Source organism: Perissodus microlepis, chromosome 11 (genome assembly GCF_051167445.1).
Source record: "Perissodus microlepis isolate ML-2025 ecotype Zambia chromosome 11, ASM5116744v1, whole genome shotgun sequence".
NCBI lineage: Eukaryota > Metazoa > Chordata > Actinopteri > Cichliformes > Cichlidae > Perissodus > Perissodus microlepis.
This window is the reverse complement of record NC_140471.1, coordinates 20,418,925-20,639,297: the sequence shown is the minus strand read 5'-3', so window position 1 is coordinate 20,639,297 and position 220,373 is coordinate 20,418,925. Positions and strand designations below refer to the sequence as shown.

At 42.3% G+C, this 220,373-nt stretch overlaps 11 protein-coding genes and 3 non-coding genes across 23 annotated transcripts; 8 read left to right on the top strand and 6 right to left on the bottom strand.

The window, feature by feature from the left end:
* Positions 1-4,679: 4,679 nt before the first annotated feature.
* gem (GTP binding protein overexpressed in skeletal muscle) lies at positions 4,680-7,250 on the top strand. Its single transcript, XM_084944938.1, has 4 exons — positions 4,680-5,522; positions 5,896-5,972; positions 6,057-6,261; positions 6,349-7,250. The coding sequence occupies exons 1-4, from the start codon at positions 5,165-5,167 to the stop codon at positions 6,630-6,632; spliced, it is 924 nt and encodes a 307-aa protein (XP_084801064.1). The 5' UTR covers positions 4,680-5,164; the 3' UTR covers positions 6,633-7,250.
* A 2,618-nt stretch (positions 7,251-9,868) lies between these two features.
* Positions 9,869-22,964, top strand: cdh17 (cadherin 17, LI cadherin (liver-intestine)). Its single transcript, XM_084943699.1, has 19 exons — positions 9,869-9,931; positions 10,074-10,130; positions 10,598-10,693; positions 12,995-13,132; positions 13,234-13,369; positions 14,380-14,538; positions 15,917-16,069; positions 16,579-16,784; positions 16,888-17,019; positions 17,109-17,256; positions 17,417-17,626; positions 17,716-17,792; positions 17,884-18,072; positions 18,481-18,725; positions 20,294-20,424; positions 20,676-20,903; positions 21,016-21,126; positions 21,917-22,033; positions 22,174-22,964. The coding sequence occupies exons 1-19, from the start codon at positions 9,869-9,871 to the stop codon at positions 22,263-22,265; spliced, it is 2,688 nt and encodes an 895-aa protein (XP_084799825.1). The 3' UTR covers positions 22,266-22,964.
* Positions 22,965-25,698: 2,734 nt separating this feature from the next.
* pdp1 (pyruvate dehydrogenase phosphatase catalytic subunit 1) lies at positions 25,699-35,209 on the bottom strand. Its single transcript, XM_084944127.1, has 9 exons — positions 35,083-35,209; positions 31,707-32,021; positions 31,459-31,626; positions 30,704-30,915; positions 29,746-29,827; positions 29,088-29,182; positions 28,827-28,995; positions 28,524-28,742; positions 25,699-27,531 (listed from the first exon to the last, which is right to left on the bottom strand). Exons 2-9 carry the CDS (start codon positions 31,956-31,958, stop codon positions 27,151-27,153), a joined length of 1,578 nt encoding a protein of 525 aa, XP_084800253.1. The 5' UTR covers positions 31,959-32,021; positions 35,083-35,209; the 3' UTR covers positions 25,699-27,150.
* A 1,628-nt stretch (positions 35,210-36,837) lies between these two features.
* On the bottom strand, positions 36,838-50,894 carry tmem67 (transmembrane protein 67). The gene is made up of 28 exons (XM_084943182.1): positions 50,671-50,894; positions 46,248-46,336; positions 46,047-46,137; positions 45,623-45,722; positions 45,234-45,297; positions 45,045-45,116; positions 44,846-44,908; positions 44,437-44,591; positions 44,240-44,348; positions 43,980-44,066; positions 43,289-43,354; positions 43,045-43,198; positions 42,563-42,683; positions 40,977-41,082; positions 40,732-40,788; positions 40,517-40,615; positions 40,329-40,427; positions 39,962-40,048; positions 39,749-39,848; positions 39,526-39,665; positions 39,291-39,431; positions 39,082-39,162; positions 38,883-38,999; positions 38,682-38,798; positions 37,668-37,775; positions 37,445-37,547; positions 37,215-37,357; positions 36,838-37,132 (listed from the first exon to the last, which is right to left on the bottom strand). The coding sequence occupies exons 1-28, from the start codon at positions 50,873-50,875 to the stop codon at positions 37,052-37,054; spliced, it is 2,955 nt and encodes a 984-aa protein (XP_084799308.1). The 5' UTR covers positions 50,876-50,894; the 3' UTR covers positions 36,838-37,051.
* On the top strand, positions 48,224-54,569 carry rbm12ba (RNA binding motif protein 12Ba). Of its 3 annotated transcripts, none has more exons than XM_084943184.1 (2): positions 48,224-48,313; positions 52,620-54,569. In XM_084943184.1, exon 2 carries the CDS (start codon positions 52,654-52,656, stop codon positions 54,367-54,369), a length of 1,716 nt encoding a protein of 571 aa, XP_084799310.1. In that variant the 5' UTR covers positions 48,224-48,313; positions 52,620-52,653; the 3' UTR covers positions 54,370-54,569. The 3 variants fall into 3 exon arrangements, with proteins under 3 accessions (XP_084799310.1, XP_084799311.1, XP_084799309.1); XM_084943185.1 differs by lacking the exon at positions 48,224-48,313 and adding an exon at positions 51,100-51,823; XM_084943183.1 differs by lacking the exon at positions 48,224-48,313 and adding an exon at positions 51,831-52,425.
* Positions 54,570-54,795: 226 nt separating this feature from the next.
* On the bottom strand, positions 54,796-63,927 carry LOC146377674 (uncharacterized). The gene is made up of 12 exons (XM_084943186.1): positions 63,827-63,927; positions 59,821-59,908; positions 58,296-58,326; positions 57,282-57,359; positions 57,047-57,186; positions 56,844-56,969; positions 56,520-56,565; positions 56,259-56,324; positions 55,806-56,152; positions 55,612-55,716; positions 55,255-55,345; positions 54,796-55,114 (listed from the first exon to the last, which is right to left on the bottom strand). Exons 2-12 carry the CDS (start codon positions 59,890-59,892, stop codon positions 55,071-55,073), a joined length of 1,146 nt encoding a protein of 381 aa, XP_084799312.1. The 5' UTR covers positions 59,893-59,908; positions 63,827-63,927; the 3' UTR covers positions 54,796-55,070.
* Positions 63,928-64,348: 421 nt separating this feature from the next.
* Positions 64,349-78,578, top strand: tex10 (testis expressed 10). Of its 2 annotated transcripts, none has more exons than XM_084943058.1 (16): positions 64,349-64,533; positions 64,782-64,978; positions 65,479-65,666; positions 65,759-66,085; positions 66,176-66,388; positions 66,497-66,749; positions 66,846-66,958; positions 69,503-69,750; positions 69,913-70,048; positions 71,751-71,920; positions 74,638-74,815; positions 75,604-75,826; positions 77,325-77,405; positions 77,558-77,742; positions 77,822-78,032; positions 78,131-78,578. In XM_084943058.1, exons 2-16 carry the CDS (start codon positions 64,796-64,798, stop codon positions 78,251-78,253), a joined length of 2,832 nt encoding a protein of 943 aa, XP_084799184.1. In that variant the 5' UTR covers positions 64,349-64,533; positions 64,782-64,795; the 3' UTR covers positions 78,254-78,578. The 2 variants fall into 2 exon arrangements, with proteins under 2 accessions (XP_084799184.1, XP_084799183.1); XM_084943057.1 differs by having other exon boundaries at positions 64,779-64,978.
* A 55-nt stretch (positions 78,579-78,633) lies between these two features.
* On the bottom strand, positions 78,634-118,107 carry invs (inversin). Its single transcript, XM_084943056.1, has 19 exons — positions 117,855-118,107; positions 117,211-117,316; positions 110,613-110,712; positions 110,140-110,306; positions 108,731-108,904; positions 107,995-108,162; positions 107,699-107,879; positions 105,714-105,823; positions 105,080-105,251; positions 104,167-104,322; positions 103,931-104,052; positions 101,800-101,907; positions 101,587-101,693; positions 101,287-101,496; positions 92,662-92,873; positions 90,650-91,217; positions 89,675-89,826; positions 79,350-79,436; positions 78,634-79,267 (listed from the first exon to the last, which is right to left on the bottom strand). The coding sequence occupies exons 2-19, from the start codon at positions 117,211-117,213 to the stop codon at positions 79,152-79,154; spliced, it is 2,913 nt and encodes a 970-aa protein (XP_084799182.1). The 5' UTR covers positions 117,214-117,316; positions 117,855-118,107; the 3' UTR covers positions 78,634-79,151.
* On the top strand, positions 79,643-79,715 carry trnat-ugu (transfer RNA threonine (anticodon UGU)). The gene has a single exon. It is a non-coding gene; the product is annotated as a tRNA-Thr (tRNA).
* On the top strand, positions 83,850-83,922 carry trnat-ugu (transfer RNA threonine (anticodon UGU)). The gene has a single exon. It is a non-coding gene; the product is annotated as a tRNA-Thr (tRNA).
* On the top strand, positions 85,207-85,279 carry trnat-ugu (transfer RNA threonine (anticodon UGU)). Its single transcript has one exon. It is a non-coding gene; the product is annotated as a tRNA-Thr (tRNA).
* erp44 (endoplasmic reticulum protein 44) lies at positions 118,099-130,042 on the top strand. The gene is made up of 11 exons (XM_084943059.1): positions 118,099-118,260; positions 123,271-123,343; positions 123,934-123,973; positions 124,158-124,273; positions 124,949-125,133; positions 125,228-125,343; positions 125,437-125,611; positions 125,767-125,878; positions 126,125-126,266; positions 127,664-127,766; positions 127,863-130,042. The coding sequence occupies exons 1-11, from the start codon at positions 118,189-118,191 to the stop codon at positions 127,971-127,973; spliced, it is 1,245 nt and encodes a 414-aa protein (XP_084799185.1). The 5' UTR covers positions 118,099-118,188; the 3' UTR covers positions 127,974-130,042.
* Positions 130,043-130,102: 60 nt separating this feature from the next.
* stx17 (syntaxin 17) lies at positions 130,103-143,653 on the bottom strand. 5 transcript variants are annotated; one of them, XM_084943061.1, is made up of 8 exons: positions 143,488-143,653; positions 142,956-143,251; positions 140,510-140,718; positions 140,348-140,413; positions 135,657-135,983; positions 134,837-134,887; positions 133,030-133,116; positions 130,103-130,972 (listed from the first exon to the last, which is right to left on the bottom strand). In XM_084943061.1, exons 3-8 carry the CDS (start codon positions 140,630-140,632, stop codon positions 130,703-130,705), a joined length of 924 nt encoding a protein of 307 aa, XP_084799187.1. In that variant the 5' UTR covers positions 140,633-140,718; positions 142,956-143,251; positions 143,488-143,653; the 3' UTR covers positions 130,103-130,702. The 5 variants fall into 5 exon arrangements, with proteins under 5 accessions (XP_084799187.1, XP_084799188.1, XP_084799189.1 ...); XM_084943062.1 differs by having other exon boundaries at positions 143,131-143,251; XM_084943063.1 differs by lacking the exon at positions 143,488-143,653 and adding an exon at positions 143,345-143,481.
* A 3,363-nt stretch (positions 143,654-147,016) lies between these two features.
* Positions 147,017-167,914, bottom strand: nr4a3 (nuclear receptor subfamily 4, group A, member 3). 3 transcript variants are annotated; one of them, XM_084943550.1, is made up of 9 exons: positions 167,481-167,910; positions 164,277-164,447; positions 163,360-163,441; positions 160,051-160,886; positions 155,567-155,696; positions 154,545-154,708; positions 154,232-154,431; positions 150,743-150,921; positions 147,017-148,968 (listed from the first exon to the last, which is right to left on the bottom strand). In XM_084943550.1, exons 3-9 carry the CDS (start codon positions 163,421-163,423, stop codon positions 148,706-148,708), a joined length of 1,836 nt encoding a protein of 611 aa, XP_084799676.1. In that variant the 5' UTR covers positions 163,424-163,441; positions 164,277-164,447; positions 167,481-167,910; the 3' UTR covers positions 147,017-148,705. The 3 variants fall into 3 exon arrangements, with proteins under 3 accessions (XP_084799676.1, XP_084799675.1, XP_084799677.1); XM_084943549.1 differs by lacking the exon at positions 163,360-163,441 and having other exon boundaries at positions 165,202-167,914; XM_084943551.1 differs by lacking the exon at positions 163,360-163,441 and having other exon boundaries at positions 167,481-167,605.
* Positions 167,915-220,373: the final 52,459 nt, after the last annotated feature.

Here is a 220,373-nt window from a genome sequence, read left to right as displayed (position 1 = left end):
CCAGCATTTACATTTCATTTCAACTTTGACTGAATCTCCCAGTTTTCCAGGCTGCTCCTTATTTTAAGGTGCACGTCCATCTTCTAATTTCAGGTACATGACCAACTATCATTACTATACTTCCTCCAAGAGACATTCTCCCCAAGTGTAGCGTTTGTCTTTAAATTGTCTGCTGCGTCACGTTTTACACCAAAATGAACCATCAGATCAGACTGGGATTAAGCCGGGGTTGAACTGGGCAGCGTCCGTGTATGAGCAGCACCTTCATCAAAATCTGTTTTGTATTAGGCGATAGGAAAAAAAAAAAAAAAATAGGTCACTTCTCACTCTCTCGCCATCAACATCACCCTGCCAATCTGCAGCCAGCCAAAGTGTAACCCTTCCCTCAATCCCCTCCTCCTGACCCTGGGCCTGCTCCAGCACTTAACAAGGATTTAATGTCTCCCAGTCATCTGTCAAGCAGATCAGAGCTATAATGCAGAGCAGCAGGTCCCGCAGATGAGAGCGCAGCCCGTCAGTCCCGAAAGTCTGGAAAAACAACAGTCGGGGGTGGGCTGCATAATCCGACAATTACTGTAATAACCCTCAGTCGCTCAATCCCTCACTCAAAAAGTGCTTTTCCGAATGAGAATCTCATGTTTGCGAGTTGAATGCAGTTTACAAGTTGAATGCAGTCTCTCTGGACATTTGCATATGTTGTTAGAGAGGTCATTCATAAAATACTGCTTTTTACAATCCGTTGGCAGTATGCTGCTGCCAGCTGATCTCAGGGCAGCTTTTATTTAGACATTTCTGGCAGAAAGAGGATTCTCTGACAGAAAACAGAAAATATCACCGTACGATGATAATGAGGGTGTTTGACATGATAGTTATCAGTTTCTTAACCCAGCGACTGCTGAATTGCAGCTAATAAATCTATGTAGCCAGGGTGTGTTGATTCTGTGATATAAAACTCTGTTATCAGGTGCAGCCACTCCTTTTCCTTCAAAGCTTGTTGGGCGTCTGGCGCAGCCTCATTCACTGTAGTATTAGTGCTAATTAGATGGAACAAATCTTTGTTTTTGTTTTGCATGTGCTGATAAAAGTAGTGAATTAATAATTAGTTAAATATTTTTTGAAATATTGCACAGCTTTTGATATGTGATTAACCTAACCAGGAAGTTTAGTAAATTAAAATAAACCCATTAAATGCTACTTCTTAATGTTTGATATTTATTAGCTGCCATGTTAAAGGTCTGTATTGGGGAAAAACTAGGATTTGGGAATAAATCGCGCTCCCTTTGTTTGTTTCATGATGATATGTCTGTTAATCATCTGCCAGGTTGGCCAGGCAGCAGCAGAGGTGTGGCTCATTTATGCTCAAAGAACTTTCTCAACGCTGATACATGAATAATGGTAATTACTGACTCATCCATATAAAAAATAAGCCAGCATCTGTTATAGTTAAGAGCAGAGTTGAGCAGACACAATGCAGATTCACCTTCATTTTGTACTCACAGTTAAAGACTGTTGTTTTTGTTATCAGTTAACCTGTTACTGTATTCTATAAAAGGGGATCTCTATTTACAGTCATGTTGGACAAAAGAAAGTGGCAAAAGTTAACACTAAAGATAATTTTTTTATCATTATTTTTACTTTTCATTCAATTAATTACTAATAGCTGCAGCTCTGGTTCAGTTTAATTCAGTTCAAGAAAATCCCACCTGTCAGAAGATCCCCTATGAGCAACAACTCGGCAACAGTGGAAAGGAAAAACTCCCTTTTAACAGGAAGAAACCTATAACTGAACCAGGCTCAGGGAGGGGCGGCCATGTGCCGCCACCGGTTGAGAGTGAGGGGAGGAATACGGGACAAAGGCACACGGGAAAAAGCCAGAGATGAATAATAACATGATAATCACTATAAACACAGTGAGTGAAAAAAGGAAAGTGAAGAAGAAACAGCGCATCAAGGGAAGCCCCCAGCAGTCTAGGCATAACTAATGGAGGATTCAGGGTCACCTGATCCAATCATAACTACATGCTTTATCAAAAGGGAATCTTAAAAGTAGAGAGGGTGTCTGTCTCCCAAATCCAAACTGGGCCCAGGCCTCTGCCTCCCATTCTACTTTTAAATACTCTAGGAATCACAAGTAAGCTAGCAGTCTGAGAGCGACGTGCTCTGTTGGCATAATAGTACCATAGTACTGAAGGCTTTTTGTGTTCTTGACACACGCCTGTTGCCTTCAGATGGTAAAAGTGTAGGTGGAAAGAACAATACTAGCGGTTGTTCCCACTTGCTTCTGAACATTGCGGCAAATATTGTGTACAGAGAAAAACCTTTTATGTGAACTGGTTGCTGTTAACATGTCGGCTTTACAGTATGCTGTCTGCAGGGTAAGAAAAAAACCCAGAATGTCTGAACGAGTCGCACTGAACAGCATATTTACAGTATGAAGGACCGAGCTCTTCATCGCGCTGTCTCCCTCCATCTGTTATCCTCAAGGACGTTCGATCAGACCAAAGCAGTTTGGATGCTTACAACCGTGACCTGCATGCATGGGCTTACACAGTGCTCCCATATTTATATAAACTACACCTGAATGCACTGCATGCATTTATTTATTTATTTATTTGAACAGAAAAATGGGCAATATTCTGAAATGTATTGGTAAAAGCTTGTTGTCATCTGCAGCCCTTGACCAGTTTCTCTTAATGAAGTGCAGATAAATTTACATTGTTTAGATTCCAAACATTAAAGATCATAAAACTATTGATTAAAACTTATGTAATCTTTTTTTTCTGACCTTCATCTCACAAATTACATATTTCACAAAAAGAAAAAGCTGGAGGTTCACAAGAGAGAATGATCACAAGTGATTTTCCCCACCAGGCGTTTGTATAAAAGATGTTTTTCACAGCAGACACTTTTTTTGGTCATATGATGGACACAACATTATAAAACTTGAGCATCCAAATAGTCATTTTGATTGTTTTATGTTTATGTTACCACTGAAGTCTAGATATTGTTGTTTTTATTGTAGCTGGTTTTAATTCTGCTTGTGGTGGTATTAAATTTAAAAGAAAAGCCATTTTAGTTGGGAACATACATACGTTACTGATTGTTTTACATTTTTCAATAATTCAGTTACTGTATTGATCTAAACCTATGAATCCTTCAGAACTGAAGAAGCTTCTCAGATGAGGTGAAACGTCTTCAAGCAACTTAAAGCAGTCCAGACGCTTTTCTTTCCAAGCTCCTTACACTATGATGACCTGGATGACTGAGAACCTTCACAGACATATGGATCCTAATATACTAACAAGTTTATTCAGAAACTCTAGGAACAAAAGGTTTTATTTTTTTATAAACTCTGAATTTCCAAATTTTCAAAGAAAAAGGTGCAAAGTGAAAGCGGTTGTTCTTTTCCTCTCTTTGTTACAAGGCTCGATGGATCCATGCTTTCATGATATATACCGAGTTCTAACTCTACCTTCTGAATGTTGCTGAAGAAATTGAGACTCATCAGACCAGCCAAAGTTTTCTAATCTTCTCTTGTCCAGTTTTGGCAATCCCAAGCCTTAGTTTCTTACTGTTACCTCAGCGTAGTGGAATCCAGAGTGGTCTTCTGCTCCCGTAGTCCATCTGCTTAAAGGTTTGATGTGTTCAGGGATGCTCTTCTGCATATCTTGGCGGTAGCGAGTGGTTATTTGAGTTACCGTTGCTTTCCTATCAGCTCAAAGCAGCCTGGCCATTCTCCTCTAACATCAACAAGGCATTTTCCCCTGGAGAAGTGTGGCTCATTAGATATTTCCTCTTTTTCAGATCTTTCTCTGTAAACCTTAGAGATACCTTACAGATAGCAGATCAGCAGTTTCTGAAATACTCAGACCAGCCTGTGTGGCACTAACAGCCATGCCACATTTGAAGTCACTTAAACACCTTTCTTCTGCATTCTGATGCTCAGTATTGCGCTTAAATGTCATTATGTCTGTGGGGTTTTTTTGGGGTTTTTTTTTGGGGTTTTTTTTTTTTGTTTTTTCTTGGTTTGTGTGTTTTGTTTTTTCCGTGTCTGTGTGGGGGTGTGGGCTCTGAAACTCTCCACATCTCTCTTGTACACTCAGGAACTGTTATCTTGTACTCCAGGGTTTACTATTCGTATTATTAGATTGGACCCTTTCTTTTTTCTTTTTGTACACCCACTGGTACTCCTATAATTATGAGGTGGGAGTGTATGTTTCATATTGTTTTATGTTCTTCAAAAAGAAAACGGCATATTGTTCAATTTGTCTTTTGTAAAAATGGATGCAGAAACTTTAATAAAAAAAAAAGGGGGGGGGAGTATTGCGCCTAAATGTATTGAGTTTCTGTCATGTGACTGGCTGATATTTGCATTAAGTGCAGTTGAATAGGTGTCCCTAACAAAGTGGCCAGTGAGTGTAACTGTGACAGTAATCAGAAGCAGATTGATCCTGGATTTATAAACTTTCTAATACGAATTGGAAACGTGTCACAAACCTTTGGTTGAATTGTATAAAATAAATTTCAGCAGTGAGGCTTCTCCATAGGAGCATATCAGTGTTACAGGCTCTGCACACGTGTAATGCGGTGGTGCTGAACCGTATGTCACTGCCGCACAGTCATTTTAATATCATCTGAGCTGCCGCACACGGCTTTGCATCCACTCTCCCATTCTCTACTTGTGTGACCTCCCCCCGCCCCCATCCGTCTATATAAACTGCAGGGAAACCCCATCAGGGCATTAAGAGACTTCACTCAGCTGGAGATTACCGAGGGATGAGGCTGCAGACACATCAAGAAGGCAGAAGCTGTAAATTTCGCACCGGGATTTATCCAGAAAGTGTGTTTTATTTGTATTTTTGGAAATGCACGAATTAAACTTTGAAATCGGTGTTCCGCAGAAACAGGTTTAAGCAGCATATTGAGGTCGTGGGCGCCGAGTTAATGCAGTAGACACCAACAGGGGGGGACTTCTGATTATCTGAGACTAAGTTTAGTCACCTTTAATCCCAGAGAAACGAGACGCTTCTGGTTCACCTGAAAAGGATAAAAAGCTTCTGAAGTGTCTTTTAAGAAGTAAGAAGGCTGTTTGTTTCTGTGCTGGAAGAGGTTTAATCCCACCGCTGTGTATAATCCAGTCCATCCCGATTTTGCCGCCGGCACCATGCTGTCCAGTGTGCGCCGTCACAGCCTCCGCCTGCAGAACGAGCTCCACCGGTGGAGCATCTGCGACGCGGGCAGCCACCCGCTCTCGGACAGCCTCCTGGCGAGGGTCCCCGCCTGCATCTCTCGCTCCAAATCCTGCGCCAGCTCCGCCGGGGAGTCGGACGGGAGCAGAGGGAGCTGGTCCTCCTCGGACTCAGTCATCTCCACCGACTCCGCCGGGGAGCACTCCGCGGAGCCCGGGAGACCGTATCGGGTGGTGCTGCTGGGAGCCAGCGGGGTCGGTAAGACGGCTTTCGCCAGCATCTTCGCCGGTGCAGCGGACAGCATGGACAGCGACGACTGCGAGCTCTGTGGAGGTGAGAGAAAGACCTTATTAAAGTGCCCGAGAAAGTTACACTTCTATTCTTCCTGTAATACTCGTGTATATATTGTTATATGAATATATATAAAATAACATAGTAGTAGAAATCATAAAGTAGAAGAAATAAATTGTATTTATTCTACTTTGTATAGTGCATATTTGTCTTCTATTTTTGCATTGTAGGTTAGGTTAGCTGCCCTGCTATAACAATGTAAATTTACAATAACAATGTAAATTTCCCTGCTATGGGTTTAATAAATCTTATTCTATAATAAAACCTTAGCACTGCAGTTATTCTAATAATAATGCTGTTTGACGTTTTGCTGATTTCACTAAGATCTAAGTGTTTGATTCCTGTTTAAATTCAGATGAAGTGACTGAAAAGGAAATTGAAGTGGATGGAGAGCCTGCCTCTATAACTCTGATTGACACCTGGGATTCAGAGGTGAGTTTTTTTTACAAAATGAATCAAAGAAGAGACTTCACCTGCCTGCGTGTGAGCACACTAAGCCCTGTGTGTGCTTTGCAGACTGACAGTGAATGTGTGTACGAGCGGTACATGCAGACTGGGGATGCCTACCTGTTGCTGTACTCTATAACTGACCGGGCCTCATACCTGAGAGCATCTGAGCTCCGGATAACCCTGCGTCGCTTCCGCCCTGCCCAGAACACACCGATTATCCTTGTGGGAAACAAGTGTGACCTGGTGCGACGCAGAGAGGTGTCAGTGAGCGGTAAGGAGGCCTAATCTGAGTCTGTTTATGCTTCTCTTCTTTTGATAAGCTGATCAAGTGCCTGAAACTGTCTCCTCCCTGTTTCAGAGGGTCGCGCTTGTGCCGCTGTGTTCGACTGCAAGTTCATCGAGACTTCGGCCGCCATGCAGCACAACGTCTGGGAGGCTTTCCGCGGCATAGTGCGACAGCTACGTCTACGACGGGACTCCAAAGAAGCCAACAAACGCCGCAGGCACAGGAGCTGCACTACCCGCCGAGAGAGCATCCCTATGAAAGCCAAACGTTTCCTTGACAAAGTGGTGGCAAAGAACAACCCCAGCGTGGCGTTCTGGCTGAAATCCAAGTCCTGCCATGATCTCTCTGTGCTGTAGGAGCCTGATGGATGAAGCCAGATCTACATCACACCTTTGAGCAGGAGAACAAGTTACTAGGTGGAGGATAAGCCTACATCTGAGGTGGCTACAAAGTTGGATGGTTCACACGCAGCCTTCACGGTGTTCACATCCACCCTCCAAACAGCCGGGACGGTGTTAGGAACGCGTTGCAATCCAGCACAGACTGAGAGGACTCGGCTTAGATTGTCTGCCTTTGAAATGAACTTTGTTAGAGGCCTCGTGTCTGTGTGACAGAAATGTCTAAGATTAGAGACCAGCTGATGGAAACTGAGAAAAGGAAGTTATTTATTTATTTATTTTGTTGTTTGTGTTTCGAACAAACTCATTTCAACAGCCTTTTCTCTCCTTTCTTCTCTTTTTTCCTGATCAGTTTGCTCCGATTCTCGCCAAATTTTGACTGTTGATCCCAAAGTGCTATGATTTGTAAGCTACTTTGTGCAGTTAATGTCTTTGATTATGTGTACGATGATCTTTTGACAGTTACTTTATTTATACGTGTCGTATTTTGCACTTGTTGTACATAAAAACCACATTGATAATGTATCTTTTTTTTGTTTTAAGTGTTGCTTGATGAAATAAAGTGACATAACAGCATTTGGAAGGGAAAAAAAATAGCACTCTTTTGTCTGCCATCTCCACATCACTGATGAGAAATGATAATAGGTGACTCAGCTTTGACACAAAGGAGACACACTTGCACAAATAGGGTCTCGCAGCAACACTGCGCTGATGCAGGATGAGTCAGGTGGTGACATTAAACCTGAACTTACTTCAGCAACATTAGTCCCCTGCGCGTCTGATTGGGTACGGTGATTTGGCTCCCAGTGTGGCACCTGACAAGCTCTCGAGCTCGGTGTTGTTGGGAAAACGGTCAAATGCAGAAAAATGTGTTGCCAAGGTAACATTCAGAGGAAGTGTGTGTGTTTGGTTCAGAGAGCGTCGGGCAGATGGTGTTGGCCGCAATACCGGGCTGTGTGCACATACAGAGCCACGCTTTACATAACAGAGTCACTTCCAGCTTCATCCGCTGAACCATCGACTCTCCAGTCATAGGTTCTGGTTAAATAGCGAGGCCTGTGAAACAGTGACTCACTCGCAGCCTGTTTTCCTACAGAGTCACACAGTTTTGTGGTTTGTGTGTCCAAGCAGCTCTCCACAGCTTGTAAACCTCTCAGCTCAGGATGACTTTATGCATCAGGTCATATAACAGATAATTCCAGCTGATACGTGTGAGGTTGGGTCATAAAGATGAAGCCTTTAAGACGCCTTCTTTTTCCTGTTTTTACAGTTTCATGTGCGTCTTGACCTCTTGAATTGACCTCAAAGCTTTGCATTCCCATGAGGCAGTGGATTGTCAGTGCAATCAGCGAGTCGGTCCTATTGTCTACGCATAGCTCCTTATCAGGCGCTGCTGCTGATGGAAAATCTGCCAGGAAGCACAGCAATGGTGCATAGGTCAAAGTCTAAGAGGTAATCAGAAACTTAAACAATGAGCAGCGAAGAAATGAGAACGATTACACAAATTTACCCCCCTCGTTTTCCCCGCTTCTTGTTCTATTTTTGTCCAGAATTCACGTACATGCCGGCTAAAATTCACAAATGCTTTGCTGAGACGTTCCCTTTAAAGAGTTTGTTGTTTTACAAACTCTAATCAGCACTCTACAAATCCACAAGCAGTTGAGTGTTTCAATAAAACCCCCATCTTACTTTAATAGATAGGTGTTTTATTGAATTCTTTATTTATAATTGTTCTTTTCTTCCTGTCTTTGTTGCTTTTGTCTGCTGCTTTCCCATTGGTCAGCTTGGCAGAAGGGCAGGGTGATTAGACAATCATTAGATCCAATAAAACATTGCTGGTTAGTGGCTGGTTAACGTTTGACCAGGACAGGATGGAGCTGCTCAGATCAGTCTGACGAGTGTCTCAGTTGCTCTCTCCTCTAAGGTAAGCCACCTCGCTCTCTTGTCTCCCAAGTTTCAGGTTTGTTTCAGGAGAATTGGGAGAATTATTTTTCGGGTGTGTCGCCAGAAACAAACAGGACTGCTTGTGTTGGTTTTTATAGATTGTGCGATGACGGGTTTAAAATGTTCTCAGATTATCGCTGAAGGGCCATGATCTTGACTTGACTTTGGCAGGGCCTTAGATAAGGTGTTGGCATATTTTACTGCCTTACTGCTCTCCTTCTTCCTGGGTTGTTCTCAGCATTTTAGAATAGGAGGAAGGTAAGTGAACGGGACTTTAAATTTGGTATTATAGCAGCTGAATATAGCCAGACAAAGGTCATCCAGTCATTGATCTAAGAGGATAAAGCGAGAGGGGCCTGTAGCTTTGGATCCATGTTTGTGTATTTATCCCAGCTTCAATTTAATCAAGTGTCAAACGTCTGTTAGTTTCTCCTCTGGATACCAGTTAAGTCGCTGTAGGTGGACGTTTAGAAACTAGTGACACTGCTGAGGGACTTGCCAGTTAAAGGTCTGCTTCGCAGCAGATGTTAGTTAACAACATGGAGACAGATATTCTTATAAAAACCTGCAGAAAAATAAGGTGTTCAGACAATGGGGTGACTTCAAAAGTGTCCTTTGGCACAAAAAAGGTCATTTGGCTCGACTCAATGTCACCTTCACTCAACCCTATGACTTTACCCTTCTGTTTCGCTTGCACTTTACAGCTCCAGAATCTCTACATATCTTATTTACCAACTTAAAAGAATTAAAAGTGTGATTTTTCTTTAATTGTCAGTAGCAACTGTCACATTATTTCTTTAGTAAACAAGCATTACTCTGGCCTTATAACTTGGATGCTTCTGCATTCAGTGCATTCTGTGTAGTACATTTTTTTCGGGGGAAACGGTTACTTTAAATGCAAAATGCAGGAAAATCTACAGATTCATTGAAGTTATGTTTATTCAAGCGTCTGAGGAGACAGCCGTAAAGTCATTGCACTGGTTTGGTGTTATATACATATATACATATGTGTACACCCACTTTACAGATAGAGAAAGACTCGGACACGAACCCCTAACACTGCTTTAAAAGGCATCGACTTTCATTTTCTTCTGTGCACTCGGGTGGGTGGTTCACCTGGAAGGTGTAGGTGGAGTCCCATGTGTAAGCACTTCAGCACAAAGTATGCACAAAGAGAGATACAGTGCACATGTGCAGATTCAAGGACAGAGGACACGCTTTCTTTGTGACACTGTGGACGTTGCACATCAATGACACACTGCACTGAACGGAGAAAAGGGTTGAGAGGGTTTAAAGATTCCTCTGTGGAATTGGTAATAATCCACTACATGGGTTTTTTAGTGTTTCCGCAACAGCAGAGCACAGTGAATATTTTCCACAAAAATGGCACAACCTCTGAAACCTCCTTAAACATTTTTTTCTAACCCTCCTCCTCGTCTTCCTCTTCCTTCTCAGGCTGTGATAATGACACCCATGGTGCATCTGTTGTTGCTCCCGCTGCTGCTCAGCATTGTGAGTACACGAGCGCCGGCCAACTGCTGCTGCTGTTCTTCAATACATATTCAAATGCATGAACCTGTTAAAAGATCTGTGAAATAGTCAGCGTTGATTAATGCTACACAGGGAGCGCATGAAAGAAAACACTTACAACTATCAGCAAGGTTAACAAAGAGTCTGTGAAACAGCCCTCAGTGACTCATTTTAAAACACTCACAGAAAGGGTTGCTAAACGGAGCATGGGCCCTTTGTCTGTAGACTTTGCTCTCCCATCATGTAGTCGAATATAAAAGTTCCTCCACTGTTAAGTCATTTTGGTTCAATAAATAACTGGGCCATAAATACTGCCCTCAATGCTTGACTGATTTCACCGGAGCTAAAGCTAAAATGGCAAATTTAGGTATGAGTGTGAGAGGTTTTCATTTTTTCTTGCCCCTTTCTGTACTCGATGACCTTTAACCTTTATTTCTGCGCTGTAATAGGCTGGTGGGAAGGATTTGGAGGAGAAGAAGGGCCCCTTTGAGAACACAGTGCTGGATGTGCCAGAGGCGACCCCAGTGCCCTATCCTTTGTTTCAGGTAATATAAGCATGGCAGCAGCGCTGCGCTCTGCTGGTGTAATATTGTCCATTTTTGAGGTGGATGAGCTGCACATGTGCCACGCGCTCCATTTATCAAACACCTCAGTCAGATAAGTGCCACTAAACCAGAACCTGCACCTGAGAAGTTATCTTATCTTAATCAAGATAGGAAAATAATAAATAGTAAAAAAAAACAAAAAACTCTGAATATAAAGTATTGTTGCAGATCTTTGTTGTTTTGTTATTGCTCCTCTGTCGGCCATCTCACAAGCCTTCACGTTACTGTAAAAGTTTGGTAACATCGTCATCATATTGTTATTTCACTAGCTGGGAGCGTGTTTTAGTAGATAAAGGTGAATGGCTTGGATGTGAATTGAGGCCTCGAAGGGGACTTGTGGCAGCTCCTAGGCCTAGCAGATCCCAGTGTACTAAATACAAGTGAAGAAATTAAAGACTTAAAAAGGGGAGGGAGGGAGGGGCACGTAAATGAGAATGAACAGCTTGTAGAACTGGGGGAGCATATATAGATAAGAACCAGAAGGAGCGTGTTTGGATTGTCGTCCCACAGTTTGGAGCTGTATTTGGGGCCATTGTCCGGTTGTTGGAGATAACTGGCTCCACTGGGTAGCCAGTTTCAGACCTAACTCTTTATTTTTAGCTGGCCCTAAAAGATCAGCATCCTGGCATCACCTTTTTCCTTTCTGTTGACTCTGTGGGTTTTGTAGGTACCATTTTAGTCTCTAGAGAGTCCGAACCAGTTTGACCTGTTCTGTGAAAATAGGTGCTACATCCATCTCCTTTTTTGTAAATGTCCACATGGAATTCATTTTTACTTCCTAGAACAGGAATACTCTGACTGGCTCCAGGGGGAAGTTTTTTCTTTAACCGCTCTGAGTGCATAATCACACCCACAAAGCCTGCAGTTCCAGACGCTCAGCACTCAATCAAATTTATTAATAAAACAAGAAGCAGCAGAAAGCGCTATCCTCCACCAAGGCAGCTCACTCTCTGGACAGTGTTTACTTTTATGGGAACTTTATTGGATTTTGTATATATTCATTATGTTTTCTCTTCTTCTTTTTAAAGTACTTTAAGAAATTTATAGTTCAATATAAATCAGAGAAAAGTGGTATCACAGATGCTTACTTTGAATACACAAACATTATGTAGCAGTAGGTTATGGATAATAGGTATTGATTTAAATAACTAGACATGAATAACCTGAGCTTGTTATACAATATTACACTACAATTTATTTCTAGATAACTAGGCAGCTTCTTCTCTTTCTCATCAAACACTTTCTTTAGCGATGTAGCGCATTATGGAGTGAACCTGAAAGAAGGGCAGATGTGAAATGAGAGGTCAAAGGTCCACATTAATCTGATATTTAGAATGCCCATATTTCATTCTCTATATGCCCTGTATACCTTGTCATCAAGACAAACAATGGCAGTAAGAAACATAGTTATAAACAGCTCTGCATTATTATCACTTTGACCTTCAGATCAGTCCATTTATCTTTAAGGAGAGGTCAGAGGTCAAATGTGACATTATATTTGAAATCTTTATACAGTGCTTTCTATATGTTGACACAACATGGGCCAGAATCAGACCCAGAACTCGGCAACCTTTTGGCATAAGAGTCATCTGTTCAGCCAGGTGAGCTGTAGCAGTGCCCAAATGCAATGAATTCTCATTGAGTAACATGCTGATGGTAAAGACTGCTGAAAGTGGGCTCTGTACTCCTTTACAGATACCCCAGTAATGCTTCACGATTAATGTTTCCATGAATCATTTGATCATTTTAGGCATTTTGTGTGAGTTTTTGGTTAATTTTAATGTTAGGGATATTTCTAAACACCCCATTCTTTTAGTGTAGCCTCTGATCTGGAAACCACTGGACCAATGGCAACAGCAGCTGGATGTTACTTAGTGGTGATACATTAATATTAACATTTAACATTTATCACTTTTACTTTTGTGCACTTTTACTTCAGTGGGGTTTTTACTGCGCATCCTTGTGTTTGTATTTGAATATGTTGTATTTATATACTGGTTTAAAATGGAGAAGAGTACTTCTTCCATTAATGCGTGCCAATCAGAAACTTGCAGTCATACTCAGATTAACTGTCAAGTATGTGATCTTTTAAGGAAGTTATGGTGTTTTCCCCTTTTTGTTCACTAAAAAAGTTACCACTTTTTTGTCTGAGATCAAATGAAACTGAAGATGCGATGAACAGACCTGGTTTTTGTGGTCAAAGTGTCCTGATTTTTCTCGTCTGCTTCTTTCACTCCTTAGTTTCAGGTGACAGATCCACATGTTAATAACTTCAGGCTGAGTGGAGAAGGTGGGCAAGACATTAGTATTTCAAAGGATGGGTGGCTTTATCTGGAACAACCTCTGGACTGGTCGCGAGAGGAGCACTACATTATCATGGTAACACGATATCTTTATTCAAACACATGGAAAACCGTGCTCACATTGCATTAGGCACATGGGACACACACTTATGCATAAAAACTCTTGTTTGTGCACAGGTGGAGGCACTGGCAGATGAAGAAGTGGTGGAGGGCCCGATTTATGTGACCATAAATGTTTTGGATGTCAACAACAAAGCACCGTACTTCAACCAGAGTGTCTACACAGCTGTGGTTCGGGAGAATACCCCAGCAGGTTGTGCACACTTCTACCTGTTGTGACATTTTTGCTTTGCATATTTAAATTTTTTATCCTTGCTCGCTCAATCTTTTTTAAAGTACTTATGAAAGAACAGGTGGCCTTACATCTAGTTCATCACGGGCAGTAATAACAGCTGCCCCCTGTTGATTTCAACACTTTCATCTTTTTTAAGTAAACCTTTATGCTGAAGAGTACACGTGATTTAAGGAGTTTGCATGTTTTAGTCCATAACCTGCAAATTACATGTGCTATTCATTTTAATGAGAGCGATTTTTCAAAGCAGATAAAAGAATTAGAGCTTCATTTCTCCCCTTCGAGGCTTTAATTTCACTTGACTATGAAAATCAGCTTGCAGAGGTCTTCAGTGCAGTCGGGCATTCATCACAGTGGATGTTTGATCTTTTTCATTTTGCCACTGAATGCTTTCTGCTCAAACCTGGGACTTTAAACTCAAGCTGTGAAACCAAGTTTGTTTAGATCTACACAGTTGAGTTTTAAACGTAAGTCAAAAATGAAAGAGTTTTGGGACAGTAGTGTGGCGTGGTGGTAGCACCTCACAGCAAGTAGGTCCTGGGTTTGAATCCTGCATCTGACCTTTCTGTATAGAGTTTGCTTGATCTCACCAAGTACTCCGGCTTCCTTCCACAGTTCAAAGAAATGCAGTTAGTTTGGTTAAGTTAATTGGCCCATAGGTGCAACTGTTTCTCTGTATTGGTCATGTGACATATTGGCAATAGTGTACCCCGCCTCTCTGCTAATGGCAGCTGGCTCCAGCCACCCTACAACCATTAATTTGAGTACATAGTAATATGTTTGGTGTTAAATTAAAGTGCAGCTAATGTGTAGCTCAAAGGATAAAGCGTGCACCACTGTATTTTTTTTCAGAGAACCCTTTAAAGGATTCCTTCTATGCATGTGGGTTAAGCAGTATTTCTTTAAGTAGACAGTGTGAGTCACCATACCTGTCTCTATGACTTTAACGTAAGTTTTCTGTGTGGCTCTAGCTGTCCCATTTACCCGAGTGTTTGCGACGGATCAGGATGACCCGGAGACTCCAAACGCTCGTCTGAGATACAGCCTGGTCAGCGAGATCCCCAGCATACGAGACACAAAGCTGTTTCAGATCAACTCCGACACTGGAGAGATCTCCACCACAGAGCAAGGTAGCACCAAAGTTCTCACAGTTCTCCCCCTGGAGAGGGAAGGAGTATGTAATCAGTCTGTGTGTTAGCAGTGCAGCATCCACAGTTTTACGATTATCATTCAGTATGATGGTAAATACCAATAACAGCTCAAGCTGATCTGATTTTAGTGAAAATCAGGTGAAGGTCATACAAAATGTGAAAATCAGGAAAATCCTTACATTACCCATTGTTTTTTTTTTTCAAGTTTAACAACAGTTTACTAGGCCAGTATCTGGGTTGGTTAAGCATTTGACCTTGACCTTCATTGTTAGCACCCAAGGTTAAAGTTAAGCTTGAAAGAAAATTCAAGAAACAATATTGAGTAATATATCACATGAAAGAGCACGAAGAAAGCTGCACAACACGCCTTCAGTAAGAAGCACTACGACATCACAGTGAAGCCACAACCAGGCGATGTCTTCATATTGTAATGAAAACATCAAAGTTTTAGAACAGCTTCAGGGGGATTTGCGCTTCTAGTAAGTATTTATTTTGATTTCATTTTGACTTTTTGGTTTCCAGATTGGGTTTTATGATTTTACCTTATTTTTTATTGTTTTTTAAAATGTTTCATTTTTGTTAAATTTTTATTAGTTTCAGTGTTAATTTCGTCTTCATTACTTTATTATTTATGGCAAATACCAGAGGCAAGATTTTGGAAAATCAACTTAGATATTACAATATAAAGAACATTTTTAAAAGCAGTCAACTCACAGGGTTGTAAACATCCAAACCTCAATAAAAACATCCATCGAATCCTCATCAGGCAGTTTGTGATACAAATTTTACCAAATTAACAAGTGAGGACATTTCCTCTGCACACCTGACATGTGTATATATGACCGGTTTATACAGGGAGAAATAAATATATATTTATTATAACCTCTGCACACTTCTTCACTTACCACTATTTTAATGGTTTTAGGTCATAATATATATATTTTATATATTTTATAGTTTACAAAATCGTTTCAGTGGTTTTTAATTTTTTTCACAGTTAAATAAAATGTTTGGGTTTTTTCACATCTAATTTTAGTTTAGTTTTAGATTACAATAATAACGTTGGGTAGCACAGAGACCTGAAGCCAGCCATAGAAGCACAGAACTCTGTGTGGCATCCGTGGAAAAGTCTTTAATCTGTGGCCACCGTCTCTGCCTGTAATCTGGCAGATCATCTTGTGTACTCAAGATTAATGCTGATTGAAGGCAGGTTGCCTAAATGTGTCGCGTGACGCTCATCACTGATTACTTTGAGTTCAATTAGGAGTTTCTTTCCCCTCTTAGATCACCTGAAGCGCGCCTGCGATGTGTGTGAGCATGCTCGCTGGTGTTTGAAGCGTGTGTGTTGTTTTAACAGGGCAGCAGCTGCTAAAGGCAAGGGAGGGCATCCAGTATGCCAGGGGAGAAGATCGGAGCATTGAAACTCTGAAGAGAAAGTTCGATGACTACTGTTCGGTGCAGGAGGTCCCCTACGAACACAACCCCTTCTTCACCTGTGTGCAGAGAGCAGGTTTGTTTCCAAAGGAGTCGTCAGTAAAGCTGAACAGTTAACGCTGTCAGTTAACAAGATCTGGGCATAATCTCACACAATTTTCAGACGTTTTATAGTCAAGATGAACAGTTTAATGGAGCAAATACTCATCTAAACGATTAATATTGAAAATAAGCTTGAGTTGCAGCTGCAACAGTGGAGAAATTTCACGATGAAGGACGAAGAATAATAAGAACATAGACAACAACATCTGGGCTTTGATGGTGCTCTTTAAAGTAGGAGCATATGATGGTGCAGATTGAAGGATTGTGTTAATGTAGATAAACAGACTGTAATGAAGAAGTTGCTGTCAGCAATTAGCGCTGGGTGCTGAGTTGATGAGTTCAGTTGGGGAGAGAGGTTTAGTCGCGTCCATCGGACTCAGCTTTTCAGAATGAGAGATTTGCTGGAATGTTTTAGTGAGTTTTACCCCAAAGAAAAACTCCTTGGTTCGAATTAAAATATTTATTCTCCACTTGTGGTGTCAGAGATGAGACGGCAAAACTTGGACCCCCTGGAAGACCCAGACTACACCCTGTTTGTGCGCGTGCAGGACCTGGAAGGAGCTTCGCAGAATGCGCTAAGTGGAAACAGCAGAGTCCAGATTGCTGTGCAGCAAAACCTGTGGAAGAATCCCGGACCCATACGCATTAGAGAAAACTTAGAGGAAACATACCCACTAACCATTGCTAAGGTGTGCTGAGATTCATATATTCATACTCCTAACTGCATCTCATCTTTATCCATCAACTGACCATCCTAGTCTGGGCCCTGCCTGTCTCTCTCTCTCCATCCAGGTCCAGTCTAATGACCCTGATGCCAGATACGTACTGGTCCAGAAGGAGCGAGAGCTGAAATTCCCCTTTGAGATCACACAAAATGGAGAAATAATGGTGACAGAGAAGCTGGACAGAGAAAGCAAAGAGAGGGTAGATAACACATTTGTTCAATAAGTTAGATAAAAATAAAGACTCACTTCTAGGAGTTTTTCTTGAGCTTCAGTTGGTTCTGTTTCCAGTTCATCCTGGTGGTGCTCGCAAAGGATGAAAATGACAACGAAGTGGATCCACCCATGGAGATTTACGTGTTGGTGGACGATGTGAATGACAACGCACCTGTGTGCGATGAGGAGACTGTGTTTGAGTTCCAGGAGAATGAGCCTGTAGGTAAGGATGACTCCGTCGAGGTGCGCAGCATCCATATAGGTGGCGGTTTCTTCAGCCACAGGCAGCCTGTTGAATTCAAGAATATTTCTAATTTGTAAAAAAGTTTTTTCGAAGTTTCATGATAGACGTGAGGGATTCTCACTGCATCTCCTTATTCCAGGTGGCCTCGTAGGAGAGCTGCTGGCTCATGATAGCGATAAAGAAGGGACACTGAATTCTGTTTTGACTTACACCATCTTGTCCCAAAATCCACCCACCGCCTCCAAAACCTTCTCCATCGACGAATCTTCTGGAACAATTCGTACACTGCACTTGCTGCGGCGAAGGGAACATGCGGTCTACAACCTCAATGTCCGAGTCAGTGACGCAGGTAACATACTGTATGAAAGCACACCTGTAGGCTGAGTTTAGTTAACGTTTTTAACTTTGGATGAAGTTTTTATGGCTTTTCTCTCACAGAATTCAGCACAAATTGTAAGGTTGTCGTCAAGGTCATTGACGTCAATGATGAGCTGCCCAAGTTTGAGAAGAATGATGTAAGTATGTGAACCTTTCGAACGCTGGCTCTTGTTCCTCATTCTGACTGGCTGGTATTGTTACTGTGTCTGTTTCTGTGTCCGTATGCAGTACGGCAACGAGACTCTGGCAGAGGACACTCCTCTGGGACACACACTTCTGACCATCAAAGCGACAGATAATGACGACCCAGACACCGGCAGCTCGGAGATCCAGTTCATCATCTCTGAAGGAAACACCGACGACGTCTTTGCCGTGGAAACCGACGGCAAAGGTGTTGGTTATCTGGTTCTGGCTAAGGTGGTGATCTCCATTCTCTCTGTTTCATTTCTTGCAAACTTTGATCTTTAAGTAGCTGCTCCAACATTTCTGGTCCCTTTTAAATAGTTCAGATTATTAAATTCTCGTGATGGAGTTTTTTGTTGTCTTTGTATCTTTTTTATATTTTTGCTTATAATTGTTGAAAATGAAAGAGCTGAAGCTAGTAGTCATCATGCATGTAACAGCAACATTAGAGTTTGGTCATATATGATTTTATTACCATAGTAAATGGTCCTTGTTTACCCCTAAATCTGCATGTCCATATAACTCTACGTCATTTGGATTTTAGTGCTTTTCAACACTCTGTTGTAAACTTTCATCATCATCTCTGCCTCTCTTTTCTTTTGTGGTTCCTCTAAAACCTTTTTTTCTCCTCCTTCCTAACAGCCTCTGGACTTTGAGACCTCTCCCAGTTACAGGCTCCAGATCGATGCTCGTAACCCAGAGCCGCTGATGGAAAGTCTCAAGTATGGCAGCGAGTCCACCGCCTTTTTCTCTGTGTCGGTCATCGATGTAGATGAGGCTCCAAAGTTCAGCATGGACATCCTGGATGTGACCATATATGAAAACATCACCAAAGGATCCGTGCTGCTCACTGTGCATGCAAAGGACCCAGAGGGCAAAGAGATCGGGTAAACACACCAGTGACTGCTCAGTGTCTGGGTCCTAAGTACTTAAAAAGTTGTAGCTGTTTAAAGATTTAGTGAAAGCTGCTACATAATACAGGAAATATACACAGTGTACAGGAAGATACAGCTAAGGGTAATGCCCCTCTACCTAATGCCAGGGGTTAAGGTATGTGTAACATTTTAAGTCAAAACTTGTGTTGCAATTTTTTGGCCTTTAAGGTGGATAAATCTATCCCAATTACACTGTATTCCCAAAAGTATTCACTCATCAGCCGTCATACTCAAATGAACTTGAGTGACATCCCATTCTTAATTGATAGGGTTTAATATGATGTCAGCCCACCCTTTGCAGCTGTAACAGCTTTAGCTTGTCTGGGAAACAAGGGAACAGGGAATTTGTGAGGTCAGACACTGATTTTGGATAAGAAGGCCTGCCTCACAGTTTCCACTGTAATTCACCCCAAAGGTGTTCTTGGGATCAGGTTGAAGTCAGGACTGTGCAGGCCAGTCAAGTTCTTCCACACCAGCCTCACTCATCCACATCTTTATGGACCTTGCTTTGTGTACTGGTGTGCAACCATTTTGGAACAGGACAGGGCCATCCCCAAACTGTTCCCACAAAGTTGGGAGCATGAAATTGTTCAAAATGTGTTGGTATGCTGAAGCATTAAAAGTTCCTTCATTAGAACTAAAAGCGCAACTCCTGCAAAACAGTTCACACATTGGCCCAATGCAGTCAGACAAGTATTGTTCTCTTGGGCACTGCCAAATCCATTACATGAAGCTCTCTTTGCACTGTTCTTGAGATAATCTGAAGGCCACATGAAGTTTGGGGGTCTGCAACTAACTCTGCAGAAAGTTGGTGAACAATGTGCACTATGCACCTCAACATCGTCTGTCCTGGCTCTGTAATTGCATTGCTCTTATTCCCAACTTTTATTTAATACCACTAACAGCTGACTGTGGAATATTTGGTAGTGGGATCTTAGCACGGTACCACGCTGGAATTCACTGAACTCCTGAGAGCGACCCACTCTTTCAAAAAATGTTTGTAGAAACAGTTTGCATGCAGTCAGTGCTTGATTTTATACACCCGTGGCCACGGAAGTGATCGGAACACCTGAATTCAATTATTTGGATGGATGAGTGAATACCTTTGGCAATATAGTGTATATTTCAGTTTTGTGAAACTTTGTAGAACAGAAGCAGCTGAGAGAATTCCTGACTTTACTTTAATAAACTTCCTCCACAAAGCGTGGTCTAAAAAACAAAGTTTCACTTCTTTCACACAGTGCATTGCTTTTCAAAACTGTTTTTCCTTAACTGATCCTAATCTTCCTCTTAGCTGATGCATGAAGTGGCTGGATACACCACATGCAGCGCATTGATGGCTTTGGCCTTGTTGAGCACTGACTGCTAGTTTGAATTTTCCTCTTCTCTGACTACCACATGTACAGAAAACAGACCATTGATTCGTTTTGACTACCGATGTTTCCCCTGGCCACCAGCTCAGTGTGCGCTTCATCATTGACTGTACCAGACCGATGATTGATGATTGTGTTTGCGTGCAGATATAAGCTGGATGGTGACACTCAAGGCTGGCTGGAGTTGGATGCTGCCACAGGAGAGATCAGGACCAAAGAAAAACTGGACAGAGAGAAGGTGGACTCGTTCAAAGTCACTGTCACTGCCTTCGAGAAGGGTGAGAGAAGACACTGCTCTACAGCTTTTCCTTTATAGGCCACACAGTGTGAGACATATCGGCTAAAATAGTTTGAAACAGAATAAGAAACATCTGCATACAAACACTTTCATTACCTTTCAGAAGCTCCTGTAGATCTTCATGTGTTTAAGGCTTTTGACCATTAAATACTGACCGCTGCTCGCCTTTATAAAACAAACTAGTTGTGGGTGAGACCACATTTTTCATACTCTCTGATATTCCCTCTGAAGCCAACCCGGAGAAGGCCACTGAGCGTGACCTGCATGTAAGGCTGTTGGACGTGAACGACAACGTCCCCAAACTGATGGAGACCCAGGCCTTCATCTGCATGAAGAATCCCAAACCTGTTCTCATAAAGGCCGAAGACTCAGACAGCGACCCTTTCTCCCAGCCGTTCACTTTCAGCTTTGGCACCAAAACTGGGAAATCTCCCAACTGGGAGCTGAACCAAGTTGACGGTATGCTTACATCTGTAATGTAACACGAAAAACATCAAACTAAGATGTAAAGACGCACGTTTCTGTGTTCAGCTTAGAACATTTTATGTGTTTTTCTTTGTGTGTCACACAGATACAACAGCTGAACTGAAACTGAAGAAACCACCAACTCAAGATAAAACCTTCTCACTTCCCATTACCGTTAAAGACAAAGCAGGTGTGGGAGTCCCACGGGCATTTGAGGGTGAGTCACATTTGTAAGCCTTACTTCTGGCAATATTCTACAGTCACGGCAAGAAAGGCATCCCTTCTAATGTTTTACACACCAGGACATAATAAAAAAAATTTAGTTCTTATAAGGTTTTAAAAAAAATCAGGAAAATCCAAAATCACACAACATGTTCATTAATTATTCAACATAATCTACACCAAAATGCAGAAACAGTGTGTGAAAAACTAAGTTCACCCTTTGATTTAACACGCTGTAAAAGAGTTTTTAGCACCAATAACTTCATGTCGTTGTGGAGGGATTTCATCCACTCTTCTTTACAAAGTTGCTTCAGTTTATTAAGGTTTGCAGAAATATGTTCAAGCACAGCTCTCTTAACCCTGTAAACGCTGAAACGTGAAATAAATTAGTTGTGGTTTGTTCAGATGCAACTTTGCAAGCCTGATCTGTGCTGCCATGCTCTTTGTAGAAAGAAGAGGCTTTCTCCTGAAAGCCCTTCCAAACAAGCCAGACTTCTTTTACTTTTACATTTAACATGCTAAATGAGACATGTATAGTCTTTTTTTATTATTTCCTGATTTCTAAAATCTTAATTTAGAGTTTAATCTGGGTGTTTTTTCTTTTTACCATAACTGATTATCTGCATCAGTGCCCAGTTTAGTGCTGTATCCAGTAAATCACCCAGTTCATCATAGGCTGCTGATAGAAAGCTAAAAGTTAGGAACATAATAAGGAAAAGTTGATGATATTTTAGTGTAATCAGCTGGCCCGTCATACTTTACTTTCCATTTTGTCTCCTTCACAGTGAAAGTATGTAACTGCACAGAGCTGGGCTACTGCTACGTTGCACCAGAAGGAGCGGCACTCAGTTATGGAATGGGACCCACCATTGGGATCCTGGCTGGCATTCTGGGATTCTGCGGTAATTCTAACAAACCCCAAAATAAATCTGTTATCTGATGAAACCAAGTTTCACACAAACCATTAGACTGTCCAACAGTGTCAGTGCGAAGTTTTGTGTTCCAGTGACTGACTTCTGTTTTATGTCTCCTCCTTTCGCAGTTATCGTGTTCGTTGTAGTGATCAAACGCATCAACAAAAAGAGCCAAAGAAAAGCCCAGGCCGAAGAGGACGAGAGGAATGCCATGATGTAGACATGACGCAGATGGTTTCCGAGTCTCTTATTTATATGTGCCAGTAACACAAATCAGAAATTAGCCTCCAAGGGATCAACAGTGTGTACAATGTTTAAGATAGGAGGAAAATTCTCCAACCAGAGCCTTAAACCAGTCTTCCTGCTCGGTCCTTATCTTAATTATAACTTAGATTCTCAAAACCAGACTAGACTACACACACAACTTGGGATTATTTAGATTTAAATTCTCACCTGCCTATTAAATAAGATAGGACAGGTACACTGACCCATAAAATATCTGTGGTAAAATACTCCAGGCCTGAAACTCAAATGAGTCCTCGCACATCTACTTTAGCTTATTTTATTATATTTACAACATGAACATTATTAACAAATGCTGTGCATCCCTTAATTAATCTGTTAGGTGGTCCCATGCTAATCACTCATTTGTTGAATAAATATATTATGATTTCACTGCCAGACTCTGGCCGGTTCATTAGCTATTTCATCATCTCCCACCATTTAATTATATATATTTTTTGGGCCCAGACACTTTGTGTGTTACTCTCTTCTCTACCTTGACTGTAACAGCTAACCATTAAACGTTGTTTAACATCAAACTCAAACCGATCACTTGTGTCACGAACAACTTTGTTTTTTTTTTGTTTTTTTTGTAAAGTTCGTTTACTGCTCTGTTTCTCAATAAACGACAAAAACTGGGGACCACTTTGGTTTTCACGCCATCGTTTTTTTCCCCTACACATCAGGGCAGACATGTGGTGCAGCAGGTGATGGGTGACGTAAGGTACAGTATGTGTGCTATACAGTATCTCTGTCCCGTGGAAGCCCGGGGTTGGGATTTCTCTGCTTGTACTGTTGCGTCCCCCATCCTCCTTCCTGCTCATCTGCCGCTGAGCAGTCAAGGCCACGATGCTGCCTCAGAGAGCGATGCTCTGACTCATCTCTTTGTCAGTGGGAGACGCAGATTGTTGACGGTGCTGAAAGGGGCATGGCATGATTTCTTTTTTAGCTTTTATGCAACACAAAGAGGTCCAAACAAGCACAATACTTACATGTGAGAGCTGAAGGTGGGGATCACATGTGCTGCCATGAATATTGTATCCCTCCGATCCATGTGCCATGTTTTTGTGTGTGTGAGTCATCGAACAGCCTGTTGCAGATACCAAAATCCAAACGGGGGAGTGGGCTGAGCTTCATCTTTCATGCTGATGAGGATGAACTTGGCGTGGACCCTTTTCAGTGTTTATGTCTGCACTCTCTCCTTGTCGGTATCCCAGCAACACTTTCCACAACATACACACACATGGCTCACACACAAACACACACACTCATGCAGAGCTGGGGGAGAAGTTCAAATGTTGAGGTACAGAGGAGACGAGGTGGAGGGGCAGACAGTTGGACCTAACGGTGTGAATGATGATGACCACCTCTGGATATCAAGCCTCACCATCAGCACACACCCACCCACACACACATGTTAAAGTCCCTACTCTACAAGAGGAGCCTTTTTCCCTAATATAGAAGAATTATATTGATGTGTTCCCACTTAAATCAGCTTATGTGTACTGCACATTTATTCCATAAGCCTAAATCAAACATAAAATCAACTTTAGTATGATGCCAGCTGTCTAATAAATCAACTATATGTGTATGAAAACATTCAAAGTACCGCAAAGTATGAATATTTGCTGCCAAAGAAGTTAATAAAAATGTATGTGTGGGTATTCCATACATACATATGTAAGTGCAAGTTTCTCCTTTATTTCTTTACAAGCCCCGAACAGAAGTTCACCTGCTTCCTGCTTCAAAATTTCATTAATTTCTAATCTAGCTCCATGACAACAAATGCATAAAGATTATAAGTGAAGCTGTTGCCGCTCTTAGCGCTGGATAGGATTGATTTAATTGCTTGCCTCTGTTGTAATACTGCACTCTGGTGAGTCAGTTTTATTATGAAGGGTGATTTGCATTATAATTTCCGTAAAACAAAGGCACTCACTCATCATTTACACACTAATCTGGAAATAACGTCCTTGGAGCAGCGGAAGCAACGTGTGTGACTGACCAAAATGCGCAGAGGTGTTTATTTCCAGTAAAGTGGCTAATGTCACCTATGCACACGAGTTCTTCCAGACACCCACTGAGTGTGAGCGCAACAATGAAATAAAATGCTTATACAGTAAGGCATTCATCTCTCATTGACTCTTTGTGACATAGCAATTCAGTTGAAACACCAGTTCACAACAACAGTCTCCTCAAAGTCCTTTATATGGTAAAGACAGAAAGCCCCACAATCAGATGACTCCCTGTGAGTAAGCACTTGGTGACAGTGGGAAGGAAAAACTCCCTTTTAACAGGAAGAAACCTCTCCGGCAGAACCTGGGGGTGAGAGCAACAGCTTCTCCTGGACAATTTTACATCAGGGTTTGATGACACAAGACATGCTGCAATGTCCACAACCCAGTCACACAGTGTGTTGTACCCTGGAGGCGGGGTCATTATCATTCAGTCTTAAAAATGCTGAAATCTTTTTATGGTGCATCCAGTGTAGTAACAACTTTACAAGGCTGCTGTGTTAGCTTGTGCTTGTGTGTTTAAAGAATTAACTAAAAGCAAGTAAAATGCAGATTTATACAAATAAAGATTTTATAAAAAAATCATTACTGCAATCCTCTTTTAATATGTTGATCTTCTCCATGTGAAAGGAGTGGGGAAAAAATCAGAAGAAAGATTACAATTTTGATTTATTTTAATCACAAGCTAAAAAAAATAAATATTTTTGACTTTTGCAGCTGAATGCTGCATTGCTCACCGGTCACTTCATTAGGTGCAGCTTGGTAATACCAGATTGAAGCTTCTTTTGCTTCAGAGCAGCTTTAATTATTCATGGCACTCAGAAATACTGAACTAAAATACTCAAACCAGCCCGTCAGGAACCAACCACTTTGCTGGGTTCATAAAGAGTTAAAATCATTCAGTTGCTCCGTTTCAACTACAGCAGAGCACCCTGATCGTGTCTACATGCAATGAAGTTGCTGATTCATGATCAGCTGATTAAATATTTGCATTAACGAGCAGTTGAACTGGTGTATCTACTGAAGCTGGCCCGAGTGTATCTGTTAACTTATAGGACACAGCTGTAGCACAAATCTCCGACGACAGCGTAGCGACAGGTTTGTGTTGTAGTTTAACCTCCTCTGGCCTCTTTTTGACACTTGGCCTGTTTGGTGCTGCAGCATCACCTAGTGGCAGCAAACAAAGTAAAGCTCCCACTGTGCCACATGTAACATTTAACCTACCTGTGTGTATAGTGACGACACACCTGAGGCACACTGACCTTCCAGGTGTTTGAAGGTCAGAACCTTCCTGGCTGAAGCACTATTCTGGTGGCCTTCTTTGTATAACCCAAAACAAACCGAACAGTACCAGGATTTCTGTATTTGGCGTTTTATTAAAGCATTCCATATACAAAACTCAACCCACATAAGTTAAAATTTATACATACAACAGAAATGATGTGTCACATACTCTAAAAGCTGAATAAATAATATTTACTATTCAAACAGCTTCTTTCAAATGTACATTCTGCTTATTCAACAACCACAACCCTGATTTCTAAGTAACAGGATGGGTTTGTTTGCTGCTTTGATTCTTATTAATCACATGAATGATAAACTTCCAATCTGTAACAACCTGTTACACTATAAATGACCTGTCATATATATATGGTTTTTAACCCTTCAATATTTGGAAAAGAAACTCAAGGTCAAAAAAGAAAAACGAACAAGGTCAGTGTGTGCATTAAAGTGCTCATATACAGGAAGTCTGACTTTGATCCTCTATTATCAGGGATACAAAGCAGCGTTACATATGGAAAATACCTCAATTTGTTAGCAGACAGGTAAATATCAGTGTACTCATACAGCTCAGATCTTCAGTGAGGTGCTTTTGTCATTGCTCTGTGTGAAAGTACACTGGACTCGAAGTGAAAACGATCACTTATGTCACCAGTTCCTGACCTCTCCAGTTTGTGACCTTAAGGATGAAAAAACGTCTCTTCTTCCCAAGTTAAGCCTTTAATGCGAGCAGCGAGCACTCAAACCACAACTCCTCCCTCCCTAGTTTCTCTGTGTAACAGAATGATTTCTCTCTAACTTAAACTGTGAGCCCTCAACTTTATTTTGAGCCATATGAGGTTTAAGAGTTGGCTTGTAGCCTACATTCTAGAGTATTTACCTCCACATTGGACGTGGACATCAATGTGAACGCCTTAACACTCTGAAATCAGTGGAGTAGATCTCACTGTAAACGCAGAACAAAGAATCTGTGTTTAGATTCACTAAGAACATCTCATACAATGTCACAGGGTAAAAACAAATAGATGAATCAGCCCAGGTCGTAACAACAGTCCCTCAGAAACAAACTACAAAGAGAATATGACTGCATCCTGCTTGTAGCCGAAAACGAGAGCACGCTGCAGTCAGGGCACAGCCTAATTAAAATCCATAATAGAACAACAGGTGGAGTCAGCCCTGTTGCTAAAACCCTCTTTGCTTTTTAAGCCACTCCCACGTCCTTTACCCTTTCTGGAAGTTTCTAGATTTTCAGTTTGTAACAGTGTCTTATTACAAAGAGAAGTGTACATGAAAATGGCAACGAGCGGCAGCATAAATAACACGTTATAAGAAACGTCATCCAGTTTTTAGCTGACATCTTCATAAGAAACCGCAGCACTGCATACAAACAAATACACTCTTTATATAGTGTTAAAACAATGATATTTAACGGTGGACAGATACTGAATATGGCCGGTTTGTCCTCGGTGTGCTTAGATACAGATCTGCTGTGTGTGTGTGATCAGAGTTACTTGGCTAATGAGCAGCTCATGACTGGCCTTCCTGTCTCTGTGCTCCAATCACATGAGGGTTAAACTGCGTGATGATGATGGTGATGTCATCGCGGTACATGCGAGCCAGCTCTTCGGGAAGTGACAGCATCTTTGACAGCCTCTCGTGGTCCACTGTGCCAAACTCGTTGTTTCCCACCGCGTGGCGCATCAGGTGGGTGGCGGCGTTCTGATCTTCGAATGCTGAGGATGCACGAGCCTTTCGCTCCTCGAGCAGCCCCTGCATTTGTCCCAAGGTCACCCTGTATCCTCCGACTTTGAGCGGCTGATGCTGGTGGACCCCAGTCAAATACTCCCCGACGATACGAATCACTTCCTGCCTGTGGAGGGTCTCCCAAAGGCCATCAGAGCCAATCACCTGCCGAGAGAAGAGTCATATAATTGTATATATAATCTACCGAAAGAAATCATTAAAAGACCAAAATCACAATGAGATTCTTGCCCATGATGAATGTATTTACACTTAAAACCACAACTGTAAGTCAGAAAACATTCAAGTGTAGTAACTGAAGCCGGCATGGGAGCTGTAGCTAACATTATTTATTCGTTTGGGAAAATACTGGCACTGGGAATAAGTCATCTAAACCTAATTATTTCTTCATAAATACAGCCTTTGTTTGAAAAGGTCACACAGCATGCATTAGCTAGATAATTCCTCAAAAGAAGAGCTTTCTTAGAAACCCTGATATTTTCTTTTTAATTAAATAAATAGCACAGCCCACTCTCCTTTTACATGCAATGAAAAAAAGGTACATCTGGAGGATGGATGCCTACTTTGAGGAGAACAATGGTACAAACATCAGGATTCAGAGCGCATTATTCAGTTCTCAGAGTTAATTAGATGTGACTCATAAAATCTGACATTATTCAGCCTATTGACATAAAAAAAATAGACCCCAGATCCATAATGTGTTTAATTTTATAAATAGAATAAATGTCCAGGTTTCAGCTCTTTGGATCAGTTCCTACGTCTTGGATTTATGCGGGGCTTTAAATCAACTAATGCTGGGACCTTTAACCAGTGAAGAATGAGAGCTTTATTAAGAATGGGGATGATGTTGCATAGATCATCGTGACTGTAGACATACAAGTTTTCAAAATGTCGAAGGGCAGTATATTTTTGGGACAGATGTGAAAAACGATAAGACTGCCAGGAAATAAATGTCCTGATGTAAAACACATTGTATGTATTTTGTATGACGCAGCAGCGGGTGTTAGGTTAACTGACAGGCCGGGAACCTGTCCAGGGCTTACCCTGCATCTGTGACAGCCGGCATAGGCTCCAGCTCCTGAACTGGATAAGCAAAAGAGAATGGATGAATGGGTGACAACACCACCGCTGCATCTTACCAGGAAGCGATCCTGTGGCCTCAGCTTGTGAAACGTGATCTCGGGCTCAGCGGTCAAGTAAGGAGGGGTGTGATAGTTCGGGGGGATAAACTTGGTGTGCTCATTTTCGTGAAGCTGATCAGGTCCAGACTCCAAGACGCGCTTCTGCAGCTCAATGCTCCACTTGAACTTCACATCCCCGAACGCACGGAAAGGCATGAGCAGGCCGAGCAGCCGCTCCTGACAAAGAAGAAAAATATGGTGGCGAGGTTTTAATAAAGGTTGTAAAAACAATCCCAGTGAGCAGATTAACGAGTGCAGTACCTGACGGATGACCGTTTTTCTCTCTGATGGAGGGTGTTCGCTCCGTATCCGAGCCACCTCGCTCTCATTCTGGGCGTTGTGGTCATTGGAGAATGTGTGAGCGCTGAATGAACCATCCTCCTCTTGGACACCCAAAACTGCCCGAGCGTCTCCTGCATTGGCTATAAAGCTTCAGAAACAAAGAGACAACGTTACAAAAAAATCTATTTCATCCCTTTAATGTTGCTATAATGCATTAAACCATGTATTTATTGTTCATACAGGTCTGGTCCATCAATGTGAGCCACACAGGCTGTTGCTCCAGAAAAGGCCACTCTCAGAACCCAGTAGTGCAAAAAAGCATTTGGGTCTCCAACCTGCAGAGCAAAATAAAGCAGGAAAGGACGGTGCTTACTAGACAGGCAGGCACTGACACACGAGCTCCCCTTTGAGCCATAAAAGTTTAAATTTGGATGCTCACATTTTTTGGCATTGCTGCTGTGGAGAAATGTTATTCAATATGTGGCTTAATGTGTCAAACTGAACTCAAGTCTTGGCACAATTTAAATCAGGCTAACATGTCTGTGATATTCTGAATTTGTGCTCAGCCAATATCAGCTTACACTGCATGCGGGCACACTATGAGGAGGACTGCCCTGGGCTACAACTGCAGCCAAGATCAAACTGGCAGAATAACCACTGCAAGTTTCATAATGAAGCTGCAATAATGTCAGACATGGAAAGTAAATCAGGGAGATGATAAAAGGCCAGAAATTACTCTAATGATAAAATGAGTCGATGACACTCAGACTCTCACTTGGGAGTTAATTCAGAGCTCCTAAGTTTGCCTCCTTAAAGTAAAACTTGGAACATAAACTAGTCACACCAAACTGGATTAGCATGTTCACAAGGCACACCTTGGATTTTTTACAGTTCATACCTGAGCTTCCAGTGAAATATCATTGTCGAGCCTCTTGAAGGCATTCAGCAACGCCTCGCGGGTGTCTGGAACGTCACCTGGGCTGAAAACAGGGAGAACAATTGAGTGAATCGGATAAAGCAGGAGGCACCGGTCGAGAACAGAGACCAAAAACAGCACTACTGGAAAACAACACACAGGCCTATGTTGGTGTGGGTGTGCTGCTACCAGGTAAAGATGAAAATAAAATGAGAAAGAAGGAAATGTTTGCTAAGGCCAAACACTGGGGAGAAAAATTACACTTCTGTGAATCAGAACAGGTGACGGTCTACTAATGCTTTTGACATACTGGAAAGGCCAAAAGACAAAGAATGCATTTATAAACATCATACATTAACTGGACATTTTATTAGGTACACCTTGAAGACAACAGAAGATGCAGGCCACTACGACTCCTCGGGGGGCCAAACTGTGCCAAGAACATTTCCCCTATACTATTACACCACCAGCAGCCTGAACTGCTGATACACAGCAGGATGGATCTGTGCTTTCATGTTGTTTACACCAAATTCAGACCCTGTCATCCAAAATGTCACATCAGAATTTGAGACTCATCAGACAAGGAAAGCTTCTTTTGTCCAGTTTTGGTGAACCCATGCAAACTGGATCCTCAGTTTTCTGTTACTAGCTGACACCACTGGGCGGTCGTCTTGACCATGTCTACATGCCTAAATGCACTTAGCTGCTGCTGTGAGATGATCTGATTACCCAGTGAAAACCCATGCAATGAACACACATTTGTGAGGCAAACGCTGAGCTGAGTCCAGCAGAGGCTGCTTGAGAAAGTTTGAGAAACGAATTGCTCTCATTTTAATACAAAACGCCCGGGGTGGGGGGTTCTTTGTTTGTTTCTTTGTTTTTTAACACAGTGGCCTTTAGAGGTAGAAGTGTGTACTCTGCTGACTTTCACATTCCTCACCTGGTTAGATCAATTAATTCCTGCCAGTAGGTTCGAAGGCTGTTGAAGTAGAGCCTCTGAGCCTCCCTACTGAAGTAGTCGTTGGGGTGTTTGTGCCACTGCAAGATGGGACTGAGAGCCCTGCCGGCCTCCACCGCTGCCTCAAGCTCACACAGAGTGTTGTGGGGCAGCAGTGACACTGCTATGTAGTAAAACAACCTCTCACTCAGCGCCTGCAGAGAAGAGTTTGTTGCACAGGAAACTGTACAATTGCATAAAGACACACAGTGGCAAACATAACACAGAAAGGTGCATCGTGCCCCAACACTTGTGCAACCTTTCAAATATTTGCACATAATTAAATATTTACACATTGTTAGTTTGCAGATTGCACCAAAAAAATTCAATCACAATCGTTTGGATTTGCAAGCTACGCCTTTAGAGCAAAGAAAGCTAATCAGTTAAAATGCTATGCAGGATAACTGTGTCAGAGCTAGTGACAATAAATGTCACTGAGGAAAAATAGACCACAAATTATCAACAATTATGAGGTTTTTTACTCAATCTGACATGTCTGAGCGTTTTCTTTCAATATTAAATTCAAAACGAGCTAAATAATCAACTTTCCGGATAAAGTTTGATGAAGAAAATGAGGGTCTGCCAAGAAAAACAAGAAAGAAAAAGTAGTAAGGTTTGAGTTTGAGTCCAAACTACGCTGCTGGAGAAAAGTAAGATAACCAGTTAAAATGACACGCAGGCTAAGTGTCTCCGTTTACCTGTGCACAGGCGCAGCCAGCGTGGCCGTCGAACACGCCGAGCAGCATCCCTCGCGTCTGCAGGCACGTGGCTGCGCTGCGGCGATCTTCGATGGGAGCGTTGGCTGGCAGCTGATTACTTTCGAAACCCATCACCGAAGACACATTTTTCCCATCAAACTCTGGCACCTGGGATTACACCATGAACAGTAAACTACAGCAATGCTACTACGGATGGCAAAATGCATTTTATCTACAACCCAACAAACCTTAAAGCTGTACTCGTTGGCTTTGAGAATGGAGTTGACCTGCGGAGGGGTGAGGATGTAGCTGTGGAGAACTGAGGATGTCTGGTAACTTCTTGATGGCTGGCGTCGTTGCCACATGTGAGCCGACTTTCTTGAGGCAGGTAGGTGAGCTACAGGCCCAAACTGGGACTGGTGTTGTTGGCATGGTAACAGACTGGAGGCCAAGACCTTGGAGCGAGGCAAAGCCCTGAGCAGCTGAGATGTCACAGGCATGGCTGACGGTACCCTGCAGGCAGGCGCGCACACACACACTCTGCAGTGCTGATGTAACCACACCTATCGAAGAGGTACAGCGGTCAGAGAGCAGCAGATGGAGGTCCTTTTTTTTTAAGCTGCATTCATCAGCAGAGGGGCAGAGTGTTCCTGGCATAGACCATTAAGCAAACAATGTGCAAACAAACTGGGATGATGTGACGAGGTTTTGCAGCTGGTCGTAAGCTTTATGACAGAATAACGTAAAAACAGTTTTTCCACAGTAACTGCCGACATGATACTTGAAAGTTAATGTTCAGACAAATCCTTTAAACCTGACTCCTGCAGTGACCAGTCACATATTTTGCCTGTGGGCAATTCAGATTAAATCAGTTCGCTGGTTAAAAGTTGGGCTGTTGATTGACTGCTTGCTGTACTGGAAACTTTATTGAGCCCAACATTACTGTGAAACAGAATAGATCAAAGTAAGGGATCCATGTAAAGATGAGTGGCAGCGATGGAATAGCAATATATGGTTAATATTTAGTAAAAAATACATGAATTTCAATACTTCTGTGCGCAGGAATACTTGTGTTGAGGAGGGGATCTTTAAATAGTTGTGATCTCTGTATCGCCATTTCTTTAGCGCTCAAACACACAGCATGCTGACCAACTACATACTGGATGAACAAGTCCTTCATTGTTTGAAATAGGGCTGCCACGATTAGTCGACTAGTCACGATTACGTCGACTATCAAAATCGTCGATGACTGATTTAATAGTCGACGTGTCGTTTGAAGCTTTGTAAGATCACAAAAGACGCAGGAATAAGTAGTAGAATTTAAGAGTGTAATAACGGACTGAAACAGAAGATGGCAGCACTGCATGTACAAGGATGCCAGCTGCCGTTAAACCCCGAAGAAGTCATATAAACATGCTTATATGACCTTCTGAAGTTTGAACCAAGCATCAGAATGGGGAAAAAAGGTGATTTTAGTGACTTTATATGTGGCATGGTTGATGGTGCCAAAGGGATGGTTTTGAGTATTTCAGAAACTACAGATCTACTGGGATTCTACCAAACAGGCATATCTAGGGCTTACAGCCAAAGGTCTGAAAAAAGTAGGTGAAAAAGTAAGTGGGTGAAAAAGCATCAATGCCAGAGGTCAGTAGAGAATCACCAGACTGCTTTAAGCTGATCGGAAGGCAACAGTAACTCAAATAATAACTAAGGTATGCAGAAGAGCATCTCTGCATGCACGAAATATATCAAACCTTGAAGCAGATGGGCTACAGCAACAGAAGACCACACCAAGTGTCCCTCCTGTCAGCTAGTAACAGGAAACTGAAAAATTCACACAGACTCATGGTGCCTTGTATTAATCCTTGTGGTGTGGGGGATGTTTTATTTGCACACTTTGGACCCTTCAGTACCACATGAACATTGATAAAACGCCACAACCTACTCGAGTATTGTTGCTGATCATATGCATCCCTTTATGACCACAGTGTACAATCTTCTGATGGCTGCCTCCAGCAGGATAACACACCACGTTCATTGCACTCAAATAGCCTTCACAGTCAACAGATCTCAATCAAATTGAGCAATTTTTGATGTGGTGAAACCAGAGATTCAGATCATAGATGTGCAGCTGACCAATCTGCAGTAATAGTCTAATGCCATTGCGTCAATATGGACCAAAATCTCTGACAAATGTTTCAGGCACCTTGTTGAATCTGTGCCACAAAGAGTTAAGACAGTTCTGAAGGCAAAAAGGAGGTCCAAACCAGCACTAGCAATGTGTACCTAATAAAGTAGCTCCGGTGAGCGTGTACTCTCAACAAAATTGCTCTTATTCATAAATTAAATTTGCATGAACACTGTGTTGAATATTCAGAGAAGAAATGTCAACCCTCAAAGATATTGTTACAGTGATTATGTCCCATAATCTCAGATAGGGGCAGTGTAGAGCCTCGTTTCGTTTATATAGTTTGACGAGGTTTAACCATTTCTGTCCCGAAGTATTAACAAAAACCTGGATTAGAGATAGCGCCACTGGAGACGACATCTGGCGTGAGTTGTACTCTGCACTCTTCTCTATAGGTCAGCAACTCTGCACACTGACTGTTAAAAATAGCTCTGGCAGTAACTCGCCCCTGACATTTAGTTCTTGAATAATGATCTGACTGGTCAGGACGACCCAGTAAACCGGATCCTCACTGCAACTGTTCATAAAATCTGCCCTCATTTCATAATTTAAGACGAGTCACGAGAACAGGGTGAAAAGAGAAACCAACAGATATGAAACTTCCTCAGCTGATTCTGAAAACAGTCAGATACCTTTATGTATTTAAAATGGTAAGAAGCTACATATCCAGACATGCAAATAAGGCAGTGTGCATACACTTCCAGCAGTCAAACCTTAATAGAATAAACAAGCAAATGTGTACTTTGAGCGTTTTCTTTCCACTAGTCTAAAAAAAGAAAAGAAAGGGGAAAAAGACCTGTATTACGGAAGTAAAATAGCGTCAGAACTGTAAAAATAAAATTACCAGCTCCTAAAAAGACGTTTCCGCTCCATGTTTCGCCTGTTATATCTACAGACCCTCAAAATGTGGAAAAACTCTTAAAGTGTGCGGACAGTGATGGAGCAACAAAGGTGATGGATGCTCGGGTAAAAACGTACTCCTTACAGTGACAGCGTCTTGCAGGCTGACCCCATATGGAGAAAGCCCAAACTATGTGTGACCACAGACCACTGAGGGCCCGTCCCAGCTCGGATCTCTGCAACAAAGTTGCCATGTTTGTTGTCATCACTAGCCTTTCCTTGCTAGTTGCAAAGCAGGTCTGTAAACCAACCAGCCAGTATCGGAGGAGCCCGACTAAAAACATGGAAGCGCAGTCTCAGAGCCACAACATGACAATAAAATAGGAACAGGAAAGCTGTCAAACAAGGTTAGTTAAATGGGTACAGTAGCCAAATTCATGCTAACGGCTGCTAGTGGTGTCCAGGTTACACCCACCAAACTGGATACTGTTTGCTTACATAAGACGCGACTACACCCGGGAAAAATCCTCCGGACTTCAACGCATCTTAACCTGCGAGAGTGAAAAGTTCAAACGAGGTTCAAAGTTGTGGCTTACCTCAACCAGCGGATGTAAAGAAGTTATTTGAGCTCATGGCTTAACGCCGACCCCTCTGTGTATCATTCGGGAGCGCCGCCCGGTGGAGTGAACTCTGATTGGCTAAGGGCTGGCAGACGTGATGACGTCGAAGCATAACCACATGCACAAAGTCAGAATGTGCTTTTTAAAGCACCGCTTCTAGATGGGTCACACAGCAGTTCTGATCCTAAGAAAAGCGATCCGCTTTTTATTTTTTAGTATATGTATATTTTATAATTTAATAAACAATTTTATAATCTGTACATTTATAATTTTTTATTTTGTTTCTGAATTTACAATTTGTCATTTGAAGAATAAAATAGTCTTAAAATAAACCAGAAAAAAAAAGATTTGTTAAGTACATCTGTTCCTCTTATCCTTCTAAATATCCACTCAGGCAATCAAGTGGCAGCAACTCAATGCATTTAGGCATGTAGACATGATCAAAACGAACTGCTGAAGTTCAAATGGAGCATCAGAGTGGGGATGAACAGTGATTTAAGTGACTTTGAAAGTAGAATGGCTGTTGGTGCCACACTTCTCCGGGTTTCACAGCGAGTGGTCCGAAAAACAGAAAACATCCAGTTCACTAGGTGAAAATGCCTTGTTGATGTCACAGGAGACTGGGCAGTCCGGTTTGAGCTGATAGGAAGACAACAGTAACTCAAATAACCACACGTTATGCAGGTATGCAGATGATAATCTATGGTATGTTGAAACTTGAAGCAGATGGGCTACCTTGGTTGGGCTATGGATGGATTTAAATTTGATGTCAGCAAGACGTTTTAAAAAAATAGGATTCGGTCTATTTAGCACCGCACTGCAATGCTTCTTCTTTTAAGAACACTTTGTGTATTAATGAGCCCAGTTTCTGTACTATTGAAAGAAAATTATTAATATTTTTTCTTGAGTTCAGCAGCTTGGAGGTGTTCTAATGTCTTCACAAGTCTGGAATCCAGGCAGGCCAGGTTAGTCAGTTAACCTATGGAACCACCATACTGTAAATCGTGCAGTGCAGTTAAGCTTGCTGAAATATTTCCCAATTTTTTTTTCAATGCACCAAACCTCTTTGTAGGAGTTACACCGTTCATCATTGATGGTGTCTTCACAGATGTAACACCATGTGTACTAATGCAATACCATACCATGGTAGCATGAACAGTGCACTGGTAGCGTGCCGGATTTGGAATATGCAACAGCAAAAAGCAATGAGAACATTCCCCACTATGCCTGAGGTAACAGAGCCAGAGGTATTTCAGTAAAGCATCTGCATTAAAAGGCACACAGTCAAGAAAGAAAACCAAGACAGAGAGAAATAAAAAATAAAAGATTATAACTTTTTCATGCTGGCCAGTGTTTTTCTAGCTTCAGTCAGGAACCTTCCTCTATACAATTAAAATTCTGTTTGGATTTACGTATATATAAACAAAATAAAACACCCCCCCCAAACACATATTTCTTATGGAATAAAATAAGGAGACTGATTTTTTTAAATCTATGAGCATGTTTGATTCATCTAAAATCCAGTGGTGACATGTAATAGTGTTGCTTACTGTCAACAAGAATCCACCAACATACCCAGAGATGTTAAATATATTGTGTTATAAATAATATTGGGTTCATAAGAATATGAGCATGTACATCATCCTTTGTTTATATAGCTACTGGATACGCTACTATTCTTTACCTAAAAAATAAAATAAAATTTAATAAAAAAATGTCAGAACAAGATGATTTTCATGTCATAAAAAACATTTAATCAATACAAAAACATCAAAAATATGTAAAAAAATTTGAATATTTACATCAAAATCAGCAGTAAAAACCACTTATTACAGAACCACTTATTAAAATAAGTGCAAAAAGGACAGAATCTGTAAACAGTAAACATCTGTGAAAGAAATGCAGCTAATTAACAAAGATGATATCAACTATCTAGCAACGAATTTTAAATTAGGAACCTCTCATCCACCAGAGTCTTGTTGGCGAGGTTCTTCCTTCCCAAACTGTTACGCAAAAAGCGAAATATCTGTAAAGAACGAGAAGGTTGATTACTGCGAGTACTTTTTAGGCGGTGCTGAGAACATGCAGTACGGACAACAAATACTGACCACTTGCTGCACGTATGTAAGCACAGCTGCAAGCACAAAGCTCTGGGATCCAAGGTCGACGACACAGAAAAACAAGGTGTCAAAGATCAGCAGTGTGGCCTCGTTTCCATAATACAGCACGTCACTAAAAGTGTGCGCCTCATCTGCCACGAGAAATGCAAACAGACATCATGTACACACACGTAGGTGGAGACAAACAAACTGAAATGTACTCTGGCCCAGACCATCACCATTGTAAAAGATGCTCTTCTCAGTGGGTTCAAGAAACTCCATCCCTATGACACTCTCAAACATCAGCTTGTCCTTCACTATGTAGTCCATGTCAGAGTGGGCCTTTTCAAATGATACGACATAAGACAGAAATAAGCAAACTGTTCTACTAGAATCAGGTCAGATCAAATTCTGCTGCTTTTAGTTTGCTGAGTGAGTTTATTCTTGAGTGTTTGTACTAACATGGTCAATAACACATCCCAGGAAGTGGTTCATGGCCTGGTAAGCTTTGAAGTGCGGCTCGAGCGAGCTGAGCGTGGATGCGTCTGTTAGTCGTGATGGCTGGTTCCTCTGGAGGACAGGACACAATCAACTCCTTTAAAGGCACTTATGAATAAAAGTTACCAAACTGATAAAAGCTCTGAGAAAAAAAACCCCAAGAAAAACACTGCTTTGACTTCATATCCAAAATGTTTATGAGTTGTACTGCAAAGACAAGACCTGAAGCTAAAATTTGTCCGTGTGATAGTTTAGTGCAACACCACAGACAGTATAAAACATGCGTGTAGCTACCGTGATGTCGCCCACTTGTTTGGGGAGTCCTGTTGCCATCTTGGTGTTTTGAAACCAGATGTGGCGAGTGGGGATGGGTCTGACTATTAAATCTGATGCTCATTGGTTAACGACTTGTCATTTCAAGCTCACTGTCAATGCTAAAACACCCTTCCTGAAACTTAGAATGACTCAGAGATACAAAACAGACTGAATGTTTTAGTCAGTATGACCTGAAGTCAGTGACTGAGACCTTAACAGTGAACAGGAAAGTGTTTAGGGAGATTTGGACAGAGGGTCTATTTTACATAAACTTTTTACAACCACATCTGTCACCCCCTGGTGGCCTTACAAAAGAATGCAAGCTTAAAGTACTTCTGTGTTGGCTTCACTTTTAAACCCCGGGAACCACATTTTATATGATTTGTGTAATACCAATTTCTACTACAAGACTGTGCAGTGATATTTGTGATGCAAAGAAAAGAAGCCAAATAAATGTAAACATCAGAGCAGCTTTTCCATGGCTGTCTGTCATTACTGGTAGAGTACATATGTTTAACAAGTTCCGTTCAGACAACTGCTTTAAACACTTTTACTCTCTTATTAGAGGGATGGGCAGCTGTACTGATCAGTCTGCAGACAAACAGTACCATTAAACAGAACATTCATAGCTGAGGTGCAGACATGACTGTGGTCAGGACTTACCCTGCTGATTGATTCCTGTATTCTTTTATACTGCACCCCCAGACGGCTGGTAAGAGACACCTGAAAGGTCTGGACTTCTGTGTTGGGGAGTAAACCCCTCTGAGCACACAGTGACTCCTTAAAAAAATAAATTAAAAAAATCATGTAAGTCAGCTGAAAACACTAGTGAGAGGTAGACTAAAAGCTTGTTGGGGTACATACGGCTTCTCTTCTCAAATTGTTGTTCATTTCCTCCATGTTTGTATCTGCATGTCCATGAACCGAACGGCCATGAATGTAGTATCCAAAGCAGCGATATGATAAGATAAACACAGAAATCTGCACGGAAACAAACACAAAAAAATGTTTATCCAGGCCATAAAGACAGAAAAAATGGCTTCATGCAATGCACGCTACTTACATTACTGACTGAGCAGAGATCTACAAACTGACGGATTTTGTCCTCCACAAAGTGTGCATAAAACACAGTGAAGAAAATCACCTGTAGGGTTTAAAGGACATCTTTTAAGGGGTTCAAAGTGGTACATTTCACTGATACCTTAGGAAAGAATGAGGTGAGAATGGATGTGAAGGAAAGAAAAGTTAAGTGAGCAAATGGAGGCTGTGCACCTGCAGAAGCCCAATGCAGAGCCACAGCGTGGCTGCCACACCATAGCGCAGTGTCAGGCTGTATGAGGGGGTGTATTCTTCGGGAGATCGCTGTAAATTTGACCAGGGGTCCCTCAAGGCCAGGTTTGAGAAGCCCAGCACCTAGATAAGACAGGATGGCATGTCAGCAACAAGAATTTGAGATGTAGCAAAAGCTGCAAAATGAACGAAGTGTCCATAATTGTGGGAGATGTACCTCAAGGAAGAAAAGCACAGTCATGATCTGAAAAGTCGGATTGATCTTGCGGATTGTCTGAATCTCATTCCATTCATTGGCCACAAAGTAAGTCCTCCAGATGCTGACTGGCGAGGTGTCATGTTTTGATTCGCCACTCACTGAAACAGTAGTCAATGTGGATAATTATTTTAAGCAACTAGTCATTTACCACTTATGAAGCTAAAAGTAAGCATGTTGATACCTGGCACAGATCTATTAGTTTTAGTTCGTGGCCTCTCCCAGTCGATGAGAAATATATCAACCGTAACCTGCAGGGCCAGCTTATGGAGAAACTGGACAGCCTTGGATACAATCACACCAAATAACACATTTTCAGTATTCCAGGTTGAAGCCTACCATCTAGCTTTCAGCAAGGATACTACTCATTGTTATATCTGCTCAGCTGGTGTCTAACCTTTAGAGCAAAGGCGCAGCCGATGTATGTCACAAACTGCTCCTCCTGAGCCGGCAGTGGTAACAGGACCGACACAAACTGTTGGGCCTAAGCAGACACAGACACAAATAAGTACCATAAAGCAGCCAGCAATCACTACATCTAAATATTAACAGTGCTGATAAGGAAAGGTAGAGGAGGAAAAAGACTCGCCTTTAATGTCTAAAGAGTGGAGAGAAGAAAACAAAAGCTGTTAAAAGCCATGCAAAAAGACTGAAGTGGAAAAAAAACTAGAGAAAGGAGACATTGACATTCATATTAAAGAGCTCACAAGAATATAAATAATCCTATAAAAGAAAGACCTGCTGTTTAAGGGAATGAGACATACTTTGTAAAAGATAAGCCAGTAGAGTCCAGTTCCCACAGTGACAGCAAAGAAAACATTGGCCAGGTCACCAGCATAAAACAACAGAAACTTCACCATCGTCTGAAGAAAGACAGGAGAAACCAACATTACTTCATGTGGTTACAGCGACAGATAGTTCTGAAGTACATTAAAGGATAAAGGCACAGTACCTCCAGATCAATGAGGGAAGATGCAATCCTCCTCTTCCAGCTGATGGTCTTCAGCAGGGAGTAGAGCACGGCCACCCCACCCAACACACCCAGAGCAATCTAAGCAAGAAAAAAAAATCAGAGTTGATCCTGCATCGCTTTGTGCTGTAACAGCAGCTGCATACAAGAACTCCTCCCCTGTGTTTCATCAACATTTCTTTCAAACTTTTACTCACATCTGTCTTTAAGCGAGCCTCACTCTGATCCATCTCATACTCTACAGCAAAGGTTGTCTAGAAGAACACAAATTAATTCAGTGCAAACACTCAAAAACTTGCTTCGAGATAAACAAATCAACTAATTTAGTCAAACTTAACAACTGAGATCAAGGAATTAGGTGTAATCGTCAAAATTAAGCTTTAAACTGAAGCATAATGATGTCGGAGGTCCTCAACAATGTGCGAGTGTGCGACCCACTCACAGCCACAGTTTGAGTGTTGAGATCCGTGATGAGAACATCTGTGTAGGTCACAGTCATTAGAGGGGGGAACACCTTCCCTTCCTGGGTTCGTGGAACCAACTGAAACCTACCAAACACGTCTCATCAATACCAGCAAAACCAATCAATCAATCAATGCTTTATTCGCCACATGCAGGTTGCCCTGCAGTGAAATGGGACCCCCCCCCGACCTTACACACACAACACAGACATTACATGGAGATACAAGTCGGAGATCGGTAGCGTTACAGAAAAAACACTGAAATATACACAACAATGGGAAAGTACAAGAGGAAAAAAAGAGACCTCTACTCGTGCTGTGCTTCCATGGTAGGACAGCATGAGAACAGGAAACAAAAAAACTCCTCTGCACAAAAAGCACATAAATGCCCACAGCACAACTTGTGAAAGACATTACAAGCCACAGGATTGGGTGGGGGGTGAGGAGTAATCCGAAGCGAACACAGCAGCCGCCCTGCACAGCGCTACCATTCCAGCGCGGCACACAGACCCGCCGTGTTCCCCCGCAGGAAACAAGCATCGAAGGCGTTTGGAAAGGGAGGGGGATGAGTGCGTGCTTATCAGTGTAAGTGTATGTGTGTGCGTGTCCAGAGTTCAGCTGAGACAGTGTCCTTCGCCCTATCAGGCTAAGTAAACAGTCTGCCAGCCAACCCAGGTGGCCTTGCATGGAATGGGAAGAATAGTCAACACACAGTCATTATCTGGGAGTTTTTGTTCGGCTCTAGCCTTGGACACTCCGACACTGGTCTCTCAATCTCCCGTTGGAGAACCGCGAGCCTCCCCATGATGGTATCAAACTTCTGTTCCGTGGTGTTGTCATCCTTTTGATTCTGAGACACCACAACTGCAGTGAGCCGTTCTGCGATGTGATCCAACTTTCGCTCAAAGATGTCATTTTGAGCAGGCCTCTCCTTGATGTATCCCAATATACGCTCAATGGTGTTATTTTGAGTCTTCACGGCAGCTGTAAGCGTCTCCAAGGTCTTAACCATGCTGCTTTCGTTGTGAGAAGTCGCGCCTCGTCCCATCGTTTCAATCCCAGCGGGCAGCCTTGGGGGGGTTTGAACAGCCGGTTCCGCTCTCTTAATTCTCCGATAAGCCAGGGCCAAGCCAGCTCTGATCAGCAAGAACCCTGTTATCATGGTTCCGAATAGGTAGATATCTTCAGCGTCCTCGATCGACAGTTCCGCCAGGCACATGATCCTCCATTTCTGCCACCCGTCCATCGTGTATCCGGCAGGGAAAGTCCCTCCAGGGCACTCGGGCTCTCCCGAGCCCAGACTTCTCGTTGAGAAAAGGGTGTCAATAGCATTCAGAGACCAGTTGATCAAATCCATAATTCTCTTTTAGGTCTTAGAAAACGACAGTGAGAGACTGTTCCAGGGAAAGTAATACACACAAGACAGGACAAGGACACAAGAGGCTAAGCAGGGAAGATAAGGGGAAGGAGGAGGAAGTGCGACCGCCTTCGCCGAGAGCCAAACAAGAAACCATCAGTAAGAACTCATAAAAACATGAGTTTCCTTATTTCCACAGCGGGAGCCTACCTTATTTTAACACTGCTGGCTACACGGATGACTTTAGGCTGAGAACTTGTGCTCTTTTCTCTTCCGCTCAGGGTGTCGACGAGAAACATTCGTCGAGACAAGTACCAGTTGTTCATGCTCTCTGTATAAAAACAAAATCATTTGTCAAAGAAATGCAAGAAAAATCACACTTATAGCTGTGAAAAAGTATTTACCCCCCTCCTTCTTATTTTTTGGCTGCATATTTGTCACACTTACGTGTTTGAGGTCATCAAACAAATTTTAATCAGAAGAAGAGAACCTGAGTAAACAAAAAAAAAATCTGACACAGTGCCAGGTAAGGTTGGATAGCTTTTTTCCCCTTTAATAAACCATCATTTAAAAACTTCATTTTGTACTTACTCTGTCTTCCTTTGTTTGATTATTTTTTGTTTGATTATTGGAAACATGTAAGTGTTTGTGGGGGGCAAATGCTTTTTCACAACAGTCTATATAAATCCAACCTTGGTTGATGAATCGTCCATTGTATTGCTGGTTCTGGATCAGTGTGGGCAGGGGTAGAAGTTTTGTGTTTTCTCCTCCACCGAGGTCCAGGAAGACGTCATAGAACAATGGTTCGGGGTGGGTGGCAAACAGCTGTGCTACTGAGAGAACACACTGCGCGCACACAGACAGCGTATATTACCACTCAGCATTTTAGAGAGTTTGTATTCTTTCTCTGAGTCAAGTGAAATAAAAGAAACTCACACTTTCTTTGTAAGCTGTCCCAAAGCTGAAGGCTGCTGCCCGTTTGGTTTTTGGCTGTGGACAAAGCTAAAAGAGCAAGGAGAAGAAGAAGACAACATGCTTAACACGGAAAAACTCCAACTCTTTTAGTTAGGCAAGAATCACAGAATAAGTTAACAAAACTATCGGAATACTTCATGTAAAGGATAACATCATGACACAGTGATTCTGTTACACTCGATACATCGCAAGACAATAATCTGCAATACAATTAGACATCTTTACAGATAAACAAAAACTAACATTAAAAGGGAAAAAGGGGAATATTCACTGTTTCGTTTTCTTATTAGTAATAAACTCACAAAATGTCCCAATTTACAATTACAATTTACATTCACCGGACACTTTAAACACTCTTAATTCTTCATGGCACAGATTTGACAAGGTGCTGGAATCATCCCGCAGAGATTTTGGTCCATATTGACATGACAGCATCGCACAGTTGCTGCAAATTTATTGGCTGATAATACATGATGTGAATCTCTGGTTCCACCACATCCCAAAAGCGCTCTACTGGATTGATATCTGGTGATTGTGGAGGCCATTTGAGTACAGTGAGTTCACTGTACTCATTTGGCTCTTAAACAGCTTCTGCAAATAAGTCTACTTTTCTAAGGGGCTGTGCTGTAGAGTAGTATTCAAAGGGTTTTACCTGCAGATTTTGTCCTCCTACTTGCTCCCATCTGAGGAACTCTCCTCTGACATTGTAGACAGCAGCAAGCAGTCTAAAGTCTGTGTTCTGACAAAAATCACACACAACAAAAATGTAATTTAAAAGAACATTTAGCTTTTTAATTTTACATCTCAATTTAAGGTGCCAAGAAATGTTTATGTTCTGCTATCATTTTCTCTCACAGTTATTTTTATTACTATTCTGTTTTAATGTAAAGAGGCTTAAAGTCAGGTACTTACCTTGTTTTTACCTCTGAAGCTAAACCCAATTGGAACAGGATCAGTCTGAAGCATGCGACTGGCAAGTCCTGGTCCATCCCCGTAATAAAGCCACGGCAGATTAGCTCTCCTGAAGAGTTGTGAGCATTCACTCAGGGTAAACTACAACAGGATTCATTCACGTTTAGAGAAAGGTCGCATAATTTATACATGATTACCAGTAAGAAATGCCTTGGGTTGAGCTCAAAGCAGCCATGTATCTGAAGATGTTGTTGAAGAGTGCACAGGCATCTGTAGATGCACTGCTGAAAGAGTGCATGTTCATCACACACATGTTTCCAAGAGCCTGACACGCCGTCAGGTTGGAGAAGCCCTGTAGGAACACGACTTGTTTACACAGCACTGCTAAATACATCAGAATAATACCGGCACACAGCACTCGTAACAAAGCACATTACACATATTTTAAAAGCCACCTCAAGGGTTGGCTTTAAAAAAATCTAATGACTTGTGACAAGTGACATAGTAGGGACATTGTTTATGACAATATTGGAATGTGACTTAAACTTGCTTCCCATGATTTTAGATAAAGAATTACTTATAAAATACATAAGGGCTTAGATTTACAAGGCAAGCTGAGGAAGAGGAGTAGAGGTTTTCCAGGAACCAGGCTGACTGGACACTGAACTTCTGCAAGGGGGAAAAACAGATGAGTTAAAAAAAAAAAAAAAAAAAAAAAAAAGACAAAGAAAGAAAGAACAAAAAAAAAAAAAAAAAAAAAAAACATCAAAAAATTTACCAAGAAATCAGAGAGAAGGAGACTCACCAACTGAGAATAAGTGACAGTGGGATTGACATTGGTGGAGATGATAACAAGAGGGAAACATAAACCTCCTCCCTGGGGAGAGAGAAAAAAATAAATCACAAAACAATCACAGATGAAATCCCAGAGCCTCTTAATTTAATGATGTGGGATATTTAAGATGTCAAAAGGGTCAAGATTGTCTGGACTCACCGGGATGTTAGGAGATTTACATGCACAAGAGGTATTAACGTAGGCAGCCAGACATCTCTCACACCTAAAAGGCAATTTTAAGTATCACTCCATTTCTCACATACCATACAAACAAGATCTGCAGTCAAGGCAGACTTTACTACAACTCAGACAGAACTAGCAGGAGTAAAAAAAAAAAAGTCTGTGCATACAAAAAGAACGCTATGTCCAGATAAACAGAATCATCTTTTTGGGATCAACATTGGACATTTTAAAATCTCTAATGCTGCCTTTCTGTGCCACAGTGGAACAGTGAAATCATCTGTTTCGTTCAAAGTACAGTCTCTGAACGAAATGAGACAGTACTTATTAATCTCTTCAAATATGCAGATTGTATTCAGACAAAATACCTGTCTCCATTCCTGTTTGGTACCGACAAAGCAGGACTGTCTTCATCGCATGTTTCACACCTGGCCTCTTCCAAGAGGGTTCCATTGAGATCTCTTTCCACTGAAAAACAAAAACAACCTTTCATGCAGCAAATGCACAATTATTATGGTTTTTCATTCAATTTATTAGCTTATTAGTTTGAGAGGGAGATTCCCTCTGCACAGGTTGCCAACACAGGGTCACAGACAACCATGCACATTCACATTTCATGTCTTCAGGCTGTGCGATGAAGCTAGAGAGAGCTTGCATAAGCAAAGTAAGAACACACAAACTCCACACAGAAAGGTCCCCAGCTGGATGGCAGATTCAAACCCAGTACCTTCTTCTATGACAGTACCAACCACTGTACCACTGTGTACTGCATTCCTATTACCAGTGACTCACCCAGGACATCACCAGGGGGGCACTGGCACTTTCCGTCATTACTGAGGCCGCCTGGACAGCGAATACAACCAAACCCATCTTTTGTGACGCCCTGTAAATAAAAACAGAGAACACTGTAAGAGCTCACATAACGTAAGATACAAACTATCTTACATGAAATTAAAAAAAAAAAAGGAAATAAAAGTGAAAGACTATACGTACCGGTTTGTTTGGGAGACATTTCTCACAAGAAATGGACGCTTTATCAGTGGTAACAGTTTTGTATCCACTCTGGCAGACACAGCTCAGTCCTGAAAACAGTAAGAAACCCAATTTAAACTTTGAGGGAACGCTGGATATGTCGCGTAGCTTTCAGCTCAGAGATATTAATGCAATGACAACCCCTCCAAAATGTTTTAAACAATGTTTTAGCAGTGTTTTTATGTGGTGTTTATGCTGTATTTTGTTTTGTTTTTTTGCCGTTTTACTCGTATACACTGAGAGCCACATTTAAGGCAAACTTCTACTGCTTTGAAATGGACAGTAAAGTTTTCTGATTCTGAAACCTCAGGCTCTCATTCTTTGCTAGTAGTAATAAAAATACTAGATGTAAAGAGAGTGTGCAACAAAAGAATAACCAGCGAAATGCTACATACAAAAAGTCATCATCACATTTCTCTTTAGTGGTGTTAGAGAGGCAAACTAAATGGTGGATGGAGGACATACTCGTGTCTCCTCTTGAAGGTGAACTGTGTTCATGCAAAATGATCTGAATTTTATACGTTTTTTTTACAAGTAAAGACCAAGCGAGGAAGTGGCCCTGCCACAATGTGTCACAAAACAATGACAGGCACACATCCTTCTTGATTGGCAGGTTTAGTTGCATGTATCTCATGTTCTTCAGTCTTTCTTTGTTCTTTCTAAAGGAATTGTTTCTGCAGTTTCTGCAAACAGAATAAAGAGCAAATACACAGGATACAGGATGTGATTTCACAAGCTTTGATCTACACATCCTCTACTGAGTTTTCTTTTTTTTTTTATGAAAAAAAGGGGATGACATTTATCTTCCCCTCTAAGCTTAATGCTATCTGTAGGCCAAACTACAACGAAATGAGAATCCAACTTTCACTGCCAGCATTCCTAAGTAGACTGATCCTGTATCCTTCTAAACCCACACTGATCCATGCGAAGCTCTTCAATCAGCAGCAAACAAGTGCCAGCAGACATTTGGAGCATAAAAACTACCCCTGGCTAAGTAAATGAAAGCAATTCAGAGCAGCAGATAGGCTTAGGGTTATGACAAAATATGACAAACTACAAGTACTTACTCCTGAGTGTCAAACTGATAATCTACATCAGAAATTATTATTGAGGAGAAATGTGCAAATTCTTATTTCAATTTGTTGCACTGTTTGTTGGCTTTGAAAGTGATGGCATAACTGCACTGATGTTAAGTAGGGGCAAACACACTCGAGTGTGAAAAGATTAACCCTAACCACCCCGTCACTCACTGTATGAATCAGAAGTTAGAACCAAGTCCTTGATGCTGGATTCCTTTAAAAGCAGACAGTTTTCATAGTCTAGATAATCTGCTGTGGTCTAGTTCTCTGTTAATTTAAGTACTGTGCAAAAGTCTTGAAGCACCCCTCATTTCTTTATATTTTGCTTCCAAGGAACCAGATCTTCTTGTAATGTTTTTTTAAAAGCTGCCTTGAACAATAGTTCTTCAGTTTTTCTCAGTGTAATCCTTATACCCAACAATTTTAAGATGATTCACATATGACTCATTCAATCATAAACCCCCCCCACCAAATGGTATTTCAGTCAGTGGTGTCAGAGATCTTGTGAAAATTGAAGGAATTCGGAACACAGAGAAATCAGGTACAGCAATGTCATTAATTTATTTTCTGTGGTGCCTATAACGGGAGACGAACCCAGACATGCCTGAAAGCGAGAGCCACGTGTGAGCTACCGATGACGATTTTTAGTTAACAAAAACCTCCATGTTTTGCAAAAACGGGCAAGAAAACTGTCCCCACTAAAGCTGGAAACGACAAACTTGTTTCATCAAGTGAAGCAAAAAAAAAACCCCACTGCATGAGTACATAGAGGGTGTGACGGCACAGGAGGAGGAGATACGAGCAGCTGGAGATGTGCGACACAGAGTAAACAAATTACTCAACCAAGTGCTCGGTAGCTTCACTTCATATGACAGGAAGAGCGAACGGCGGGTGGAAATCACTGATTCGCAGCTGGTTACAAACTTGACACAGGATACAACATCCCAGGTAGAAAATATTTCTTCAGTTTTTAAATTTTAGTATATGATAACATTGTACAGCTCCCGGAGTTACACGGTTAAGTTACTTTTGCTATTGTTAAACTAAAGTGTTGGGCAATCGTGTAATAAAGTGAAAGCACTACCCGTTATGCTCTTTTTCCTTCTTACATTTGATTTATGTGGTGACTCTATAATGCTGCTGCTGCTGCTGCTGCTGCTGCTGGCACTTTGTGGGAAAAGATTCACACTTTCGGTTCAATGGTTTCAGTGTCTGATTTGGAAAAGGAGGGAATAAAACATTCAACATTTCTCATTGCTTCATCTTGACAAAGATGAAGCAGCAAACATCCAAAGAAGAGCTTTAAATGTCCTCAAAGAAGCCTGGAGAACGTTTCCTGAAGAGTACTTAAAACATTACAAGAACGTTGGTCTAAGAAAGTTCACGGTGTGATAAAGAATAACGGTGATCATAATAAATATTGGCCTTCAAGCTGGTTAGAATTGAACAAACTCTGTTTTTGCCCTATCTGCAGTACTTTTATTTTGTGAAAGATTGAGAAACACCGTCAAAAGTGGAATAAAAGGACTTAACATCCAGTCTTTCTGTGGTTAAAGTGATACAGAGTGCTAAAACAGAGTTTATCCATATGTAATTTTGCTAATAGGGAATCCTACTTAATTCTTTCTAGAATATAATCAAGAGTAAACCTGATCAATATGATGAATGAGAAAATGTGGTTTGAGTAATAAAATGGTTTTAATGCCTGACTTTTGCCTAGATTCTGGGCACATTGTTACAACTACGGTGTGTCCTTGTCTCTCTCTATGCGAGTCTCTGATCCATCATGCATGATTTTGAATAAAAGTATTATATTGAGTACATTGCTATTGATAAACACAGAGTCATGAAGACAAAAGGTATATTCACATGTGACAGAGCTGAAAAGAAGTAAAGCAGTTGAAGTGTCATGATATCATATGTAATTGAGCTAATGAGAAATCATGTTCGTGTACAACATAGAAAAAAAGAAAATGTAACTATCGTGATAAAGTGAGCTTGAATTTGCCTTAAATTATGTGGGTGAGAGGTCAGAGAGAACGGGAGAAACAACAGGATGGGCCTCAACAAGCAAGCCATGCTTGGTAAGAGGAGAGAAAGAAGGGGAAAAATGGGAGGAGAGAGAGCAGGTGAAGTGCCTGACAAATGAGTATAAAAGAGGGCTCTTAGGAAGGTTGTTCTTCCTCTAGTTTCCTGCAATGGCTAGAGAAAATTAATCACTACATCTTTTCCCATTTGACAATAGAAAAAAAACAACAACAAAAAACAAACAACAACAAAAAAACAAAACAACGATGGTCACCTTTTCCACATATACATATATCATACACCCATAAAGTCTGGGGAAAGTATTAGATGAGCACAGGCACTTTCTGAAGCGTGCCCATCTGGGATCTAGGATCAAGTGTGCAACAGGATCTTTTATTTAAGACAGTTTAATTACAACCTAAAATGTTGGAGACAAAGTTAGTGAGGCAAGGCTGAGATGGTTTGGACAGAGGGTGGATAGTGGGTACAATTGACAAAGAATGCCAAATGTGGAGCCGCAGGGTAAGAGAAAAAGAAGAAGACCACAGAGGTTATTGATGGGAGAGGACATGCAGAGGATTGGTGTGACAGAGGAGGATGCAGGGACACAGTGAGGATGGCGGTAGATGATCTGCTTTGGTGACCCCCTAAGGGGAGCAGCTAAAAGAAAGAAGGAAAAAGAAGTACAACTAAAATGAAGACCTATATGTTACAAAATAAGGTTGAATTGGCAATAAGATGTCTTTATGATCAAAGTAATCCACAGTATAGAATACACAGCAAACGGTAACTGTGGGAAAACGGAGTGCTCATGTTAGAAGCCTTCATTAGTTTGAGAATTATAAATGATAAAAGAGCCATCTATTTAGCTTCCTCTCAGATTATCACAAGTCAGAAGGCTTACAGCAAGCAGGACTCCTCTGAAAGCAGTGTTTGTGTCCTCCTGTGCTCTCCAAGCGCACCTGGCTGCTTTGTGCTCTTGTTTGAAATAATATTATTTGCATGTGATCAGCTTTGTTCAGCATTACTTACATTTCAGCTCAAACCTGCTGTCTAACTTTACTTAACGTCAAACAGACTCCGTGCATACCTCTTTATCTCAGCAGCGTGCTAGCTCCTGAGCTCATTATTTTTGCACCGAGCACCCTAGCTTACTTTGGCTTCTTTGTGGTTAGACTTAAACTTTATTTGATTAACGGTAAGACACTTTTATTTTCAAAGTGGCGTCGTTTGCTCGATTCCGGTGATGCGGTGTGATGATGGTGAAGTTAACCGACCTGTTGTGCTCCGCCGCTGATTTGGACCGCACCTCACACACGACAAACTCGAAATATCGAAAAACTCCTCCGCGCCGCAGTCTGATGGAGTCCTGAAGGGGATGGTGAACGGCTGGCACCGCAGGACGTCGATGTACATTAAAATAAACAACGTTACAGGCACTTTGTGTCTGTTAACGACAAACTGTAGCGTCTCCGTCGCCATGGTAAACAACGTTCTTCCCATTTTTTACCCACAGTGCTTTATGCGACGTGATGACGTGATGACGCAAATGAGTAAAAAAAAAAAAAAAAAAAAACCATACCTGAAATAAAACAGTTAAATTAATTTAAAATATTTCTATATAAAATACTTTTTTTTATTTTAGGGGAAATCACTTAGTATTAATCTGACCATTAGTTTAGCTCCATTAGAAATTCATAAAGTGGATTTTCTTCATATATGAGATGTAACTTTATTTTAATTTGATTGTAACTTTATTTAAATGTGTACTTAAATGTAAATGTTTCGAATTCTGTCCAGTCCGATCCCTCCCAGTGAAAACGTTAATACCTTTAGCTCTGGGCTCCTGTCTTTTGTAAGTACAATAAATCATAGCAGGTCTGACGGCAGTCTTCTAAACCTTGCCACCTCCCCTTTCACACTTGCTGCTCCACTTCACCCTGTCTGGACGCCCTTCTTTACCTCTCTTGTGCACGGTCTGTTGCTTTGGATGGTTAACCCAAAGTATTTAAACTCAGCTTTAATTTTTACAGCTGCCTCCTACATTGTTCTAAATAATATAAAGTTACTTTGATCTGCTCCTTTATTCACAAAGGGCCACCACAGCGGGTAATAAAATAAATAAGGGTGTTTTCACCGATTTCACTGCAAATAGGCACATTGAAAACCTTCACTGCTTAAGGTACTGATAAACACAAGCTGAAGATCTAACCAGCTTTTCAGAAGAGCAAGATTTTAGAAAATACACCTATTGCAAAGTAGTAATTACTTGTTTTTGTTTGGGTTTTAACGTGTGAGTCATACGGGACTTTTGACAGGAAACATAATCTGCAGCTGCATCTTGCATTTCCACTTCCTTACACAAAGTACGTATGTTAATATATCGGCATAGACCTCAGGGGAGGAGAGACCGCACCACTTAGTGATCAAGTAAGATTTTAAAAATCTAAAGATTTAAGTGAAACGCTTTAAAACAGGAGAGCAGATAGGAGATGCACAAGCCTTACAAAGAGAGTTCAGGTAAATAACTGAAACTTACTCGTATTCAAATTCATGACGGATCAATTCTTAGTTTAGGAAACCAACACTCAAGGTATGTTTTTTTCTAGCTTTTTATGGATAAATTACTAATTTTATTTAATAATTTGCACTTTAGTAATTTGCTGAAACCATTTTGCTCTTATTTTATTTGAAAACAACAACAACACACACATAGAAACGGGGATATGTTTAGGCTCACATGACATGATTGTGTTGAATCAACGAGGACACTGGAAAAAAGAGAGCTGAGGGCAAAGTCATGCTGATTATTTTTGATGTACAGTGATGTACCAGTTCTCCCAGGAGTTACGCTCCCCTCCAGCAGGTGGCGGTAAGTCTATAAAAAATCAACGGGGTAAGGGGTTAAGTGGGAGAGGCGGGACAAAAGAGATTTTAAGCATGGTTCCACCACTAAAAGTTTAGTCGGGTCTACAGCAGTGACAACGCCCGCCATGCCAGCTTTTAACGAGTATCTGTTGTGAGTAGCTGTGGTGAGTATTTGTTCGGATTTCAAGGAAAGAAGAAAACGTGTTTTTCCTCATTTTTCCTGCGCCTTCTCTTTTGCTTTCCACCAGCAGGACACGTGTTCTCACTGAATGTGCGTTTCGTGGTCGTATGCTAACACACAGCCCATATTTTGTCTCATTTCAGCCGTTTTCCTTCTCTCTCACTTTTTTTTTTAAAGGTATCTCATAACTTGGTGACCTGGTAGCAACAAAATGACCATAATCCTGCGACTGAAAGGTCTGGATGCCAAGGCGGGTATTGGAGATATTCGGGCTTTCTTTGGCTCTGTGCGAATTCCTGATGGTGGAGTGTGCATTGTGGGAGGAAGGCTCCAAGAGGCCTTTATTGCATTCAACACAGAAAGAGAGGCCCAGCTGGCCATGCGGCTGACTGGAAATGTACTCAAAGGCTCTAAGGTGACTCTTCACATAAGCAAGATGGAAGAGCTGGAGCATAGATTAGAGACAGTTTTAAAGGAGAAGAAGAAAGCCTCCCACCATGCTGTTAGACTGCGACCACGTGCAGCTGTAAATCGCATGAGTTCAAATACGAGGCCTCGCGATAATACTGCAAGTCTTTCACCTTCTTCTACATACCCAGTTAGTCCTGCTAGTTCAAATCTATCTGTGAAGGCACAGAATGTTCATCCCAGTACTGCAGATATACAGACTTCAGATGCACAATCTCTTGATCCCAGTGCAGCCTTTCTTCTTGGGATTTGTACTGTTCTCCAAGGTCTTCAGCCAACCCACCAAAGAGATGTCATCATCGCAGACAGTCCTGCTGCTGTAGGGAAAGAGGAGAGGACACCAGAGCAAACTCTAAACTCACAGCCAGGCTACGTCAGGCTCTTTGGTCTGCCACCCTCAACCACAAAAGATGATATCTGCCATTTTTTCAGAGGGCTGACTGTACAGGAAGCCATAGTAAATGTGAGGTTGGGATTAAACCATGGCTGCCTTGTGAAGTTTGCTACAATGCAGGATGCAAGTGCTGCTCTTAACTTTAACCAGCAATCACTGGGCCCCTTCTGCGTGGATGTTCGTGGAGCGTGTGAGAAGATATGGAATAGCGCGCTGCAGGAATGTGAAGATGCTGTTGATGTTGAGGAGATACAAGAACGCCACCAGTACCCTCTTAAAGAAAGTGTAAACCACAGGCAAAAATCTGCTTCTGTACTGCGCCCCAAGAGGAAGTCCATAAACCAGCTGCTAACTAATGGACCAAAAAAGCTAAAAGTTGACAGTGAGTCAGGAACTCCAGCTGTGGAGTACATTGTTATGGTAAGCAATCTGCCCAAAACAATGACCAAGACTGAAATAAAAGAGTTGTTTGGATGTGCAACCATTCCACACAAAAATGTACTGCATCTGCTCGACAAAGAAGGCAACAGAACAGACACTGCTTTTCTCCTTTTTAATCGAACTGAAGATTTTGACTATGCAATGAATCTCACTGGCTGCCACGTAGGCTCCAATACTATTACGGTCTCATCAATCACAAAGGAGGCAATGAGAGAAAAGATGAGCAAAATGCATCTTAAAAGTCTCAAGCATCATCTAAAGCCCAAAGACCCAAGAACGAAACCAAATCTTAAGAGGAAATCTGGCCTAGTTGATGCCTCTGAGGGGTCACTGGGTGCAGACATGGGCCTGGAAGCTAAGACTTGCCTGTTTATAAGAAACATGCCGGCAGATGTGCAGAAAGATCAAATCAAAAGCCTTTTCAGCAAGTACAAAATAAAGAAGGACAACATTGCGTTACTGCGCAACAGTGAGGGAAGTGGCATCGGTGAGGCCGTGATTCAGTTTAAGTCAAAGAAGCTTGCTGCGCTGGCTCAGAGGCTCCATGGGAAAGACTTTCTGGGGACGAAGGTGCTTCTGACGTGCATTACCATGAGGCAGATGGAGGACATCTTGGCAAAATAAGTTTGACAATTTTTAGACAGCGCTCTAATGTGGACACAGCTGTGCGAGACTGTTCAAAGCTTTATTCATTCATTCATTCAAGTGTTTGACCAGTTCTGTTTGTGGCAACATTTCTTGCATGAAACATAATTCCGCATTTCTAATACCTGCTTCCTGTTGATAAATCATTTGTACTGTTTAAAATAAATCCTGAAATACTTTGTTGGTTTATTTATTCACCAAATACAACTGCCAATGGAAAAATCCCTGTTGGATGGAAGATGGAACTTTCAGAACCTGCACCCAAGATGAAAAGAAACCAATCGAGCTAGTTATTTGTGTCCGATACTGCGCAAGGAGGGTCTCAAATACAACTTCCTAACCTAGAGGATCCGTCAGCACCTGGAAATACTTTGATGGGGACATGAAATCAACCACAAACATATCTTTATGTCCATTAATAGCTTTTAATTGCTGTGAAACTTAAACTAAAATGATCAGGTAAAGTTGCTGGATACAACAGCAGACATGTAAATCCTTCCAAGTTATAAATCTTGCCATATTATGAAGAAATAAACATAATTAAAAGAAGGACAGCAAAAGACTGAAAACCCAGTGCGTGAAAATATATATTTTTTTCAAAAGTACATGAAATCAACATCTGGACAATGACCGCTGTGCATGTAGGACAGAAAGATGAGAAGACAGACTTGTTGCATCTCTTATTTGTAATATCTGGGCGGACCGTCATTGTACCGGGATGGACCTGCAAAAAAAGCAAACTATTAATAAGTGGACAGCAAAGAATGATGCCTCACACACTCCTTTGGAGTCCTTCATTTAACAGTCCTTGATATTTGAGCCATGGATCTGTCATAAAAAGTCTGGGAGAAGGTGCATGTATACCTGAGAGGCCACCTGAGAATCGGTTGCTACTGCTTTGCATTCTAGGGGGTGAAGAGAAGTTTGTGGAACTCAATGATAAGCTGTTGGGCCCCTGAGGAGGAAACAGATGCCACAAAATGAATGTTTTAATCTGAGGGACAAGTGAAACATCTGAAAAAGTAAATCTGGTTTTGCTCATCCTTTCAGAGCAAAGGAAACCTAGTGCACACAGCTGAAACAGTTAAAATTAAATTAGAACTTTAGTACTCAGCTCGCCAAATAAGGTTTGAACGCTGATCTTTAGTGTTTGGTTTCAAAATTATTTCTAGGATAGATACTGTTAAAAAAAAGAAGAAGCAACAACTCAAAACACCTTACCCCTGAAACACTCCTGAGTCGATACTCCATCAGCACATCTGTTAGTTTCTGCGTCACCTTCAGCACCAGCTGGGCATCGCTCTCATTCTCTATCCTGAAAGTATCCTAAAAACACATTTTGTAAAATTACTTTCTGAATATAAATATTTTTTTTTAAAAAGATGCTGACTTTAAACCTATTGTAAGAAACCTACCAGGTATGTGAGCAAAGTATGGGGAAGGCTGCTAGATTCTGGAGCTGCCCCCATTAATCCCGGCCTGTCCATCGGTCTGTCCATCAAGCCACTACCCATCCGGTTGCCCTGGTACTCGTCTGAATACATTTTGTTTGGACGTTCATCCAGCAGTCCACTCCTTCTGTAGCTGTCTCTTCCACCACCTGAACCGCGACCCATATTATCCATGAAATTTCCCCGATCCATACCAGAGTCAGAAAAGTCTTCCCTGGAGGAGTAGCCTCCAAAGCCGGACTCCCCAAATTCATCTACGGGATAATCAGGATGAAACTCCCCTGGGAATCTTGATTCAGAGAACCTGGGACCTGTGAGATACAGGTTTATTACATTTCAGTTCACATATTTTTATTTTAATAGAACAGAGATATTCATGCACATTGAGAAAATTAATGTCAATCACAAAGAACTCGCCAAAGGGTGGCCCCATTTGTCCCATTCCTGGAGCTGGTGAAGGCCCGGCTTTAGGAATAGCAGAGCCTGTGATGGAAGGATGTGTGAAATTAACAACTAATGCGAAAGAATGGAAATCTTTTAGTGTTGTTGAATGCTAAGCTAAGCTTTGACCCCAGCTAAGTAGGAAAAATTGTTGTTATTTATTTTTTAAACTGAGAAGCTGATCTTAGTTTTTGAGAACTTAAAAACATTGGATGCAAACAGAGCAGAGTAACTTACGTAGTCCTTTAAAAGCAGGAATGTCAAAGGGCTCCCTGAGGATCACCTAAACGTGACAACGGGAACAGAAAATGATCAAATCCAACATAGTGTTAAGTGCACCCACCCCTCGAATGTAAACATGGGAGACTTTTAGCCCCATCTGCAATGTAAAAGTTTTATGGGGACCAAACAAAGATGAAGTTATCTGGCAGTACCTTGGAGACTGAATTTGAACTTTTGTCTAGTAAGAGAAAAGTAAAAATCCCAGAGCAAACACACCAATTCAGCAGACCAACATTACATATAACATAAAAACTGAACTATCACAGGTGTAGCGCTCACCTTGATTTGTCCCCTCCCCTCCGTCTTTTCAACTTCAGCCGCAGCTTCTTTAATGGATTTTCTGATAGCAGGGTCTTTCACGGCATCTTCCTCCTCATGCGTAATCTTGTCAGGGTGGGTCTTTTTCTGTGTGAAAAGCAGAATAAAACAATGCAAACGATTCTGCAACCTCGAGTGCAGACTTTGAAACAGACAACACTCACCATGTATCTATAGCAGTGTTTCCAGCCTTTCACATGGTCAACAATGTCATGCTGCAAGCTGGCCATGGCGCACAGTTTGCACTGGTAGTGTGGAGGGACAGATTTACTGGGGCTGCGGTACTCCCACACATACTGAAGGCCTGCAGACACAATGATTATTGATTATTCACTTCTTTATGCAAGAAGGAGAGGAGGTAAAGTAGATAGATGTGAGGAAAATCCCTATACTGCTTACCAATCACACAGTCTGTGATACCCTTCAAGATTTTGTTGAGCGAGGGCACAGTATGGATAGAAGATCCTTTGGAGAAAACTGGGAAAACATAATAGTGGTCAGCATTAAGTAGAGGCTGAATTTATAACTAAAACAAGAGTTATATCCTGCAAACTAGTAAAAAACTAATTGCAATTATACTGTACTGTTTCACAACCTGCAATGTTTAATGGACTGGAATTTATTCCAGATTTTACATGGATGGATCAACCCAAACTTCCCATGTGAGCTTGGGAGAAAAAACAAACAAACAAAAAATAACAGGAGCTCTAAGTTAAGCCCCATTTAGGCCCAAACTGAGCTGCAGAACAACACATCCTGTGATGCACTGCTTCTCACCGTGCGCAGCCGCAGAGCGGTAACTTCTGTGTTGCATTCACCAAAGCAGTCCTCTTGCAAACGCACGATAAAATTAACACATAATTTAAAAACAAAAAAATTCTGCTAAACAGGCAAAGTTTATGTCTAAGAAAAAAAAGTTGAATGCAAGTCAAGCCAGTGTAACACAGGCAACTGGTAAAAAATTTGATATTGCATTCAGCAGTATTAAAAAGAAACAAGTGCATTAAAACTGAATTAGTAACCAGTGCAGATGCATGGTAGCATAAGCCATGTGTCGTGCGCTTTTAAGGATAATGGTGCTGCTCTTCAGTGTAGCAACATCTTAATGAGACTGGGTTGGGTTGTTATTAAAATTATTTAGAAAACTTCCAAAAACCATTCCGAAAACTGGACTTCTAAATAGGAAACTTTTATGCAGGAAATGTTTTGCATGAATACTTTTGCAGTGATCTCCAAAGACCAAAACAGTAGACTGCACCACATAAGACTCACCACCCCCATCCTCAAATCTCTGAGGTTGTGAGCCTCACTGAGTGGTGAACATGCCACCACACGTGACATGAAGCATGGAAACCAAGGTCTCAAGCTTCAACTCTCAACACTGGAAGTGGCACCGTGTGTAAAAGGACTTACCTATATCAGCAGAATGCTGCAGCTGCCTTCTCTGTCAGCAGAGGGAATAAACCCACGAGAAGGAGAGAGACACACAGGAAATTAGTGACAGGATGACACTAAGCAGAGGACTGAACTCCTTGTCCAGGTCCGCCACACAACCATTACGTTCTCATCCTCTTTGACGCCTGCATTAAGCAGTGACAGTCACAGGAATGTGTATAAATGGTGTCTAAATCCTCACCAAGTGAGAATGTAGACCAGCAACAATTTGTTACTACAGGGAAGAAACTGGGTTGTTACACCTGCCGCAGTGGCCGCACTGAGGGAGGCTGAGGTCAAGACCTCAGCGATCTGACAATGAAACTGGTAGAAGAGAACATGCTCTTCTACCACCGTGCACTGTGGTCAGTGTGATGTGTTTGAAAGCCCCAAATTTGAGCTTGACAGACAACAGCAAACAGAAACCCTTTGGAAACAACTAAACATACACCCCCTTCAATGATAAGAGTGATGTCAGCTGTGTGAAATATGGAGGTGGTTCCCGTTAGAGGCAGGTGCTGAGGTGGACGCCCCTTCATTTGAGGATACCTACTAATAAAGAAAACATATTTCCAGGCATACAACTTTCTTCAAGATAAGCAAAAGGAGATAAGACAGACATAAGCAGCCAAAAATTGAAGACACTGAGTTTAGATTATTGAAGTTAAATATCTAAGCAGAAATGTAAATAATCACTGTAATTCCTGCAGTGATTTACTGTTTTGCAGCTAATTTACATTTTAAGTAACTGCATGTTACTGATAAACACCAGGAGAGTGTGGTTTGGAGATAGAAATCCAGGACTGAGGGTACTCTGCTGTAAAGTACTGACCAGTGGAGCTTTGTTCACTGGTGGGAGATTGTAATTTCTGTAGCAAATAATGAACTTTTGAGTTTTTAACCTCATGCACAGTGGTTGTACAGAACGGTGACGTGTCTACTACCTGCCGTTTAATTGAGCAGTGATGTAACAACGTCTCTTAGGGAAAAACTGGACTGGATATGTCGCCATTGACTTTAAGTCCTCGAGGATTTGAATCAGCAAGTGATCCGTGACTACCACTTTTGAATGTGACAGCGCTCAGTACTAAAAAATGAGTGGCCTGCCATGTGGTACCGTTTAAGAGAAGACAGTTTATCTCACTTTAGAATATATTCGGAACACCAACATGAATAAAACCAGTGTTAAAAACAAACAAACAAACAAAACAACAATTCTTTAAACCACAGCAGGTTTGACAGGCCGCAGATGTGAGGCCAGAGCCAGTGAATAATGTCTTCAGTAACAAGACTGAAAATGAAGCAGGCCTGAAGGCACAGGAGCAAGCAGGAAGCCCACAAGTTCAGGGCTGCTGCCACCCAGCACTCCATCAGGTACCACAACAGCAAAATTTGGGGAGGATGGGGGGAAATTATAGGAAATCCCACATTTTTACTTTAGGTTTTTGATACTGCACATTTGGGCTCATGTGGCACTGAAGTAGAGCCAAGGACTGACACTTACCTTTGGATTCTTCTTTGGATTTGGGGGCCCACTTTGTGGTGGAGGCTGGTTTCCTGAATTCTCATCCTCCATTTCCTCAGCGTTGTCACTACAAGACAAATGATGTCTTATTGCTGGTTATCAAATCATTACACATACTAGAACTAATTACACAGTTAAAACTAGGGATACGTGCAACCAGTTGACTAATCATCACTGTGTCACTAGTCAACATTAAACATACTCGTTGTTTAATCTAATTGTTCTAAATAAAATTTTTTAAGTGATGCCCAATGCTGCTAAATTGTTATGCAGCCATCTGTCACTAGATGGAGCATCGGTGTTGAAAAATGCCACAAATCTGTTACTCTAAGTCAGATTTTTTGTTAACACTATAATTAGGGCTGCCACAAACGATTATTTTGATAGTGGACTAGTCACCGATTATTTTTGCGATTAGTCGACTAATCAGAGCATGCATCCATTGGACGTAAAACGTATAGATTATTGCACCAGCAGCATCTGCTCTTATATAACTATCATTAGCTTACAGCTTTAAGTGTTTAAGGTATGTGCTAACTAAAAATAAAGACAAGATGATAGTTTATTAAATTTTAATGAAATTTGCAGATTGTTTCGGTGAAGTTTAATAAACTCCTTGCTATCTAAAATATAACGGGACACCGGAGTATATTCTCGAGCATCTCACACTTCTGATAATCAGTTGTCTGCTTGACGTTTATTCAGCTGTGTAAAAACTATAACTTTAATCTCAGCCAAACCGATTTACTCAGGAACAAATAAAATACTAAAAAAAGCCAAACAATAACATTTTTAAGTTATCTAAGTGACTTATATACATTTAACCTGAGTAGCGAAAGACGGCGGTGGGTTTGAAAACGATTTGCCGGGAGTCCGGTGTTCTCACGGGCTCTAGTGAGCTTTGCCCCCAGCTAGCTATCGAACTAGTGGGTAACAGACGTCTCCGAAAACGTCAGAGCGCTTTTGAAAATATGTGGTGTCTTGATAAACTGAGCAGATATTTGAGGTTTCCACAGCTACATTCTCGCCTGAAAATATGTTAAACGTTTATTTTATGACCCAGAAAGAATAATAAGAGTAATATTAAAACTAACTAGCTGCCGCCATTGTTGGAAACTGAGCTGGGTTGCGCTATGAATTCTGGGACAGAGCTTCTTCTTCGGGGTTTAACGGCAGCTGGCATCCTTGTACATGCAGTGCTGCCATCTTCTGTTTCAGTCCATTATTACACTCTTAAATCCTACTACTTATTCCTGCGTCTTTTGTGATCTTACAAAGCTTCAAACGACGAGTCGACTATTAAATCAGTCGTCGACGATTTTTATAGTCGATGTAATCGTGACTAGTCGACTAATCGTGGCAGCCCTATATAGTTAGGGCTGCCACGATTAGTCGACTAGTTAATTGTTAATTATTTTAAAGATGAAAGAATGAGACTCCAGATACAAGTGGCAGAAATACGCTTTCTCTGAAAAGTGGATGAGCTTTTCCTTAGTGATAGGGTGAGCAAAGTAGAGCTTTAAACTGGGAATTTTAATTTACTAAAAGCTGCTGATCATAGAGGTATGGGACATGGGATTGTAAGAGATCTGATAAATAACTTGGAGCAAGCCCATGCAAGCACTTATATGTGAGAAACAATATTTTAAAGAGGACCAACATGCTATGTAGCAATTTAAAAGGTTATATGATAATTCTTCCAACTATTTCTTGGGAATCAACTGGTACATGGAATCAGCAGCATTGTGAGCTAACTGCAATTGTAACAATTATGTTTTTCTCAGTCCAAAATACACTATATGGACAAAAACATTTCCTAATATACTATAACACCACTGCAAAAGTCAGTTTGTGAAATTTCTTCCCTAATAGATATTCCACAATCGGTGACCATGTAAAGTTACAGAGCAGTATCGCTGAGCTGGATAGTGTGTAAAAGCCACCAGTGCTCTGCTGACTCAGTAACTGCAGAGCTCCAAACCTCCTGTGGCATTGACATCAGCATGAAAACATTGCCCAAGGGGCTTCATGGTATAGGTTTTCCATAACTGAAGAGTAGTACCTCCTAATTCAGATCAAGGTAATGGCTCAGTCAAGAGTAAAAATATAGAGCAACCTGAATGCAGCTACTAAAAAACAACCAAACAACTAAAACTATAACACTGCATGGTCGATGTATTAAATATTTTCACATTCTGCAAGTTGTGGTGACTAGATGCCTGCCCAGAGTTGCACACCCACAACCACTTTTGACCACAAGGTGACTGCACAGGTCTGATAGAAGGAAACCTTTCTGCAAACAGTCACACTCTTATTTGGACTGACGGTAATTACTCTCAGAGAAATTGCTGAAGCTTTACAAATAATTACCATTTAATTTATAAATGCAGACAGATTGGCAACATGTTGCCCATCACTCTGAATGAGTCTTTGTCAATGAGCACAATTCGAGGGGACTCGACATAACTGACTGCTAGCTGGTTGTAGTCTGCTTATATTCTTGTTGAAAAAAAAGGTTGCTTAGTGTAAATGTAATAGTTAAATGTGAATTTGTGCCCATGTTTAGGCAGATACACGATTTTCACGATTTCCAACAATTTACCACAGTTAACTGCTGTGTTATAAACAAATTGCATGTAATCAGTAATAATTGACAAAATGAATAGCAATACTTATAGCAGGTTTTAGTGACGGTGTTGTATGTTTATACAATCTCAGTAAAAATTAAATGAAGTGATTCATTCATTTTGTTGGATAAGACATACTGACAATCACAATAGTATAAATACTCTACGCGAGCACTCAAAGCTCTTTTACACAACATGCCTCATTCAACCATTCAGCACTTTTTTCTACGCCTGCTTTCTGTCCAACATACACACACATTCAAACTCAAATGAACGCATCTGAGAGCAACTTGGGATTCACCGTCTCATCTGGCATGCAGATTGGAGCAGCCAAGGATTGAACCATCAACCTTCTGAGTAGATGATCTCCTCTACCCTCCTGAGCTACAGCCACCACATAATATGGTGGCTGCATTAGTACTGTGATAAGATCACGGGGACTTCACAAGGGTGAATACTCAAATCTTGATGTGTTAATCACTCGTCCTCGGATCACACTATATGTTGTAAGATATGTAACGTCTTTTAAAATATGCAAATCTATACTATATTTTAGAGTTTGATAATGTTTATCTGATTGCAAAAAACAAAAAGGAGAATTTATAAATTTATAACATTTTCTCTAAGTTGCGACTTTCTGATCCAGCCAGGTGATTAGCTGTTAAATTTGTTTTGGGAAACGTGCTACACCCCATCTACATGTGCTTTCGAGGACTAGCCATTCAAAACAAAGGGCAGTATTGTTACTACAGACAATACTTTTTAAACGATCTTAGATTTCTTTTTTCAGTATTTTAATAACTTTATCAACGAAACAGAACAGCAACAGTACTGGTGAAAAGGTAGCAGCGTAGGCGGAAATAAATCTAAGTAATACAAATACAAAAGAAGAAAGGGCCATCTTTAAAAAAAATCTTGTAATATTGAAAACTCAGTTTTAAACCTGTTGTTAAATCCTCATCTTAATTATCTTATATTTGTATATAAGTAATCCATATCTATTTTGCTCATAATTATCTTTTGAATGCAGGAACAACAACGAAACAGGGAGTCTCAAAAGTGTTGTCTTTTAGTTAAATATTATCACCAGAAACACAATTTTCTGCAGTATCGCCCAAACAAACTTCAATGCGTCGTAGTTTTTTTTTAAAAAAACAAAAAGATTTAAAGACGTCTCGTGTTTTTTAATCATCAAATGTTAGCGCTGTTAGCTGTGGGAGGGCCACAAGCAGAGCCTTAATTTACATAAATTATTTGAAAAGAAAATGTGCCTGTAAGACACATCTTAGCGACCGCAAACGCCACATATGATAGCTATCCACGTAACGTAATCAAGTGTATTATATTATCAAACTTACACGAGATAATTAAGTGCAAACCGCGAGTTCCTCCTAGCTCAAGGTGAAAGGAGAATACAATGCAAACCAAGCTTCGGGAGAAGATTGTAGTCTGATGAACTCGCCGGTTTAAAAAAAAACAAAAACAAAACCAAAACAAAAACATGTTGTCGCGCTATTTTGTGTCCGCGCTTCACAGAAAGACCTAATCTATTCTCTTAGAGGAAACAAAATGACAATTATTATCATTTATTTGTGCTTTCAATTTTATTATAAACTATTAAGTTAATTGTTCCAAGGCATCTTCGAGGGCAGCTTTTTTTTTGGTTCGTTTATTTTAAACACCACATTAGCGTCCAGAAGCAAAATTGAAGAGAAATAGTGAATTACCTAAGAAAAGAAGGCTTGTGTTTTTCATTTTATTTCAAGTTTGCGCACATGATGACGCTCGAGCAGCTATAAACTCGCACTTTGCCCCAGTTTGGTGGTTTCATTTATTATAAGCCCCGCAGGAGCAGCAGCTGAAGTGCATACATCTAACGCGCAGTCTTTGTGACCATGTACACACACATAATCAAAGGACCCAATGTAGCCACACGAGACCGAATAAAGATCATTTTCTTTGTATATGTGTGTGTATGTTTAGTCGTTAGCCGGGTGGACACATTTTAATGGATGCTTTATGTAGTGTAAATTTCCGACTTTAGACTGCAGACATTTTTATTGTGGTGAGTACAATTAACTACTACCGCTAAAAACTGTTGCAGGGAAATGATAGGTAAGTTAGCAGAGCAAGCTAGCTGTGCTGCTGAGTATCGAAATGTACTATTGAGAGTAAAAATAACAATGTTAACGGTCCTGACACAAATTATATTATTATTGATACGTGTTCGATTTACCATGCGTTTATGTGTCATTAAAATGAGTGCATTAATTCACTTCCCGCTATCTTCATGTGTCATTACACTGACAGCAGTCTAGACTGCAGAGATGAAGGCCAAAAAGAAGAAGAGGCAGGATGACTTCCAGAAAGTGAAGCTAAAAGTGGGAAAGAAGAAGCCCAGAGCTGATAACGCCACCAACACCAACTTTCGGTCCAAGGGGATCTATCTGTCTGAGCAGCTAAAGAGAGACACGAGTGGACCCACAACACACAAACAGCTCGGTATTAATGTAAGATCTGAGATCTTTTCAGATTTTAGCAAGTTAAAAAAAAAGCATGCTATAGGCTTGTTTCATTGAATATAACAAGTTTGTCTTCTTCCGTAGTGAGAGTAGAGAGCAAGTAGAAATATGTTGCGGACGGAAGAGGAATGAAAGTCAGTAGAAGCAAGACAGAATAAATGTGTGTGAATGAGAGTGAGGCAGGTGGAAAGGCGAAGATGCAAGGATTAGAGGTTGTGAAGGTGGATGAGTTTAAATACCTGGTGTCAGACATGCAAAGCAACAGACAGTGTACATGAGATGTGAAGAAAAGAGTGCATGCAGTGGACGGAGATGAGTCTTGGGTGATTTTTGACTGAAGGAAAGCTGCAAGAGTGCTGTGATCTATGGTTTGGAGACATTTACTGTGAGGAGGCATATGATCCACTGTGGTGACCCTTAAAGGGAGCAGCCAAACGAAGAAGAACAACAGAAACAAATTTATCTCATTTTATTCCCTCCTTCCGCAGGACCTCCTGTCTCAGCTGCACCATTACAACGCGAATGTGAAACACAGTGCCTTGTTAGGTTTGAAAGAGTTGCTGTCCATCAGTCCCTCTTTGTTAGAGCAGCATCTTTCACGCTTGCTTTCAGAAGTGGCAGCTGTTTTAACAGACAAGGATCACAATGTTCGTGTGGCAGCTGCACGTGTGCTCAGGTTAGACAAGCATGTCAAAAATACAACAAACACGTTTTTTTCTTTGTTTAAATGTGTCTAAAGTAAACAAACTTGTTTTAACTTGCTTACAGGTATATTGCACAGTGTGTGCCTGCAGAACGCGTGGCTCCGTTTTTCCCCCTCCTCAGTGCTCATTTGTCTTGTGCTATGACGCATATCGAGACAGGAATCCAGGAGGATGCCATAAATGTCCTCGACGTGTTCCTAGAGCACTACCCTGCTCTGCTAGCCGCACGGCCTGCAGTTCTCCTCACTAACTTCCTAGAGATGATCTCTCACAGACAGAACAGCGGAGGAGCCAAAAAAGCTTCAGACTCCAAGGCTTGGACCTGGGCGCTGTCCATCAACCCTAACAGGGCTGTGACGAGCCAGCAGTGGCGGCTCTCTGTTCTCCTCAGGTATGGAAGCTGCATGTAAACACAATCCGGAAAAATCTAAGTTAATAACTCTGAATGCCAATCTTCCTGTTTGTTGTACTTGTATCTCAGGCTTGGGCGCTTTCTCCAGGCAGTTGTTGAGGAAAGACCAACGGAGGAAAGCGATATGTCTGTCCCAACTGAAAGAGTTTTTGGTTCTAGTGGAGACGGTCGATTTACACCTCTTCATCTCAACTGGGAAGAGCTAACGTACAGCAAGGTTGGAGTTAAGATTTATGAACATTCTGGGGCCAAACCAACTCCACACTCCACCTTTAAACTTAGGTATGAAATCTCTGACTTTAGTAGCTGTCCAGAAATAGTTCGGTTTAAGCTTTTTTTTTTGTTTGTTTTGTTTTTTCATTTGTTTTTTTAAATTCTTTCACTGTGCAGACCTGAGCAGGATACAGGAGCTACAGTAAGTGAGGGTCTAGACTCAGCTGAGACTGTTCAAAAGTTTGCAGCTACTCTTGTGCCTCTCCTGCTGGAAGTGTGGGTCGAGGCCAGCACCAATGACAGCCCGTGGAATAACACAGAGGGGGCCCACCTACTCACTCCAGATGCCATGTCAGTAATGTTCCAGGTCTTGTCTATTCTGCAGTTGCTGAGAAAACTGGCCCCACAGCGGGAGAACCAGGATGCACTGGTGAGATGTGACTTGCATGTCTTTTGTTTTTGTTTTTTTCATTTTATTTTAATGTAAATGTTTGATCAACCTCACAGATATTTTTGTTTTCTTTAGGATGCGTGGTTCCGTAAAGAATACCTGGGAGATTTTAAGCAGCACTTCATTAAAAACTTTCCCTACGGGAGCCGGGATACACCCAGACATAAAAAGAAAATTGATCTCAAAAGGTAAGAAAGTTCATTCTTGGCATTCTTTTTATCTTTGGTGTTTTTATTAATACGTAGCTGTCATGGGGCGAGAAGTGGGGTACATCCAATCCAGTCCAATCTAACTTTATTTATTGAGCAGTTTAAAAACAACATAGTTGACCAAAGTGCTTTCCAGTAATAAAAAAAACAGAGATAACAGTTAAAAAAACATACATTAAGCAGACAAAGAAGTATATATAAATAACAATAAAATAAATACATAAGTGAAACAAGGAAGATAAAAATAAATCAGTATATATTAAATATAAAACATGAGTAAAACGGACAATAAAATATACAAGGAATAAAATTAACAAAATAAAAAGATTAAGAGTGACCTAAAACTGACTAAAAGCTGACTCTGGTACTACTCCTAAAAAGCCTTGGAAAAAAGGTGTATTTTTAAAAGTGATTTGAACATTTCAAGTGTTGGGGCCAGCCTAATATGGAGGGGCTGCTTATTCCATAATTTGGGGCCCACAACAGCGAAAGCTCTGCCCCCCCAGTGTTTCAGTCTCGACATGGGGACAGCAAGGAGTGACTTGTCAGTTTATCTGAGAGACCTTTGTGGAGTGTATAGGTGTAGAAGGTCTGATAGGTTCTATCATTTTAAAAGGGACAGGCAACCAGTGTAAAGACAACCAGTGTACATCCTGGACCGGTCAGCAGCCTGTTGATCGGCTGACACAGAAGGGCAGACAACTATTGAAATTTATGCCTACAGTCGATTACAGTCGATTTTCTGTGGACTCTGGAAGGAAGCTGGAGTACCCAGGGAGACTGTGGCTTATGCTTCAGTTGGAAATTTACGCCATAACTGCAAACCCATCTGAAACCTTATGGCGTAACCTGACGTACATCTTGCTGGAAATGTAACTACACGCCAGTTTGACGCAGCCTGCAGCTGCCGTGATTGGCCTGTTTAGTACCGTTATTTCCTTTTGTGCATTTATGGCTCCTTTTTTGCTACAGTTTTTGAATTTAACAATCATTGCCTGTTTATTAGGAATAATAACCCTAGCATCACTGTAAGGACTCACAAATATCAGCAAATTACTGGAAACTATCAGAATGGACGTGTGAGAATGTACAAAAAAGTCTAGAGGGACAAATCTGTTTGCCCAGAGAAATCTGACCACAACAAAGAGCAGGCCAGGAGAGAAAAAATTCCCAACATTTTTTTTTTTCTATCAGCTGACACTGCTTATTTATTTTTTAGCACCTGGCAGCTCTTTTTTTGCTTCTCATCCATAAATAATCTGCTCTTTCACGTCATTCAGTTTATTTTGAAAAGTCTCAACAGGATCTTGAGCTTTATTGTGAAAGGTTTATGTGGTACATAAACAAGCGGACACGCGATGGTGTTACCGTCGTTGTTGCTAACGACAACGCATAAAAACAGGCGCTTGTCCGTCTGTAGTGTGGTTATATTAAATATAAGAGAAAGAGAGAACTTTAAGAAATTAATATAGCCACTACAGTGACCATTAAAACTGTGAAAAAATATTGCCGTAAACAGTTTATTTTGCGACACCACGAAACAAACCATAGCATAAAATGAAACGATAGACATTTTTATATCGTCATTCGATATACATCGTTATATCGAACAGCCCTAACACAGAAGTCTAAATCAGGCCTTAGGTGGTAGAGTCGGCTGTCTACCAATCAGAAAATCAGTTCAAATTGTAAATGATAAAGTATCCTCGAGTTGCCGTGGTGAATCAGTTGGAGTATGAGTGAACGTGAGAAAGTGCTTAGGCATAGACGTGTGTGATTGGGTGAGTGAGACTTTCAGTAAGAAAGTGCTTTGAGTAATCAACTGAGTAGAAAAGAGCAAAGAAACCACAAAGGGGTTTAAGCCCAGAACCTACTTTATGTGAGGCAGGTGAGTTCTCTTAACCTGTGGGGACAGCTGTAACCACTGTGCCGCAATGTTGCCTCTTATTTATTAATGACATTAGATTTAATGTCATTAATAAATAAGTTAGATGCCTCATTGCCCAAGGATGCATCACATTACACTTTTCCTCTGCCTGTTTCACACTTTTCTCTTGACTCACAGCTTGTGATAAGATGCAGGGAAGCTTAACAATCTGCCATCAAAGGCACTGATGAGGAACACAAACATGATATGCTTAAAATGTTTACATTTTTCAAAATATTTAAATTCACATCTTCTTATATTTACATTTATATTATTACAAATTTGTATTTTATTTTATTTTTTGCCATATTTGAATGGATAATAGATGTTGACTTGTTGGAGGCTGACTGTCATCTATTTAAGAACTTTTTTTGATTTTAAATTCATACTTTTTTTTTTTTTTTTTGTAAAGTTTTGGTTGTTTTTTTTTTTGTTTGTTTTTTTCACCTATATGTTTGTGCATAGCTCTAAACTGCAAGTTTTGACTTCTTCGTTTTAAAAACTGTAAAAGATTCTGATCCTCTACTGGTGGTTATTTACTGTGTATGAAATTCAGACTAGCTAAGATTGCCCTCATCTCACTCACCACTCTTCAGGAGCAAACAGACAGCAGCCCTTCCTGGTCCAACTGTGGATCCTCTTGCCCTCAACATCACACTCTGCCAGGTGATGGTGTCCCTCAGCCAGAAGCAGGGCGTTGGTCAAGAGGCAGATGGAGAGTGGCTGACACCACTGAGGACGTTTGTCCGAGACACTCTGGGTAGCGGAGTGAAGCTGAGCTACAGGCAGCTGCAAATGCTGCTGGGTACCGTGTGGAAGATGGTGCTCACACAAAGAAGCAAAAGTAAGCGCGCGTGTGTGTGTGTGTGTATATGTATGTATGTATGTATGTATATATATATATATATATATATATATATATATATATATATATATATATATATATATATATATATATATATGACAGAGATGTTAAAACTGTGTCATAATGTCCATGTTTGTGCAGCAGTGACAGAGGACCTGTTGGCAGCAGTGTATATCTACTACAAGCAAAGAAACCTCCCTCTGCAGACACGATCACTGCTGCTATCGTTCTACAGCAAGCTTTACCTGCAGGAGCAAGGGCATGCACACCTAACCAGGTAACTTGTTCTTAACATGTAGGATTTTTGAGCAGCTGTTTCTTTAAGTTTTCCAAAAGTTTATGCACCACATGGCATAATTATTGGCGATATAGAAGGCAGGATGATAGCATCAGCATAAATAATCATTCATTTGAGTTTTTTGTCATATTTTTCCACATAATTTAGTAGTTTACACTTTGGCCAAACAAGCAAAACATCCCTGGTTCTCTGCCGTGACGGGACAAAAATCTGGTTTAAGGAAAAATATATTTTAAATTGCAAACACAGAGCTACCTGCTGTAGCATCCACTTATGATTAAGGAAGCAGCTGAAAGTAGTTTCTTCTTCATCATTCAGGCATCCCCTGCAGTGACTTTATGCCCAAGCAGTTGTCCCAGCTCACATTTTGCTAGCTGCTGATTTAGAGTTCTTGTATACGGGTCATTCCATGTAAAATCAATCAAAGCCTCTCACGATGAAGGCTCTGGAGGGTCCCCGGATCGGGACTATGAGGTGATAGCAGCTTAGTAAAGTGAGTAAAGGGGACATGCCAAAAGAAAATAGTCACATGCTGAATAGGCAGTAAAGCAACAAATGCAAGGAGAGTATCCCCTGACCCTCTGTGATCCAGGCTCAAATTGCAGGGAAAACTGTTATAAGAGTGTTATAATGTTAATTATATTACAGGTTATTCTGACTAAGAAGAAAACTTGTATGTGAAAAGTAGAGCTTTAATATGCTGTTTGCCCAAAATTGTCTTTTTGAAGTTTTCTCCAGTAAATCAGCAAACAGATAAAAGATCTAGAGTACCAATGCTTGTTACTCCACATCAAAGCCAGTAAATTGGTGCAGTTCTGCTTTGATATATCCCATGATATTGATGCTCACTGGTGGTCATAGAAAGAAAGTGTACTGAACAAGAACCAGAACTGGCTTTAGATTGCGGCATTGAAGTGCGAGTTGATTTAAAGAGTTTAAGAGAGTTTAAAATAATTTTTCAGCCCTGGAAATTCCACTAGGATATCTTTTGCGCTCTATAAGTTATAAGAGCTCCAAAAATACTAGAAAAAATAAAATGAATCAAAACTAGTCATATTTCAGCCCTACGCTGTGTACTCTAAGGGCCCGTAAATAGGAAAAAAATTGTCTTATTGTGATAGGAAAGTTTTTCATGCCTTCATTAAATATTCTAGCTGATTCTGAGGTCGGAATTGATTGATTTTATTTTTATATGGCGTGACTGTGCAGCCAAATCATGTAACCGTTACCACAGCAAAAATAAACTCATGTATCCCTCTTAACACATCTAAAACATGGAGTAATTATTAAACTGTGAAGCACTGCACATATACCACAGTCCTCTCCTGCAGCTGCATTGTTTCTGAGTTTCAGACTATCCATTTGACTTGTTCTGAATAAAAGATTGTAGAAGATTTATGATGGTCATGTGTTGCACAGTCCACATGAAATTATGCTTTTCTCATGTAATTGTCCCAAACTACAAAGAACAAAATCAAAACTAACCATTATCACATCTGTGGCTTCCCTGAATAGCTTTATTTTTGCTCGTAAACAAAATGTAGTGTAAAAATAAATCTGTCTCACTTTTGTGGTCACATTAACTTGTGCTCATACGTAAGAACTATAAGAGTTGTGTAATAACATCAGGCTTTGATGTGGTGGCCTTGGGTTCACATGCCCTTTTTGTCTCTCTCTGAAGGAGCAAGGTGCTGTCTCGCTGGTTGGCATCTCTTCCTGTGCAGTTGTCCCAGTTGGGCCACCGTAACCCAATGCTGTCTGCGCAGCTCATCCTTTCCATCCAGGCCGCTGCTTCTCGAGGCAACAAAGACCTGCTCAGCAGTCTGCAGACGCATGCCTGCACGCTGTATGGTGAGCATGAAAATGCAGTGATCATAATGTTTGGGGCCGCTTGAGAAATGTTTTTTGGGGTGGGGGAGCAAATGCAGCAATCATACTTGAGAACTGAGACCCCTGAAGTGTGTAATCTGTCATGATGTGACTCCTGCTACCAGAGATCTGCACAACGAAGCAGGATTTGGACTGTTAAAGGTTCCCTCAAGTTTAGTCCTGAGTTTTCAGTATTATGGAGGTGGTTCACTTATTACCAGGATACATCGCCATGGTTACTCATGATGCAGACCTAACCAGCACAGATTATGGCTATGTCCAGACGTACACGGATATTTTTGAAAACGCAGATTTTTCTATGTGTTTGGGCCTTTCGTCCACATGTAAATGGCGTTTTGGTTCACTGAAAACGGACATTTAAAAAAAAAAACTCCTGGCAGGGTGGAGATTTTCGAAAACTCAGTTTTTGCATTTAGGTGTGGACGAGGAAAACAGGGATTTACTCACGCACACCTTATTGTTTACATGAAATAAATTATATAGACAAAATAGTGCTGCTGTTAATCTTACTATTTCCAGTTTTTCCACGTTTCCATTCCTCCATTTAGAAAGACAGAGGCATCAGAGTGAACTTCGGATGTGGCCTCTACATTCAGCACAGACGCTCTCACAACCCAAATCCCAATGTCGGTTTTGAATAAATTACATTTTTTTTTAAATTAAATTAATTTATGCTGTATGCATTTTGTTTATTCCTAAGTTGTGAGTCTACACAACAGCCAAAATACTGTCTTTAGTTATTAACATTTGAAATGATGAAGGCACTTGAAAAGTAACACAAAATTATCTGCCGTTCCAGAAAAACAAAAACTTTTCAGACGTGCTTAAGGTTTTGTGACGGCACAAATCCCTGTTTAGTTTTTCCCTCCCAGGCTTCTGATTGGCCAACATTTTGTTTTTAGCGTTTACATGTGGACGGAGATATTTTTTTTCAAAACTGCACATTTGGACGGGATTTTTATTATTTTTTTTTTTTTAAGGAAACAGAAAATCTCCTTTTTCAGAAATACCCGTATACATGTGGATGTAGCCTATGTTCCAAATTAGAGATCAGCAGGTATGAAATAACCGTCTACTGAATCAGTTTTCTGAAAAATAATATCACTGTTGCGCGTAAAGATCTTTTCAGATCACGAAAGTCTAAAGTTTTTGACTTTTTTTTTTGTTTTTTTAAGAGTGTCTTTATGTAAGTATGTAAGGCCTATCCTGGGGGGAACCCCCCCCCAATCATCTGGATGGGAACATGTTACCATAAAACCTGTATATACCTTTCAGCGTTGATTGTCCCTTTCCACATGTGCAAACTGCCATACCATCAGAGATGCTGGCTTTTAAACTGAGCACTTTAACGTTGAGGAACATTTTTCTGAAATTTTTCCAGAGTTTGTAGACATAGGGGTTTTTTTCCAGGTTGATGAACCTCTGCCTCTCTGAGAGGCTCTTTTTTTTTTTTTTTTTTATACCAAATCATATTACTGACCTGTTGTTAGTTTCTCCATGTGGTTTTTTTTTTTTTTTTTGTTCCTCAGACCAAATGGTGGAGAGGTATTTAAGCCCTAGTGGGAGTTGTCCCTTAAGAAGGCTGTTGGCCCACTGTTGATCATGTGTCTCATCACATGAGCCAAGGTGTGGAAAAGGGTGTGGGGTCATTATCAGCACAGGTTTCGGGTGAAACAATCATGTGACTTATTGAGATCAATTGATGCAAGATGTGAGTGGGCGTTAAGGTGCCTCAAAACTGGATTGTAGGTGGCAGCGGTTCATGTCGCAAGCCACCACCTCTGTTCAAGGATGGTTGTTCACAGTGGACATAGATGGCTTCTTTCACTCCTCTTTCAAACCATCTGTCTTTATCCAAAATGTGAACATTGGCATCCTCGAAGGAGTTTTTATTTTTACAGTTTAACCCTGTTCTATAAAATACAAATTCTTGCAGCTCTTGATCGACTTTAGTTCACTTGAACTTTTGTGTGTGTAAAAGACCAAACTGAAGGAAGAACACTCCGAGGTTACAGACACTTCACGACCAGGGAGAAATACTGTAGGTGTAGAAATGCATTAATTTGCAATCAGAGGTTGGAATCACAAAATTAACCTAAAAGAAGAAGTGTAGAAGCTTTTTTTTCTGTCATTTTCCTTATATTCATATGTTGCATGCATAGGTCTAGCAAAGGTATACAGACCTCCAAAAATCTGTGACTCTCTAACTAGAGTAGTGCCCATAGGAGGCACTACAACACTGTGTTAGCCACCCCAGGCAACTTTGTACATTGCTGGAAACCCGTCCATAAGAACAGCTCAGAGAATGGTCAGATAGTTAGATAGCTGGTGTGTAACAGAGGGGGTTGGGAAGGGGAGGAGGGGGGGTGTTTCTGATAGAAACTGCCGCAGAGCCAGCAATTCACCATCACAAGACTCCTTTTGTCTGAGAGCTTCTGACATCAGCATGTGCGTCAGAGACGGGCAGAACACCACACACACAGACGCATTATCTGAGCCAATACTGTAGTAGTTATGTCTTTCGTCTGTCTCTTTTACTGGTCCCAACATAGTCTGGTTTTCCAAGTATTGGTCCTAATTTTCCAGATAGAGTTCCTCGTTAAATCCCCACAGGGTGCACAGCATTGCTGTCTCTCCATAATTACACGTGACTTGTGCGTCTCTGTTTGTCTGTGAAGATCCACAGGATGGGGTCGTGGTGCTCTTACCATCAGAGTCCCAGCAGCGAATGGTGCAGCTGCTCTACTTCCTCCCCAAGATGTCCCAGCCTCTTCTGGCCAATCTGAGCAGCTGCTGCACTGCTGGACGAATCTCTGCCGGCCTCGCCGCCTCTCTGATTCGTATCATACATCTTAGGTGAGCCTTCAGACCCGCTTTGGAAAGCACATGAACACAGTTGTGTTTGACAGCAGATGGTTGCTGGCACACAGGCACACAGGCACACTGGCACACAAACGACGCTCTGCCTGATCACCATCAGATGGCAGTGTTGTTCTTTCACAGACAAATCAGTGACAGCTTTTATGATCTATTACCTGCTTGTTGACATAAACTGAGATGAATATTCTGTATTTTTTATATTTAACTTCCTTATGACAATTAAACCACTTTTTTAAAATTATATTTTGTTCTATTATCATCCCCAGTTAACCTTTCTCTGTGATGATATGTGTGTGCTGCCATGTTTGACCTTATTCTTATGTCAGTGGGGCAGTGTTATACAAATTTTGAGTGGTGGGAGTACTGAGTTCATATGGGATGGAGTGTGCGTACGGGTGTGTGTGTGTGTCTCGAGTGTTGTACAAAGAGCTCTTTTTGAGGCTGGAATGCAGGATCGTCATGGAGTATTGAGAAGATGGTCTGCATGTGTCTCCCGGGCTTTATGAAACACCCTGTTATTCACACACATTTCTCACTGTTACAAATCTATTTTCCCCCACAGGGCAAGGAAGAAGTTTTGATAATTATATTTCAGTGTGCTGTTATTCTTAATATTCTTGAAAATAGAAGAACACTGAAATCAAATCATGAATAATCCTAAAGTGTTTGAAATGTGAGAACTTTCAAAATTTACAAAGCCTGAGATTCAAATCACAATTCAGGGTTTTTGATTGTGTAGCATGATCACTGATTATGTTCTCCAGGTCCCCTCTGAGCAGCTGGACAGCTGTGAGCCAGGAAGCGGCATTGCAGCACGTGGACTATTTGAGCTTCCTGTTCTCCACCCTCATAGGCTTCTCGTCTGAACAGCTCGCCTCCCTGCAGGAGGCAGAGGATGACAGCGTCCTGCCTCCCGCCGCTCTTTCACCTCTCAGCCTCTACCCCACCCCGCTGGAGCAGTTCACACACCACTGGGACATTGTTGAGGTGTGTTCACTGTTCACCTTTTTAATCCCACACTGAAACCCTTACATTTAACATTAGAAATAAATCTGGAGGAGACCCAGACTTGCAGGTGAAGGAAGGGGTAGAAAAGACATTGTTTTGATATTCTGGACACAGCTGTGGTCTGTCGGTCCCCCCAGTCTCTCTCAGTCTCTCCTATAGAGCTCAGAGGGTGGAAGCTTTATCGTTGCACTCCGGCTGAGAGGGGAACGTTTATCGCGTTGCGCAGGTTGGAGATGCGTGGTTATCGGGCATAGTGGATATGCACAAATGCTAATGAGAGCCCATGGCATGATGGGAGAGTGACATTTCTGCACAGAAATTACCGTTAACGTAACTGTGCCCTGGGGCAAGAGTGTGTGAGTGTGTGAGCAAGTGGGGGGCTTATAATCACTAATTCAGCTCCTCAATTAAGGTCTCAGATCCTACCTCTCTCATCTCCCTGTCTGAGTCAATCACAGGGAAGTGGAAGGAAGGGGGAGCGGAGGGGGACGCTTGGTGAGGATGGAAGGAAGGGGGGGCGGCATTAAGGACGGACTGTGTCAACTCCAGTTCGGCTAATGAGATGGGATTGTTTTTAATGACGGCGAGAATGCCAACAGGTGCACCGTTCAGACACCCACCGGCTCACACACACGCACCTAAATTTGATAAAAGTTAATGAGAAATTTGATTTGGATTTCAAGTTAATGATGGAAAGCTGAGCCTTATTTTTCACTTTTAAAAAGTTAGTGGCATGTCGGTGGTTTAGGCCTGAAACCACTCGCTTGCTGACAATCTGGAAAGTGAAAATAGTGAAACTGAAACTAAAAGTAATTTGTATGTCACATCTTTGGTAGTCAAGTGACAATCGGGAATATTGCATTCTTTCTGTATGCTTTCTTTTTTTATGGGCCACCATGGAGTTAAAATGTTTTTAAAAATAAGTTGGGAGGAGGTAACAAGGGCAGTGCACACTGTTATTTGGAAGAGAGAGTAATTTTTCTTTTTTGTACAATTATGAGCAGTTTACCTGTCAAAGATAAATACTTATTAAGGATTTTAGCAGTAACCTGTAAAATGTTGAAATCTGAACCCCCAGCTGAGAATAAATGGATTGCCATAGTGAGTAATATTCAAGAAACTGAGAGAATTACTTTTTATTCAAATATTATGGGCTGATCAATTTACAATAAACTGGGAGAAACTGATGTATGTAATCCAGGTACATACCTAGTTTTCTTCTTCCTGTTTTTGTTTTGTTTTTGTACTTGTATTTGTGAAGAATGCAACAAAATAAAAAGTGTTTTTTTTTTTTTTTTTCTCTAAAGATAAAATAAGAGCAGAAAATCTGTTAACACCGGAGCATCTGTTTTAGAGCTCGTGTGGTTACATATCTGCAGTCAGATTCCTCAGTCACACATTCGGACTTTGAAATCATTACATCAGTGAGACACATGTATGGATATGGTCATAACCAAAATAACTGGTTGATTTATAGGAAGTGTGCCACTGTCTGGAAACTCTGGGCTCAAAGTCTCAGTGCTTTGACATCTTACAAACTGGCATTTGCAACTACCTGGTAAGAGACTGTTGTTATTAAGCATGCAGTAAATCACACTGATTTTTTTACGTAAAGTTTGTTTATTGCTGTTTTATTTTATTTATACTTTTGGTGTGTGTGTGTGTGTGTGTGTGTGTGTGTGTGTGTGTGTGTGTGTGTGCCTGTCTCAGACCAAGTTAGGGGTGGTTTCCGACAGCATGGCGGCCGGGCTGCTGAGAGCTGTATCCAGACTGCTGGATCTCTCAGTCCTGCCCCTTGAGCCCGTGTTGCGCTTCTTGTCACAGTGCTGCCTCAGCCTGTTGTCGTTGCTCCTCACCCTGCAGCAGGAGGCACCTACTGAAACCAACCACAAAAGGTGTACTTGAAACTCTTTCAGTGATCTGTGCTGATTGATTTTGATCGAATGTGTTAACACCCTTGCTTGACATTTGCAGGGAAGCAATTTGGGGTGCTTGCGTGACAGCGCTGAGCAGCATTCCTCGGCTGCTGCGGGTTGTCCTGCAGTCGTTGCGCGTTGCCAATCTGAACGAGGAGGAGCTGCCGCAGTTCGGACAGATTCTCTCCATGCTGCTGCAGCACACGTCGCTCCACAGCCAGCTGCTGGCCAACACCACTCTGCTGCAAGAAATCCTCCAGCACCTCACGGTAAACGCGCCCACACAGATGCAGGCATATTCAATTGAAGGCATTTGAATGACACGGATGGAGATTGATCACCTGATTACTTTGTGCGTGTGTTTCAGAGGTTCTCCCGGGGTGCAACCAGGGAGCAGTGGCTGACAGACCTGCTCTACTGTTACAGCGTCACCGTGGCTCACGGTTCGTCTGCTCACCGTGGTAATCTGGGCCTTCGAGACATATACTAACGGATGCGCCCAACAGTACGTGGTGTATTGCTCAGTTTAGCCTCCCAAACATGTTACAGTCACAATGACAACACGCAGGGCTCAGTAGTGACAAGTACACATGATCACACTTTCATACAGAAGACAATGAGAACTTTTTTGTTTTTTTTGTTTTAAAGTACTCCACATTCTTGTTCTTTCTTCTTTACTGTTTTATTCACAGCCCTGGTAACTGTGTATTCTCTTTTGTGAGTGTTAATACTGAACGGTCGTCCAGTGGCTACTTAAGTGACTTTGTATTAAAAGGAGTGGTGGGTAAGCAGAATAAAGGCAAAATGAAGTTAAATCACAGGACTCTTTCTTTTGTTTTAGTTTTTATTTTTCACATTTTTTTAATAACACATTTTTAAAACATCCAGTATATATTTATAAAAGTACATAATAAAGATTGTTCTGTGCAAATAAAAAAGAACAGCAAAAACAGCATAGTTCACAAATAATACTTTTGAGAGGGAAAGCACTTTAAGACTAGAGTGTGTGTGGTGTGTGTGTGTGTGTGTGTTTGTGTCTCGGTGGCTGCAGGTGGGCTATCTCTATGACTGGCTGTTGATAGACTGCCTCATTCTCCACAACGGGAGGAAAGGTTATCTCAGTGTGTGTGCGACAGCGACGGAGAAGGAGGGAGATGGAGTGTGTATGTGTTTCTTCCACAATGGATGAAAGGTTATCTTTTACACACACCATTTTCTGTAGACTTAACCCCACCCTGTGAGGTCATGGCTCTGATGTCATATGGCTTAATTTTAGAAAACTTGGCACATTGAGTGAACAATGCGTAGAGTAATTCTATAGAGGCAAGACTACCAGCCAGCTGAGAAAACATCAAAGAACATGAAGTGTGTGTGTGTGTGGGGGGGGTTCAATGTTTTCCCCGGCCTCGTGTCCCCTGTCCTGCGCTATGTGGTCTCAGGTGGTAAGAGTAGAGCTTGGCTTGATTCATGGTGTCAGTCAAAGGCACACAGTCTATACCGCTCACTAAAAAAGACAAGCATTTAATAACTTTTGTAGAAACTTGTACTTGATAAATAAAGTTGTGTTTGTGTGCACAGGCACTTACACTGGCTCTGGGTGCGTTGAGGGATGTCCAAGAGCAGCTGAGACTGAGAGTCCCGAAATGAACGCCCTCGTCTGGACTTTGAGTTGCCTAAAGGGCAGTAAAGTAAAGAGCTGATGAAATTAAGCTGTCCAGCTACATAATGTGAATGGTTTCTGAACACAGGTAGTTGATGTTGGATACCAAAGCCTGGTGCGCTCCTTTAACTGGTTGATCTAGTCCAGGGCTCACACCCATGCTTGTTCTGTTGTCCGGTTGTCTTTATGTAGTGTATCCATGGGTGTTACTTCAGCAAAGGCTCTATAGCTCAGTGGTTAGAGCACTGGTCTTGTAAACCAGGGGTCGTGAGTTCAAATCTCACTGGGGCCTAGCAAATGTTTTGGTCCTGTAAATAAATATTTTTTACAGGACCAAGGTTGCCAGACCCTTAGTGGAATGTGCACACAAGCCAGCAAGAGGCTTAAGACCCCTACTAGAATAGGCCAGGGAAATTGCTCCAACTATCCAGTGGGAAAGGCGCTCTTTAGGCACAGGCTTTTCTATATGTGGTTTAGCGCAAGATACAAACAGCTGGTCACTTTGTCTAAAACTCTGTTCTGTCCATATGGATACGCAGAGCACAGAGTGGAAACAAGGTATGCAGCCGCTGTGGCATACCTATTTGGGGAGAACTCATTTCACAACCTCTACACTGAAAGAGTGTGGATTTCTCCTACAAACGTAGCTGAAGCTAAAATAATCAATAGAGCTGTCTTCAAGCACAGAAATTTTACCTTCTTGGCTGAAACCATCCCCACGGTAACAATCTGAGACAGGAAATCTTGTTTCTTACACTCGTGGAGCACAAATGAACAGTCTGGAGAGACTCTCACATGATGGTGGCCGTCACAGTGAGGGTCTAGTCCCTGTGATCCTACCCACTTCTGAAAGTCCCATGTTCAGTGGCATCGTCACTACAGAGGAAGCTAGCAGCCTCTGGGACTGTTTGAGGATAACTTGTGTTGCCTCTGCGAAACAGTGCTAGGGATGACTGTATGGCCAATGTTCTCTTTGAGGACAGAAATGCTCTCACCCAGAGAAGTCTAGACCTGAGTCTAGACCTAGACCTGTTATATCTAGCCTGTAAAACCTAGCAAATGTGTGAGGTGAGGCCCAGGATGCAGCTGCACACATCGCCTGGACAGAAAGTCCCTTAAAAAGAGTCTTGATGCATTCTTAATCATCCAGGTAATTAAATCTCAAAAGGTTGATTCTGTTCATCTGGACGTAGCAACGTAGCAACAGTTCTGATACTCCTGAAACATAGGGGATCACTACGAGTTTTTGCTTAGGCATCAGTTGTCCTTCTCTCCTGAAGATTTCTGATAAATGTCCAGCTGGGATAACCACATTTACTCAGGGCCTTCTTGACCTGATGGTCTTCTGCTTCCGTGGCTGCTGTGTCTGTAGGGATGGTGTTCACTCTATGGTGTAGCGTCCTGATGACACCCAGTTTGTGCTCCAGTGGATGATGAGAGTCAGAACTTAAATACTGATCCGTATGCACAGGTTTACAGTACACATTAGCTTTTAAATGTCCCCCATTACTGATGGAAATCTCCCAGTCTAAGAAGGCCAACCTGTTGCACCAGCAGACCGCACTGTAAAAGTTGGCTGAGGCAAACACAGAGTCATAGAAGGTCTTCAGGAGTGGGACCTTCACTCCAAAAGACCTGAGCAGGTACAGCCTGCTCTTCCCTTTTCTGTAGAGAGCATTTGAATTGTGAGTCCAGTCCAGTTTATTGTTTAGATGAACACCAAGGTACCTGTAGCTGTCTACAGGTCCATACCTTGGATGTTTAGTGGTTGCAGTGGAGGATGTTTGTGCCTGCGGAAGTCTACCACCAGCTCCTTGGTTTTTCTAGTGTTGATCTGGAGGTAGTTCTGCTGGCACCAGTTCACAAAGCCTTGGCTCAGTTCTCTGTAACCCTTGTGGTCCCCATCAGTAATGAGGTCAACTATTGCAGAGTTGTCAGCGAATTTCTGCAAGAAGTACTGGGTGAAGTTGTGAGAGAAGTCTGCAGTGTAGATGGTCATCTCTCACCTTTTAAACAAAACCCAAGGTGTTCTGGGTGTGGTGTTCAGAGCTGCCTACCAATGGGTTGAGGATCGAAGCCAGAAACTTAGAAATATTATAGGTGACCGAGTTGATCATACAGACAATTGGTCTTAAAGGTACACCCTATTTATGTATCTTCGGTAAACCATACAGACTTGGTGTAGATTCCCCTGGGTATAGCCTGTGGTATGAGGTCCGGTCAATAGCATTGTCTTATTCTAACTGCTTCAGACAATCTATCACCCTCTTCCTGTAACCACTTCCTGGGTCTCGTTTCAGGGGCTCATAAGTATTTTTGTCACTGAACAGTGACAACATTTTCTCACGATAGTCTTTCTGATTTTAGCAAGACTGTGCACCTACCCTTGTCTGCCGGAAGGATGATTATGTTGTTGTCATTACTAAGTGATGTGAGTGCCTTCCTCTCCTCCATGCTGATGTTGGATGCTTGGGGATTTGCATTGCTGAGACAGGCCTAAACTTTCATCCCTGGTTGCTCTGCTTCCACATCTACAACATTGTTGTTTGAAATTTCTGTTTCTGTGGCTGTGATCAGTTCAACTCGTGGATTTGTTTCGGCATAACAGCAAAGTTCAACCTTTTTGTAAGGATGATTTTCGCTGTTTGGGTGAGTTGTATGTCAGACAAATCTTTCACCTACTTGTCCACATCCTCAATGTGGCATCCTTCTCTCTTATGGCTGCTACGGACACTCTCTGTATTTTGCTATGGTTTCCGATGCAAAACAAGTAAGTTGATCAATGGTCTTTGATCAGTGGTTTTTGATCAGTGGGCTTTGATCAGTGGTTGTTGATCAATAGTCATGACAATTTGCATATTAATGATCAAGGAACTGACCTCACATCTCATTGTTCATTCAGCGGGCTGGTTTCAGTTATTGTGCAAAGTACCGTTTATAAGGTTGGGGAAACCTGCAGCCAGCTGAGACTGAAGAAGTCACTTGGATGAGTGACGAAACGTTTCTCCCATTGAAAACGCTACGTCCAGATGAACAGAATCAACCTTTTGGGATCCCTTAAAGCAGGGGTGTCCAACTCCAGGCCTGAAGGGCCGGTGTCCTACAGACTTTAGATGTATCCTTGATGTAACACAGCTGATTTAAATGACTAAATTACCTCCTCAAAATGTCTTGAAGTTCTCCAGAGGCCTGGTAATGAACTAACCATTTGATTCAGGCGTGTTGACCCAGGGTGATATCTAAAACCTGCAGGATACCGGCCCTTGAGGCCTGGAGTTGGACACCCCTGCCTTAAAGAGAGTCCATGAGGTTGCCAGACCCTTAGTGGAATGTGCACACAGGCCAGAAGGAGGCTTAAGACCCCTACTAGAATAGGCCAGGGGAATTGCTCCAACTATCCAGTGGGAAAGGCGCTCTTTAGGCACAGGCTTTCCTATATGTGGTTTAGTGCAAGATACAAACAGCTGGTCACTTTGTCTAAAACTCTGGGCTCTGTCCATATGAATACGCAGAGCACAGACTGGAAACAAGGTATGCAGCCACTGTTGCTCCTCTTAAGAGAAAGGCAGCGGGTAAAAGGCCGGCAGTTCCATAGGGGAAAATATCCCAATAACTTTTGGGGAAAAGGTGGTGTTGAGTGGCATACTGACCTTCGTATTATAAGGGGAGCACTGAATGCACAACCTCTACACCGAGGGAGCGTGGATTTTTCCTACAAGCTTAGCTGAAGCTAAAACAATCAATAGAGCTGTCTTAAAGGACAGAATTTTTACCTTCTTGGCTGAAACCATCCTGGGGAAAAAGTCTAGGGAGACTCTTACATGACGGTGGCCATCACAGTGAAGGTCTAGTCCCTGTAAGACCACCCACCTCTGAAAGCCTCATGTCCAGTGGCATCGTCACTATAGAGGAAGTTAGCAGGCCTAGCAGTATCTGGCACAGTTTTAGGATAACTCGTATTGCCTCTGCGAAACAGTGCTAGGGTGTATAAAAGCATTTGAGTGACAAGCCACCCCCTGGCAGTTGGGGGCTGCCACCAGCCAGTCGTTGAAGTATGTGGCTACCCGAAAGCCTTTTCCCTGAGCTGGGTCACTGCTGCCTCGGTGCATTTTACAAACACCCTTGTGAGAGGCCAAAAGGCAGGACCACAAACTCATATGCTATCTCCTGGAAAGCAAATCTTAGATACTTTCTGTGTGGGGATATATGGGGAGGTGGAAATAAACGTCCCACAGTAAAGTGTGGGTGAAATTAAGGTTTCCAGCAATGCAATGTGAATGGTCTCTGAACACAAGGCAGCTAGTGTTGGATACTAAAGCCCTGGGCACTCCTTTAACTGGTTGATCAAGTTCAGAGTGCACACCCACACTTGAGCTATGGTCCGGTTGTCTTTATGTAGTGTATCCATGGGTGTTATGTCAGCAAAGGCCCTATAGCTCAGTGGTTAGAGCACTGGTCTTGTAAACCAGGGGTCGCGAGTTCAAATCTCGCTGGGGCCTAGTAAATGTTTTGGTCCTCCTCTAGGTGGACACATAAGCCCCTTTTCCCTTAGAACCTACTCAGATCAACTCGGAACGACTGGTTTTCCATTACAATCAAGTACCACAGAAAGTGCGTTGTTGTCATTATAGCAACTCGGCTGAGCATCCCATGACGTATTTGGTATGCGTAACAAACGCTACAGCAAAGGTGGACGTCGAGGTGACTGTATACCTGCTGCTCGGTCTGGGACTTTTTGTTAGAGTTGGGGACAACAGCGTTAATTTTTGTAGCCATTTCTCTCTGGTTTCAAAAATGGTGGTTTTGAGTTTCATAAACGAGATGCTCTAATCACTCACCGAGCCCTTACAGGCTGGCTAAGTGACGCCCATGTCAGGAGAGGCTAGGGCCTCCCTATATAATAGGCTGACATAGCGTCAGATGTAATTCAAAACAAGCCCACCTTTTCCTCACTTCCCTAGCAAAGAGGGTGGTCTGGTGAAACACTCGCTCATACTACTCATAGAACCGGGGTTATAGACATAACCTTAAGTTCTCTTTCATAGCATTCATTTTGTGTCACACTAGGGGGACAAATACTAACTCCCGGATTGCCAGACATGCATGTTTAGAAGACAACTGTCCCCAGTAGTACTTCACAGGGAAGAAGCTCCCAGCTGTGAAGAACATGCACTGAGGACTGAATGTGCCTGGTTAGGTGCTGTTATGTCTAGCCTGTAAAACCTAGCAAATGTGTGAGGTGAGGCCCAGGATGCAGCTGCACACATCGCCTGGACAGAAAGTCCCTTAAAAAGAGTCTTGATGCATTCTTAATCATCCAGGTAATTAAATCTCAAAAGGTTGATTCTGTTCATCTGGACGTAGCGTTTTCAGAGGGAGAAATGTTTCGTCACTCATCCAAGTGATTTCAGTCTCAGTAGACTGGATGAGAGGTGAAACATCTTCAAGCAAGTTAAAGAAGTCCAGCCGCTTTTCTTTCCAAGCTCCTTAGACTACTCTCTTCCACGTTTATCTGAAAGCCCAAATTCCCCGGGTGGTGTATAAGAGCATTTCACTGACAAGCCACCCCCTGGTAGTTGGGGGCTGCCACCAGCCTGTCGTCGAATATGTGACTAACCGAAAGCCTTTTCCATGAGCAGGGCCACTGCTGCCAAGGTGCATTTTACAAAACACCCTTGTAAGAGCACTCCTTTAACTGGCTGATCAAGTTCAGTTCACACCCATGCTCGCGCAATGGTCTGATTGTCTATATGTAGTGTATCCATGGGTGTTACTTCAGCAAAGGCCCTATAGCTCAGTGGTTAGAGCACTGGTCTTGTAAACCAGGGGTCGCGAGTTCGAATCTCGCTGGGGCCTAGCAAGTGTTTTTGTCCTGTACATACCCCCCGTCCTCCTTTAGGTGGACACATAAGCCCCTTTTCCATTAGAACCTACTCAGATCAACTCACCACAGCTTGCCACGATTTGGATCGACAGCCTTTACTGTTAGCTAAATGATGCCCATGTTATATAGGCCTCCCTATATAATAGGCTGACATAGCGTCAGATGTAATTCAAAAAAGCCCACCTCTTCCTCACTTCCCTAGCAAAGAGGTTGGTTTGGTGAGACACTCGCTCATGCTACTCAGAGAACCAGGGATAAAAACATAACCTGAAGCTCTCTTTCATAGCATTCATTTTGTGTTTCACTATGAGAGAAATAGCGATTTAGTTAGTATTTTGTGCTTAGAAATATTAACTCCCAGATTGCCAGGCATGACTGTTAAGAAGACAACTGTCCCCAATAGCACTTCACAGGGGAGAATGTGCCAGGTTTGGTCCTGTTACATCTTGCCCATAAAACTGAGTAAATGTGAAGACCCCTGCTAATATAGGCCAGGGCAATTGCTCCTACTATGCAATGGGAAAGGCGCTGTTTAGACATAGGCTTTCACATATTTGGTTTCCTTCGTGCTCTCAGTAGACCTAACCACTATCTACCAATATAAAGCCATCACCACCTATTCAATTGCAGGCTAACATAAAAGTTTCAATTTTTTTAATCGCAAGTTGTAGACTCCTTCCAAGAAATACCTGGAAGTCAGCCAAATACAGGTTAATCACTTTGGAACCCCATTTTCTTGGCTTGTAGGTCATAGTTTTAAAGGACAGGTCAGGGAGTGACACAGTGGCCCAGGACAGGATCGAGTTTTTTTTCTCACTGAGCTCCACTTGTTGTATGCTTACTACTCCACTTTTCATATGTACACTCTTTAGAGAGGGTGGGGTTTGCAGTTTCACTTGCCCACTTATTCTAAGGTGACTCCAGGACAGATTTTTACAAATTTCCTTTACAAGATCTAAGGGTTGAGACCAGCTCTAGGACTCTGTGGCGGGGTTTGTGTCCACTCACACAATTCAACTGGGGAGCTTTCATGTATGAGAGAAATACATTAACCACTACCAGTCTTGTTGTCTGGGACGTTAAAAATAATATTTAAACTCATAAGTTTTTTATATTAGCAAATTAAACAAGTAATACATTTTTTTTATCTGTGATGAAAACAAGATCTTGTTCTGACACAGATTTTTTAGATATAAGAGTGTTGGAAAGCTATTTTTAAAAATAGTTTATAATAATTAAGCGTGCAGGTGATAGCGTCCACAGTTCATACATCTGTCTACTTCAAGATACGAGAGACGGAGTAATAAAATGACTCTCGTGTGTGTGTGTGTGTGTGTGTTTGGGAGGGGGGGTGTTGTTAATGTGTGTGTTCAGCAGATAGCTCTACGCAGTCGTCTGACATTCCCCCTGACAGCTCTGAACTTTTCACAGTGCCAGCACTGTCAGGTAGAGAGGGAGGAGAGGCGAGAAGGGGGAGGGGAAAACAACGTCAGAAGACCGGGTCGGACCGTGAGCAGAGAGGCTGTGCGGGCTTCTGTGTTTTGGCGCAGCAAGGCTTCTGTCTGTCCTCCCATCATCACCTGGTGATGTGTTAAGAAGGTCAGGCCTGTCTGTGAGGGCGAAACCTTACCAGAGCTTCCACGCGGGAAACCAGGCTGATACCGTCCCGGCGTGTGGATTGAAGCATCAGCCAGACATTTCCACGGGTCGCTTACAGTGTTTCTTACACAGCTGGATTTGTAACTTCTTCTTCTTTTAATCTTACAAAATCTTCAAATGCTAAAGCTTTAATTCATGCTGCACATCCTACTCATTGATTTCTCAGCCACTATTTTCTGCTAACTTAACCGAACACGATTTCAAGGTTTAGCCAATTAAAAACATTCCTAATAAGCATATTTAACTCAGGAGTTGCAGCGTGCACGAGCTGCTTTAAAACTGCAAAGGGTCAGTGCACACCAAGAGTTCATCTACAACTACTAGAGTTAAAATTAAAGCTGCTTTTCCTACACTTCATATCCATTGTTTCTAATGTGGCAAAGTTGCAGGTGATAATTTCTATAACATGTTTATTAGCATGGCTGTCTTTTGGCCATTATTGCTTGTTTACAAACTGCAAGGTGCCTGCTTCTGTTAAGAGTGCTTTCCCAGCATCCTCATTTCCTATCATCTCTTTGCTCGCATGACAACACTCCTCCCCAAAAAAGTGTTTTTCGTGTTTTGGTGTGCACTCAGGCAGACTCACAGGTCACAGTGTTGCATTTGTTGAGCATTTCAGCCACTAGAAACATTAAAACTTAATGTTTGGAAATTGAAAAGTCATTATTTCAGCGGTGAGCCATCATCCTGATTAATCCAATATTACATTACCAGAGCAATTAAGTGCAGCATTGCTCTCAAAGGTTGTTTAGTCTAAAATAGCTCTGCTCAGTTTTCATGCTTCTCCTTTTTCAGAGTTCAGTGGAATGTCACAGGATCGACCACACATTTTTAAATAGATGTGAGAGAAAGATATATTAAATATATATGAAATATATTATGAAATTCTTTATGGCAAAGATTGAACAAGGTGCTGGAAACATTTCTTAGAGATTTTTGGACCACATTGACACGACAGCACGGCACAGTTCTTGTAAACGTGTCCACGATGTGAATCTCCTGTTCCACCACATCCCAAAGGTGCTCTATTGTATTGAGATGTGGTGACTGTAGTGGTTTCTGAGTACAGTGAACTTACTATTTGGTTCAAGAAACCAGTTTAAGATGGTCTGGTCTTTGTGACACGGTGGATTATCTTGCTGGAAGCAGCCATCAGAAGTCATAAAGGGATGGACACAGTCAGCAACAACACTCAGGTAAGCTGCAGCATTTAAATGATGCTCACTTGATACCAAGGGGTCCAAAGTGTGTCAAGAAAATATCACCCACATCACAAACAAGAGCAGCTTGAACCAGTGATATGAGGTAGGGTGGACCTGTGCTTCCATGCTGTTTATGCCAAATTCTGATCCTACCATCTGAATGTCACAGCAGAAACCAAGATTCACTGGACCAGGCATGTTGTGTGCTCAGAGGTGCTCTTCTGCATACCTTGACTATAATGAGTAGTTAACTGAGTTACTGTTGCCTCTGGGCATTCTCCTCTATGGAAGCCCGTTTCCGCCACTAAAAAAAAAAAAGTATCCATAACTCGAAATATCGAGTTATTAACTCAAAATTTCAACTTATTTTCTTGAAATTTTGACTTATTAACTCAAAATTTTAAGAAAAGTAACTCAATATTTTGAGTTATCTCTGCCATCAGTAATCTACGTGGACTGCACACTCAAAACCGGATCACAACAAACTGGCGCTTTCAAGAGTACGTTTGCTGATAGTAACACCATGTGATTCAGCTCATAACACAAGCATTTCATCATTTGTGACGCTACGCTGAAAATAATCAGCAATTTGTGCATTCATGACTGGCTGTTATACTGGTAGCTTAACTGTAGCATTTGTAGCTGAGGGCTTCCGCTTCCGGGTAACAAGGAAATTACGTCATTCATGTAGATTACTGATTACTGATTATTAACTCAAACTTTTGAGAAAAGTCAACATTTCAAGCTACTTTTCTCAAAATTCCAAATTAATAAGTCAAAATTTCGAGAAAGATAACTCGAAATTTAGAGTTATGGATACTTTTTTTTTTTTTAGTGGCGGAAACGGGCTTCCATACCCCTCTGACCTCTGGCATCAATAAGGGATTGCAAACTAGAGAACTGCTGCTCACTGGATGTCTTTTTCTTTTCCAGTCCATTCAGAGATGATTGTGTGGGAAAATCCCAGAAGATCTACATTTTCTTTAACGCTAAGACCTTTCTGTCATTCAACGTTTATAAGATATTGCTTACGGTCTGTTCTATACACCTTGATTTGTAGCTTCATCTGCTTTTAATACCACTTTTAATTAAGACGGGCAGATGCTCAATTCCTTAAACATCTTTAATAACACCACTGTTTCTCACTCATTACCTGACCGTTTCCTCTCTGACTTACAGTTTTGATCAAGTGACAATGATATTAAAACTTTCTGATCCATAGAAAAGAAGGCTTTTCATTCATTTTACCCTTACAGTTTGACCAGCCTGTGAAGTGTAGAAAATAATTTTTCTGCCATATTTTGATGATCAGTTTCATCTTAACCAGGTCATCTTGACCACATCTACAAGCCGAAATACACTGAATCGCAGGTGTGTGATTGCCTGATTAGATATTTACATTAATGAGCAGGTGTGCCTAATAAAGTGTTTGGTGAGTGTAAAGAAAGCAATAGAATGATTCGGGAAACTAAAAACAGTTTTGGGGCAGTATGCTGGTGATCTTACCGTAGATGCTTTGTAGCACAGAGCTCTTACTCTGTGTTGGCTTAGCAGGTTGAGCTCTGATTTCCACCTTCTTCCTGTTATGGGTGTAGTTTGAATGTCTGGACTCCACCTCTTCATGGGCTTTTACCTCCCTCCATCTGCGTGCACAAAACCTGCAAACACACATCCACACAAACACATGCACGCAGTTCTATAAAAATCATCTCTAACAGCGTTCAAAGCTTTAAAAGCTGGCAAGTCCTCGCACTAATTCTCACTAAGCATAAACAAAGTAAACAGTTTACTCAAGGAAATTAATAGGCAACATATACACAATATAACTGTGAAGCTGAGGAGAAACAGAGGGCCTCCTGCAGTGGACTGGCATCCACTAAGAGAAACGCAGTGTGTGCAAGACGGAGAGAAAAGCAACGAGAGGCTTCTGGTAGCTATTAGAGCAGCCCGGCTGAACTTTTAGCCTCTTGTTAAAATACTATGAAACTTCTAGATTACAGCCTTTCTGTCCCACGTCTTCTTGTCTCAACCCTCTCCCACGCTCTCCCCCCCACTGCTCCACTGTTCATGGCATTCAGACTAAAGACGGGGGCGGGAAAGTATTCGCAAGGGGGCACATGTGGGTGCCACATGGCACTGCCCCAAAATTTTGAATGCTAAATGCGGTCTGAATTGCTTCAAAAAAATTCATTTGTACCAGCATCGATCAAGCATTTAAATAACAGTTTTTAAGATTATCTGCAATGTGTGTATTGAATATTGTGATAGGCCCCTTTTTTAAATCTATTTATTAATTTCTCTTTTCTTTTAATGTTTACTGACTCTTAGTGAAGGCAGCTTCTGTGACGGCACTTGAGTCCACAAAAAATTTCCCTAAGGGGACAATAAAGTGTGCCTTATGATATCATACTGCGCTGCCAATTTCCCACAACCCTCCTGGTACAAACACAAACACGATCAAGGAGAAAAATGTAAACTCGCCTTCTCCAGGCACGCTGGATGATGCGTGCAGCCTCGTTTCTCCTCCTGCGATGCTCCTTGTTGTACTCCCTGTGTGCGCGTGTTGACATTGGTGCGTGTGCGGCAGATTGAGCCTTTCTTGGGGGGCTTTTGTGATCTACAGATGAACTCCTTCTTAATGAGGCTGAGCGAGTTTGGTCTTTGGTTGTGGCCTTCTCTGAAGTACGCTCCTTATGTTGTCTGTGTTTTTGTGGAGAGGTGTGGGCATCGGTAATTGCCCGGGCAGTCTGCACGCTCATGTGAGCATTACTCTTTTTTAGAAGCGTGCAGTCTCTTCTACCGGCCTCAGTTTGGTCCACAGAGGAGACCGCTGTGGAAGGACTGGGTGAGTTTGACAAAAGTCGTTCCCTGAATTTGGGCATGGAGGGAGGTGTGGGTCTGAAGCCGGAAGGGGAGAGAAGTTCTGTCAGCCTTGTGGTCTGCAGAGCATCGGGGGAAGCATCACTGCTCACATGACTGCAGCCCAAAGCTTCAGGACAATCATGCGGTTCAGCTTCTTTACCTCTTCTAGAGGACCTGCTTTTGTGAGCTGGTTGGAGTGGAGTTGAAATGAAAAAAAAAATAAGATCATGTAAATGAACAAAACACCACTGTCTGTACTGTTTAGTCAAGATGAATGCATTTGCTCAATTAAAAGTTCATTTTAAACACCTAAAAAGTGTTTAAAATTAGTGTTTAAAAGTACACCTCTGTGCAATATCAGTTTAAAGTCAATGATTCAAAATGCATTATTTCACAGAGTTAAATACTCCAGACTAAACTGACTATACAGGCTGCTGACCAACTAAATTGAGTCCACCTCTGATTTCTAGTTAGTTAATTGCATGAATGAGTTTATGAAATTAGCTTTGAAGACTGGAACTTCTCTCATTTTGGATCTGATGTGCTGTGCATATCTGTATATTTGCATCATGATTATACAAAATAATTTTTTTAGAGGAATTAAAAAATCTGATTGTCATCAAAAAGGTGGTAAAGGACACGGGAAGATAAGCGAGCCACTAAAAATCAGCAAAGACTGAGCTGCAGCTGCAGAAAAGAACAGAACGAGCCACGACACCACTAATCAGAAGTGTGGTGTAGTGGTTGTCCACAGACAGCGTGCTACTGCACAACTTTGAAAGTAATTCAGACACAAGGAAGTCAAAGCTTTGTTGACAGCTCGGACAGTGTAAAGGACTGTCTACGATGGAGTCCAGCAAGTTCACTGCAAACCTGAGCGGGAAACTCAAAGGCAGTGGTTTGATGATATCAGACTCCATGATGGCAAGAAGTATTACAGAAAATTATCAAAATAACTGAGCCAAATATTCCTGCATCACAAAGATCCAAAGCACACTGGCAGAATCGGTGTAAAGTAAAGTAAAAACTGGCCAAATGTGTTGCATGGCTTGAATCTAACAGAACACATTTGAGGTATGAAGGTGAAAAGCAGAAGAGCACAATCCTTTCCACAGAGACCAGCTGATAAAACCGTCCCAGGAGAATGGCAGAATATATCCTCAAATAAGTATGCAACAGTGACATCCATCATTCTGAAGAGGATTCAGTGTCTCATCAAAAACAAAGGCAGACTTACAAAGTACTGATAAAACACTTTTACTGACTTCTGTTGCAGTGTGGTTTATATTTTTATCTATCTATCTATCCATCCATCCACTGCCGCTTATCCTTTTTTAGGGTCGCGGGGGGCGCTGGAGCCTATCCCAGCTGTCCTAGGGTGAGAGGCAGGGTACACCCTGGACAGGTTGCCAGTCCATCGCAGGGCTAACACATAGACAGAGACAACCATTCACACTCACATTCACTCCCGCATTCACACCTTTTGTTTGTTTTTTTAACAGGGTAAAATAAAGACAAGGGATGTGATTATGGTTAGTTATTAAAGCGATATTGCACAGGCGTGTCCTCACTTGTAAGCGCATTAACACTTACACTTCAGACTAAATTTGAGGATTTCTGTATTTTTGTACCTCTGTGTCTCTCCTCTTTGCTCTTAGTGCGTTCAGCTTTGGATGATTTCTTTGTTTCCACAGACGAATCATTCATGGATAAGTCCTCTATAATGCTCACTAAGGACAGCTTTTCTTGCTCTGCTTTCACGGGTGAAACCCTCCGTTTCTCTGCTGTGGCCCCTGAAACTTGCTGCACGGCTTCTCTCCTCCGCTGTTCCTCTTCTCGCTTTCTAAACACAAAGAAAACCAGGCAAAAAATGCAAAAGAAACCTCGTCATTTGGTAAAGGCAGTATTGTAGGTTTCTGGTTATTTTCTAGCTCTGGACCTTTTTTTAAGAACATTCCTGGACGTCTTCTATACAGCTTGAATATAATCTGATAAGGATATTAGCTTATCATAGTAATATGTGGAAAAAAAGCTTTGCTTAAAAGGCATGTCTAAATAAAACTGCCTGCTTGGATTACCATAAAAACCTGAAGTCAATGTGCCCTCTGAAAACAAATTTACTTGTCAAAAGTGTTGTTTAAGAGAATAAAGATGAGACTGGTGAGCAAATGGCAGAAGAAGAACGAGTCGGAAGAGGCAGACAGAGAGGAGACGTATGTGTGTGCTGGGCTGACAGAAAGAAAGATAGATATGGAGAGAGTGTGACTGCTTCAAAGGCAAAGTAAATGTAATTTGCGAGACACAGTGTGAGACAAACAGAGGGATGTCAGTGAGTAACTTCTAATGAATATAAACACCATGAAGCCATGTAATCAGTGATTGCAGCTTAAGTGTGTGGTGGTTCTGGGTTTGTCTGGGCAACCAAATGTTAACCAAACCAAATGTGTTAATGTTCACTAAATAATAATATTTTCAATTCAATTCAGTCAGACACCTGTTTATATTGTAGGGTAAAGACCCTACAATGTTAGAGAGAGAAGTCTGATGAGCCCCTATGAGTAAGGACTCGGCGACGGAGGGGAGGAAAAACTTCCTTTTGACGGGAAAAAAAACCGTCTAGCAAACCCGGGCTCAGGGAGGAGTAGCCATCTACTGTGATCGGTTGGGGTTAGGGCAAAGAGCTCAAAGGGAGACAGGACAAAAGAGTTTAATACTGATGGCCACCAGTGCTACCCCTCAGCCTCCTAGGAGATGTAGCTTTGGTATAAGTGTGAAACTCCTAGGTGACTTCCTTCTTCAGTTATTACATTCACAAGATTTTCAGAAAACTTGACCTCTGAGTTTGAGGTGAAGCTCACTCGGATTTGAACTCATCCAAGAGTTTTAGGAGATCCACCTATGATGTCCATTTGAAAATCCTATGTCACCTCATTCTCGATTTATCATATTCATAAACTTGGGTGTCCCTATGCTTTTCACAGAAATGCAACAGAGGTATGCAGATGCATGCTCCATGTATCCTTAACATATACCTATGGGGCTTGATATTTCAGATTGATTATATGAGTAGAAAGATTCAAGAAGCTAACATGGGAAAAATATGTAAGTACACTCACTGCAGCATTCTGGATCATCCTTTCAGGGTGTTTTAGGACAGCCCGATAATAATACATTCCAATAGTAAAGCCTGTATGTTTAACATGCGCACTGAAGGACATATCTTGGTCAAAAATAACTCCAAGATTCCTCAAAGTGTTATTGCAAGGCAAGATCATACTGTGGCGAGCTCAGACAAGGAGGAGACGGAGGTATCGTTTGGTCTTGCTTCCCGTGAGCTAGCCAGGGAGCACAGCCGTTTATTTACATTTGCAGAAGAACACTGCCGCTAGCTAACTGCTCAGCGCGGCAACAACAACAACAACACAGGGCGCCCTCTGACCCCGGAAGGACACACCGTCGCAGCGAGAGGGCGTCACCTGTCACTATGGCAACATAAACAAAACATAACTGTACAAACAGAACCCCGAACAGCCCTGACCCACTACATAGCCCCCACCTAAGGGGTCAGTCGTCCCCGGCGACCCCATTACCCCACACAAAGTCCTGCAAATGTCCAGGTGCCTTCTTTTGGCGCACCGGCCGGTCACGACCGGCGGGGGAAAAGTCACTTGGGTCAGAACATGGGGTGCCACCATCATCCCCTGCTCCGGCGTCTGCTGGAGCGAGCGGTCGGTACGGTGAGAGCCTGTCCCGGTGCAACACCACCATGCGCCCCGGGCCCGGCATGCGGATACGGTACACCACGTCTGTTAGCCGCTCCACGACCTCTGCCGGCCCTTGCCAGTGACTGCAGAGTTTGGGGGACACTCCTCTCTTGCGAACCGGGCAGTACACCCAAACCTTGTCGCCAGGCATGAAAACCCCCCCTTGGCACTTGGTGTCGTAGGCTCTTTTCTGTCGTACTCCGGCGCTGGCCTGGGCCTGGCGGGTGTAGACATGAACCACCTGCAGCCGCTCCCTGAGCCTCCTGTAGTAGTCCATCTCTGGCCCACCATCAATCTCCGGCTCGGGGGGGGACCCGAACACCAGATCCACAGGCGTCCGGAGCTCCCGTCCAAACATCAGAGCGGCAGGTGTGCACTGGCTGGACTCCTGCACCGCAGTCCGATACGACCAAAGGACCAGGGGCAGATGTCGGTCCCAATCTCGCTGGTGGCGGCTGGTGAGAATGGCGAGCTGGGTGGCCAGCGTGCGGTTGAAGCGCTCAACCAAGCCATCGCTTTGTGGGTGGAGCGGTGTGGTTCTCGTCTTCTCCAGCCCCAGTCGCCGGCAGATCTCCCCGAAGACCTTCGATTCAAAGTTACGCCCCTGGTCACTGTGGAGCTCAGCTGGGACCCCAAAACGGGTGAACATCTCCTCCACCAGCTTCTCGGCCGTCGTCGTTGTGCTCTGATCCGGCACCGCGTAGGCCTCTGGCCACTTCGTGAAATAGTCCACAGCCACCAACACATACCGGTTCCCTGACTCTGTGACGGGGAAAGGCCCTAGGACGTCCACTCCCACTCTTTCCATTGGGGCCCCCACCAGGTACTGCTGAAGGGGGGCAGTGGAGCGTTGAGTTGGGCCCTTCTGTGCCGTGCAGGTGTCACAGCAGTGCACATGGAGTTCCACATCCCGTTGACAGCCAGGCCAGTAGAACCGTCCCCTGAGGCGGCGGAGAGTTTTGGCGTTCCCATAGTGTCCTGCCCCCACCGAGCCATGGACCAGCTCAAGCACCTGTGACCGCAGCGACCGAGGCACCAACAGCTGCAGGAGATCTCTGCCCTGACCGGGGGCCCGCCATCTCCGGTACAGGAGGCCGTCGTGGGTCTCCAGATTGTTGTGCTGGGAGTAGTAGGCCTTCACCTCGGGCTCCTGTCCTGACACCCCCGTCCAGGCGGGGCGTTGCGCCGCCTCCAGCCAGGACCCCACCTGAACCAACGTCGCATCGGCCTCCTGCTCCCGCTTCAGCTGCTGCGTTGTCAATGGGAGCCACCCCCCTCCGCCAGCTGTGGCCTGAGCAGTAGCCACCCCCAGCACCTCCTGGGCCCGCTCTTCCTGTCGCAGGCAGTAGCGGCACTCGACGGCTACGCAGGGCCGTCTGGAGAGGGCATCAGCGTTGCCATGCTGTCGACCTGGCCGATGCTGGATCTCGAAGTCATAGCCCTGAAGGACCTCCAGCCAGCGGGCCACCTGCCCTTCTGGGTGTTTGAAGTTCAGGAGCCAAGTCAGAGATGCATGGTCAGTGCGCAGGAGGAACCGGCAGCCGTGCAGATATGGCTGGAAGTGCCGCACCGCTAGCACTACGGCCAGCAGCTCCCGCCGGGTCACGCAGTAGTTCCTCTCGGCTCGCCCCAAGGCACGACTGAAGTACGCCACCACCCGTTCTCCAGCCTCATCCTGCTGGGAAAGGACCGCCCCGACCCCTACATTGCTAGCATCAGTGTCCACAATGAAAGGTTGCCGGGCGTCGGGGTAGGCCAGGACTGGGGCTCTGGTGAGGGCCTCCTTCAACTGCTCAAAAGCCGCAGCACAGGCATCCCCCCAGCCAAACAGCTGTCCCTTGTCAGTCAGGCGGTGGAGGGGGCTGGCCATTGTCGCGAACCCTTTGATGAACCGACGGTAGTAGGAGGCTAGGCCCAGGAAGCTCCGCAGTTCTTGGACGTTCGAGGGAGTCGGCCAGTTCGGACCGCAGCCACTTTTGCGGGGTCAGTGGCGACACCTCGAGCGCTGATCACATGGCCCAAGAACGTGGTCTCTCTCGCCAACAGGCGGCATTTCGCGGGGTTGAGCCGCAGCCGAGCTCATCGGATGGCACTCAAGACCTCGCTCAGGTGAGACAGTGCACTGTCGAAGTCGCCACCGTGCACCAACAGGTCATCCAGGTACACAACGCAGCGGCTACGAGGGATAACCACGAGCACCCTCTCCATCAGCCTCTCAAACGTCGCTGGCGCATTGCAGAGCCCAAATGGCATGACCCTGAACTGCTACAGCCCCTGTCCAATGGTGAATGCAGTCTTAGGCCTTGCGTCGGGGGCTAGCTCCACCTGCCAGTAACCGCTGCGTAGGTCGAGGGAGCTGAACCAACTGGAGCCGGTAACGTAATCTAGGGCATCGTTGATCCGCGGCAGCGGGTACGAGTCCTTCTTGGTGACTGCATTGAGACGGCGAAAGTCCACGCAGAACCTCGGGCTGCCATCCTTCTTCCCCACCAGAACCACGGGTGCCGCCCATGGGCTATTGGACGGCTCGATCACCCCAGCCGCAGCCATCTCACGGATGTTCTCTTCCGCTACCTGCCGTTTCGAGAGGGGCAGCCGGTGTGGGCGCAGACGGATGGGCTGAGCAGAGCTGGTGTCGATGGTGTGCTGGACCAGACTCGTCTGCCTGCAGTCTTTGTCACTGGCGGCAAAGATGTCCACATTCTCGTCCAGGAGGCACCTCAACCGCTGGCGCTGGTCGACGTTGAGGCCTACGCTGCTGCGCTGCCAAAGGTCATCAACAGCCTCGATGGTCTCGGTCGAAGGAGGTTTGTCAGGCTGAGAGGCTGAGGCGAGTGGAGATGACCCGGAGCCACCGGCATCCGAAATCTGCTGAGCGGCAGCTGCCCGACGCCTGTCTCGTCTGGTCCCCGCTCCCTGCTTTTGGCCGCGCTGGAGAGCAAAAGTCTCTGCGCCAAGAGTGATAGCCAGCTTTGCGGTGTCGACGCAGGCCCCCCAGCGGCTCAGCAGATCCAGGCCAATGATGCACTGGTCTTGAATGTCGGCGAGCCAGAAATCGTGCACCAGCTCTAGATCCTTCACTCGGATCCGCAACGGTTTCTTCCCCCGCATAACAGTTTTCTCCCCTGTCACTGTCATCAGCTGGGTGTCTGTGGGCAACCAACCCTTCACCAGTGGCCCGGATGTTTCAGGGAGCACGCCAGGTCGTATCAGGGAAATGGTAGACCCCGTGTCCACCAGGGCCTGGCATGGCTGGTCCTCAACACAGCAGCTCAGGTGGAGTCCCTTGAGGTGCCCAACTCGGCCCACCACTGTGCATCGTCCTTGGAAGGGGGCAGGAAGCTGGAGCGGTGGTCCCCTCGCTACACCGCTCCCTCCTCGTTTCCCTGAGGCTGCGTAGTTCCGGTCTTCGGGGCTGGTGCTGGGCAGTCACGCGCCACGTGGCCAGGCTCATCGCACCGGTAGCAGCGGTCGGTTGGTCGACGAGGACGCCTCCGGGGCACCGAGGGTTGCAGCTGGGACATCTCGGCGACCTCCCCCTCCCCGTCGCAGTCTGCGGCTCTGATTTGGGGGTAGTTTGGGGGGGGCACCTGCTGGTTAGGTCGCGAGGTGAGCACCGGCTCGGCCCTTTCAGCCTCAAGGAGCGCCTCACGGAGGGTCTGAGGCATGGCCAGGCGGACGTGTTGGCGTAGTCGCTCTGGGAAAAGTCCTCGCAGAAAAGCATGCAGGCTAAGCTCCTCACGGGCCGCTGCTGGAAACTCCGGGTAGCCACGACGAGCATACAGCAACACGTCTGCTGCAAAGGTGCCCAGGCTCTCCCCTGGTCGACGGCTCCGGTTGGTTAGCTGCTCTCTGCTCTGATCAGTGGAGTGCCGCTGCCCGAATCGCCTCTCGAGTGCCGCGGTGAGGGCGTGGAGCTCATGCTGCTCTGCTGGGGCTAGGTCAAGGAGTATCTGCAGTGCATCTCCCTCTAATGCTAGTGCTAGGTGTGTAGCAGTCTCCTCTTCGCTCCAGCCACTATGTCTGGCGGCTAGCCGCACTTGTGAGAGGTAGGGCTCTAACGGGGTTAGCCCGTTGTATTTCGGTACCTTAACTGGCGTGGTAGGCATAACTGCTCGCGGTTGGGGGCTCGGCGTGTGGGTCGACAGAGGTAGCCCATGAAGCATTGCCCTAGCATCTGTCGCGACGGGCCGCCGCCGCGGTGCGCTCGCACCATCGGGACCCGTCGGGGGACTTCTCTACCATCGCCAGTTTCCCAAGCGGGGAATGTTCTCCTCGACGGCTTGCTCCAGCCTCTGAATGTCTCTCTCCATTACGGCGAGGGTGAGCTATCCCACTTCTGACACCAATGTGGCGAGCTCAGACAAGGAGGAGACGGAGGTATCGTTTGGTCTTGCTTCCCGTGAGCTAGCCAGGGAGCACAGGCGTTTATTTACATTTGCAGAAGAACACTGCCGCTAGCTAACTGCTCAGCGCGGCAACAACAACAACAACACAGGGCGCCCTCTGACCCCGGAAGGACACACCATCGCAGCGAGAGGGCGTCACCTGTCACTATGGCAACATAAACAAAACATAACTGTACAAACAGAACCCCGAACAGCCCTGACCCACTACAATACCATCCAGTGAAGAGGTCAGATCTTTATGTCTTTAAGCAGGGCTCTAGAGTGCGACCAATTTGGTCGCAAATGCGACCAAATTTTTCAGTGGTGCGACTAAAAAAAAATATTTGGTTGCACCTGTGCGACCAACTGTTCAGGTAGCAAAAAAAAAAAAAAAAATCTGCAACCTTCCCTGTGGTCAACAACAGACACACATTATGCCCCTATCGTGGACTAAACCAATCAGAGATAGTCAGGGGCGGGACCTCTCTGATTGGCCGTGGTCCAGTTGAAAGTGCAGGTGGAAGAGAGAGGTGAGTAGCTTGAATAAAGCGATATCGATTCATTAACGGATTCCACACAAAGACGTAAACACAGAGCGGACCCGACGCATCAGAATCAGCTTTGTCTTTCTCGGCTTTCTCACCCGACGGTCCGCAGACGGACACGCTGTCGGAGCTCGGCGATTCTGCGTCGGGTCCGCTCTGTGTTTACGTCTTTTTGCGCTGATTCTGAGCTGCAGGTTTTGTCTCTCTCCAACCAAAATTCACCGAGCCAGCAGCAAAAGAAGCAGCAAACTGCGCTTCACATTTGATCAATGTCGTCATGAATTTTGCTGTTTTGCTTCCACGACCATTAAAATCACACTTCATGCACAGCTAGCTCTCTCTATCGCTCTCTGTACTTCAAGAACAGTTTCCCGTCTCCAATCCCTGTTTTCTGTATTATCTATTCGCTTATTACCCACCAGTCTACCGTTGTTTACAACGCTGTCGGCTGCTGTCTTTTTCTTTTCTTTTTTTCACTTAAATGACCTCGGACAAGAAAGCCTATTTTTTCTGTTGTTCAATACTGAAGAAATTTAAACTTTATATGCAGAACATTGTAGAATATTTTTAAGGTTATCTGCTATAAAAAGCCAGACCAGGAAAATCTCCTTCATGTTTTTCTGTGTTTTATTCTCAGTTACTTTCACACAAAGGCATCTGCTGTGATGTTCACAATTCTGATGAAGTCAGTACTGATAAATGATCAGAATTATAATATTTCTGACTGTCTGAAGCTAAGTTGAATCGAATCGGGACTTTGAAAACCGGAATCGAATGGATTATAGAAATCATCACTGATTTCTATAATCAGCCTAGGCACGACAGAAGTGGATGTAGCTGTAATAGGAAAAGAACTATTGCTAACTTTTCTGTTAAGTTAAGGCCTGATCCTTCTGAAATTCATAGCCAGTGCTCTGACACGGTGTCATCAATCTTTGAATGCTGAAAAAGCACAGTGTATCCAGAAAAACACATTATATTATATAAATTATTATAAAATTTGTGTGCGCCTAACTTTTGTGCCGGTACGCCTAACTTTTTAAAGTTAGGCGTACCGGTACGCCCATGGCAAAAAGTTAGTCTAGAGCCCTGTTAAGACATGCTTGTAGTTTAACTAGTTGCTGTGTGTCATCTGCATAGCAATGAAAATATATGTAATGTTTTCTCATAATGCTTTCTAAGGGAAGCATGTATAATATAAACAGTATTGGTCCCAGCACAGGACCCTGTGGAACTCCCTCAATAACCTTTGCGTTTGAAGAAGACTCCCCATCTACATGAACAAATTTGAGTCCGTCAGACAGATATGATTGAAACCCCTGCAGTGTATTTCTTTAATACTGTGTATTCTAACCCATGTATACAATATTGTGGTCAACAGTGTCGAATGCTGCACTGAGGCCTAGCAGAACAAGCACAAACATGAGTCCACTGTCAGATGCCATAAGGAGATCATTGCTAGGCTCTGTTAACGCTGGTTAATAAAAGCTAGTTATGCCAATTCCTTCACTTTACCATTATACCTATAACTCTGGCATGACCCTATATGTGTCTCTCACTTGGCTGCATCCTTGCGCAGTTGCTCGTGTCGCATGAGGAGCTGCTTTCTCTCCCTGAAGGCCTTGCGGACAGTGTAGCCCTTGTAGACCGCCTGGATTGAGGCGGCAGCGATGTCCTGGATAGCTGCTATGGACAGAGCACCATGCTCCAGCATGAACTGAGTCACCTCACTGTGCCCCCCCAGCAGAGCATAGTCCAGAGGGGTGTACCTGCACAGCATAAACAGTGTGATTCATACATCTATTTTCCTACTTTTTAAGCTTCACCTCGGCTGCTTTCATTGTGGTCTCAGTCCTCACCTCTCCTCACTGTGCTCCATTTGATTGGGAAAGGCATTGTAGCCCAGCAGCAGTTTCACAGCGTCAAGGTAGCCATTGTTACATGACCAGTGGAGAGCGGTCCGGCCCTGGACCCCCATAAAGAAAAAAACAGCATTAACGTTGTATGTTTAAACCTTACAAAAAAAAGTCAGACATGAAAGCGTATTCAAGCAAATACAGGCAATTTCTTACCTCCTTGTCCTGTATATTAGGATCAGCGTGGTTCTCCATGAGAACAGCCATGCAGGTGATGTAACCACCGTAAGCTGCGCACTGCAGTGGAGTCCTTCCTGCATGATCCTGCAAAAAGTTTACACAGCAGATCAGAAGTTTTGGAGCTACGACATAGACAGCTTTGAAGTTCACAATGATCGGCCATATGCTTTACGCTGGACACGAGAATCCAAACTGTTTTTGGTCATTAATGAGGACAAAATCCAAAATTCATGTTCAGTATGTAACTAGGAAATCACTCGGTGCTGTATTAGATTATCCATAACAATGTTGTTTTATGATTATTAACCAGAGATAGTTTCTGTTGCTCTAAAGAACGGAACACACAGGTGAAACACTACCAAATAAAAGCAGTTTAAATGAAATAGAAGTAACTGTAACAAAAATTTATGACTAAATGTTTCCAATTGACCATGAAAATTTAATATGACACACTACTGCAGCAGCACGTTGGCTTTGGTTAAACTTTATTGCATTTTGCTGCAGGGCTGAGGTAGAGGGTGAGTGGTCACGCTTCATATTAAAGAAAAAAACATCCTTTCATCCCCTCTCCTGCTCTAGTATGTTCACTGTAACCTTTTATTAACCTGTAATTTTAAACTGAATTTGGACGATTTAATCCTAATGGTTACTTTATCAGTTATAGTTATCTAGTGTGTGAAGGAGGCTATCAGTAGGCTGAAACGAAATTAACCTATCAGAGAGATAGCAAAAACTTTAGTAGAAGCCAAATCAGAAACCTGGTACATTCTTAAAAAGAATGGTGTAGTGGTTAACATATAAATTAGACACCTGAAGGGTCGCTGGTTAGATTGCAGTCGGAGACACAAATTCCTTTTGGGGTTGTGTCAGGAAGGGCATCTGGTGTTCCACTCTACCAAATCAAACTTGCAGAGATACCCATTTTGGCATGGCTGCCATGTTGTGAAACACCAAAAGGACTAAAAACTAAAACTAGAGTGTGTGATGAGGATTATTTCCAGGATTAAGAAAAACAACTTTACACCACCTATCTGAGTCAAGAACACACTTGACGAGGTAGGAGTATCACTTTCCAAGTCCACAATTGAAAGACACCCTTTATGAATATGAAGACAGAGGGTGTACAACAAGGTGCAAACCATTGGTTACACTCACGAACAAGAAGGTCCGATTACACTTTGCAAGAAAACTATCTAAAAGAGCCAAACAGTTCTGGAAGAATTCTAGGATGGATGAAAGCAAGATGAACTTGTACTAGAATGATGTGAAGAGAAAAGCCTGGAAAAAGAGAGAAACAACTCATGATCTAAAGCATACCACATCATCTGTCAAACATGGCAGAGGCAATGTTATGGTATGGGCATGTATGATCCAGAGGAACTGGGTCACTAGTGTTCATTGATGATCTGGCTGCTGATAGAAGTTGCAGGATGAACAGTAAAGTGTACTCTTTGCTTAGTTTCAGCCAAATGCTGTCAACTGATCAGACACACTTCACACTGCAAATGGATAATGACCCAGTTATTTAATAGAGAGACTGACAAACAAGCAGCACATCTGGTGGATACAAAGGTCTGGCAGATCATCATAGGAGAGGAAACACAACATGTCTATGGCTTCTTTTGTTTGTTTTCAAGCCTTTAAATAGTCTTACCCCACCCTAACTAAGCTCTTACATGTGCACTCACCATGCTGGTTGCTCAGGTCAGCTGATCAGCTGCTCCTAGATAATACGAGGGCACAGCAAAAGCTCAGAAAGAACAGATCTTTTGCTGTGGCAGCACCTAAGTTGTGGAATTCGCTGCCACTGCATATTAGGCAGGCTTCTGCTCTGCCCATTTAAGTCACTTCTTAAAACCTACCTCTTTTCACTTTCCACAGTGTGAGAGGTGATCTTTCATTGTTTTAATTGTTTTTGTATTAATGGTTTTGTATGTTTATTCTGTTCTTAAGCACTTTGGTCAGCACTTGCTGTTTCAAATCTCTTTATAAATAAGACAGCTTAGCTTAGCTAGGCTTCTATACATTAGACGCCCGTTGCCTGCAAATGATTTTCATCCAAGTATTAAAAACAACTACTCCCTTAGTGAAATATGTTTATGCATACCTGTACATTGGGACTTATCCCATTCTCCATCAGTATCTGACAGACTTCAGCGTTCCCTCCTAGAGCTGCCCAGTGTAGAGCAGTGTGACCATCTACGTCCACCAGGTCAACACGTGCAGAACCTTTATTCAAAACATTCGCATGACTACAAAGACCACAGGAAAACTGAAAAAGGAAATAAGACTTTCCCAAAATTACTGAGAAAGTGTAACTAACATATGTTAATGAACACCCACCTTTGATCAGTGTTAGTATGACATCTCTGTGTCCCATCTCACAGGCACGAAACAGTGGTGTGTGTTTCATGACATCCAGAGAGTCAACCATTGCGCCCTTCTCCAAAAGCAGCTTCACTGTGCTCTCATGGCCTGACAGGGAGGCCGCATGGAGCGCTGTTTAAACACACGCACACACACATGCACATGATAAAATATGATGTCCTGAATCACTCCTCAGGTCTGTCCCTTCTTTTTCTCCACATCACTCCTTTGACTGATGCTCCTGTTTGGGCTGTGGCTAAAGCCTGGTCAGTGAAGGGTTAAACAGGGGGAGACATTTAATGAGGAGTGGTGCACTTAATCCTCCTTGTGGGAATCCCCCCTTGCCCTCACTCCAGTCCCCAGACAGTACAGACTGGAGTCAAGTGCATGGAAGTGATTCGGTCATTTACACTGCCCTTCACACTGTCTAATTAGCATGATTCAACCGTTGCATGTAATTCATGCATAAACAATGACCGTCGAGCAGAGGGGCTATCGCCATGGAGATTATAGGTTCAAATAGCCCCGGGGGGTCAAAGCGTGGCGGGAATCATGTGTGCCTGCATGTATGTGTGTTTGTCAAAGGACAGTGCTGGCAGTAGTGCGCGTCTGTGACAAGCTCACACTAATTTTGCTCACAGTATCACTTCCCTCTCTCCTGTCATCTCACTGCCTCTTTTGCACTTTTGGGGGAATCCCCTGTGACATCATCATCCCAACTTTAAAACAAGCAACCAGTAAGGACAAAGGTATGTATGTATGTGTACATAGAGCATTAAGACCAGGGAAATTATGTCATCATTCCCTCGAAGCACACAGAGGACAGGGGAAGTGGGCCAAAGCAGTTCGGAGGAGCTTTAGTTCCTCCTCTGGTTTGTCAAGTCCTCACCAGTGCCACCGTACTTGTCTGCCATGTTGATGTCAATGTTTGGGGTGAGGGCCAGCATGGTGCGAATGACATCATCACTGCCCTTCCCAGCAGCCCACATGAACGCTGTTCTCCCCTCTAGATCGGGCTCGTCTTTCACCGACGGATGGGACAGGAATACGCCAACTGTCTCCTTCATGCACACAGAAAGAAAAACGCAGGTTATTTGTGTTGTTTTTTTGGACCAAGGTGAAGATACTGAAACATAATTACAACAAACTAATAAGATGAAGATCTGGTTTATTATACTGCTGTAATTTAAAACAGGTGTTTGAACAATCAAGCGTTTAAACTCTCTCCTGTAGGACTTTCAAATATCAGTAACACACCACACTTGTAAGAGTCTAAGTTAAATAGTTTCTCATTTATAAGACTTTTTGTCAATTTTCCATTAAGGTGACCTTGAAGACCTTGGTGGATATAAGCCAGATTTCAGTGGATTGTTAACATGACCCCACTCTACACCCCTACAAAGTTTTATTGGAATTATTTCAAAACTTTTTGAGACATCATGTTTACAGACAGCACGACAGGAAAACACTACCAAAACACAACCTCCTTGGCGGAGGTAACAATATGTGAGTCAGTGACTCACAGCATTGTTGCTTTGTGCCCCATAGTGCAGAGGTGTTGCTCCTTGGCTGTCTGAGGGAATAGTGCCTGATGTGTTCCTCTCCAGCAGCAGGTGGACGATTTTCGCATGGCCTGAAAAAGACACGTTTTTCATCAGAGGGACATGCTGGGAAACAAGGATGTGAAGCGCCAGGACGACAGCTCAACCACACCATCTTACAGATGCAGCGTGTGTTTTTGTTTGTACAGTTAACAGTTAACGTGACACTAAAGAAATAAACAGGTTGCTATCACACATGCTGTCACCCAGAAGTTTGGAGTCATTTTTGCTGTAAATGAAGGCTATTCTGAGCGACAAATATATGAAAATACGTCACAAACCAGCAAAAAATTGCTTGTATGACTACTGTTTAATGACGTTTTCAGTTGTGCCCCTGTGAGATGTCTTATTTTAAACCACAGACGTGGTTTTGCACCTCGGCCTCCCACTTCTCTTTCTGTTCTGGTTAAAGCCAATTTTGCACACTTTTGAGACTACTGAGTAGTTCCCACTTTTCTATGAAATCATTTGTTTGTTTGCTTTAACTGGTTTTTAAGTACAAGACTCAGTTTCTCAGAACTTGTATATTGTGAAGTTTCTGAAGGAATTTTATTTTATTTTCTGTGTGACTATGATCAAACCCATTTAGGATGATTTGCCACACGCCCAAATAGGCACATTTTTTCCTTTTTTTAAAAACAGCACATTTGCTATCTGCTGTGTTAACTTAATCGATTCAAGTCTCACTGGAACACGGTGGTTGCTGAAATGTGCGTCTGTATTCCTTCCACAGACATTCGGTTAAAAATAATAAATGACTTATGATTAAATGACAGCATTAATCTTTGATGGTCACTTATAACATTTCTGATCTAAAAAGCACTTCAAACTTTTGAGTGAAAGTGTAAGATAACTGGAAGTGTTCACACAATAGGACTAAATAAATAGAACTGCTGGAGGAGCCAGAGAAAAAGTCAGGGTGTTGCCTTCACACTACACATTTTAATGCCATTTTATCTGATCCATTCTTCTTCTTTTGGCTGCTCTCGCTAGTAGTCATGAAATCTGACCATGTCTCTGTCACACCAACCCTCTACATGTCCTCCTTTACTACATCCATGGACCTCCTATGAGTACTTTCTCCTCTTCCTCCTGTCTGTGAGCTCCAGCGTCAACAACCTCTGTCCAATATATCGACTATCCCTCCACTGCATATGTCCAAATCATCTTAGCCTTGCCTCTCTAACTTTGTCTCCTAAACATGTGACCCCAGCTGTCCCTCTGATGTTCTCATTTCTAATCTTGTCCATCCTTGCAACTCCCAATGAAAATCTTAAATTCTGCCACCTCCAGCTCGGCTTTGTGTCAGTGCCACCATCTCCAAACCATACATCATTGCAGGTCTCACTACCATCTGCACTCTTGTTGCTGTCCTTCTGTCAAAAATCACCCCTCATACTCATAACACCCACTCCACCCTATCCCTACACTCTTCTTTATCTCTCTTGTGCACTGTCTTTTGCTTTGGATTTGGATTGACCCCAAGTATTTCACCTCATCCATCTCCACTACCTCTACTCCTGTATCTTCAAGTTTCCACCTGTCTCCCTCTCATTCACACACATGTATTCTGTCTCGCTTCGAGCATCTTTCATTCCTCTTCTCTCCAGAGCATACCTCCACCTTTTTACCTCTTTTTCACCTGCTCCCTGTTCTCACTACAGATCACAATGTCATCTGCAAACACTGAAATGGAATAAATGGACACTTCTGCCTAACTTCATTTGCCAACCTGCCCATCACCAAAGTGGCTGAGAGACTGAAACCTAAGCTGCTAGAAAGGAAAAAAAATGTGGATTCTAAATTCTACTGATAGTTTAGCTTTTAAGGATATAATTTCTAAAAAGCCTGAAATTCTTGCAGGTTCTTGTAATAATAAACTGCATATAAGATGTGTGTCAACTCACCCAGCAAAGCAGCCCAGTGCAGCGGTGTTCTGAAGAGGTTATCATAAGCTGTTACATTACAGCCCTCATAAGACGTCAGCACCTCCACTACTGCCTCGTTGCCATCAGCAACGGCAAAGTGAAGGGGCGTCCGACCCTCATAGTCCTGCCAGTTCAGCAGGGACTCAGTGGGTGCTGCTTCCTTTACACAAACACAGACAACAACAAGAAAAGATGCAAACATGCAGGTTTGATGTGTGAGGATGGGAAATGAAGACAAATGAATTTGTGATCGTGTGTGTGGATATGGCGTGTACCAGTATACAGCGGACAGTTTCTGTGGCACTGGGCTCCTGACTGTGTGCAGCCCAGTGCAGGGGGATCTTGCCTTCACTGTCCGGGATGCCGATGTTGGAGTCGTGCTTGATCAGAAGGCGAACGTGTTCTGGTCGGTTATAAAAAGCCGACCAGTGAAGAGCAGTTTGCTGTCGACAGAATGACAATAAAAGATGACACAAAGATTTCTCAATGGTGCTAAAATTAAAATGGGCAGTCGTAAGACTGGGTTTGAGGTTTCCACTTCAAAAAAAATCACTACACTACGATACAGCCAGGAAATATGAGGGAACGTGCTACACAAAGCTCATATTGAAGATCCACCAGTGAGCTGAGATTTAAACCTAGATACCGACGACTGAGCTATTCTGAGATTTGCTGAAACCACTGTCATCTGACACGATGATGCATATTGGATTATTACAAAACTAACTACTGATGTCAGATACACATCAGGTTGAGCAGACAGAGAACACTGTGTGTTTGTGGTTTTATCAGCAAGAACACAGGACAAAGCTACAGCTTGTTAAGCTTTTCACTGAACGTGTTTATGTATGTATGACTTAATGTGTGTATGACTTAAAACCGCCGCTGCATCTACCAAATGGCTTTGAGTGAGTCTGTTTGTAGGTTAATGGCTTGACGCCCTGGCTGGCTGTTTTGTGACTGAGAACAGTTATAAAGACAGATGGATATTTACGCACTCTACTCCACTACCTTATTCTTGTCCTGTGTGTCAACCTCTCCAGGTCCAATATGTTTGAGGAGCAGGGCGAGCGCTTTAGGTGAGGGGTGTCTGGTGGCCAGGTGGAGTGGGGTCATTTCCTCTAAATCTTTCTGCAGCCAGTTAGCACGCCTGGACAGCAGCAGCTTCAAGAAACGCACGTTCCCCTGCAGCACACAAGAGGGACAAACTGTGCTGATAAGAAGCTCAGAAATCGCCAATTCTCCTCAACATTAGTCATGAACCAGCAACAATGACACACACACTCCCACACACACACACACGAACTCCCCGGGCTTTTAGCCGCGTCTGGTTCAATCCACAGGTCATCCATCTTCGTTCCCTCCTCCTGCCTCACTCCTCAGTGTGTGTGATGAGCTGTTAAACAGTAAACAGCAGCACTCTGCCTGCCATCCCCTCCTCATCATCGTCATCATCTTTATGCTCACTCTTTCACCAGCGGGCCACTGGGTGCAACAGTGGCCACACAGCAGCAGTGTGAGGGTGAACATGTGTGAGGGTGTTTAGTATCGTTCTGTGACCACAAAGCCACAGACTGACAGATCTATCTCGTGTGTGAGCATGCATCTAGACTCTAAGAGAGTGTGTGTGTTCCTGTCCTCCTATTCTCAGTCCAATTAGATCAGTAATCCCTTGCCTCTCTCGCTGTCTCAGCCACTTATTGATCAGATGTCAAAGAGACAGGGCTTCCCATCACTAGCATCCCCCAACATACACACACTCCCCATCTACGAGACAGCTCCTAGTAACCTATTACCTTCCCTCTCCCTTCAGTGATATGATGATCCTGTATCAGTACACTCTAATAAAAGAAGCCGCCAATAAATAACAGAGAGGTAAAGAGATATTATTAGCACCACATCCCCGTTGTTCTCATCACTCTGGAGGTTTTGTCATTAACTCTTTGTCTTCATTGTCCCTAAGTGTGTAGATTGAACTGAAAAGAACATCAAGCCCCTCCTCTTTCACATGTTTGTGTGTCTAAAATGCTGTGAAACAGCAGAAATACTCCATGCAGAATAATTCTTCATGTACAAGCATGTGCAAAGGAAGCTCATAGCTACACTGCTTGTGTCTGAGGCCCATAAATCAGGTCATATTATCTTCAATAAGCCCTAAGGCCATAATTACAGCCACTAGGGGGCACTGGCTTCCCATTGGAGCTGACAGACTGTCAAAATTTCTCTGTTATTTAACTTCTATGAGATCACACCTTGGGTTCATATTCATTTCACTTTAATAAATCTATCCAATTATGGCCTTTGTGAATGAATTTTGTCAGGATAATGACATAAAAAGGGCCGACATACGTAACTGATGACATTAGTGTGCTTTATGTGTGTGCTCCAGTGTTCACCTGCACATCTGCGAATGCCCGTACCTTCTGTGCAGCGAGGTGCAAAGCGGTTCGCTGGCTGAGGTCGGTCTTGTTGACCGATGCTCCGGCTTTCAGCAGAATCTCTGCGCAGTCCAGACGGTCAGCCAGCACGCAGTACATCAAAGGGGTCCGGCCAAACTGGTCCTCACGGTCCTTCAGCAAGGGCTCTGCTACATGTGGACACACACGAAGCACAACAGAAGGTTTAAGTCAGAGGTTAAGACATCAATAGAGACCACAATTTTGGTGAAAATCCACAGAATTCATTCTTGTAAGTTCTTGTACTTAAAGAGAAAAATCAATTTATTTGGAGCTGCTGGGAGTCACAAGGAAGCACTTTAGCACTCATAACCTGCATCCTCATATTTGCCCTCTTGTATTCTTTTGCTACACATTTCTAATTTATGCCACATGCCATGACTCGTGTGACTTCATGAACTTAAGATTTAGAGGCCAGTTGCCCGTGTGCTGCTTACCGGTGATGAGTTTGAGGAGAGCGCTTCTATCTCCGTTGACAGCTGCTGCATGAACCTGCGAGCCCAGAGAGGCAGGTCCTGGGCTGGACGTCGCTGAGGCCTGCAACACAAACAGATGGAAGGTCACAACTAGAGCTGCAGCAACACATATACAGACATACAGTTTAACAAAGTGACATTAAACTGAGTCTAGACAGTTTCCTTTGCATTCACTTGACTCAAAGCACACCCTCATTACTGGACACACTCACAATTAAGTGCTTCATGTTCAGTATAATATCATATTGTGTGACAAATAAATATATTCTAAATAAAACTGCGTTTCTCGAGATCAGAGAATATAGACACAGTTTTTCTGTATACTAAGCAAACAGTGATTGAGCCATTCAGAAGGCTATTACTATGTTACACACGGATCGTCTTGCGGGCAGATAATAAACACCTGAAGCTCCACAAGCAGTCGATCGTACAGCAAAATGCGTACAGCCGATAACAAAATCAGGGAGCTAATGTGAGCTGGCAGTAGGGACTGCGAGTGTGCACAATTGAAAGTATGCGCTTGTGTGTGTGTGTGTGTGTGTGTGTGTGTGCTCCTGCTGAGGGGGTTAAATCTCTTCCTGGCCCCACTTAACCAGAGCGCAGTGAAGCTGGGTAACGTGCAGACAGGAAGCAGCTGGGGAGGGGGAGACCCCGTGTGAGCGTGTAAGAGGGGGGTCTCTCTTCATGTCTTATTCATGTCTCATTAATACTGCAGCATGCCTTGCCGTGTTTATATCTGTGTGTGTGTGTGTGTGTGTGTGAGCGCGCATGCATGTGTGAGTTTGTGTGTTCGGTTTGGAGATGTGGGACAAGCCCTGTGGAGCGCAGCACAGAAATCAATTATTGCCCTTAAACACATAAATGCTGGAGGCACAAACTGATGCCACAATCAGAGTTTTCTCCGAGACGTTTTCATTAACTCCCAGATCTGATGCTACCCAAAACTGACCATCCAAAGAGACTTCATGCCGATACAGCAGAGGGGAGTTACTGATAAGTGTTAAGCATTCGCAGCTTTAAAAACACTTCTAAACTTTTGGTCGAGGAGGTGAGGGAACACTGCGGTGTCTTCCATCCATCGTTTCTCATCCCCCTCTTCCTCCCCCTAGTCACCTCATAAAGAGAGCTCCCGTAGACACTGCGTGCAGCACGGCAATTACCCATCATGCTCCTGCTTTCTCACGCACTGCCAAGTAGTGGCAGAGACTTAATACAAGTTTGTTACAACATTTACTGCGAGGTAAGGCTATGTGTGAGATCAAGCGGGTGGTGGTGGTAGTAGTGGGGGAGCGGCACCTTGAAGGTGTGTGTTAGTGTGTCAGCGTGTGTGTTTGGCACATGTGCCATGTCATGGGAAGTGATTTTCCGTGAGAGAGAGTTTTTACACGAGTTTTACCAAAATCAACCACAAACATCTCTAATTTAAAGTCATTACCCCAGTCAGTAATGCAGATGGAAATGCTCACTCAGACACTCACAGAGTCTGCAAATATTTAACTTAATGCACGCACAAACAGCAGATATTCCAGAGCTGCACAAACAAGTAATACAATTTTATTATTATGATTTCTTTTATACAAAAAAAAGAGATGATCACAAGACCTCCTTTAAGTCGTGCACTCAAGCCAAACTTCTTTCCTTCGGTCCATTTAGTTTTATCCTTTTCTACACTTCTCAAGTCTATTTGAAAGCCCCCAGCAGTCAGACTAAAATATGAATTGATTTATGAATAATATTAGATGCAGGAAAATAAATAAATAAACAAAAGTTATAATTTGGCCAAACACCAACATGAGGGACACGAGTCAATATCTGAATCTATGCGAGGGACATTCATATCACCAAGAGTAGGCAATTAGAGTTTTATGAGGACCTGAGTGTTTTGGAAACACCTACAGTGCATCCAAATTTGGCTAAAAAGGCTTTTGCAATGCAGCGTCTGAAACTAGACAAAGGAGGATGTAAACACAACACAAGGTCCTGTTGAGAGGTTTGGAGTGGTCTCATTTAGCCATTCATACGCGTTCCTCAGGGAGCACTCCGCTTGTTAATATGAAGACAATAACTCAGAGTAAACCATTGATCATGGACTGAGGTCCAGACCAAGTGATTGTGCATCTGTATGAGTATTGATTCATGCTGATGCTGACATTATTTAGTCTTTATTCATATTCTGCCTCATATAACTGCAGAGATTTTAACAAAGAATCTAGACACTCCGACGAAACCTTTCAGAAACACGACAGGAGTGCTGCAAACATACGCGCTGCTGCCTCCTGACAGACACACACTCACTGAAAGTAACGCTTCAATTGATGCCATTGAGACAAACAGGTAAAAAAGTGTGTGTGTGTGTGTGTGTGCTTCTCTATTTGTCTGTCACTGTGAAGGTGTCTGCTTTTGATAGGCGACATGACTAGGGCATGCTGGGTTAGCAATGGGGGACAGAGCCTGAGCCTGTGGCCTTTATTTCATTTCTAGAGCACGCACGCACACACGCAAACATTTTTATTACCGTTTATACAGTTAGAGCAGAGAGCCCTTAGCTTCTTAGCCATCACGGGGTTATTATGGGTTCCTACATGCATGTATCTGATAGAAGATAGAAGCTTCAGGGGTCGGTTCCTCGATTTTTTTTGACTGACAGGTATAGATGTTGGAGGAAGGATAATATCAGCCCTTAAGGATCCCCAATCTGTAAAGCCCTATTTCTCGGGGACTTCCTGTTTCCCTAAGGACCAATGAGCTGGCTCCCTCAGCTGGGGGCCGAGCCCTTGGGCACAGCGGGGCCAATCAGCAGGAGGGAAGCAGGCTGAGTGACACATAGATCTGCTAATTTACATCATTACCACAGTGCATCCTGACAAATGAGCCCCTAGGGTGTGAGCCAATCACCTGGGAGAGTAATGCAATTAGGTGGGACCACAGCTGTCAATCTCACAGCCACGGGGGTCAGGTAGTGACGCCTGTGGCTAAAACACCCCTGCCTGACTGCCGTTCACTCAGACACACACCACCGATACACACACACACTCACACACACACACACACACACACACACACACACACACACACACACACACACACACACACACACACACATATATGGTATATGTATAGAGATTAGTGATGCAGATATGAAGTGTAGGATGGAAAGGCGTGTGTGTGGGCAGAGGCACATTAGAGCCTGGCTCTCTATCTTCCTCCTGAGATACTCAGAAAGCACAGAATGTGTGTGTGTGTGCGCACAACTGCTTAAGGGACACAGAGATTGGCTTGTGCCCTCTGAGAACTTACACCTGAGCCTAAGTGCGTGCATATCTGCATACATCAGGGTGTATTTTTGTGCGTGTTTTCATTCGCCCATGTGTTTTCATCCACTGGGAAACAGTGTTGTTATGCTCCGTGCAAAGACTACGACAACAAAAGGGGGAGAAAGAGGGCGGGAACTGGTGCAGCCCTGAATTTGACTGCTGCTAGTGAAGCTTATCTTAGTGTCATTAGGTGTTGTGATATCACACTGAGTCGATAGGGTTCTGCCCAGCTTGTGATTGGTTTGTTGTGTGTGTGTGTGCACATTTGTGGGCTGATCAATTCTGTCTTGAGTGGCAGACTGTCAACATTTTCACTTAGCCTCTTTTTAGCTTCAAAGAGAAGAAGAAGAAGGGATGAAACAACAACAATAACAACAACAAAAAAAAAAAAACAGTTCTCTAACACTACCAGCAGAGTCCCCATAACCTTGTCTGTGTAGTTCAGCCACTGCTTGAGACACTCTGAGAGTTAGAGGAGCTGTGTGTTTTGTGTCATCCCATTATATCACTAATGAGCCACCCTCAGGAGGGAGGGCAGAGAGACAGCAAGGCAGACAGAAATAGAGAGATGAAGAAAAAAGACAGAGGAGAGAATGAGAAGGCAGTGTAGGGGGGGCAGAGACACCAGCTTGGGGACTTTTTCCTCTTCTCCCCACCATCCTCTTTTCCCCACACCTCTGAGTCTAATTGGACTAAAACTGTGATCTAATTAAATGTCCAATTAAAGTGCAGAGAGCAATGTGCCCACCGGCGAATCAGAGTAGAGGGACATAATCAGCTGGAAAAACAAACAAAAAAATCAATGGGAGCAATGCGAAATGGAAAAAAGATGGAGAAAGCAGAAAAGGGAGGCAAGGGCAAAACAGAAAGCAGATGGACAGATGAAATCAGATCGGTGTGAGAGTGTGCTGCATTACTCTGCAGCTAGTGTGACGACAAATTACATTGTCAGACGAGGACGCTGAAAAGGGTTAACATGTTCACTGGGGTTTCCCTGCATGTAAAAAATTTTGGCACCCAGAAAATGAGGGTTAGGCCTTTCCACCAAAGGACATTCACCAGAACTGTTATAAAAATACTTAAGATTGAACCTTTTTTTTTTTAAAAAAGAGGAAAAAACGGTGAGATCATTTACAAAGCTATATATATATACATATATATTTTTTTAAGAAATGCAGACTTCTGTTAAGACAATGTGGAGCATTCCCACTTTGAGCCTGGAAACACCCTGACACGCTGTATGTTATTAGTCATCTCGTACCCTTATTTTCCATGCCTCACAACATCACAACAAGCTGAGATGAACAACAGCACATGACACCATGACATTATTTAACAAAAACTAAGCCAAAACACAGAAGCAATGTGTGAAGTACACACAGTCATTCAATAGCTTACTGAACCACCGTTAAAACCAACCTGACGCAGTCATTTTCTGTGTGACTTCATCAGTCTCTCACATCGTTGTCGAGGAATTTCGACCTACTCTTCCTTACAGTGTTGCTTCAGTTCATTGAGGTTTGTAGGCATTTGTTTATGTACAGCTCATTTAATATCTCATAACAGCATTTGAATCAGGCTGAGGCCTGGACTTAAACTTGGTTATTGCAACACCTCATTCTTTTTCTTTTCAGTCATTCTGTTGTAGATTCGGTGTGATTGGGATTAATTTTCTGTTGCATGACCCAGTTTTGTCAAAAGGATGGCCTATATACAGAGGAGTTCACGGTCAACTCAATGAGTGCCAAAGTCCCCAGGTCCTGTGGCTGCAAAACAAAACCAAATCATCACCTTTTCACCACCGAGCTTGACAGTTGGTATGAGGTGTTTGTGCTGATGTGCTGTATTTGGTTTTCATTGTACATTATGGTCAAACATCTCCACTTTGGTCTTGCTGTATGTCAAGCACATTGTTCCAGAAGTCTTGTGGTCTGTTCAGATGCAGCTTTGTAAACCTAAGCTGTGTAGTAGCTCAGTTTTTTCTTCAGTCTTTCTGTCATGAACGTTAACATTTAACATGCAAACTGAGGCCTGGAGATTCTCAGATGCACCTCTTGGGTCTTTTGCAGTTTCATTGAGCATTGCACAGTCTGACCTTGGGTGAATTTCCTGGGACGTCCAATCCTGGAAAGATTGGCAACTGCCTTGAATGCTTTCCACTTGTAAATAATCTTCCTCATGGTAGAATGAGGAACTTGAAAATGTTTCGAAATGGCTTTATAAGCCTTCCCAGCAAGCCGCCAAAACATCTGCTTTTATAAAGGTGCTCACTGTTACTGATGATCAGTAAAACAAGTGCATTTGATTAGCAGCACCTGGATGCTAATCAACCTCTTAACTCCTATGGAAACAATACTTTACTTACTGTGTACTTACTTATCCACACAGAGATTCTGCTTTTTGGCTTAGTTTTTGTTAAATAAATAATGACAGTTTAACATATCTGGTGTTGATAATGATTTTTTATGTTCTGATATGTACAACTCTAGAAATGAAAGAGGGTATACTTTCTTTTTTGTGACTGTATGCAAAACATAATTTTAAAAACATAGTTTTTCACAAAAATAAGTAGTTGCAACACCCAAATTATTTATATATATTCATTTTTCCTATGTCCTTCTGTTCAGTAGTATTTAGTTAATTGACCAATATTCAACTTTTACATCATTACCTCTACTCAATGAGTAATTTTATATAAATAACATATAATATTCTTGCTAAATTAAAATAACAGTAAAAGTTGTTTGCTCTTCAAAACTTTGATCCAACTTTAATTCACATTATTAATCATCTATGAGCAAACACAGTAAAGACAGTTTATCAAAGGATTTTTCATACCTCATAACTACATATATATACATAAAATGTGGACTGACACCCAAAGGATATGGCGCTCCTCCCTCTCTTTATCACTGAGAAATCCTCCCCACTCCATCTGTGAGTTGCTCGCACACTGTGAGCCCCCTATGGACAGCTTTAGCCCATAAAATATTAATGCTGGGATTCAATTCAACATTCCAGCTTAATCTCCTTAACAATTAGGTTGCTGCTGCACGCGCGCGCGCGCGCACACACACACACACACACACAATTAGCTTTGTTACACACGGTCTTGACTCTAGAGAGAGATTTAAAGACCAGGAGTTCAGCTGAGACACTAAAGACATTACCAATAGAAAAATAAACTTCAGGGATTTATACATCAAATTAGACCTGGTTAACTGCACAGTGCACCGGAGTCTTACCATATCTGCGTTAAGGGGGACACTTCAGCAGATGTTTCCCAGTTCAGAGCATCCTCAGTGGGTGTGAATCTGCATCCAGGTCCCCTACCTGCCCTGATCCTGACTCCTGCCAGGGCAGAGAAAGAGGCTCGCTCACATACTGAGATCAGCCCACCTGTTCAAACAAATAACTGCCAGCATAACACTGTACTGATTACAGGCAGGGGAGACATGTCTCAGAGTAACAGATTGTTTATAATAGTTATAGCTCTGAGTTGTTAAACAGTGATTTAAAAACCAGCAATTAACCACAAACGTTCTTTTTTCCTCCTTCTTGTTCTTTATGGAGAACATTTGCAGAGGTTTTGGAGAGTTGTGAATCAAAGTAGGTATCTAAATATTTAAAAAAGATTTGTGCAACCAAGTTTGTTTTAGCTGGAAAACATAAAGCGCATAGCTAGACGGTGAACAAAGGAGTATTGCAAAAAACTCAAGCATAATGATGCAACTCCATCGTGTTCAGAGAAATCAGTTATTCATAATCGCACTGAAAAAGTCCAGAGAAAAAAACTGTGTTTGACAATGAATCCGCTCAGTAAAACACTCGTGCCATAGCATTTTAACAAAGTGCTCCCTCCACTCCTCTTCGTCGTCGTCATATTTACCGTTTGGTTTTCTTTCGGCGAGGATGAAAATCTTTAAAAAGTTTTCTTCCAAGACGTCCCGTTGAATCGCCACTGTCTGTGTTGACAAAATACTACAACTCCCGTTAGTATCGTAAAACAACAACTCGCCATAATTTGAGTTTTCTCTTCATTCAAGTGAGCCGCTTGAGGGTACCAGAAAAACTACAGTATCCACAAAGCCTAGCAACTACCAGGAAGTGTCGCTCACGCTTCCGTGGTCACCGTGAGATTGGTTCGCCGTCGGCTTCCTGCTGCAGTGAGAAGAGCGGCGTCGAGACATACTGGGAAGACTTAACACCACCACCTCCAATAAATGCACCATACAATGAAACTGTTAGCACTACCTCCCTCTGTGGATGTCCGCTTTGTCACGGCTGTACTGCTGGTATGTATTCATATGAAAGCCGTGGACTGTGCACTGTAACCGCAGGCTGTTGGTAGCTTCCATAGCTAAGCTTAGCTAAGTAATTGCCGCTGGTTAGTTAGCTGCTAGCTAAGCGACGAGCCTCTGCTGGCATGGGACGTGGCTTATGAAGTGACTGAGTTGACCAGTATGTACGCTGTTAGTGTTGCAGATGTTTAGCAGGTTCACAGAGGAGGCCTTCTGTTTCCTCCTGCAACCCTCAAAACTAGTCAAGTTATCCGGCTGCAGTGTAGCCGGTAGTGTTGAACATCACTGTTAGAACTAGCTGTAATTTACAGTATGTGTTTGAGTTGCAGTAGCTATAATCGTTAAAAGCTAGAGTTTGAGTGCAGGTAACTTTGTTAAGGTGTAGGAGTGCATCAAGCTAGCATTAGGCGCTACCACACATTGACAGCAATTAGATAACTTCTAGCTGCTAGCATTGTTAATTTAAGAGATTTATGAAGGTTTTCTGCGTTTGACCTTCTTTAATATTTGCTCCTGTATTGATGCTGAAGTTAATGTGGGACTCTTCGTGTTTCTGTATGTGTCTCTGAATGAAGCTCGCCGGTTGGTGAATTCCTCTGTTGTGGCTCATTCTCATTGGCTGACAACCCGGAACTAGCCAGAGAGCAGTGTGCCCTGAAGTGAAAACTTAAAAACTTGTGTGCGAGCTTCAGACCACCGTGATATCTAATATCAATCTGGTGCGGTGCCTTCTTTGAGGCAGTCGTTACCGTTTTTGATGATGTGAGCTGATACTTTGGTGCTGCTGTAGTTTAATCGGTCAACAACATGATTCATTGTGCTAATTTCAAATAAATAAAAACATTACAATTTGAATTAAAAAGGAAAACAGCTGGGTAGCATGAAAGCTTAGTTACATATAAGCAATAGATAGATGGAGACCAAACGGATGAGGTGCCGAGTTGTATGATCCAGACATATAGCTAAATATTGGGTAAATTAACATAATTAAGTAGAACTCATATACAATATAAGGAAATTGGTGTTAATAGTGAGTGATTTCTTTTGGGAGGCGGAAGGGAGGTGGGCCATAGGTAATGGAAAACTAGTTACATACACAAGAAAGTCAAAAACGAACCTGTATTTTTTTTATTGTTATTTTTTTAAATCTGGAATATATTTCAACAAAGATGATGACATAATGATGTCACAAAGTAAATTACTGACATGAAGACACAGTTTTGACATTTATCAGTTTAAAGCAAGGTCAGCTTAAATGAAAGCGTGAGGTCTTTGAAGTCAGGGAAGACATAAATGTGTCTGAATGAGTCTATGGCCATGACGGGACAGTCAGCTGGAGTTTTCTGGATACTGAGCAGAGGATGGCGGAACTTACTTTAGTCTGCGTGAAGAAAGTTTATTGACCCTGTTGAGGAAATGTCGACATCATTAACACTTGTGTCACTTATACAAAAAGTACTGGGCCACATCATATTAAGCCTACAGGAGCTGTTTGGGTATGGAAACCTGTACCATGAAGCTCATGGTGCTTAGTTTCTGTGCTGATGATGATGCCAGAAGATGTCTGGAGCTCTGCAGTTAGTGATTCAGCAAAACACTGGTGACTTTTGCACACTCTGTGACATTGCTCTGGAGCTTGGCACAATGTTGTAGCTGAGTTTCTTTGGTTCATAAGCACTTTCACTTTGAAATAATACCATTTACAAGTGATCTTGGAATTTCCAGGAGGGAAGAAATTTCAGTGATCTCTTTAGAACAACCCACTCTTATCAAATGTTTAAAGGAAGCGTGCATGACTAGGCACCTGAGTTTTATAAACCTGTGGCAATGGGACTGATTAAGAGGTATGGCCCAGCACTTTTGTCCATGAGGTGTATTTAGCTTAATATTATTTGAGACATGGCTGAAAAATCCAAGGCCGACCCCCCCCCAAAAAAGTGGGACCAGTGCCACATTTACATCCCCGGATCCACAGTTGTTTAAAGTAGTTTAAAATCAATTTAATTAACACATATTAACCAAGATGGATGGTGTCCGTGAAGGGATGGTACCTCACCTGATCTGCCTGCCTCTGTGTGTGGAATTGCTGTGATAAATAAGGGCCGATTAACAAAAATAGGTTAAACACTGAAAAACTGCACGTCACAACTTCTCAAATGTCAGAAATTGTTTCCTTAATTAAAATTATCAAATTAAAACTATATTGTGTTAGCATTTTTTTTTTTCATTTAGGCCTGATGAACATGTGATTTAATGATAGAAGAAATTGGTTGTTTGCGGCCCTAATTTTGTAGGATAGTCTTTTTTTGTTTGTTTTGTTTTGTTTCTTTAATCATTATTTATTTAAAGTAAAAGGCAGTGACGGCTTGTGTGCGAGCAATTGTTTAGGCCACTTGAGCTGTGTCACTCTTTACAAGTTTGTCGACTTCCTCAGAACTGGCCGACCTTCACGTATCCTGTTTAAAGAGGATCTTAAGTCAGCAAAGATAACAGATAACTAGATGGTGTGTTGTAATGTTACGTTTTGACTACAGTGGCTCTGGCATGGAGATCCACGAGTAATATCTGATAGCCTTGATGAAATAAGTTGGTAAAAGAGGAAGGTTTTGTCTTCTGTCGTGACATTTGCATGATTAAAAATAGGCTCATTTAGTAACAGTTTATTCTAGCTACAGTTTCCTTTTATATTTGCTTCTGTGTGTTTGTAGTTCCTCTCGCCATTTTCCTCAAAGTAAAAGTAAAATTCCCCATGTGTCAGTGCTCCTGTACATTTTAAATGCTTTGACATTTATCACAAAGTAATCTAGAAACCCGCAGGGTGTGAATAGGAAACCTCGATTGTACTTGTATCTCAGAAACCTGGTCTCCCCTGTTCTGCACCCTGCAGAATGTGAGACCTGGAATGTCGCTGTAATCCGTTTATGCACATGCTGTAGTTCCAACCCGTGTTTTCTTCTAAGCGTTGTCAAATATTTGACGACAAAAGGATGTTTGTACAAAATAATTGTTTGCAATGAACACCTTTGAGTGACAAATAAAACATTAAGAATTGGCTAATATTTTCAGGGCTCAAGGCAAAGAAAGAAAGTTATGAAACTTATTTTCACACCTTTGAACCATGAAAATAAAATAAATAAATAAAAAACCCTAAAAAGGCTGAGTGTTTTGAGGCTTAATCTCGGAAGCGACTCGTATAAAATAAATAAACACAATAAAAACCCATCTCAGTGTAATGGTTTAATGTTCAAAGATCTTTATTACGTCTACATTCCACCATTATAGTGCATTTTGGACAGTGTGGACAAAAAAGAAAAATAGTGCTTTTCCTGTATACTGTGTTCCATGTAAACCTTAGTGAATTAACAAAAAATCCTGGGAAAATAAATATTTTACTCAGAAATCCAAGGCCACTTTGAAGCTTGCACTTGATATCTCCCATTTTCCTAGACATTACACAACAGCGACGCATGTGATCTCCCCAGTGCACGCTCTCTGCGATGTCTGGTTGTGCTGATTTGTGCCAAGAATGATAATCCAGGTAATTCACAGCTAACGAGTGGTCGTAATGTGTCTTCTGCGCTTTACTCCGGGCAGCTCACAAGCATAAACTGAGTGGAGAAAAATTTCCTGTAAAAAGGACGAGAATTACATGTAGTACATATTATGTGCTGCCTGTGAGAATGGGCAACTCCAGATGATATCCTCACATAATTCACCTGACATTTTCCAGATTTCATATGTGGAAAAATCTTGAGAGCTCTGCAAACAAAGCAGGGCAACGGTGGGAGTGTGCACTGTATATTTAGCTCAGTACCAGGAATTGCAGGGAAGAATCCTGGGCAGTCCCAGGAACAAGAAACAATGGAAAGATGACACTCACTCTCAGTTTTCTTGGGGCACACTGGGAAAGTTTTTGGTAAAGGATCCACTGTCACTGTCCACTGAGAGAGAGACCTGGGAGAGATGAGTTTTAAATTTTTATCCCACATGTTGGCATATCGCATCTGGAACCAGATGGTAGCACCTTGAACATCATAGACGGACGATGGTCATCAAGGACTGGCTGGTTCTTCTTCAGCAATCATAGGAAAGTCATTCAAGGTCATACCTGCAATTTTATTGCAATTGTGTTACGTACATTGAGAGCAGAGAAGTAACCAGCGCTCAGTTCCTTGTGCGTCTACACATAATTGGTCAATAAAACTGATTCTGACTCTGATCTTCCCCTCTGTATTGTTTTCATGTTTTATTGTAAGAAGATATTTAAGCTGATTAGTCTTGATCATTTATCGCCACAGGAGAGATGGTTCTAGTCTTAGTTCTGAAATCCACAACCATCCCTTCATTTTCAAATGGACACGTTACACCTTACTGTGAATTCTCCAACTACAGGGTCATAAAAAAAACACTGTCGCTTAGTCATCTGGGAACTTAACAACATGGTGCCACACGTATTTGCTTTGGCAGCCATGAGCCAAAAGTACATTTTAGCTGATTGGCTCGGCTCAACCGCTCTCCAAAACTATCCACGTTTTCTGTGTGTGGCCCTAAATTTAACCTGTTGGTTGTCGGCAATTTCAGGTGTAAAATTGTGTGAAGCAGCACCGTGGTGTGCTACGTTTTAAGGAAGGAGTGTTCAACTCATCCTTATTAAGGATGAGAATTGAAAATCAATTCCAGTTGCGCTTCCAGATCACAGAAAACAGCTCCAAAATTATCATTGTGGTTTTTATTTTATTTTATTTTTTTGTTTTAAATCACATTTTATCATAAGTTGTATTGATGTGGTTGCAGATCTCTTGCACACATAAGTCACTTCATAGCCTTTTTTCTGCTTATTTTCCATGCAGATAATTGATCAGTAAGCAAACTGAGCTATCACATCAATAAAATCTGATCTATGTCCTTCCCTAGTCATAACACAGATGGAGATGTAGCGGTCTTACTCGGCATGTGTGTTTTAAGTTGTAGCTGCTAATCCGTCCATTCCATGTGTGTCTGTAGGTGATGGGCCTCTCTACTCCCGGACAGGCAGAAATCGTCAGCCTGGACTCGAACAACATTGACGACGTCCTAAGTAAGACGTCACGCTTTATTCTTCACATTTGTCCTAAAGCAAGCATTGTATAAAAGGGAAAAATATTTTAGAGAATGATGATAACATCCTCAAATCTACACAAGTTCAAACAGTCTCTAGTCATTTAAGTGTCGACAATAAAGTAAATAAGTATATTTCTTTATTTATTAAATTGGTAGCAAAGGAAGATCTTGATTGTTGGTTTTGCATCTTAAATCTGTGTTTTTTGTGTCATCTTACTGTCAACACGTTTTGTAGTGTCGCACAGTCACGTCTTTCCCAAAATCTCTAGAGGTGTTTGCTACAATACTCAGATGACCTGGAAATAAGCAGCTCGCCACTGTTATGGGCGTTGTTTGATATTCCTCGGCTCATCCACTTTTCATTAAGCAGCATTTCATTTTCCTGTGGCTAAATTGTTCTTTAACTGCTTTCTTGTTTTGTTTTGTTTTCTTCCATCAGTCTCAGAAAAATGACGGGGTTCACATTTAATTTGGTTTCTTAATTAATTTTACTAGCTGCACATACTTTCATTAGAGCAAGTAATACATAGAGGCTTACATTTCTTCCCTGTTTGTGTTTCCTTGCAGATAATGCTGGGGTGGCATTAGTGAATTTTTACGCAGACTGGTAAGTGTGTTGTTTCTCTCTGTGTCATTGGACCACCTCATTATAATGCCAGTGTTTTGATAAAGTTCCACATTTTCCTTATTCATTTGTAAAGGATTTTTATGCACTGCCTTTCTGTTGTAATGTAGGAAATTCCTACAGTTAAAGTGGGAATAAAGAAAACACTTTCCTGATCATCCCACAGGTGTAGATTCAGTCAAATGCTCCATCCAATTTTTGAGGAGGCATCTAACATAGTGAGGGAGGAGTTCCCTGATACAAAGCAGGTGGTGTTTGCTCGCGTCGACTGTGACCAGCATTGTGAGTAATACTTATAATTTTCCTTTCTGACACTGACATTTGCTGATGATTTGTTTGTACCTGTATTATGAAAATGGAGCCAACTGGTTCGTGTTTTTGGTGATCTAATACCTCAAACTCTTAACGGCATCATTCTGTATACAGGAAACAAAAAGGCGCGCGCACACTCACACGCGCGCTCTTATACTTTTACTATACTTGATGCACATATGTACACATAGATGCCCAACACACCAAAGCACAGCCACATAAACCACCGGCCTCAGCCTTTTGAGATAAAGCAAATTAAAGGGAATTATTGATGACCTGCAAACTGTTTGAAGGCTAATGACAAAACTGCTGCTTCCTGTGAAGACCGAAGGCTTAGAGACCGCCTGCTGGGAGATTGACACCTGCCACACACACACACACACACACACACACACACACACACACACACACACACACTGTGTGCAGAGAGAATATTTACTCTTGGTGGGGGGGCTGCTTTCATGTGGGAGATCAGAGCTCAGAGCTGACTGAAGGCACTGTTTTCAGACTGAGGTTTAACTGCTGTCTCCGTCGCCGCGCCGCTCCCCATCCACCCATCCCCATGTGTTTTTACTCTTCTTCTCACTCTTCATCAATTGATTTCTTTCTTTGCTTAACTTCCTCTCCCCCTCTGCCTGAGCGCAGCGGACATAGCTCAGCGCTACCGCATCACCAAGTATCCAACACTGAAGCTGTTCCGCAATGGGATGATGATGAAGAGGGAGTACAGGGGTCAGAGGTCAGTGACGGCCATCGCTGACTTCATCCGCCAGCAGCAGGTCGACCCAGTGAAAGAGCTGCCCTCAGTGGAGGAGATTAATTCTGTGGATGTAGGTGGCAGTTTCTGTTAATGTGCAAGTTTCCCCTTTGTATAATTAAATGATATTCATTTTTAACACTTTTTTTGTGTGGGGGGGTTAACAGAGGAGCAAGAGAAACATCGTTGGTTTCTTTGAAAACAAGGACTCTGACAACTATCGAACATTTCAGAAAGTTGCCAACATCCTTCGAGATGACTGCACATTCTTGGCCGCTTTCGGGTGAGACACAGACACCAACTAGATCCACCGATGGTCCACGGTTTCAGCGTTATTCTTCTTTTCATGTTTATTTCCTTAAATTGACTGTTGTAGTGAGGTGTCTAGGTCCGAGCGCTTCAGTGGAGACAATGTGGTTTACAAACCTATGGGCGAGGGCATTCCTGACATGGTTTACCTCGGCTCCCTCACCAACTTTGACCTGACCTACGCCTGGGCCCAGGACAAATGTGTGCCTCTGGTTAGGGAGATCACCTTTGAAAATGGAGAGGTTTGTTACCTGCTTTTGCTTAGTTTTTATCTTCTAGATGTACGTGTATATATTTACATTAAAAAAACAGGAGGGTTGTTGTGGAGTCTGTGTGGAACTGCTGAGGCCTTAAAAGGTTCTGACTCCATCTGTTTTTGACTGTGTGTGTTTTCCAGGAGCTGACTGAAGAAGGAATCCCTTTCCTCATCTTGTTCCATCTTAAAGAAGACACAGAGAGCTTGGAGAAGTTCCAGCATGAAGTGGCTCGCCAGCTCATCAGTGAGAAAGGTGATTGTGTGCACTTTGTATCTGTCAGGGAAGTCATTTTTCTTTTTATACTATATTGACAAGAATCGGGCCAGTTCCATTGCCTCAGGTTTATAAAACCATTTGTGAAAGAAAGGCTCTTTCTAAAGAGCTTGCTGAATTTGAGCGTGGTTCTGCAACAGGGTGCATTCATTGCAACAAGTCAGTAAATTCCTTCCCTCCTAGATATTTCACAATAAGTGGTATTATTGTTTTTTCTTCCCCCAGGGTCTATAAACTTCCTTCATGCGGACTGCGATAAGTTCCGCCATCCTCTGCTCCATATCCAAAAAACGCCAGCTGACTGTCCCGTTATCGCCATAGACTCATTCAGACACATGTATGTCTTCCCCGACTTCAAAGACCTCAAGTAAGTACGACGTTACTCTTCCCATATGAGGCAATCTTGTTTTAAATTGATAAATAAGAAAACTGTCTTAATTTTAATAAATTAATTTGGTTTGCGATATCACCTCATCTTTGTTCAAGTATATCCAAGATTTAACAAACAGGAATATAGGTTCATTATTGTTTCATACAATAATAAAAAAAAGAAAGAAAAAGCAAAGGGCCAGCTACAAATGAAACCTGTCCACGACTGGACTTTACTTTGTGATTTACAATAGAATCATTCTCGTGTTCAATCAGTTTCATAACCAGCATTCTTTTGGATGTTTTGAGGAATTACTGTTGGATACTGATCAGCTAAATTATATAAAATTTACCTGTATTGTTATAATGTTAATTTCATAATGAGACCTTCTCTTCATAAGACAAATTTTATTACACACACACACACACACACACCATAATCCTCTGTCCGCTCGACACCAGAGAAATGTCACACCTCCTCAAATCTGTCCTTTATGAATGGGCCAGGACACTGGAGCTAATGTGACATGATTTGGCACGTGCAATAAGTGCTAAACTAATCCAGTCTAATCTAATTTAATCTTATTTATTGTGCCCCCACCATTATGCACCCCCACTCCGTCCCCAATCAGAGTCTGATCAGATAGACAGAAGCCCCGAGGACTGACTAGCCCTCCACAGCCTAATTACATCACATCACCACTACATGTGGCACACGGCTTGTAATTGCATTAGCACAGTGTACATTTATTTTATATATATATATATATATATATATATATATATATATATATATATATATATATATATATATATATATATATATATATATATATATATATATATATATATATATATATATATATATATATATATATATATAATATAAAAACACACACATACATATATGTGCGTGTGCATACTGGGTTACTGGTGACTCGGGACCAGCGCTGCCTGTGTGACATGACAGCAGCTCATGACCTGTCGTTAATAGGGAGACTTTACAGGGCGGCGTAGATATGGATTAATGCTGCTTGATGACATGTCCGCAGGGACTGGTGTCCTCTGCTGCGTCTCATATTAACGTCTAATTCTGATCAGCGCTGTAGTTGAAGCAGTTCTTTTTCCATTGTCGGACATTGTGTGTTGGAATGTATAAATGATCCACCGTATTAAATTTTTCCTTTTACTCTTTAGCTCTTTACCCCCTGAAAGTAAAGCGCTTACCATAACCTTCAAGGGTTACTTGAAGGTTATGGTAACAAGCCTCCTAAATAAGTGGGGTTTGTTTCAGCTGTATTAGGGATTTTTTAAATTTTTTTTAGGAACAACTCGTACAAACCTCAAATTGGATAAAAGATGATTCATGTCCAACATGTGTTTCTGTTTTTTCAGTGTCCCTGGCAAACTGAAACAGTTTGTTTTGGACCTTCACTCTGGTAAGCTTCACCGAGAGTTCCACCACGGGCCCGACCCCACGGACAGCACGCCTGGACAGGTTAGTCACCGGAGGCAGTAGAGTCGCTTTTTTTCGGGGGGGGGGGGGTTCAGGCAAAATTTGACCATTTGTTTCAAATTCGATTTCTTCTCTCAGGAGGAGACGGGCGGAGAAGCAGCCAGCAGTCCTCCAGAGAGCTCGTTCCAGAAGCTGGCACCCAGCGAGACACGCTACACCATCCTCAGCCGAGACCGCGACGAGCTGTGACCTTAACGGCCTTCCTGTGACTCAATGCCACGCCCCGGGGTCAGGGAGGGGGTTAGGGTTGGGACAGGCTAGTGGGACAGAACAGCAACACCCAACACCCTTACTGAAGAAAAAAAAAAAAAAAAAAGAGAGACGATGAGGAGAAAGAAGAACGGGAGGAGGAGAGTGGAGTCCATGACACAACCATGTTGGGCTAACCTATATTTTCATAACACTTTCACATACAATTTTTATTTTGAATCAAAAACGTGGGTGGGCTAAAGAGGAACAATGTGTGTGTGTGGGCGGGGTGGGGCTAAGGGCATTGGGACATCAATAGAAGTGTTTTTACTTTTATTCTTTGGAGGTTGTAAATATGTTTGTGCTACATTGGACTCTCAATGTTGGTCTAAATTAAATGCAGTGTTTTTTTTCCTTTATTTTATTCCTTTACATCACCCTGCATTTTTATTTTATTTTGTGTTTTTTTTTGTTTGTTTGTTTTTTGAGGGGAAAAATTGAAAAGAAAAACAGAACAGATCCCTCACTCACTCCGGTTGTGCGGTTCTTATCTGTGGGTAGTCCAGTTCAGCCTGTCTGATAGGAGATACTCGTTTAGTCTCACTGACCTCATGGCTGCATCTCAATATGACCAACTCAAGTGTAACTCATTTGTATAGCACAAGTTATAACTGTATGCCTGTTTGAAGTAGCTTTATCTCCATATCTTCTACACACACACACAAACACAAAGAAGAAATAGAAGAATATTTGGTAGGGGTAGCATAACTTTAAATCATGGCTTGAAGATAAAGAGACTGAGCTACTCCAGCCTATTGAGATGCACCCCTTCTCTCCCTGGTACGAGTGGTACCATGGTTATTGATTATGTCCCTTACTGTGCTTATAAAATATCCCTGGGGTCTTCTTACATTATATTTTTTCTTACCGTATTGTGCCGCAGTGGATGTAGTTAGGTTTTTCTTTCCCTCCCTCTACCACCAATCAAAAGGATGTCATACCAGATTTAATGTTTTGTATAAACGTAGCACAAATCGGCACCAGAAACGCACCATCATCCCTCTTCATGAAGCCTGGTGGTGGCAGCATCATGCTGCATGGAGGCCCTCTCTGCAGCAGCCGTGTGATCTTACAGAAGGTCAAATGCATGCCGAAAAGAGAAATACTTTACAGAAAACCCTTCAGCTATGTTATTTCTTTTAGAGGAAGAACAAAAAACAACACACAGGCAAATTAACAGGAACGTGACATTTTTTGTAATTTGATCAACCTAAAAAAAAAAAGGTGTGGGAAGCTGTAGTGTCCAGACCTGAGGCAGCAATCCACAAGAAGCTGGAACTGCTGCTGAATCAGAATGAAGTCATGAAGGATACGAATGCTTGGCAGATCTGTCCACTCCACCCTCTAAAGCATCTGAAGATGCTGAGAAACATCCTGCAGTCAGAACATTTCTAGCCAGGATCCTTTTGTTAGAAATCTTTTAAATCCACAGACATATGGTGAAATCTAAAGGTCAAAGGGCAGGCTGGGTACTTTTCATTGGGATTGTTGTGGCAGTGACACCTTGGAGTTCTGTTCCTGGGAGTCAAAAGTAAAGAAGAAACTTTTTTGAAATACTGTACTTTAACATGATGATTGTTGTTGTTGTTGTTTTTTTTTTTTGCTGTCATCTGATAAATGTGTCATCGTGCTGGGGGAGAAGAGACTTTCCCAATGCTAAAGTAAAAAGGCCAAAACATGAGGGGAAAACCCACATGATGAACGGTGGAAATTTAGTCTGCCACTTAAAATTGAGTTCTCTTAAAATTGTTTGTGTGTCTTTATACGTCTACAAGTTTTTGGTACTAGATCCTTGAGAATCCACAGTTGGAGCTCTTGAATACGGGGACCCATTGCTGAGTTTGTACTGCGCATCCTGCCCTTCCCACAGAGGCCAACAGATACCTGCATAATGACATATCAGCCCACATACAGACCAACAGGGGGGAGTGTGATGCCATTTCTTAACCTGTCATCTCAGAGGAGAAGAAGAGTTTAAAAAAAAGTAAATTAAAAACCATTTTACAGGATGTTGTCTACAGCTTTGTCATTTCTGTGGTTCATTCTGTTTATCCAGTGAAGAGCCAGTGTTAAAAAGAAATGTTTTATTTGGCAGCAGCAGGATAATAAGATATGGACAGTAGCACTTTTTGTGCATCAATATAATTTATAAAAACCAAGTATCACTTAAATTTACACAAAGCTGTTCACATTACTATCGGCATCAAACAACTGAGGCATAGCCATCGGTAAACCTGAACACCCTGGAAATGAGCCTAAGCAACATGGATTAACTGTGCTCACATTATTGGTAGGGTCTGACAAAACCGTCTTAAAGTAATTTGATTTAAGTGCTGAACATTGTTTTTAGTAGAGAGTTGTGCTCAATAGTCAAAAAGCACAAACAAAAAAAAACAAACCCTGAAGTATAAATAACTGGTGCTGTGTTCAGAACATAAAATCAGTGGTGTATAAAACGAACATCACCACAGAAACACCATTCACCCTGGAACATCAGCGTGTGACTCTTAATTAAGGCCGTCATTACATAATTGTTTTACACAGTGCTTGGTAACAGCGATGTTTTAGGCGAGCACCTGACATTCAGTCTCTCTGAAGCTCAACAACACTAGAGGTGTTCATTGGTCAGTCAATACAGGACCGTCAGTGGAACACCAGGGGCTGATGGGTCATTTGTCCTTCCTCGCCTCTGGTTCATCTGTTGGTAGTGGTGATGGTGGTGGTGATGGCGTCGCCGTCAGCTGTTTCATCTGTAGATCCACTTTGGCTCGGCGGTGTTTCTGGACCAGGTTGCCACCAGCAAACCCCAGGGCGCCGCCTCCCAGGGCGGCAGCCACCCCTGCAGCTTTAAAGCCAGCCAGCAGGCCAAGTGGGCCTCCTAATACACCGCCCAGCAGCGCCCCGGCAACCGGCAACACCGCCAACTTGTAGCCAACTGCCTGGAGAGACAGGAAAAAGAGATATGTTCTAGTTTAATTTAACACCGCTGCGCGCACACACACACACACACACACACACACACACACACACCTTTGGTGGCATTAGTGGCTTCAAGACAGCGATAGAGTTTGGATGCGTCTTTCATGATCACACATCAACTCACAGAAGAAGGGAGAAATTAGAAAATAAATACACAAACAGCCTCGCGTGTGTAAATGTAAACCGTCATTTCCACGGCTGCATCAAAGCGTTTTCATTATCTCCATTTAGGAAAAAAAAAATCAGAGAGATGTGGGCTGTGTGTGTTATTACAGCTGTTATCATCAGAGTGGAAGGTGCTCTTTGCTGATGGCAATTAATGACTGATTCCCTGACCATCCTCGCGCGCGCGCACACACACACACACACACACACACACGGACACTCACTTGATTAACACTTCACCATTAAATTAATCTAGTTCAAAAGCTGGCATCGCTTGTCCCCACCCCTGTGGCAGTTGAGGGAATGTTAATTTCATCTGAGCTGAGTTAAAAGGACTCTGGGTGCAGGTTGTGGAGGGTGGAGGAAGCGTGGGTGTCGTGTGTGACTATGAGTCTGTGTCTGTGTGTAATGCCGTTTGACCTGATGACAGATTACAAGCTTTCAAATGCGTTAAAACATCTGACGTCCTTCACATCCGCCTTATCTCTCCACAACCTCCTCTAATGTGCGGCCCACTCCATCTACCCGTGACCTTACAGAGAGGTCAGCTTTCGTTTTGTTTATTTGGGTCAATTTAATTTTAAAGAACCTGCTTAAAAAGAATGCTTTATTGAAAAAAGTTTAAAGGTCAGTGTGTCCTGACTGTTAACGGCACAGTCTGTATGCACAGACCCTGATGCAGAGCTCAAATAATTTACAAAGATGTTTTTGTTTGTTTTTTACTTGGTTGATTCACAATTTAAAGTCCACTTTAAGGTAGAAAATCTTAATAAAATAATACATTTTGCCTGATTTCTTCCAAAAGATGCTTTTGCTGCTAATCGAATATCCCTGATTGTACTGCTACAACAGTACAGTCAGCCTGGTCTGGGTAATAACAATTTTCATACATTTTTAAAACATTTCATACACAGACTCATTAGCTAACTGAAAAATGATAAAATTATGAAAACAAGATGCCTGTCAATATTGTTCTGACCCTTTATTTAAGCTCAACTACTCTGCAGATTACTGAGTAGTGTTAGCTGTGCTAGAGAGGCTGATATAATACATTTTTTCTACGTCATGATCTCAAAAAAAGAAATTTACCCTGACTGTATTTTGGTGCTGGCAGAAAACTCAAAAGCAAGCAGATAGTCCTAAAGGAAGCAAAAAAGGAAAGCAAATGACAGAGGGCTGTTTTTTTTAGTTATGCAAGCATTTACAGGTGTGACTGTGTGTCATCGCCATCTCTGAGTGTTTGTAATTACAGTCCAATTACTCCACAGTGAGCTCAAAACAAAGACAAACATGGACGGCTTCTTAGATTTCTCAAACTAAATGTAAAGTCAGGAAAATCTGTACCGAAAAGCACGATTGTTCATTTTCATCGTGCGCTGCCGTGCGTGTGTGCGCGCGTGTGTGCCATTTGACAAAAACAGGTGATTCATTCTGGGTATTACACACAAACCTTTCGACATTTCGAGTGTGTAATACGTGTGAAGGGCACTGAGTCGTCTGCTGACTTACACTCAGCGCAGAGCAGTGTAAGGGCGTGCTAAGCTAAAGGCAGTGCTGCTCCTGGAAAACTATTAAACAATCATTTAAACCTCTTCTCAATGCTACACACACACGTGCAAACATACAAACACACTTCTCTTCTTGTCTCTTGTCGCCCCTCTTATCCCGCCTCTCTCCATCCCTCTCCTCTCTCTATTTCCTTAATTGCAGCTTTCCTCCGTATTCGAACAGATCAATAGGGACAAACGCTGTGGAATGGCTGGGAGGCAAAGTGCCATCGATCTCCCCATCTCCCAAACACCACACACACGCACACACATCAGATTATCAGCACACACACATTAATACACACCTTCCCCAGGCTCTTGGTCCCCTCCTCCACGTTGGCAGCGGCTGTGTTGACGTTGTCCTCTATGCTGTCAATCTTCTCCTGCTGGGACTGATGCGCAGGGGTTAGACACACACAACACGTATTAACACACACACTCATATGCTAGCAAGCAGATTCACTTACACACACGCGCACACAGACACACGTGTAAGCACAATTGTTGTGCAGATATTTTTTTACCCATCCAAATTCTGCTCTGCAGGACAAGTTAACAACAGAGGGGTGTGTTTGGAGGCTGCAGGTATATTCAAGGGAGATTTCAGTGAGGGTGGGGGGTCATATGGCGTGTGCGTGTGTGTGGCATTGTGTAGATCTCATGAAATATTCAGAGTGGCAGCTGTCTCTCTCCATGTGAGGGTTGGATGGACACAGTGACCAAATAACAACCGGAGCATTTTTCTTCCTCAAAACAGTTTCTTTCTTTCTTTCGTTCTCGCGAACTAAAAATCCGCTTCTCTTATGAATACCCGCGTGAAAGCTTCCTGTTATTTTGTGATGGTTTCGGAGATTTTAAACCTGTAACCCTAGACTTAGAGATCGTGTGTTAGATTTTTCACATTTTCATTTTCTGCACCATTCTTCTTTCCAGCTTAAAAGCTGCAGTGGCACAGAGAATTGGGATAAAATGAGCGGCAACAACCAATTATTATAATTACTCCGATTAATCAAAAATTTGCAGATTTGGCTTTTACTAATAATTTAACCAGTAAAATGTCAGAAAAAAGTGGGAAAAAAAGCTTTAGCTCCTTTTTTAGCTCCACCAAAAGTGCCAAAGCCCAAAACTGTTAATGTAACTCTCCCATTAAAAGTGATCATGACCCACTGTTCACTTTTGTTTTAAAAGAAAAATATCCTAATATAACCAGATATAATAACAGCACTCACAAAAGAAAGAATCTTGACTAGAACAGTTATTTGACGTTAACCATGTTCTGACTGTGTTCATGAGTTTTGGTGAATGTTTAAAAGATCCTCGTAGCTGTTAGTTTATAACATTTAGCACCAGTAATTCCAAAACAATCAGACAGCTCTAATATTATAATACTGTAATGAGAATTAATTTAATGCTGTGTTTCTGCCTCAGTACAGACACAGAAACATACAGATAAGCCTGAAGGCGCCCCAACATCGGAACAGACACAAACATGACGCATGTACAGACACAACCACACACTCACACTCACTCAGTATTTCCACTGTGGCTGAGTGCTGGAATATTACTCCCCTAACGGCTCCTTTCACCCTTGAGACACCACAACATGTCTATGCTCTTTCTGCCACACCCCCTCCCCGTGCCTCTTTGTGTTTTTTCAGCCTAGCTACATCTTTACTCGCCCTCCTCTTCACTGTTAATCTCTCCTTCACTCAGCCTCCCTCCATCCCTGAGGATAAGAGTGATAATCTGAGCCGTCTGTTCTCCACCTGCTCCGATGTATCCCTTGTTTCCCCTCCTCTCTCCTCCCCCTGTGAAAACCTGCCCCCCCCCCCTTTCTCCCTGCTTCACTCTCACTCATCTACTTCTGAATCTCTCCTCCGCTGAAGGGCCTCTGGGGCCCCAGCACTACTCCGGAGCTGCTCTGTGTAAGCTTGTCTCAGTGGGGCCTTACCAAGCAACGCAAGCGAGCACGCGCACACAGACACACACAGGTCAAATACACACCACCCACCTCCTGGAGGTGCACAGACCTCTGTCACATTGTTTTTGTTCACAGGGGTGGCTGTGCACACATGTAGACAAAGAAATGCAGAGCTGAGCGTTTGTACTCACATGGACGAGGATAGAAAACTCTGTCACCAAACCGCTCAGCTCCTTCAGATCCTGAAAGGGGGAAAAAAAATAAATTAAAATGCTGTATTGATTTGTTTGAGGTGCTTATCGTACAAATCTACAGCTACAAAGTGTCCAGACTGTCAGTGAATGGGATTCATAACTGCATTAACGAGAGTGACTAATTAGGATGTGCTATAGATCTAAATGTGTCTGCAGGAACAGATATCATGGCATACATGTGAAATAAATCATGAATTTAAATTTAGCTGTGTGAGTTTCAGGGTTCTCGTACCATGCTGATAACTATGACATGTCGCCTGTGAAAAAAAACGCCTGCTGTGTTGCTTTTTAAGTCTTTTTCCAGGTGAGAGTTCATGCATACGAGAAACCCCTCATCCTACGCTTCTCTATCAGCACACTAAAAAGGACCACAGAACAACACCCAGTCAATAGCAGCGACTGTGGATACAGCAACATATGTAAGGCATAGTTTTGTTGGTTTGCTATTATCCTATTAGGCCTAAAAAAGAAGAAAAAAAAAAGAGATTGAGATTGCATGCCTGAAACAATAAATCGACTTCTTTATTTGCTATGAGATCACAGCAAAGAAATAAGTCAAAACTTGTAGGATAATAACACCCCACCATAACAGACAAATGATTTTTTATTTATAATCAACACACAGGCTTAAAGCTCGACATTTGTGAATATTCCCAAGGACATGATAAATAGATACATACATACATACAGCTTACCTAACAATTAGAACATATCTGACTATGACTGGCAGACTAAAGCTTGTTCCAGACGTGCATACCTCTTCCAGGTTATCCCAGGACTCAGCTGCTCTCTGATCAGGAGGGATTTCTGGAAGCTGGACCTGGCTTTGCCTGCCAAATCCTGGTACGTCGCCCGTATTGTCATCAGTGTGGCAGCTACTGGATGCACAGCTGGATGAATGAGAGGCAGGTGGTGACGCTGGAGCGGGCTGAGGCTCGGGGTTAGAGTGCAAACGCAGGAAGTCCTGTGCGGCGGCTGACGCCCTGTCTCTGACCGGCTTGATGAGCGCTTCCAGAGCGTCGGCGTCTTCAGCACGGACCCGAGTGCACAGCTTCTCCATCTCTCTCATGTTGGCTCTCAGCTGCTGCAGAGGCGCAGAAGAAGAGAACATTTTTCAGTTTGAATGACAGTGAGTGGTATGAATGTGAGGGAGAAGGGACACTTGGACGGCCAGAAGGACAAGCAAGCCTGTGGTTAAATACAGCCGTCACTGCCAAAACAAAAACATGCAAGAAAAAAAAAAAAAATAGAAAATGTGACGAGGCAGACGTGGCATAACAAATCCAAAATCTCCAATCTGTATGGAAATAGTAACATCTCAAATCATCTCAATATCAAACATACATTTTCCCTCTTGCATGCAGACACTCCAGTTATAAAGACTGTTTGGATCAGAGTTGTGAAATTTCTTTCTTCCCTCATTTAATGGAACTAGATGGCATTCACTCTGTGTTCAAAGCACAAAACATGATCAGGTGACATTTAAAAAATAAAAAAATAAAATCCACACTCTTGTTTTAAGCGGTTTCATGTAGGAACTACTTTCTTTCTGCTGTCTACATCCGCCAGCTAAAGGAAGCTCACAGCTACCTGACATTATAGCTCAGCCGATGGGGAGTCCTTAACGTTTACATTAAATCCTGTCACCCTGTCAAGAGCACAAGCACGTCATCATTAGTAGATGCACTGTGATACGTCTGCAGGGTGTAGTTCAGTAACAATTAAAATGGTTCTTGGTCACAATGTTAAGTTTTCTGAGCAACCAGGTCATGATTTATATCACCCAAAAAGAGCACTTTGCTCAGACTGCAGGTTTACTTGTGGTTCCCAGAATATTTAAAAAAAAGGGGGGAGCGGGGGGCAGAGCCTTCAGTTTTCAGGCCCCCTCTTCTGTGAAACCAGCTTCCAGTTGGGATTTGGGAGACAGACAAACTCTCTTCTTTTAAGATGATACACACAGATGATGATACAGCATATAGTTAGGGCTGGATCATGTGACCCTGAATCCTCTCTTAATTACATTGATGAGGGCTTCCCATGATGAATGTTTCTTGTTGACGCACATTTTTCACTCATTATGCGTTTACACACCACTATGGTTACTTTGTCCTGTCCCCCTCCCCTTATCCCGAACCAGTGGCAACAGCTGGCCGCCCCTGCCTGAGCCATCCCACTGTCGCCACAGCACCTGCTCATAGGGGGTCATATGTTAGTTCTCTGTATTATCGTAGGGTCTTTACCTTACAATATAAAGCGCCTTGAAGCAACTGTTGTTGTGAGTTGACATTATATAATTAAAAGTGAATTGAATTCAATGATTTCTGTGAAGACACATGCTTCTGATGAGATTTTTAAACTTTTTTTTTCCTTTGGTGCTTTGAGCAGGTGCCTTACAGTTCACTATATTCAACTCACAGCTAAAACAATCATATATTCCATCACTGAAACAAATTCTGCCCAAAAACATATAAACCATTCACACAATAAGAAACAAAATGATTTTTACTTTACACATAACATCAGTCGAATTCAAGAGAAAACCTAAGTTCTTGTTCATTTAGCCCATTTAGCAATTGGCTAAATGAACTTCTTTGGCAATACAACAAACATATTCAGTGTGTTGTATTGCCAAAATGATGTGAACTAGAGTATTATGCAAAGGTTTTGAGCCGTCATATTTTACTTCCAAGCAGTCAGACTGTCCTGTTATTTTTTAAAGTCATCTTGAACAATAGTTCACCAGACTTTCTGAAGGTCATTCAAAGGTTGTCTTTGGACTGATTTTACTCCGTTTCAGTCGTGTTCTTGTACCTGTCGATTATCACTGATTACCACTCAGTGTGTTAATAGACCTCTCTGCATTGAATCATATTTGTTATTAATCTCTGGCTCTCTTCCACAGCATGTCCTTTATCCCGTCTTCCTCCCTCATCCCAACCAGTCGCGGCAGATGGCCGCCCCTCCCTGAGCCTGGTTCTGCTGGAGGTTTCTTCCTGTTAAAAGGGAGTTTTTCCTTCCCACTGTCACCAAAGTGCTTGCTCATAGGGACGTCATATGATTGTTGCGTTTTTCACTTTATGTATTATTGTAGGGTCTACCTTGCAATAAAAAGCACCTTGAGGCAACTGTAGTTGTGATTTGGCGCTATATAAATAAAACTGAATTAAATGTTTGTTTCTTAAACCACTTAGCACTGACCACCGAGTAATTCAAGCATAGCAAGGCTCCAAACTCAAGAGATTAACTAGTGTTGTGTTTACACATAAATTAACTAAGTTGTCTGTTAATTTAATTGGTTAGAAAAACAAACATCACATCACTATCAGTCACGGACTGGCCTCCCCAGAACCCACACCTCAAACTTATTGGAGCAGTGTGGGATCACCTTGACAGAGAATGGAAGAAAAGGCAGACAACACCCAAAGAAGAGCTTTGAATGAGAAGAAATCTGGCTAAGAGAGTTCAGGCTATGTTGAAGAATAAAGGCTGTCATACAAAGTATTAACGTTCAAGCTTGTTAGAACTGTACAAACTCTGATATGCCTCAGATCCTGTATTTCTATGTACGCTTTCATGTATTTCAATACATTGTTGCACTCATATTGTTTTTTTTCCTAGCAGAATATAAAAGAAGAGTGGTGCAAGCTTTAGATATGAGGCTGAGGAACATCGCAGCAATCATCCCTCCAGGCAGCAGCATGACCTGGGTTCACAGGTTTGTTTGTTTTTTTGTTTGTTTTTGTTTTTTTTGTTGTTGTTTTTTTTTTGGGGGGGGGGGGGGGGGGGTCAGAGATGTGCCAATAACACATTCTGCTAATTACATGACATGAATATGAATATCCTTGTTCACAGAAGCAAAAAACACACTAAGGTCATGTGCCTTTTAGCCTGCAAATTAACTGTGACTGTATGTAGTTCAAACACAAACACCGCAAATAAAAACAGTACAGACTCTGCTCTCCTGTGTTAAAGTGTTTGCAGTAGCTCGTGTGGCAAAAGTGGGGCTACTGAGGTCTGTCTGCAATCTTCTCTTGGGAGTTAGCTTGGTGCTAGGCTAGCTGGAGAGTATGTTATGGTGATGGGTGGGAAAACAGGCTTTTTTCCAAACAGATAAAATAAATAAACATAAGCATGCAGTGCCAATGATTAAAATAGGAACTCTGAATGACATAAACCAACCTATTTTCCTATGTTTGAACATTAAGCACACAGAAAAACATCTAAAGCAGGGCAGACAAACTCCTACTCTGGATTTACACCATGAAGACATGGGAAAGCACTCTGTGTGCACCCCTGAGGGTTCGCCGGGTAATGGTGAGAGGATAGATGTGTGCCTGTTTGGAGTTATTTCACCTTCAGAGACATGGTGGCTTCTAGGCAACAACATCCCCTGAGGCATTTCACACTCACTATGTGAACAAGTTCACACGCACGCGGACACAACACAAGAAAGATGGATTCTAGGTTTAGCAGCAGCTCTTTTCTTGTCCTGATTTAGTAAATTTATATAGATAACGCTGTTTCCAAAAGTACGCGTTTGTGTATATGTACACATGCTGTTAATTCCAGCTGAACAGATTTCGTTGCTATTGATTTGCTCAACAGGAGGCAATTTTCTTGTCATCAACATCATGCAGGGTAGCTGGTGACATAGAGAGGGAGACTGTAGCTTCAGTCTCAAAAGTGGTTTCTGCTGTTGGATACTTCACTGTCAAAACACCTCCATCACAACTGTAAAACAATAAATAAATTAAAAAAAAATACTGGCGGTGGCCAGTGGTACCCCTCAGCCTCCTAGTAGATACACTGAAGGTATGAATTCCAAAACCCCACGTCCCCTCGTTCTCAAGGTATTGCATTCACAAGATTTTCAGAAAACTTGACCTCTCACCTCCCATCAACCCTATCTGCTGAGGAAGAGCAAAAGGTGTGTCTGAAAGTGGCTGGACCTTATGTTGAGTACTTGTCTCTGCGAAGCTGCTGTTTTTCTGTTGCTCAGTGACTCTTATTTCACACAAATCAGTATTCATTTTATTATACTGGCACGTTTCAAAAGGCCTCTGTTTGAGTGACAGATCATTTCAAACAGGCTTAGTAACGATGACTGACACATTTCTCCTTCATTCAGACGTCACAACAAATGCTGCCTGTTTAAACACTGGATAAAGACACCGGTTGCTGCCCTTTTACTCGGTCTTTACTTCGATCTTCAAACTGGAACAACATGACAGGCACAAATCCGAAACATCAACATCTGATATTTAAGAGGTCATGGGGTGCACATTTTGGAGACAAAAAATATAATACGCAGAGTCGTGCTTGTTCAGGAATTTCAATAGGCAGTGAGTCACGTCATCCTCTAAACAATCGTCACATTCACTAAACAAACACATACACACAAACACGCCTCTGCTTTTTCTATTTACTTCACAGGTTATCACTTCATACCTGAACAGTTCTGCTGGCATTAATATGCTCCTGATGAAGGCGATCCCATTGCTGGGTATGCTGGTACTGTGAAAGAAACTAGGAGTTATTTATCTGAAGGCTGGAAGTAAGAGTTTGAAAGTGAGGTTGTGATCCTGTGTGCAGCCAGATTTAAGCCGTCACCTTCAGTATGTTGTTATGGTGTTTCTGCAGTCTCTCCAGGTCTGTGGGCAGAGCCACTTTAATGAACTTGTGGATCGGTGCCTCCAGGCGCCTCAGTGTCAGCTTGTTGCCTTCCTCTGCCATGTGTCCCGCTGACTGCCCACAGCCAACACTACTGCGTAACTTTGACAAGGCACCTGCTCAGCTTTATCTCGCTGCGCCCACAGATACTGTAAATACCAGCAGAGTATTTTAATATACAAAATTAATAAACTCAGCGGCACATGTAAGTCTGAAAAAACTGTCACCTCAAAAGGCCAGCGTCCAGCCGCATAACCAGACAGTTTGCACAAGGGTGGCCATGATCAGACCATTACTTACACTGGGGTGTGACAGAAAATCATATTTAACTATCCTTTTTTTTAAAAACAAAACAAAACAAACAAAGAAACAGGCCAAACTGTTGTACACCAAATAGTTAAGCTTAAGTCATTAACGTTTTGCATTTGTTTATGAAAACAGACATGTACAAGCCATTCCCCTCTGTGTATCAAAGTATTCTAGATTCAAATATGAGACCATCTGTCTGACAGATAAAGCCTGGCCCAAATTGGTTCATGCAGCAAGACAATGACCCAAAGCACAGCAGCAAATCCACAACAGAACAGCTAAGAATGACAACAATCAAGCTGGGGCAACAGCTCAAAGTTAAAACCTCAACCTGATTGAAATTCTGTGGTGGAATCTTGGATCTACAAGCTACTGAATCAAAGGGTGTACTCAGCTTTCCACAGGACTGCATAACAGAAGTGTTTACACTGTCAAAATGTTTTTAAGTACAGTAAATACTGTCATTAAAAAAATGGCAAAAAAAAAAAAAAAAAAAAAAAAAATGATAGAAACAAAGCAAACAAAAAACAGTGACAGTTACTAGATAAAACTTCAGTTTTTCGTGTATCTTAATGTTTAAACTATCATTTGAAGACATGTATTTGGGCTTTGGTGAGGATAACTAGCTTGCAGCTTTGTATTCACACTGTACTGTAGATGTTTATAATAAAACTGATATATGTATCATTCAAGCATATAAAAGGCACTTAAATCAAGTGATGAACCAATGACATGCCTTCAGAAAACAGACAACTTAGCAAATAACCAATTTTAAATTATACATTTTAAAATTGGTTAAACATTTTTACTGGCAGCCTGTCCCAAAAATACACAATTTGTTCTCGTTTTAGTCGAATCTAGGGCTGTTCGATATAACGATATATATCGGATGACGATATAAAAATGTCTATCGTTTCATTTTACGCTATCGTTTGTTTCGTGTCGCAAAATAAACTGTTTACGGCAATATTTTTTTCATCGTTTTGATGGTCACTGTAGTGGCTATATTAATTTCTTAAAGTTCTCTCTTTCTCTTATATTTAATATAACCACACTACAGACAGACAAGCGCCTGTTTTTATGCTTTATGGTTAGCAACAACGACGGTAACACCATCGCATGTCCGCTTGTTTATGTTCCACATAAACCTTTCACAATAAAGCTCAAGATCCTGTTGAGACTTTTCAAAATAAACTGAATCACGTGAAAGAGCTGATTATTAACGGATGAGAAGTAAAAAAGAGCCGCCAGGTGCTAAAAAAATAAACCTTAGACTCAAACGTTAGAACAGGCTTTTCCCCGCAGCACACTGTGTAATAAATACTCACAAAGAAAACGGTGGCTGTTACAACTTATGTCTAAAAATGTATCGTTTCATGCATCTGTTAAAACACTCGACTCCAGCCACATGACGCGCAGCTGGAAACACTTCCCGCAAGTCGAGCTGCCCGAAATTCACAGAATTTACAGAAAATGTTACATTTGTGTTATTTATATCGTTATCGGACGATAGAATTCTTATATCGGGATATGCGATTTTGGTCATATCGCACAGCCCTAGTCGAATCCATGAAAAAAATCCAAAGTTCACACAGTTTGACAGGCATAAAATAGTGTGTTCGCACCAACATGGTGATTCCCAACAGCTATTAGGTAAAAACTTGGAATATTTCGGCATGGTGAGCAGTGTATCTTGATAAAGAAATAAATGAAATTGGTCCTTTAGTTGAGTCACCAACTGTTCACTGAAGCCTCATTGGAAATGGTCTCAGTGGAAGGGTGGCTGTCAAGAAGCCTTTCATACGGAATAGAAATGTGGTGAAAAGGCTGAGGAGTGCCAAATTACACAAAAACCAAATTGAAAAAAAAAATAGTTGCAACAGGTGTTATGGACTCATGAATACAAATTTCAAGGGAGACAATCATGAGTGTCTACATTCATCTGTAAAACACACTGGAGGCTCTGTCATGGTTTGGGGCTTGGGATATCTTAAAAAAACTAAGAAAGCCATAGGTAATTAATTTTTCAGCAATGACATTAATCCCAAATACACTGTCAGATTCTCTAAAAGCATACCTGAATAGAAAAGGCACAATGGTACAGTCAGTCCTGGATTTTCTCCCCAGAGGCCCACATACAAGTGGCTCAAAACTTTTGCACAGCAATATAACTCTTATTAGCAGTTCATACCAAAAAAAAACAAAAAACAAACAAAAACAACAACAAGAACAAAACCCCCAGGTTATTTTACTTGTTGTTTTGTTTGTTCCAGCGTTAATGGCAATTAACTTCGGAGTGACGTAAACGGTTTGATGACGCCTTCTACTGTTCCCTTCAGTCCACATTTCGAGGCCACGTCCCACGAACTGTCCCTGAACAGAAAGTGAAATCACTCAGTTTGGCTAATGACAGCAGACTGGCCCAGCTGGTAACGCTAAATTAATCCATTAGTGTCACTAGCTTACTGCTGAGGACGTCAAGAGCTTTGTGAACGGCAGAAAACTTCCCAGACGGAGTTACTAGCTAATTCAGTAACTTCACCCGGATACAGGGAGCTATCAGCCCGTTGCTGAAAACATAAACTCACAGGGCACACATCGACACTTACCAGTAAAAAGACAACTCGACAAAGTCATTTACACTCGCTAATGACTACTGCGAGCCTCCATATTGTAAAGAAAAACTTAAACGTTCAGACAACAACTCGCTGCCGCTTCGGACAGAGGTGTTGTTTATAAACAGCTCCTAGTACGTCCGCGAATAGTTTCCGACCACAATCAGCAGCCGCAGAACATAGTGTTCCTCATCACTACCCCGTGATGCCTGTTCTGATAGCGAATCAGTGACATGTTTCTAAAATAATACTCCCGCTGACGGTGGTGTTTATTTCCCCCATCGGTCACATTTTATTGCTTCAGGAAAATGACTGTTTACCATCTGTTCTTCATCTAAAAAAAATTAAAAGATTTGCACACTCAATTTCTTACATTAAAAAATTTAGGATGCAGTAGCCACTAGTTTCACCCTGCCCTCCAAAAAGCCTTATTTATCTGAATATTGTTATTAGATTTAAAACAATATATTTGATGTTCTTTGTTAAAGATAAACGATGACATAACAGCGAAACTGACCAGTTAAATTAACACAGATATCAACTTTTTGTGGCTACTTAACATTTCTAAGCTGGTTGGGATTTTGTTCGGGCGTTTGGACTTCACAGCTTAGTCATTTCCAAGTTGCTGGCCTCAGCCCTGATATGTGATCATACTGTTTTTTAAAATACACTGTGAAAGTGAAAATGTATGACATTTCAAAAATGTGTCACGGCCCTTTCTTTTTTTCTTTTTTTTGTTTTTTGCCAGCCAGACATTTAAACTAAAATGAACACGTGCTACAAATAAATAAATACAAGTTAGAAATGCTAGATTGTTCACACTTGTGCGTCTTCCACACCGCTTTTTACCGTGCGTGAAACAGCATCAATCCTGTGGAAGGAAACATTAGATGTGATATTTTTTGTCTGTGTTGCGTTTGGAAGAAAGACTGGGGTTCCCCCTCCTCTACTGTGAGATCAGCCAGCGTGAGTGGGTCTATTGCATGTTTCCACTTCTATTCTTCAGCACCTTTTACCTTTGACATTTAGGCCAACCCCCCACACACTCTTCCCTCAGCGGATGCTCCAATGCAAAGGGCCACAGCACACAGTCCCCAGCTACAGGGGATTTCCCCTGGTGCTGTACACATGTTGTTAATGTGTGTGTGTGTGTGTGTGTGTGTGTGTGCGTGCGCGTGTCTGTGCTCATATGTGTTTGCTTGTGTTTATGCAAGTGTGTCTGTCCACTTTCAGGGGACTCCCAGACTTGCAGACTGAGGGGGAGGAGGGAATAGAGCTGACAGCCTAAATAGCAAATCATCATCAAAAATGTTTCTGTCTCTGTGTTTGTGGAGACAGAGAGAGAGAGAGAGAGAAGGAGGAGGAGGAGGTGTCTGAGCGTGTGTAAGTTGTACCCTTGATGTGGGCACATCAAGGGTACTTACAAAGAAGAAGCATGTCCCGTTATGTAAATCATTCAAGTCTAAGGTGAAGACTTGCTGTGAGGTTATGTTTATGTCAGGGATGTCAAACTCATTTATATCAAGTGGGCTGGACCAGTAAAACTGCCCTTTCTGTCAGTTATAATATACGAAAATTACATGTAATTTCATCAGCAGTTCCCAGTTTTTCTACATGATAAAGAACAGCTGCTGTAGGAAATGAAAGAAATGTGTCAGACTGTGATTTAGGTATAAAACAAGAATTTTTCCTTTTTTTTAAAAAAACCATTGTAAAACACAATTTCTCCTTCACATTTTCCAAAGCTGTCCAGTGGGCCGGTTTAGAGTCTTTGATGGGCCAATTCTGGGCCCTGGGCCTTATGTTTGACACCACCGGTTTAAGTGAATAGTCAGAATCAGTGATTTGGCGTGAATGAAACACCACTGTGTGTGTTTAAACATGTGTTTTTTTGGGGTCCCAGGAGGACTCAGGTGCCATTTGTTTCAGTCTAATCCGGGAGGTCTGTCAGCAGGAGAGGAAGCAAGCAGGGAGCTCTGTTCATGTCTTACCTCATGAATCTTTACTGGTTTTGTTGTGGCAGGTGTGATTAGCACATCCTGATGCCTCGGTGGATATGGGCCTGGTTTTTTTTGTCATGGTAGACTTTGTGACAAGTCATGGTAGGAAAGCACAGGTGTTTCTAATAACATTAACTATGGCAGGTGGTCCAATAAGCCAGGACACTGCTTCCACAAAAAGCAGACATGAACCTGAAGCCGTTACATAAACATAGTCATGATTTTAATTTCCCTGCCCTCTTGATGTGTACATGAAAACATGCTTGCTGTTGTTTATACATGGCTTTATGAGAAGAACTTATGAATTGAGAACCAGAAGAATACATGCTTTGAATCTGTGAGTGTGTGTGTGTGTCTATATGTTCTAATGGGACCTCTAATTAAGACTCTGGGTATCTGCTATCTGTCAGCACCGATCGATCGGCTTGGAGAGTGACAGCTCAGCGTGTGAGTGTGTCTGTGTGTGTGTGTGCGTAGATTTTGCTCTTCATGCTCTCTGCTTCATGTCATGTTATTTTACATGTAACACAGTTGTAGGAGGAATATTAACACTTCATTCATTTCCTTTAGCATGTACACAATCACACCACTTTTTAAAAAAAAAAAGAAGAAAAAAGTGTGAATGTTTTTTTTTCCTGCATACTCATTAAAAACACATCACAGTCCCCACGCACCTTCCCCCAAACCAAAGGAGGATGAAGTGTTGGACAGATATTTGTTGTTATGTGCCACATGCACTCACAAACACACAGAATTATAAGTAATACACTGATAATGTTTATGGGCATTTCCAGGTTAGTATGTGTCACTGAAAGCCATTGCGCTTCATCTTTCTAAAATTATTATTTTATTCACAAAGGGGAAAGTTTAAACATCATAAAACAGAAGAGGTGGTGGTGCGTGCTCACTCTTTACTTTTTGTGCACTTTCTTCTGCTTCTACCCACTTCTTCTTTTCCCCCCGCACACATGCACAGGTAGAGCTGTTCACAATTGTCTAACAGTTGCTATCAATCACCTGGCTGTTAGAGACAGAGAGTGTGTGTCTGTGTTAGCGGTAACGCTGTTGTGCAGGACGGCAAGTGAGTGATGGCGGTAACAGTATAGACGGCATGTGCTGTGAAATGTCACCGTGCCGATCGATGGTGTTTAACGAGGCTGGAGGCTGATCTGGACCTCATGCTAACATGAAGCTCTTCTCCCCGCCCTCTTCCTCCCCCTCCTCACTTTCCTAATCCCTCTCTACTCTCTGTGAGAGCCCGAGGGTCCCCCAGGAGAGAGACAAGGCCTTTTACCTGTCAAGAGGCTTTTGTGTCTGACAAGTCACACACACACACACACACACACACACACACACACACACACACACACACACACACACACACACTTAAAAAAAAAAACATGTAAAAATGTGGCTGAAATTTGATGTTTTGTTACCTTATATAGAAAACAATATTTTGTTTGTGCTTTTTCTTTTTTTTGTTAATGAATTATAAAGAATCAAAACACAAGACACAGCCGGGGTCAGAATAATCAGAACTAGTTTATGATTTCAAAGTGCTGAACAGAAAATCCAGTGAACCAAAGAGAAAGAAAAAACAACAACATATCGAACAGGAAACTCTAACCAAAGAAGGACATTGAAAAAACAGCAACTTTTTTTCTCTTTTTTTGTTTCTCTTCAAAAAACAATGCACAACTCGTACCACAATATTTGAAAAAGCTAAAAACACTTCAAAATATTAGTTTTGTATATATATATATATATATATATATATATTTATATATATTTATATCTATAGAATTTGATTTTTTTTATTTATTTTAAAACCGGCGTCATCATGAGGGTGTGAGTGGGTGGTGGAGGCCCTGGGGAGATTCCCATAGAGCTGCAGTCTGAGACACAAACACAGGTCGAGCTGTTTTGACAGGCTATGCCAGCTCTCGACAGCTTATAACACACCATGCATATGATCCTGGCTTGTCTAAGCGCACACACAAAGACGGTAGGCGATCATGTCCTCCACACTCACACAGCCGCCGCGATATATAAAACGATAAAGAAAAAGAGCATGAACGTGGAATGTTTCACCCCTGGACGTACAGCTGTCTGTCGAGCACCCTCCTCTCCCTGTCCCCCAGGCGAGCAGGTAGGGTGTGTGTCTGTGCTTCTAGCCCTTCTCAGGGTGTAAGTGCTTCCAAAGCCAATTTCTGTCCATGTTCATTCCTCCACACTTCTACTCGACCTATGATTTTAAACTGAGTTAATAAAACAAACAAACAAAAAAAACAAAAAACCACATAGTAGAGAAAGTTCAAGTCTGAGTGACTCAGTCATCGATCGTTAGTGCACAGTATCTCCTCTGCTGTCTAAAGCAAGATGGGAGACTGTCTTTCTTTTTAGCTACTGACAGTACAGGACAAGTTTTTGTATTAAAATAATTTAGAGTTTGAAATTAGATTTCCCCTCCTCCTCCATCCCTTCCTCTTGTGGCGCGATAGCACTTAAGGAATTGCACTTGTAATTAAGAGCCCGCCTCAACAGCCACTTCCATGTGTTTATGAAACACCTGCGTCCTGCGTCGTAACATCTCGGCCCACCTACGCCTACGCCGCTCCACCTCTGACATGTCGGCACATTTCGGAACGATCACCTCCCCGCACTCTCTCTTTTACATCGCCACCTCTCCCAGCCCTCCTTTCTAAATGGAAGTCCTCAGACAGAACGAGCCAGGCCGAAACACAGATAAACAGTACTCATAAACGTCGGTTCTTTCTTTGTTTTTTTTTGTTTTTTGTCTTTTTTTGCCGAATAAGCTGCAACCCAGATGGAGCAAGGACAGTCAAAAAAAAAAAAAAAAAAAAAAAGTCACTTTTCTCCTGTCCATCTCAGCCTCATCATCCTCCCCCCTCCTCCCAGCGTGGGGCGAAACAGGAGGACCAAATAAAAAGTGGTAAAGCATTTGAGTAATTGTCTTTTATACAGGTGAAAAGCATTTAGCTGGTAGTCCGTTTGAGTGAAAGGCGCTCTCGTTTGGTTGTCCCCGTCGAGTCAAAAATATTTGATTGGCTCTCCGTGCGCTGCATCAGTCTTGAGAGAGAGAGAGAGAGTGCGTCTTCTCTCTCTTCTGGGTGTGTTTGCATGCTCCTTTGGGGAAAGGCCTTGACAGGACGTGACGTGGGTTCATTTTGCTGCGTGCTTAGCCCGAGTCGTCAGTAGGGCAGAGTGTCCAGGAACCTGTCAATCAGTGGCGGAGGCGCTACCAGATCCTCCAGCTTCAGGTAGAAGATTCGCTGAAGGCCTTGGGTCCTCTGGGAACGAAGCTCTTCCCTTATACCCAAAATACGACTCAGAGAAGGCGCGGCTTTGGACGAGGAGGATGAAGGGCTGCAGCCCAGGTGGTCTCTGAGACAGCAGATCACTTTATTCTGCAACTCCTCAACCCGCTTTGAGTCCTTCAGACCGGGGACTTGCTCTGTAGATTCGCAAGAAAGAAAGACGGAGAAAGAGATGTTAGGAGAATAATCATTAAATGGCCAAAATAAAGTCAGTGGGGAAAAAAAATACACACACATATACATACATCAGAGCTCATTCAGCTGAAAGAGCATTAGCTACATCTTCTTTTATATTGAATTCCACCTCATTAGCCCGTATGGCTCATGTTCTTAACAGGCCTTAACCTGGCTCATTCACTACAGATCAATACTCAGTCTAATCTAATAAGCCCCCTTCTCACTGGTGTACGTCCACATGCACGGCTATATGAGCACATTTTTTATTTTCTTTTTTTAAACATTTGCACAGAAAAAAAGTCAGTGCAATTTTAGAAATTAAGACAAAGAGCAGAACAGAAGTGCTCAACAGTTAGCTGATTATGTGGCCCTGTGTGCAGCAAAATGAAATTAGAAATGCACACACTGCTGCCCATAGCAACTCCAGTGGCACTCGTACAAGGCTTAATGTGACACTAACTCATTCTGCAGAGAACAGGGTGTCCAGGCCCCCAAACACAAACACACACATGCAGGCACACTACGAGCTGTGCTGCAGGGGAGGCTGCCACTAAGACCCGTCTCACTTTGAGGTATCCATTATCCGAAGCTTATTTACTGTTTGTTTATGTGACTCTTTTGTTTGTTGTGTTTCCCGCTGCAGAGTCACTCCGGCCCTCCTTTCAGCGCGGCTTTCAGACCTCTCGCCACACAATTCCGCTTCCCTGTCTTTCTTCCCGCTCTCCCTACCCCTTCTTTCTCTATGAGCGTGAGCTCCCGGGGAGAGATCGATGACTGCCTTTCTGCACAGGCCACTCTGAAGCGGTCGATCGCCTGGTGGCTCTGGTGGCTCTGTCGTGGCTTTGCGCTGTGTGCTTTGCCGAGGTGGCAGAGCGCCACTGAGAACACCGCAGACGCCATTCCAGAGCCGCGCTCCACGGTGGGCTGGTCGATCAGGAACAGAGTTAAGTGCTCCCCCAGAGGGTGAGGATGGGGTTGGAGGGCTCAGACAGAAAGAGGTTGAGGAAGAGGAGGCGGCGGGGGCAGGGTGAAATAAGGAAGCTAAGAGCAGGGGGAGGGGGATTTTTTTATTTAATTTAATTCTTTTTTTTTTTTTAGCTACTGCACATTACTTTACAGCATCCAACACCCTAAAACTGTTTTAAAAAGATGAATATAAACACTTAACTGCAGACTAGTCTCTGTCGCCTGATGCATTTTACTTAAAAAACGAAATCTGCCTCGCCTGCAGCGTGTGTGCTCTCAGAGCAGGCTGCGATTCTCCTTTCATTTTTCACACATGAACACTGATTAGAGGGCCAGGTGTGTGGCAGGTGCAGCAGGTGCTTCTGGGTATCAGGTTCTTGTTTCGGGGCAGAGATGTGTGGGAACACGCATGCACATGTGTGTCTTTAAGCGTGTGTCTGACGTTAGAGGATGTGTCCACCTGATCACTGTCACACTGAATCACCAGGAGGCAAAGCTCTGGACAACAGGAAGATGCTGTGTGTGTGTGTGTGTGTGTGTGTGTGTGTGTGTGTGTGCGTGCGTGCGTGCGTGCATGCGTGCGAGCGAGCGAGCGAGCGTTTTATCTGTATATTCATGTTCAGCTTAAATGATTCGCAGTGTTTATGAGGAGTGGAGAGGCGATGTTAATAACTTTGAGCACAGGTGACTATATGCAACCACAGAATTAGGACCCCTTGATTCTTGTTCCTCCCGCTAGTAAGCTCGTGATTGAAAATCTGTGGTTACCTGTGAGCAGCACAAGGGCGGCCAGGCAGGCGAAGGCAGAGGTATCCAGATTTAGGTTCTGGAGGTGAGCGGAGAATTCCTGGATGGAGTCCAGCCACTCTCCGAACCCACGAAGGCACTGGAACCTGTGCAGCACCAAGCCGTTACAGAACACTAGTTTATCCTCCGACAGCATCGACCTGAGGAACCGAGAGAAAGAGGAAGGGGGAAAAAAAGAAGGAAATGGTGGACTGATTAGATCGCCGTTTTCCAGAGAAAACTCTGTATTTTCCCTCATGTATTGTAAATATAGCTTGAGATGCTGGGGCAAGGAAACAATTACAATAAAAAACAATGAGAAACCTGGCAGTGTGCGCACTCACGCAGAAACGGGACACACATCAAACACAAGCATGCAGCTGATTAAGGTTGTGTTTCCAAATTACAGCATTTTAAAACATTCCTGCGTTTCCTTGTGGCAGGGTGGGGTGAAGGGTTAGGGCAGAGGGTTGCTCTGTGTGTGCGTGTATATTTGCAGATAGATAAACTGTTATGGCTTTAATGTGCCCAGGCTGTGGTGTGCAGTGGAAACACAAGGTTTTAATAAGGAAATGAAAAGTCTTCTCAGATGTATTTAACCATCACTTACTCACGACACACAACATCCCACTTCTTTGACATCAAGCAGAGAAGGAGGAAGAGAGAGAGAGTGCAAGCAGAGGATGATGGAGAGCTATGACTGGTCTCTATTAGTCTCTAAAATAGGAGCCCGCTTTTCTTTGGAGAGCTGCAACTGTGTTTAGTTGAAGAAGGGTAAACTATGAGAGATGGAAGATCTAGGGGAGAAAGTGTGTACTTGGAAAACAGACGATATTAAAGAGAGAGAGAGCAAAGAGGGGAATTAGTGTGGAAAGGGAGGAAAGCCTCAAATTGCACCCTGCACAAACTTTGGTTTGGCAGTTATGAGGATAAACTGCAACGCTATTTGTGTCTAATTAGACTCAGTTCAAAAGAGACACCCCGTTAGGCCAGACACATGCACATACATGAGAAAGCATTAACAACTAACATCAAAAACAATTAGCACCAGCGATCGGGACCAAAATATTCTTTGTACTTCCAGGAAATCACAAGAAGAGAGCACAGAGAAGAAAGTGAATAACAGGAAGAGGTTGAGAAACGATGCCCCTCACCTATTCTCACCTATTGCTGGGGAAGAACAGCAAATTTGTTTTTGATTTCGATCCCTCGTATCATCTCCTCTAGGCTGAGGTTGAAGTCCTGACTTCTTGTCAAACATCTCTCACAGAACAGATTCACCTAATTTTTCATTGCTGCACGAGGTGCGACCTTAATGTTCCGCATGTGAAACTCAAAACTTGTACTTGGCTGATCAAAGTTATACCATTGAGCACCTTTGAAGCCAGCAAAATTCATATTTTTAGATCACTCCCTGGAAGATCTGCTCTGAACTCCTGCACTCGTGCGCCTGCGATTACACCCGGGGCCTCAGACTTGCACACAGACCACTTAACTTCTGTGTCAAACTGGCCCCACGGTTATGTTGGGGCTCATCGCTGGTGATGAAAGCTGGATCTTCTCTTATAAACAAAAAAGCAGTTTTTAGTGGAAAGGTCTGCAGCATTCAAGACCAAAGGTACCGCAGTAGACGACTGGAGGGATGATCGTCATTTACGTTCCACATTCCCAGCACCAGCACAGTCATTGCTCACTTTTCCCCGAAATAAAATTAAAGCTGAAGTGTTTCTGATTTGATCGAGCGTGTATCACAGGGGCAAAGGAGCACAATGTGATTTGAGGGACTAAAATCAACAGCATTGCTCCAGAACACCTCTTGAATGGGAGATCGGTCAAAATTCAAAACTTTATTAAAAGTTAAGCGTCAGCAGGGTAATTTTTGGAGAATTTCGCGAACATGAGCGTGAACAGTCCTTGTCGATGCACGTTTGGTAATGTATATTAGTACCTGTTATTTCCACAACATACCGGCTGTATTTCTGTGATTAAGTAAACACAGAGCTGACCAAATAATATCTCACAGGACCATTTCACCCGTGTGAGATAGTGCCACTGGAGCAAAAATACACAGACAGGCTGGTAGATGCGTATCTAGGCAGATGCACGCACGCACACAAGCACAGGTGGATGTCTGCCACACATTCCACTCACCCCTGACTACGCTGTCACCACGGTAATCGACCAATAACCACAGAAACTGTTAGGTAACGGGGTGCTTACAGCAATGCCGGCCCAGAAGAACGAAGCAAATTTACTCTATGCACTCTGAGCACACACTCACAAGCACACAGACGCACGCTTGAGTGAGGGTCTGCGGGGCATCTAGGTTCAGCACGGGGTCAGCGAGGAGATGCACTGCATCCATCGCTCCCACGGAAGACGGAGAAAATAAGACAGTGCTGTGTTTGTGTGCATTTTCCTCTCTGCCGTGGGAGTTTGGCCGATTAGAAGATGAGCAGTGTGTGTCTGTGTGTGTACGTGTGTTTGAAAGAGGCCCCTATGAGTCCACCCTTTAGAGTGAGTCAGAGTCCCAGCCTGATCACCCCTCCTGCTGGGACTGTGATGGCACCGCCCATCCTCTACCCACCCTGCACCTGGACCTACACTGGGAGGAGGACAGAAAGTTGGGATTCTACATCATCAGCGAGTGTGAGTAAGTGTGCGTGTCTCACTGTGTTGGTCTTCTGCCCTAGACGACAGCGCAGACAAAGAGATGAGCTTGTAGCCCCCCACCACCGCCACCATCTTCTACCCATAAATTTAACCAGCCGCATGCCTTGCAAGAGTAAACTGGTAACCCTGGGTAATTCTGAGGCAAAGATGGGCCGGGGCAGTCACAATGGCACCACAGGTATCCATCAGTGAGACACACACGTGCTCTCTCGCTCAAACACACACACACACACACATACATACACACACATACATACATCAGGGGGCGCATGAGGTAAATGAAGCCCATTGTGTTTTTATGTCGGTCAGCTGAACTGAATATGTATTTCCTTCCATAACAGCGGCTCTTTTCAGTTACTCAGCTGACTAACTTTGAGATGGAAATTGATCTTGTCAATTCACAGTTCACAATGTTAGCACAGTTTTAGCCCGCAGAACACACACACAGATCTCTCTGTGCGTCAGATATCAGACGAGCAGAGCGGAACTCTGTGGGTGTAGCTGCTGTCATAGCTACAGACTCCATTCATAATTTGGTTCATATGGCGATTACTCAGCTCCACTCCTCCCACTCTGGAGATACACCAACACAGCAGCACACAGCTTTGCCAGCACAGTTATGCACTGTACTTTAATCGGAAAGGGTTTAAGTGCCTCTTGTTTCTGAGATGCTAAGCAAAACAAAGTTGCCCGTACAAGTGTGAGTCGGTGTGGTTCAAAAGCTTGAGAGGTGTGCATAGGAGTGGAGATCCAAGTTTAAAACAGGTGTTAAAAGAGGCTCCATTTCTGCCTACTTACCTGTGAGCCAATCGCAGCACAAACAGCTCCAGGAAGGCGGAGTCTATGAGCAGGTTCTGATCTTCACGCTGAAGCTCGGAGAAGCCAGGCAGCCTCTCCGCCCAGCACCTTGTGGTCTCCATCGAGATGGTGAGTAGCCTGTAGAAGAGGTGGATGTGTTCGACGTCCGAGGAGGAGGATGGCGGGTCGGCAGCGCTGAACTGCAGATCAAGAAAAGAAGAGAAATTACTGAAAGAACTTGTAAACTATCTCTATTCGAAAATAAACTAATGCATTTCTCCAGTTGAAATGAATTGTTAAGGGCATGGGTTACCTGGCTGTAGTCAAGGTCACGAGGTGTGCAGTGAGAATAAGCCCTGAGCAGAGCAGAGAGGAGGCTGAGGGGTGGAGAAGGAGGAGATGCCTCCGTCTGCAGGGGGCTCTTTGGTTTGGAAGGCAGACGACCTCTGCGCCCCTTCAAGCTGTCAGTACGCACCACTGAAACAGAGAAACACAGAAGGCAAGAGGTTTTTGAGTTGGACGTGGAAATATTAACTCTGCATGCACAGTCAAGTTCTACCCTCCAGCTGACCGGCTTGATATCAGCTTTTCATCTCAGCGAAATAACGCCTAAAAGGTTGGGAGAGCTCTCTTCAGGAGTGCTCCCAACATTGCCACGATCTCCACACACAGGAGGCCACGAGCCAGCAGATGGCAGTGGAGCTGTTCTGCAGGCTGCAGACGGATGTGTGTTAATGCAACACAGAGACATCCAGTATGCATTTTGTGTGGGTTTGTTTGCGTTTATGCATGTGGATATGTGGGTGGGGGTATTACAGGGTGTGAGACAGGTGACAAACCTCATGGGAATGGGGGCAGTTTGAGTGTCACGCTGATTCTACACATCATCGAAACGTGTCTGTCTGTGTGTGTGCACTATGCAGCAACAGTCAACCCATCAGATGTGGTGAACACAATGACATAATGGGAGAATCTTTGAGTAAGATGGTCAGCTTTGAGGCTCTGCTAAACAACACTGAACTCAGGGGCTTTAAAGGTGGCAGGGACTAATTGGTATGATGTGTATCATACTTTCTTCCAAACACAGACAGGCGTTTCTGCATAGACAGCTGTGTGATGCTACCACAGGCTGGGCCATTACTGGCCTATTAACCACTGACTGCAGAGACGGGGGTTATGATCACTGACTGCAGGTCTGATTAGTGTTGCATTATTAGGATTAACTCTCAAGAGTCCAATACCACCATCGGGTCGCCTTTATGACACTTGCATTGAAGCAGTTGTGTGCATATGTGCTTGTTTGTGTGTGTGTGATTCAGGTGTGTGATCTCCTACCTTCCTTCACCATCCCCACGCTCAGACACTTCTGAAAGCGGCAGTACTGGCAGCGGTTGCGTCTCCTCTTGTCCACAGGACAGTTCTTACTGGCCAGACAGACATACTTGGCGTTTTTCTGCACAGTGCGCTGGAGAAAGAAGAAACAGGCATGCCGATAATCAGCCTCCAAACACAATCAACACCTAATATTTGATTTGTTTAATTCAATTTCTCTCTCTCCCTCTCTCTTTTTCCTTGCCCGTCAAAGAATGAAAGCGAAGCTCGCAGGTCAGATTTTAATTACGCGCTGAAAGGCGGCGGTGACATCAGTATAATTAGATAAAATTAATTTCCCAACAAGCCTCGCCTGCAGGAGGGGCAATTTTATTAGCGCCGCAGCTGACAATAGAGATCCAGCGCGTGGCGTGCGGAGGCGGGTCCCGTGAGACGGGGTAGGGTGGGTGAGGTGGAGAGGGGTAGGGGACGAGCGGCCGCGAAAGCTGCCTGATCAGATTGTTTGTGAAGCTCGCGGGTCAGCTCGTGGCACCTTCGGGGCCTCGCGCATCGCGCCTCTCTCAATGGGCCCCGCGGGAGCTGTTTTCTCCTCCGCTGGCTCGCGCGATTATTACTGACCTTATTAAAATGAAATCAGAAACGGGCCACGTGGGAGGGAGTGGAGAGGGGGGGGGCTCAGCGAATACTTTGAAGGCAATACTTTGAACGGACCGTCCCAGTAAAAGCACGAAGTTCTTCACTCGCAGCACGAACAGACCGCAGACCGACATTATCAGTTCCAATGAGGCCTGAAGGGGCCACGCTGCCCGTGTCTGACAGGAGATTAAACTCGGGGGTGAACCTGCGATGACAACACCGTAAAACCCTCACAAATACTCACTTTACCACACCGTTTACCCGCTGTGACTCTAGCACTCCACTCAGGCAGCGCCTATAACTGAACTGTAATTTACACATAACGGAAGTGCCACGGCTTCTTTAACGCTTCTAAAACACATCAAAACAAATAAATCCAATTAGGAACCCCTCGCGCCGCACATGCCCGTCCCCCCCAGGAGACCAATAACACACCAATTATTCCATATGCTTCGGCGCGAGTGCGGAACCGACGCGTAATGGGCGCCAGTGCCGGATGAGAGTCGTTGCCATGGCACCGCAGATCGCTGTGAATGTCTCCTTTCATCCCTTCAATGGTCGGCGACCCGTGCGCGCGAGGATAAGTAAGTTATGGTCATTAATGTGGTCGAGAAAGGGGGGTGGGGGGATGCATCCAGTTAGATGGTGTCCGGACTAAACATGAGGCAGGCTGAATGACGCACAAGGCTTCCGTGCGCAAACTTTTATTTACACTTTTAAAGAGGTTCGGAGTCATTTACGCCATTTTCCCCGATACTGACCAACATTAAAGCCCACGCGAACACGCCCGGAGCGTGTTCTAAAGATAACTGTGACTCTTTTTTTTGTGTTTTCCTCTCTGAAACTTTAAAATCTCCGGTTTCCTTGGCGGTGTGCTGGGCGGTGCGCATAAAGGTGAAAGTGGAGTAGTCTATAAGCTAAGTTAACCCTGCTGTTTGTTCAAGGAGGAAATTCTTCAGTGACCTCAGGCTTAATTTAGATGTCTGTTTCCAAGAAAAGCCAGAGTTTGCAATCATCAATTAAGGGCTCGATAAATTAAGCTCTCATGAGCGAGCGCTGGCCCTTTCGCTTCTCTGTCTGTCTGTTATCATCCGCGTGTCTGCGTTTGTGTGTGTGTGTGTTGGTTGGGGCTCTTGTGACTTTGCTTTCTAATAATCAGCAAAAACGATGACTGGAGTCACTATCAAAGCTTCAAAGCTATAACTAGTCTCTGATGTGATGTGTAAATATACATACATACATATATATGTGTGTGTGTGTGTGTGTGTGTGTGTGTGTGTATGTATAGTACACTTTGTTCTAGTTCAATCTAGTTCAATTAATTTAATCTTCCCTGTCATTTTTCCTCGTGTTTACCCCAAATTTAATTAAAATAACAAATTTAAAATTTACTTTGCACCAGGCCATATTGTTTCTGTGGGCAGGAACTTGATTAAAGTGAAAAAGTTTCAGTTAGATGTTGAGTCAGAATTGAGGAATGAGTGGTGTGCACTGAAAGCACATTCACAATTGAAAGTATTCTGACAGGAGTGCAGATACTGTGGCTGTTGTAGAGGCCGGACGGAGGCGTGCAGAGACAGATTCTTGACATGTAACATGTACTAATAGCCTCGGCTTAAATTAAAAGCCTTGAGGGACTTTGCTCTCTCCACCCCATCTTAAATCCCAACCCCCCCTCTGGTTGCTTCCGACCGCTGATTCTCAGTTTCTGCCGTCAAAAAAGTGCAAAAACACATGTAGACATCTGTATCTGTGAGCTGACTTTACTGTTTTTATAACTCTAAAATCCTACACACTGGGTTTATATGATCAGCTTACACGTTTCCGAGCTTGTTTTTCCAATTATCTTCACCAGCACACGGATGCTTACCATAATTTCTATGACTAACATACCAAGCAAGCCCTGGAAAACTAAAACAGTATGTAGCAGGTCTAAAACAGCTCACCGGTTGGTTAGTACAGTGGGTGCATGGAAACAGGGGACTTTAATGTTCTTTTTTTTGATAACATAATGTATTATACTAACAGCTGGAATAGTTTTTTATTTTATTTTAAAAATTGAAATACTGAATAGGTTCACTAAATTAATGGAAACCCGTGAATGGAACACATTATTCAAAATAATAAACATGCCCCCAAAAAAAAAACCCAAAAAGAAAAAAAAACCTGACTTGTTTAAGAGCTAAAATTAATTCACGGGGAAAATGTGCTTCAAATTGCACTAATGAAATAACAATAATTTACAGCAAGCCTCTACAACGGTTTAATGCGTAATAACTATTCATGGATAATTAAATATAATCAGGAAAATATTTTTCGGGCACAATAAAACCATCAGGATAATGGAGGTGATGTGCCTGAGAATATGTGAACAAGGAGCAGGTGTGTGTGAGAGACACGATTTAGTTTCTGCTGCTGCCGCTGCATCCTGGATTCACGGGGTAACAGTGTGAAAAAAACACATGTTACAGTATGTTTTTCTATATGTGTGGTTGCCTGCATATGTTGCGTGAGGCGGGGATGGCTCGCTGCATCTGCATATGTGTGTGTGTGTGTGTGTGTGTGTGTGTGTGAGAGAGGGAGTGTAAAGGAAACATAGCGAGGTTTGACAGGCTTTGTGGCTGCGGAGGGAACACTGCAGCGAGCAGACAGCCCGCAGCCTGCTGCCACCAGACGCTGCTTTCATTAATTACTAAATAAAAACAAATTGTGAAACTAATTGAAAGGAAGGATAATTCATTTCCACCTACCAGAGGCATTATTCAATTACCTCGGTGTGTGCACCCTCCTTCTTGCTGTCTCTTAATTTTAACTCTCGTCTCGTGCAGCCAATAGAATGTTTAACAAGTGTGCCGGAAAATGTTTTAATTCAAAAACTGTGCAAATGAATTACTCCACTGTCACCGAGTGCGAGTTCACTGTAATTCCAAGTGATGTGCCACTAAGCCTCAAATATATATGTATACACGCACATGCACAGCAATATAATATCTCGCTTGTCACGTCTGTTGTATTTTATGACTTGCAGCATGAGGAAAATGGAAAATGAGTCTGACTAAAAACCGGCTCTTGGATTGTGTTAAACTGTGTTGTCAGCGCGTTAGCACGTGCGGCAACATGGGATGTGAGACAGCAGGTTCAGAAGTGTTAGGTTGAATCACTTGAGGGACCAAATTTCAAACAGATTCATATCGGGTTGAGCATTATGCAAGAGAATTGTGGTCAAATTCGTGGCCGCCAGTTGACTAAAAACACGCCGTCAGAAAACTGATTTCATGAAGGATTCCTTCACCATTACGTGCTCGCACACCGCGTTATTTCTGAGTATCTGAGCTCCTGAACACGGCTGTTATTTTGGAGAGAATATATGTTTTTATCATCCTGTGTTCTCATGCAAGCAATCACAAACACACACGCACACATATACACAGAGCCAGTGCTTATGCACACTTTGCCCACTTGGTTGCTGGGAGAAACGACCCCTGTGGGTGTGTTGTGCTTTCGCAATGACTCTAAAGACGATTTAGAGAGTACAGAGAAGGGTGTAGAGTGGGAGCAAGGCAAATGCTAGCAAACTGCTCCGACTTAAATACGTCAGTCAGCTTGCAGCCAGTTCACAGATTCTGGCTGAGATTTTAAAGATGGAAAGTCTGTTGTGAATGTGAGAGGTTAGAAACAAGAGGGAATACTTCAAAAGATGCAGAGGGATACAAATGAGGGACAGGTGCGTGATGTCTTATTAGAAACCACAAGACCCAGAAGTACAAGAAAACAAAAGAAAACCAAAGACCAGAAAGGTTGAAACTAGAGGAAGACTTTAATAATAGCTGTGGGTTGTTTTGTTTTTTTACCTTGAAGAAGCCTTTGCAGCCCTCACATGTGCGTACGCCGTAGTGCTGGCAAGCCGCGTTGTCTCCACACACCGCACAGGTTCCCTCTCCCTGTGGGCCACGTGGGGGTGGAGAGGGCAAGCTGTCTGCTAGTAGAGGGCCACAAGGTCCAAGTGCCAGGGAGCGAAAGGCGAGGCTGCTGCTCCCTGCTCCGCGGTGCAGCTGGTACAGGGGCTGCTCCAGGGGTGGGACGTGAGGATGAGAAACTGATGATGAGGAGGAAGAGGAGGAAGAAGAGGTGCGAACCAGCCCTCCTCCCAGGCTGTCATAACCGCCGACGCTGCCTCCACTGTGGGGCGGCGAATGCTGGTAGAAGTGCGGAAAACGGGGGGACTTGAGGGGGCCGGTCTCCAGGCTGGAAGGTAGAGAGTGAGGGTGAGAAGGAGCCAGGGGGTGCTCCTCCCCCCACAGGAAGGAGGTGCCCGGCTGGGGTGGCAGAGACGGGGTGGTCGGAGTGGAAGGGGGAGACTGTTTAAAGTACATGGTGGAGGAGGACATGGTCTCCAGGGGTGGGGCAGTTGGGTAGCTCTCCTCCTCCTTTTTGATTGTGGGCCTGTGCGTGGGCATCTGGTAGAGGCACGAGGACTTAGGCTCGTAGCTCCCGTCCACAAAGACATTGAAGCTTGGGAGAGAGGTGGTGGCAGCTGCAGAGATCTCACCCCCACCCAGGTCCAGCTTGGTGTAGTCGGGGGTCATGAGGTCAGAGCTGTAGCTTTCACTCTGGTAGCTGAAGGACTGGCCAGAGTAGGCTGAGCCTGGAGGGGCCGGCCCGTACTGAGCCTGCACACAGGGCATATCTGTCGGAGGAAACAGAGCACACACGCAGGTTAGAGCTGCGTGGCACATCAGACCACATGTATCCCAAAAGCTTCACATTCCCATGTTAGTAGGGTACAGCTATATAGCAACAATCACTGGGCAGAGAAGAAGAATTTATGACATTTTACAAACAGTGATTTAATCAGAGAAGCAGGGCTTCATGTTCAGTAAATCTGCAGGATACAGGCAGACTCTATTGGATGCACATGCACACAGTGGTAACACTAAACAGGGTCAACCATTAAAAAATTAAAAAAAAAGAAAAGAAACAAAAACAATCTGCACAGCTCTATTGGAACAGGCAGTTTGCAGAGTGTTATAAAAGTTTTTCTTTCAATGAAGAGGCTGTGAAAAGCTTTAACCAAATCTTTCCATTTGATGCAATTTACACCCATTTCTGCTGTTAACACTTCTTGCACTTGCACTGAGTAAGTACAGCAAAAAAAAAGGGGGGGAAAAAACCCTGAATACTGAAACACACACACACATACACACCCAAAACTTCGAACATTGCTGATTTTCCTAGTTAGTCAAGTTAGAGAAGCTGCAGTTGATGATTCTGAAGCTCAAATACAAGAATCTGTATGTGTGTGCGTGTATTCTGGTTAGTCAGATGGAAAAGCAGATGAGATAACATTAAATAATAATGGAACCCCATGGTGGTGCTGGATGCTTGCTGCACAGACCCTTCACACACGCCCGTGCACGCACACCCTCTCATGCACACACACACTGAGATAAAGACAGACAGGCAGACACAGATATTTCCTCTAACTGCTGCAGACGCCAGTCGGCATGTCTTCACTTTTCCCCCTTGATTTAATTCTGCTACAGCAACAGGCCACCAGCTCATCGTTTCTCTGTGTGTGTGTTTGTGTGTGGACTATATGGTCTTATCAAAACTCTTACGTAATATACAACACCTGCGTTTGCGTGCGTCTGCACGTGTGTGTGTGCATAATAATAATCAGTCATGAGTGTCAGCGCAGGCAGGGTTTTGTGGTGTTTGCTCGTCTCTCCCGAGCAGGGAACTGTCAACACTGCGCTGCTCCCATTGACGCCCAGCATGCGCGCGCTCTGCCGTAATCGCCCCCTTTCCCCGTACGTCATGTTTGTCTAGTCAAATACGGGATATATCGGTCCTGCAGTTGTTAAAGCGTTCACAAATACCTCCGCCCAAGCGGTCTCACCTGAACTTTTATCTATTTATAAAGCAAGAAAAAAAAAAGGAAAATAGTCCTGATTAAATATATATATATATATATATATATATATATATATATATATATATATATATATATATATATATATATATATATATATATTGAGATAAATAATTTTTTTTTTAAAAATTCTTTGCTATAAATATTTTTTCTTTGAAATAATTCTTATTAATTTTTATATTAACCATTAAATATACAAGCATAGTGTATCAGTAGGCTCATTAAGCCGCTACATTTCTTTCTTTCTTTTTATTTTAATTGAGGATATGAGTCAAGCTGTAGGCATACGTGTGCTTGACGTCATCGAGATTTTTTTTCTTCTTCTGCGAGTGACCAGCTCTTCAACCCACGTGGAAAAACACACATGCAGCATTAAGGGCGTCACGGGGCCTTTCTGGGCTATACCTAAAGACCTTTTTTTAAACTGATTAGGCATCAGAGGAGGAAGAGAACCAGAGAAAGAAAAAACAAACTGAAAAAAGGAGAGTACAGTGGTAAAGGTTGCGGCTCTCTGTGTTGTGTCAGTAGGTCAAGCCTCAGATTAGGGGCCATTAGTGTAGAAATGTGTGCAAGACTTACTGCACGTGGCACATGCACATGTTTATATTTAAATATGGTAAATTTCTGGTTTTTCTGTGAAGAGATGAAAGAATGAGAGAGAAATGGGTAGAAAGGCTACAAAGTAGTGTGATGTTTGTCTGTCGGGTGAGTAAAGAAATTCTTTCTGGTACACACACACACCACCACCACGTGTGTTCATCTGCTTATAATGTTCAAGATGTCAACATGGACTTGTATATGTTCATTCTACCAAAAGCATACACCCTTATCCTGAAAACCTGTAAAACCACTTGTCTCTGCGAGTGTCTCACCGTCTTCGTTACTTGACTTTTGTTGGCGTGTCTAACCTTCACTCACACACCCATGCTTACAAACTTGCATCCTCTCTTACACACTCACCACAAGTGCAAATAGAGATCCATCACCGGAGCTTCTTAGTTGTTAATGTCACCAAAGCAAGTCAGTGTAGGGGATTCTCAAAAGTCCAATACCACCATCGGGTCGCCTTTATGACACTTGCATTGAAGCAGCTGTGTGCATATGTGTCTGTTTGTGTGTGTGTGTGTGTGTGTGTGCGTGTGTGTGTGCAAGCAAGAGGACAGACAACCCAAGCAGAGTCAGACACAGGTGGTGCAGCATAGTGAGGCAAAGGGAAACAGTCTCTAACCTCGAGGTGTGCATTTCAACTGGACAAACTGCAGCTGTTCCAATAACTGAGTGCGCTTGTTCATTGTCAGAATGCCATAGATCTAACAAATGAAAACATGAAGGTGCAGACATAAATTACAAAAACACTTTATATCAATAAACTACAAAACATTTTCGGGGAGTCAGCGTCCCACAATGCGTAGAGTGATTTTTACTTTTTTCCCTTTACACTGTGCACACAAAAATAACAAAAACAAAACAAAACACAAAGCACAGAGACACACTTACACAACCAGTTACTTCAGGGTATACAGTGTAGTTTCTCTATTGAATTACAATTGACAAAATTGTGTGTGTGTGATTGTATTATATATAAATATATATATGATTCACATTTCGCCTCCAGGTTTTGGATATAGGTGTGCCTAGCCTCAGAATTGTCTTATCTTAATGACTGAAATGTCAGCTCACTTGCCAGACAAAATCAACCCACACACATACACATGGGCTCACGACTGCAGCACAACCAAAAGATCACTAGAACATTCAGGAAACTTCAACTCATATTTTGACCTTTAACAGGAGTAAAAGAGCATAAATAAACACATAAATAAAACGACTGCCTACCAGCTGATATTCAGATCTAACCCCTGTGTTTTAAACTACTAAGTAAAAAGGTGTATGTATATATATATATATATATATATATACACTTTTTTTTTTCAATTTTTGGGATGTTGTTTTTTTTCTTTTTTCCCCACAATAAAACAATCACCCGACTCATATCACCAAGCACTCCACAACAGCAACACGAAATGAAAGTGTCAGAGCCGCTGCACTCGTTACAAAAGCGTCAGATGAGAAAGAGATTAAAAAAGAAAGAAAGAAAAAAGGGTAAGATGAAAGTGAAGACAGACTGAGCGCTTGTTTCTGTACCTGGTGAAAGAGCCTCGCGCTGAATGGTGCTGGGTGTCCGGGATTTAGGGGTGGCGTGGCTGCGGCCGGGGCAGGGCTCCTGGAGCTGGGAGGGCTCGGCGGGCGTCGCTAAGGAAGTGTCCGACCGCCGGGGCTCCGAGCTCGGCTGGGCGCGCTCTTCCGAACCTGTGCCTGGGTGAGACATGGCTGTGTTAAAGCCAGTGGCAGGCTGAATAATCAGGTAAGTGCCTCAACCGCTCGTAAAGACTTAAAAAAAAAAGAAAAAATAAAGAAAAAGATTACTCAAAGAGAAGCGAAAATTTATTTCTTTTTTTTCTCCCTCAAGAATGGAGACCTTTGTTTAAATTGCTTCCACAAAGTTCAGCAAATTCAAATTCGGTGTTCAAAATTTCCTCACACTTTTAGAAAAAAATCGGACAGAGAAATATTTTTGCACAATTTAAAGACAACCAGCAAAGCGTTCGTTTCATCTCAAAAGCAAATCGTTATTGGCACAAAAATCTCATCTGAGAGATTCAGTCAGTTTATCGGGTTTAAAAGCAGTAGAAAGAGATAACAGGGGATGTAAAGCACTGCGCTGAGACGGCGCAAATTCAAATAACTACAAGTGCACACGCTGGAAGGCAAATTAGGGATAAGATTTAGACTTTTACATCCAACACAGGGCAATTCTGACAATAAATATGTCACTGAGTGCATCCTACAAAGAGAACCACAACTGAGGACTTTGGGTTCATTTCAAAACTTTGCCTACGTGGGCGACAGGTTTCATTTTAGCACTAACGTCTTCGCCGTTATTATTATTATTATAATTACTGCCTAACAGATATTTTGCACCGTAAAACAGAAATTCCACCAGTCAACAAACTAAACGACTTCTGAAACAAAATAATAATAATGAAAAAATATATATCATAATACAGACCTACAAAAGTGACAACTTTTATAAAAGCAGCTTGCGCCAGTGCCTCCGGGCCATCGCTTTTCTTGCCTCTGATCACCGCCGCATTCGCCTGCTCAGGGTTCATCCAGAGGGGAGAGAGAAATCTAGAAAACTGTGAGTCGGACCTGAAACCAGACCAGCGGGCTCCTGTGCGCCGTGCGCCTCCGACTCCCTCTCACTGCAGCAGGGTGCACCGTGGCCGGAGGATTTCAAGGCCCAGAGCGCCCCCTTTCTGTAACACACTCCTATATACTCTGTCTCTCTCTCACTGTGGCTCTCTCTCCGCCACACATAGACCCCCTCTATGAGACGATCAAGTTGAGAAGACCACGCAGTCTCCCTGTGTGTATCGCAAAACAGCTTGGTGACAACCCACAACCCTCATACGGATCAAAACTAGGAGCACCTGCAGCTTCATGTCAGTAGCCACTTTTCACCAAACTTTAAGCCACTTCTCAAAGGATTTACTGGACACCCACGAACCCCCTGTCGGTGGTTCTTTTGTCGGAATATGGCTTTCATATAGATGTAATCCCTCCCAACAGTCCCCAAATAGGTTGGAATAAACAAAAAAGCACAAACCAGAGTAAACAGACAAGTCAAGCTGTATAACATTTATTTGATTAGGGCTGATTTGGAACAGTTAAGCCATTATTCAATTGTGTATGGAGCCATTTGAGCACTGAGAGAAAAAAAGAGACCTCTTTAGGCCTGAAAAATGATTTTGTTACAGTAACAGCACAAATGAGAGTACATTTGAAATAAGCTGAAGTCATCTCATTCTTACATAAAGTTGTGAAGCTAAACCCGTAACTGCGTAAATACGCTCTAATCAGAGCCTCCGAGGGGAGTTAAAGAGATGAAGATGAAGTGTTTTTACTTCAAACAAACTTATTTTTGTACAAAGTGAGATATTCTGCCTTTTTCTAAGTTTTTTTTTTAATGAACCCGCGGTCTCCCCCTACTTTATTCTCAGACCGAGCCGGCCGGTGGGGCTCTGGCCCTGCGCGCACCGGTAACCAAGAGAACGACAAAAGAGCTGTAAAGCACGCGCCCCGGAGCGCCGGTAGCCCCCGGTAGCCCCCTCGCACCAATAACCCCGGACAGCGCGAGGCTTCCAGCAAACAGAAACAGAGAAAAGAAAGGACATAAAGGAGAGAGCAGAGAAATATGCGAGTAGCCTAGCCTACTGTAAATCAGCCCTGAGTGGGAGCCTGTCACCGGAGCCTGCGCGCGCGCGTTCGTGCGTGTATGCGTAAACCTGAGTGTGTGTGAGGGAACTGAGGGGGAAAAGAAGGTAAAACCAGCAACTTACTTAAGTACCTCAACCCGGTGTTGTCAGCTTATTATTATAAACTACGTGACTGGCCAAGAGGCACGATAGCTGCTGGAGCATGCTTCACGGTGGGCTTCAGAAATGTTGTTGTGGCTTTATGGTTGAGGGTGTTTTTCCTGCGATACATGGCTCATGAAATTCGGAGGCAATTTGAGTACCAGTGTATCTTGGGTCACTTTTATTATATACGGTGTAATGGTAACAGTACGCTCACTCCATGTTATTGGAGGTTAAATCATAGCGCAGTCCGGCACAGACTATCAGCCGAGCGATATCTAAACTCAAACACACCCACAACCTCACAAACACGCACTTACACACATCTATGTATATAAATACATTTTATAAAAAGACACCACCCCCTCAAAAACTTAAAAATTAAAAAAAGAAAAAAAAACTCCGATAAGACACCCCCCCCCCCACACACACAAAAAACAAAAAACCCAAACACACCATGGCTTGAAATCAAAGAGCATTAAGTCTCCTCTTCGAGCTCCTGCCTGAATGTAGGTTACACCGCTCTCCACTCAGACCATTTGTGCGTCCGACTCCACTATTCATTGTGAGAGTGAGAGGCATCTCATTTCCATGACAACCGGAAAGGATACGATACCTTCTCCAGCGCAAATTAAATTCAGAGTTCAGCCTCATTCGCCCTCGGAGACCCCGCACATAGGCACAGGCCAACAAACATGACCGGCAACACGCGTGTGCCGGTGGCTGACGTGAGCAGCAACAGGTTGGGCGCACAAAGTTGGGCAGCACGCGCACAGATGATGTTAGAGTAGTAAATCCATCATGGCTTTTGATTTAGGTGGAGAAAAAAATTGAATACGTACAGCTGAGGGTTATCTTCTTTAGGCGTGTTTCCGCCAAGATGTGAGGCAGAGCTTTACAGATTCATTCATTCATTCTGTTTACTTACTTGTTTGCTGTAGCGGTTCCGTCTTTACATGTAGTGGGCTAATAACTTCGCGTGAAGTATCCGTTTTCCATCCAGAACAACCACAAAGAGTTAAAAATAATGACAGGAAAGAAAAATAATAATAAAAGCACTCTTAGTGATGTCGAAGAGGCGCTGGATTCGTCGGCATTAGAAAAAGAAAAGGGAAAGGAAAAAAAGTTCCGTTCCTTCCACTTACTTTTTCTAAAGTATAAAAAGTAGAAAATGAAATAAAAAAGAAATCATCAAACTCCCGAGTGGCTCTAAGGAGCGAGTCTGCGTCCGTCCCCGTGCTGCTGAGTGTGTCAGTGCTGATGGGTGCTTTGCAAAGTGTGCTCTTGTAACGCGCGTTTGTTTATGTGCGCCGTCTGAGGGGAGAAAGTCAAATAGTGCATTTATGTGGGCTCTGCCTCCACACAGAGCTCTTGGTATGCGCTACGTCAATGTGACGCCATGGGAGAGGTGACGTCACCCAGTGTAGAGCTCCCTCTCTCTCTCTCCGTACAGTACAAGACACATAAGCCCCGTGTGCCGTGCCAAGGAAAGAGAGAGCGAGAGGGGTGGAGAGAGAATCTGAGAGAGCCAGAGAGCGAGGCGGTTGGTTTGATGGTTGCAGGAGAGGAAGCCGAGGGGGATCCGGCGGGCGAGCCTGCACCACTAGCAGGAACTGTAAAGAGGCTGTTCTTCTAGATTACTTAATCAATAAAGTATAAAGTAAACACAAAACCTTAAAAAATGCAAACAAATATTAATAAAATAGATTTTAAATTTAGGTTCATCATCAAAATCTCCCATTTCTCTATCTACAAACACAGCATATTAATAAAGGTAACAATAATATTAGTCATGAGCATGTTTTCCCATACAGAACACATGCTGGGATGTATCTAAATATTTCCAATCAACTACCTGGTGATGCTTGTGCTCCATTACTTTTCAGAAGCATGTTTTAACCGATTGTACACATTTATCCACAAGTAAACTTTAATCAAACATGTCAAAAGCAGCATTTCTCCGTGTAATGGAGCTCTTTTAAGGTGTGTTTCCAGAAGGGATTGTATGAAGATTATAATATCATTATAAACCACCATAAAAGCACACTTGCATAATTTTGGTGCCTTTTTAACGTGCTCTGGACAGATTTTTACCTGAAATTGCGGATACATAAGAACCTGTAAATGAAGAGCCTCAGAAAGGACTTTTTATCTTAAGTAAAGTCATTTGTTTATTTATTTGTTGTACAGAGCAGATTTTAAAACAACAGACCAAAACAACAGTTGACCCAAAGTGCTTTACAGGAGTGATCATTTGTAAACCAGGTCTCCAAGAACCCAAATGCAAACACAACTCACAGAAAAAGACCATAATACTATGTGTGATATGTTTTCTGGTCAGGGCACTAACCATCAAGCATCACCGTTAGTATAAATCAGCTTCTCTAAGGTTCATTTCCCAGCATTTCTTTAAGGTGGTGGTTTTCAAACTTTTCCTGGCACACCCCTCAGAAACAGGGAAGGAGCCAACCCACACAACCAAACTTTTATGTTTTTTGAATTAACGATTAACACAAAAGGGAGAGCCATTAGCAAAATTGTGTTTATTCTGGCTGCAAATAAAATCATATTATTTTCACTTTGGTTCACTCTGTATTTCTTTAGTGTCTGCATGTCTCACCAGGCTTCATGCCCATAGTCTGAGAACAACTTTCAGGCAAGGCATTAAATGAAAAATTACCACCTAAAGCTCAGACTATAACTGGGTTATTTTTCTAAGAGAAATGCAGATAAATATGTTTTTAAAAAGGGTAATATCCCACAAAAAGGTAATATCCCACAGCCTTATTTTGGTAAAAGATAACAACATCAAGAAAAGCCCTGATACATGGATATTTTAAGTGGGTTGAGCTGGATGATCTAAGGATGGTTTTTTAAATATGTTTTAAAATAAATATATGTGCAAAAATTTGTTGATTACAGTTTTGAAGACTGGTGAAATGACCTGATTTGTGAAACTGGAATTCAAATATATAATTTATTAATGTCTGTATAGCAATAAAACATAAAAAGCTCAGCCAGGATGGCATTGGAATGGACTTAAATCCCTCTCTCTCTAATTTTGAAACACACATTTAAAACTGTGGAGAGGCTAATGTGGTCTTGAGTGGGGAAATACTGTAAGCAGCCAGCGAAGGCAGCAGACACTGAACGGGATGTGAGAAGCAGCTATCAGTTTCGCTTCTGCACGCTCGCAAACCTCAAAATTAAAAAAACGCCTCCGGAGACGCCGGGAATAATAATTCTCAACCGCCAATCACAAGGCGCGTATTTTTCAGTCAACGTGCTAATTCCGACCAATGATCAGCCCCTGGGGGCGGGGAATGCCTTGACGCACTGAGGCTCGTGATTGACGCAAGCCTTGTTGCTAATTTTAGCTCTTGGCCGACGGAGACAGTGAGATAGTCGACATCCTATTCATTGTCGGGCGGGCCCGACTATTTTAGCGTTGTGATTGTGATCCAGCCAAGCCAAATATAGCTATAGACAGGTATTTTTAGCCGTAAAGCGTGACCCCGTTTTTATTCGGCTAAAGAAGCCTCGGGATGCAGTTTGAAAATGAGTTTCGGCTCCCCAAAAACAGCACACTCAGTGTTAACCTGTTATTTTAGCCGGATAGTTTTTCAGTCAGCTGATAGAGTAGAGCAGGCATAACCAGAGAGAAAGTTCCAGTACAGCACAGGCTCTCTCTCTGTCACTCTCACTCACTGCGGGGGAAACAGGGTGGAAAAGACCGTAGATGTGAAGATAAATAGCCGTCAGGTCGTCAGACAGACACAGTCAACAGGTTTGTATATGTGATGGCTTTGCAGCTTCGCACAGCACCGCTGCTGCTGCTTCTCCTCACACGAGGCGTATCAGCTGAGGCTAAACCGCTGCTGCTGCAGGGGAGCTTTAACCACTTTTGAGTGGTGAGGATGAAAAGTTGCGAACTAGAGGATGTTTTTAAAAAAAGCCATGAAATTGCGGGGAGCGCGCAAAACACTCGCTTGGAAACCATGTGTGCATGTATAGAAAAGCCTTGCTTGTCCACCAAATCGTCGGTCCCAAATTCACTCCCTCCCTTCCAATTCCTCTCGAAGGTATGTAGGTTATGCAGTGAAATGTGCAGGACATCCGACATTCCTGTCAGTTGCCAAGTTTTTGCTTGTAGCCTGCTCAACTGTGACTGGTGATTAATACTTTTACTTTTGAAAGTCTTTGGCAGTCCCTTTGTGCCACGATCACAGCTGCAGGGTATACAGATCACATGCCACCAGACCACAGCCATCCACAGGCTCATTATAGTTGTGATTTATGCGTAAACTTCCCCTCTTAATTCACATTTCCACTCAATTCATGCTTGTTTAAACTTAATGTTCTTCCATTTAATTGGGCGGGCGGGTGGGTGGGAGGTTTGCTCTGGTTCAGATGAGTGCCTGGACAGTGCAGGTGTCTTAATGCACCCTGAAGAATGCACATGTTTCTTGTGTGTTCCTCATATTCAAATCTTCTATAAGCTTATTACTAGATCGTATCCTACATACATATCCTATAGGCATAGATCACAAGTTGTTCTTCTTCTGCATGTCTTGTGTTGTTCTTTGTCTTATCTCAGCTGGGATTCCCTCTAATAAATTCCCTTTACTTTCGGGGGGGGGGGGGGGGGGGGGGGGTGAAGTTTTGCACTAGTGCCGCCATATGCAAATTAATTTACTGGTTATTTCTACTGTCTTTATCTTCAGGTATGAATCATATAGCGTAAACTCATCTTATAGCTATCTTTATGTTAGTGTTCATTATTTTTCTCCTGTTCCTGGCTCGTTGGCACATCAGCTGCCTGGGCTGTGAGCTCACGGTCCTGACGTGTAATCCAGATTAACCTGCTCTCTTATTCCGCCAGACTTGGAAGAGATTAGAGATTATGACCGTGTCCTTTTAATAGAATTGGATGTGTGGGTAATCAACTGCGTCCGCCAGCGTCGGGCATCAGGTGACTCACTCACACTCAGTCACACTCACACAGCCACTTATTTTGTCACTTAGGAGGACATTGCATTGATTTGCATTCATTCCCCAAAGACTCACTGTACTCAAAACAGCTAATACGCGTTTAACACCAGGCTTAACTGTAACCAGAGCCAAAGTTACAAACATAAAATTGAATTGTTTACGTATTAGGGTTCACGTTCTGTTCCTAAATTATCCGCACAATGTGACTGTTTGAACTGAAGTGAACTCAAGTCTGTAGTTGTGTTTCACCTGAAACATAAGATCCCTCATCAGCCAGCTAGATAGTGAAGTGAGTAAACCATACAAAAAAGGAAACATCCTACATCCCTAAAGATATATATTTTTTTTCCTTTGGCACCTTTGTGACCTCATTGCTGCCCCATGCTATGGTTACACCAGAAATAGAAAGTCCTTGGCTGTGGCTGAAAAGACAGGTGGAACAGAAAAAAGGATGTGCAGTTACCAATACTACTATACCACAAGTCTTTTTTTTTTTTTTTTTTTAAATGGACCTCTTCTTGCCCGCTGTCACATGTCCTGGCGTTCTCTCACTGCAAAGCAAAAGCAAGTATTTTCTTGGAAATTTGCAGTTTTTGGGAAGTAAAAAATGAATCCAGACTGAGCTCCAGCTAAAAAGCAAACGAAGTGATCAATTTTCATAAATAGCAAAAATCTTCTGCAAAAATCTTTATAACACAGTCCACAACTAAGGGTGCAATTTCCCTACAATTAAATTGAAATTCATTGTATTTTATCAGAATCTGAATGTAATTGTATTTTTGGGAACATAATTGGTAATCAAATGCCCTTTCATATTACATATAAAACATGATAAGGACTGTTCTCTCTTTATTACATACAAGAAAAAAAATGAACAAACGTCACAGGGTGTAGAGCCATGTGATCTTATAGCAATGGAGCAAACTCATAGTTGTTTTTTTTTCTTTGGTTTTTGTGTCAGTGCAAACCCCAAATTGAACATAACAAAATTTACAATAAATGTTTGAGGCTAGCAGATTGCTGTGGTCACCAGTAGTTTACATGATCTTGCCAACTATTAGCAGAGCAGTAGTGCAATCCAGAAATGGAGGTTTCTTTCCAAGAAAAAGCTCTGCCTTCTGAAACAAAAGCATAACCATCTCCAGTTCTGCTTTGAATCACACATGTAATGCTAAGCCACTAAAAAGGGGAGAAATGTTCACCAGAGGGACAAAGTAGTGTTTCCTCATTGAGGAATCTTCGTTGAATCAAATAATTTAAACATATACTATTTAGTGCAATTTGCATATGGCTTCATGAAATGTGGAAAACGCAGAATTTCCCTCATTCGCTAGTCAGGGCTTTGTCTAGATGATAGAAATGTATAGATTTCTAAGAGATAAGTGGGAGGAGAAGATAAAAGCAATTAATCTCACGCTACCAGATTCAGACCACTGTGCAGATCGCTCATAATACCACTTTAACAAAGAATGAAATAAACAATGAATCGCTGAATGACTTTAGCTTTTAACCCATTTTTAAGCATAATTTCTATTTTTTTCTGTCTTTAAACAATTTTTAAAAACATGTTCAAAGTCTCTCATAACTGTATGACCTTTTTAACTCGATGTAAAATTTATTAAAGATCATGATTTTCTTGAGCTCAGCGAGTATTTGGCAAGTGTTCGCAGACATATCAGTATCTTCCATGTAAATTATTGTTGATCTGCTATCATCCAAATTAAATCACATTGAGATTTTCAGTGCAACACAGTATTTTACATCGGAACTGCCAGCAATCACTCGCCAACCAGTCGGGGAGAATGCGCAGTTTTCATCGACCGGAAGCTTCCGAGGGAACACCCACCCGCCTCTAGGCCTGTGTCAATGAGGCCTAATGAGCAAAATTGATCAGATATACAGCAACATTGTGTGAGGGTGCCATTCTATCACTTTTGGGATGTGCGTTTAAAGTGGTTCGCTACTTTTAATTAGCCATAGGGATAAAATGACTGTGCTTAGAAATTCTACAATTAAAAAAAAAAAAGTATGAAAAAAAGAACACAACAGAACACAAGAGCAAATTTGATAGTGTAAGATAACAAAATTTACTTTGTTTTCCGCTATATTACCATAAGTTATATACTCCTTAAAAGTTCCTAAAGCTGTCCTAGTTGGAGTGTGATGAACCTTTATTTGGGTAAAAAAAAAAAGCATGACACGCAAAAACAAAACCATGTCAATAAATCCAGATGTGGGAATACTTATTATACTTAGAGGCAGACAGAGGAAAAAACAACAACAAACATGTGCAAACTAAGGCTTTGAATATACTGGGAACTAATCTGGGGAAAACAACAGCTGGGACAAAATTAGTAACAGGCGAAACGAATCAAATGAAAACAAGACAGGAGAAGTAAAACTAAATACCAAACACAGAGACGGAGCCTTAACAATGGGGAAAACGAGGGGAGAAAAGATAAACTGAAACTCCTGGAATCAAATATAAACAATCACTGCAAACAGAAACAACTGGAAACGACAACTAAGAAAACCAGAGAATAAGATCATGGAAAATAAAATGAATTGAAAGCTAGAAACATCAAAATGACTAGAACGAGCTAGTCAGAAAACATAATAATAAACAAAACCAGAATGCACTACTCAAAATGCAGTGTGGCAGATCCAGGATCACGACAACATCATTATTTGTGTCATTTCATGTAAAAAACCTTAAGCTACACACTACTTAAAATTCCGTACACAGCACTTAAAATTACTTGATTCTTTTTTCCTGTAAAAACGTTAACTGTTACCCCATTATTAAATATTATGTAGATAAATATTATTCATTTCAGATTCCGATAAAGTACATTAAAATTCCATTTAATTTGGGAAATTATTCTGTTTGTCATGGGCCATTATGTTAATGCAGTACCAACGCATCTTAGCAGTAAGTGAAATACTACAAGATCTTATTTATCTGATCAGTTCCCTTTGCTCTGTCGTCACTTACTCATGTCCACAAGGAAAATATTACTCTGACAGATTCAGTTACTGCTGCTTTTCTTCAGAACGTGTCTACATAGTGTGATTACTCACACAGGAAGTTAGTTTATTTGTATAAAAAACTACAGCTTGTCACTGCCGTTGCATAATACGTCGGTCTAGCGTCTTTACTCCACATGTACCGAGCTGCTGGTGGGCATATTGCAACAAGACACGCTGAACTCTGTCTTATCACAAAACAGAAGCAAAAAGTGATTGTGGCACTTTGAATGAGCTCTCTATGTCCGCGGCCAAGGCACCGGCACTCAGCGTTCTGGTGACACTGGAGAAAGAGGAAAGAGCGAAACAGTGGAAAGCTTTTATCTTCATGTCACCAAATCTGCTCCAACTGTACGTCAGAGTGCAAGTGAGGACGGGAGGGGGTGAGGGTGCGGGGGAGATGCTTGCTGGCGCAATGGCAGGCGCTCAATGGTGGCATTCTTCCCTTTCTGTGGGGACGCGCACAAACACACATACACACTGCTATACCAGGGGATTCCCCCCAGGAGCGCCCAAGAAATACAACCCATCACTGCCTTATCACACCAGTGCCCAAAGACAGGAGAGAGGAGTGTAGAAAAGTGTTACCATTAACCCAAAACAGGAGGTGTACTGTATATCACTAAAGGATTCTGGGGTATCAGTGTGAATACAACACTGCCTTGTGTTTGTTTCTTAGCGTCTGGGCCTCTTTATCTGTGTGCTTTAACAGTGTTTATATGTATTTAAGCGTATTTATGCAAAAGTGTCACTTTTACAAATCCTCCACTATTCATCTGCACATTGTTCCTTACTCTAAAATTTCAATTTGAGGGGATTGTGTGCAAAGGTTCATTTAAGCCTATCCGTTCTCATTGTCAAGTCCATATTATCTTCTGAGGTCAAGGCTTGTTCTGACAGTGGTAGGATCTCAGTGGGTGTAGACTTCTTGTGTCGTGTGACCGGATCATCTCTTGATCTCAGTTCAGGAATCTTTCCTGAAGCACTTATACACAAGCTTCTTTAAGCACCATGTGAAAGGAACCATACACACAATCTTCACGTAAACACACAGATGTACGGTTTCGAGCAGCAGGTGTGCATCAGGCAGGATTCAGCATGCTACAACACATGACAGCGTATCACGTTTCAACCTTAAATGGTTGCTCTTTTTGCTGATGAGTTCTGTATTTGGCCTTAAGCCACAGATATAGAAAAATACACAAAAATTTAACAGAAATTAGAATATGTTTAACTCCATTACAGCGTGCCAGGAGAAATAAAAAAGAAGTGAGAAAGAAACTCTCTAATCTACCAACTTATCAGGTTTCTAGTTGCTTTTGGTGATCAGTGAAACAGGTTCGTCTCATAATAACTGTTATTGTGAACTGTGAAAACTTTCTCTACACCCTCAAAGCCTGTCTATCCTGCGAAACAGGGCAGATATCGTCATGATTAGCAGGTCTGCTCTTTTGTCTTGGGGCATATCATTTGTTGGTTGCAAAAGGCACGCAGAGCCAGAACTCAGATAAAATGGAAATGGTTGCTTTTGCATTTGTTTAATGAGACACTGCAGCAGTTTGGATTTTTAAATGATAAGCTTACCAGTTATATCGGTCACAACGATTCTTTGGATTCTGATTTATCTGGCTCTGAACAACAAAAAAAAATCCCATGTAGGAGATGTTATAGCCACGGCTGGTTTATAATTATTGCACTGGTTGTATTGCACGCCACAATCATGCCCTGGTCTCTGTATCTGTGGGGATGGTGTTCGCTCTGTGTTGTAGTGTCCTAATGACACCCAGTTTGTGCTCCAGTGGATGATGAGAGTCAAACCTTAAATATTGATCTGTATGCGTTGGTTTATGATATACATCAACTTTTTAAATCTTTTAAAGAAACTGCCCCCACAGCCCATTGTTCGTTAGTGGTGCTAGTTTGAGTCATTGTGCAAATATAGTGTTTATAAGGTCGGGAAAACCTGCAGTCAGCTGAGACTGAAGAAGTCACTTGGATGAGTGACGAAATGTTTCTCCCACTGAAAACGCTACGCCCACATGAACAGAATCAACTTTTTGGGATTTCCTTACCTGGATGATTGGGTGTGCATCACGACAATTCAATGTATAATTTTAGAATTTACGAAATTAATTTGAGAACTTTTAGAACTTAAATCTTACAAGAACTTGCGCTTCATCTAATGAAGTTTGACCACAACATGGATTCGGTGGGCTCGTTCAGCCAACCACACATGCTGTATGAGCAAACTGTTCTTATTTACATTGTATTCTTGTAATTGTTTGGGATGGATTTTTTTGCCTCGGAATAATTTCCCGAAGCGCCACTGCTGTCAATGTCTATAGAAGTTTCTTGTGTGATGTCATGTGCACAGTGAGGGAAAAATGAGTATTTCCTCACTCACTGTCGTAAGTGAGTGGGTGCTGGCTGTCTCTGGGTGAAATCACCAAAAACCTCCGTGTTTTTGCTTTGCTTTCAAGCAGATCGCCACAGTCACTTGTAGTTTTGATGGAAGATGCCGACTTGTCTGCGTCTTGTCTTCATGCTCGCCAACTACTAGCTAAGCAGTAGTAAAACAAAGTCCAACGCCACCTGAAAATGGAGAACATTCTCCATCAAAGTGAAAGTAGCACCTCGAAGGAGGAAAATGGTCTCCGTTTCCGATTTGTGTCACACTTTTCACAGTCTCCCTGCAGCTCAAAGAGTAGCTGCAAGTGATTGCAGTCGGGATGTTCCATGCCATTCCATATTATAGGTGAATGTTGGCGACCTAAGCAATCACAAGGATGTTTCATCCAACTGGTCAGGGAATACAGATTATCCCTAGGAACTGGTAGTTGCCAGGTGTCACTGACAGGCTCTAGCTTGTATAACTAGGGCGTTATTTCCTTAAGCCTTCATTGACAAGCATTAAAAATTGCAAACAAAGTCAAATCACCTGGTTAGCAGTCATGTGACTGGTTCTTGAGGCAGCCTCAAGTTTTCTGCAGAAAGTGTCATATTTTCAAGTTTCTCTTTCTGCATTGTCAGTATAACCTCTGAACTCCAGTTCTGATATCGTATCACTAAAATGGCGTTTTAAAAACCAACACGTGGCGGCTCAGAGAGTGTACGCCACATTACAAAAATCAAGATGTGCACGACAAGTCAAAAGGACACCAGAATGCGGCTTGTACCAGGAGCTGTGATGCCACTTTCACAGTTTTTTGTTTTTTTTGTCGAACAGCCGTTTAACGGTGGCAAGCATAAACCAGGTTTAATGCTGCGCAGCTTCTATATATTACTATATTACATAAACACAAAAGTAAATTTTTATTTTTTAATCATGTTATTACTCACAGAGTAGATCTACAAAAGATACGCCATGAACTGAAAATCCCCCTCCTCTTGAAATGTTCTCATCTTATTGTCCTCTTCTCAGATGTTTGACATTCTCTTTGAAGTCTGATGTTACTGGAGTGTTTGATCTGTGCTGAGCTACAGAAGGGGAAAATTATCACCTTAAATCACCTTAAAGGGAATGTCATATGCAAAAGTTTTCACAGTTTCCAAATATAGCTACATGACCCTACTATTTATCCATTGAAGAGGAAGAGTGTGTCTTTAAGGGATATTTTGATTTGCTAGGCTAGGCACCGCCCCCAGATTAATGGCAACAGCGCTCTTGATTTCCAAACTAGCAGCTGCTTTGCAGCCTTTTATTTTATTTATTTTTTTCTTCACTCACGATAGCTTTGCCCATTCTGAAATGTCTTGGTCAGGTTCTGGATTAATCATAGAGGATAATGGTTGTTTTTTTGTTAACAGTCATATAGGTATTCTCGCTTCACTTGCATCGAGGTTTGGAGCTTTGAGCGGTGAGGGGGCGGGGCTAATGAATGGGAGGGACTTTAGCTCAATGTGGATTGGTTGGCTATTTTCTATGTTGCACATGGAGAAAATTCAACTGTCTTGCAAAAATTGGTTGTGATCTTTAATACTGGTTGTAGTTTCACATCTTATACTGAAGAAAAATCTTACAACATTATAAAAACACATTTTCCTGATACCTCTAAAGCTACGAGACACTGAAGCAAAGCATTTGAAGCAGAACTAGGAACCAGGGGTATACAGTCCGGGTAGCAGGAATGATCAGTGAGTTATTTTTAGCTGAAACTTAACAAGAAGCACTCTGGGAGACTTATGTGTGACTCAGATCCACATGCTAGAAAAGGGTGTAATATGGCAGCTTTAAATATTAGCTTTAGATGCACATCATATGTGCGACATAAAAGCTGATAGTCCCTAAGCAATAAAATGTTTTTTTTGCACCTGGTAGCCACACTGCAAAAAAGGAAGACATTGAATTTAGTGGAATTTTTGTTTAACATCAGGCAATATTGGTGTCAAGAAATTAAAAAAACCCAAACAAGTTGGCACCTGGCATTGAAAAACAAACAAACAAAAATAAAGAAAACCCCCAAACATATCTCGTGGATTAAAACCTGTACACCTACCACTCTGAAGCCGAGCTGCTGACCTCTAAGGAAACAACAATCTGTGTCAGCGCTGCTGCTCTTAAGTTTACAACTTGACTACCAGTGGTGAATTTATGTGTGTGAGGGTGTCATTTATAAGACAGTGTGGAAATATGTGAGCAGTGGGTGTATGAGTCACCTTCGTGTAGGCAGTTGTTTAAAGGCCATTTTCTAGGAGATGTAACAAACAGGGACGTGAATTTAATACACGCACTCTAAGTCTGTCCGTCAGTGTGTGATGTGGTTTTGTCATTTGACTTGAGGCGCTGCAGGATTTCCCCTCTCTGAGTGTTCAAATTGCGATATCAGAAATACTATCAGGCAGAATCTCCACTTAGATAGCAGGCGGTGTTGCAAGTGATAGAGGGAGAAACAAATGTTGGCATGGAGTTGAATTTAACAAGAAGTAGGATGGTGAATCATGCAGTGAATGCAATTTTTAAAGTTGTGCAAGCCTGCAGTCGCTTGTATTCATGGACAGTGTGAGAAACTGTTGACCTTTAGGCCACACACAGTCACATCTGGGCCTTGTTTTGGGGAGACACTTGTGCCCTTTGGCTGGATGCCCTGCACACCTCCTTTAGTTTCACCTCCGCTCATTCCACTCCCACAGCTTAAGCTTAGGTATGTGCTTGACAAATTGTAGTTGTAGTTCAGCCTGGCTTCACATAAAGGAGTGATGACATTTTGGTAGCTGAGTCAGTGTCTTCGTTGCCCTTCAAATATTCAGCACACGAGCCGAATGTGTCTGCGTGCACGCATGTGTGCTTACTGCGATTTTTTTTTTTAAACTTTAGTGCTTGTCTGTGTTTGACACCTTGCCGTATAGCTCAGAGTAATGTTATTCTGGGTCAGACAGTGACCACATGGGCATGCACACGCGCAAACACAGTCCCGCTTGCAAACACACTCGCACAGAACAGAGATAAACAAGTGGTTGCATTTCTGCATGAGTCACAGTCGTGGGCAGAGGTGGAAAGTTTCCTTGTTTGGGCTATTCCCCCCTGCTGACACTTTTGATACTTCCATTAAGTATCTGATGTGTTTCTAGTCCCAAGTCAAGTGATAGTGGACGGTTCACCTACAAGGGATAAAGATATCCCTCTTAACTCTTTAAGCTTTTGATCTGTCTGCTGCCTGAAAGAAAAGCACAGAGATATAGTTATTTGCTACATATACTATTTTCATTGCTGCTACTCCTGTAACTGTTTAGAATAGTAAATAAAGTCACTGGCCACTTCATTAGGTACAGGTGTTCTACTGGCTGTTGATGCAAATATCTAATCAGGCATTCACAGGCAGCTGCTTATTGCGTTGGGCATGTAGACGTGGTCTAGACCAGCGGTCCCCAACCCCCGGGCCTCACTTCCGTGAGTCGTTTGGTACCGGGCCGCGAGAGTTGAGGCTCAGGTGTGAAATGTATAGTTTTCAGGGTTTTTTATCGGTTTTCAGCGTTATTTTGTTATGGTTTTTATCGTTTTTATCGTTAACTCTGTTTTCCTGGGTCTTTTCACGTGTGTTATGAATAAATCTCCTTTTTTCGGTACCGGTACTAGTTTTATTTTGTTGTATTTATCACCTTAAAGGCCGGTCCGTGAAAATATTGTCGGGCATAAATCGGTCCGTGGCGCAAAAAAGGTTGGGGACCGCTGGTCTAGACCACCTACTGAAGTTCAAACTGAGCATCATGATGAGGAGGAAAGCTGGCTGGAGTGATTTTGAATGTAGGATGGTTGTACGATAGTAGTATGGCTGACAAGTCATTCAATAGTATGTCGAAATTTGCATGACTCTGTGCTGTGCGGTGTTGTAACATGCACGTTTCGGCGAATTCTGTAATCTTTTTTTCCCCCACAGTCGACGTATTTCATGTAATGGAAGGAAAATTGCAATTATTACTAACTCCACTAACAGTCAGTCACGTATGATCAAGTGAGTCATGAGCTTGATAAGTTACGTGATATTGAAGGTGATGGCGGGTACCTGGGGCCTGAGGCTGAAAGAGCTAACGTTAAATTTATCAGCTGTGTTAAATGCTAACAGATTTACATCCAGTACCCCTACTACTATTTCTGAAAAGCTTTTTTTGCTCGTATTTACAGTCTGTGATATTTGTTTATAAAACTAGAAATTTCACTGAAAAATCACCTTGGGTTTAGAAATTTTGATGTTTCCGTGACTTTAATACTTTGACTGCATTGTCTGTTCTCACCCCCGCTTTCAGCGAGGGCTTGTCGCTTAGTGGGCGACACATCAGACTGTTTTTGTAATGGATTTTCCAAGTCTGAAAGTGTGCAATCGCATGATGTTATGAGTATTTGGGTGCCACTAAAGTTAGCAACTCTGGTGTTACCAAAGCAGCATTTTAAATACTTTCATCAAGATATTTTGAATTCTTTAATAATGTGGAGCTGAAAACAGCCGGGCTTCCTTCCACTCCTCCCCAGACTGTATGAATGAACTGAGGAGGAGTGAGGAGCATCAATTGGTAATGAAGCATGATAAGTCTAGGCGCTGAAAATATCAGGTATGTGTGGTTTAGCCTCGAGAGAAGGAACGGCAAATGTCAACTTTTTGGGACGAACTTGTCTGATCATGTTTTTGCCTTTGGCTGTCAGAGACGTGTGAATTGAGTGCCTGCTTGTACATGTATTACCGGAGTTTATCATTTACTTTGCAAGTTGACTCAGGATGTGTATTTATTTGTTAAAATGCCACTAACCTTTGATATTTCATTGCGTGTGGGAGGACAAGCTTAGCTTCATTTTTCAGTGCAGTGTCATAGTTTTACCCTTTAAGACATTGGCCTTAATAAACATTCAACTGAGGTACGTTTGCAGAACTAACTTACGTTGATCTGCGGATATTCTACATTTATCACTTTTTGTTTCTTTTTTTTGCTGCTAAGTAAATAATTTAAAATGAAACTTGTAAGTTCAAAACAGTATTTTAATCTTTTTTGGTAATCTCTAGGGATTTTTTGTATGCTTTCTAGTTGACGTATGTCGAATCCTGTGAAGTTAAAGGTGAAATGTCACTTTCACTAAATGAAGCTGCAGTGGGTGGAAAAAGAAGAAACCAGAAAGAATCACTTCGAGAAAAGTTAACTTTTTTTTGAGTTTCAGTAATTAATCGCAATATGTCCTCAGAACGCCAGAAACATCCCCAAAAGATAATAATAAAAAAGTAATACAGTGATGATCTGCTTTGCAGCTATTCTACAGCATGACTTTATAGGTATGTGTTATTATCTAACATTGTGAAAGACACTATCATAACTCAAAGCCAGAAACAAAACTGTAGTTTCACTTCTTATTCAAGTCATATTTTGTGCAGTGTTCAACTGTGAAGGTTTTAAGAGTAATATTTAAAATTTCTGGTTACCTTAACCTCCTAAGATCCGAACTCTTCCACTGCATGCATTTCTAACTTCTCTTTGATATTTGGGCATACTGGGGCCCGATAAATGTATAAACAAAGAAAAACCAGATTTTTTTTTTACCTTATTTTTGTTTTTATGAAAAATCAGAGCCACATATGAGGATATTCGTTTAAAATTTTGATAGAACAGTAGCACTATAATGTCCTCGTAAATGGATATCAGGCCGTTGAAGAGCAAAATTGAGTATTTTGGTCTAAATAACCCAAAATGTGATGTCCACATATCTGGACGCCAGGTCCTAGGAGGTTAAAGAGAAAAATGTGTAGATATTGCATTAAAAAAAATGAAATAAAGGTCAGAACACTTGCTTTTTCCAGTTGCTTTGTAGTAATAGGAGCTTGAGGGCTAACAGCTGGAAATTTTCAGATTATTCTTCTGCTAATTGTGGACATACAGAAATGCACATATACAATAACATAAATCATACACAGCAGGCTAGACCGTTAGAACTTTTTACCCGCGTTGTCACCGTTAACAGAAAAATCTCACAGGAATTTTATTTCTTCTCTTTTATCTTTGTTGCCTTTTTCACTCTTAGTTGTTGGTTTTGCTGAAACCATAAGTGGTCTCCAGTCTAGATAAAATCTGCATGAGATAATTTGATTTTCTTTTTGCCTTCTTCCTAACTTTGACCTTTTAAAAACATTACGTTTTATGATTCACTGTTTGCCAATTTTGACATTTAAATTTCACCTCTTTCTCACGATTGAAACATGGTGTTTAACAACTACCTGAGAATATAACATATCCATTATGATAAATAATAGCCACTGTGGGGGCATCATCCTGTAAAAACAGCTACGCCCCCACAGGTGCCATTGTGATCTTCCCAGAAGCCCTCCATGCATCGAAAGAGGCACTCCCAGAAATTTCCATACCGAGGCTTTCTTGTAGTGGAAAAGGAGCATGAGGACATCCCTTTTGATATTAAGCCAGCTGCATACCTGAAGCTTCTTTACGGGGAGTGGCATGCACTGGAAGTGTTGACATGCTGTGTGGGAGCATGATACTCGAACAAATGCTTACATAATTTTATGCTGATGCAAGATGCTCAGAAGGAGTTCCAGGAGTGTGGATAATTTTCAGGAATATTGGAAGTCAAAAATCTGTTTTATTGTAAGTACACCCACTTGCCTGTGTTAAAAGAACACCGTTTGCATCATTTGAAGTCTCTAATTTTTCCACTTGCACTCTAAGCGCCCTCCCACAGACACACACAGATGACCACATAATAGAGCTACGACCAAACTGGAGGTTTTTGAGCATCAGTGTCCTGCCAAGTCTGAAACAAAAACTGGGAATCTGGACAAGAAAGCTGCATTAGTTCTACTTATTTGCATAGAGCTGATAGAATAAAATGTTAACATTTGTTTTTTAATCCAGCCATGTCATGGAACAAGTCTTATCTGGAGGTCAACCATCCAAAGCAACAGAGAGGTGAAGAAGAGAGTGAAAGAGAGTGCAGCTAGGGTGGAGTGCGTGGAGAAAAGTGTCAGTTGAAATGTTTGGTTTGGACGTGTGCATAGGAGTGGATATTCTGGACAAAGGGTGTTTAAGATGGAGCTGCCAGGCAGGAGGAAAAGAGGAAGACCTCAGAGGAAGTTCATGGATGTAGTGGAGGAGGACATGCAGAGGGTTGGTGTGACAGAGGAGGATGCTGATGGGAATAAGGTGAGATGGAGCCAAAAAGAAAAAAACATTTTGGAACACATTAGTTTAAAATACTAAAAGTTTTACGCAAACTCAAGCCTTGCACTACTCACATTTTTTTGTTCAAAGCGCCCACCGTTTAATTATTAGTATGTCGTAATAAAAGCCAGGAAAAAAGAAACACATTGAAGCAGCTGAGGCCAAAACATTCTCGGTTTTTAGTTTGGGTCAAGCTCCAAAAATGCTAAATCTTTGATTTTCTTATAATTAAACCCAGTAGGCTGACCTGTGCGCATCTTCTGTGCTCTTTTTCTTTCAAACTTTTGACAGCTTCAGCAACGATTTGAAACTGTTTTCACAGGTTAAATAACTGTTGCTCCTTTAAAAGCATATTTTGCATATTTGTTAAAGACATGTACACATGTAGTGCTGAGTTTTCTTAACGCTGAACAAGGATGTTGTTTCCTTAAAGGTTAATAATGCTGCAGTGAGCTGTTCCTCGCAGTTACCGGTGTGTCTGTGTGAATTATCTCTGATTATGACTGTATGCTATTGATCCTTTGGTGATAGTAGGAGTGAAAATTAGAGCAGCTTTAGCTCTGTCACTGAGATGATGGAGATAGCACTCCTCCCCTCCCTCAGTGTTGAATAATCTGCTTACTCACCGGATGTGATTCACCTAACTAACTCTAATGCAGAGAGAGCGCTCTGTTGTCTAAATGTTTGGTCAGTAAAGTTGTGTAATGTTTGGAAAGTTGTGTGCCTGTGAGATAAATAAATTCATTCTAGCCTCGGCCTGGCTGGATCATCTGCCGCTCTTAAATCCTCACTGAACTTGTGACTGTGGCTTCAAATAACAAAGATAAATAAAAAAAAAAAAAAAAATCTTTTTTAGAATAAAAGGCTACAAAAATTTGCGTCACCCTTGAAAAGGAGATTTTTTTGATCTATATGAGCTTTTACCTGGAGGATTTTACACTACCTGGCATCAAGGAGAAAAAAGAGTCACATTTATATTTGTTGGACCAGCTTCAGCTTTGATAATGCCATGCATTCGCTCTGACATTGTTTGGATAAGCTTATTATTTCCATCCAGAGTTGGATTAGTTTTTCCTTAAGGTACCAGCACATCCCAAATATTCTCAGTGGGGTTAAATTTGGACTCGGTGGTGTCTAATCCAAGTTTGAAAAGGATATCCTACACTCCCTGAACCACTCTTTCAGTTTGAGCCCGATGAGCCCTGCCATTATCTGATTTGAATATGTCCTTAGCATTAGGAAAGAAAAAAATCCACTGATGGAAAAACCTGGTCAGTCAGGTCAACTACAATGCTGCTTAACTTAACCTGACCGACTGAAGCAACTCCAGATCATAACACTGCCCCCACAGCCTTATGAACTAGGCACTTGGCAATGACGTGTGCATCAATTCACCCGCTCTCCCCTCATCCTGATGCACTCGCTACTCTGGAAGAGGGTAAATATGCAGTCATCAGATCACATGACCCTTTTCCATTTCTCCAAAGTCAAATCTTTATGAGATTAGCAACTCTGATAAGTTATTAAGGCTACACAGTTTCACTGTTTCACTGTCCAGGCTTTAATAATGCAGTGGACCCAGGGAGATTCAGTTAGTAGATTCTGCAATTTTTTTTTGTTTTCTTTGCTTGACACGGGCCAATAATGTGACCCTTCTGAAACAGATTAACATCTTTTTAACGACCACGGGATATGTCTTCTGCCTCTGCTGTTTTAAGGAATAAGAAACTACTCATTGGATCAGTTAGAGTTCAATAACCTGTCATTGGTCACTGCTGTAATTATAAAGTTAAACGCTCGTACCCATAGCTTAGTTAAATTTTTTTTCTTTCTTGATTTTTTGATTTCAGTGAATAAATGATTCTGATAGTTCGGACAGTGTGTGTTTTAACCCAAACTGGCCAACTGTAGAACTCAATAAATGCTACATGTTGAAGGAGCACTCAAAAAAACAAAACAAAAAACTTTCTCGAAGTTTTTATTTAATCCTCCACAATATGACTAAAGTACAGGCCTACTGACCTTTGCGTTAACTAGATAATGTAGCCAAATCATGTAGCTATGCACTCTGTCAGTATTTTCAGGTAGTATCACTGATTATCTCTTGATCTTTTTTTTTTCATTGTTTATTAATAAACTCCTCCACAGAGTACACTCTGTGTATTCTTGTGGTAACTTGTGGTAACACAAGGTGGAAATGAAGAAACAGAAGGCGTAACTGGTGCGTTTAAAGAAAGGGTGATGCCAAGATAAGGAAATGTTTTTGAGCGTGTTGGCGTTTTTATAAATCCTTTTTTCCCGCTACAGAACGCTACGACTCCTACTTTTTGGTTATTGTGTCTGATAACTTCTTTTGCTATCTGAAATCAATGTGTATGGGAACCTGCTAACCAAGTAAGTGTTCCAGTGGTCAGACACTCCAGAGTACCTTTAGCTTCTCTGCTTCAGCTTTCTTCTGTGCTGAAGCAGAGAGGCTGCTCTTTTAATCTTGTTGCCAGTTGCCAGACCAGACTCGGGTCAATGGCAGGTCATGACCTAGAGTAGACTAACCAACTTAGCCATTGTCAGTAACCCTCGCCCCATCAACGGTCTCTGTTCCACTCTCCTCTCCGCCTACTCTTTGTCCTTGTCTTGCTCTCTTCTAAAGTCTCCTTTCTCTCTGTTGCCCTTTCTTTAAACTCATCGCTCACTCCTTCCCTTGCTCTCTGTTTCCCTCCTTGTGTTCCTTCAGTCCATGAGGAGGAACTTCCACTGCAGCCTCTATCCAGGAACAAGCTTCCACAGTGGAAACACGGCTACATTACAGTGCTCCGTGGCTGCTTTCCACACCAACTAGAGTGGGTGGGGGAGGGAGAGCTGAGCTTCGATGTTTAGATTATTATCCAGCCTGCAATACCACCAGAGAGGCATTTGACAGCTCCTAAATTCTTTCTGCTGCGCGGCCATGAACCCACATGCACAGTCAGGGCCATAACGAGCTTTCCACAGTGACACGAAGAGTCCGAGTCATGGCACTGTTTTTAAATCACATAATTCAACGTGCATCACATTAATTGGTGCTACTAAGTAACCAAAAGTGATAAATCAGACATGCTGTTTTCAAGTGATGATGCTGACTTTTCTTCACAGCACCTTGAACATCTATTGCATGTGCAAATGCATGTAAAAATTTTGCACAGCACTGCATATCGCTTTAATTTGTGCATTCCCTAGTTGCATATTTGTCTTCTTGTTAATATAAATAGTTCCAAAGCGCCTGAAGTTAGCGGCACTCCCATGCAAATGACAGAGTTTTACATCAGCTCAACATTTGAAATGACTGCCACATGCAAAGCAGAGGTCTATATCTGTCACTCTATGCGTGTTATTTTTTGATGTGCTCCTGAAAGACAGCTGCTATAATTGGTCACTTATCATTAATGGACAGACAAGAAACGTAGGTAGGAGCTTTCTCTCACACACACTCAGAAAACACAGGGAGAATCATCATATTCAAAGCAGACAGGAATAGAAACAGAGCACATGAGGTAACCACAGTGGCGTAAGCAGCACCATTACCTCAACAATGATCATGACCAGTAGCCTTTATTGTGTCTGTTTCTGTGTGTGTGTGTCTGTGTCTGTGAAGGATGGCTTTGCCATACTCAAAATTTTCTTTTTCCTCGTGAATATATCTGGTCTTTATATAAGGTACGCTTAGGACTTACCTAATTCTTGGCGCTTTATGGTTCAGTGTGTGCATCTGGAAATCTGCATGTGTGTGAGATGCTTTGGAAGCCCTGCTGGCCACAGCTGTGGAAATGCTCCACTGTCCCACTCCACACAGTGGAGACTGCAGCGGAGAAGCGGTTGGATGAATGGGTGAGTAGTTGGGGTGTGGGAGCTCTGATGGTTGGGTGGAGAGGAAGAACTGTTGAACGGTGGCACTGACAGAAAGACGGGGAAAACGAGAGAGGAAAAGTTGTGCCTGCTTCAGTCTTATGTAAACCAAACCTTCTTTGTTAGCTTTAAGATTTAACTCGATGCAACTGGCTTATGTCAGTTGACTGTCAAAGTTCATTTTATTTATTTTCCTTTTTGCTTTGTTGTGTTTTTTTTGTGTTTTTTGCAGTTAATATGCCCATTTCTTTGGCCCAGCCTGAGAAAAATGGTTTCTGATAGATTCATTTCCTCCCAGGCCACTGTTAAACTGTTTAATCTGTTTCCACACATGCACTGAACCAGTGACCTTTTCTTGACATCACCCAGCGGAGATGCATGTAAGAATGCAAATGCTGTACACAGTCCTCCCATCTCCGTAGTACAAAGTCCATGTGATGTCAGATTGCACCACTGTGAGACTAACACAGGCGACACTCAAGCGAAAAAAACTGGAGCACTCCAGCAACAAAAACGCATCTGAATATGTAAGAAAAGACAATTTTGGACATTGACCAAACTCTCCAGAGTTCACATGAAAACTTTCTTTTGTGTCATGTTGCAGTATTTTCCTTTTTCTCTGTCATCCCAGCAGGTCAAGTTTATCCTGTAAAATATCCTCATCTACCTGACAGACTGACACTGTATTTGATCTTCACGGTTCTCCGTTCAATTCAATTTAATTCATACAGCACAAAATCACAACAGTCATCTCAAGGTGCCGTATATTGTTAGGTAAAGACCCTACAGCAGAGGTGTCAAACATAAGGCCAAATTTTTGCCAGGGCAATTTTGGCCCTGGCAAAGATTCTACTCTGGCCCACTATATAGTTGTGGAAAATGTGAAGGAGTGCCTAGATTTTGAACTTTTAACTGTATTTTCATAAGTTTAACAGTTTTTCCTATTCATAAACAGACCCCCCATTGCCTTCGATACTACACCAAAGTAATTAAGTAATAGATAAACAATTAAATCACAGAAAAGTCCTATTTTTCGATGATCTAGTATAGAAATGTCTGCTTTTTACAGTCCACAATAAAAAGAAAAAACAACTTCATTTTCTATGAATGAACAAAAACTTTATACTTTTGACGAGCAGCACTGATTCTGTCATTTTACACATTTATCATATAGCTTTACTGTCCGGCCCACTTAAGGGCAAAGTGACTGACAATGTAAAATGATTTTGACATCCCCTGCTCTACAGTAATCGAGCGAAAACCCCAACAATCAGATGACCCCCTATGAGTAAGCACTTGGTGACAGTGGGAAGGAAAAAAACCCTTTTAATAGAAGGTGGATGATGCACTGACTTTCTGTCTGGTATCTCCAATGGGTTGAAATTTGTGGCTTTGAGTGAACCGAACATGGAACCTGTTTCTTTTTTTTTTTTGCTGACATGCAATCCTCTCAAGGTGACTTCTGCAAAGATAATCCCTGCTGGGCATATGAGCATACTGAGTGGAAACACTGTTGTATCTAAGTATAATTTCACAGACCACTAGCGTCAGTCTTTATGCACAGTTTCAAGGGGCAGTTGGGTTCTTTCCTTCATGTTTTTTTTTTTTTTTATATTTGGAATTTGTGTTCACACCTCAGTGACTTTCTACAATGCAAAGTACAATGCGTGCTTTGGATCTTGTGACAAATCATATGTACTTGCCCCACAGATATTTAAGTGTTGGACTACTTTTATTCTTCTGTTTTGTGAAGCATGACGCTTACAGCATAGGTGTGTATGTATGTATTTTTTTCAGTGTAGTGTACAGAAATATATTTACTTTTCTTTTGTATCGGAGGGACTGCCCTTACTTTGCATTATGGGAAGCCCCATCTGGAGCTCTGTCCTGTTAGGGATTTGCATGCTGGGTGCAGCCTGCGGTAACATGTGTTAGTTCTCTGTAACAGTCTGCCTAGTTTACTGGTTATCTGCTTCTCTTTATGACACTAATACACCAATAGCTATCAGAGTGTCTGTGCCTCCCTTCAGTCATTGTGTTATAGTTTAATTCTTTGTTTCCCATCAAACATCTGACAGGAATTCATCCTGTGAGGAAGTGTGTGTATGTGTGTGTGTGTGTGTGTGTGTGTGTGTGTGTGTGTGTGTGAGAGAGAGTCTTATTTGTAGTGGAAACTCTTTGGGAATCTGTGCCATGGAATGTCTGGGCAGGATTCCCTCTTTTCCCCAGTGGAGCAGACCCATTCAGACACAACTATCCGTACGCAGCATGAACACGTAGTACAGAGAAGCATGGAAACACATGTCCACTATCTCTGCGCAGTTTGTGTGATCTTTGCTCCTACGTCCAACAGTTGATTTTTTATGAGGATGTGTTACCACATCACTAAAATATCAACTACCTCTGTCAGGTTAGCCTTTCCCCTTCTCTATCTGACTTTTGAGTTCTTTCCTCTCACTTTCTCTGAATTTTCTTCTCTCTTCCTCTTTTTTCCCCTTCACTGGAATGTAGCTTCAGTTATACCATGTGATTCATCTCTCCCACGCCGACCACACCAGTGCTGCCTGTCCTATACAGACGCAACTCTGACCTAGACTCTCCTAGGAACACACACATGCATGCAGTCCCACTTGCAGAAGCGCGCACACGCACGCTTACACACTGCGCACTGTTGCGTCACTCTGCTGTGGTGTGGCCTGTAAGGACTACACAGCTGTTCCTGCTTAGCTGTCATGTCAGCCCTGATGTCAGAGCTTTGTTGTGTGTGATTGGTTGACGTCTGCTTGCGTCTTTCATATGTGGGAGATAATATGCAGGAGCCTGTTGCGCTCTGTGCCGCAGAGTCATGGTCATGGACGCAACGTTACCTGATGTGTGCCGTCTTACCCGACAGCAGAAGTCTTGCGTATATTTGTTACCACAGAGTGTGTCATGGTGGTGAGTGACAAAGAAGTTAGTGACCCTGAACTCATGTAGGCTTTCATCCATCAACTGGCCACCAGTGCTTTAAGGTCACCCCTTACTGGAACCCATCTCGGCTGGCATTGGAAGAAAGGCAGGGTACAACCGAGAGAGGTCACCACACCATCACAGGGCTAACACAAAGAGTTTAACAACCATTCATGTGCATATTCATGCTCCGTTGAAACCATGTTTTTTTTAGGTTTTGTGGAAGAAAATGAAAGGAGCATGTTTTTAACTTTTATTCTGTGCCATCTGTAGCTTCACTAGATAATCAGAGGATAAAAAGTTTTCAACACCTTTAAGCTAATGTTGATAGTTTTTGCTGCCTTTTATTTTGTCAGGTCATCACAGCAGCAGTTGCAGAGATTTGGTTGCTTGGTCAGATGGCTAAAACAAAATCAAATGGTATGAAAAGCAACCCTTTCTTTTAGAGTTAAGACTCCACCACATGGGATTAAAAATGATACTCCAGAACTACATTTCATCATCTTCATCGTTCATTATAGCTTTGATGTCAGAAGACAGCCTTCCTGGTGTCGCGTTTTATATATTACACCGGCTCCAAAGTCTTGGGGGTCAGGCAGAGAGATTTGTATTTGCTCTGGGAAAACAGGTGATAAAGAAGGCAAAAAACATTATTAACCATCATGACCATGTTTTGTTTTTTGAGTTCAGAAAATTGCTCCCAGTCCCAGGTTACCGTTACCTTGTACCCCAGTGTAGAACAAACAGATACTTCAATCCCTTGGCTATTACATCACTTAATGCTGACAGAGGTCATTTAGATGAACTTTTCTATAATAGTTCATTTTTAGACATGGCCTTGAGGGGCAACAGACAAGAGACACATAACTGTATCAGGGTTCATTATATGGTACTAAGCAAGATGGAGATAGATATCTTTCTTAGCAGCACATTCAGTCTTGAAACACTTCAACCCAACACTTGCTTGTTCGAACTCCCCGTGACTATCTATCTACTAGTCAGATAAGTCCAGAAAGTCCTCTGCGTAGAAAAATGAGGGAAAACCCCTGCAGTAAATTCAACTGTTTATTACTGCTATTATTACTTTGATTACTTTGAAAGGTACCCATGTGAATATTCTAACATGAAAACATGTAAATACCAAAATATGTAAACACCAAATTTAAATGTAAATCAGCATGTAGTTAGCTCTGGAAACACATAAACACATCACTGTAAATCAAATAAAATTTGAATTTACTTCTGAACTTTACACCTTAATAAAAATAAAGATCCTGTATTCAAGCAACTGTATTCAATTACAGAACCATTTATTAGCCATTCTGTTGCTGCTAACAGTTGAGTTGGTAGGATAGGCTGTCACTATTTTGGACTAATTGCTGGTAAATAGGGCTGGGTATCGTCACTGATTTCTAGAATTGATTCGATTCCGATTCACAAGGTCCTGAATCGATTCGATCCTCGATTCGATTCGATTTGAATCGGGGAAATTTTGCCTCAGACAGTCAGAAATATTATAATTCAGATCATGCATCAGTACATTTCCATATTTTTCTATAAAAGGAAAGCTGACACTTGCAAGACTTTATCAAAGGTGTGAGCATCACAGCAAGATGCCTTTGTGTCAAAGTAGCTGAAGATAAAACACAGAAAAACGTGAAGGTGATTTTCCTGGCCTGGGATTTTATAAAAATATTCTGCAGGTGATCAAAAACGAAAGAAAACCATTAATCAACATATGAACATTACCTGATGCTGCTGAAGTGAAGCAGAGCAAAGTTACAGAGGTTTTATTAGAGACACAGCCAAGCGTTTTGCAATTTTGCATAATTTTAAAAAGTTTAAATTTGTTCAGAAGCCTATTGAACAGCAGAAATTAGGTTTTCTTTTCGGAAGTAAGTAAAAGGAAAAAAACAGCAGCCGACAGCGCTGTAAACAACGGTAGACTTGTGCGTAACAAGCAAGCGAATAATGCAGAAAACAGATTTTTAGACGGGAAACTGTTCGTGAAGTATACTGATAGAGAGAGAGAGAGAGAGAGCTGTGCATGAAGTGTGATTTTATCGTGGTGGAAGCAAAACAGCAAACCTAAGAGGGAATTCATGACGATGTTTATGTGAAGCGAAATGTGAAGCGTAGTTTGGATCTTCTGTTGCTGCTGGTTCAGTCAATATTGTTTGGAGAGAGATAAAACCTACAGCTTTCAGAATCTAGCGCAAAAAGGGCGAAAACACGAAGCATGGACCTGCCGAAACATCAGAATCAGTGAGCTGTTGGCTTTCAGCCCCGACCGTGTCCGTGCCGTTGGGTGAGAAACTGATTCTGATCCGACGGCTGGTCCGTGCTTTGTGTTTACGTCTTTGTGCAGAATCTGTGTACCTGCTCTCATTTACTGTTTTAGCTGTTAAATAAAATAAATGTATATTAAAAAATCGATTCAGGATTTTAATGAATGATATCACGTTATCCAAGCTAGAATTGATTTTAATCGATAAATCGATAATCAAAACCCACCCCTACTGGTAAACTAATGTGCTTCAATCAGAAACCTTAAGAGAAATCACTTTTTAAACAACGAATTGTGTTAAACTGTTAAATTAACACTTTCTATTAATGTTACAGACAGGCAGGACTGATAAATGTTTGCTGTCTATAATGCTGTAGTATTATAGTTTTATTATTAGCCATAGCAGCCAGCTGCTACACTAATGATAACTTGACAAACTGCTAATGTGGGTAATTGCTAATAGTTAAACATGTGAAGTTATTGTGTGCATCTGTTAGGTTAATATTTATGATAACTGTTGAATGCTTCAGTGTTGTTGAAACAGGAGCTTTACTGACCTTAAGAAATTCTTCATAAAGACCCAGGTGTCAAGATGCTACGTTGCTAAGTTTGTTGCGCTATGTTCATGTGTTCAGCTGCTAGTGTGGAGATGGGCTGTGTGAAGTTGTTTGTCAGGTAGATGGAACTGTTTGTATCAATACTGTTACAAATGAGTATCTAATTTTTAGTACTGATTAGTACTCGAGTATCAAATTTTCTGACTCCATTTGGGCAAATAGAAAATAAATAAAAATAAATATATAACATAAGAACTGTTCCATTTTAATAATTTTGATATTGAAATGTACCATAGGTATTAATTCTGGTGACATTCCAATTCATTATTATGGATAGGAGCATTACATTATGCTGGGTAATACTATAATGGACCAATCTACTGAAACCCAGCATGCATTTAAAAAAAAGGGAGTGACAGCAATGAGACATTAAAAGACCCTTAAGAATAACAATATAAAAGGGACAGTTTAAGTACATATGAAGATAATTGGAGCCTAGCTAACATGTGGTGCACCCGTACAAAATCATACTCCAGTGAATGGCACTCTGGTGAATAGTAAAAACATTAAAGCAGTTTTAAAAAAAAAAAAATCCATTTAATTTTTACCACCTTTTCACAGTTTCTCAATAGTTCACAGTCTGTAAACCTGGAAAGAACAATTATAATGCACCATGTAATCAAAGCGAGTCATCTTGGATCCACTCAGGGACTAAATGTATTGACACAGTACCCTGAGATCTGCAGTAAAACAAGAGGACTTGATTATTTTGGACCTGTCCAACTGTGGTGCAGGGTCAGGTATCCATTATTCATTTCTAAATGTGTATCTTAAAATTGTTTAGTGTGGCAGCAGGAGCTAATTTAACAGTAAGCCTTAAGAGCTGCATTTTTGTAAAGGTAAAAAAAAAAAAAAGAGAAGACAAAAGTGTGTCATTGACTTATTTAGGAAATATTCCGCTGCTCTGGATTAAAATTGTATTTGTGTTTGCACTTGTATGTGTGTGTGTGTCCAGTCATGGTCACCATGGTGAAGTCCTACTAAAAATCGTCATGACAACTCAAGCCATCAACAGCCATGTTATAAGCCAAAACACGTAACTGTCTCCTACGCATCAACACCATTCACACATACGCTCATGCGCACGTTTGCACACACACACGCACGTGCGCTGATACACGTACACAACAAAGACGCCCACATGCACAACGACGTATATCACAGATTTAAAACAGTGTCAGAATAGAGTTACTTGTTTGTGAGATAAAATTGGTGCACTGTTTATCCTGCTCCAACTGATGCAAGAGATGAGAGGGCTTGAAGCGTGCTTATTTTTCCGTCACATAGTCGGTTCTTTTTGAAGAGGAAAGCTGCACAAAGAAAAAAAAAGTATTTTTGGACATGAATATAATGGATCAGAACATCAGAGCAGTACTAGGAGCTTGTGCCTGGAGATGATGCCACCCTTGGGGTTGTTATCTTAAGCTCACCTCATTCACGTATCCATAGCACATGGACTCCTGGAAGGTTGAAATATACAACCCACCCACCCCCTGACCCATTTTTCTGCGTAGACTGTAACGGCTTTGGTGAGGAGCCTTGCCATTCGCCCAGCCACCCACCCATTCTCATTTCCAGTGGGGTGGAAAATGTTACTGGAGTGGGGAAAAAAGGGGAGTGGGAGAAGTAGGAGCAGTAGAAGATGAGCTTAAGGGGGGAGGAAAGTATCAGGATGAGTGAGTGCGTCCATTAACCAGCCCAGAGGTACACCTCTGGGGGGGCTAGGGGATTGGCCCTTGTACTCATGCTAAGTGTTCGTGTGTGCATATAAGTGTGTTAGAAGAACTTTAGATATCTGAAAAAAAGCATTTCAGTGCGGAAAACATCGTCTGTCTCTCTCTCGCTCCTTTTGTCTCTTGTGCCCAAGACATTAGAAAACTCTCCGACTTTGCTTCCTCTTTACCTTGGCTACACCATGGTGTCTATATTCTGAGGTTATTTATGTTTTACACCATTAAAGGGAAACTACAGTGAGGTTGTTTCACTTCCATGAAACATTAGAGACAGTCAAGAGAAGAAAAAAAACTGTCAAAGCTCACAAAAACCCGCTACGCTTTGTTACGCTGACCACATTTCTTAAAACTTTGGCTATTTTAATATGAGTTGCCCTCTCAGTACATACGCCGATCAGGCATAACATTATGACCACTGACAGGTGAAGTGAATAACACTGATTATCTCTTCATCATGGACCCAGAATCTGTATCTTCCTTTTCTTGTTTAGAAACATCAGGAGCATTGCTTGATGCCGACTTCCTTTTTTTCCACAGTGTGGTTTTAGAGGACAAATTCTTTGCAAGAATTAGACGTTTCCAGTGTGCTTATACGTTACACAATTTGTGTCATTCTTCTGCTATGTGCTTGGTGGCAAGTGTAAGAGTGAGTTTGACGAGGGCCAGATTATGACAACGGGGTCAGAGGATCTCCGAAAACAGCAGCTCTTGTGGGGTGTTCCCGGTCTGCAGCGATGAGTATGTATCAAAGGTGAACCAGGACACTGTCATGGGCAGCCAAGGCTCACTGATACATGTGGGGAGCAAAGGCAGATGAGCTACTGAAGCTTTTACTGAAGGTAGCAAAAGAGGGACCAACACAATATTAGGCAGGTGGTCTTAATTTTATCCCTGACCACTTTGGGTCCACCTGTCCATTCAGATAATCTGAAACCATCAAATACATTCAGCTCAACCTATTTCAACTATGCTGAAATATACCACACCTAAACATTTTATTGAGAATTGTAGTTGACTGTTTATTTGGTCATCCGGTTCGTTTACGCCTCGGTGACACAGGCCTGGAGACTGACTATTTAAAACATGTTGATTGCAACAGTAAGGCACAACCTTTACTTTGAAGGTGTTCTCCGTTTTTGGTTTGGGCTGCACTTTTTCACATTTCACTACCTCTTAGCGACTGTTTGGACTCAAGTCTGTATTCTACATGCAAACTGCTAAATCTGACCAATGCAATCACAAGGAGGCTTTCTGTGCAGCACACAGTACCTCTTCGTGGCTGCCAGCAGTTTCCAGCAACCACTCTCCAATTGCTTGTGGAATACACGTTTTTCCATAATAAAAATGGGTCAACCTCCTTCCAACTGTCTAATTTACTTTTAGCAAACAGCTATTCATTTTTACTCGTTATTTATGTATTTTAGCAATAATTGCTTTTTATGTTTTTTCCTGTTGCCTCTCTGTTAATTTATCTGTTACCTTTACTGCTCAGACAAGTTTAGGTCCTCTCAGTTTAAAACAATTGTACTCTTTGTTTCATTACATGAGCTAATTGTTGTTGTTACCCTCTGGCTACTGCAGAGGTAACGCCTACATGGTACTTGTACCCGTACTTAGCAGTCGCAGCCTTTGCAACTCTTGGTTTGTAAAGCTCAAGCTGAGACACTCATGTGATAATTTATCAGACTTGTCAAAACTCCCCGAGAGCCAATGAAGATATTTCAAAGCTGTTTTCACAGGCCGAATGATTCTCCCCATGTTGTGTGACTTTGGCAAGATAAATCGATGGAAACCCCCTTTTGGATTGATTTCCAGCTTGTCTGCAGACATTCAGGCAGTTTCCATGTATTCAATTATGCTACATAAATCACGCTGTAGTAACATTGCATTCAGTGAGACAGCCGGCCTACCGAAGAAAACATTCAGTCACCTTAATCCTTGAGTCAGCGTTGCTTCATCATGTAGCGATGCAGCTACAAAATGGAAGAATTTGGGAAAACTCCTTGTTTGTTTATGCGTTCAAGGACTTGTCGGGGAACTCCAGTCTCGGATGCCAAACAACAGCCATTTTAGTACAAATAACTGCAGTATCACAGTTACGTGATGTAGATATTTCCGTATTGTTTCTTGACTCCTCTGATTGCATTTATTTTGACCCATGTTCCTTTCATAAATTCTATTCTTTTGCTGCCCCACACTTTCCTTTGAAAAGACAAAAGATCATTTATAGCATCTAGTTTTACAGAAAGTGTGAGAGGGTAGTTTTCCCTCCTACTTAAAAATAAATGAAATGTCTCCAGGAAATTGATCTACGAAACCAGTGGTATGCCTCACAAGCTACTAAGGCACAGTGTAGTCCTTTAACTGGCAGAAGGGCTCTGTTAATATTTCACAATTTTCTGTGAAAAATGAAAACAGACTGGGTGACGCCTACAGTATGTTTCATTAGTGATGCTGCATGAGAACGAGCCTAATTTCCCCGCGAGCACGGGTTGTTTCTGGAGTCGTACAGTCAATCTAGGACCATTTTTCCCCCTTTTTTGTCTCTGGTCATACAGCAGATAGGTTTGTGGTCCAGTGATCAAGGTAACGACAATATCACCCACTCATGTCTCACTTGCTAGTTTCATCCTGTTACCATGTGATGTAAATGGAAGTGAAAACACCCACCTCTTTTCTTAGTGCCATGACAGTCATATGTCATCAGTACTACAATGACACAGCTTTATTATCACCTGAGTATCCTGTGGTATATCACAGAAACTTGAAAGGTGCTGTTTGATCAGCAAGTGATGCCAGTTAAACCAGTCTGTGGGTGCAGTCGTGTATATGGTGTAGTTGAAATATAAGTCATTTTACATTTGGCTGTTGCGTGTGAGCTGTAGACTTTCTACTATGTTCTGTCTTCACACCTCTGTTGTAGAGTAGAGCGTAGCTTTGTTTTTTTGGTTGCATGTCTCCACGTTGGAAGAACTTTACCTGCAAGAGGCGATTGCGTAATTTTAAATTAAAACTCACACATTTCATCAGACTCACCAGCGTGCACAGTGTGGGTGTTTGTGGCAAGGAAGTGTGCACTTTCACTGGTTTTTTCTCATTTGTCTTTGTGACGTACGTGTGTGTCTGTGTGTGTGTCTTTGTGCATGCCTCTATATGTCTATGTGCTAATCCTGGAAAGAGAAGTGGACACTTCCGCTCTTTTCTAAAAATAGATCTTCACTTCCTCTGTCTGACACGTCAGACACACAAGTAACCAAACAATTTCCTTATCTGGTATTACGTGGTAAGCATGTTGCGGGTGCGTTTTATGTGTGTAAGTGGAAAGCGGATGGTCTAATGGCACAACGTGTGGGCTGGGAAACAGCTGGCGACTCCAGTTGAGGCTCATGGATGCGCTGGGCGCTCATGTTACGAGGGTTTACGGTGGATGTTTGTAACTTATAGCGCATATTGTATTGGTGTATGTGTGTATTTGTGCGTGTGTCACATTGCAAGTGAAAAAGTGAGAGCTGGAAAGCAGTGTCTCACCACGTGATGTAGGTTTCTGGTGTTTTCCAAACCAAGGAAGTGGAACCAGCAGTGACGAGGATGTGATGTCACAGTCAGGCTTTCTTTCTTACTCGAGCCGCGGCCTCCCATCTCACGCTACTCTTTTGTAATTTTTTTTTGTCTGTGCCGTATATTTCCATCTCTTTGTGTCTGTCTCTGTACTGCATCTGTCTCTTTCTGTCACTTGTCTGTTTCTCTCCCTGTCTTTATCTCTTCTTTCCCCTCTTGTTGCGCTGCAGGGGAGTAGGCGTTTGCCGGCCTTTTTTTTATGAATGGGATGCGTTGTTTACTCTCTGAGAGCTATTTTTGTGCCGATGATGAACACAAACTGTGACCACACTTCCTGTTCTGTTGCCTTCCTTTCTCTGATTGGCTAAGGTTCCCCTCTCAATGGCAACGGATTTGAGGTAGCTGTGAATGTGTGCTTTTTTTGTAGGAGTACAGTTTGTGCATGTGTATATGCACGTGGGCCAGAGTGTTGAGGGGTCTTTGTAGGCTTCTTTTCAGTGATAATTGATAAAAACATCCTGTTTCCAACAGAGAGAGAGAGAGTAATTTTTTTCCAAATGATGTCAGTGCAGCCCACGCTAAAAAGAACAAATATATATTTAAAAGTGTGACTATAGCCCTTCTGTCAAGAACGTTTTTTGCAAAAATAAATAACATATACAAAGATTAAGATGCTGTTTATTCATTGCTTTTCCCCTTTACTATCCTTACTTGTCAATTAGACGTCTCTGTGGAAAATCAGTTTTTTTATTTTTATTTTTTTTATGAAAATGTAGATTGACCTAAATGTAGTCATTTAAGTCACCCTTTATTTCTTGTTTCTTTATATTTTCCTGGGATAATGGGTGCAATGATTTACTTAAACATGTGGAAACATACATCTTAATACAGTGTAAAAAGGCAAAAAAATGTTTTTCAACTCCTAATGAGCTTGAAAGTCAGTATTTGGTATGATCAACTTTATTCTTCAATACAACCTGAGCTCACTTTCTTCAATAGTTCTCCAGGATTCTTCAAGAACTTTCCAGAATTTCATAAGATACTATTTAAAAACTGGTTCTTTCTTAAGTTGCCTGATGTTGTCTGAGTCAGGTGCCTTTTTCATGCTTGAATGATTCATAGGTCAACGTTAAATTGCTTAAAAAACATAAAAACTCCCCCACTAACGGTCAGGTACAAGGACTGCAACGAAAATGAGCGAAAAAGCAGCCAATGTCTGTAAACAATAAAAAACAACAAGAGCTCAGTTCATTGTCACAATCTGCTGTTTCCTTGCTTCACACACCAACCCTCATCTTTGTCAAGATTTTTTATATTTCTTTCCAGGTTTTGCGAAACTTTCTGAAAGGGCAGAACGCACACACTCATGTATGTGGGCACTGACATGCAGTGAAATGGAAGGTGGAGTTGTGGTCAGAAGTTTGCACACTCTCATCATGGGCATGAATGTCGTGGTAAATTTGGGCTTTCACTGATTTCTTTGAACTGGTTGTTTTCCGGGGTGAAATGGCTATACAGCATATGTCTCAAAACAAGAAATGGGTGCACAAGTCTTGAGATTTAAGGAAGTGTATGTATATATTTGGGCCTATATGTGTACTTTTGACCCTGTGTGGATTAGAGAAAATCCAAAATAAATTCAAACAGTTCAAATAACTCAAGGAGGGTCAGACTGTGAAGTATAGAAACACTGGACTGGATTTTTATTTGTTATTTTTTTTTTTTTACAATTTTAAAGCAAAGCAATGAAAATTGACATTTTAAATTTACAGCTGGGAAGACAAACCTCATCTGTTGTTACTTTCTCAGACTTCAGTGTAGAGTACAGACATCCCCACTACATGGGGAACCTCTCTGTTTGTTAAACCCGTTAACACTGACCTATGAGTATTTGCAGTCATATTGTTAACTAATAAAGCCAAATGCTGTCCTGTCTCTCATTACCCATGTACTCTAAATTCACACATGTATGTGAGAGTGCTGTGCTTGTGTGTGTGGTCTAGGTGGGAGAAGGTTTTTGATGTGTGAATAAGCCGGGCTTGCAGCGGTGTGAGAGGCTGCAAGTGTCACACTGACCTCGAATTGATCCGCTTTTAAAGTGACTTTGCTGAAATGCAATGCCAAGAAAGGCTTTCCCATAGGTTTGAATACATCGCTGCACTGTGCCTTTTCATGGGCTGTGCTGATGAAAGCTGATTGTTTAATTAGCATTCCGCAAAGGATCAGTGGTAACAAGCCACATAAATCTCTAAAAATCACAAACACTCTCATGAGCACAGACGTGTGTAAATCTCTCAGTATTCTAACCGCTGCCCTCTTCTGCACGCTGTTCTGTGACTCATTTAATCACAGTATGTTCTGTTGTGAGCAAACACTCTTTCTGTGTGTGACCTGACAGATTAGAGACAGATTACTGTATTGCTGTCTCAACACTCTTGTTAGACAATATAACTAATTATGCTGTGGGATGACATTTCAAAGGGTAGGTTCACTGAAACTACACAAGCATATACATGTGGATTATTTTATGCTTGTTTCTGAGATTTCTGCTTCTTTTAAAAAACAGAACCCCCCCCCAAAAGAGCTCCTATTAATTATTGTCGTGCCAGTTGCACAGTTCCCCCAATATACAACAACAAACACTGTAAGCTATTAAAATGTTGATGATGATTTGTGACAGGATAGCAGCATGAGTGAAAGGGAAGGTTTACAACATGGTACTGAGACCTGCTGCGATGTGTGGTTTGTTGATGGTGGCAAAAAGTCAGGAGGCCGAGCTGAAGGAGTTAAAAATGTTACGGCTTTCACTGGGAGTGACCAGAATAGGGAAAATTAGAAATGACTGATATGTCTTGGACATGTGCAGAGAAGGTGGACTGAGGATTTTGGTCCAGTGTATCCATGAAGAATATTAAGGTGTTGATGATGGCGCAGCTGGAGCAGTGCCATGCACTTAGGGGTGGAGCATTTGAAACGTGTGGGGATACGGTTCTTCCAGCCCTGCCTCATTTTTATCATAAACATGTTAAACCAGGATGTCAGGAGGATAAACTTCACTACCTCCCTACTCTGCCCTCTATCCCTGAACTATAACACACTGACACTCACGTACACATGAACTCAATGCATTTGATTCTTTTAGTGATGCTTACTGTCTTTGGCACTTTACTGCAACCATCTGCACTACTGTCACACTTGCTGCTGTTGGCCATTTGCACTAATGTCCATTTACGTCTCACAAGCTGCTCTGTCCACGTACATCTCTGTTACTGTATTTGCAGTACTGCCACTGTTGTGCATAGGTCTGATTTTTATAAATTGCCTTGAGTGTCCTTTGATCTTATTTTCATTTTCTCAAGTCTTCTTTTATATCAAAGTGAGAGAGAAACAGTATTTCGAGTCTCCTGTATTTCTTTTATGTATATAAAAATATTCAGATTTTTAAATCTTGAGTAGTGCATCACGCATTGTTCTTCTAGCCAATTAGAAATTGCACTCATATGGTGGTTTTGCATTGTTTACAAGTGCTTTAGCTTGGCTCCTGTCTTGGTGTTCACCAGAAGCAGACCACACATTGTAGTCATCTACTGCTGTTCTCAATAAAAAGAAGCTCGATATAGCGTTTATTACAGTTTACCGCTCTCTGTCACTTGACACCATCAACTGAAGATTTAACCATTTCACCAGCTAGCCAACCATTTGCTAACCACCTGGTATAATAGTGTTGACTGACTGACAGCAGGCATACACTCACTGGCATAATAAGTCTTAACATATCAGAAATACCAGTCACCTAAAGCAGCGGTCCCCAACCCCCGGGCCTCGGACCGGCTGCGAGAGTTGAGGCTCAGGTGTGAAATGTATGTTTTTCAGGGTTTTTATCGGTTTTCAGCGTTATTTTGTTATCATTTTTATTGTTTACTCGGTTTTCCTTGGTCTTTTCATGTGTGTTATGAATAAATCTTCTTTTTTTCGGTACCGGTACTAGTTTTATTTTGTTGTATTTATCCGCGACACCTTAAAGGCCGGTCCGTGAAAATATTGTCGGGCATAAACCGGTCCGTGGCGCAAAAAAGGTTCGGGACCGCTGACCTAAAGTGCCCAGGAGGCAGGATCACAAAGTTGGTTTGTTTTAATAGTTATAATAAGCTTCATAAGCATTTGGATTGTGATAAAATTGTAATTTTGCCCCTTTACACTGATTTTTACATGATTGATTTTAAAGCAAACAATCAAGATGTGGTTGAACCAAATCAGCTCCAGATGTTTTGTCCTGCTCAATTTGTCACAAAATATGAGGAAACGGGTTCTTGACAGTCAATTATCTCTTTTCTTTTAAGCGTCTAAAAATGGGGGAACTGTCCGTAATTCCTTCAGTTTAACCCAATATCTCTTCAGCCTTACAGCCCCTTCAATCAAAGCTGGAAATCTGCACTTCAGTCACATCTTGATTGCTTGTACGGCAATTATTGCTTGGTTTGCTTATATTGCTTGGATTTCAGGATAAGGATTGCATTCATTTAGCTTTGCTGTTCATTTGCAATAGGAAACAACTGCTGTACAGCAATAAAAACATTTCCTTCCATATTTCCACCGTAACATTTTTAAAATGCCTAGAAAAGCTAGGCAATTGTGCAATTTCTGTTTAAATAAATGCCACGTCTGAATCTGGTATCTATCTCTTATAATATAATATATCCACACGATGCGATCATATAAAGTCATGGACTTAAATTTGACCCAACCTGGTGTAAATCACTATTTTTGTTACAAACACACAAAGGCAAGTAGTGTAGTGTAGTGTAGCAACCATGCAGATAATTAATAGGAACATTTTTGTAGCAAGACTCACTCTTGTACCACTTGCCTGTTAACCTTCATAACTGGCTGCTGATGTGTTGACTTTTTTAAGCACAATATGTACTCTCATACCTGCTGAATACATGAAATAAGTGTTTAAATGCTTTGTTGGGTATAAATAGCTTAATATGAATAAAAATAACAAGCTGTTCCCAAGCTAGTTCTCCAGTCTGTGTCCCACTCAGTCCATTCATTTTCGTTTTATTTGCCAAAATACACTATCGACAACTTTGCCAGCCTGATTTTTGTGTTTGTAAGAGTCTGAATATGTGTGTTTGAACTGCTCTAAGGACATCCAGTTGGAGTGTTTCTCCTCCAGTGCTCTTTCCGGTTGAGGAACGGTAGTTTTTCTGTCGATGGGGCTTATGGATTGGCACATTCAGCATCCCTACCCCCGCTCACTCGCCCACACATGCAAAATAACAAACTAGGTTTAGACTTTGTTTCACTGGTCAGGTGACAGAAAGGGGACTTTTTGAGTTTAATCTGTGTAAACTGTAAAACTGTAAAAACTGACAATAGTCAAATCATATTGTGTTTTGACTTAAGTATGCACAATTTTGAGATCTTGCAGATGCAGATGAACTGCTTTGTATTTCATACCAGGATGAGGTTTTGGAGTGTTTCCCACTCAGTGCATGATCTCATCCAGTGGTAGGTAGGCTTGCAGTTACTGATAGCTTCTTTTCTAAACATTACATTGTAATCATTGCTAGTAGGATAGACAGACTATTTTGTGTTGTTGTTTAAACATCACAGATCCAAATAAATGGTTCATATACGGCATAAATGAGAAAGTGAAGGAAGCTGTGCTTGGCGCCTGTGGCCCGGCTGGGCCCCTTCCGAGGGGTGGGGTGCCCTCTGGCCTCTGGGCCTGAGGTTCGGTCCTCTCTGGCACAGCTGGCTGCCGGCAAAGCCCGCGGGCACGTCACTGCAACCCCCTCTGGCCTCTGCTCCGTGGCTGCTGGGTGACCTCTCGTTTGGGGCTCTCCTCAGCTCTTCCCAGGAGGGTGGCACCGTTGCCCCTGTGGTGGTCCTCCGTGGGTCCTCGTACTCTGGGGCTTCTGGATGTCTGGGGCCTGGATCTCCTCCATACCTGCTTCATGCCCTGGGGACGGGGCTATGGCTCCCCACACTCCCTAGCAGATCGTTACATGGAGAAACCTTTGGAATACACATTGTGCGCTGTCGATCTTGTTTGCTGCACAATAACATGTAATATTTAGTATCTACCGTTATCTACTGTTAGCTAGTTTATTGAGATGGTGTTGTATTTGTTATGTTGCTCTTTTTTGTTTGTTTTCTCTTCTGTTTTTCTTATCTCCATACAGGTGATCAAGGTGTTTTGTTTGTTTATCTTTTTTTTCTTCCCCCCTTACTCACCATCTCTTCTCCCCTTTATTTTTTTTCTCTCCCTCTCTTTCTTTTGATCTTTCTCCCTGTCCTATACCCCAGTCATGTCTGTCCCATCTGTAACAACCAAAAATCAAATCAAATAAATACATAATTTAAAAAAAACCCCAAAAAAACCCAATATAGACATTTTTGGTCATATACACAGATATCTGAAAGTGAAATTTTCCATAGAAGTCTGCAGTCAGGTGAAAAACTACACATTCAAGGCACGCCCTTATTGCTTCCATAGGAATTAGGAGGGTAAGTAGATTTGTAGGCCTCAGTTAGCTTGTTAAATGTTAAAGTTCATGAAAGTACACTTAGAAGACTGAACAAGTTTGGCTTGTTTGGAAGGGTTGCTGGGAGAAAGCCTCTTCTCTCTCAAAACAACATGACAGCACAAGACTTCTGGCACAGATGAGACCAAAGTTGAGACGTTTGGCAATAACAGAAACACCAGCACAATCACCAGCTCATACCAGCTTTCAAACACAGCAGTGAAGGTGTGATGATTTTAACTTGTCTTGCAGCCACAGGATCTAGTCACCTTGCAGCCATTAAACATGAGCTCCTCTGTATACCAAAGTATTTTAGAGTCAAAGTTGAGGCCGTTTGTCTGAGAGCTGAAGCCAAACTGGGCCATGCAACAGGACAATGATTGCAAGCACAGCTGCAAATCTAGAACAGAATGGCTGGAAAACAAAAAGAATCAAGGTGCAATGGCCTCAACCTGATTGAAACGCTGCGGTGGGATGTTAGAAAGCTGTCCAGAAAGCAACAGTGTAAAGAAGAGTGGGGCAAAATTTGTTCACCACAATATGAGAGCTGAATAAAATCATTTAGAAAATGATTAGTTCAAGTATTTAACAGCTAAAAGCGGTTCTACAAGCTGCTGAATCATCTGATGTGCTCATGTTCACAGAACTGCATAGAGACCTGTGAAAACTGTGGCAACTGGGAGGCACCAGTCGACCAAACATGACTTTGAACAGAGCGCTTAGATCACTGGTTCTAAAATTGTTCAAATTTAAAATTCTTACACTTTGTCTGAAAAATTTTACATTCCCAAATTAGATGCTGTTATTGGGTGCATTAACAGTTGTTTCTTGTGGCTGTCCTGATCGCACTGATTAAGCAGTATAGAGTAAAGACTTATTACGAGCCCTGCTCAGTTGGATATTGTCAGGTAATGCCCGCCTTTTCTTCCCCTGTGTTTCCACCTCGCGCTCAATGACGTCATGTGTTGCTGATGGAATCTCCTGCCTGACGTTTCCAGGTGATAAGGAACAAAACCTGCCACTGGGTCACAGTGGTGACCGGATGGCTCTCTTAGAGAATGACATCACACGCGCGTATAACTCCATCAGCTTTACTATACACACCTGGGACACGGTAAGCTGGGGAAACCCTCTCTCTCTCTCTCACACACACACACACACACACACACACACACACACACACACACACACACACACACACACACACACACACACACACACACACACACAGAGTCACACTCACTAATCCAATTAGGACAGTAGTTAGTGGCAGCCTGGGCTCTTGGACACACGTTGATCCACTTATTACCGGATGGATAGGCCAGGCAATCCCTGTGTTTACCAACGGTAAGGTGCTTAAATGGCACTGTGCCATCACATTAGGAGGACACCTCATACGCATAAAGGATCCCCCTGCTATTTTTGTGGACATACACGCTGCTTACCCGGTGAGTCAACAAAGATGAGGAAGAAGCCAAGAAGCAACTTCCACTCAGTCAGCAGAGTTACAGAGAGGGAGCTGAAAAGCTTAGCCAGAGTAAGAGACTTTCCCCTACGCACAGGCCTGTCTCCACAAAACTCCTGATTACATGCCAGGAATAGTCACGGACATATAAACACTGGAAATTATTAACAAGAACGGAGAACAATGAACGGATGGAAGACCTTGGGATGCTGCTCTCACCTACCAAACATGCACTCATTTTTCCATGTGCTGCAAAACCATTGATACCATTTGTAGTGTGTGTGTGTGTGTGTGTGTGTGTGTGTGTATGTATATTTTCTGAGAGGCTCTTCATTAAACAACACACCAGAATGAGGCACACTCCAAACAAGGCCACGAGTCTATTCAGAGGCTCTTACCAAACACTCGCTGTGTAGTGAGGCACTGCAGAGTTGTTATATTCTCTTTTATTTGTCAGGGCAAACACACACACACACATTTTATCAGCAACTGTCTCATGCGGTATTATTAGGTAGAATGGCATTTTAACGCAGTGAACCTTTGCTGTGGTAGTTAAAACCATGCACTCATATTTATATCATATGTAAACGAGCCAAAAAAAGAAAACTCTTCCTTTCGGTGGGAGGAAATGAAAAGGTGACGGAGCGAAAGGGAGTTGTGTCTGTCATGTGTCATGTCAGGCCCTCCCTTATGCTAATGCACTATTCATCTGTGTCATAGAACGATAATGACTCTCAGTGCCGAGAGCCTCCCTGGAGCACTCGTGCAGAGTGAAGCCCGGCCATCCACTCCACTGTCAGCCTCTCAGTCTGCGTCTGTCTCTCGGTCCCTTTTTCTGTTTTTCGTTTGTCTGTCTGTGTCTGTTTCAGCGCTTTCCAAATCCTACCTGTCTGCCTGTTTGTCTCACTGCGCCTCTTTCTGTCTATTTCTTTGGTTTTGGTCTCAGTGTTGACCCGCTAATCTCGTTCCTTCTTTTTCTTTTATATCTATGTTGTCTCTCTTTTGAAAATGGGGAATCGTTACATTTAAAGTTGAGCAAATGCAAAAAAAAATGTATACGAGTGCTATTGCGTTACACATCCTTAAAAAGAAACAAATCTAATCTAAGACAAACCTATACAACTATTTGAAAGTAAGACATTTTTAAGGCACATTTTGGGTTATGTTTAAGAGTTTCTTTCATTTTCTTGCAGCAACAAAACAACTTTTGGGGGAAGATATACAAAATAAATAACTAAGAAATGTAATAATTGCACTTATTTAGGGATAAAGCTAAAAAAGAAAAAGGCAGTCATCCTGTGGTGAAAAATGTATGTCTGTTTGTGTTGAGTATCTCATCCAGTGTTTTCCAGGCAGGCAGGCATATGCTACGCCTTTGTCCAGTGTGAGCGAACGGCCAGTTTGACATCGACAGCAAACAGAGAGACTGAGGTTTCAACTGGAGGGGATTTGAGGTGGGGGGGATAGCACATAGCCCTGGGGAGGTTTGACGATGTACAATGCACGTGTGTGTGTGTGTGTGTGTGTCTGCCTGAGGTGAACTAAGGATGTTGATGCTGATGTCTTCTGACGGACTCGCACACAGACACAGACCCTGCCTGTGACTCACAGACGAGACGCACGTATCCCCCGTGGGACGGCCCGAGGAACATGCGCGCGCGCGCACACACACACATAGTGACACACAGGCGTACATATGCTTGCCAGGTTAGATATCTGCTGGAGCCACTCATGGATCTTGTTCTCGCAGGAGAAAGGGGATCGAGCGAGGAGGAGGAGGAGGAGGAGGAGGAGTGTGGGATTGTCGGGATGTTTGGCTGCAGTTCTTCAGAGGTGAAAGCTACATTTGAAGCTTCTCACTGTGTCATTTTTCTTTCCCTCGCCCCGTTAGTGTGTTTCTGTGTGAAATTAGATTTGGACTTCTTGGGGGTTTCTTGCTCACCTCTGGCTCACCCTTACATTGGCGTAAATGTGTGTCAGCACAATGTTCTGTTCTGTTACTTCCTATAGTGTGGGCTATGAATGGTCCTTATTGAGCGGCTGTGGGAGTTTGAGGGAGTTTTCTGGGTGCTTGGTTGAGTTGTCTCAGGGCACTGACTGCAGAAAGTTTAGGACAGCGACCGGAGGGTGTGGGCTTGATAAAGACGGATGATGAGGCTGGATGAGGATAAACGAGATGGCGCTCAAGTCGTAGCTCTGAGCCAGAGACTTTGCCTCATTCTTTCCTTGAGTCACTGCACATAATCAGACATTAAAACATGAGTAAAACACTTACTGTTGCTTTAACATGGATGAGCACCCTCACATGCATACACGGACATGGCTGTAAATACACATTACAAAAAAACAAAAAACAGGCAGAAACACACAGTCTAATACGTCCATACAGAAGATCCAGAAAAGAGCTGAAGGGTTAATATGAGCTGTGCATGTGACGCCAACCGTATGCTCGTTATAATAGTGCTTGGAGCCTCCAAGTGACAGATATCACACACACAAATACACACAGTAGATGATCACTAGGTCATTTTGAGATCCAAGCATTCATCACAAGCCACTGCCCATTTATTAAGGAAAAAGGAAATGACCTCAATATTGGTGCAGTTCTGTCGGTTAGTTTGTTTACTTCACTGTAGACTTGTTCAAATCTCAAGGAGGAAGCCATGAATTTTGTAGTGCAGTCAAGAGACAATTTGAGGTGGTATTATCACAGATATTAGATAGTCGGCAGTGGAGAAAGAGCAGAAATGACTGAAGGTTCTCATTGTGACTGTAAATCTAATAAAATTGTGGCCTTCTCTTCATCCTGTTCAAATGCTTTCAGTAGGCTGCCAGCTATTCATATCTAAATGTGCCTATTGTTCCTCATTGGCTGCTGTAGGTGAGCTGTGGGAACTGCTGACTGGGGAATTCTTTCCAGTTCATTCTGGATCTGAAAATGTATGTTTGTGGGGGGGGTTTTAATATTAAAAAGAAAAAAAAGAACAGGAAAAAAAAATACTTTGACGTTAAAAATGACAGAGTCAAGGACGTGACGGTCTGTGAATATGAGGCATATTTTAATTTTGCCCTTTTGTCGGAATTTGACAAATGGACATGTAAAAAAAAACAAACATGTAAAATAACTGTGGTGTGTTTGGTATGTGCGCACAAGTGATGGAGTGTGTCCTGGTGAACATAACGGCACATCTAAACCTCATTATTGTCCCACAAGCTGTGCCTCTGTGGTCTGAAGGTCTGAAAAGGTGAAAATATCCAGTGAGCAGCAGTTCTCTGGGTGACGTCAGAGGTCAGAGGAGAATGATTCCAGCTGTCAACAGTAACTCAAATGACCACTTGTTACAACCATAATATGAAGAAGAGCATCTCTGAACACAAAATAGACGGGATACTGCAGCAGAAGACCACACCAGGAGCTAAAAACAAGAAACTTGGATACAGTTTATACAAGCTCACCAAAACTGGAAGACAGAAGATTGGAAAAACATTGCTTGGCCTGGTGATTTTCAATTTATGCTGTGACATTAGATGGTAGGGTCACAACACGATGGAAAAAATAAAAAAGCATAGATCCATCCTATCAGTGGTTAAGGCTGCTGCTGGTGGTTTCGCAGTGTGTGGGGATATTTTCGTGGCACACTTTCCCTTACCATCTTCGGTAGGTTTCGTAAACATGACACTGTCCTCAAATGGCTTCCCCATTCACCAGATTTCAATCCAACAGAACACCTTCGGGATCTCGTTGATCGGGAGATTCACTTCATGGATGTGTAGCTGAGAAATCTGCAGCAAATATGTGATGCTAGTGTGTGTTTCCAGCACCTTGTTGAATCTGCGTCATGAAGAATCCCTCTGATAATTTTGTGAAGGATAGCTCTGGAGGGCCGGTGGCGCCAGTGTCCGGCAGCCTCGCCTCTGTCAGTGCGCCCCAGGGCAGCTGTGGCTACAATGTAGCTTGCCATCACCAGTGTGTGAATGTGTGTGTGTGACTGAGTGGATGACTGTATGTAGTGTAAAGCGCTTTGGGGTCCATAGGGACTAAGTAAAGCGCTATACAAATACAGGCCATTTACTAAAATGGAGTCATACCCAGTGCTAGCAAGGTGCACACAATGAAGTAGCAGGTGAGTATAAACAAACACATTTACAGGTCAGAACAAAATGATTGTGAAAATGTATCTAATTTCTAATATCACCCATTTTTATACCATTAAGGCTTCATGTTAAACATTATCAGGAGCTCAGCTGCTGTGAATGTGGATGACGTTAGCTGTCAAGGCTTCCCTTCAGCTATTTTGAATCATTTAATGGGATCTTTCATGGCATGCATTTTTACTTTTTCTTTGCTATTTGGGTTGATTGGGACCTAAAGAATGTAAAAACAAAGAATTACCAGATTTTTTTTTTTTTACCTAATTTTTGTTTTTGAGAAAAATGAGATCCACATATGAGGACATTTGTTTCAAATTTTGATAGTACAGCGGCAGCATAATGTCCTCGTAAGTGTATATCAGGCCTTTGTAGAGAAAAATTAAGTATTTTGGCCTAGATGTCCCAAAATATGATGCCCACATATGTGGAGTTCCTAGGAGGTTAAATATAATTATCTGACAAATAATCTGCCTGGTTGGTTTTTAGTTAACTAACATTGCTCCTATGTTAATTTGTTTAATTACATTAGACTAATTAGATAGCTTACCTTAGCTGCTAACTCAGCTCTCCACCACCGGCCAACTCAAGATTTTATTCGGTGATGTGGTTACATTTATAATTTTGCATAAACATTTAGTTTATGCAAAATTGTGGTAAAATATTGTATTATCTCAAAAATTAAAGTTCCAGCAAACTTTAATTTTTTAAAATGATATCATGTTCAGAAAACACTGAATGTAAAATACTATTTGTTTTGTTCATTAGGATGACCACAGCTACAAAAATAAGATGACAATAAGAAGTTCCAATCAGCTGGAGTCATGCTTTAAGGCATCGTTTGGTAGTTTGCCCTGAAATAACTAAATAAACACTCGTGACGTCAACCCCGTAAATGGGTTCTGAACTAATAGCTGTGGTAGTAATGGGGACAAAGAAAGCCTGTGAGCTGGTTTGTGTGTCACTACCCTGATAGATTCGGGTTTATCCTCTGTCTCTCTTCATTTTTCCTCTAAATTCCTTTCATCTGTGAACCTGTTTCTTTTTTCCCTTGTATGACTTCATGCAGAGGAAACTAGTGAAGCATAGATTTGGTTTTATTGCACTCTGGGCTGCTCTTAGGTAATTGTCTGCAACATCCGTCTATAGTGGGGAATAAACCTGACCACTTAGGTATCTTAGGAATCCACAGCATCATCACATTCTGGTCTGATAACACTGGAACAGCCTGATTCCTATCACCTGCGATGTTGTAACCGTCTCTGTCTCTGAGTATGTTTGTGTGTGTAGGAGTGGATGTGTCCTCATACCATAATAGGCTTTTCCAAATAACTGTCCCATAATTCTAGTCTCGTGAGTGGATACAGCCGGCTCTGGCCTCAAAAGGAAGAGAGAAAGGGGGAGTTTGTTGCTGTAAATTTCGCTCACTTGGCTACAAATGCATACACACACACATTGGACCCAAATTCACCTTCTATTTCAGACAGCAAAGTTTCCGGAAGGAATCCTAGGCATCCCAGAAACTGTCTTCCTAATTCCTAAAAGCTTAGTATTCGGCTCATCCTGTCTAGATCATTGGCCAAGGAGCACACTCGTGTACACACAGCCCGACGTTCTCAGATATCCCAAATATCCACTCGGATGAGCTGAAATTACGTTGTGACTGACCAACAGGGAATTCTGTGATCCTGGCTGTGCCAAATCATGAGTGATGAATTCCACTGGGATGCTTAGCTGGCAAACTCTCATGGGAATACCACAGAATATCCACAGTGTGTTTGGCAGGATTGAGAGAGAGAGAAAGACGGAGAGGGGGAAAAATAAGCTAATAAAAGACTGTATCTCATCTACCTCAAATAAGTGCTTTACAGATGACAGGTGGGCGTTCACCACAGCTCCTCTCACCCTCACACTGCCTGTTCATTTCAGATCCACAGGCTGTCAGGGTAATTTTTCCACTGTGAGGGTAAAGTGAGGGTCGACGCTCTACTGTGTTTAGACAACACGGAGTAAGCTGGTGAAGAGACAACAGGATTTACTCTGATAGGGGTTGAAGGCACGGCGTATTTACAAAAGTATGTGGACAGCCATATTTGATTGTTAACCATCTCACTGTATTATTATAAGCAGCAATATTCTGCCTCGATTACTGTGGTCGCTGTTCGTCCTAAAGGCATTTCTGTGCAAAAACTTGACAAATGGGAGATTAAAAAAGCAAAATGAGCATTTGAGGCTGTCCCCAAAAGCAGCTCAATCCCTATAAAGACCTCCTTAAGGTCAGTATGAAACCATGATTACAGGCTGCTACAAAAACAGGTTTGGTGTCTTTTTTTAAATTTTCCCTTCATAACAAATCTACAGGAAACAAATGTTTTTTTGTTTTAATTATTTGAGTTTTTGGCTACTGCTAATTTCAAACTCTTGTTCCTTCTGGGGCTTTTACAATTCTAATGAATCTTTTAAAATGTTATAAAGCCTGAAACTTAGGGATATGGGCACTTTAATTCACAGGGAGCTGGTAGCTGTTAGCCTAAGGGCTTCGCCTCCACTAACTCCAGTCTGGAGTGTTGACCATTGGTGGGGTGTTGCGTTCTGGAGAACTTTTAATGTAAATGCCTGCAGGGGTTAAAGTAGTGTTTGGCAGGTTGGGGACCCCTAAAATTGGGTATAGCAGTGCAGTGTGGAGAAACGAATTACTAAGGGCAACAAGTCAAAAATATTTGTTTTGTGAGCTTTGGTGGATTTTTCTTTGTGTCCAGGCGGGGATTGGCTGACCTGTGCTGCTCTTTCAATATTCACTGTTCTCTGTGAATTGAGCCACAAAGATCTGATTTCTGACCCCCAAAACTTTAAACAGTACAGCTGGGACAACCCCCAGCGGAGGAGCCTATCGCAGCTGTCACACGGTGAGTAGGGTGCACCCTGGACAGGTCACCAGCCTGTTGCAGTGTCAACATCACATTGCATGCAAGCTTAAAATTTCTAGTATATAAAATTTCACTTGCTGGGCAGTACTTACCTATCTGTGTTTCTTTGGGATGCGGCACAAGTGGCTGAGCTGTATGTTGGTTGTATTCCTACATAACAGTAAGGTTTCAGCTGAATTGCTTTCCTGCAGCAACTACGTCACTATTTGTGCAGGAATTTTTGAATTCCTCTTTCAAATCTATGAGGTTCTCTGAAACCTGAATATAAGTATTATATAATTCTTTAAGTTGCTTGAAGATGTTTCACCTCTCATCCGAGAAGCTTCTTCAGTTCTAGGGTCAAATGGTGGAGAGTCCCAGATTTAAGCCCTGTGGCAGTGTCCCCCCAAGAGGGATGAAGAAGCTTCTCGGATGAGAGGTGAAACGTCTTCAAGCAACTTAAAGAAGTCCAGACGCTTTTCTTTCCAAGCTGCTTAGACAACCGGCTTGATACTTACTTCAGGATGTCAGTGTGGCAGTTTGAGCTTGTGTTGGCAGAGTTGGGACCACGTCTGAGGAGGCAGATGAATCATTTCAATGAGCCAATTGACCTGCAGCAACATTTAACTGTGTGTCTGAGGTAAAATAGAATTATTTTACTATTTCTATAACATTGTGTATTCAGAACCAGAGCAATTTTGAAGTATGAGCGTACTTCTTGACAAATGTAGCAATCTGATTCGTCAGATCTGTGTATTTGGATTCGAAAAATCGAGTCTGATTTGAGAAAAATAAATGCCGCAAATTCATCCGGCGAAATTATGCGGTTGGCGTGAACGGCTGCATTAAGAATTGGTGAATCCAAAAAATATTTTTAACACATTAAACATTTGCATAAATCTTAACTCTGTTTTCTTGCTCCCTTGGGTAGGTCGCAAATGATGCCTTGACCTGCCTGTTACCACGAATGGTTGTAGATGTGGTCCCCATCTTTGAAGAAACAATTTGAAAGTTCATTGCACAGTATTGGAGCAGTTTTTGTCGAAAAATAAAAATCAGGATGCGCATTAATATCGGCTACAAAAGGATGGGCGTTGAGCGAACTGATTTGTGTATGGATGGGACTTGAGATAGCGCTCAAGTCCCAAAACACCAGACAAAAAAATATCTTCTTGAAGGGATTATTCATGCCTTAAGAAGTGTTTTGCAAACTTGTAGTGTTTATTCCAAGAAACACTGATGTTATCCATGCACTTAAACCCTATTTTGTATATTTACTTTACTTTATCACTCATCTGTGCGTGGAGAGCCTTTTTTAATGTTTTCATTCTGCTGTGGCAGCTGAGTTTCCAGCATTTTGAGTGTGAACCATCTGAATATAATCAGAAATATTTCACACTCATCAGCAATTCCCACTTGCTTGTTCACTCAAATTTGAGATCTCGCACTCCATAGTGGACGACAGGTGAGTGAGTGCTTTGGAGTGTACAGCCGGTGGAGTACTGTGCCCATGAAAGACTCTTCTTCTCCCACTCAGTGGGAAGAGAAGAGTGGGCTGCTGTGGAATTGAGAACCCTCATCCCCTTCACTACAGTGGGAGAGAGCCACCGGGTTCGCGCTAAGTGCTGCCCGGCACTATTACTGTGAAAAGGACTCCTCTCTAGGGTGTCCTTTCAAGTGTCTGCTGAACGGGACACTACTGAGAGGCATGGCCAGCTAGTGTGTTTGTGTGTGTGTGTGCCTGCATCTGTGGGTCAGTGTGCTTGCTTGTATAATGTGTTGCTGGGAAGGTTTGTGCTTCTGAAACCAGATCAGGTATGTGTGACAGCCACTGCGTGAGGGTGCATTTATAGAGCAGCATGTGTGTGCCGGGTTACAGTATTAATAGGAAGTAGTAAGTTTGTACAGGACACTAATAGCTGTGCTGCTGATATTAGTGGATCATTTTCCATCACACTCTGTGGCGTAGAAGCGCCTGATTCAGCAGGTGTCTCCCTCGAATGTCCTCGATGTTCTCTGCCTCCTAGAAAAGTGTCCTGAGGAGTGTTTGCCTTGTGATTTGGCTGAACAGCCTACCTGCCAGGGACCACATAAAATGTGAATCCAGGGCAGAAGTAAATAGGGTAAGGGGCACGGTCCAGAGGAACTAGAAAGCAGTGAAAATGCTTGTGAAGCGTTTTGTTCACTAATATTTTTTCTGTTATTTCAGTTAGCGGAGAATCAGAATTTAAGAGTTAAAGAAAGAGATGAATATGAACAATAATCCAAAGAAAGAATGATCACTTACATAAAAGATATATGATATGAGTATGATATGAGTAAATAAAAGATACCAAAACGAAAAATTGCAGACAAAATTCAAATGATCTATGTACTGTTCCTGACTGTTTGCAGAAGTGAAGTTAATGGAGAAGGGAAGGGATTTCTGAGTTAGCAGACAAAGTGAATTAATGAAGTGCGTCTTGAGTTATTAGTACAGTCTTTCTCAATTTGCAGAACAAGCTACAGTGAAGGGTTTAAATCCCAGTGAGTGCATCAAAGATGGAAGTGTAAGTGCTGGTACTTTAAAGATAATTTGCGGATAACGACACAGGACACACCTGTGGTATTTATCTCTAAAATCACAAATTACAAAAATTCTAAAGCATCTTTTGTTGTGGAATTTAAAAAAAATATATTACTTTTGACAACTGAAGGCAGGGAAACAGCAAATTCTTGGCCTTGTTAGTGAGTATCTTACCTTTCTTCATGATAGCCTCAAGTTTTTTAAGTAAGCTAAGGACAGCCAAGCCGTGCTCTGATGTTTCTTTTAGAGAGAAAAAGCTTTCTCCTTCTATACTTGTTCAGTCTTTCTACTCTCACTAACTTTTACATTTAACATGCTAACTGAGGCCTGTATGTAGAGATGTAGCTCTTGGGTTTTCTGCAGTTTCTCTGAGTGTTGCACAGTCTGACCTTGGAGTGAATTTGCTGGGACAGCCAGTTCTAGGAAGATTGGCAGCTGTCTTGAATGTTTTCCACTTGTGAATAATTTTCCTCGCTGTTGCTTCTCTTATATCATTGCTTATGTCTTTTCTCCTTGCATTGTGTTAACAGATACCTGAATAATTTGCTTTTACAGAGGTGCTCACAGTGACTGATGTTCAGTTAATCGAGTGCATTCGATTAGCAGCAACAGGCTGCTCTTATCCTCTTAATCCCTACGGAAGCATTAAGCTTGCACTTGGTTTTCTGATGGATTCTACACTGGAATAACAGAGTGTGGTAGATATTTAATGTCTTGGGAAGGCTGACTTTGTTTAAATATATCCTAAACCATAAAACATTTGAACTGAGTTTCTTTTTACCTGACTGTAATCATTACTTGTTTTGCATGTTAGCATTTAATAGATTTGTTTAGCTGAGAGAGACCAGAAAGTGGGGAATGGGAGCAAGCGGTCACATGCAGTCAGGTTGTGTGTTAAACAGTTATAGAACTGGGCACTCGCTGCTTGAAGGTATCTGTGGCCACAGGGTATGCACCCTCAGCACTCACATATCAGGTCATCCCAGTATGATGTTGTGATTCAGCTGACAGTGCTGGCATGCAAGCATGTAAAGTGACAGGAAATTCATGATGTTACTTCAGATCAATAAATAACATCAGACCAGAAACCGGCAAGCCTCCTCAGCCGTTTTAATCTGGCTCCTATAATTTGTTAGAGATCATATTTCTGCACACAGCAGCAAAATGACAGGTGGTGTGATCATGTTTGAGGCCGCATGTGTGTGTTTGTGCTCATGTGCACATGGACAAGCCCAAAATTACACTGTCAGGAGGAGGCTGAGTGGAATAATGTGCATATGAATACAGCATGGCAGCACACACACAAACTTCACTTAAACAGCATCATGAGCTGGCAGTGGGCTCCTTTTCCAGCTCGGGTCAGGCTTAGTTCAAGCACAAAGAGTGAGTGAGGGTTGGTGTGTGTGAGTCTCTCTGTGTATGTGTGTATGCGTGGTAATCCTGCTCCAGTTTTATTTTTAAAGTGAGCTCAGACAAAGGCCTCCAGTCAGTCCGCTCTGAGAACAGGACCTTGGGAAAATGACCAGTGGCTGTTGCGTCACATAGTGTGTATGTGTGCATTTGTGTGTATGCGCTTGAGAGACAGAGTGTTTCTGACTTTTCTCTTGTAAAGAAGTCACTTGTTCAGGCTGAAAAAGGAACAAAGAGGAAAAAACTCATGAAAATCCTTGCCAGATGTGCAAGGGCTTAACTGCACACACACACCAACACTGTTTGCTTACAGGCTGACTTAGGGGACATTTGAATGTCAAGAGACGTCACTGTGTGATGTCATAGGAAGGATTTTATATGCGATAGGAGCAAGTCACCTACACGCACACATGCACACACACAAACACACACAGTGGGTACAGTGAGTAGAGTTTGCCTACACACAAACCACACCACACCCAGCAAAGCGCTCTCTCAACAGGTTTGTAGAAGAGAACAAACTGAAAATGAGGACAGCAGAGATGAAATTATAGATTAAAGTAAAAGACAGGAAAAGGAGATGAGGGAGAGTGTGTGGTTGACAACGGAGGAGGCTGGAGGAGAGAGGGAGGGACTGGAAAAAAGAAAGGTGTAGGCATGAGAAAAGAGGAGAGAAGAAGAATGGGAAGGAAGCTGGGGGGGGGGGGGGGGTAGCAGGAAAAGAAAAGGGGGGATCAAAAGGATGAAGAGAATCACTGGGGCAAGAAGAATAGAAGGGAGGAGAGGAGAGAGGAAAAAAAGAAGAGACTAAAGAAGAGGATCAAATTCCTCTTAACACTTGTTCTATTGTACTTTTGAGAAGCTTCCCAAACCTGCAGACACCAGAGGACTTGGGGAAGCCTGGCCTCAGTTACATTACATCACACACACACACATGCACAGAGAGCGTAATCTGTCCCACAACAACATCACTGCCAGCTCCTGTCTTTCTTTTCTTTCTTCCTCCCTTTCTTCCTGTGTTTTCAAGACTTTTTTTCCAGCGCTGATGACGCACTCTGGCATAATGAAACTGTTAAGAGAAGTCCAGTAGAAGCTGGGGCTGAGACCAAGAGGGTGTGGGGCGGCGGAGGGGTGTAAAGTGAAACCACACCAGGGCACTATATTTACAACGAGCCTCTTTAGCACACAGCCTATTTATAGCTGCCGGATCTTTTCTCAGTGTCTGCTGCACACTGTTGCACCGTCACAAGTGCAGGCATCAGATGGCACCGGTGGATTGACACTGCACTGTACTGCCAAAGGGAACACGCCTTATCCTCTAGCATGTTCCTGTGTAAACTCAGCCTCATCACGCTCCAACCACCCTCCACCCTTCACACTGGCACTTTCAGGACATTCCCTCCTCTGTGCTCTGACTGCATTCGCTCTTTTTTCTGAAAGAGGAGGGGAGACCTCCTCTTTCAGAGATCTGTCTGCTGTTAAGATGAAAGAAGAGAAGAGGGATTTAACCCGTTTTTCTATCATGGCTTGACTTTACTTTTAAACAGGACAGAGGACAGGAAAAACTGGTGAGATAAGTGGAGGGATTTAAATGTGATCAGGGATTACACACAAACTTACACACCTAGCCAAAAACACTTGCAATATTGTATGTTATGAAAGCAGCTTATCAAAAGAAAAATGTCACTAAAGAAAAAGTATGGTTGGTCCCCATGAACATGTTATCAAGGAGTATTGCACAAAGGTCATTTCTTCAGATTTTGCTTCAGATTAGCTGGACTTTCTTGTAATTTCTTTTCAAAAGTGGTCTTGAGCAACAGTTCTCCAGGATTTCTGAAAGTCCGGAGTTTTCCTTTTTACATTGGTTGCTTTTTCATTTTAAGCCACTCCTTCTACCTGTTTCTTTTTCTTTCTTTCTTTTTCCAGCAGGTACGTATGAATCATTCAGTGTTGTATCTATACATAACAAAAACCTATCAAAGGACCAGTTTTATAATAACAATTTGACAGGCATAACATTGTATTTCGAGGTTATTCCCAGAGAGCACTAGTTGAAAGCTTGGCATATGTCGACATGGCATGCTGTATGTCCTTAAAAGAAA

What these genes read in the sequence shown, in the direction of transcription:
- erp44 (XM_084943059.1), top strand. Translation starts at nt 118,189, where the DNA reads ATGCACCATACAATGAAACTGTTAGCACTACCTCCCTCTGTGGATGTC. An exon ending in CGTCGACTGTGACCAGCATT is followed by an intron (nt 124,274 to 124,948) that starts GTGAGTAATACT and finishes GCCTGAGCGCAG; the next exon opens with CGGACATAGCTCAGCGCTAC. An exon ending in CGGACAGCACGCCTGGACAG is followed by an intron (nt 127,767 to 127,862) that starts GTTAGTCACCGG and finishes TTCTTCTCTCAG; the next exon opens with GAGGAGACGGGCGGAGAAGC.
- gem (XM_084944938.1), top strand. Translation starts at nt 5,165, where the DNA reads ATGCTGTCCAGTGTGCGCCGTCACAGCCTCCGCCTGCAGAACGAGCTC. An exon ending in CGACTGCGAGCTCTGTGGAG is followed by an intron (nt 5,523 to 5,895) that starts GTGAGAGAAAGA and finishes GTTTAAATTCAG; the next exon opens with ATGAAGTGACTGAAAAGGAA. An exon ending in CAGAGAGGTGTCAGTGAGCG is followed by an intron (nt 6,262 to 6,348) that starts GTAAGGAGGCCT and finishes TCCCTGTTTCAG; the next exon opens with AGGGTCGCGCTTGTGCCGCT.
- stx17 (XM_084943061.1), bottom strand. Translation starts at nt 140,632, where the DNA reads ATGGCAGAGGAAGGCAACAAGCTGACACTGAGGCGCCTGGAGGCACCG. An exon ending in ATGCCAGCAGAACTGTTCAG is followed by an intron (nt 135,984 to 140,347) that starts GTATGAAGTGAT and finishes GCGCCTCTGCAG; the next exon opens with CAGCTGAGAGCCAACATGAG. An exon ending in GGACCAAGAGCCTGGGGAAG is followed by an intron (nt 130,973 to 133,029) that starts GTGTGTATTAAT and finishes CTGTCTCTCCAG; the next exon opens with GCAGTTGGCTACAAGTTGGC.
- LOC146377674 (XM_084943186.1), bottom strand. Translation starts at nt 59,892, where the DNA reads ATGGAGGATGAGAATTCAGGAAACCAGCCTCCACCACAAAGTGGGCCC. An exon ending in GCAGCATTCTGCTGATATAG is followed by an intron (nt 57,360 to 58,295) that starts GTAAGTCCTTTT and finishes ATGTTTTCCCAG; the next exon opens with TTTTCTCCAAAGGATCTTCT. An exon ending in GACTCAGGAGTGTTTCAGGG is followed by an intron (nt 55,346 to 55,611) that starts GTAAGGTGTTTT and finishes TTTCCTCCTCAG; the next exon opens with GGGCCCAACAGCTTATCATT.
- tex10 (XM_084943058.1), top strand. Translation starts at nt 64,796, where the DNA reads ATGAAGGCCAAAAAGAAGAAGAGGCAGGATGACTTCCAGAAAGTGAAG. An exon ending in ATTCGTATCATACATCTTAG is followed by an intron (nt 74,816 to 75,603) that starts GTGAGCCTTCAG and finishes TATGTTCTCCAG; the next exon opens with GTCCCCTCTGAGCAGCTGGA. An exon ending in CTGGCATTTGCAACTACCTG is followed by an intron (nt 77,406 to 77,557) that starts GTAAGAGACTGT and finishes TGCCTGTCTCAG; the next exon opens with ACCAAGTTAGGGGTGGTTTC.
- nr4a3 (XM_084943549.1), bottom strand. Translation starts at nt 165,304, where the DNA reads ATGAACCCTGAGCAGGCGAATGCGGCGGTGATCAGAGGCAAGAAAAGC. An exon ending in GTGACCTTGACTACAGCCAG is followed by an intron (nt 154,432 to 154,544) that starts GTAACCCATGCC and finishes CTTGATCTGCAG; the next exon opens with TTCAGCGCTGCCGACCCGCC. An exon ending in CGCCCTTGTGCTGCTCACAG is followed by an intron (nt 148,969 to 150,742) that starts GTAACCACAGAT and finishes GCGAATCTACAG; the next exon opens with AGCAAGTCCCCGGTCTGAAG.
- cdh17 (XM_084943699.1), top strand. Translation starts at nt 9,869, where the DNA reads ATGACACACTGCACTGAACGGAGAAAAGGGTTGAGAGGGTTTAAAGAT. An exon ending in TCGGGAGAATACCCCAGCAG is followed by an intron (nt 13,370 to 14,379) that starts GTTGTGCACACT and finishes GTGTGGCTCTAG; the next exon opens with CTGTCCCATTTACCCGAGTG. An exon ending in GGAGCTGAACCAAGTTGACG is followed by an intron (nt 20,904 to 21,015) that starts GTATGCTTACAT and finishes TGTGTCACACAG; the next exon opens with ATACAACAGCTGAACTGAAA.
- invs (XM_084943056.1), bottom strand. An exon ending in AGACAAGTACGGTGGCACTG is followed by an intron (nt 104,323 to 105,079) that starts GTGAGGACTTGA and finishes GTGTTTAAACAG; the next exon opens with CGCTCCATGCGGCCTCCCTG. An exon ending in CTAATATACAGGACAAGGAG is followed by an intron (nt 101,694 to 101,799) that starts GTAAGAAATTGC and finishes ATGGGGGTCCAG; the next exon opens with GGCCGGACCGCTCTCCACTG.
- pdp1 (XM_084944127.1), bottom strand. Translation starts at nt 31,958, where the DNA reads ATGCCTGTGACATCTCAGCTGCTCAGGGCTTTGCCTCGCTCCAAGGTC. An exon ending in CTGGCTGCGCCTGTGCACAG is followed by an intron (nt 30,916 to 31,458) that starts GTAAACGGAGAC and finishes TCTTCTCTGCAG; the next exon opens with GCGCTGAGTGAGAGGTTGTT. An exon ending in GAATTAATTGATCTAACCAG is followed by an intron (nt 29,828 to 30,703) that starts GTGAGGAATGTG and finishes CCCTGTTTTCAG; the next exon opens with CCCAGGTGACGTTCCAGACA.
- rbm12ba (XM_084943184.1), top strand. Translation starts at nt 52,654, where the DNA reads ATGACCATAATCCTGCGACTGAAAGGTCTGGATGCCAAGGCGGGTATT.
- tmem67 (XM_084943182.1), bottom strand. Translation starts at nt 50,875, where the DNA reads ATGGCGACGGAGACGCTACAGTTTGTCGTTAACAGACACAAAGTGCCT. An exon ending in CCAAACAGGAATGGAGACAG is followed by an intron (nt 45,298 to 45,622) that starts GTATTTTGTCTG and finishes ATTGCCTTTTAG; the next exon opens with GTGTGAGAGATGTCTGGCTG. An exon ending in ACCCAAGGCATTTCTTACTG is followed by an intron (nt 44,349 to 44,436) that starts GTAATCATGTAT and finishes ACAACTCTTCAG; the next exon opens with GAGAGCTAATCTGCCGTGGC.